This window comes from Cetorhinus maximus, chromosome 16 (genome assembly GCF_964194155.1).
Source record: "Cetorhinus maximus chromosome 16, sCetMax3.hap1.1, whole genome shotgun sequence".
Classification (NCBI taxonomy): domain Eukaryota; kingdom Metazoa; phylum Chordata; class Chondrichthyes; order Lamniformes; family Cetorhinidae; genus Cetorhinus; species Cetorhinus maximus.
Window position 1 is genome coordinate 42,627,387 of NC_135894.1, and position 250,584 is coordinate 42,877,970.

General features: G+C 43.3%; 1 protein-coding gene across 1 annotated transcript; it reads right to left on the reverse strand.

Annotated features, from left to right (window-relative positions):
• Positions 1-11,367: 11,367 nt before the first annotated feature.
• sytl5 (synaptotagmin-like 5) lies at positions 11,368-141,334 on the reverse strand. Its single transcript, XM_078559769.1, has 17 exons — positions 140,979-141,334; positions 129,676-130,211; positions 84,376-84,591; positions 68,769-68,884; positions 60,619-60,739; positions 54,063-54,197; positions 46,171-46,246; positions 44,130-44,247; positions 42,397-42,503; positions 38,355-38,453; positions 28,387-28,565; positions 28,077-28,179; positions 21,032-21,193; positions 19,614-19,722; positions 16,997-17,132; positions 16,260-16,468; positions 11,368-11,645 (listed from the first exon to the last, which is right to left on the reverse strand). Exons 2-17 carry the CDS (start codon positions 129,792-129,794, stop codon positions 11,503-11,505), a joined length of 2,148 nt encoding a protein of 715 aa, XP_078415895.1. The 5' UTR covers positions 129,795-130,211; positions 140,979-141,334; the 3' UTR covers positions 11,368-11,502.
• Positions 141,335-250,584: the final 109,250 nt, after the last annotated feature.

The following is a 250,584-nucleotide window of genomic DNA, read 5'->3' on the forward strand; positions in this document are numbered from 1 at the left end:
ATGCTCTCAAGCAATGCATTCTGGATCCTAACCACTTGCTACATAAAATATTTTTCCTCATGGCGCCTCTGGTTCTTTTGGCCATTCACATTAAATCAGCATCCTCTGGTTCTCGACCCATCTGCTAATGGGAATAGTTTCTCCCTATCTAGTCTGTCCAGATCCCTTATGATTTTAAAGATCTCTATGAAATCTCCTCTCCACTCCCTCTAAGGAGACGAGCGCCTCTTTGATAGACACATTTTCAGTTTCTCTAATCTATTTCACATTATTCTGAAAGTATGGTGCCCAGAATTAGACATAATTTTTGATGCTGAAACATTGTTTTATGAATGGTCACCATAGCTTCTTTACTTTCATACTCTCTGGTCAGGATTTTCCGTGAAATGCACCAAGTGAGTTAGTGGGTGTAAAAGCCGGCGTTCTTGGTGGGTTTTCACACCGTATCGTGTGCATTAATTATTCATCCACTGGGAACACCGTTTTGCTGGCGGGTGGCTTCTGATTCACCCACCCCGCTGTGACCTCAGCGCTCCCTAACTCTGGGCACCCTATCTAAACGGTCCCCCTGCACAGCACTCACGCTCCCTGCAGCAGCTCCAGTGAAGACATGGCTCCCAAAGGCAGAAAGCACACTGAGCCCGAATTCAGTGACGCCTCACTGGTGCGCCTGTTGGATACAGCCGAGGCCTGCCACCATGTCCTCTACCCCTGCCCTGGCCTCAGGGCTTCCGCCAAGGTGACCAATCCAGCTTGGGAGGCAGTCACAGCGGTAGTCAGTGCAAACGCCCTGGAGAAGAGGCCAGCCACCCAGTGCAGGAAGAGGTCAGCCACCCAGTGCAGGAAGAGGTCAGCCACCCAGTGCAGGAAGAGGCCAGCCACCCAGTGCAGGAAGAGGTCAGCCACCCAGTGCAGGAAGAGGCCAGCCACCCAGTGCAGGAAGAGGTCAGCCACCCAGTGCAGGAAGAGGCCAGCCACCCAGTGCAGGAAGTGGATGAATGATCCTTCGTTCTGCCAGGGTAAGTCAGCCATCTCATCACTCTCAACTCACACACTCTGAAGTCCATCACACATTCATAAGGTTTTCACTCGTTGCCACTTCAAGGGACATCACCACTCTCACATGCCCGTACATCTCCATCTGGTCTCATCTCCTCTGGAGTTTGCATCCTAATCCTGTCCAGGGCTCCACTCGCCACCCACACATGTCAGGCGTCCTTATCATCTGCCTTTGAATGTGCCTTGCTCACACTCTCTCCATCTGTCTTTATGCAGGACAAGCTGGCTCACATTTAGAAGGAGAGGTCCCAGAATGAGGGTGGAGTTCCCCATATCTAGGTTCTCATGGAGTTTGAGAACAGAGTCATAGAGCTGGCCGGAGAGGATTTAGACGGTGCTTGCACTGACGGTGAGGTCAGCAGTGCACAGCCAAGTGAGGATCCTGCACTGCAACATCCATCTGCTAACCATACAGTGAGTGATTTCTCCTGTTTCAGAGTCACCTGCCATGCACTAATTGTCTCTCCTTTCTTTTATATGCACCTCTGGGAAGCTGCTGAGGGCATCCACGAGCCAGACCCTCAACTCCAGCCCCAACAATACCTCAGATGAGGAACCTGAGGATAGCATCTTTGAAGACCAGTCATAGTGCTCATCCACACCCTGCACCAGCTCAGACGCGCATCTCAGTGGCACCTAGATCTAGATTAGCCTTGGGGTCACGATCTGGTGAGCACAGCACATCATCTGGTCCATAGCAGGCGGAGGCAGGAACATCAAAGGTTGCTGGCACTCAGAGGACTGCTGGAGGCTATGGCTAGACTCTGGACTCAGTCAGCTGGTGGAGCTGCAAAGACAAGCTCGGGAACATCAGGAAGTGCTGTCAGCTGCTCTCCTCAGATTACAACGTACGCTGGAGATGTTTGTCAGCCTGCAGTCTGAGGTGATAGCACCGGCATGTCAACACTGGTAGGATGCCATCTGCCATGGAGACCTTGGCCCAGGAGGCTTCCTTCACCTCTGCTGTGGATGTTGGTGGAGCAGCAAGACGTAGTGGCAGGACAAGGAAAGTGAAAAAGATGTTGTACAACATTGGCACACGTGTTAACCGCATGTATATAATGTTCACAAATGTAAATAGACACGCACCATTTCATACCTCCTCTTGTCTATGCTTCCTGCTTATGATGAACTGTGTTACCATCAATCACTTGTGATACCTCAGTTCCTGTACCTACTTATGGTAATTGTCTCCATCCTGGGCCTCTCTTTTGTGCAGTGTGCTACCATCTCACCACAGTGAGTGTCCCATTTAAACATAATTCTCCATATCAGTAATGCCTGCACCTTCGTGTTAAGTGTGCTTGTGGAACGAACCTTGTTCCCATTCTTTGGAGGGTCCTGTCATGTACATTCTTGGCTCTGAACAATTGAGGGAGGGGTGTGCGCCTATCTCGTCTGTATCCTTGACAGGTGAATGTGTGGTTTAAAGAGAGATTTGCTAATGCATGGAAAAGGCTCATGTACCATCCAACTCCATCTACCTACTATCTCTCGGCATGGTTATAATGTTATAAGCCGAAATTCAGAGCTTATGTGCACTGCCCTCAGCCAAACAGGTTTCCAATGTTCCCAGTGTCAACCTGCTGAGCTCAGCAAAAATGGAGACAACCTTGCCACCTCAAGGTGATGAAGCAATGGCACTTTTGTGTGCAGGTGCTGAGATATCCAACCTTAAGAATTTCTTACCCTGTATTTGTGACTATTGCAGGGAGAAGGGTCTGGTCATAAAGTTGGTAGAGCGGTTTGTGTGACACTCCAAGTGGCTGCTAATGCTACTTCCGAATATTGATTTCTGGATGCCTAATACAGCCTTTAGTCATGCTCTGGAAACGCATATCATTGCTTCAGACAAGGTTCAGGGGTGCAAAGGGATAGGAGCGAATATGTGATGAAGCAGAACAGTGCTCCTCTTTAGCAATGGCACATGCTATTGAGGGCTTCATGTTCTTTGATAATGTTGTCGTTCATTAGGGCCAGGGCTGGCCATGAGGGCACACTGGATGTGTGTAAGAGGAGGCATCTCAACCTCAGGCAGCCAAGTGTCTCACCTCATCGTATGCAGGTGCTCCACCTCCATAGCAGGGTCAGGAGGAATGCAGCTCAGGATCCCTACCTTTAACTTCCGGATATCACTGTCACTTCGGGGAGTGTATCACAGCCAGTTGAGTCATCTCTAAGTGCAGTCACAGCAGCGGTATTTCATCGGCTGCCCTGTCCCAAGTGTTATGTTTCTGTGTCACCATCGATGTAACACATTGTGTATGGCTGCATTGATTCTGATGGATCTCCATGAGGAGCCTTGCCATATTGAACATATTCAACCACTAGCCCATTGAGGACCTATGGTCTTGTAGGGTGCTTTTGTGACTGGGATACTGGATGGACGTGTGAAGAGGCAACACTTTCTGATTTCTGAAGCCACAATGTCCTCCTCAAGGTAGCACCTCATTTCAGCTTGGACACATGTGCTCGAGGCTTGTCCACCCTTCAAAGCATCAGGGTAATGTGAGAGTGTTATGCAGCAATGCACTGTCATCTGGAAGTATGTGGGTGAAATTAGAGGAGTAGCTATGCTGGTGGTCATGCTGGCCCATGATGGAGGAGAGTTGTCCAGGAGAATCCTCAGTACATCTCGTCATCCTCCTCCCGAAATCTGCTGGCAATGAGAATCTCACAAGCATGCCTGACCCATCTAGCCCGTGCAATGACCTCTTCACCTGCATCCTTGGCTTCCACATCCTTATCATCATCATCCCTTTCAATGTCCTCCTCATTGGAGGAGATGTGTAGCTCCTCCATCCTGTCATCTGCCAAGCCCTCCCCACTTTGCAGCGCCAGGTTGTGTAGTGCGCAGCAAGCCACAATGATGCGTGAGACCATCTCGAGAGTGTACTGGTTCTCGCTCATCTGCAGGTAACAAAAGTGATGTTTATACTCCCCGGGTTTAGCGAGGTGCCTATGAATGATGGCTCTCTAAGCAACATTCCCTCAGTCTGTAGGAGGATCTGCTGCCCCTTCATCTTGAGAGTTCTGCTCCTCCCTTTTATGAGCCAGGTGTTCCCGTTGCATTCTCTTTATTCTTCCCTCCTGCCTATAAGCAATAATGCAGACAGTGATAACACCAGGCTCCATCTTCTTGATTGTCTCCTTACTGCAGTATCACTAAGAAACATGCAAGAGACAGCATTTATTGCCAAAGGTCCACTTTCTGCCTCTGACTTTGAGCTCAAGGCCTTTTCACACATGCCGGAGAGTACTGGCCCCTGAAATGATGCCCAGTGTGGGGTGTGCATGAACGTTCATTACAACCACCCCCACCGCCCCCAGCAGCCCGCACAATCGACTGGCGGCAGCTTTGGCCAGGTGACTGGATGATCTGCTTTCGGCCCAGGTGCTGGGGGAGTTGGGGGGGTCATCATTACCTGCTCTCAAAGACTGTGCTATTTGGACTAAACGTGAGGAGAGTGTTGATTGTCTACATGAAATTAATTTAGGGGGTTAGGAGGCCTCTCCTCTGTGAGTGGTGAGTGGTCACATTTCCAAGGGTGTTCCCAAGCTTGTCCAGTTGCCCAATAATTCTGCAGTTCCATAATACTCTGCTGAATTTGAAGGTTGTGAATGAGGGATTAAAACTAGGGGAACAATCAATGCCACTTTGAGGGATCAGTGTTGCGTGAATGGGCATTGTTGCTTCAACTAACTGACTCCTACTGCCAATTGAACAGCTGCTAAACTGTCTCAGCTGTGCCTCTCTCCTCATTTTGGAACTATCAGTTCAGTTGGGTGGCCCTTTAGTATCCCCACCCACCACTCATGTATCTAAGTGCAACCTTCCCAGTTCTTGGAGGTGTCAGCTGTGGCTCAGTTCATAGCACCCTTGCCTTTGAATCAGAGGGTTGTGGGTTCATGTCCCACTCCCGGAAACCAAGAACTGTGATTGTACTCGAAAGAGTTGCAATCTGTGACTGTTGATAACTCAGAAGATAACTTGAAAGAGTTTCCCAGTTCTTTGTCCCCCAATGGAGTACTTGGCTGCAGCCTGTCCCCTTCCCTCAGTCCTGTCTGGTCCCTTCCCCAATGGAGCAATTGCCCTTCAGCCCCTTCCCTTCCCTCAGTTCTGTCTGGCCCCTTCCCCAGTGGAGCCCTTGCCCTGCAGCATAGAAAAAGTCACCCCTGCCTTCACCCTGCTATGTTACTTGTAGAGACTTGCCTGTGAGACCCCATTGAAACTTAAACTGATGCGATGCAGTCTGTGCAGCCTGGCACTGACCCCTGCGAGCGCTGCACGATGAAAGGTTTGTGGACTCACCTTGGGGTCAGGAACGAAGTGCAAGTTGCCAGCTGCAGGTTGTTTAAATCCTGTTGTGAAACACGTCGTTCCAATCGCACACCAACGTGGGCTCTTAATCCCGCATGGAAGGGTGATTCCGGCGAGCAGGGGTCATAATGAGGTGCTGGCGTATACTAATAACATTCACGACGTTTGGTGTTGGGAAACCTGGCCTCCCATTGATGGCCAAAGTGCACAATTGCTTCCTTGTTTTATGTTGTTGTAAATCCAGTTTTGGGCCTTCTCGTGAGATTTAGCTCTTGTGCCCGCCACGACGCCCACCGTGATTGTTGAATGCTCCACCATGCAATAAGATCATGGCTGATCTGGTTGTGGTCTCACCTCCACTTTCTTGTCTGCCCCCAAACCCTTGACTTCCTTGCCTCACAAAAGTCTAACTCTGCCTTAAATAAATTCAAAGGCTCAGCCTCTACTACGTTCTGGAGAAGAAAGTTCCGTACACCAGTGACCCTTTGGGAAAAAACTTTCTCTTCATCTCTGTCTTAAAAAAGAGTCATCTTATATGTCCCCTAGTTTTAGTTCCCCCCCCACCCACAAGAGGAAAAATCCTCTGGGGTCCACCCTATCAAGTCTCCTTTTATACAAATATAATTTATATATTGACCTGTCTGGTAGATTGTGTTACCACATATTTCAGTGGTTCAAGAAATTCCCAAGCCTGTTCCCTAAAGTGAAAACCATCACAGAACATTGTAATTTCCTATTTTGTTTTTTCTTTTGACTTCTTTACAAAGAAGCTCTGTTTTCCTGTGAGCTAAAATTCCACTGAGTTCAGGATATTTTCCATTCCAGTGTCATTGATCCCGGAATGCTCTGACGTAGCACCATATTGACTTACATGTGACATGCTATGAAATAGGCTTATATTAGGGTACAGCTGGAATGCTATGACCGTCAATTATATTGATTTTCAAGGAGCTTGTGCTAATGTGACCATTAGCAATCACTCAATAATGTTGACATTGCTAATGTGATTTATAGGTAAGATGACACCCATTGTTAATTGGAAAGGCCTTTAATCTTGAATACAAAAAAAACCTGAAAAATGACAGGAATTAGACATTGGGGGCCAAATTTAAGCCAAGGAGATAGGAATGCTCTGGTCAGGAAATCTCGACTTGGCAGACCCGTCTCTATGGAAATGACCAATGCACACACATTTCGGGGGGTGGGGAGTTCGGGGGGGGGGGGGGGGGGGGGGGGTGGAGGGTGGGGAGTGGGCGGGCGGTTGCATGATTGAGTCGGGCCTGCCATGTCTGGTGGCTATCGGAGGCATCCATGGAGGTGGGCCAGTGCCAAAGTGGGCTGATTAGAGGGCCCACTTTGGTTCTCTGAGACTTCAGCCCAGTTTTATGAAAGGCTGTTAGGCCCTCTTGCCCTCACTGCTCATACCTTCATAATTATGCCTCCCCTGCCACCTCATACCCAATGCCATCTTCATGCCATGCCATATCGTCCATGCCACCTCATACCCCCATGATACCTCCATAGCCACTAATGCAATATCCGCTATAGCAGACCTTATGAACCAGTTGGAGATGAAAAAAAAATTCTAACAAGCTAAGAGAGCTTTCACTCATGCATACTTGATGCAGAAAAAAACTCATTATTGAAACCCATTCAAAATTTTAAATACTCTCAATCTGGTATAAAAGCAACCAAGCTTCTAATCAGTAACTACATAAAAGACAGCTAATCTGTTAATAACATCTTAAAACTGTCGATCAAAATGTGAATTCAGTCCCCCAATGGAGTTGTGGTTTGAGCTTTTGAAACTCAGCCAAGCATTCACAGTGACCTTCACTGCAATAACAGCCCCTGGGAAATGTCAACAATGAATTCTATTGAAACTGCAGGAACAGATGGCAATGGTTTTTTTTCTAAGCTACAACAGGTGGCCTGTCAATCAATGCCCTCCCGCAGTGTGTGTTTATTTTACTCTAACTGACAGCTGCAGCCTAGTGTTTTTCCTCTTTCAAGGGCTGGGGATTTAAATAACGTTAGATCATGACATTTAAACAGACCTTATCCACCCTTCAGGAGCGGTTATATTGCCTCCATTAATTCATGACTCCTACACTGCAGGTTGAGGCCATTGGAACAGTGAAAATGGGGTATGTTTAAACTCAGCACTAATTTCAAATGGGCCAGTAGATTTATGTTTTGCTCCTGCGTGACTCATGCCAACTGGTGAAAATTGTATTGCTCAGAAATGTGGGTGGCACTTCCACATTCAGAACCCATCTATTTTTAAAGGTCTCTAGAGTCGTTCCAACTCCTCGAAAATCCAGCCTTAGATTATTGCAATATTATCTTCATTTAGTAGTCATTTTCTAACTAATGTAGATACTTTTTTGTAGGCCAATGTTAGATGGCTATGTGCTTTATATATATTTAGCTTGAAATAGGTAAAGGAATAGATCTGTGCTGTAAGTTAATTTTCTTTTACTGGACATTACTTATGTTTCATTTCCTTGGAAACCAGGCAATCAAATCATTATTCTTGTGTAAGGTGAGCTAGTCTGAACAAAGGACCATAAAATGCTTGCTGAACTACAGCTATCCAGTAGTATTTGGAAACCAGAGACGCAACTGCAGTGAACAACAGCTTGGCTCACCAACCTGATAAGGGTAAGAACAGTTGCACTGAATGGCCATTGTGAATGCTTATTAGCAGGTCTCACAATCAGTCTTAGCTATAAATAACTGATAGTGGAATTAATGAAATCTTTTGAGGAGCCAGGTATGGTACCAGAGATAGAATGTTATGAGAGTTTGAGACTGGTCTGGGAAGGCTTGGGAGGTGATAAGGAAAACATGAGGTAAAAGTAACTAAATATGGCCAGAAAGTATGTGTGAAAGCCATGGAGGGTAGATTGACAGCAAAGTTTGGATGTTCAATCCAAAGCTTAGACACAAACCCAATGCCTCATATAGTAGTTTGAAATAAAATAAAATTTTCATGGGCTCAAAAGGCCTTGTCAATAACCCACCCAGACATCCACCCCTGATAAAGAAAGGGATAAAGAAAGAGACTTTGGGAAAGTTCAGTGCAGTATGCAGTGGAAAAAGGGCTCTAAAGGAGGACTCTAGTCAAACATTCCTGATAGGTTCCAGAAGTTCAGAAGACTTGAGCAGCGAGATGAGAAGAAATGAAAAGACAAAGAGCGCTTTGTGCATGCCCGCCATCCTGCCTGATTTGGACCAGTGCCCTTTATATATTGAGGTCGTATGTTTTTGCTGTATAACTAGTAATGTTATATCCTGTCTTAAACTCTTATTAAAAACTCAACCTCACACCATATTGGTTGCACTTGAATCCTGATTGGCTGTTTGATGGGATAGTGCCAACACTAAAGTATCATTTAAAGTTCAGTGCAGAAGTTTAATTCAAAGATTTGAAAGCCTGACACCAACATATTTTGCCAGTTACAAACATTTTGTGTGTATAAAGAAACTTGCTTATCATGAGCATTTTGGCTAGTTTTAAATAACTAAACCCCGGTTAAAACATGTAATGGTAAAAAGAAACTGCAGGTCCTGAAAAATGTGAAATAAAGCAGCAAGCGGTGCAAGTGAACAGCATGAGGAAGTTAGTTATGAGTTAGATGTGACCTTTAATCAGAACTGGTCAGCATTACCTTAAAATCTGCAAATTTACAAATCCTTTGTGTACATGCCTATATTAACTAGCCAGTATCTTTGAGAATTCATTATTTATAAATCTAGTTTTATGAAATTACTGTACAGATGCAAGTATCAAAAGGATGTTTCAATAAGCCTTTTAAAAAGTGTGTGCATGTTGGAGGCAATGTTCTATGTGCTTCATTATATTGCAGAGACCTAGAAACAACATACTATTTTGCAGGTGATGAATATTGGCTATTGTGAGTTAGTGTATGGTTAAGTTTTCAATCTTTTCACTTCCCATTTTTACATAGAAAAAAAGCAAAATAAAGGCAGAAGGTATTCTCACAGCCATTAGAATAAATGAACATTTATATGTCAGAAGGAATTATTCTGCAAATGTCATTTTTAAAGATGTAGAAATGCGTATAGTGAAATTGCAGAAGAGCTGCGGTAATCTGTTACGAGAATAGATAAAGTATAATACCAGTTTAAAAATATTTCAATCTTGGAGTCATTTCCCCTAATAATTCATAATCATAACAATTGCACAGTTAACGTTGTTTTGTAATAGATGTAATACAATAACTTTTATTTTAATAGTTCAAAACAAAAGAATAACATTGCACTTAATTATTTCTCAGAATTGCACTGACTTTATTGCATCCAGGAAACCAATGCTGAAGAACTCAATTACTGTGTATGTCACCATACTTCTTCACTATCACTGAACATTTTATTTCATTTTTTTTCACACTGTCCTTCTTTACCTGAAGCTGGTGGTTCCCATTGGAATATGGTTCTCTGGGCAAAAGTCAACTTCCAGTACATCATCTATATGGCCATCATTCCTATGATACTGTTACGAGACAGGTTGGAGAATTGCACCAAAAAAGATATCCCCACACATGTATTTGGGATAGGGCTTGTTGCCTTGCAATCACAAGTGGGGTGTGCCCATTCTGCAGTTTCACCCCCCACCCCATCTCCCCCACTTCGGTTACCCAATATTACTAAAGACAATGTTAGCAGACCTATCTCCAACTGAGATTGGCTGACTCAGCAACAATCAGTAATCAATTGAAATATCTTCTATACTTCTGCCTTGGGAGATGATTTTTAAGAGGAATATTTTAGTCCACAATGGCTGACTAATGGCAGTGAGCTAGAATCCAGAATACAAAACTGTTCTCTAACTACAGCTGAATTAATTGATAATTTTGGACTTGGAACATGTTTGAATCATTGAAGATTACCAAGCAAGAATGGCATGGCTTGCGTGGGATGTCTACATGGTGCGTATCCAGTCTTGAAGGGCACAGATTATGTTCAGGTGAACTTCAGAATTCATTGAGCTTGCTATGATCTGGTTTTCTACTAAAATCTCATGGAACAATGACTGAAGCAAAGTGTTTCCAGGTACTTTATGTTTTTTTATTGGACAATGTGCTTTACAGTGCAGACTGTGGAGCACATACATCATTTCACATAGATTAACAGATGTTGGATTCTTCAACCTTACATTAATTTACTACCATCACAGGTGGGAAAGTAATTTATGGTTTGTCCTTTATCATGACTGTTTTAGTACCTGACAGTTCAATTTTATTGAAATGCAGTTCTATAATTGTTTGATTTGAATCCAGTTTTAAATGCCACTACTTCTTTCTCCTCCAGCTCCTAACGTAATAATTTATTTACACAATGAGGTCCTGTACACTGCCTCTTGTCATTATCTCAAGTCAGCAGGACAAAGTCAGACAGTGATTCATCTAGTGCCTTCTCATTTAGTCTTGAGATTGACCTGTGCTGTATTAGTTCAGCTGCTGACCCTTTCAGTATGAAATAGTGTGTGGCATAAAAAGACCAAGGGATTAAATGGCCAGTATTTTTGAAATGACCAATCCATGAATGGAGTGGAATCTGCCATTAAATATAACCATGTTTTGTTACAGGTGTTGGGGAAAGATTTCATCTGTGCATCACATTCTTCATATACAGTTATGATTTTGCTAGAGCTTTTGTGTAGAGAAAATTTTCAGCACTTGAGTTCATGTCACTGGAATTGTTAATTCAGTTACATCAGGAAATAGGGACAGGCTAATTGTTGGTGGTGTTTGACACTAGAACCTTGTTGGTTACTTTTCAATAAAGTAGGCAAACCTCTAAGCATTCCTGATTATTAACCTTCAAAGACAGACACAGTTGAACAACTAGAGGAAATATTTTCTCTTCCCAATTACTGGACCAGATATCAGATGTTTTGGATGATTTTTTTTACAAAAATGAACTGTTTAAAAAATCCCAAGGAAATGTATTTACAAAAATTAAAAAGTGAAATTGCTTTATTATTATAAAGTAATATGTTCAGTCACAGAATTATGCCAACCTTGCCAGCCTCAGTAATACAATAGTTTGACAGTGTGTAGTATTTTACATTGTATTCTTTCAGTCTGTCAGGCTCAAAATTTGCGCTTTCCCATGCTGGCTCTCAGCATTATTGTGCTCTCCACAAAGACACCTGGGTTCGCTATCATTTGAAGCCAGATGTGCTGTTCCTCCCCTTGGGAATCCATCCAATCAACTTCATTCCCATAGCTACGACCTGTTAAAAAACAATTATGTGACAATATAAACATTTAAGTGCCACACCAGTAATCTCTCCTTAACAGAACACACCAAATTATCATCTAAATAGACAGGCAGTGCTCATTTGTCAGAAGCCAACAACACAAATCTGGATTTTTGTATAAAACAACGATAAACATATTAAAGTGACCATTTTTCCACTTTGTTGAAAAAGGGAATCTGAAGTTTGCACTAAATTGTCTGTGTGGAATTTAGTAATGCCGTGAATCGAAAGCTGCCTCTTGGACTGATTTTTCTGCAAGGATGCAGTCTAAACAAGTTAATGAACTGAGTGAAATATAATCCAAAACTAGGGTCTTTAATCTAAACAAAGGAAACTACGAAAGAATGAGGGGCAAGTTGGCTGAGGTAGATTGGGGAACAACATTAGAAGGTATGACGGAAGCAGGCATTTAAAGAATTAATACATGGTTTGCAATAAATGTACATTCCTTTAAGGTTCAAAAAGGCAGTAAGAAAAGTGATCCAACCATGGCTAACAAGAGAAGTTAAGGATCTATCAGGTCAAAGGAAGGCATATAAAGTTGTCAAAAAAGTAGTAAGCCTGAGGATTGGGGACATTTTAAAATTCACCAAAAGATAACCAAGAACTTGATAAAGAAAGAGAAAATAGAATATGAAATTAAACTCATGAAGAACATAAAAATGGACTGTAAGAGCTTCTTTAGGTACGTAAAAAGGAAAAGGTTAGTCAAGACAAATGTGGGCCCATTACAGGCAGAGAATGGAGAATTTATAATAAGTAATAAGGACATGACAGAGAAACTAATCAAATACTTTCTGTCTGTCTTCACAGAGGAAGATACAAAAAACCTCCCGAAACATTGGGAAGCCAAGGGACTAGTGAGATTGAGGATTTCAAAGAAATTAGTGTTAGTAAAAAAGTAGTGCTGGAAAAATTACTGGGGCTGAAAGTTGATAAATCACCTGGACATGATGATCTACATCCCAGAGTATTGAAACAGGTGGCTGTACAGATGGTGGATGCATTAGTGATCATCTTTCAAAATTCTATACACTCTGGAAGTGTCTGCAGATTGGAAGGTAACAAATATGACCCCATTATTTAAGAAAGGAAGGAGAGAGAGAACAAGGAACTACAGACCTGTTAGCCTGACACCAGTGGTAGGGAAAATGCTAGAATCTATTATAAAGGATGTGATAACTGGGCACTTAGAAAATAATGGTAGGATTGGGTAGAGTTAACATGGATTTATGAAAGGGAAATCATGTTTGACAAACCTGTTGGAGTTTTGAGAATGTTACTAACAGAATAGATAAGGGAGAACCAGTGGATGTGATGTATTTAGATTTTCAGAAGGCTTTTGATAAGGTCCCACACACAGGAGGTTAGTAAGCAAAATTAGAGCATATGGGATCGAAGGAAATATACTGGCATGGATTGAGGATTGGTTAATGGGCAGAAAACAAAGTAGGGATAAAAAGATCATTCTCAGGGTGGCAGGATATGACTAGTGTCAGTGCTTGGGCCCCAGCTATTCACAATCTATATCAATGATTTGAATGTGGGGATCAAATGTAATATTTCCAAGTTTGCTGATGACACAGAACTTGGTGGGAATGTGAGTTGTGAGGACGACGCAAAGAGACTTCAAGGAGATTTAGACCGGTTTAGTGAGTAGATAAGAACATGGCAGATGGAAATAATGTGGAAAAATGTGAAATTATCCACTTTGGTCAGAAAACAAATATGCTAACTATTTCTTAAATGGTGAGAGATTGGGAAGTGTTGATGTCTAAAGAGACCTGAGTATTCTTGTTCATAAGTGACTGAAAGCTAACATGCAGGTGCAACACGCAATTAGGAATGCAAATGGTATGTTAGCCTTTGTTGCAAGGGGATTTGAGTACAGGAGTAAGGAAATCTTGCTGCAGTTGTATAGAACCTTGGTGAGATCACACCTGGAGTATTGTGTACAGTTTTGGTCTCCTTCCCTAAGGAAGGACATACTGGCCATAGAGGGAATGCAACAAAAGTTCATCAGACTAAAACTGGCGATGGAGGATTGTCCTTTGAGGAAAGATTGAGGAGGCTAGGCCTGTATTCTCTGGAGTTTAGAATAATGAGAGGTGATCTCATCGTAGTGTACAAAATTCTTACAGGGCTTGATAGGGTAGATGGAGGAAGAATGTTTTCCCTGATTGAGCAGGGTGGGGGGGGTTGGGTGTGGGGGTTTGGGGGGGTCTAGAGCCAGGGTCTGAGTATCTCTAGATTGGGTGAGGTGCAATTTCTTCAGTCAGAGGGTGGTGAATCTTTGGAATTCTTAATCCCAGAGGGCTGTGGAGGCTTAGTCATTGAGTATGTTCAAAGCAGAGGTCAATGACATCAAGGGATATGGGGATAGTGTTTTCAACTATTGCTTCATACAGTCCCAATCTAGAGATACTCACAGACCCTGGCTATACCTGGCCCAAGTATCATCTACATACAATGGCATCACTCTGGCCTCTACTGAGGTGTTAGGGCAGAGTGAGTCAGAGACAATCTGTTGACTGCCTTTCAGGCCAGCTGCAGCAGAAGGAAGAGATAGCTCCTGAGGAAGAAAATCGTTTTCCAAAAATTTTGCCTGATGCTGTCAGACCTCTGCCGACTTTACATTGAAATAACGTCAGGAAGTATTTAGTGGATGCATTTTTAAATTCATTTATGGAATGTGGTCATCACTGGCAAGGCTAGCACATATTACCAATCCTTAACTGTCCTTGAAGGTGGTGGTGAGCTGCCTTCTTGAATTGCTGCAGTCTGTGTGGTGAGTGTAATCCCACAGAGTTGTTGGGTGGAGTGTTTCAGGATTTTGACCCAGTAATGATGAAAGATTGGTAATATATTTCCATGTCAGAATGGTGTATGACTTGGAGGCAGTGGTGTTCCCATGCGCCTACTGCCTTTTTCCTTCTAGATGGTTGAGCTCACAGGTTGGGCAGTGCTCGCGAAGAAACCTCAGCAAATTGCTGCAGTTCATCCAGTAGATGGCACACAATGCATACTAATGTATTTCCCACATATTGGTTTAAATTGTACATGCTTAACCTTATTATGTGGATAGCTATTATGCTGCCAGGATCTATTATTTCTATATTTTTAATACACAACTGTGATGAAAGTATAATAATTTTCATAATATTTTTCTGGTTTATTGTGAAGTAGGTTTATCGGGGTAAGTATAGTTGGGTCTGTCTGTGTGATTTAATTACATTTAGAGTGCAAGCTTGAAATCATCAAAAGAAGCCAGGTGATTGACATGCTAATAAGTAAACATGGATGCTGGCTTAGCATGTAAGACATGAAGAGATTGTTGGATTTCAAAGGGATCTTAGTCTGTTTACAACTAGCCAGATAAGCAAGGCTAAGGAGTGTGTTTTTTTTCCTCCAAAGGTTACTGACAATATTGGCAACCTGAAAATTTTATTATGAGGAAGATACAGTTTCAAAGACATATGGAACAACAGAATTTACATATTAAAAGAGAGGAACATATATAAAGGAGAATGAAAGGCTATGCAGAAAGAAGGCCATGTAAGATCTAACAGGAGTATGTGAAATAGCCTTAATGAAGCCTTCAGCCATGTCTGCATAAATCTGCTATATAACAAAACTGAAATTGGGGAAAAGCCATTTGGAATTCCACTGTTAGGTGGGTATTGTGTTACCTTGCTGGTTCTATTTTAAGTTTAAAATCTATTTTGGACTGTTGCCTTAAAGGGGGTGTACCTGGGGGTCAGGTTAAATAGGAATTTTAGGAGTTATTATAGTGGTAAGTAATTGTAGTCTTATGTATGTGCTTGAAATCTTTTATTTTGTTAATAAATATTTTAATTTAATTTTTAAAATCTCTAATGGACTTAGTGGACTTATTAGTTCTGAATTCAGCGCACACATCTTCTCATAAATACAAATTGCAAAACCGTTGTGATAGTGTGACCAAGTTTCCCTAGTGGATTTGGTCTGCCTGGCACACATCATCTGCCACGTCATAACACAACACTGTGCATCTGGAACTTGAGCATCAACCATAGGAGTACAGAACGACTCAAACTACACAGAACAGCTCTGCCATAACATAATAAGCACTTTGAATCTGCCCTAAATGATCTTTCATGGTCTCTTGCCTTGACTGAAAAAGTTTTGCTATTACTCTCAAAATTTGTACTATCTTCTTTTCCAGAGATCTCATCACTTATTTCACTGAAGTACTGCAGAGCTGCTCATATTCATGGAACTATACCTCCAGTGTGAAAGGTAAGGTAGGAGGTTGTTTCTCCAACTGCTAAATGACTCCAATGGATAAAACCTGTGGCAATTTTATAGTTGCAGATAGAAACCATATTGCCTGATTTTTTTTATATCATGAGAGCTGAATAAATAAATCTGATACAACACCATTTGTAGCTTTTGGGCCAGGTATTATAGCTAAAATTTCTACAAGACTCGAATCTGAGCTGTGATTGACTTTTCTCCTTGGACTACTTTCCCTGTTATTCACCAAATTGGTTATTGTGGAAAAATCATGGACAAAAGGTTAAGGAGATTAAAAAATAATTTAATTACCATTGCCATGGCCGAGCCGGATACCGCCTAGAAAAACATTGCTGGAAAGTGATTCCTTGTCCCAGACCGTTAGTTCTAAGGAGACATTTTGTAGATCAGTAAGGTGTAAACCACTGTAGGTGAAAGTGTGGTTCCACTGGGGGTTTACACTCTTTTTAATGATAGGTGTTTTGTGCTTAGAAGCTTTGTTGTTGTCAGGAAGCAAGTATCTGATTTAAAACAAATAAAACAACAAGGAGTTAACATTTCAGTTCAGGAACAGAAAAAAATCTCAATATTCATTATACAGCTGGGTCTGTCCCAATACTATTGTGGTGATGTCTTCTATTATGAAATGTTTCTATAACTGTAGAAAAAGCTGATGAGAAAATAGCTGATATACAATAAAATAATGTTAGTAGGAGCTCCCTGAATAAGAATTTTAGTAAATCTTCCCAGCATCAGAGTGTGTTACACTGATTGTTGTCTGTGATGAGCCATTGACCCATACAAATTAACACAATAATAATATGCAAATTAGTAATGATTTATTATCCAGCACTGGCTGAATATAATTTCTTCAGCATCCACTGTTTCTGCAGTTTCTCTTGGGTTATGTTTTAATTTTGTATATTTGTATCCCAGTTAATTATTTACAGCTACTTATTGTAATGATATATTTTTGGTCACTGGTTCTCCAATTATTTGTATTTGATGCCTTAGGGAACACAACATTATGCCAAATTTTGTAAACTTACCCTTTTACAAAGGTATCTGAAACTCCTCCTGTTTTTACTGCAGTTAAATTTTTTGCTTCCTTAATGAGCACCTCCAATACTCCACCACTGGATACATAGGCAGACCCTTTCCTTCCTCTAATGAAACTTCTTTTAGCTGTGTGGAATGAAAAACTTTAAATTATTTTTAAGCTAATATCCAAATAATGACTGTGGCAGTAAACCATTCCACTTGGAAACATTGATAACAATTTAGTGTTAAATGCCTTGGCTTGTACAACATATTTCTATCCAAACACAAATTATGTTACAGGCCACAAGAGGAGGTGGTGCACTATACTCGCAGCTTTATGTTACTGAAGCTGTTGTCAAATTATAAGTGTCACCAGAGCAAAGTAAACATCTGTAGGGTAGACTTTGTAATAGTTGTTATTGAGATATCAAACTGACTGGAGATAAAGTAATACTGAGATTCATATACATCCAATTTGGAGTTTCATTAATATGTTTGCCTTCTCTACTGATAGAGAGAGAGAGGATTGTGTCTGTAGTTAGTCTCTGGCTGCCTCTGCATCAGCAACTGTTGGTTGGCAGTAACTCAGTTATCTTACTATCTTATCTAGCGGTGACAGTACAATACAATACGAGTCTGGCACCTTCTGCTGAGCTAAATGAGATAGAAGTATGGACAAGTGCAGTATATATGTCCTTAGTGGAGTTTGTTTAAAAAGGAATTATCTTGCAAGTGATAGCAATTGGGCCAGGTGTTACCCTCTACCCCCCCAACCCGAATGCTTGAGCACTATATTCAATGGCAGGCCCCCCCCACCCACAAGCTGCCTCAACGGCAGGGCTGCCCTTACCCCCAACCCACCCCAGTGGCCTCAAGCTTGAAGTCCAACAGGCGACCCTGGCGAGCGCTGCACAACGTTACTGTGCACTCACCTCCGAGTTCCCCTCAAAGTGCAGCCCACCAAGTGCATGGTGCGTATGTGCTGTTGTGAAACATGTTGGTGTGCTTTCCCACTGACGTGGATGGATGATCCAGCGGAGGGGGGGGAACGATTCCGGCGGGATGGCCTGATCACAATATGCAGATATATTACAATGAGGTTCCCGGCGTCTGTTAGCGGGAAATGCAGCCTGTCATTGGTGGGTTGAGTTTCCAGGGAGTGTGCACGATGCCTATATCGTCAGTCGGTCACAGATCCCTAGAGTCCACAGAGGCAAGAGGGATGGCTCCTCAGGGACTAGGGTTAGCCGCAGAGGCCGTGGCTGATGACAGTTGTGAGTTGGTTTCATGCCGTCATGAAACTGATTACGCCACATTGTCCGTTCACACCACCGATCATGCCCGAGTCCAGCGGGCATGGAAAATTCCACCCCTAGCCTTTACAGTTATCCAAATCTCCAGCCAACTATCAAATTCATTTTTCACTTTGAAACCATCTGTTTATCCTAATAAAGCAGGGTATCCCGGGGTGTGTGTGGGGGCACATGCTGTTCTGTGCAAATTGCTTCAAGATGGTGAGGGCTGAGAAGATGAGGCCAGATGGAGATGTGAGGGAGTGTGTGAGAGAGTGAGTAGTGATGTCCCTTGAGCTGGCAGTGAGTGAGATGCCAGTGAGTGTGTGATGGGCTTGAGTGTGTGAGTTTAGAGAGATGAGACGGTTGCCATACCCTGGCTGCACGGATGAGATCATTCATCCTCTATCTGCATTGGATGGCCAACCTCTTCTGTGCAGCATTGGTACTGACCATCACTGCCACCACCTGCCATACTGGATTGTGATGCCGCTGCTCGTCCTGCAGCCAGAGTGGGGGTAGAGGACATCATGGTGGCATCCAATGGCATTCCAGTGACTCATCATTAAACCTGGGGGCTTTTTGCCTTTTGTGGACATCCTCCCTGCAGGGCTGAAAACACTGAGATGTGTGCGTGTGGTTAGACTTTAAAAATTGCACCCAGCATGATGAAGCAGCGAGGTGATGGTGTGGCGGGCGAATGAGAGCCCACTCACCATGGAAACAGCATGTTTCCTGGGGATGCATAAGTAATGCAGCAGATTTGGGATGTAAAAACCTGCCACCCGCCGGCTACCGTACTTAGTGCAAACCTGGGACGATTCCGCCCTTCATGTGGGCTCTGTTGCTCTTTGGTCAAAATGAATTTTGATTGTAGTCACAACAGTTCCTTAAATTCTTGTACTTGCCCATTACTGACATGTAATGAACCCTTTATAACTTCATTGCACGTTCATTTAAAATTTGCTCTTTTAAAGTCCATTAGTACAAGCTGCTCTTCCATTACATAAGACCTTCACCTTACCACCAGTTTTCACAAGAGCAGGTTCCATGGAGCCAGCTGCACACCTGATGGAAACTGTTGAGACTCACTAAGATTAGCTGACAATGGCCTGGCACTTTTACATTCAGTTAGTGACTGTTGGCGCAAGACCAGTGTTTCCGGGAAGCAATGTCACAGGCGTGGGAATATAAAAATTTTGACTCAATATTATTATAATTATTGCACCCTTGGTGCTGCTACATATTCCCTACTTGTGTGTTGGAAGTAATCAGTCCAATCAGAACTCAGTATTCCACACAGAGCAGCTGCAATACATGTAAATTCACTTACCTTTTCCACGTTCTGTTGGGAGGGCTAGTGTCTGCCCGAGTGGGGTATAACGCAAACAAACTGTCAACTCTCCTTTATACTGTAGAACGTTATCTACAGCAGCCTCAACCTATGAACAAGCAAAGGACAAGTACTTTTTAAGAGTTGCACTAAAACTCACCCACCTATTGACTGCACTTGTAGCCATAGATTGTTCATGAAATGTCAGTTGAAGTAATCTAACATTTGTATTTTGTAACATATTCATATATTTCATGAACATTATATTAAAATTGAAAACCAATGGGTCTTGGAAAGGGATATCAGTTTTGTGACTCCACCAGAACCTCCCAAAAATCCAGGTGTCAATACAGTTTACATTTGAACTTATCACTAATATCTAACACTAATTTTGGACAAGAGTTGTTTGCAAGCCTTACTTGAAGGGCAGTTATGAGAATAGTTCCTTGTATAGCCATGGCTTAACATGTACCATGACATGAATGAGTTGCATGACATGACCTGATCTGCATAATATTGATATTGTGATTAAAAATGGGTTGCGTCTTCCTTTTCCTGGCACTGGCATCCTTCACCGCAAGGAGCACAAAACTCAGCCAAAATGTTTTAAGATTAGAAATGCAAAATCATGGATCTAAGACTTTGCATTAAACATTATTTTAATCATGTCAATAATGATTGTTAATTGTAGAATGGTGATCATTGTTTCAGTTCATTTATACAACATTGTCTGTGTGAAGTAATGGAAGGTTTACTAGCTATAAGAAGTGCCCATCAGGACTATCTGGGGCTCTCAAGCCATATATGTGCTGAAAAAATTGTGATTCTACAACATATTTTGCTCAAATCCAAAGATACACAAACATATATTGTATACAGAAAGGCACACTTCCCATTTCAAATGAATGGCATGTTGATGCTATGACTGAGCAACAACTATACAGGTACTCAGTTAAGGTTTGGAATTAATACTTCAAATATTCCTAAGTAGGTGAGGTACTGGAGGACTACAATTATTGTATCCCATATGAGCCTCTGCCTAGTCTGTCGAAGTTGTTACATCTCTGAACACTTTAGGAATTCGTCAAATGATCACCAATCATGGTATTGACCACTCTCGGAATTCCTATACAATTTCAAGCAAACTGCAGAACTTTCATATATTAACGGCATTTCGTTTGATAAGGTCAAGACTTCCTTTTTAAAAGTTATTTACTCTCCTTCCAGCTGGGTACCTTCACAAAATGCACCCTGATAGCTGAGAAAGCACATAGGTAAGTGAAAAGATCCTAGGCCTCTGCTAATTCCCCTCTGAAACTTGCCAGTAGCTGTTGGCCTGAGGCAATTGTTCCTCCTGATTTTTCTCACTCTGTTGGGAATGGAGACTCTTTCATGTAACCTTGTAATTCAAAGCTCACCTTTGGCTGCAGTAGAAACCAACCCTCAATTTGATTTTCCAAATCCCAGGCATCAAATGGTATCTCCACTTCACCCAAGAAACTGTTCCGTCCAAACCTGTCATAATGCCAGACTGACAGCTGTAGAGTTCTTGTCTCCAGTTGTGAGTGACTGATGATGTACTGCAAGAATGATTACAAAAGTAAGATAATTTACTAAGGCACTCAGCCATCTAGCAGCGTTCTGCTTGACCAACATATTGCCAATGAAATGCCATTATTTAATAGTAATTAACGCAAGAAACAGGAACAAGAGTAGGCCATATGGCCCTTGTGTCAACCATTTAACAAGATCATGGTTGATCCTGACTTCAAATCCGTTTGCTCACCCAATCCAAATATCCCTCTGTAGCCATAGAGTCCAAAAATCTCACAATCTCAGCCATGAATGTACTCAATGACTGAATTAAACTGAAACGTTTTTCTGAAAATGTGCCCCCAAGCCTCATCACTAAAATGCTGCTTGCTTGGAATACTTATATAATCATAGAATGGTGACAGCACAGAAGGCGGTGTCTGTGCTGGTTCTCTGAAGGAACCAATGGAGCCACCTGGTGCTACTCCCTGCCTGCTCCTCATAGACCTGCACATTCCTTCTTTCAGATAATAATCCAATTTCTTCTTGAATGCCTCGATTGAACCTGCCTCCACCACATTCTCAGGCAGTACATTCCAGATCCTAATCACGCTCTGCGTAAAAATGTTTTTCTCATGTCGCCATTGCTTTTTTTGCCAATTACCTCAAATCTGTGCTTGCTGGTTCTTGACCCCTTCACGAATGGGAAGTTTCTCCCTACCTACTCTGCTCAGATCCCTCATGAATTTGAATGCCTCTATCAACTCTCCTCTCAAGGAGAACATTCCCAACTTCTCATATCTATCTATGTAACTGAAGTTCCTCATCCTGAAGCCATTCTTGTGAATCTTTTCTGCACTCTCTCTACTGGCTTCACATCCTTCCTAAAGTGGTGCCCACAACTGGACACAAAACTAAATTTGAGGCTGCACCAGTGTTTTATACAGGTTTAACATAACTTCCTTGTCTTTGTACTCCATGCCCCTATTTGATAAAGCCTAGGATGCCATATGCTCTCTCAGATTGTCCTGTCACCTTCAATGATTTTTGTACATATATAGAATCAAAAGCCAGTTATTTCAACATAAAGAAAAGTTTGGCCGACAGGGAGTGTGTGCAAGATCCTCATTTAATCAAATGCATCTCCAATTTAAAACTTTATTTATTCATGTACCAGCATGCAATTTTACATTTCTATTTTTATGTATGGTGCAGAAAAACTCTCCAGGATTAGAAAACACCAGAATCACAATGTCTGTAGCTTTTTAATTGATCTTCTCTGAATAAAGCCATAGTTTTTGTCTCAAGTCTGAACTGCAGTTATCTTTTTAAACAACTCACTTACTTTTTCAATCAGATGCCATAACCTGAACATTTGCCAATCTGAAAATGCCCTATTTACCCCTCTTCTGTTTCCTGTATGTTAATATACCATCCATCAAATATATTACCCCAACTCTATGGGCTCTTATCCTGTGCATTAATATTTTGTGTGGCACCTTATCGAATGCCTTTTGGAAACCCAGGTGTACTACATCTACTGGCTCCCATTTATCTACCCAATGAGATACAGCCTCATAAACCTCTACTATGTCTGTCAAACACAATTTCCCTTTTGTAAGACCATGTTCACTCTGTCTGATCACGATGTGATTTAAGTGCATTGTTAAGACTTCCTTAAGAAAAGATTCCAGCATTTTCTTGATGACTGATGTCAGGCTAATTGGCCTGTAGTTCCCTGTTGCTCTTCTTTTATGAACAGCGTTGATACATTTGCTAACTTCCATTTTGCTGGGACCATTCTAGAATCTATAAAATTCTGCAAAATCATTACCAGTGCATCTACTATCTCTGCAGCTACCTCTTTTAGAACCCAAGGGCGAGGTAATCAGATCCTTGGGTTTTGGTGGATTTTGGTCCTTTAAGTTTTCTCTGCTGATATTAATAACTTTAATTTCCTCACTCTTATTAGCCCCTTGGTTACCCTTTATCTCTGGTATCTAATAGGTCAAATCTTCCAGTCTCCAAATTGCCAGAGACCGATTGTATGATTGCAGATGTGTGCTGGGATCCTGCGGAAGTCCTGACTTGCGGGAATGTGGGAATTGCCCGGGAAGTTTCAATTTCTGATAGGCAATTCCCCTGCTCCCAAGGATCCTCTTCAAATGTCTTTGACTCTGAGTTGGAGTCTGAGACTTCATACAGGTTCCATGGCACTTAGCTGAATAGCTACTCAGGAAATGTTAGACAAATTAAAACCTAGTTTAACACCCACACAACCGACTCCCTAGTTACCCCTCTAACCCCCCAACTGCACAATTACCCGCCCCCGATCACGCGGCTACCCCTCCACCTGACCCAACTATCCTCCCAACCTGACCCAGCTACCCAACCCCGCCAACCACCCAACTACACCCCTCAACTACCCCCAACCTAACCCAACTACGCCCGACCACCTGACTACCCCTGACCCAACTATCCTCCCTACCCGGCTACCTCCCTGACCACCCGATGACCCCTAGTCTACTTCTCCAGACCCGACCCAACTAATCCCCGACCCGACTACCCACTCACCCATCTACCCATTTACTCATCCATTTACTAACATTAAGACTGGACCTGTAAACTTACCACAAGGCAACTAGTGCTGTAAATAGGGGTATGTCCTGTCTTCCCTGACTCTACTGTGCTCTGACCTAGTTCCCTGAGGGATGATGCACTATGCATTTCTGTGTAGGCTGGGTTCAGAGGACTCTGGAAGAAATCTGCAGCAGGATCGAGTTGGGGCACTTTCCAAGCGCAGTGGCAATCCAACTATCATTGCCGCTGCTCGGAAGATCTGGGCCACTGTGTGTCTTCCACTTTGGTCCAGACACTAAATATTTGTCTCTGACATTTCATCATTCCCCATGATAATTTTTCCTGACTCGGCCTCCAAGGGTCCAATGGTTATTTTAGCGACTCTCCTTTTTCCGTACTTACAAAAACTCCTACAATTTGTTTTTTATTTTCCTGGTTGGTTTACTCTCATTCTTTTTCCCCCCTTTTTAGTGACTTTTTGGTTGCCCTTTGCTGCATTCTAAAAATCTTCCAAACCTCAGGCCTACTACTATTTTTTGCAACTATTCTTTTAAATTGATATTATCCTTAATTTCCCTAGTAAACCATGGATGGATTTTTTTGGCTGAGTTTTCGTTTTTAAGTGCAATGTATTTTTGTTGAACATTTTGAATCCTTTCTTTAAATGTTTTCCACTGTATATTTGCCACCATCTCATTTAATCTATTTACCCAATCAACTTTGGCCGGCTCCCCCCCACCACACCCCCAGAAACATATGTAAATGGTCTTGCTTAAGTTTAAAATTCTTGTTTGGGACTCATTTATGTCGCTTCCATAAGAACATGAGAAATAGACGCAGGAGTAGGCCATTCAGCCCCTCAAGCCTGCCCCGCCATTCAATAAGATCATGGCTGATATGCCCCAGGCCTCAACTCCTTTTAAACTCCTCCTCAAACTTAAAATAGAATTGCATTGTATTATAGTCACTTTTTACCTAGAGGATCAATTGTTATGAAACTACTTACTAATCCTGCCTCATTATAACAATACTAGATCTAAAGTAGCTTTGTCCCTAGTTTAAGGAGAGGGTAAGAGTGCAGGTTAGTGATGAGGCTGATTGCTATCAAAAGGTGAAAGGAAGGAACAGAGTGTGTGAACACCATATTGCACCAAAGAATCATATAAGAGTAGGGAAAATTGACAATAGGGCAAACTTAAAGGCTTTGTATCTGAATGCACGTAGCATTCGGACTAAAACTAATGGGTTAACAGCGCAAATAGAGATAAATAGGTATGATTTGGTGGTGATTACTGAGACATGGTTACTGGGAGAACAGGTCTGGGAGTTGAATATCCAAGGGTACTCAGTGTTTTGGAGGGATAGGCAGGAAGGAAAAGAAGGTGGTGTAGCTTTGTTAGTAAAGGAAGAGATCAGTGCTATAGTGAGGAATAATATTAGCACTGGAGAGCAAGACATAGAGTCTGGATAGAAATAAGAAATAGCAAGGGAAAAAAGTCCTTGGTGGGAGTAATCTATAGGTCCCCAAACAGTAGTTTAGCAGTAGGGCACAGTATAAACCAGGAAATACTGGGAGCATGTAAGAAAGGCATGGCAATAATCATGGGTGATTTTAATATGCATATAGACTGGACTAATCAAATTGGCAAGGGTAGCCTTGAGGGAGAGTGCATAGAGTGTATTAGAGACTGTTTCTTGGAGCAATATGTTGTGCAACCAACCAGGGAGCAGGCTATTCTGGATTTGGTTTTGTGTAATGAGATGGGGTTAATTAATGATCTCATAGTAAAGGATCCTCTAGGGAAGAGTGATCATAGCATGATAGAATTTCAAGTTCAATTTGAGAGTGAGAAATTTGAGTCCCACACCAGTGTTCTGGAGTTAAATAAAGGTAACTACATAGGTATGAGGGCAGATTTGGCCCTAGTGGACTGGGCAGGAAGACTACAAGGTAGGACAGTTGATGAACAGTGGCAGATATTTAAGGAGATATTCAATTCCTTCCAAGTAAAATATATTCCAATGAGGAAGAAAGATAGTAAGAGGGGGAAAAAAGCATCCTTGGCTAAGCAAGGAAGTTAAAGATAACTTAAAGGCAAAAACTAAGGCATACCAAATTGCAAAGGTCAGTGGCAGGCTGGAAGATTGGGAAACTTTTAAAGATCAACAAAGGGTTACTAAAAAATAATAAAAATAGCAAAGGTAAATTATGAAAGAAAACTAGTGCAAAATGTAAAAACTGATAGCAAAAAGCTTCTACAAGTATATAAAAGGAAAGAGAGTAGCTAAAGTGAATGTTGGGGAGTTAATAGTGGAGAATGCAGAAATGGCAGAGATGCTTAATCAATATTTTGCCTCAGTTTTCACAGTGAAGGGCGCTAGTACCACCCCAATAGTAACAGGTAGTGCAGAGGATATAGAGAAGGAGGAACTTAGAACAATCACCATCACTAGAGAAAAAGTACTGAGCAAACTATTGGGATTAAAGGGTGACAAGTCCCCAGGACATGATGGCCTATACCCCAAGGTCTTAAAGGAAGTGGCAGCGGAGATTGTGGATGCATTGGCTATAATATTCCAAAATTCCCTGGATACTGGAAAGGTTCCAGTGGATTGGAAAAGTGCTAATATAATGCCCTTATTCAAAAAGGGGGGAGGCAGAAAGTAGGAAACTATAGACCAGTTAGTTTAACGTCTGTCGTTGGGAAATTGTTGGAATCCATTATTAAGGAAGTAGTAGTGGGGCATTTGGAAAGTCAAAATGCAATTCATCAGAGCCAGCATGGTTTTATGAAGAGTAAATCGTGTTTGACTAATTTGCTAGAGTTCTTTGAAGATGTGACAAGCAAAGTAGATAATGGGGATCCTGTAGATGTAGTATATCTAGATTCCAGAAGGCCTTTGATAAGGTGCAGCACAAAAGATTAATACACAAGATAAGATCACCCGGAGTTAGGGGTAATATATCAGCTTGGATAGAGGATTGGCTAACCAATAGAAAGCAGAGAGTCTGGATAAATGGGTCTTTTTCTGGATGGCAAGCTGTAACTAGTGGGGTGCCACAGGGTTTGGTCCTTGGGCCCCAACTATTTACAATCTATATTAATGACTTGGATTCAGGGATAGAAGGTACTATAGCTAAATTTGCAGATGACACCAAAATAGGTGGGAAAGTAAGTTGCAATGAAGAAATAAGAAATTTACAAATGGACATGGACAAGTTAGGTGAATGAGCCAAAATTTGGCAGATGGAGTTTAACATGGATAAGTGTGAGGTTATCCATTTTGGTCGGAAGAATAAAAAGGCGACTTATTATTTAAATGGGGAGAAACTTCAGAATGCTTCAGTGCAGAGGGATCTGGGTGTCCTCATGCATGAATCGCTGAAAGCTAGCATGCAGGTACAGCAAGTAATAAGGAAGGCAAAAGGAATTTTGACATTTATTGCTAAAGGAATAGAGTATAAAAATAGGGAAGTGCTGTTGCAACTGTGCAAGGCATTGGTGAGACTGCACCTGGAGTACTGTGCACAGTTTTGGTCCCCTTACTTGAGGAAGGATGTAGTTGCACTGGAGACGGTTCAGAGGAGGTTCACTAGATTGATTCCAGAGATGCGGGGGTGGTAGATTTAAATCAGAGATGAGAGGAGGAATTACTTTTCTCAAAGGGTCGTGAATCTGTGGAATTCACTACCTCAGAATGCAGTAGATGCCGGGATGCTGAATAAATTTAAGGAGGAGATAGACAGATTTTTAATTAGTAACGGGTTGAAAGGTTATAGGGAGAGGGTGGGAAATTGGATTTGAGGCTGAAATGAGATCAGCCATGATTGTAATGAATGGCGGGGCAGGCTCGAGGGGCTGAATTGCCCACTCGTGCTCCTGGTTCTTATGTTCTTATGTTAGTTCCACAATGTATTCTTCCAGGAATCTGTCATGGAAGAATTCCACAAACTCATCTTCCAGGCTACCATTTGATTTGCCAGTCTTTTTGACAATTACTGCACTATTATTATATTGAAGCTTGTAACAAAGGCATTTACTTCTTACTAAGTGCTCTGGCCAGTGCTATAACTACTGTTAGGGGGCCCATAAACTACTTCCACTGGGAATAATGGGCAGCTTGATGCCTGTTAAATAGGTGTGATGTCAATGAATTTTAAAATTCGTAATTAAAATAATTAAGGGCAAATCCTAGTGCAGTCAGCCAGAGGTGAGACAAATAAACAACAAAGAGAGTCCAAATATTCTGCACTGAATTATATTGTATATTACACTGGAGAGTGAAGAGCTTCCTAATGGAGCTGGTTGATGATTTGACTACTCAGAGAAAAAAAGCAGATTGACAAACCTTTAATGTTTCATTGTAAACTGGACTTGTTGTGTTGGATTTGAGCTTAGTCTTGCGTTTGCTTTGACGAGATTTGTCTGGGAGGAGGTAAGTCTTAACATAGCTGCAGGTGAAATAAAGAAGTTGATCAGTTCTGATATACAACAATAAACACCTTTGAAATTGAGCAAATAAGCATTATGAAGTTACTCTGTGATGCTTAATGTGCTAAAGGAGAGCTACCAGGATTTTGCTACTGCTACAGAGCATCTGATGATTACTTCAGTTTAAAGGCCAGTCGATTTCTTCAAAAAGGGAAAATAATACTTACGGATCAGTTCTCTGCTTTCTCTCATCTGCAATTGCTAAATTGCGACATTCCTTCACAGTAATATTTAGCGCCCCACTTTTGTAGCTATAATTGATTGTAAGGAGAATTTCTCCACTGATATTCACATTGCCATAGTCTCCTGTTTCACTGTAGACACTCATCATACTATTTAAGCTGGTCTACAAGAAGAAACAAATAAACAGTGTAAACAGATCAGATATTATACGTGGGGGTTTACGTTTATCATCCTTTCACCTAGTGCTCAGTCACACCAAGGATGAATTGAAATATCAGGTAAACCTTGGTACTATAATTGTTTACTCAATGACTGAGGTAGGCCATACCACAACTCCAGTTTTACACGTGCTTTTTTATCATACGGATATTCCTAATTTCTAGAAATAACTTTAATAACTTGGGACTGTTAAACAAAGCTACAATAAAGATTGCTTTTGATCATATATGGATGGAGTGAAAAGATCTACTTGCATTTGCTTATCCTCAATATTCAGTCACACAGCACCAGATCTAAATCTTTTTCAGCTTTAACATGAAATAATTATGAGACTATCCCAAAGTAGGTATGATTTAGCGAGAAAATCCTGCCTCTGGTTTCAACAACTGAAGTGATCACACTGATGTATTTGTCTTTTTAAAAGAATGAGTCAAGTCTGAACAGTTTGCTTATTTATACAATGATTGCCTACAAGGTGTCTTAGTGACACTGTACTCTTTATGGTGCGTTTTGCTGGATAAAGTTTATGACATAATGTACTTAAGCTTAAAAGGGCTAACTGACAAAGTTCCACATGAAAAGCTGCGAGCGAAACCAAAACTCTGTGGGGATTCAGAGTAAATTCCGGAAGTTCATGAGAAACTGTTCAATCGGTAGAAAACAACGACGTTTGTTAGAGGCTTTATGTGAAGGTGAGGTGGGGTGGGGTGCGGCGGGGGGGGGGGGGGGGGGGGGGGGGCAGAGACAGGTGGTGGTGGGAGTGGGGACATGCTGAGTTAGATCCCCCAGGGCTTGTCATTGGTGCTTCTATTTACATAAATATGCTTGATTAAGAAATGCAGTGCAAAGTGATTACATTTGTTGATGATACAAAACTGGGTTAAGTAGCAGAATTGAAGAAGCAACTCAGAAATTAGAGTGGCTGGGTGAAATAAGTTTGTTGGTAGATAAATTTCAGATCAAATTTAATACAGCCAAGTGTAAAGTACTGCATACAGGATATAAAATAAGTAACACATGGATGCTGCTGAAATAATTACAGACAGGGTAGAAAGGGACCGTGCCTTCACAAAAGAGAGGGATAATGCTGACATTGTAAGTAAGGAGAAGGAGTGTAAAAGATTAAATTGGATAAGTATAGTGAGAGTGAAAATATTAAGGGCTCAAGCATATTTGAAAGTAGATAATACCAGGCCTGGATGAAATGCATCTCAAGTTGCTAACAGAAGCAAGGGAGGAAATAAAGGCTCTGACCATCATTTCCAATCCTCTCTGGCTACAGGTGTGCTACTGGAGGACTGCTAACATTGTACTGTTTAAAAATGGAGGAAGGATTAGCCCGAATAATTACAGGCCAACCAGTCTAATCTCGGTGGTGTGTAAATTATTCTAAAGAAGTCGGAGACACAGAATAAATGGTCATTTAGAAAGGCACAAACTAATAAGGGAAGTCAGTAAGGGTCTGTGAAGGGAAGGTCGTGTCTGACTAACTTGATTGAATTTTTTCAGGTGGTAATGATGAGGATAGCATGTTTAATGTAATTTATATCGATTTTAGCTAAAAGCCTAAAGGATCCAAGAGAGAGTGGCAAATTGGATCCTAAATTGACTCAGTAACAGGAAACAAAGGGTATTTGTGGGACAGGAAGGCTGTTTCCAAAGAGGTTCTGCAGGTCTGGCACTAAGTCGTTGACGTTTTTGTGGGATATATCAATGATTTAGGCTGGAATTTTCCAGCCCTCCCCAGCGATGGGTTCCCCTGTGGTGGGGCCGGTGAACCACTGAAATCTCCATTCGCATCAGAGGGACTGGAAGATCTCGCCAATGTGAGGGGCTGGAAAATTCCGGCCTTAGACTTAAATGTTGGGGTTACAGGTGATGCATAAATTGGCTACATGGTTGGCAGTGAGGAAGAAAACTGTAGACTGCTAAAAAGGTATCAATGGACTAGTCAGGTAGGTAAGAGACTGGTGATTGAAATTTAATCTGGAGAAGTGAAAAGTAATGCATTTTGGGAGGGCAAACAAGGCAAGGGAATACACAATAAAAGGTAAAATACTGAGAAGCGTAGAGGAACTGAAGGACCTTGGAGCGCATGTCCACAGATCCCTGAAGGTAGCAGGAAAGGTGGTTGAGAAGGTATGTGGGATGCTTTACTTTTTTAGCTGGGGCATTGAATACAAGAGTACAGAGGTTATGCTGGAACTGTATAAAACACTATAGTTAGGCCACAGCTAGAGTTCTGCATATGGTTCTGGTCTCTACAATCAGACATGATTGCATTAGAGAGGGTGCAGAGGAAATTTATGATGATGTTGCCAAGAATGGAGAATTTTAGTAATGAGGAAAGTTTGGATAGGCTGGGGTTGTTTTCTTTGGAACAGAGGGGTCTAAGGAGAGATTTAATTCATGTGCATAAAGTTACGATGGACTAGATAAGAAGGGCCTGAGAAGTTTTTTCACCCAGAGGGTGGTGGGGATCTGGAACTCACTGCCTAAAAGGCAGAGGTAGAAACCCTCATCACATTTAAAAAAATACTTGGAGTGCTGTAACCTACAAAACTATAGGTCAGGAGTGGGAAAGTGGGATTAAGCTGAATAGCTCTTTTTGGCTGGCACAGACACAGTGGGCCAAATGACTTCCTCCTTCACCAGAAGTTTTCTATTTTTCATGGCGCTGAGTGTCTAGACCTGCAAGCTATTCTGCAATCACAGTGAACGTACTTCCATAATTGTTCGAAAAGTATGTGGAAGCTATTCCTTTCACTGGGAGGGGAAGCCCCCATGCTTTGGACTGTCATCTAATGTCCAATAGCAAAAATCATTCATTCAAATAAGTAGAACATGGGACTGAAACTCAAATTTCTGGTTTAGAGGTCAATTCTCAACAGTTTCAAATTTTGATTTCTGAGCTATCTTTTTAGCTTTAAGGTTATTAAAATATGAATGAGGGCAGAGAGGGGTATTAGTTGTAGCATACAGGTTTATGCCCTATTCCCGTGCCAACAGTGCACATTAATGTTAGTTCACAGGCTTACTTGATTGTTAAATCACAGAATCACAGTGCAGAAGAGGACCTTCAGCCCATTGAGTCTGCACCGACATGTGAGAAACACCTGACCTACCTACCTAATCCCATTTACCAGCACTTGGCCCACAGCCTTGAATGCTATGACGTGCCAAGTGCTCATCCAGGTACTTTTTAAAGGATGAGAGGCAACCCGCCTCCACCACCCTCCCAGGCAATGCATTCCAGACCGTCACCACCCTCTGGGTAAAAAAGTTTTTCCTCACATCCCCCCTAAACCTCCTGCCCCTCACCTTGAACTTATGCCCCTCATTACTGACCCTTCAATGAAGGGGAACAGCTGCTCCCTATCCACCCTGTCCATGCCCCTCATAATTTTGTACACCTCGATCAGGTCACCCCTCAGTCTTCTCTGCTCCAACGAAAACAACCCAAGTCTATCCAACCTCTCTTCATAACTTAAATGTTTCATCCAAGGCAACATCCTGGTGAATCTCCTCTGCACCCCCTCCAGTGTAATCACATCCTTCCTATAATGTGGCGACCAGAACTGCACACAGTACTCCAGCTGTGGCCTCACCAAGGTTCTATACAACTCCAACATGACCTCCCTACTTTTGTAATCTATGCCTCGATTGATAAAGGCAAGTGTCCCATATGCCTTTTTCACTACCCCATTAACATGCTCCTCTGCCTTCAGAGATCTATGGACACACACACCAAGGTCCCTTTGTTCATCAGAACTTCCTAGTGTCATGCCATTCATTGAATACTTCCTTGTCAAATTACTCCTTCCAAAGTGTATCACCTCACACTTTCCAGGGTTAAATTCCATCTGCCACTTATCTGCCCATTTGACCATCCCACCTATATCTTCCTGTAGCCCAAGACACTCAACTTCACCGTTAATCACCCGGCCAATCTTTGTGTCATCCGCAAACTCACTAATCCTACCCCCCACATAGTCATCTATGTGTCGTTTATATAAATGACGAATAATAGGAGACTGAGCACAGATCCCTGTGGTACGCCACTGGACACTGGCTTCCAGTCACTAAAGCATCCTTCATTCATCACCCTCTGCCTCCTACAACTAAGCCAATTTTGAATCCACCTTATCAAATTACCCTGTATCCCATGGGCATTTGCCTTCTTTATAAGTCTCCCATGTGGGACCTTGTCAAAGGCTTTGCTGAAATCCATATAAACTACATCAACTGCACTACCCTCATCTACACACCTGGTCACCTCCTCAAAAAATTCAATCAAATTTGTTAGGCATGACCTCCTTCTGACAAAGCCATGCTGACTATCCCTGATCAAACCTTGCCTCTCCAAGTGGACATAGATACTCTCCTTCAGAACTTTCTCCAAAAGTTTCCCTACCACTGACATGAGACTCACTGGCCTGTAGTTCCCTGGCTTATCTCTACAACCCTTCTTAAATAGCGGAACCACATTAGCTGTTCTCCAGTCCTCTGGCACCTCTCTCGTGGCCAGAGAGGAATTAAAAATTTGGGTCAGAGCCCCTGCGATCTCCTCTCTTGCCTCCCTCCCAGTCTGGGACACAAATCATCTGGACCTGGAGATCTGTCCACTTTTAAACCTGCCAACACCTCCCACTTCATTCATAGTCAACTAGTCTATCATAATGGCAAAGTTCAGCATTGATCTTATTGTATCAATTTGTTTAAAATCCAACTGCTTGAGTTTTGGGTAATCAAGTAACAGCATCTGGAATACAGATGTTTTGCTCCATAAAATCATTAATAGTTTCTACAGGACCTTATTCAATTCAAATGTATTTCTATGTGATTGAAAACTGCTAAAGAAAGAAAACTACACTAGAGGAATGTTCAATTGTTTAAGCAAAACAATGGCATATACCATTTATCTCTTATATTGGTTAGTCTTTTGCTGTGTAGTTCCTCAAGGGGATCTACCATTGACTCACATTTTTTTGGAAATAGGGCTGTTCATAACCTTTTTGTGAAATAATGTAATTGCTTAAAATGACCAATGGAATAATGTGAGATCTGTAAAGGTCTGCAGAACTGTGCAGCAATTAACTACTAAAATGATAAAGAGTATCTGAGTTACTTGGCATTTCAGCAATCAGTTGAATAGGAAATAGGATCTTGCAACCTGCAGAGTACTGGGAGCATGTTAACCTTTTCTGTCTGTAAAGGCCTCATTTTATGTACCAGAAAGAGCAGCTTTTATTCTCAGAACATGCCGATTGAGAAAAAGATGTATCAAAAAAGATTGTGTGCTGGGACATTGTTAATAAACATACCTTACTGTTTGTCATCCAAAATGCAAATCACTGTGCTTAAAGATATATTTGTGAAGATAAAAGCAAGGAAAAATTGCCTTAATAAATCTGCAAGCAAAGCAACTCACGGTTTCTGCGTCATGATCTGGTACATTAAGGAATGTCCACTTCTTGTCAGAGCTTGACTGGCAATGCTTTACAGGACAGGGCAATGATTGAAGAAAAATACAAAGACATTGCAGATTGCTAGTGAGAAGCACACCACTGAAAGAGCATTTGCACACAGGGAAGATTTCTAACATTAACACATTTAGAAGAGCAATTTGAAACAAAAAGAATTAACACACAAATATCTCAGGTAATTAGATCTTGTACATAAGGTGAAGAATAAAGGTAAGTTTTCTTGTGTAAAGAAAATAATTTTTAAGGAAAGTTTGGAATATGAAACCTAATGGCAAAAGTTTGGTGTTACATAAATGCAATACTATCATTCAGACTTTCTGATCACCCATTTGTTACCAATTCTGGCAATCGTGTAAATTTACAAAAATATTTCTCTTTCTTCCCATCTTCATCGTGGTTATAAGTTACGTCATTTGGCTGAGAATGATGACAAACCTCTCCCAGTCAGAAGCCCAGTGGGACTTTGTGCTAACAATGGAATACACTTATTTTGAGCGGATAGATGAATTGCTTGCATCCTTTTCTAATGTGAAATATTTGTTTGTAAAAATACCTTGCATAACAATTCATTTGAAAATGCAACAATTTCCTCCAACAAACAATTTTAATTTGCTATCTTACTTGTATGATATAATGGCAGCATTTGAAAGAGGTTATAGCATCTTGCCAAAATGTCTTCTCAAATAAAATCATGCGCTAAATCTCACCTATTCTTCCATCTTGAAAAAAGTTCAAAAATTTCATCACTAGCATTATTATAAGCTCCATGGAACCTGTGATTTTGAATCATCAAGAATTTACCTTGTACATAGTCAAAAGCATTTGCATCACAATATGCCCTTTAAATTCCTCTTCAACTTTATTCCCATTGTCCTGTCATTACTTTCAATTATCAACAGTGTAATTGCTGTGTATTAAATTCAAGGAAGAATGAAATTCTTAGAAGATATAATCAACGGTATTGTCATTTCTTATCACAAACGTTTACTTTATTACAATGTTGTTTCTCATGATCTTTAATGCAGTTTTTCAGCAATCTGGCTGATGTGTTCATAATTTGTTTGGATAATCATTAGTACATTTGTGGCAGGATTTTACCGTCGGCGAACGGGGGCAGGGCCTGCTCGCCAACGTGTAAGATGACGCGCGATGACGTCACCGCACCCCATTTAAATTTTCAGGAAGGCGGGGGTGCAGTAAAATCAACTGCGCGCCCGCCGACCTATCAATTCAGGCCATTGACAGGATCAATTAAAGTAATTGGTGGGCAGGCCAGGAGCCCTGGCGGCAACTAGAAAAAACATGAAACCTCATCCCGCCGACGGGAAATTATGAACATGTCCCAATTCATGAGGGGACATGTAAGGGAATTTTTTATTTCTATTTTTAATATTGCTGAAAGTAGAGGTGATCTCCCTGAGGCAGCACTTAGCCTCAGGGAGATGAGTGCGCTCTTTCGTATGCATGCGTGAAAGAGCGCCCTCTCGATTTTAGGCACTCCCCCCGCTTGCACAGCGAGCACATAGCGCTTCCCTGCAGACATCACGCTGGGTGGGCCTTAATTGGCCCGCCCATGCAAAATGGCGCTGCGACTCGGATAGGGGACGCCAATCGGAAGAGCGCCTGCACGCACCCACCCATCGACTTCCCCCCCAATGGGGGGGGAAAATTCTGCCCTCTGTTTCTCAGTCTGCTTCCACCAAAACAGCAGGTTAAGAAACTTCAAGTAATTGTTTTGCTAATTCTGCTCTTTTATGATATCCTTATTTTACTTTTGGATGTTACTATTAAAAAAAATATACTTTTGATGCTTTTTAGATTTGTTATGTGCAGGGCTGGTGCAATTACTAGGCAAACTAGGCGGTTTTGCCTAGAGCGGCAAAATTTATGGGTAAGAGGGAGGAGAGGGGGCGAGCAGCAAAAAACCAAATGAACTATTCATGAAACTACATAAGTAAACAAACAGACTTCAGCAGATAGATCTAGATCTACTGATCTACATCCACATATACTGACACAGTTATAAAACTCCATGTATTTACATTGCAGTCTTTTCTAAAATTTCATATTATATTCCTCATTCTGTTTATGTGATATTTTTACAAATCACTCTTCCAAAACTGCAAACCAGTGAATAATATCAAAGAACAGAATTGAATGTAGCCCACTCTATCGTAATGAGTATTGATTGCATAAATTGCCCATACAATCATCTAGCAACTGTTACAGAAACACATGGGGCAGGATTTTCAGGTTGTTGGGCTGGCGCGGCGGGCGGTCCCGGGAGTGACCGGAAAACAGTCCACTACCTGCGATCAGCCCCCCGACTGTGATTTCACGCTGGCCGGCCAATTAACAGCCAGCCAGCGTGAAAGGTGTGCTGAGAAACTCAGTGCTGCCGGGGTGGGGGCGGGAGGAATGCAAGCGCAAAAGTCTGTGCGTGCGCAGAGGAGTGCGCACTGAAAGCTCCCTGAAGGCAGGGAGCTGCCTCAGAGAGCTGAAGAATTGTAAAATCAGAAATAAAGATTATGAAAATGTGAAAAAAATGTCCCCACACAGAACTCACTCACATGAACGTAAACGTGATAAAAATTACGTCAAAACATTTCAAAGAAATTTTTTGTTGGAAACCTCATCCCGCCTGTGGATGAGGTTTCCAAAAAAATCCGAAGGCCGCCTGGCCGATTCGCCTGCCCCCACCCCCCCCCACCCCCGCAACTGTATGGTTGGACGGGCAGCGATAAAGAGCTTTAAATTAATTGATTAAGGGCCTTAATAGGCCTCCTAATTGTTGGCGGGCGCGCTGCCGACACTTGTGTGTGCCCACCGACCAAAATATCGCGCAAGTATGTGATGACGTCGGGACGCTCGTCCAACATCATCGCGTACTATTTTACGCCCGATCGGGTCGAGCGAGCGCCCGCAAGCGGGATGTAAATTCCTGCTCACGGTATTACATCAAAATGAACCATATTACTCATTATAATGTGCATTTTTCCTGGTACATAATCCTGTGAAAAGTGTAGAACAATGAGAATGTATAATCATTAGCAGAATATTCTCCTTTTTCATGTAAAATAAATCTGTACTTATAGTTGCAGAATTTTTATTCATACTAGTGCACAATATTCATTTTCAAAAGTTAATTGTGGGGTGGGTTATTTATTCTTTCATGGGTTGTGGCCCCCCACTAGGTCATATACACCATTCCCCAGCCCACCTTCCACAGCCTCTGAAACCCGCCCATAAGTCTCTCGCTGGGCCTTGGCTGGCAGGCCCCACCAATACCCCAAGGGGAGAATTTTACGGTCGGTGAGCGGGGGCGGGGCCCGCTCGCCGACGCATAAAATGACATGCGGTGACGTTAGGCAGGCGTCCCGATGTCACCGCACGTCATTTAGATTTTTAGTTCGGCGGGCGTGCAGCCGACTGTCAAAGGCCTATTAAGGCCTGCTTAAAACTAATTAAATCAATTAAATGAGCTGCACGTCCAACCTTAAGGTTGGCAGGCAGGCGAAGAGCCCAGGCAGCCTTCGCAATTTTCATGGAACCTCATTCACAGGCGGGATGAGGTTTCATGAAGTTTTTATAAATTAAATAAATATTTTAATTAATGTTCATTGACATGTCCCAGCTCATGTGACACTGTCACATGAGGAGACATGTCTTTAAGTATTTTCAATTCTTTATTTATTTAAATGCACTGGGGAGATTTCTGCAGCCTTTTGCGCGCATGCGCGAAAGAGCACAGACCCGGAGTCAGGGAATCCCCACGCCCCCGTCCGCCTGCACAGGGAGCACTCAGAGCTCCAGTGCTGGGGATTGCAAACCCAATTCAGGCATCAAGAATCCTTGAACTAGTCACAGCACAGTCAGGTGCAGAGTAAATCCCCTTCTGCTCTGCCTCAACCTAAGATGACCAACCCCGAATGTATAGTGCATCATTTTTTCCCATTTATTTAATAACTGTCCAAACACATTTTACAGTCTTTATAGCCAGCAAACAGAAGAGACTTTCACTTTATTTAACTCATTCCTAGAGGTGAAAAGACACTGTCTAAACCATTGCTCCATTCAACTTAATGTTCACCACACCAATATATTAAAGCATTAACAATGCTTAAGTTCCAGGAAATACACCAAATGCTACAAAATCTAATTAAAGCTTTCTAATAATATTAAAGAGACATGCATGAGCAATGACTATTTGTGCCAAATTAGTGATATCACATTTACTCAAGACTTACTATAGATAAGCCACTTCCCAGACTGCTCCTACCACTGCTTGGGCGATACATTGATACCAAATCATCAATATTTTCTTCCTCCTCCTCCTGAAGGTAATCCTAAAAATCACATAATATCACAGTGAGCATAGGGGAGTTATTCTAATATTCCAAAGCTGTCGTTTATGCAAAATGTTTTACTTTTTAACATGTTTTTGTATACCATAAACACAGGAATGGACAGGACCAGAAAAAAATCACACTGACCCATTCTGCTTATCCCAGTGTTGAAAAAAACCCCACACCATTACTTAATCTCTTACATCCCATTAATATAGAAAAGTTCAGTGCAGTACTTTGGGTACAGCATAGGTAAGTAGTATGTTGATACTGATTCTGCTTTAAACAGAGAATAGAGCCACCACAGCGAGAATTAATGATCTCAGAGTAAAAGATACCCTAGGAAACAGTGGCCATAATATGGTAGAATTTAGCATTCAGTTTGAGAGTGAGAAACTTGGGTCAGAAAGAACTGTGCTAAACTTAAATAAGAGTAATTACAAAGGAATGAGGGCAGAGTTGGCTGGAGTGGACTGGGATAGGATTTTAGCAGATGAAACAGTGAACAATGGCAGACATTTAAGAAAATAGTTCATGACTCTCAACAAAGATATATCCCAGTGAGGAAGAAGGATTCAAGGAAGGCAATAAATCAATCATGGCTAACCAAGGAAGTTAAGGATAGTATCAAATTAAAAGAAAAGACATACAATGTGGCAAAGATTAGTGGTAAACCAGGGGATTGGGAAAGTTTTAAAAACCAACAAAAGATGACCAAAAAATAAGAGGGAGAAAATAAATTTTGAGGGTAAACTAGCACGTAATATAAAAATGGACAGTAAGAGCTTCTTTAAATATATGAAAAGGAAGGGAGAGACAAAAGTGAACATAAGCCCCTTACAGGATGAGGCTGGGGAAATAATAATGGGGAATCAGGAAATGGCAGAGGAGTTGAATAAATACTTTGCTTCAGTCTTCATGGTAGAAGACACTAATAGCATTCCAAAAATACTAAATAATCAAGAGACAAAAGAGGTGGAGGAAATAAATACAATAACAATCACTAGAGAAAAAATACTAGGGAAACTAATGGAGCTCAAGGCCAGTAAGTCCCCTGGACCTGATGGGTTGCATCCTAGGATATTAAAGGAAGTAGCTACACAGATAGTGGATGCACTGGTAGTAATCTTCCAAGAATCCTTAGATTCTGGAAAGGTCTCAGAGGATTGGAAAACTGTCAATGTAACACCCTTATTCAAAAAGGAAGAGAAACAAAAACAGGTAACGATAGGCCAGTTAGCTTAACATCTGTTATTGGGAAAATGTTAGAGTCTATTATAAAGGATGTACGCATTTAGAATTACATAATATAATCAAGCAGACTCAGCATGGCTTCATGAAAGGGAAATCACACCTGACAAATTTATTAGAATTATTTGAGGACGTAACTAGCAACATAGATAAAGGGGAACCAACAGATGTAATATATTTGGATTTCCAAAAGACGTTTGATAAGGTACTGCGCGTAAGGCTACTTAATAAGATAGCAGCACTTGGTGTTGGGTGTGGTATATTAGCATGGATAGAGGATTGGCTAACTAATGGAAGACAGAGTTGGGATAAGGGGGGCATTTTTAGGATGGCAACCTGTAACTAGTGGAGTGCCACAGGGATCAGTGCTGGGACCTCAATTATTTACAATATATATTAATGACTAAGAAGAGGGAAGTGAATGTACTATCGCCAAATTTGTGGATGATACAAACATAGGTGGGAAGAGAAGTGGTGAGGATGACACATGGGGCTGAATTTTCCATTCGTTGGGCAGGCAGGCCTGACCCAATTGCGGGTGGGCGCGGCGCCGATTGCCGCCAGCGATCGGGGCCGCATCGCCATTTTACATGGGCGGGCCAATTAAGGCCCACCCAGCGTGATGTCTGCCGGGAAGCGCTATGCGCTCCCTGTGTGGGCGGGGGGGGATTCCCTAAAATCAAGAGTGCGCTCTTTTGCGCATGCGCACGAAAGAGCGCACTCATCTCCCTGAGGCTAAGTGCAGCCTCAGGGAGATTGCTTCGGCTTTTAAAAATATTAAAAATAGAGAAAAGAAAAACCCCTTACATGTCCCCTCATGTGACAATGTCACATGAGTTGGGACATGTTCATAATTTCCATAACAATTTTATTACAATTTTTAATTGTAATAAATATTCATACATGAAACCCCATCACGCCGGTGGATGAGGTTTCATGTTTTTTCTAGTTGCCGCCAGGGCTCCTGGCCGACCCGCCAACTTTAAGGTTGGATGGGCAGGTCCTTTAATTGCTTAATTGATCCTGTAAATGGCTTCAAGTGGCCATTGACAGGTCGGCGGGCCCGCAGATGATTTTGCTGCGCCCCCGCCCTTCTTCCTGAAAATTTAAATGGGGCGGGATGACGTCAGGGGCTCCGCCCGGTGTCATCCTGCATCATTTTACCGCTTGCCGACTGTAAAATCCTGCCCATGGAGTCTACAGAAGGATACAGACAGGTTAAGTGAATGGGCAAAAAAGTGACAGATGGAATATAATGTGGGAAATGTGAGGTAATGCACTTTTGCAGGAAGAATAGAGGAGCAGAATATTATTTAAATGGAGAAAGACTGCAGAAGGCTGCAGCACAGAGGGATTTGGGAGTCCTTGTGCATGAATCACAAAAAGCTAACATACAAGTTCAACAGGTAATAGGGAAGGCAAATCGAATGTTGGTCTTTATTTCAAAGGAAATGGAGTATAAAAATAGGGAAGTCTTGCTAAAACTATACAAGGCATTAGTTAGACCACACCTGGAATACTGTGAACAATTTCGGTTCCCTTATCTAAGGAAAGATATGTTGGCATTGGAGGCTGTCCAGAGAAGGTTCACTATGTTGATTCCGGGTATGGAGGGATTTTCTTATGAGAGGTCAAGTAGGTTGGGCCTGTACTCATTGGAGTTTAAAAGAATGAGAGGCGACTTTATTGAAACATATAAGATTCATAGGGGGGCTTGACAGGTTAGATGCTGAGAGGTTGTTTCCCCTTGTGGGAGAGCCTAGGAGCAGAGGGCATAATCTTAGAGTAAAGGGTCACCTAACTGAAACAGAGATGAGGAAGAATTTCTTCTCTCAGAGGGTAGTTAATCTGTGGAATTCTTTACCGCAGAGGGCTTTAGAAGCTGGGTCGTTAAGTATATTCAAGGCGGGGATAGACAGATTTTTAATCAGTATGGGAATCAAAGATTATGGGGAAAAGGCAGGAAAGTAGAATTGAGGATAATCAGATCAACCGTGATCTCATTGAATGGCGGAGCAGACTCGATAGGCTGAGTGGCCTACTTCTGCTCCTGTATCTTATGGTCTAACTGTGCAGGATACAGTAACCAAGGACACAACTGGAAGCCATTTTGTCATTTCTTTTTTCACTATCAACTCAAATATTGCACAATTAATGGACTCATGTTTTATAAAGGACGGTATCTTTTGAAAAAATATTTATTCATGTTGTTGCTTTATCACCCTCTACATTTAGTTTACAGTTCAAAAAATTCTTCTATTCTTTTATCTTATTCCAGACACTAAGAAACTAGGCTGTAGGCCCTTAAACTGCCACATTACATACTTAACACAAAACCGCAGTCATTGGTTAGCTAGCCAAAAGTTATTTCATACTTATTTTAAAAAGTATTAAATTATTCCTCTATCTTAACAGTACTGCCGCCTTCACAGATAATTAAGCTTTTCTATACAAATACAAAATAATTAAAAACTTTGCATTAACTATAATTAATTGAATTCAACCTGCATGGGGAAATTTGTGCCGTGGGGAACACCAGCTATTGCTCAATGGTTGGAATGGATCTGAACAGCCTGAGCTTTTAACCTATCAATAGCTTTATTTTAGTTTCTATATTTGCGAGAAACACTCATGTCACTTTGCATTTAAGAATATTAAAAGCAACTGTAACCCATAAATGTGTTCAACTCACCGTGGCTTCATTGAGACCTCCAGGTACAGATTTACTCCTGAGGCTAATGGAATCTTCATTCCCCGACGTGCAGGATCCACTCAGGTCCAACTCAGATCTACTGTGATCTGTACCAAAGAAATAGTAATATTATGTGGCAAGACAATGGGTTATAAGTCACCTTATACAAAGAAAATGTATTGAAAGTCTACATCACCATCACCTTGACTGGCTAGAGTATGCTTTAGGCTAGAAGGTGAAATCACCATGCTGATGTTGCCTGTTTCATGGCTTTGCCCTCCCATTGAATATAACATCACAGCAAACATCCAAGTAAAGTTCTTGCACCAGGTGGCATTCACATTTAACAGAGCGTCATGTTGAGGAGAATTTATGAGCTAAGACATATATCATGGAGTATTGATAACTGGGAGTGCATTGTTGTTAACCACTTGCTTTCTGAGCAAGCAAAATTATATTCCCATGTGTGTGGTTCTCAGGGTGCCCATGCTTTATGAGCTCTCTCTTCTGTGCACGTGCCAAGAAATTGTGCAGGAGAACTGCATTATTATGTTTTATACAATGAGTTATCTAGAGCAGAAAAGCTGGTTAAGGATTTGTTAAGTGGGCATGTTCTGAACAGGGTGAATTAATATTCAGGTGTACGTCAGGCCTTTAATCTGTCTTGGACAGAAGGTATTTAACTGTGCTTGACTAGACCGAAGTATATTGCTTGAGAGAATAGACTTCCAAAGCAAGACACACTCTTTTCCTGTGGAGCCTATGATTTGCCACCACCCTACCAAGAAAAGGTTGCATTTCTTTTAATTGCTTTGCCCACATCTCCTGAGAAATTGGGGGGTAATTTTCTGAATTTGCATAATCAGTGGGGGACTCAGCCATTGGCAAACTGGAAAACTGGGGTGCACTGTTTACAATTTTCTATTCATTAATGGATACGTATTTCTAGTGTGTGAGGTTCTCTGCCAGTAACATAAACTAGGAAGTCAGCTCCTCCATGTCACCTGGGTCCTAGTTCTGCTGGTGATGGAGGGTACAGTTTCGGTGGTTTTTTATTTATTCAGTCATGGGATGTGGGCATTGCAGGTTAGGCCAGGTCTCCATTTATGATCACTATGTTTTCCATGTGAGGGGTGAACCGAGGATCATTGCTTAGGGTAGTCCTCATTGGAACTGTTTGGGGGGAATTTTACGGCTTCTCCCACCAGCGGGGTTTTCCAGTCCTGCCAAAGTCAATGGACTTTTGAATGGCTTGCCGCATTTTATGGCCGAGCCCCCGCCGTGACAAGGCTGTAAAATTCCGCCCCATGTTTTAAGAACTGTATCAGCTATCCTATTACTTGCCCTTCGATTAGCAGTAATGTGACTTTTCTAGGGTGAAATGGAAATATTTACTCACACAAACTTGTCCTAGTTTAATATCTGCTAGAATATGGTCGTTGTGTATGGGGAACACTAAAACCATAGATGTAGTTAGCCTAGTGACTATCATCAGTTTCATGAAACCATTTAATACATGCATCACTGCAGTTTGTCCTTTCCTCTCATGCTTTTTTCTGCAGGAGGTGAGACATTTTACTCAAATGAAATGACCCACAACTCCCATCTTAAAACTCAGCCAAGGATTGATAAGTTAATGAAACAGCTTGGGAATTGAACCTATAGCTTCAGCAGTGCAATAACGAGTTGTTAACCGCTGCATTTTTAAGAAAAGCATTGAGACATACACACACCTGATGAAATGGAATATTTGGAAATTGCTATTGTAGGCATATTGTGTTTTCGTCTGGCCAGATCCTCAGGCACACTGTTACTCACTGGTAGAGTGTGAATACTTTCTGAAGATTCTGCCTATCAATCAAAAGAACATGTCAATCAATTCAAATAAGTTTTGTTGAAAGAAACTTAATGCACCTTACTATATTTTTTATAATTCCCTTTTATAAATCAACATGCCAGTCTTGAAGAATCGGAAATGCTATTTGCCGATCTCAAAAGATACTTTCAACGCGTAGGGAGGTGCATGGAACACAACCTCAGAACAAGTGAGGGCTCAATTCCCATGACAATTCCCAGTGCCAAGCTTAGCATTGGCTTCCAGTATTGAGGAAAAGTTTTAATAATTAAATCAAAACAGCACACAGGGGCATTTATCTCTTTGTTGTTCCTTTTTGACAATCAAAATTCAGAGTTCCGCCAGCAATGGAACCGGAAATTCCTGCCCAGTCAGTGGACTTTTGGCTGCTCTCCAAAACTTTCCGGTCTCGCTGGCTGGACTGGAAAATCCCGGCCGTTGTTGAGCAATACCAACATAGATCTCAAGGGTGCTGCTTATACCATTAAATAGCAGATGTTGAATGAAAACAGTTTTGGGTTTGGTTGTGATAACCTTCACAATTTCATAGTTTTTAGGCACAATCAAGGCTCACATAAAGGCAATTTGCATTTATATGGCCTCTGTCATGATGTCGGGGCATTCAAAAGCACATTACAACCTAATGAAAGTTCTTTTTAAAAGTATAGTCACTGTTGTAGAAAATGTAACAGACAATTTGCACGCAAGGGATGGGATTTTCCTGCCCCACCCGCTGTTGGAATTGTCTGGTCCTGCCGATAGTCAATGGACTTTTGGCTGGGCCGCCGACTCTCCCACGATGGGTCTTGCCATAATGGGGCCGGAAAATCCTAGTCTAGGTCTCACAGAAAGCAATATATTTAGCAGATAATCTAGAATAGTGATGTCGATTGAGGTATAAATATTGGTCAGGACATGGGGCAATTATCCCAAATTGTCTTCAAAATAATGCCAGGAGATCTTTACATTCACCTGAGAGGATAGACAGGGCCTTTGTTCAACACCGCATGCTAAAGGTAGCACCTTGATAGTGCAGCACTCTGTTCCTACGATACTGGAGCATTAGGCTGAATTTTTTGCTCAAGTCTACTTGCGCCCACAAGCTCTTGACTTGGAGGTGAGAGTGCTACCAACAGATGCCAAATAATGACATGTTGATACTGGCCAGTGTGTGAGGTAGCAGAGGGGGCCTCTTGGCCATGGTGTCATTACCAGGTAGGGAGTTGCAGTTTCTAGGGAAAAAGAGGGAGGAAAATTCATCAATTTGATCAATTTCATTGAAAACATTATTCACACTTTGTGGAATAAATATTTTCATTTTTATTCTTTTGGAATTCACATGGGATAGGAAAGAGAAAATATTATGATCAAAAGAATGTCAGAGCAAGGAATGGCCATTCAATTTGCCCTTTTCATTCATGTCCGATTTTAGGACTTGACCTGAAGTTCTTTTATTTTTTCTACCCGTTTTCATGATAATTCTATTCCCTATGAAGTCAGCAAATAAATCAGCTTTGAATCCTCCAGATCAATCAGGAGTTAATTCGCTAGGTGGCACACTATTCCATGTTAATAAGTCTAAGAAGACAGAAGTCATTTCTCAAAGAGCAAGGAAAGTTTCTGGTACAGTATATTTTCTTCAAACCCTATAAACTTTCTGATTGGTCCAGCAAGAACTAGGTTGAGGCAACAGTGTATTTACAACTCATCTGCCGAACGCATGATTTAACTGATTCTAATCAGAGCGCTGGATTTTACATCTACCTATGGGCAAGGATAAAATATAATATCCACAGATATGACGTAGAGCTTATGAAAATTCTAACGAGGAATTATTCTGATGTTCAACACGGCTTAATTTAATTTCTGATTACATTCTCAAGGTAATGTCAGATTTTGAGCAAAGCTGTCTAACTTACCTCCTTGTCATAATCTGACACAATGCTCCGTTTGCTGGTCGCTGCTGAGATCTGTAGCACTGGGGTTGATGATCTGCTGTGGTTAACAAACAGTAATGAGGACCTGCGATTATCAGCAATTGTGTGAAGCGCAGCGCAATGCACTGCAAATGAATTACTCCTGTAGTAGCTTGACAAAACTACTAAATCCAGACTTTCTAATGTGTGGATGGATTTTCATGATCAGAGTGCACATTTTCTATCCCTTAAGACCTTAGGGAGGATACGTGGGATTTTGACACATGTCCCACTGGTCGGTGAGACTCTGCACCAGCAGCAATAGTTAAAGAAAAATAGCTGTCAATTACACTGCCAAAACATTTAGAGTGCAACTGCTTTTCAAGGAGCTCTGTGCAACAGGTACTGCAAGCCTGGATAGTCCCTGGCTAAAACTGAAACTGCAGCTCAAATTGCTGTGTTAAATTACCCTCATGTCAACATTTTATGCATGTTACAATATCTATACCATTTAAGTGCAGATGACAGAGGCCAGTCTGGGAATCGAGTTCATCCTTCCATAGAAACTCAAGGTCCAGTCATCACAGAATCCAACTCATTCTTTAAGAGACCCAGAGCTTGTGCCCATCCAGAAGACCATTCCCAGTATTAGTCATTCTATGTGAAGAAGTGCTTCCTGGAATTAGTCCTGAACATAACCTGCCATTTCCCAGTTTTATCACTTGTTCTGAAGTGGTGGTTTAACTTGGTATTCAGGGTTAGCATTTTCTATTCCACTGTAGTATCTTATTTACTTCTATAAGGTACCTCATTACACTCCTTCAGGTTGAAGAAAGCAAATTTTTCAAACTTTTTCTCATAACTCAATTCTCTGACACTACAGCTCAGTCATTTTACATGAGTTACTGGCAAAACAGTGGAGACATTGGGATTCAGTCTTTTTGCATGGTTTGGATGTTTTCCTGGTGCTTTGGCGATTAAAACTGAATGCAGTACTCAACAGACAACCTGACCAGAGCATGATACTGCTTCAGTAGTCCAGGCTCAGACTATAAAGGTTTATTCAATGGACCTGCACTTGCAGCAAGTCAGAGAAACAGTGCAGTGAGGTAATCTGTCTCTAACCTGCACTTCCATCTAGGGAGTCTATGTGATCGAGTCAAGGACAATTCAGCTTTCCCAAGGCTCTACTGATTCAGCCTAGAGCTCAACGTTGTTTTATGAACTGTTGTTTTGCAATGACAGAACACGAGTCTATTTTCACTTCCTTAACTCTTGCAGCCTCGCTCAAACTAGCTTAGCGACATTTGTTAACTAAGTTTGCCCCACATTTTTTCTTCCAATATGCAAGACCTCTTAATTATATGCATTGAATTTCCTCAACAATGGTTCAACCCACTTGCAAATATTGTCTAGGTTCCTTTGTAACTGAATGGCTGCTTCAAATTCTACCACCCTACTCTTGCTTAGGGTAGTATGAAAATTTGGCTAATTTACATTGGGCCATAAGTTACTGGAGTAGGACACCTCAAGATTCTGAAGGGGCTTGAAAGGGTAGAGAGGTTGTTTTCCCTGGCTAGGGAATCTAGAACACAGGGGCACAGTCTCAGGATAAGGGGATTGATCATTTAAGATTGAGATGAGGAAAAATTTCTTCATAGGAACATAGGAAATAGGAGGAGTAGGCCATTCAACCCCTTGAACTTGCTCCGCCATTCAACTAGATCATGGCTGATCTTCTACCTCAACGGCATTTTCTCACACGATCCCCATTTCCCTTGATACCTTTAATATCTAGAAATCTATTGATCTCTGTCTTGAACATAATCAATGACTGAGCCCCCACAGCCCTTTGGGGCAGAGAAGTCCAAAGATTCATCACCTTCTGATTGAAGAAATTCCTCCTCATCTCAGTCCTAAAGGCCTACCTCTTATTTATTCAAAGCATAAATCTTTGGAATTCTCTTCCCCAAAGGGTTGTGGATGAAACAAGGGTTGAGATAGAGGGACTTTTGGTCTCTCAGGGAATCTAGGGAATGTGGGGAGCAGGCGGGAAAGTGGAACTGGGGCCAAGTATCAGCCATTATTGTACTGAAAGGGTCCTTACATTGTGAAATACCAGTCCAACTATCTGCAGTGGTTTTAATTCGTATTTACTGCACAAATCCAATAATTTATTGAAATTTATGGAGATTTTGAAATTAAGGTAATTTATGTGGATAAGAAATAGTAAGGGCTGTAGAAGCAATTCCTGGAGCATTTCACTTAGTATAATTCTCAAACCCAACATCTTTCAGCCCATTTCATCTCCAACTTTTAGCTAAAATATCTTTGGCTACATTAGTCACTCTACTTCACAAGTAATTAATTGGTTGTAAAATATTTTGAAATGTCGTGAAGAGATGCAATTTAAATGCAAATCGTTTTTTCTTCTTGTCAGTTTGTATAGCAGTCTTTCTTTTTGAATTATATCAGACTTCCAGAGTTTAGCTATGACATCTTTGAGTTTTCCAGCATCCTTTTGGGATATCATTTATTCAATAAAGTCAAGATCTATCCCTTCAGATTGCCACTTACAACATTTTTGAGGTAATCCTCAACTTTGTTCCCAATGGTCAATTCTATTACTTTTCTAGTTGCTAATGTAAAACTAATGGGCTTTAGTTACCTGGGTTTGTTTTATCATCTTCCTTGAAAATAGGTATCATATTAACATGTTTTTAATTCAATGGGACATGTTCTGTAATCTTTTACACCCCATGATAATGGTTTGCACTTTGTAGACATCAGGCAGAATCATCCCAGATTTGCACTAAGTGTGGTAGCTGGTGCATAAAACGTCGTTTTACCCGCCCGCAATGGCGGCTTCTCACGCTGTAATGTCCCAAACCCGCTGTATTAATTATGCATTCCTGGGACATTTTCATGGTGGGCAGGCTCTGATTCGCCCGCCACGCCATCACCTAGCTGCTTCATCACATCAGGTGCCACATTTAAAGTACAGCCACGCGCACACCTCTCAGCCCAGGGCTGCTGCAAATAAGACATGGCCCTGAAAGGCAAGATGACTGCAGTTCCCAGGTTTAGTGACGCATCCCTCGAGCACCTTTTGGACACTGTGGAGGCCCGCCCTGATGTCCTGCAGCCCAGCTGTGGCCGCAGGAGTGACAGCAACATTACCAGTCTGGCTTGGTAGGCGATGGCAGTGGTGATCAGTGCCAATGCTGCACTGAAGAGGTTGGCTTTCCAATGTAGATAGAGTGTGAATGATCTCATCTGTGCTGCCAGGGTAAGTCAACCATCTCATCGCTCTAAACTCACACATTCAAGCCCATCACACGTTCACTGGCATCTCACTCACTGCCAGCTCAAGGGATATATTCACTTACTCTTTCACACACACCCTTACATCTCCATCTGGCCTTATTTTCTCTGGAGACTGCCTCCTCAGCCCTCACCATCTTGAGGCCACTTGCACAGATCAACTTGTGCCCCCACACACACCCTGGGATACTCAATACAGCCCTCAGGCTGCAGCCTCTCCCCTTGCCTGAGGCCGCTTTTTTCCCTTCCTCAAACAAGCCCTAGCCCTGCAGCCGTACAAAGCTACCCCTGCCTTATGGCTGGTCTGGTAGGTAGAGACCTGTCCGTGAGCCCCACAAAACATTCTGTGGTGCTGTCTGCAAAGCCTGATGCTGATGACTGCGAGTGCTGCCCAAAGCAAGATAGGCAAACAAACCTCGAGGTCCTGAGCGAAGTGCAGCTCGCCAAGTGCACGTCACTTATGTGCAGTTGTGAAACATGCTGGTGTGGGGGGATGACATGTCTGGCGGGCTAGCCTTATAATGATATGCAGATGTATTACAATGTGGTTCCCGGCATCCGATGATGAAAAGCTCAAGCTCAACAAGTTTGAACTGTACCTTTAACTTTACCTACACATGCTAGAGAAATGACTGAGGGCAGACATTTAGCAGAATCATCCAGTCTCTTTGGCATCAGTTGTCATTGTGCGTGAAGGGGGAACAAGATGCGAGAAAGCCAAAAATCAGTTTCACGCCATCGTGATACCGTGGTTGGCAGTTCCACCCATCAATGGTGGTCACGTCTGCTGCCGCCGCACATCAGGAACCTAATTTCAATATTTTAGCATCTCATTATAAGCCCTACTCGCCGGAATCATGCCCCCACATCAAATTTACCACCTATGTTGGCGTGACTTCAGAACTGCGTGCTTCTCGACTGCCTTAAAAGGTGTGCACCTGGCGACCTGAGCTTTGAGGGGAATTCTGACTGAGTGCACACAACCTTGTGCTGTGCTCATGAGCATCGCCTGTAGAACACCAAGGAAGAGGCGCCGCGCATTCACAGGGGACACAGTCAAGTCGCTTTTTCAGGCTCACTTTCAGTGTGGTGCCAGGACAAGGGCTCTAGTGAGGGTCATGCTGAGAAGGGTGGGGGCTGGTGGTGTGGGGGCCAAGGCAGCACAGGCTGAAGTAAGTAATCAAGCACATGCTGGGGGGAGTGAGGGGAGGGGGCGTGGTGGTGACGGAATCGGCCACATAATTGGAAAAGCTTGTCAAAAGTGAGCATTCTTCCGCAGCTGAGACCGTTCAGCAGCAGCTCCATTGACACGCTTAGAGTCAGGCCTCTGAAGCTTTTCTGCCCACTCAAGCAACGCAAAAACATAAATCTGCCACCAAAAGCTCCAGACACTTTCATTCCTCAGGCGCAGACTGCAAATGAATGTGCGCTTTAGGAGGCAGCGGAGCAATTAGCTCACTGGGTAAGTTGTAAAATCGCCTTGTGAAAGATGGTCACAGTGCAGTCACTGGTGGAGGCGCTCACAGCCCCTTGCAATGTCTTTATTGAGGCTCGGACCAGTATCCATCATGATTCAAGCTAACAGTGCAGCCTTGCAGTGTGGGTTAGGAGAATGCCTGAGCCTGAGCTGAGAGCACAGCATGCAGTCCAATGGCTGAAGCTGCCGCCAATCGGTCAAGCAGAATGGGGCTGAGGTGGGTGTGGTTTCGGACAGCCAATGAGCATACGACACATTGGCCATTCAAGTGGTGACCAGCACTCTCTTGCATGTGTGAAGGGGCCTGCACACTTAATCATGACAGGTACTCAGTACACCCATGTTAACCCATGAGTCTCTCCCTTTGACCCTGCAGGATAATTATAGGCCGGTTAGTCTGACTTCTGTGGTGAGCAAATTATTAGAATCAATTCTGAGAGACAGGATAAACTCACTTAGAAAGGAACATTACTCACTTAGAAAGGAACAGATTAATCAGGGATAGTCAGCATGGTTTTGTTAGGGAAAGATCGTATCTTACTAATTTAATCAAATTTTTTGAGGAAGTAACAAAGAGGATTGATGAGGGTAGTGTAGTGGATGTTGTCTATATGGACTTTAGTAGCATTTACAAGGTCCCACATGGCAGACTGGTCAGAAAGTAAAAGCCCATGGGATACTGGGGAATGTTGGATTCAAAACTGGCTCAGTGACAGGAGACAAAGGGTTGTGGTTGATGGATGTTTTTGCAATGGAAAACGGTTTCCAGTGGAATTCCACAGGGCTCAGTGTTGGGTCCCTTGCTGTTTGATGTATATATTAATGATTTGGACTTAAATGTGGGTGGCATGATTGGTAAATTTGCAGATGACACAAAACTTGGCTGTTTAGTTGATAGTGAAAAGGATAGCCTGTTGTCTCCAGGGTTATATCAATGGTTTGGTTAAGTGGGCAGAAAAATGGCAGATGGAATTCAATCCAGAAAAGTGTGAGGTAATGCAATTGAGTAGGGCAAACAAAGCAAGGGAATACGCAATAAATGGAGGGATATTGCGAGGGGTAAAGAAAGTGAGAGACCTTGGTGTGCATGTCCACAAGTCCCTGAAAGTGGCAGGAGAGGTGGATAAGGGCCCATTCAAAACGGTTGGATGTGTATGAGGTGAAATAACCAACGTTGGACACATTACAGAAAGGATATAATTGCTCTGGAGAGACTACAGAGGAGATTTACAAGAATGTTGCTGGGGCTTCAAAATTGCAGCTATGAGGAAAGATTGGATAGGCTGGGGTTGTTTTCCTTGGAACTGAGGAGGCTGAGGGGTGACCTGATTGAGATGTCCAAGATTATGAGGGGCCCAAGATTATGAGGGGCCTAGATAGAATAGACAGGGATGCACTGTTTCCCCCAGTAGAAAGGTCAATTACCAGGGGGCACAGGCTTAAAGTGATTGGTAGAAGGATTAGAGGGGACATGAAGATTTCTTCACTGGTGGGTGTTTGGAATTCATTGCCTGGTTTGGTGGTGGAGGAAGAAACCCTCAACTCATTTAAAAGGCACTTGGATCTTCACCTAAAGTGCAGTAACTTGCAAGGTTATGGACCAGGTGCTGGATTAAAATGGGCAACTAGTCTTTTTTTATTTTGTCTTTATCAGCTGGTACAGACATGATGGCCTGAATGGCCTCTTTCTGTGCTGTAACTTTACTATGGTTCTATGGTTGGATCAGACAGTGCGATGTGTTCACCAGATTGTGTCCCGAAGCTACTCTAGAACTAGGTCCCACCGAGGTGTTTGTCTCTGCGCTGGTGGAGGGTGTGTGAGCACTGTGATGGGTCTTCAATGAGGGCATCATCAGATTCTTCTTCCGAGGTGTCTTCGGAGCTTGAGTCGAGGACCCGGCTGGTGGATCCCTCGGCTGCTTCCCAGAAGTGCCTGTGAAAGCAAGGAGAGATAATTAGTGCATGGCAGGGACTGCGGAACAGGGAACTCACTCACAGCGTGGTTGTCTGATGGATGTTGCACTGCTGGATTCTCACTTGGTTGAGCACCATTGACCTCATCATCAGCACAAGAACGGTCCAGATCATCACCAGCCAGTTGGATGATTCTATTTTCAAAGCCTGTGAGGACCTTGATCTTGGGCATTCCTCCACCAGTCTGAGATCTCTCCCTTTTGTTGTGTGCCAGCTTGTCCTGCATGAAGGCAGATGGAGAGAATGTAAGCAAGGCACCTGTCAGGCCTGATGAGATGGATGCCTCGCATGTGTGGGTGGTGAGTGATGGTGCCATTAACGGGATGAGGACATGATCTGCAGGGCAGATGAAAGTGTGTGAGAGACAGTGGCCTTCACCCAGAGCAGGGGTAAAGGGCTTCACGGTGGGCCTCCACTGCGCCCAGTAGGTGCCTGAGGGAGATGTCGCTAAACTTGGGGGCAACATGTTTCCTCCCTTTGGCAGCCATGGCGTTCCAGCAACTTTCAATCCCTTAGAGAGCACTAGCTCTGTACAGGGCCGCATTTTAAATATGCTGCCTGGATTATTGAAGGCCTGAGGTGACGGTGGGGCTGGCAAATCAGAGGCTGCCCCACCAGTAAACTGGAGTGCTTCCCAGGAATGCATTATTAATGAGGCAGGATGCACTGGGATGGGACGATATGGTATGGAAACCAGCCAGTCGACTTTTATCATGCACGCTACCGCACTTAGTGCAAATCTGGGACAATTCCGCCCATTTTGTTTAAATAACAAAAGGTACAAATCTGGTTAAAATAATCATAAGTTGCCTTAGTTGTCAACAAAATGAAACGTAGAAGACAATGAGCTGGAGCAATCAGATAAGATAACTTTACACAAAGAAATAGAATCAAAAATACGTGATATTCAAAGTGGAACAGGCACAATGGTGTGCATCTCAGTGCTCATTATAATAGATTTTAGAAAGATCCAGGTAGGTTGACCTCTTGAAGCAAAGTAAAGAATGCCAGCAGAACACAATCTCCATGTCATTACCATTTGTAAGCACCGAGTTAAATCAAATACCGGCCTAATCTCCTAGGGGGACATGTTTATGTTTTAAAATATGTGATCCTTTACCTGCCAGACCGTGCTGTGGAATGTATACTTTCCATTTCAAAGTCTGAACCTGCATAGCTAATGCTTCTTCCATCCTCAGACTTGGTGTCTAATCCCTGACCATTCCGTACCTTCAGATTGGACTTGCCTTGCTTTCTGTCACAGAATAGATAAGAGCATTGTTAATTTTTGCATAATTTACAATGGTGAGAGGGTCGGGGGAAGTAGAGAATGTCACAGGTTTTCTGTTTATTCTTTTGGTATGCTTGTAATGCCATTTCATCCATATTTTGTATTTGGACGAAGTTTAATTTAATAGAAATTTGAATATTGCTGAGAAGAGACACATTTTCTGAAGCTTTCCATCTTTCCCTCATCAGGACAAATCACAGAATCTTTACAGTGCAGAAGGGAGGCCATTTGGTCCATCTTTGAAAGAGCATTCTACTTAGTCCCACTCCCCTGCCTTATCCCCGTAGCCTTGCACATTCTCTCTTTTCAGGTAGCAATCCAATTCCCTTTTGAATACCTCAATCAAACCTGCCTCCACCGCCCTTTCAGGAAGTTCGTTCCAGACTCCAACCACCCTCTGGGTGAAATCTTTTTTTCCTCACATCACTCCTTTTGCCAATTATTTTGAACCTGTGCCCTCTAGTTCTTGATGCTCCCTTGAGTGAGAACATTTCTCACTATTTACCCTATCCAGATCCCTCAGGATTTTGAATACCTCTATCAAGTCTCTTTCCGCCTTCTTTTCTCCAAGGAAGAGTCCCAACTTCTCCAAGCTATCCTCATAGGTACAGTTCTTTATCCTCGGAATCATTCTTGTGAACCTCCTCTGTACTCTCTCCAATGCATTCACATCCTTCCTCAAGTATGGCATTTACCTTTACAAGAAAATGATGAGCATGTCCCAGTTCCACAGGAACTTGTTTTATTGTTAAATTTCTTAGATTCCTCGCTGGTATGTGTTCGACAGATCAGAGACTGGACAAGTCGGGACCCATCCCTATCGCAAGCTACATGGTTGATCACAAGAGCCTGTATCTGATGAAATGAAACCGTACGTCAACAGAAGACATGAAATAACCAGCCAGGATGGCATCTTATTGTGGGGAGCACGAATGATAGTTCCTCCAAAGGGAAGGAAGCCACTTTTAATTGAACTACGCAGTGCCCATCCAGGAATTTCCTGAATGAAGACCCATAGCACGCAGCTATCTGGCCTGGGATGGATGGCAAAATAGAGAGTTTAGTGAAGCACTGTGTGCAATGTCAGCAACTGCAGAAGTTGCCAGTGACTGCTCCATTACACCCATGGGAGTGGCCAGGTAGACCCTAGGGGCGGTTACGCACTGGCTACGTTGGACCTTCCCTGGGAATAATGTTTCTGCTCATTGTCAATGCCCATTCAAAACGGTTGGACGTATATGAGGTGAAGTCACCAACATTGGCCGCTACAATTGAGCAACTATGTCAGTGTTTTGCCATTCACGGATTACCAGAAGTTGTTGTGTCTGATAACGGCACAGCATTTATGAGTGCTGAGTTTGAATGGTTCATCAGCCTCAACGGTATCACTCATGTGAAAACTGCACCGTACCACCCTTCCCCTAATGGACTGGCCAAAAGGGCAGTTCAAATGTTTAAGACAGGCATGAAAAAACTAATTGGTGATTCCTGGCAACCAAGCTAGCACGCTTTCTTTTTCATTACAGGGCTACCCCTCACAAAACAACAGGTGTCACACCTGCGGAGTTATTGTTGAAACGCCGTCTCAGGACGAGATTGAGCCAAATTAATGCCGAATTTAAACGGGAAGGTGGAAAGGAGTCAGAGAAGCCAGAAAACTAGACACGACTGGTATAGTCATGAGAGGAAGAGAGCTGGTATATGTGAAGAACTTCGGGGAAGGGCCAAAGTGGTTACCAGGTGAAATAAGTGCGGTGACTAGACCACTATTTTACCACATGGAGGTGGAAGGCTAGATCATTCGTAAACATGTGGACCATTTAAGGAAGAGAGAGACAAATCATCAAGATATGGTTCCACCAGTGATCATGACTGTGTCTGCGTTTCCTGTTGAGAATACTCAACCCAGGACATGTCTGATGTTCCTGTAAGAGTTGAAGATGCAGAACTGCAAGTGCCCACTGAATCACCTGATGCTCAGGCAATTCCGGAAAAGGAGGTTCCTGACAAAGAATCTGAAGTTGTGGAGCTGCGACGTTCCACATGTACCAGGAAACCACCTGAAAGACTGAACTTGTAAATTCCTTACCCAGTGTAAATATTATGTTGTCTTGAAAAATATGTACTTGTAAATGTAATATGTATAGCCGAATTAAAGGGGGAAGAATGGAGTAATTATGGTTTTATTTAGTGTGTAACGTACCTTTAAGAATAATACTTGTTAGGAGAGATCACATGATCTGTAGTAACCAATAGGAGAGCAGTGCAGGCTCCCTCAGCAGTCAGTGTAAAAATGGAGTTGGAGTTGAAAGCACATGTGCAGTTGCTGCTGAGTATGTTGTACATAAACTTAATGTTACTACCCAAGAAGTGTCTTCAAATCATCATCTATCACTAATTCTCAATTCAACTCAGCCACCCGACAACAGGATTATTCCTTGTCCTTTTCCATGACCAACCTAAACCTTATGATACAATGGTAGCTGTCCCTTAAATGCTCTCCTACCGATATTTGATCCACTTGGCCAACTCATTCCCCCAAAGCAAGTCCAACAGTGCCTGCTCTCTCGTTGGGCCAGAAACATACTGCTGCAGAACACATTCCAGGAACTCGTGCTGTTCTGGTCTCCTTACACTATTCCTATCCCATTACAATTACTCTATAATTCTTGCATCTCTCTGTAATTTCTTTGCAAATTTGTTTCTCTACATCCCTTCCACTAGTTGGCGGTCTATATACTACACCGATCAATGTTATTGCAGCTTTTTCATTCCTTACCTCTAGCCAGAGAGCTTCCGTCCTTGACCTCTCTGGAACATCCTCTCTCTCCAGCACTGTAATGCCATCTTTAATCAATACTGCCACTTCCCCCACTTTTCTTCCTTTCCTGTCTCTCCTAAACACCTTGTACCCAGGAATATTCAACGTCCAGTCCTGTCCTTCTTTGATCCATTTGTCAACCTGTGCCTGGAGTTCACCAATCTGATTAACCACACTCCGTGCATTCACATACATGCACATTAAGCCTGATTTAGGCTTTTTTACTTTCCCCCTTACTTGACCCCATCTAATGACTTATTATTGCCTTCTCTAACTCTATCAAATTCTGCAAGTATTCTATTAACCTTGATACTACTCTGGTATATTCTCCTTATTAGTTAAAACTTCTCTACTTCCCACTGCCAGTTTTTCTCTTCTCCACTCTGAATTTCCTATCAGGTTCCCACCCCCCTGCCAAACTAGTTTAAACCCTCCCCAGGAGCACCAGCAAACCTCCCCGTGAGGACATTAGTCCCAATCCTATTAAGGTGTAACTCATCCTTCTTGTACAGGTCTCACCTACCCCAGAACTGGTCCCAATGCCTCAGAAATCTAATGCAAGAATGCCAAATTTCAAATGACCACAACAGGAGAAAAGGGTGCTGATTGGTTAGCAAAGCCATTCTGATTGACCAAGGTGTTACCACGGAGAAAGCAATGGAGCACTATTAGCTCCCCAAGCTCCCTGGTAAAGGTGCAAGGCTTGAACTTATCCCTTTGTTTGCAGAGAATGGATTCCTGCTTATGAATGTATGTCACTTCTAACAAGCGTAAATGAGCCACGTTATGAGCTTGAGTGATTATCTTAAATAGTTTGTTAGTGTATCAGTTAGTGCACTCAGGATTGTTCAGCAAGTGCTGCCCAATCACAGAATCACTGCTAACAGTAGACATTTTGTTTTGGGTTTTGCAAATGCGGGTTGGTTGAGTATGGTCTGTACTCTGCCTATTACGAACAACCAAAGGAACATGCATGGTGTTTGATGTGGTCAGCCAATCCTTGGGATGTATGGCCTACATACCTGGCATCACATTGGCACTGAAATTCATACAAAATGTTGCTCAATTGTGTGGTAAGCAGAACATCTTCTTGGACTGACGGCAATCTCCTGTTGGTGGAAAATACCACTCACGTAGCCATTGCATAGTAGCAGCGTGAAACGGCTTCTGAACCTGTTGTTCAATTTTTTTGAGATACTTTGGCTTTACAGAGTAATTTGAGCTAGACCAGTGAAGGTAGGCTTGCGGGAGACAGTACTAAAAAACCCATTAGGGGATTTCTCTACTAGAATGTTGGGGAAAGGGAGCTTGTTAGACTGCTCTACCTTCACTAGTCAATATACATGTTAGAATTCGTATAGTTCCACGCATTTTAAGGCTGACCTGATCAGAAGTCTAGTAAATAGAGCCCTGGCCATTTGCTCACCCTGCAATCTTGATGTAGAAAAAAAGTGCATCAAAATTATCCTGCATAATGGCTATCCTGACCAGACCATTGCTTGCTGTGTATCACACAAACTCCCAAATGGGCAAAAGGCCCTCACTTTCGGACTTAAACAGTACCTGGTCTACCTCAAAGTACCCTTGAAAGGAAACACGTTCACAAGCCGTTTCATGCTGCTATTACGCAGTGGCTATGCGAGTGGTATTTTTCACTAATAGGATGCTGAGGTCAGTCCAAAAAGACCTGCCTACCACACAATTGAGCAACATTGAGTATGAATTATCTGCAGGTGCAATGCCAGATACGTAGGCCATATGTCCCAACAATTGGTTGATCAAATCAAACAGCATGTCCATAATAGGCAGAGTACAGACCATACTCAACCAGCCCATGCTGGCAAGAGCCTGTCTACAATTAGATGCAATTCTGCAATTGGGAAGCACATGCTCAACAATCCTGCATGGGTGAATAGCCACATTAACAACTAATTTATGATAGCCAGTCGAGCTCATAATGTGGCTCATTTATGCCTGCTAAAAGCAACAAACATTCATTTGCAGGGACCGGTTCTCTGAAAACAAAAGGAATATGTTCAAGCTTTGTGCCTTTTTTGAATTACCCAGGAACTTGCGGAGCCTATAGTTCCTCGTTGCTTTCTCCATTGCAATGCCTCGGCCAATCAGAGTTGACTTGCCAACCCCTATTTTCCTGTGGTATAAATTGCTGTGGCCATTTGAAATTTGGCATTCTTGCATTTGTTCTGATGAATGCAAGATGAAAAACTTAGGCAACGTGTCTCTCTCTTCAGCAATATTCAAGTTCTGGACTACAATGTGACCATTTAATAGGCATTCAAACTCTTTACCTTTCATTCAAAACCCAACTCCATATTCTGATCAGATTTCTTATCGAAGTAAATTTTTTACTGCACATACCAGGGGATCTGTCTCCACACTTTGTACCTTATTTAACAGAAAAAAAACCTTGTTTTTATATAAAGTCTCAAAGTGCTTTACAGCCAATTAAGTACTTTCGAATTTTAGTCACTGTTGTAATGTAGGAAATGCAGCATCCAATTTGTGTGGAGAAAACTCCGACAAACAGCAATATGATAATGATCAGATAATCTGTTTGTGTGATGTTGATTGAGGGATAAATATTGGCCAGGCCACCGGGGATAGTCCCCTGCTCTTCTTTGAAATGGCACCATAGGATATTTTGTGTCCACCTGAGAGTGCACATGGGTGGGTGGGTGGGTGCTCGGGTTAACATCTCATCTGAAAGATGGCCCCTCTGACAGTACTGCTCTCCCTCCATACTGCACTGGGATTTTTGTGCTCAAGTTCGGGAGTGGGACCTGATTCTGTAACCTTATAGCTTAGAGGCAAGATTTCTACCAACTGAGCCATGGCCGACCTGGCATATGACATGAAATAGACAGAAGTCACACACAAAGTCCCAACTGGCCCATAAATGGACAAACACAAGTTAATTCAAACAAACTATTAACTGGAGAAATTTTGTGATGACATTATTGTTAACCAAGCAGCTAACAACATAGGTAGACTCAAACAGGGACAACTATCAAAATAAGCTTAATGCATGATCATAGAGTGTAACTAAAGACATATTAGTTAAAGTATATTTGTCTTCATGAAAATATGGTTAGTAAGCCTTTTCATTTTCATTCTCATAGTGAAGAGAATATCCATTTAACCTGGTCACCAAGACTATTTTATTCTGTCCCAACACTTATGCATTCATATATAGCCATTATCTGTCATAGACATGTTTGGATATCATATAGTCCACTTGCTGCCATATTCATTATACTCTGAATTAAGTAGAAAGTACTAATACCTGTTCAATGTATTTTACACATAAGATCAAGTAGGATAAGAGCAAGCAACTGGGTAATGCTTTTAATTCTGTGATCGGGATTCTCAATAAGTTTCTCAATAATCAAAAGCAATTTGATTAAAAGTACAATGCAATTATAAATCTCTTACTGAGTGACAAATCCAGTTGCTTGAATGAAGATAAATTCACTGGGACAATATCCAAGCAAGGGATTTAATGCGGGAAATGCAACAGATCCTTAAGGTTCTACTCTTACTTACTTGAACCGTCTGAGTGCATCTGGGACCATCTTCTTCTCATTTTTGGTTAATGTGGGGGTCTTTGAAGCTTCTTGTGTATTTTTCTGATTTGTTTTCCTCTTTGGTTGATTGGTCTCGCCTCCTGATAGGAGTGAAAAAGACAAATTACATTCTTGTTGCACTGAAAATAAAAGCATAACATTGATTTAGTTTTGTGTCCAGTAAGTGCCATAATCTTTGCAATGAAATAAATCATATACTTGGATCAAACAAGGTAGTCCAGATTTTTAAAAAATGACTTCCATTGCATTTTTGATGCACACATGGATAAAAATGTTAATTTGTAAGGGGAGATGTTGCACCTCAGCACTCCGAACAAATACATGAAGAGCACTTTAGGAAATGGTGTACTTTGGTGTCTACCATGCCTAAGATTTTTCCCTCACTTTATATTGAAATGTAGGGCAGAAGCGTCCGATCCTGTTGGCATTGGGTGTCATGGCCGGCCAGGGGTGGGGACAATATAGCGAGAAGGCCAAAAATTGGTTTCACATTGTCATTAAATCAGTTTGTGATCGTCCGCACAAGCTGTCAATAGCAGGCTGTGTTTGAAGCTGCCGCACATTGGGAACCTAATTCCAACACTTTAGCATCTCATTATAAGCCCTGCTCACCAGAATCATCCCCAGATGTCAAATTTACCACCCACGTCAGTGTGACTTCAAAACAGCATGCTTCATGGCTGCCCTTAAAAGGTATGCACCTGGTGACCTGTGGCAGGATTTTTAGTTTGGCGGGCGCCCATGATCGGCGGGCCCGGGAGCGGCCAGGGAACGGGCCCCCAACTGCGATTGACCCCCAACCGCGATTTCACGCTGGCCGGCCAATTAACAGCCAGCCAGTGTGAAAGGCGCGCTGGAAGGCTCAGCGCTGCTGAGATGGGGGTGGGTGGAGGGCGAGCACTGAAGTCAGTGCGGGTGCAGGGAAGCACTCACAGAGAGCTCCCTGAAGGCAGAGAGCTGCCATGGGGAGATGAAGAATTTCGATGCCAAAAATAAAGATTGTAAACATCGGGAAAAATGCCCACGCATCAGAATCAGTCACTGGAACATATACCAGATGAAAATTCTGTGCAAACATTTTTATTTAAAATTAATATCAGAAACCTCATCCCACCCTTGGATGAGGTTTCCTCGAAAAGGCAAAGGCTGCCTGGCTGATTTGCCCGCCTGCCAATCACAACGTTGGACGGGCAGCAAAAAATCATGGTTGTTTAATGCGTTAATGGCCTTAATAGGCTTCATAATTGTCAGCGGGCGTGCTACCGACTCTCACGCGTGGCCACCGACCGAAATATTGTGTGTGTGCGATGATGTCAAGATACTTGTCTGTTGTCACCTTGTGCCTTTTCATGTTCGAGTGTGTCGGATTTGCGACCACACGCCAAGTGAAAAATTCTGCCCCTGAACTTCAAGGGGAACTTGGAGGTGAGTGCACACAAACTTGCGTAGTGCTCACGAGCATTGTCTGTAGGACATCAAGGGAGAGGCATTCGTCGGGGACACAGGCAAGTCGCTTTTTCCTGGCTGGCATTCAGTGCATTGTCGGCACAAGGACTCCATTGTGGGTCAGGCCGGCAAGAGTGTTGGGGGGCAAGGGAGCACAGACTAAAGGAAGTACACAAGCACATGCCAGGGTGGGGGGTTGGGGGTGTGTGAGGGAAGCAGGGAAGTGAGCATTCTTCTGCAGCTGAGACCGTTCAGCTGCAGCTCCATTGCCACGCTTGGAGTCGGGCTTCTGAAGCTTTTCTGCTCACTCAAGTAATGCAAAAGCATGATGCCACCAAATGCTCTAGAACATTTCACCCCTTGTGTGCAGACTGCAAATTAATATGCGTTTCCTTGGGCACAGACTGCAAATTAATGTGCATTTTAGGGAGCAGCAGAGCAATTGGCCGACTGGACAAGTTGCTGAATCCCCTTGCAAAAGGTGGCACAGTCAATGGTGGAGATTTGTTTTAGTTTATGGGATGTGCACATCACTGGCCAGCATTTATTGCCCATCCCACATTTAAGAGTAAACCACATTGCTGTGCAGTCTGGAGTCACATGTATGCCAGACCAGGTAAGGACAATCAGCAACAGTTTCACAGTCATCATCAGACTTTTAATCCCAAGATTTTTATTAAATTCAAATTGCGCCATCTGCCACAGTGGGATTCAAACCCAGGTCCCCAGAGCATTACCCTGGGTCTCTGGAATATAAGTCCAGTGGCAATACCACTATGCCACTGGCTCTCCTTACAGTCCTTTGCAATGTCTTTATTAAGGTTTGGAACAGTATCTATCATGGTTCAAGCAAACAGTGCAGCCTTGCAGTGCAGGTTAGGAGAATGCCTGCAACAGAGCTGAGAGCAGGACATGCAGTCCAGTGCCCGAAGCTGCCGCCATTCGGTCAAGTGGAGTGTGGCGGAGGTGGGTGGGGCTTTGGCCAGCCAGTGAGCACACTACACACTGACCTTCAAAGCGGCAGCCAGCACTCTACTGCATTTGTGAAGGGGCCTTCAGATCTAACCAAGAGATGTTCTGAGGACACCGATGCTAACCCACGTGTCTCTCTCTCTTTGATCCTGCAGGAGAAGAACATAAGGATCTTGGATCACGGGATTAGAATAGATAGGTGCTTCATGGCTGGCGCGGACATGATGGGCTGAAGGGCCTGTTTCTGTGCTGTATAACTCTATGACTATGACTCGATAAGCCTGGTGATTTAGTGGTATGCCTCATGGCTTACAGAGAGCAGAGAAGAATAAGAAGAAGAAGAAGAGTGTGTTAGAGGCACCTGGTATGGCAATGGGAGGAGCACCTCCTTCAAGATGAAGGGGTGAGAGGGCCTGCTGCTCACGCAGCTGAAGATCCACAGCGAGCCATCGCACATAGGTGCCTCACTAGATCCACAGATGGTGCTTGTCATTCCTGCAGATGATTGAAAACCAGTGTCGCTGAAGACTGCACATGTCTAGGGAACTGGTCAGTCACATCTACCACCTGCTGCAGGATTTGGTGCCACGGGCACATGGAGGGCATCCATTGCCAATGGCTGTGACAGTGACTGCGGCGCTTAATTTTAATGCCAGTGACTCCTTCCAGGGCTCAACAGATGACCTATGCCGGATCTCACAAGCCTCCACACACAAGTGTATCCAGGGGGTCACAGACGCCATCTTTGTGAAGGCGCAGAACTTTGTGCATTTCGCCCGGGATCAGGAAAGCCAGGAAGCAAGTGCGCTGAGATATATACAGATCTCAGATTTTACACAGGTGCGGGGTGCCATCGACTGCACTGACGTGGCACTTCGACCTCCATGACAACAAGCAGTAAACCACATCAACTGCAAGGGCTTCCGCTCGCTGAATGTTCAGCTGGTGTGCGACCAGCACAAATGCATCCTACAGGTCTGCGCATGATTCCCAGGGAGTGTCCATGACTCCTACATCCTTAGCAGGTCTCAGATCCCTGACATGTTCCAGGGTCCAGAGAGGCTGCAGGGTTGGCTCCTCAGGGACAAGGGCAACCCACAGAAGAGGTGGCTCAAGATGCCCGTGTGGTGGCCTCAGACAGCACTGATCGACGTTATAATCAGGCTCATGCCACCACCCGCACCTTGGTGTAGCAAATGATAGGCATTTTGGAGGACTTCAAAGGGGATGATGATGATGAGGTCCTCGAAGGTGAGGATGCCGGCAATGAGGCCATCTCACTGGCCAGAAGAAGCAGACCCACTCGGGAGGCCCTCATAGCCACAGAATTCATGGAGCATGGGGACAAGATACAATGAGGACAGCCCTGACATCCTCATCTGACATTCACCTGTAAATGTTTGACTCTTGTATGGCTCATGGCAGTGCACATACCCTGACAACATGCAGTGAGACACTCCATAGATCTTCACATTGCCTCTGTGAACGTCTGATTCCTGTCTGGCTGAGGGCAGCTCGTTTGCGCTCTGTGATTAGGGTCATATCATGGAGACACAACCATGAAACTTTAAATACACCTGATCCTTTGTTATCTTTCAGCATCTGACCCCTTCAGGAACACAGTGTCACTGGTCACAGATGCTGAAGAGATGGGAGCCAGCCCCACCTCAAAGGTGCTGAGAGTACACAGAGAGAATGATGGATTCTGTGACACCTGCCCACGACATTCTGGCAGCAATGATAAGCACCATCGAGGTGCAGGCATCAATAATGTGTCCAGTGAGTGTGAGGCCGGACCATCACTTTGCTCTGAAGGTTACACACTGCACAGGGAGAGGCCCTGGACTGAGACACCTGCCTTTATCTTGTGCAGGAACCAAGGTTTCACATCTGAGTGACACAAACACTGCTGATCATAACAAGGAGCCACAGGCAAGGAGACATTCTTGGGAGTTTATTTACAATAGTGAACATTATATACAAGTGATTAACACCCGTGCCCAGGCTGTGCAACTACATCTTCTTAACCTTCCTAACCCTGCCGCTACATCTTGATGCTCCCCAAACATCCACAGTGGAGGTGGAGGCAGCTGCTGACTGTGTCGTGCTGTCTGTGATGACCTTGACAGGCGTCCTCTGGAGGGCTCCGAGCTGCTTTCGGGGTCCTATTGTGTGGCAGTGGCACCTTCCTTGGCCTGTGGAGCTGGAGCTGCTGGGGTCACAGGAAGAGGGGATTCGGATGGGCTGGAAACTCCTGGAGTCACCTGGATGGATGGCCCCGGGGTGTGCACCTGCTGATCCTCCTACCTATGGGCACCTGAGGGCTGCTGGCTGACTTATTGAGGAAAACAGGAAGCTGGAGTGAGATCGAGCTGCCCCGCACCCCTCTCACGTTGACATTGTTGGAGGTCAACTATGGCATCAGTGATGGAGTTTAATCGCCCAGCAGTGCCGGACCGGTGTGCTGGACCAAGGTCTCCATGGCGGCCACCATCCTACCAGTTGGCATGCCGGCACTATCACCTCAGCCTGAAGGCTGACGGACTCCACCATCGTGCCTTCCGATCTGAGGGGTGCAGTGGACATCCCTTCCTGATGTTCCCGAGCTCTCCTTTGCAGGTCCAGCAATTGAGGTATGACTGTGTCTAGATGTTCCTCATCCGACTTGAACTTAGCAGATTTCTGACCTTCAGCAGTCCCCTGAGTGCCGGAAACCTGGGAAGTCCCTGCCGCCACCTACTGTGGATCAGACAATATGATGTGCTCACCAGATTGTGACCCCAAGTCCACTCGAGAACTAAGTCCCACCAAGATGCATGTCTCTGCGCTGGCAGAGGGTGTTGGTCTTCAATTACGGTGTCATCAGATTCTTCTTCCAAGGTCTCTTCGGGGCTTGAGTCGAGGACATGGCTTGTGGATCCCTCGGCTGCTTCCCAGAAGTGCCTGTGAAAGCAAGGAGAGATAATTAGTGCATGGCAGGGACTGCGGAACAGGGGAACTCACTCACAGCGTGGTTGTCTGATGGATGTTGCACTGCTGGATCCTCACTTGGGTGAGCACTGCTGAACTCCTGCCAGGACATGAACAGTCCAGATCGTCGCCGGCCAGTTGGATGGCTCGATTTTCAAAGTCTGTGAGGATCTTGATGTCGAGCATTCCTCCACCAATCTGCAACCCCTCCCTTTTGTTGTGTGCCAGCTGGTTATGCATGAATAGAGAGGGAGGGAGTGTAAGTAGATGAGAAGGAGGCCTGGCATGTGTGTGGTGAGCGGTGCCATGAACAGGATGAGGACACGATCAACAGGTAGATGAAGGTGTGTGTGAGAGAGTGAATGGTGATGTCCCTTGAACTGGGAGCGAGTGAGATCCCTGTGGATGTGTGATGGGTTTGAGAGTGTGTGAGTTGAGAGTAATGAGAAGAGTGACTTACCCTGGCGGAAGGGAGATTATCATTCATCCTCTTTTGCAAGGCTTTACTGCTGACCATCACTGCTGCTGCCTTCCATACTGGATTGGTGACCTTGTTTGCTGGTCTTCACCCAGACTGGAGGTACAGGACTTCATGGTGGACCGCCACTGCCTTCAGTAGATGCCCGAGGGAGGCATCGCTAAATTTGGGGGTAGCACGTTCCCTTCCTTTGACAGCCATAACTTTTGATCCCTTGGAGGTGCTAGTTCTGTGCAGGAGCCCTTTAAATATGGCGTCTGGATTGTTGAAGGCCTGAGGTGATTGTGGGGCGAGCGAATCAGAGGCTGCTCCATCAGAGATCCAGCGTGTCTCCCATGAATGCATTATTAATGAGGCGCTGGGAATGGGGCAATTACGGTGCAAAAACCCGCCATTGCGGTGGCTGGTAAAATGACTTTTTCACGCCCACTACCACACTTAGTGCACATCTGGGACAATTCCACCCGTAGAATGCGATAATTCCAGGAGACAGCTACTCAAGCACTTCTAACTCTATCAATGCCCCTAAGACACATACAAAATGCTGCTCAGTTGGTGAAATACAGTTGCTTTGGCTCCAGTGTAACACAGGATAACACAATGTCTATAATGGTCTATAATGTACAACATGATTGTGCATCTCAAGGTTTCTTCCCTAAGTATGCGAGAGATTGTTCAAATTTGTAGGTCTTACAAATTTAAGGTCATCCCTGGTTATTTTCTTGGGTTAGCATTTCTGTGCCCTTGCTCTTGTTTTCATTTGTCAACTTGAGGTCAGTTTTATACATTACTAGGAAACCAAACACATTATTGCATGATCACATTGATTTAAATCTGCCACCTGCACTATCCCCTTGACATCTACTCCTGATGATGCTGTTTAATTAGGCTATTGACTCAATTTGCATAAAGGGTCTGTAATTGCTGAAGATTGTTGAGGAAATGCATTAACAAATGTTAATGGGGCAGATGTGGCAGTTAACAGCGAATGAACAGTGGAGCACAGCTGTTTATTACATCTCCCTATAAGCTTTGATGAAGTTTGGAACATACTATAAATTAGAGAGCCTAAAACCAAAGCACCTGCTACATGGGATCTTCAACTTGTTTGAGTAGGGAAAACAAAGGCTGGAATTCAATTCCGCTTTTGGAAGTGGGCTAGGAATCGGGAGGGAAGGTCGGTGGTGCCCATTGCCTTACCAACTTCTCCTGATTAAGTTAGGGATGGGGAAAGTTGAGGACAACCTTCCTATCCAGAGGCCAGCTGAGGCCCTTAAATGACAAATTCATGGCCAATTAAGGGCCTTATCCTGCATCACTGGTATTCCACCAGTATGCCATATGGGGAGACCACCTAGTATAAGCTGGTGGCCTCGCTGCAGGCTAAGGAGGGGGGAGGGCCCTCCTGACTGGGCACCTTATGGCTCACGAGGGCCCCCGGTGGCATGGGGCTCTCTAGCTGAAAGACCTCCTCTTTGCCCTCCACAACAGCCACTCCCTCTCACTGGCACCTGTCTCACTGGCCCCAGTGAACCCCACAAGCTTTGCTCAATTCCAGTGTTTCCTCCATGGTGTCTGGTAGGGGCCTACTGCAGTACCAGCAATGGCCACCGCTCCTGGTGGCACTGTTGGAACTGAAGAGCTGCCAGCCCTCCAATTGGCCAGAAGCTCTTGAAGGGGGGGGACCTCTACCCTTAAACGCACAGGAACCCCGGCAGCAAGTAATTAACAGCCTGTTTGCTACTGAATTCAGTTGGTGTTTCCGAAAATGGCCATGGTAGGGTTGCCCCTGACTTTCCGGCTGTTGGACAGTGCCACTGCCATGGCCATTAAATTCATTTCAATGTGTGCATCTTCTTAACCACATCAGATTAAAACATCAGTAACAAGCAGTGCAGAGCTTGAAACAGGAAATGTCAGTCAGAATACTGACATGTACAAAATCATGTATAAAAAGTGAAACAAAGAAAGGGAAAGATTGTATTAAGACAAAGATAAAAGACAGAAAGTTTTAAATAGTTACGTTTCTAAAGTTCCAACAATAATTAAAATCTGAAAGAATGAAACTCCACACATATAGAAGTTAATTTTCAGAAAGACAAAGGTTATTTGACAGTATTTAAGGCTTACCATTAAGAACCTTAAAAGGGTACTTATACTGGAATTAGCAAGGACTAAATTTCTCTGGTAAGTTTAGTCGGTATCTATGAAGTACAAGAAAAGACATGTCCAATGTTCCCTACCTATAGGTTTTCTGACGATGGATTGCTTGATGATTTCGCATCCCATTCCTGATGCAGGTTCAAATCGCTTTGATCTCTCTTCAAAAAACCACTCACCAGTGACAACCCTCAGCTGCCTGTTTAAAGAAAGAACAATGTAACAGCAGCTTCTGCACACAAGAAGTAATTCTTAAAAACTGCTAATTTTACATTTTAAAACCTCTTTTGTATTTGACCTTTTGTATTGATCACAATTGACATTAACTAAATCTGGCAAATAATTAAGAAACCCCTCATTTACGGATTCATATTTTACTTGATGCATATTTCGAGCATTGTTGTTTACAATACAGAGCAATTTTAAAACAGTTAGAGATTTAATTCAGAAAGATACAATGACATCCAATTTTGTGCTACTATTTTTATGATTACTTTCTTTTTTAGGGACAGTGCTTATTTTCCATCTCTAAAGAAAACTCTCCCTAAAAACAGCATATTTAAAGATATACATGGGGAAATTATATTCTTGAAAAAAAAGTATTATGGATTAGAAGGCTGATAAAGTATGTTTCCAAGAGCAATAGTTTATAGGATTTCTGTAAAAAAAATCTGGAATCCAGCTCTCCCTAATTCTTGAGAAACACTTGTATTCAGAGGTTATCATTATTAAAGATGCTGTAATGGAGAGCTTCAATCTCACCCAGTGGGCAGTAATGCATTAGTCATTCTTAATCATATTTGTGATCAACCATTTCCTACTCAGTTGTCATCTGTAGCATTTTAGAACAGAGGTAAAATGCTGGTTTTAGGACCCCAATTTCAATGTAGGCCTTGTACAATCTGCTTGAGATCACAAAATACCGCAAGCAATCTTTTGTCTTAATGTTTGTGAGCTATCCTTCTTCATTTTTATTGTCTTACCTCATTCGAAACCCACTGCCCACTTACACAAAAGGTGCCTAAATTAAGAAAGTATCAACATAGAGATTGTTTTTATGCAGATGAGGTCTGTGGATCATGTACCTTATTCCCTGTGCTTTACATCCCTTTTTTCCATATTAAGTTCATTAACTAAATTTAATTTATCTGAAATAATATCTGACAGAATGTCCTGTATATTGGGCAAGATCACAGAATTATTACAACAAAAATTACGATGGGAACCTGAATCCATTTTTTAGGTTGCCACTCTCTCACGAAGGGTCAAAGGAATCCTAAAGTTAATCCTTTCAAACCTTTTCCAACAAATAAATGGCATGGACTAAACAATATTACTAAGGGAAAGAAAGCAGTAATCTGTGTGCCCAAGTACAAATTTCCTCTCCGCATTCATTTAAAGAAAACCTTCAAACTTTACTAAATGGCTCCCAATTAAGAGGTATCACCCCAACTTTTCTTTGACGCCTATGGGGTCCTGGCTCAGAGGCCTCAGCTAAGGGTAATGAAGTGTTCAATAGGAAACCCACTTGTTATTCCAAGAAGGAGCTCAGCATCTCTGTGCCCAGCCCCATTAGAGCAAGAAGTTGCTTATCAGCTCATGTGCACCCCAGTGCCTGGGAACAGCAACCCAGCCTTCTCTGTTGGGATAGGGATTTGATGGATCAGAAGATGCCCAAATGTTCTTCATGCCCAGAGCCCACAGAATTCTTAATTTTGCTCTGGATGGGTCTTTTGTATAACATCTCATCAGAAAGTGGGTATCTCTGATAATGTACCATATGCTCAGTGCCACTCTAGAGTGTTCCTAGAGTAATGCAAAAACTTACAATCTCCTCACCTAGAGGTGACAGTACCATAACAATTGAACCAAGCTGACACCATCTCCTTCTTCCTACCTCTGCTGTTTCTTCTTCACCCCTCAATCTCTTTTTCTCTCTGACCTGCTCTTCTCTTACCCTTCTGCCTCCTTCCCTTCTCCTTTATTTGCTTTCTTGCTCCATATTTTTGTCCTTATCTGATCAGCAAACTTCAGTCTTTGCATTTTCAGAATGCCTTTTCAGTAACGCAGCACACTTTAGAAACGGATTCCCTTACTGTCCCTCTTGACAGCGGTTAGGAACTGCAATGTGACAATTCCACACTAAGTTTCTGCAAGTTTGTATTTTGAAGACAGAGAAACTTAGTGACTGTGCATCTCCCTACTTCAGCACAGTCTTTTTTATATAAACACACACCATATTGATTATTTTCTTATATGGATTTGATTGGAATAATTTTCAGTTTCTAGCAGAGTGGAAAACTCAGCTGCTGTAGAATCCTCCTTACTTTCATTCCATTGATTTCAATTATGCCATTAGGTACAAGTGTTAAAAGGAGATACCCGCAGAAGCCCAGGCTAGTAGGTAGAAAGTGTGGGAACCAGAACACTTTAAATAGTAGATCCATGGCAACCTAGCCTAGCAATGAAATCCCCAAAACGAAACCCCAAAATCAGCTCGTGAGGAGTAATGGATCGGGAAGAAATTAAATGAAGTATTCAATTTATTATACACTTTAAAAAAAATTTAACTATTATTAAATAGTTAAATATTCAGGATAATTAATAGCAAATATTAAACCTGATTTAAAAAGAGTGGGCAGCAATATTAACTCAAGGGAAAATCTTAAAGAGTGATGACATGGCAAACATGGAAAAGAAGTTTGGAGGCTGAGTAAACAGGAAGTCATTTTCTTTTTTTTTTAAAAGAAAAGCTTTCTACCTAATTTTAATTCAGATTATCAAAAAACAAGTAAACAAAATAGTCTAGAATTGGCAGGGCAGGCTATGTGTCTGGGCTGTATTATGCAAGGGTTTGTGTACAGTGAGATTTTCCTGGGTTCCCACAACTGCAAGAAATGTCTCTGCTTTAAGTCACTCGGCTCAGAGTCATTGAGGTGAAGTGGGAGTTAGAGACACTCCAAAACATAAGACATGGAGATAAATTTCTGGATAGCTTTATTCAAAGCCCAGAAGCACAGCTACATGAAAGTACAGATTCAAAGTGTTATTATTAGGGAGCCAGGAAGGCCGATCTTGGGACAGGTTGAGAGGTCTTGAAGACACTGGTTCTGTCCAGCAGGTAGAGTGTACTTGCTACCTGTGATGATAAGGAGAAAGATAGTGAGGAGAACAGCCACAATGCAGATCAAAGCACCAAGGCTCAGAAGGTAGACAGAGATTAAAAAAAGGATCAATCACGCAGTATACTTACCACCTAATAGTGGAAGTAAAGGAAGAAATATGTATACAAATTAGGGAAATTAGTAAAAAACAGAATGATCATCAGGGGGCTTTCAACCACTCCAAAATTAAGTAGTCAGAAGAGGAAGGTAACGGGTGTAAGGGAATGAAGTTCCTACAATATGTACAGGACTCCGTTCTAACTCAGTATGTGAGAAGTCCAACAAGGGACAATTGACTAGTTGGTCTGTTAATGGATAATTAACCAGAGCAGATAAAAGAAGTATAAAGTAGTGAAATGACCATAATACAATATGGTTTAGGATAATAAATAAGGACATAAATATGGCGAAGGACAGGGTAATGGATTGGGGAAAAGCTGATTCTGGAGGAGCGGAGACTAGAATTGGAAAAGTAACTATTTGCTTAAACAATGATGTAGAACAGTAAGGGGAAACATTTAGAATAGCGTTCAATAGAACCCGAAAAATATATTCTGCTACAAAAGAAGAACAAACTAAGCACCAAAGAGACACTATGGACGAAATAAAACAAAGGAAAATTTGACCGTAAGGAAAGGGATAGACATTAAGTACATGAACAGCTAGGCAGAACATAAGAGGGGCATGGACAAAGTGAATAGGGAGCAGCTGTTCCCCTTAGTTGAAGGGTCAGTCACAAGGGGACATAAGTTCAAGGTGAGGGGCAGGAGGTTTAGGGGGGATGTGAGGAAAAACTTTTTTTACCCAGAGGGTGGTGACGGTCTGGAATGCACTGCCTGGGAGGGTGGTGGAGGCGGGTTGCCTCACATCCTTTAAAAAGTACCTGGATGAGCACTTGGCACGTCATAGCATTCAAGGATATGGGCCAAATGCTGGTAAATGGGATTAGGTAGGTAGGTCAGGTGTTTCTCACGTGTCGGTGCAGACTCGATGGGCCGAAGGGCCTCTTCTGCACTGTGATTCTGATTCTGTGATAACAAGGGAGAACACAAAGACACCAGGAGAGAAGTTTAAATAAAAACTATTTGTAAGGCAAAGAGGAACTAAGAGTTTCAATTATCAAGGAACCTAAAAAACCGTAAAATATTTTGCAGAGGCATATATAAAAATGAGGAAAATTGGGATGGAAATAGGGCCACTAAACGATGGTCAGGATAAAATCACAGGCAGTGATAGCAAAATGGCCAAAATATTATATCATTATTTTTTCTTCAGTATTTACCAGGGCGAGAGGTAAAGTGGACATAACATCAGAAGATGATATCACTGCATTTAAAATGAACAAAAAAATGGAGAAAGATTAAATAAACTAAATCACACACAGAATAAGTGAGATTGCACTGGACAGGTTGCACCTGCACATTTTAATAGGAAAGACATTGCAGTGGCATTATTATTATTTAATATCTTGCTAGAAAAAGGTGCAGTGCCTTGGACAGATGGTGAACAAATGTTATACCTATATTTAAGAAGCGAGATGCAACATGTCAAGGGAACTAGAAATCACCAGACAGCTTAACATCAGTTGTAGGAAAAATAATGGAATCCCCACTAAAGAAAAAGTATAAAAACATCTCCAAACCAAAAATATAATTATAAATAGTCAAAAAAGACATGTTGAAGCTTTTTGTCTTGCACTCACCAGGACACTTTGCAAGAACAACAATATAAGGGGATAACAATTTATATTGTTTGTGAAGAGAGTGCTGATTGGTTGGCAAGTGGACTCTGATTGGTAGAGGCATTGCCAGGGAGAATGCACCAGTGATGATGACTGACAGTTAATTGCCAAGCATTGTTTGAAATTTAAACCAGGCAGCTTAACCCTGATTGGTTAAGGCAATGCCCTGAGGAATGAGTCAGCGAATGGCTGTCACTTATTTTGTTTATCTGAAAGAGGCACAATGTGTGTACATGTTCTTTCTGTCTGCAGAGAACAGGGCCCTGTGTACTAATATATGTAGCTTCCAGTACACGCAAATGCACCAAACTGCGAGCCCGACTGACAATCTTAAACTGGTTGTCAGCGGAATTCTTAGCACACTGAGGATTATTTAGCAAATGTTGTCCCATCACGGAATTACATCTAATGTTGGATACTGTGTTTTGAGTTTTGCAAGCACGGTCTGGTTGCGTATGGTCTGTACTTTGCCCATTGCCAACAGCGGCTGGGACATGCTGTTTAATATGATCGCCAGTCTTTGGGACATACGGCCTACATACCTAGCATCATGCTGGCACTGAAATTCATCTATCACATTGCTCATTTGTGTGATAGGCAGAACGTCTTTTTGGCTTGATGGCAGCATCCTGTTAGTGGCGAATACCACTCGTGTTGCTACTACATAGTAGCAGCGTGAAACAGCTAGCTTATCTGTTGCTCAAATTTTTGCAATACCTTGCCCTCATCTGAGGTAGACAGGGTACTTTTCAGGGCCAGAAGCAACAGCATTAGGCCTGTTCATGAATTTGTCAGATATACAGCGCAAAATGATCTGATCAGGGTAGCCATTATCCTGCAGGATGCCTTTGATGTGCCCTATTTCGGCATCAAGCTTGCATGGCGAGCAAATGGCTCAGGTCCTATTTACAAGATTGCCGATAAGACCAATCTTATAGTTTGTGGAACTGTAAAAATCCCAACGCATATATTGACCAGTAAATGTAGGCTTGCGGTAGACCGTGATCGAGAAGACCCTAGCAGATTTCTTGACTAATATTTCAAAGAAGGGGAGTTCGTTTGACTGCTCCATTTCAAAGATGAATTTGAACGCAGGATAGAGCACACTAAGATGTAATGAAATTGTTACATGCAGCTGCAGATCTAAATATAGCGAACATATCATCCACATATTAGAAATGTACAAGGGATAGGAGGTTAGGTGTCAATCTATCGAAGGCATGTTTTTCATGGAACCCAACAAAGATGTTTGCGAGACCCAGGCCTAGAGGGGGTCCCATGGCAACACTATCTATTTGGGCATACATGGTGTCATTAAAACTGAACTCAATTGCACGAGTTGCCACATTCATAAATTTATTGAATACTGATTCATGCAATAATGTCGGACCTAGATCGCCAAGATATAGTGCTGCAGTGCATACAGTATAAATTGATGTTTTACCCTTGTATTGATATTTTTGCGAAGTGTCCTGGCAAGTGCAAGATGAAAAGCTTCGACATGTCTTATTTTCAGCGATATTCAAGGTCTGTACTACCAAATGACTATTTATAAATAGCCAGCATGAATTTCAAAAAGGAAAGTCTTGCTTGGCCACCCTCATCGAATCCTTTGAATAATTAAGAAATCTTACTAAAATGATATAGGGCGTTGGCGAGAACACAGAGTGCTGTGCACAGTGTTGATCTCCTTATCTACAGAAGAATGTTCTAGTCTTGGAGGAAGTGCAGCAAAGGTTTATTAGACTGACATATGGGCTTGGGGGGATTATCCGATGAAGAGAAATTCAGTAGACTGAGACTGTGTATCATGAATGATGGTAGACAATTAAACAACTGTTGGGAAGAGGAGGTTCCTCGGACATCTCCATCCTGAATGATAACAGAGCCCAGCACAAGTGCAAAAGACAAGGATGAAGCCCCTGCAATCATCTTCAGCCAGAAGCACCAATTGATCCACCCTGGCCTCCTCCTGAGGTCCTCAGTGTCACAGTTGCCAGTCTTCAGCATATTTGATTCATTTTACATGGTATCAGGCACTGAATACAGCAAATGGATCCCAATAACATGTACCTGTAGTGTTGAAGACTTGTGCTCCAGAACTAGCTGCGCCCCAGTCAAGCTGTTCCAGTGCAGCTACAACACAATGTGGAAAATTGACCTGGTATGTCCTGTCCAGAAAATGCAGGACAAGACAAATCCAATCTGGCCTATTACCACCCCTCTCAATCAGAAACAGGTGATGGAAGGTGGTGTTGACAGTGAAATCAAGCAGAACTTACTCAACAAAAACGTGCTTAATGATGCTCAGTTTGTGTGGACAAAACAGCTGGATTCCAGAAGTGTGGTGCGAGTGACTGACCTTGACATTAAGGTAGCGTTTGAATCAAAACAGCATTGAGGAGCACTAGTAAAATTGAAGTCAATGGAAATTAGGAGGAAAACTATCCACTGGCTGGAGTCATACCTAGCACAAAAGAAGATGGTTGTGATTGTTGGAAACCAGTCAACTCAGCCCAGGACATCACTGCAGGAGTTCCTTAGGCCAGTGCCCTAGGCTTAAGCATCTTCAGCTTCTTCATCAATGACCTTCCCTCCATCATAAGATCAGAAGTGGAATGTTCTCTAATGATTACAATGTTCAATCCCAGTCATTACTCTTCAGATACTGAAGCAGTCCATGGTGATATGGAGCAAGGCCTGGTCAACAATCAGGCTTGGGCTGTAAGTGGCAAGGAACATTCATACCACAGAAGTGTCAGGCAATCTCCTTCTTCTTCTTTTGTATGACTGGGTATTGAGTAACAAGTATAATTTTACATCAAGGTGGTCAAGCCAGGATTTTACGTCAACAGTGGCAACGTGTATCGCTGTAATACCTCTTTCGTATTTATGAGTTAGGCATTAAGTCGTTATGTGTTCCGTGGTCTGTTCTGGATGATCATAGTCACATGCAGAAGAGTTTTTAATTTTCCATTTGTGCATCAGGTATTCGCATCTGTCATGGTTTGTACGGATGTGGTTTAGGGATGTCCATGAGCTACGTGGGAGTTCAAAACCAGGGACTTTCTGTGTGCGGTCTTTCTTCATGACTTAGTGTGGGGACCATTCATTTTTCCAAGTTTCTTCAGGATTGAAATCACATTGCCTGAGGCTGTGTGCATGGGTCCAAAAGGGCTTATGTGACTTCAAGCGGACGTGAGGAACGTTGGTGAGATCCTGGTGGATGGCGAGGCATTTTATTTTCCTCGATTTGCTGAACTTCACAGAGGGTCGCTGCATCATGGCAGATTGGTGGGGTGGGCAATGTGTGCCAGAATGGGTTGCCAGGGTGTTGGGGTCGATTTGAGGGTTCCAGTGATGCATCTCATTGCAGTGTTCAGTTGAACATCAACCAGCCGAGTGTGGCTACTTCTAGTCCACACCAGTGCAGAGTACTCAGCTACAGAGTACACAAGGGTCATTGCTGAAGTCTGTAGTACTGGTGCAGAGGCTCCCCAGCTGATGTTTGCCAGTTTCTGGATCAAGTTCACTTTTGACTTTGTCTTGGTGGCCACCTTCACCAGGTGGTTGTGGAAGGTTAGCGTGTGATCCAGTTTCACTCCGAGGTAAGTCGGACTGCGGTCATGTTGTACAAGGTTGTCACAGAAGGTCACAGTCAAGGATGCATTAGGCATTCCTGTTATTAAGATGAAATGAGGTGACTGTTGTTTTGTGATGGTTTGGTTTGAGCCTCCATTTCTGGAAATACTCAGACATGATGTTGAGGTCCCAGTTCAAAGTGAACTCGATGTCGACAAAGGTGGCTGCTTGTGCTGCTAGGGCAAGATCATCTGCATAAGCAAATTTGCGCAACTTTGTTGGCCGCATGTTGCTCATGCAGACGTTTAAAGCGCCGGTGCCAGTACTGATCCTTGTGCAGTTCACTGTTGAGGGATCGAGGTGAGCTGACTTTGTCGCCAAGATGGACATGTAGCCATCCATTGCTCAGCATTGCCCAAGGAAGGCATAGTGTTTTGGGGCAGGGGATTTCAGCATCAGGACTTTAATCCAGACTGTATAATAGGCAGATGACAGGTCTACAAGGGCTGCACTGGTCTTGAGTTTCCTCTGGAAACTAGCTTCAACCTGTGTTGTGTGGGCAAGAGCTTGGTTGCAGCAACTATGTTCAGGCCGGACGCCCAGTTGTTCTCAACTGCGGCTTGGGAGGCAGTGGCCACAGCGGTGAGCGCCAATGCCATGTAGAAGAGGTCAGCCATCTAGTGCAGAAAGAGGATGAATGATCTCATCTGCTCCGCCAGGGTAAGCCAACTAGCTCATCAATCATAACTCACACACTCACAAGCTCATTGGACATTCGCAGGACAACACTCCACAGGAACCTCTCACACTGCCAGCTCAAGGGACATCACCACTTGCTTTCTCACACACACCTTCACATCTTCAGCTGGGCTCATATCCTTTTTAGCTTACGTCCTCATCCTGTGGATGGCTCCACTCACCACCCACACAGGGCAGGCATCCTTGTCTTCTGCTTTGGCTTGCATCCTGCTCATACTCTTTCCATCTGTCTTTATGCAGGACAAGCTCACCCACAATATTAAGCTGGCCGGAGAGGACTGGGACCATTCATGTGGCGACGGAGAGGTCGGCGGTGCACACCCAAGTGAGGATCCTACACCAGCTGATCCCTCAGACAATGATTTGAGGGGCATAGATAGGGTGGATAGGAAGGCACTTTTCCCATTAGTAGAGAGGTCAATAACCAGGGGACTTAAATTTAAGGTAAGAGGTAGAAGGCGAAGAGAAGACATTTTTTCGCCCAGAAGGTGCTGGGAGTCTGGAACTCTGCCTGAAAGGAAAGTTGAATCAGAAGCTTTCGTAACATTTAAGAAGTATTTAGATATTCGCTTGCGTTGCCATAGCCTCCAGGGCTATGGGCTAAGTGCTGAAAAATGGGATTAGTGTAGTCAGATCTTTGTTGACTGGTGTGGACACAATGGGCTGAATAGCCTCCTTCTGTGCTGTAAGCATCTATGAATCTATGATTTTGAGAGTCCATTGTCCTGTTTTGGAGTTGCCTGCCATGCACTAATTTTCTCTACTCTCTTTCATAGGCACCTCTGGAGAGTGCCTCGGGGAGACCATGAGCCAGCCCCTCATCTCAAGTCCTGAGGACGGAGTGTTGGATGTCAATGTGATGGAGATGGTGACCTTGGATGAGGATGCTGAACAAAGTCGTGGAGAAGACCTGGCACGGCGCTCACCCACACTCTCCACCAGTGCAGAGACACATACCTCGATGGGACCTAGTTCTAGAGCAGGCTTGGGGTCACAAGCTGGTGAGCACAGCACATAATCTGGTCCACAGCAGGCAGAAGCAGGAATATCCAAGGTAGCCAGCACTGCTGGAGGCCTGGATTCTGCTGAGTCCGAGTCAGGTGATAAGCCTCCGGACTCAGTCCTAACTTAGTTAGTGGAGCTGGGGTGACATTGAGGGGAATGTCAGGAAGGGCTGTCAACTGTATTTCACAGAGTGCAACGTACGATGGGGTAGTCCATCCAGATTCAGTCTGATGTTATAGCGCCAGCATTCCAGCGCACAGGGGTTAACACTGGTAGGATGGTGGCCGTCATGGAGACCTTGGCCCAGGACAAAGCGCCTGTGCTGTTGCAGGAGTTGCACTCCATCATTGTAGGCATTGGCGGCATCCAGCAGTGGCTACACAAGAGGGGGCCAGGGCACCTTGATCTCACTCCAGCTTCCCCTTCTCCTCAAGGATCAGCCAGGGGCCCTCAGGCACCCATAAGTATGAGGACCAGCAGCTGGTCACCCCGAGGCCATCCATCCAGGTGACTCTGGGAGTGTTCAGCCAATCCCAATCCCTTCTTCCTGTGACTCCATCGCCTCTAGCTCCACAGGCCAAGGAGGGTGCACTTACCCCACAGCAGGAAACCCAAAAGCAGGCCAATGCCCTCTAGGTCTCAGCCCTCCAGAGGATGCTCACCAAATTTGTCACAGACAACAGGGCGTAGCAGTCATCAGGGTGCCTCCACTTCTGCTGTGGATGTCAGGGATGCACCAATACGTAACGGTAGGTGTAGGAAGACCAAGAAATATTAGGAGCACAATGGTGGCAAGCTGTTCACCATATGTATATACTTCTCACTATTGTAAATAAAATGGCACCCATTTCACATCTCCACTTGTGTATGCCTCCTCTTTACCCTGAGCTGTGTTGTGGTCAATCAGGTGTAACACCATGGTCCCTCCCTCCACTTATCGCAAATGTCGCTACCATGTGCCCCTGTTCAATGTTGTGTGCATCCATCTCACTACAGTGTGTTGTGGTGTGTGTTGTCAGAAATGAGCTGTGTTCTCAGCTCATTTCTGACATCAGTGATGACTCACCCTCATTCTAGATTGTGCTTGTGGAAGGCAACTCGTTCAAATGCCTTGCTGGTTCTCATCATGTTCATTCTTGGCTGTGTAAGATTGAGACTGAGGTGTTCAGTCAACTCATCTGCATCCTTGAAAGGTGAAGGAAAGGTGAAGGTGTAGTGTAGAAGAATAGATGTCGAAAGGCCTGGAAAAGGGGAATAGTTCCTGGAACTCCATGTACTCTCTGTCATCCGGCAAGGCTTTCAATCTATGAGCCCATATTCAGAGTTTGTGCGTCCTCCCTTCTGCCTTGCACATTGCTGACTCTCCAAGTGTACATCTGCAAAGTGCACCAGTAAGTGTCAGCACCTTCCCATTTCAATGTGCGGAGATCTGCTCATCGTAGCCACATTACTGTCCTGGCACTGTTTCTCACAATGTAGTTACCTGTATTGTGCCCCCAAGGCTCTCGCACAATGTAAGGATGCAGTCCTAGGCCATATATTCTGCTTAGCATCCTTCACCTAAACACTCAAGGTCAGCGATGATGAATCCAAATGGTAAAGTGTTGCAGGCAATGGAGACATTAAGCATGCTCTCAATGCGCATATGTTAGCTTGATGGGATGACAATGTTGAAGGCAGCAATGGGCTAGGAGTGAGGATGTAAGGAATTTGATGTGTGCTCTTTATTATCACTGAAGAGTCACCTTGACGGCTCCATGGTATGTTTGCATTTTCGAGTTCGCAAGGACGAAGGCTGGATATTAGGGGAGATTATTTGTATTAGAGAGGAGGCATTTTGATGTATGGCAGGCAAGTGTGTGAACATGGTCATCCTGTGCTCCAGCTCCTTTGAAAGGTTCGGCTAAATGCAGGCCCACATCTCTGACAGTGTCGGATGTCAGTGTGATAGAGATGGTGACAGAGGACTGAGTGACCTCAAAATAGATTAACACCTGAGGAACATCCTCAGCTGCCTTGGTACAAGTGTTGCCTATCAGTATCACCATCGAGGTTACACAGAATGTGTTATCTGTTGCTGGAGATGGATTTCCTTGAGGAGCTTTGTCTGACTGAAAGCATACAGCTGTGAGTATTGTAGAACATCTCCTGTTTCCTGTAGGCTACCATAGCAACTGGGATCCTGGAGATATGCTTGAAGAGGCAGCACCTTCTGACGTCTGATGCCAGGACTCCCTCCTCCAGTTAGCACCACATCTCAGCGAGGACACATACTCCCGAGGCTTCATTGTCCTTCAAAAGCACTCACTTTCAGATTGAAGTGGATGGTTGAAATGAGAGGAATGGCAACACTGGCGTTCATGTTGGCTCATGATGGAGGGCACTTGTCCAACAGGAAACTCAGTACTACTCATCATCCTCCTCATGGAATCTGGCGGCTATGAGGGTCTCATTTTGCATGCCTGTCTTGTCTGGCCGGTACTATGGCCTTTTCCCCTGCAACCACGTCTTCCTTGACCTCATCATCCTCATCCCTTTCGATGTCCTCCTCATTGAAAGATACATGCAGCTCCTCTATGTCAACATCTGGCAAGTCCTCCCACCTTTGCAGCGCCAGGTTGTGCAGCGCACAGCAGACGGTACTGATCTGACAGACCTTCTGGGAAATGTACTGGAGTGCTTCACCAGATCTGTTGAGGCATCAGAATTGTATCTTCAAGATGCCAATGCTCTGCTCTACCAATGTTCGGGTAGCATTATGGGCATTATTGTATCTTCTCTCAGCTGGATTTTGTGGCAGCCGCACGAGGGTCATCAGCCACATCCTTTGTTGGTACCCTTTGTCACCAATGAGCCAACCCTGCATTGTGTGTGGTCCCTCGAAGATGTCCGGGATCTGCGATTTGCTCAAGATATAGGGGTTGTGGCAGCTTCCCGATTATCATGCACAAACCTGCATGATTTGTTTCTTGTGGTCGCAGACCAGCTGCACATCGAGTGAGTGGAACCCTTTCCTGTTGATATCTTGGAATGCTTGTTGTCAGGGAGCTTTTATAGCCACATGAATGCTTTTGATAACACCCTGCACCCAAGGGAATTTGGAAATTGCGGCAAAGTCCAGTGCTCTGGCATCTTAGCTTGCTTGATCTCTAGTGAAGTGCATTGGAAAAAAGGGCGTCTGTTACCTCCTGTATACATGTGTGTAGAAGCTTGAGAGATGCCGCAGAGGTCCCCACTGGAGTCCTGGAAAGAGCCGCTCGCGTAGAACTTAGGCGCGGCGATAACTTTCTTAGCCACTGTATGTCCTCCGAGTCCCTACTGCGTCAACTCCTGCAGAACGTGGCAGGTGTGAGCCACCAGATCTCTGGACATGCGGAAGCATCGGCAACAATGTCTCTCACTCATCTGCATCTCTCCTCATTTGGTAATACAGAGTTCAGTTGGGTGCCCCTTTAACTGCTCCCCTAGTGCAGTGTAGCACTCCTCCAAAGGCTCTGAGAGCCCTCCCTACCAGAATTATTTCTCATCTTTATTTTCAACTGCATCACCACTTCAAGTTTCAAGATGGTGGTGCTGAGGTTTTACTACAAGGTCAACTTAGACCCTCCCTGTGTGACTGTGGAAATCCCTCCCATCATCCTGGAGGAGCATAATATTCAGGGTTCCCTCCCTCCAATAATTCTCAGTCCTCCCCCTGTAATCCTTAATCCCATTGTGATGATGGATATCCCTGAATTATTTGAGGTGAATGTGCCTATGTCCCATGTGGACCTTACCCCTTCCCATCTTGAGGCCTATTGCACAGCAACATATGGAGCGTTTCCCATGGGACCTTTAACACTACCTTTTCCCCGTCCAAAGGCTGCAGATGCCTCCCCTGTGAGTGCACTATCTGTGGCCCAGTATTATGTCAGAGATCCCCCAGACTGATGCTCATGATGCTACAACCACGCCCTGCACATGACTGACACTGGACTGACATGCCCTCCCCCTTCCTGGACTGGGACAAGGACAGTCTTTGCAAGCTCAGCAATGTAAACTGTAGCATTTCTTCACTCCGCAATCCTCCCTTTCTGGCCCCAGCTTGCTTATGTCCTTCTGTAGGAGACTCTCTCCCCATTGCGGCCCAGAAGACACTTCCCCCTGCACCTGCCCCCGTCATGTTTCTCAGTGCAACCTTCCCCAGCCTCCCTCGCTAGTCGAGCCCTTGCCCTATAGCCCCTCCCCTTGCCTCTGTCTTGTCTCCTCACCCCACCCGCAGTCGAGCCCTTGCCCTGCAGCACATTACAACCCACCCCCGCCTTACTGCTAGTCTGGTATGTACAGCCTTGCCTCTGAAATCCCCGAGGGCGATACGGTGTTGCCTGTGAAGCCGGCGTGGAGTCCAAGGTGCGGTGAGCACTATGCGGTGCAAGGTAGGCAAACAAACTTCGAAGTCACGAGTTAAATGCAGGTCACCAGGTGCAGGTTGTTTATATATGTGATTGCAAAACCTAGCGGTTTAATTAGATGCTGGCGTGGCCTATTGATCCAGCGTTGGGTGGGTGGGGGGAATGTGATTCCTGCGAGCTGTCTTGGTAACAAGCATTCATAATATTCAAATCTATTTAAATGGCGTTCCCAACATGGCGTGGTGGGAAACGTGCACCATCATTGAGAGCAGATGATGGCAACGTGTTTTTACGGCAGCAGGAAACTGATTTTTCCGCTCCGGCCTGCCATGACGGCTGCCGCGGGAGTGAGTGGAAAACGCTGCCCTCAGTCTCCTTCTAAGCTGCTGAAAACCAGGGCTTGGCTGTGCCCAATTAGTGACCAGTACAAGCCTATTCATTTTGGCTTCAATGAAATTGGGGCATAGTAATGAAATTATAGTGATAAAGCAGAGCTGAGAAAATTCAGCTTAATATCACCTTGACTCAGGATAAATTATATTCGGATTTCATAAAAGCCATTTTTAATGTTCAGCATCTCCATGAATATTTGCAACTAATTATTTGTTCATGACCTGTGTTGTAATGATGGAACATGTGCAGTAATGCTGCAGGCAAACATACATTGTGTTAATGGCACATGATGATATCAAGATGAAATAAAGATGCTCCTTGGTGGTTTTTTCCCTGACAGATACAAAATAAACTCATCAAAAAATGATGGTGCCTTTTTATAGCATCTTTGAGAAGCTTTAGCAGTTCTGTAATTAATTACTAGATAAAGTACATAGAGGAGAGTGTCTTGTTTATAATTATACATAGAAGGGAAAGCACATTACACTTTCATAATGTGGGTGCTGACAATAGGTAAACCGACCAGAGCAGTGTAATTGTGATTACTTGTAGCTGTGATTAACCGCATGGCGCAAAGGGTCCTGATTACTAAATGTTTGGATTACAGAGTTATTTTGATCGTTGGTTAATATTTGCTTAAAGATTAAATACATACGCAATTTTAGCACACACAGTGCACTTCCAGGTCCCATCGTTGACCATAATTCGACATTCTCTACACACACGGTCATTGCATGCCTGGCACAGGTCCCCTCTCAGGAAGATTAGGCCAAATGTCTTCTGGCATCGTTTACAGGCTCTATCACTGATTTGCTGCTTTCTTTGATTTACCTCAGAACCACGGATTTTGATGAGCTCATTCTTTAATCTCCTGTAATAAACCAGAATGTTCTCTCAGTAACTTTCAAAATGGCAAAACTAAACCATGAATTTATAAAGAGTCATTACTGACAACACGCTGCTGCTTAGAAGATACCCAATTTTACCATTTTCTGATTGATGTCATTTTAGTACCAGCTCTAACACTAGATGGTGTTCAGATAAGGTTAATTGGATAAACTAGGCTTGGGTGGTTTCAAGGATGATCAGTTTCTAATACATCACTGGACAACAGAAGAGAGCGGCACACTTCAGTTTGATAAGTACATGTCAATTGAAGTATTGTTAGGAAAAAGTATTACTGTACATCTAAAACTGTACTGAGGCCTAAAACATTAATCTTACTATTGATTTTGCATTTAACTTGAGAATTTAGAATTTGTTATAAATAGTCTATAACAGAAAAAAATATACATTTATAAACAGAAAAATGTTGTTGACTTTGTGGTTAAACACACATGCAATTGTATCAACCTATGCAGGCCAGTAAAATTTCATGTTTGATCTTTATCCATGTTGGCTTGGGTAATCTTAACTGGGAAAGCACTGACGCTAATTACTGAACGCCCCAGTGCCCTCAGACTGAGTAAAGGGAAATCAGTTCCTAGTCACTATGCATTCACTCTGTTGGAAAGCGCATGTATGTTGAGGGGGTATCAGGCTTACCTATGATGCCCTATTGTCAAATATTGTATTGCATTCTGTGTTAATGCTCATATACGATGATTGATCATTTGCACAAGGTACTGAAGGGCTGCATGTGCCCATTACATCATAAAGCAGCATGATTCGGCGCAAAAAGGAAGAGACGAATGAGAGTTTGACTGTGATGCCAAAGGTGAAAAGAGCAATAAAGGGTTATCAGGAAAAGAGAGAGTGTAATAGTGGATATAAGCTCAAAAAGGCTCACGTTATTGAGGGCTAAAGCAGTCATCTTACTGTGGACTTTGCATGTTAGAAATGCAACAAGGTTGAAATTGAGAGATGAACACTGGTAAACTTTATTGCTTTGGGGTAATGTAAAGTTGCCAGTTCTTTGATTTCAAGATATATAAAATGAATAAATAACCTGGAGAAATAAAGCAACAATAAAATAAGTTTAGGGGGAGTAATCCAGAGACCCAGGGTAATGCTCTGGGGACCTGGGTTCAAGTCCCACCACGGCAGATGGTGAAATTTGAACTAAAAAAATATATGGAATTAAAAGTCTGATGATGACCATGAAACCATTGTCAATTGACGTAAAAGCCCAAATGGTTTACTAACGCCCGTTAGGGAATGAAATCTGGTGTCCTTACCTGGTCTGGCATACCTGTGACTCCAGACCGACAGCAATGTTGTTGACTCTTAAATGCCCTCTGAAATGGCTGAGCAAACCAGTTATTTGCGTCAAACTGCTACAAAGTCTGAAAGAATGAAACTGGATTGACTACCTGGCATTGACTTAGGCCCCAACAGCACTGTGGGCTGCAGCAGTTCAAGAAGGAAGCTCACCAACACCTTCTCAAAAGGTATTTAGGGATGGGCAATAAATGCTGGCCTAGCCAGTGACGCTCATATCCCATGAATGAATAAAAGAAAATTTTATGGAAAAAAATTGGTACATGTCCCTTTTGAACAATCTAATTGCCTAACAGTAATCAAATGAGCATGCCGTTTGTATTGTCTTCTAGGCATGTAATTATAAATATGTGACCAATTGTTTTTTTAAACATTTGACTGACACTGGCGGGAACCAATACTGGTAAAAGGCTGACTAAGTGAAGCAAAAATTTGGCATATTTCACTTTATACACAATTGCTCGTTAGACGGTTTCATTCCCATCATTGCTTACTTTTTTTAAAATGCTGTGGTTGATATCCATAAACAACATGACTAAAATAGCACAGTTGTCATTGACCCATGGTAACTGCTAATCATAGGTTGCTGGTAACCATGTGACTGATAAAGCAATGACATCAAAAGGTGGCAACGATGATGTGGATGTCTCAAGATATAAAAAAAATTACCTCAAAAATGTCAAACTAGCGTTATTTATAAATTTTGACTGGACAGGAGAGTTTAATATTTTCTTCCCATTCATTATAAAGTAAATGGTTATACAATAAATATGAATAAGCAATGTAACAGCAGGAAGCATAGTACAATAAATATTTGAAAATCTGTATGAGCAGTATGTTGACAGATCAATGAGAAATACACAATTTATACGTTTGTGGCAAATAGCTCATAGCCAAGCTCAGGATGGTAGTTCTGATCACTGTTTCAGAATACACATCCTCTCTACCAGTATGAGTTTGTTCTGCAGCCTTGAGTCAGATTGCTATTTAATGTTGGTGTAGTGAATTGTGACCAGTCGTGCTAAAATTATTTCACGTAGAAGGATCCTTTCAGTTTGTAGAAGAGATTTTAATCTTATCAGCCTGGGGCAGAAGGCAAAACTCAGCTTTATCTTAGGAATGCACAAGTGTTTAAAGAAGGATATGTTAATCGACAAAAATGTAAGTTAGGCACACTGGAAAATTTCCACCCTTGCAGCAAAACATTGGTCCAGATCTTGTGCTCTCTGGATTTTTGGAGACAGGACATACAACCCAAGATATGTGTGGGACCCATATGAACATATGAATTAGGAGCAGGAATAGACCACATGGCCCCTCGAGCCTGCTCTGCCATTCAATAAGTTCTTGACTGATCTGAATGTAACCTCAACCCCACATTCCTGCCTACTGCCGATAACCTTTTACCCCCTTGTTAATCAAGAATCTATCTAGCTCTGCCTTAAAAATATTCAAAGGCTCTGCTTCCACCGCCTTTTGAGGAAGAGAGTTCCGAAGACTCACAACCCTCTTAGAGAATAGGTTTCTCCTCATGGAAGTCCCGATATGCTGCACTCTGTGGGAATTGCCTGGGAAGTTTGAACTTTCGATGGGCAATTCCCTGCTCCCCGGGACCCTCTGCGCATGTCTCTGAGTCGGAGACTTCAGACAGTTCCATGGTAGTTACCTGGATAGTTACCCAGGAAACGTTAGACAGAAAAATCCTAGTCTAACGCCTGGGTAACGATACAGCTAACCACCCAATCGCTCATGCTGACCGCCGCCCCCTCGATTCCCCCACACCCCGACCTAATCTAATTAACCCTCGACCCACCCACTACTTCATCCACCTTCCATACTGCCCACCTACCAGCCTACCCAACTGCTATCCCACCCACCCATTCACCCATTCACTAACAATTATCCATTCATTAAAATTCACACTGGACATTTAAACTTGCCATAGGCAGCTAGTGCTGTAAAAAGAGGGCATGTTTTGTCTTCCCTCCGATGCTACAGCGCTGTGATGGGGTTCTCCAAGGGACACTGAGCTCTGCATTTTTAGAGAAGCAGGGCTTCGAAAAACCCAGCCAAGAAATGCGGAGCAGCATCCAGGCGTGGAAAAGTTTGAGCGGAGTGGCAATCCAATTGCTGCTCTGTGGAAGACCTGGGCCATTATTAGTTGTCACTTTAAAGAACAATGGCTAGTAGAGCTGCATGATTATCTCTTAGAGACTAGTATGCAATATCATATCTGAAACTCTTTGAGGTCTAATTTTCTTACTGCTGCAAAACCATTGATATTCTGGTGGTGTGTAGCAATGGCTCACCAGAACAGACAGGATTGAGGACTGAAATAAACTTGTCATCAAGTCCATCAGAATAAGTCAAGCAGGCTGTGGATGCCAATCAGCACTGTGCCTCTCGCACCCTTACAAGATGGTGAAAATGGTGGAAGTAGTTGTTGGGGGACCTGGGATGGTGGAGGGCAGGATGGTGAGGACAGACCTGTATCAGCCTATAGTTGTTTTACACAAACCTTTCGACTCCTGAAAACGCTAAAAATTTTCCACTTATTTGAGCCTTTTTTGAGCGTCCTCCAGTGGTCTCTTTAAGTCCCAGGAGTGCCGAGAGAGTTTGTGCATTGCAAACTCCGAGGGTGGAAAAAGAATTTAGGGTTCAGGATCTGAAATGAGCACAGGGATCTAATTTCCAGCAGTCTCCAGAGCTGGCTTAAAAAAGGCCCCTGCCAAGTTATCAGTGGCCTAAACTCCCATGCAGATCAAGCCCTCTGCACTGGGAAATTAGCTTTTGTTGTGTGACAATGTTAAACTTGTACAGTTATAAAATTGAAACTAGTCTAAGAAATAAAGCAGGTAGTTGAACATCAAAAGATATCTGACTGGAATTTTCTTTCTGCCAACACAACATGGACCCTTAACCTGGTTTCCACAGGCATGGTCAAAATGGTATTGTTCTGATAGAAATGTCAACATACGAACAAGGAGCAGGAGTAGGTCCCTCGAGCCTGCTCCGCCATTTAATAAGATCATGGCTGATCTAATAGTCAAGCATCTCATTGTACAGTTTGTGAAATAACAACCATCAATAAAAACACTCTATTTAACAAACAATGTATCTAACATATGACTTCTTGCTGCAAAATCTGCAAGTGTGGCATTTTTGAATCTCTTGTACTAGCTCCTTGGTCAATGTAAATAAGACAATAGCTATACAATCAATCATTCTTGTCTGTATATGCTGCTTTCTGTTATAATCTCTGCAATAAGGTAATGTTGAACTTTCATATTAGTTACCTAGACATTTTTAAATTACTGATATGATGTAAGATTCAATTTAAAAATGCATAACAACTGGAAATAACAATTAAACAACTATAAAAAGGTTCAAATATTTATCTGCTAACAAACTACTGTTTTCATGACCACTGGCTGCTCCCAAAATACATGAGTCACAAAGTAAGTGACTAATAGGTGAATCATTAACTGCAGGGTACAATTCATTTAATCTGCAGTCCCACTGTACAGACAAAACAAACACTCATTTCCTGGGGATCCAGTGAAGCTGCAAAGCCAAATCACTCTTCCCTTTACTTGTTTGCATTCATCATTTTGGCCATTTTACAGAGAACAGTGATCAGATAAAAAACAACAAACACTTAAAGCTCCATTAAGTAGATCCATTAAGTAGCTTCATGAGATCTAACCAAAAAGAAAATACCCTAATTTGTAGCTTTCTTTTGGCACATCTCAAACATTTTGCATCCCAAAGTTTTTCCTTAAAAAAATAAAAATGATTTGCTTTTCTCCTTGCAGATTCCAAACCACAAAGATATCACTCCAATATGGCATCTTGCTGGCTGCTAAAAGACAGGATTTAGTATTATTTTGCTTCCACCCAAGATATATTTCTTCCTTTCTGTGCAGCAGTTCATCTCCGATCTCACTGAGAAGCAACTAAACTTACCTGGGACAGATAGTGCCATTGTGAGGTATGTCTGGGACTGAATCTGAGAAACTCAGGCTGCTAAGCAAGCACAATGAGTTACATGGTCAGGGTTAGCAACAAGAAGGAGGTGGTTAGCAACAAGGAAGAAGAAAAGAACATTTTGGGAAGAGAAATTAACATAACGAGGTATGACTGTACTAACTGAACCAGGCAGAATTATATAGGGCGGGATTTTCCAGTCCCACTAGCAGCGGACATCGTCACGGGTGGGATGGGAAAATTTGGAGAGCAGCAAAAAGTCAATTGGCGGGACCAGAAAATCCCAGCCATAGACTTTACAGCACAGAAATAGGCCATTTGGCTCAATTGGTCTATGCTAGTGTTTATGCCCCTCACAAGCCTCCTCTCACCATACTTCATCTAATGCTATCAGCATAATCTTCTCATTTTTTGCTCATTCTTGCACTTATCTAGCTTCCATTATCTTTCCTAAAGCTGATGTTAAGCGTATAGGTCTGTGGATCGCTGGGCTTGTTCTATTTCCCTTTTCATATATAGGAATCACATTAGCTGTCTGAAGTCCTCCGGCATTATTCCATATACATCCAATAGGGTCTGTATTGTCTCTTGTATAATGTTTCCATATGCAGGCATTCAATCCTTGTCGAGCAGGAATTTTATCCTAAATTTGATTAGATTATCACTTATTTCAGTTATTCCTTCTGCACCTGGTTCTGTGTTACAGATTATTGTCTCCAGTTTGATCTTATTTTGGATATTGTGTACTTTGCTGAACAGGCAAACCATTTGTCCTCAATAGTTGTTTCTTTCACTTCATTTTTAACAGTGCTTTTATAATTTTACAACAGTATTTCCTCCCTGACTGTTTGTGTTATCCTTGTTCCTTACCTTGTTTGACCTTTACTCTTCATATGTCATGGCCTGTAACTTCCGTGCTCCCCAGTGTCAGATTTGGGGGCTACCCCAAAGATGCAGTGAGGAATCCCTCTAGCAATTGGCCATAAGTCCACACTTCCTCTGGACAATTACGCTGCACTAGGAATCATCCGAAAATGCGATTTAAATCGCAAACTTTGATGGTTCCTCCGAGTTTATACCAATAGTTACCCAGAAAATGTTAGAAGAATTAAAACCTCTTCTAACTTCCAGGTAACTATTGTAAAGGCACAGACTGACCCCACAGGCCTCCCCCCATTACCGCCACCCCCAGCATCCAACAACTGTACCTCACCCACTCCACCGACCTTGGACCCTGACCGCGACGCCCCCTCCAACCTCAGATCCCCTTCTCTGGCCTCTGAAGCTCCCCGGCCTTTGGCCCCGCCCCTGTCCTCTAGAAGCCCCCCCCAGCAGAGCTCAGGACCCCACCCATGACCTCCGGACCCCCAACCTTTGGACTCCCCTGACCTCCGGACCACCCCCAAGTGACCTGCAGAATCCTCTCCAACCTCCGAATCCATCCGACCTCCAGACCCCTCCATGGCCTCACCCGAGCTCCAGTTCCCTCTGACCTGACCTACGGAACACCCCTCGACCCAAGCTCTGGAACACCCCCCACCTGACCCCCGGACACCCCCTGTCCCAACATGACCCCCAACCTCTGGCCCTCTCCGTCCCCCAGCTTCCGGACGTGCCCCCCCCCCACCCCCCCCCAACCGCCACCTGACCCCTGGACCACCCGACCCCTGGCCCCCCCCCCCACCCACCCACCCAACCCCCCAGACCCCACCTCCCACCCTATTTATGGATCCGCCCTGAGCTCCAGACCCCTCACCCCACCCTACCTCCAATCCCCCTGAGCTCCAGACCCCACCTGACCTACAGACCATGCCCCCCAATCTCAGACCCTCGGTCCCCCACCACCCGCACCCCCCCCCATCCTCGGGACAACCACCCCCACGGCCCTTCCTGACCTCGGGCACCCACCACCCTCCTGGCCTCGCGCCCCCCCCCCCCCCGCCCTTGGGGCACCCCACCCCACAACCTTGGGGCACCTCCTACCCCCAAATCGCTTACCTTAGGCACTTACTTTCCCCTGGCCTGTCAATTTCCCTGGCCCTTTAAAGTTACCTGCTTTACGGCAGCAAGTGCTGTAAAAAAGGGGTCGTGACCTCCTTGAATTCACTGGTTCTAGACTTTGCTGGGGCCTGCGAGAATTCTTTTGATGCAGGCCCCAAGCAGCTCCGGTGAATGGAAATGGCAACGCAATTTTCAGCGCCAGGTAAGTGTGCGTTTATTTCTTTTCATTTCTGCGGGTCAGCACTTTCAGACGTTAGTTGGAAATTATGGCCCAATGTTATTTACACCAGATCCCTTCTGCCTACTTCTTCCTATAGGAAGTCCATGCTTAATGCTATTAATTGGTTCCTAGAAAATGCAACGTTAAGCGAAACGATAGTATGCGAAACCACCTCTCAAGATTGGCTGCTTCCCACATCACCCGAGATCTGAGACCCTGCTTTCACAGGCTCAATATGGGAGTTGTGCAGGAATGTCCAGGCGTATGGGAATGTTCAAACACAACAGCAGCAACACAATGCGACTGAAAGGGTTCTTAATGGAGAACCATGTTAAAGCAAAACGATATGTGGGATGACACTAAGCAAGGATTTCCTATAATTTGAAGTCCTATTTATCATTTCCATTGGTTCGGTTGGGAGGGGGCAGTCGGGGGGGGTACAGTTCATCCCATCAGTACAGCTCCTCCTGACTCTGTACTGATGTCGGTGTCCCATAATGGGAACTCCTGCTTCCCACACCAGTCTTTCAGTCCCAACTTCCTGATCTGCCTATTCCTATGCCAATTTGCACGTAGCTCTGGTTGTAGTCCTGAAATTGTCACCCATGAATCGGTGATTTTAAATAACATCAGATAAAGCAGGGGCAGTGTGTTTATTAATACCAATACCACAAGCCCTGTTTCACATGTTTTTATGGTTGAGTTGGTAACTACTATGTTTCCTTTGAGAAGAACATGTGTTCCAATGAGACTGGTCTGGCTATAAACATGATTTTTATAAGAAAATGAAAATGAGACAAAGATTCACCACGATGTTACATTTTTTCTTTTCACAAACCTTGGAATAGACTATAAAATTTAGATGGGCTGAACCCAGCATCATGTTGACATCATGCTGCCCTTTGATTTTTTTTTTAATATACATTTGTTCCTGGGACGTAAGTGTCACCGACAAGGCCAGCATTTATTGTCCATCCCTAATTTCTCTCGAGAAGTTGATGGTGAGCTGCCTTCTTGAACCACGGCAGTCCATGTGGTGTAGGTACACTACAATGCTGTTAGATAGGGAGTTTCGGAATTTGACTCAGCGACAGTGAAGGCATGGTGATATAGTTCCAAGTCACGATGGTGTGTGGCTTGGAGGGGAACTTGCAGGTGGTGGTGTTACCATGCATCTGCTGCTCTTGCCCTTTGAGGTGGTAGAGGTTGCGGGTTTGGAAGGTGCTGTCAAAGGAGCCTTGGCGAGTAGTTGCAGTGCATCTTGTAGATAGTACACACTGCTGCCACAGTGCAATGATGGTGGAGGGAGTGGACGCTTAAGTTGGTGGATGGGGTGCTGGTCAAATAAACTATTTTGTCTTGGATGGTGTCAAGCTTCTTCAGTGTTGTTGGAGCTGCACTCACCTAGGCAAGTGGAGAGTATTCTATCACACTCCTGACTTGAGCTTTGTAGATGGTGGACAGACTTTGGGAAGTCAGGAGGTGAGTAACTCCCCTCAGAATTCCCAGTCTCTGATCTTCTCTTGTAGCCAGAATGTTTATATGGCTGGTACAGTTCAGTTTCTGGTCAATAGTAACCCCGAGGATGTAGATAGTGGGGGATTCAGTGAAGGTAAAGGGTAGATGGTTAGATTCTCTCTTATTGAAGATGGTCATTGCCTAGCACTCATGTGATACTAATGTTATGCCACTTATCAGCCCAAGCCTGAAAGTTGTTCAGGTTTGGCTGCATGCAGGCATGGACTAGTACAGTATCTGAGGAGTCGTGAATGGTAAACTGCAATCTCAGCAAACATCCCCACTTCTGACCTTATGATGGAGGGGAGGTCACTGATGAAGCAGCTGAAGGTGGTTGGGCCTAGGTCACTACCCTGAAGAACTCCTGCAGTGACATCCTGGGGCTGAGATGATTGGTTCCAACAACCACAATCATCTTTCTTTATGCGAGGTATGACTCCAACCAGTGGAGATTTTTCTCCCTGGTTCTCACTGACTGCAATTTTGCTAGGGCTCCTTGATGCCACACTTGGTCAGATGCTGTCTTGATGTCAAGGACAGTCACTCTCATCTCACCTCTGGAGGTCAAGTCTTTCGTCTATGTTTAGCCAAGGCTGTAATAAGGTCAGAAGCTAAGTGGCCTTATCAGAACCCAAGCGTAGCATTGGTGAGCAGGTTTCTGCTGAGCTAGTGCCATTTGAAAGCACTGCCGATGACACCTCTATCACTGAGAGTAGACTGATGGGGCAGTGATAGGTTGGGTTGGATTTGTCCTTTTTTGTGTACAGGACATACCTGGGCAATTTTCCACATTGTCAGATAGATGCCAGTATTATAGCTGTACTGGAACACCTTGGCTAGGGGCGTAGCTAATTTTGGGGCACAAGTTTTCAATACTACAGCCAGGGTACGCTCAGGGCCCATGGCCTTTGCTCTATCCAATACTTTCAGCCTTTTCTTGATATCACATGGAAGACTGGCATCTGTGATGATTGGAACCTCAGGAACAGGCAGAGATGGATCATCCACTTGGTACTTCCTGCTGAAGATGGTTGCAAATGCTTCAGCTTTGCCTATAGCACTGATGTTCTGGGTTCCCCCAATATTGATGATGGGGATGTTTGGAGTCTCATCCTCTGGTTAGTTGTTTAATTGTGCACCACCACTGAAGCCTGGATGTGACAAGACTGCAAAGTTGATTGTGGAATTGCTTAGCTCTGTCCATCTTTGTCTAATGGTAGAACAGGAGCTGCAAATATACTGTGATTGAATTTAGAACACAGTGAAATAGGATCTGACCCTATATAAAATGGTATAGAAGATTTGGCCTAAACAACTAAAAATTTTGTTTATTTTTAAATTTAACAGCAATATCCTAATGGCAGGACTGGACATATTGATCAGCTCTGCTTTATAGGAAATACAGGATGTGAACTAGCTGCCTGTTATACTTTTCAAGGGTAAAAATGTTTGTTCATTTCCCTTTAGTTAATTTATTTTTCAGACACAGAATTGTAGACAAGACACTAAGTATCATATTTTACTTGATCACGAAAGACATTTACTTCATAGCCTGCAGCACCTGTGATTCTCTCATTCGTCAGGCCAAAATCAATGTCTTTTTATTTTCATTGATGATGCTTCATTTTTTTAAAAATAGTTCTCAATCTGTAGATTGCAGTAATGCTCTAGCATTGTCTGGAAAGAAGACAAAACATGTTGCTAGGAAAAAAATTAGAACATTCACAAATGGTATTTGTGTATTATCATTGGCAAAAAATTGGGTCCCTTTATAGAGCCTTGTATTATGACAATATAATAAGTCCCAGAGTGGATGATGGTCGATAAATAAGCGCAATGAATCATCATGTTGCCATGCAATGGAATTAACATCAACATCCACAGAATAGTTGATCCTATTCCGACCAGATAATTGTCTTTTCAGGCTCATAAGTAACAATATTATGAGAAAACATCAATAAATTTTCAGGTTATTGAGCAAGGCCTTTTATAGAATGCATCAGGGCTGAAAGACTTAAGGCACAACTTTTCCAACATCTTTCATTATATTGGAAAAAATATATTCCCTTATTTATAATCCTTTTACTATTCCACAATGTTGCACAATCACAGGACACTGTTGTACATTTAAAGGCAGTAAACAGACAGCAATGCATCAATAAGGGTAACTTTTGGAAATTAAATGCTGTAATTTTTTTTAGAAAAGTACTGCTTTTTTTAAAATGAGGAAACAATCCTATCCCATCAGCTCTTTCCTACAAGTTAAAAGATTACCACTCCAAGGGAATACACAGTGCTGTATGTAGTTTTGAGATATATATAAGCACAGCTCTCTTCAACTCAACTGTGATCTGAGTGGGCAGTCTAACTATGGCTACCTTTACAAGTCAGTCCTGAAGGTACACACATATTATATTACACGGTGCTGTAATCTACCATCAATTAGAACATTTGATGATCCAAGAGACAGAGAAATTCAGGAACCCCAGGAGGAACCAGCAGTGCAGCACTAAGTTCCAAATGGGTGTGGACCTCTTCCAAGTGCTGCAGTCATTCAACATATGCAACTTATAACAATGAATTAAAAGGCCATGATGATGGAGCATACAAAGATCACAAGACAAGTCGTAGCTTACCATCAAATACGAGAAAAACCCTGGGAGAAATTGGGTGCAATCTATTTCTGGCAGATGGAAGAAAATCTCATGTTCTGTCTATAATCACATTATGACATTTAAAATGTTTGACACATTGATGTATCCATAGGTCTTGAAATGCATAGTTGGCTTGAAGTAAAAACCATCATCTCTTAAAAAGAATTCCTCTTACTAAGTGGAAACGATAAATCAGAAACCACAAATGCACTCAAATTCACAATAGGGGAACATTTAGCTCCTGAACTGTCAGCTGTCAGGTCACATGGATCTGATGCCTGGGAGGGGCTGCAAGAAGTTTGACCATTTTAATGGCCAGTCCTCATTAACATAGATGTAGCAAATTGCTGCTCAAAGTAGATGTTCAGAAGCATTTTGCTTGGTTCTGGCCAATATATAACTAACAGCCTCAAAGTTGCCTGCCCAGCACTCAGGCAAGTCACGGGGGAATAGTTCAGGAGGGTTATAAAACTAATACAGCACATTGAAAAACTACACAAAAATACTAATTTCACCTTTATGCCTGCCCCCTCCCCTTTATGCCTTCACCAAATCAAGTGACAACCCCATCAGAATCAGGCCCCAGCCTTTTGTTCCCTTCATGTTTAACCCCTGATTACCCACCAGGTCCAAGTTATTTCCACAGCTTATTAAAGGACTTCCCAGGTAGTCCATCCCCACTTAGCACAAGGAAATAAAAGGAAGCTAAGTTATGAAGACAGGTTGGATAGACTTGGGTTGTTTTCACTGGAGAAAAGAAGACTGAGGGGTGACCTGATCGAGGTGTACAAGATTATGAAGGGCATGGACAGGGTGGATAGGGAGCAGCTGTTCCCCTTAGTTGAAGGGTTAGTCACGAAGGGACACAAGTTCAAGGTGAGGGGCAGGAGGTTTAGGGGGGATGTGAGGAAAAACTTTTTTACCCAGAGGGTGGTGATGGTCTGGAATGCTCTGCCTGGGAGGGTGGTGGAGGCGGGTTGTTTCACATCCTTTAAAAAGTACCTGGATGAGCAATTGGCACGTCATAACATTCAAGGCTATGGGCCGAGTGCTGGTAAATGGGATTAGGTAGGTAGGTCAGGTGTTTCTCACGTGTTGGTGCAGACTCGATGGGCCGAAGGGCCTCTTCTGCACTGCGAGATTCTGTGAAGCAAGTAGGGGGGGTTGACTGGAAACTTGATCAAAGATATGGGTTTGGGAAGGTTGTTGAGAGTGATGAAGGGAGTGGATGATTGGAGAGAGTTAGGCAGGAGTTTGCAGAGCATAACAACAATGCAGTTCTCTCAACAATGATAACATGAAGGACTGCAGAAGAGAAATGTATAAAAGTAAATCAGTGGAACTAGGTGTTGTAGGGTGTTGGATACCATTCAGTAGGTGTTAATGAAGTGTTTGTAGTTTTAAGTATGTCAACTGTATATATTTATTAACTACCAGAACTATGCACAAGTGTACATTAAAGGGTTCAAGCTGAGAGCTGTCTCCATGCTTGCTTGTGCACATGGCTCTGTCCAACTCTAGACTGACCCCTAGGTGGGAGTCTTGTGTTCTCTTATATCAGTGTGTGGGCATATTATACTCAGTTCCACGTTAACCCTATATGTGCCAAACCCTTATAGTACACCTCCCTCAAGTCTTTATCCAATGTATATCAAGTTATTCTATTTTACCCCATGTATTTACATTGATTTCCCCATTTCCCTCCTTCAAGCCTCTGAGTTCATAGGTTCAGGCTGTCTGAAGGTCTTATAACCCTTCCATATCTCGCTCGCACTACTGTTGGACGAGTGATAGGTTCTGTCATTGCAGGTAAACTCTGTTGATTTGTAGGTTGTTCAGGCATCTGGATATTTTTTCATCCTCTTTTTCCATTCCTTGGTATTGAACTGCTCTTTGTTGAATCGGCGGTTATGGTAATAGGTAGTTGTTGATTTATCCTGTTTTTTCTGAGGTGGACGAATATTGTGCTCATCGCCATAGCATTTTTCCCTCTTCTTTCATCATGTGACTTGCCACGATGCATATAGAAGTTCATGTTTCAACAATGGAACCTTCATTCCCACTTGTTTCACAATTTTAGCCATATTTTTTATTACTTTCTTCTTTTCCAGTTGTTTTTCGAGCTTATGGGCAAAACTTTTACCTCAGCGGGCGGAGGTGCACCCAGCCTGTTTGAGCGTGAAATGACATGCGTTGACGCGAGTGTCACAACGTCAATGTGCAGTTGCATGATATTTCGGTTGGCGGGTGCGCGCGGGAATCGGCAGCGCGCCCACCGAAAATTATAAGGCCTGTTAAGGCCATTAAAGCTTTAATTAACTTACATTTTTCACTGCCTGTCCAACCTTACGGTTGGCAAGCAGGTGAAAAGGCCAAGCGGCTGTTGCACTTTTTAGGAAACCTCATCCACAGGCAGGAATAGGTTTCCTAAAGCAACGAAAATTAAAATTAAAATTTTAAAATTTGATTAATAACATGTCCCTGCTCATGTGACAGTCACATGAGGGGACATGTTTTATAACATTTTATGAACCTTTATTTCTATTTCTGAAAACTCTTCATCTCCCTGAGGCAGCTCTGTGCCTTAGGGAGATTTGCAAGTGTGCACTCGCACGCATGCACGAAGTTTGTGCTCGCACTCCCCCCACCGCCCGCACAGGCTGCGCTGAGCGCTGCCATGGGCATTTCATGCTGGGCAGGCCTTAATTTGCCTGTCAGCATGAGATCGTGGTCTGGCCCCAACCGCCCCTACTGAGCCTGCCCGACAAGGCCTAAATTCTGCCCTATGGATCTTTTCATTCAGCTGAGCACAACTCTGGGTAAGTCGAGTTGTTTTTGTTTCAGTTATCTTCAGAACTCTTGTACAAATTTAGCAACTTTGCCTGGGCATTCAGTTCTTTTCAGAAACTTTCTCCCACGGTCACTGACTGCTCCCTAGACTCTTTCAATTCATTTATTAGATCTTCAATATATTCCGTAGAATTCACCGTTTCTGCTTTTAAAGTCTGGATTTGTTCTTCCATACTGTGTATCACATCCTTCATGTTGTTCAAATAGGACTGAAGTTCAAGAAGTTAATCAGTTTTAGTTTTAAATTCTGCTTTCAAGCAACTGTTCTGATTCATCAGCAATTCCTTCTCCTATTCCCTGCATTTTGCATGAAGCTAAATAGAGACCTCTGATGCTTGAAATTCAACAAGTTTTAATTGAAGATCCATCTTTGTTGAATTTGTTTCTACAAGTTCATCATTTAAGCATTTCAAGTCCTCTTTCAAGTATGCTGCTTCCTGTGAGTGACATTCCAGTGTTCTCATTAGTTTTCATTTTTCCTTATCAAATGCATCTTTCGTAAATGAAAGTTGACACTCTACATTGATCAGTTTTTCCTTGGCAGGGTATAATTCCTCTGTGCTATTGTTCAAGCTCGTATTCTGTAATTGTGCTTCTGCGAATTGTTTTTGAGACTCCTCATGCTCTTTTGTGAGAGCCTCTACTTTCTCTTGCTATTCTAGGTTCTTGATTTTCATGGCAATGATGACAATGACAACTTGCACTTAATGTCTCTACCCTCTTTTCCATTGTCCGTCACTAAATTGTATTAATAAAGCCAGCATGACTCTAATATTGGCTTCTCTTTGCATCCTTGCACAATGATCTCTAGAGTCATGCAAGAATCTATGCTTGCCCTCCTCTTCCTCATCTACATGCATTTCTTGAAGTCATCAGGGACAGACATGGTAGGCAAAGTTGAATGTCATCAGAAAAGGTATAGTAATGATATTCAACATTATCTTTCTTTGACCACACAATCATTTATATGCTATCAGACTTCTTGTCTGACATCAAGTCATGATGAGTCATAATGACATTCAACTACTTATCAAAACAACAAAGCCATCGGAAAACTGTTCCACATTTCCTTCTTTTTATAGCTCTTGCCCTGCTGCCAATGCTCTTTATATAATCATGAGCCATCCCCATCCAAAAAAATTACAGGCCATCATATTCATAATCATGAATCTTGAATGTTTTTGAAAATTGCCTGCTGGTCTACTTCTCAAACTTGTTCCCAGGAAGACTAAAATAACAAGCTTCACAATTTATGTACTGTAATAGCTTAAGGTCTCATGCAATGTGCCTGATTCAAAGGACAGCTACTAGACCAAATATGTCTTATATTTGTAACAAGTCTTTCAGCATGTGCTTTTTCACCCCATTCTTTTTTGTACACACAGTGCTATGCCTGTTATTATCATATGACTATCTACTGGGTTCAAATGGAAAATCCATCAATTTAGCTAGTGGATTATCCTTTGTCTTGCTACTTTCCTTGCTTTTATCTTTCAATTTTTAGCTACATTAGTGGAACTTCCTCTATTTTCTTTCCTTGTTGGTGGCATTGCAGTGTTGTAGCAAACATCAGAACATGGCAGAAAGACATGATAAAGGACCAAGTTGGATAAATTGAAATAGATAAATTATTTGCATATATATCCAGATATATCACATTGAAATTAGAACATCAACATTTCTGAAGTTTCATTTTATATCTAATTATGTAACAGATATGGCCAAAGCACAGCCCGCAAGTTGCTTTGACACTTAAAGTGCAGCTCACCGGAAAATATTGGCTGAACACATTTGTGCATCTCAATTTAATATGAACTGTGTTAAAAAACCCAAATTTACCTGCTCATTGGGAACTGAGGTCAGGAACTCCAAATCCCAACAGTCTTTGGACTTTCCGCACATGATCAGGCTGGGAAAGGGCTACACATGCTCACTTTGGAAACTTTACGTTCTTCAGGCCTTGGACAGGCCCTCTATACCTGCTCGTGGGAAAAAAAAATAAGGGCACGAAAACCTGGGTCAAGTGAGCGGGTGTGGAGCACCATAGTTAGGAACTGTCCTGGGGAAAGGGACAAGGGAGGGGGACAGGAACAGGTCCCAAGAAGTGTCCCAGTGCCAGGGGTAAGTGACAAGGGATGGGAATGAGTCCCCGTTGAGATAAGAAAAGGAGAAACAGTTCCCAAATACAAAAAGCACTGTGGGGAGCAGGCTTTTAGTGAAGTGGACTTGGGAGAAGCCCTGAGAATTGAAGACGGCTAAGGAGGAGCCCTGAAGATCCAAGGAAGCAGCCAAAGCTCGGTGACTCCGTGATGCGGGCTATTGGGGCAAAGGTACCCCTTTGGAGCAGTAGTGTTCTGCTTGGCACGGCTAAAGAACTGAAATTGTGCTTGTAATTTGATGTTTTAGTGTACTTGGGAATCTAGGGAAAGAAATCTCAGAAGGCAAGATTGAAGCCCTGTGAGGTGGGCCATTGTTGAAGCCATCCGAGTTGGAGCGACATTTGGAGAAAATTCCAAGGCGAGATCTTCAAAGGTGAAGATTCGAAACCCTCGTGATACAGTCAGGATGCAAGTTGTGTTTATAGCTCATAAACATAAGTTCCATTTAAGTAGCTTTAGATTAAGTGTTGACTCTGTAAAAACTTCATGGATTAAAATATTATTGTTAAATTGTAAGAAACGGTAGTATGAAGAAGCCAGAATGGGAGGAAGATCTTGCATTCACCTTTAAAGGTGGGAAACATATGTGCCTCATCTGCAATGAATCACTCACTCACTAGAAAGCCAGCAACTTGAAACGCTGTTTGGTAGCTTTGAAATGAATCTCACAAAAAAAATCATGAGTATCCTCCTAAATCAGAATTACAGAAAACCAAGTTAACTGTTTTAAAATCATCCCCAAATAACCAGCAGACACTATTTTCAATGTTCAGTAAGAAAGTTGACTTAATGACCGAAGCTAGTTTTGTTATGCCATGGAATATTGCTTGTGCTAAACGCCCATACTCTGATGGAGAATTTGTAAAGAAGAATATTCCTGAAGTTGTTGCAATTTTAGATCCAAATAACAAAACTCTAGCAGCTAATAACACAAATTCCAATTTCACACCAACAGTATAGAGAGGTGTATTGCTCAGATCAGTACTGATATCGCAAGCAAGATAGAAAACGATCTGAAGAATTCTCTAGCTTTCAGCTTAGCTCTTGATGAATCCACAACTGGTGATAATTGTTTGTTATTTTTCCTCAGGTGTAATTGTGAAAAATGAAATGTTGGGCTTAGTGGCGCTAAAAGAAACAACTCATGGTGTTCACATAAAAATGCACCTGATGGAGCGTTGACAAATGCCAATGTACTACTGGATAAACTAGTCAGTGTTGCAATGGCTGAAGAACCTGCAATGATGGGGAAAAATGTAGGCCTAATTGTACCGTTGAAAAGTGATCGCTAATTTCCTCAGTTTCGCCCTATTCATTGCATCATGGCTCCTGAAATCTGCCCACGGTGGATACTCGGTCAGTTGGCATGGAGGGTGTAAGGGCAAAAGGTGGTGGATAGGGCCATGGTTTGGCATCAGTTGGCAATGTTTGCATGGGGGCTATAAGTAGCATGGGGTGGGTAGAGGGACACAGGTTGGCATAAGGGTATGAGGGTACCGGGGGTGGGTGGGACATGAAGTGGCATGGAGGGGCATGGGGAGTGCATGGGTTGGGGGGGGGGGGGGGGGGTACAGTTGAGAGGTGAGGGCTAGAAGGCTCCTTTTGTTTTATTCTTTTTCTTATAATTGCTGGAGCACCGATGCCAGCCTTTCACACAGTCCGCTTACACACCCAGCAGTTCCTGTTGCTGCGTCCAAACTCTTTCCAGGGGCAGCAGGCCCGACTCCTGTTAACACTCCCCCCTGGCCAAGGGGGTGAGCCCTGGCTGCTTGGACTGAGTGCATGCGGCTCGAGGGCCATGTTTCGCATGTGCCCTGCAAGTTGTTCCTCAGGTGGGGTTGGCCAGGTTGCATGGCGCTGCAGGAAGAGAGTGGACTAATCAAGGCCCCTCTGTCCTTTCAGAAGGCATCCCATATCAATATAGAGATGGCGAACTGGCGGAGGACCCCCGCACCTTTTCATCCTCTCCAGGTATGAGCAGGAGGCCTTGGAGCTCGAGAGGTGCCATGCACCTTGGTCAACTGGCTGTGGAGAGGCTGGGATGTCAGACAAAGGTAAGAGCTCAGTGCACAGAGGCGAGAGTTTCAGATGGTGCAAACATTCTAGTGTAGTTTCATCATTGATGGGAGCCTCCAGAATGGATTCTCCATTGATCATTGAAAGATGATGGCACCATGATGCAGATCTCTGCTGTCTCACCAGGGTGCCTGGCATGCAAAGTGACAGTGTGATGACTTTAACTAATGACATGTCCCTCTTCTCCCTCAGATCTGCCACCAATCAGCCAATCTCTGGACCTCCAGGAGCTACCCCTGACACCAGAGGACCACCAGGCTCCAGAAGCACCTGCATCACAACCACTCTCTGAAGCAGGCACCAGCACAGATATGGGCACCTTGGTGGGCATTAGATCAGCAGCTAATATCTCGATGCACATTGGTGAGGGTACTTCACACTTGCTTGAGGTGCAGGTGGGGGCAGAGAGCGCCCAGGGCGCTGGCAGTTGGAGGCTTGCTGGAGACCAGGATGATGCTCAGTCAAAGGCTGATGATAGGCTTCTGGAGTCGTCCATTAGGTGGCAAATGCTGGATGTCCAGTGGGATGTGCGGGAGGATGTGGCAGAGATCCATGAAGGTCTGTGTGTCATGGTATCTGTTGTGGAGGAGTCCATGAGGAGTGAGAGCACTGCATTGACCCTCATGGCCGAGCACACTGCCTCATCCATGGAGTGAGTGGCGACTATCATTGAGAGGCAACTCCAAGAACAGAATCAGGGATTCCTGGGGTTGCGCTCGGACCTGCAAGCCCTCACACAGGCACTGAGCTCAGGTGGTCAGTCTCTGTGTGTGAGATGGATGAGGCATCCGGTATCCCATCTAACTGCCCATCCATCAATGGTGAGGAGGGAGGTCCACAGCGACCTCATGTTGGATCATGAGCTGCTTGTTGTCTCTGCGGGCTCCTCTCAGGACGCTCTGGATGAGGGCAGCAGCTCCTCCACCCCTCTGCCAGTGGCCTTGGCATCTGATGAGGCTGCGGTGACTGGGGAGATACCAGCCGTGGCACTGGCTGCTCCCTCCTAGGCGAGGCCAGCACAGGCTACACTAGCCAGAGGACAAACATCAAGGTCCTCAAGGCCAACAGGGCACCAGAATCAGCAGTCTGTCTCCAATGCTGGTACCAGCGAGGGGGGGAGCACCTAGACGTAGCACCCATAAACGTAAGTTCAAAGCACCATGAGTACAAGAGGTAAAAGCAAAAGCAGAGCTGGACAGCTCTGAAGAAGTCATACGGACTCGAAACATTAACTTTGTTTTTTTTTCTCCCCACAGATTCTGTTAGACTTGCTGAGTTTTTCCAGCATTTTCTGTTTTTGATAAGCTCAAGAGGGACTGGTCACGGGTGATCTTTTGTTCTCCCATTTTTTTTCCTCTTTTTAATGATATGACCATCAACATCTGACATTGTTCTGTTCATAATCAGTGAGTGCCAAAATTAAACTCCATTTGCTTTTGTATTATTGGCCTGAGTATGCTTCATTTGTTTTGTAGGTGCAGGGTAGGCCTGTGTGTAGTGCTGGACATGGGTGGCTCGAAACTTTATTGCACAGGCACTGAGTGTATCTTGAGGGAAAGGGAAGGGATCATTTCTGAGATCCAGGATGATGGCAGTAGCCCTGGCATTAAGTGGTAACGCTTATTTGGCAGCCTAGCTGAAGGAGCATTGGATCAAGGTGTCTCTGCCTCCCTGGAGGTTCCTGAGGTCAGGTTCCACGCCCTCAGTGTTCTCCTCATCATGCTCCGCTTCTGACTCACTACTGGACTCATCATCTGTGGCCTGTGTAGCTGCGTCAAGATCCTCTTCCTCCCTTGCCAGTGCCAGATTGTGGAGAGCGCAACATGCAACCACGATCAGTGACACCTGCTCTGGGGGGTATTGTAGAGCTCCCCCTGAATGGTCTAGGCATCGAGAGTGCATCTTGAGAAGACCTATGGTTCTCTCTCTCTATCACCACCCTTGTGGAGGCATGACTCCTAATATAAAGCTGTTCTGCCTCTGTTCTTGGCTGGCAGAGCGGCGGCGTAAGCCACCTTTTCAAAGGATAGCCTTTGTCACCCAGCAGCTATCCATCCAGTCGGGCTGGAGCACTGAAGAGCCTCGGCACCTGGAAGTGTCTCAGGATGTACGCGTCATGGGAGCTGCCAGGTACCTTGCACAGACGTGCAGAATTCGCATCCTGTGATCGCACACTATCTGCACGTTCATGGAGTGGAATCTCTTCTTGTTAACGAAGGCTGACCTGCGGATGCCTTGATTGCCACATGTGTGCAGTTGATTGCACCCTGGTCACAGGGGAGCCCAGCAATCGCTGCAAAGCCTCTGGCTGGCCTCGTCCATAGGAAATGAAGGAAAGTCAGTACTCACCTGAACAGAGCTTCTGTCACCAGCTTGACACAACTATGGACAGCTGATTGGGAGACTCCATACAGATCCCCCATTGACCCCTGGAAAGAGCCGGAGGCATAGAAGTTGAGGGCTACTGTGACCTTCAGAGCCACTGGCATGGGGTGTCCGCCCACACAGTCAGAGGTGATCTCAGGCCCAATCATCTGATAAATGGAGGTCACGGTCTCCCTTGAGAGGCGGAGCCTCCTTCGGCATTGCACCTCGGACATATTGAGGTAGCTGCATCACTGCCTGTAAACCCTGGCAGCAGGATAGTGGCGTTGTCTGCCCACAACGCCTTGTACTATCTGCTGGCCCTGCGCCCCTTATGCCTGCGCCTTTCCTCCCACACGTCCCTCCCCTGGAAGCTGCATTGGGACACCTAGCCTCCTCTCCCGTCTACCCCTCTGTTCCTCCAGAGGAGATGCCACCAGGGTAAGGGAAGGCTGTTTGATTCCTGGAAGGGTCCACACAGTCTGAATCCTCAGGGGGCCTTGGAGACACCAACGAGTCCTGAAATGAAGCCGTGGAAATGAGATGAAGCTACCAAGTACCGATAAGCCACCAGCCGCAAACTATCTCCAAAATTCCTCACTACTCACACTGGCAAAGCTGCTGACCTTATTTATCCTACCCATGGATGAGATTTTGCAAATTGTGGGCTGCCTGCCTCCCCATTTTTCCCGTGCGATGAGCACAAAATTGCATGGGCAGCGTTAAATAGGCTTCAATTGGGTTCCTAAGGGCCTTAACTGGCCTCTTAATGAATGGCAGGCGTGACTCTGACTCCTGCGTGTGCCCACCCCACCGAGTGAACTATCGCACGAGTGCACGATGACATCAGGCGCTCGCCCGACGTTATCGCTCGTCATTTTACACTTGTTCAGGTCGGGGGCGTGCCCGCCCGATGAGTGAAAAATTCTGCCCTTTTTCACAACCCTTTCTCCAAGTTGGTAAATCCCACTGCCCCATTTCCTCCTGGATCTACCTGCAATGACTAGATTTGGAAAAATCAACTTGTCTTGCTCTGTAGCTAGTTAGTAAATTTTATGCTGTTAATTGTAAACTACAGTTTAAGAAATTGGAGGCACTCCTATTTGCAACCAATACTATAAGCGAAACACAAGACTTCAGATTACACATTATTTGACATCATGTCTGCAATTAAACTGTGTTCTTCAAATCGTTATCAAGCCAATATTTGCTGATTCATAGAATGTCTTTCCTTAGTAATGAATAATGCAAAGTTTATCAATTATTGACTAAGTGGAATCCCTTACAGTGCAAAACCCTCCATATTTGTTTAATATGGCTGGAACGAATAAACTGTAACATTCCTAGTAATGCTTGGCACAAATACATAAGTGTGGATTTTAACCACTGAGGTTTCACTGATCAGAGCAACCACAGCAGATGCTTCTGTGTCCTATCTAAGCAGTAGGATGCCAGTTAGCATATATTAATAAGGTGACCAGGCAAATCAGGTTTATACCTAACCAACTCTGTTAAAATCACTGCAGGGTTGATGTTGGTGCAGGAAGATTTTTGCAATGTTAACTCCCTTTCTGTTCAGTTGGAGGGAATTAAAATTCCTGTCAAGACACACCTTAGTCATTTGACTGTAGTCCAAAAATTATTGGCAATATTAACATATGAATCATTGCTTTGTTATTTTAACAAAATTATTAATCTGTTTAAATGCTTACACTAATAACAACATCATTAATTTTTGGACTTAAAAGATTGAAGGAGGCAGAATAATCTTGTGTAATTCACTGTCAATGCCACATTGGAATATTCCAAACTCTTCCTGGTACTTTATTTTCACCATGATCATTTCTAAATCTTTTCCAATGTTTCTCTAAGGAAGATTTTAAGATAGAGAATATTAGCCCAGATTTTGCAGTAGGATTAATGGTGAAGCTATCAGTGTTCATCATTATTATGGAGCAAGTTGGACAGCAACTCCTGGCATTTGCACTTGTGCAGTTTGCCATAGAAATTGGGAAGCTGCTATCCAATTTGCCCTGCTCCAGAAGCTTCTCACTAACAGTACCATGCTGAGAGATTTGGCATTGAAGTACATGAGGGCATGAGGTTGCAGTACTTATCCACTAAATACCATCAAACACACCAGAAAAAGTTAGGGTTTGTAATTCAGTGCAAGTGAATTTTAAATGGCATAAGTCTTAATTACTGCCAAACAACCCTGTCTAGCAGAGAAAAAAAATATGTTTATACATGTAGAGACTCATTTCTTCAGATTTTTAAATCTTTTTTAAAAAACGTTTTTATTTCTATCTCTTCTCTCTTAATCCCATCTTTCTTTCCGTCTCTTTCACTTTCTGTATATGATTTTACAGTGAATTAAATATTCTAACTTACACTTGCTGGTTAGAACACTGCGTACTTCAGTAAGGGTTCTTCAATCTGATTGGTTCAAGAGACACACTGTTACTTGCCATGTTCACACAGGTCCCAAATCCTGAGTAGAGAATGCTGTACTCTATCAGATTCCCGATGACAAAAGCTCTGGGCAGCTGAAAGTATAATTAACTGACTGCAAAATACAGGCCTAATAGGCCTTGCGCAGTTTTAAATTGGAGAAAAAAAGATTATTTAGAAGAGTTAAGATCAAGGATATTACATTGCTGAGAGACAATCATATAAATCTCAGTGCTGCAGTTTATTTGTTTCCAACTGCAAGCACAGAATTAGGGAACGCGGGGCTTAAAGGTAAAAAGGCTGAATTGAGGCTGGAGAAAAGATAAAACTATAGCAGATATTTGCAAAGGAGTCCAGCAAAAGAAGTTGAGGTAGAATTGCTTAACTCCTTCTAAAAGGAACTAGAAAAAGCACTCAATGGGATTGGAGGTTCATTAGGATAGGTGATTGCTGTCCCACTGATGCAAAGAGAGGGGAATGTTGTTTGTGAAGGACAGAAGTGAGGACTGAGTAATTAAAAGGTGAATCGATGCATATTCTGGTATTTTGCTCGACTGCCTTTAGGGATCAGGTTGTATTCAAAAAGATGGAGTCCATGATGGTGCAGATTGCATATAACCTATGGAAGCAAAAGGCATATTAAAGCTTAATGTTTAAAGCATGATGAAGGCAGCCTCTTACCTGTATAAGTTTTTACATTAGTTGCTCTATTTATTGTTGTAATTATCATACTTTATAATTTAGCCTAATTTCTATATTCATCATATTAATACATATGGGTCATCTAATAGAATTGCAACCGCATTAAAGCTGAAAATGACAAGCGTAAAATGATCTCCAACTATCCAGCCATACCATAACAAAGCTGTTGTGTCACACGTAATACCAACACCCTTGTTCTGTCCTTCTATGTTCCAAATTTAATAATTTTGGTTAACTGCTGTCAGAGTTGCCACAGTGATGCAAACATGTTAGAATATTAACTATTGCATTGTCATACCAGTGACTTGGTTAAAAAAGGCATATTAACCTTGCTTTTGTAAACGTATTTACCAGGAACTTGAACTTGATCTGTAGCTTTTAGACATCTTCACAATGCAATGCCACTTGGATAGATTGAAAGAAAGGGGGAGAGAGAGAGAGAGGAAATAGGTCTACCAATTAAGATACAGATTTATTGATACAATAGGTGTATAGATTGAAATATTAATTATACAAAATGGTAATACTGTAAGGGCAGAAATTTCTCCCCCTGTTGCAGGGGTTGTGTGGGGGTGGGCGGGAGCGAGTGCGAACCTGATTAGCGTCCCCGATCGGGTGCGCGCCACCATTTTACATGGGCAGGCCAATTAAGGCCCGCCCAGCATGATGCACACTTGGAAGTGCTGTGCGCTCCCTGTGCGGGTGGGGGTATTCCCTGAGTTGGGGCCTGTGCTCTTACGCGCATGCGTGCAAAGGAGCGCAGAAATCTCTGAGGCATGGAGGTGCCTCAGGGAGATTAGTTTAAGTTTTGAAAAATGTAATAAAGGTAAAAAATAAAAATTTTAAGGACACGTCCCCTCATGTGAAACTGTCACATGAGCTGGGACATATCCATTAATTTTTTCAAAAAATTTTATGTAATTAATAAACCCTTCATCCTGTGGATGAGGTTTCATGAAAAATACAAAGGCCGTCTGGCTTTAATTACTTTGTTGATGGGCTTAATAGGCCTTTGAAAGTTCGGCGGCCGAACTGAAAATCTAAATGATGCGCGGTGACATCGGGACGCCCGCCCAACGTCACCGCGCATCATTCTACGTGTCAGCGAGCAGGCCCCGCTCCCGCTCGCAAACAGAAAAATTCTTCCCTAAAATATTATAGTAAACAAATGCTCAATATTAGAGTAAGAGCATGTTAAAATAATGATGTATTTTACACAAATCCTCTGGACAAGTGGTGCTGAACACAGTAATCTTGAAAATGTCACAATACCAATAAGCAAAGTACTAAACAATGTTATCTTATGAACTACAATAAGGCTAAAAAGAAAGCAAATAGCTTCAGCCTATCTAGAAGTTGGAGTGGCTATGGGACAGAAAACTATTCTGGTTTGTCTTGATTGAGTTTGACTAACACCCTACAGCACAATGTGAATGTAATCTCTGACTCAAATTCTTTTACTCCCTCACCAATTTTCTGCTCCTTTACTCTCTCCTTTCTGGAGAGCATTGATTCAGTGCGATTTGGTTCCTTCAGAACATCTAGCACAAGTGTCTGTCCATCGTATGCTAGAAAGTGATTGTTAAAAGGTTAGACAACCATGGTGGGAATCACAGACTAGCTGATCTCGTTCTCTTTTAACATACACATGGAACATACTTTTGAGTAGGGCTCAATGCATAGCAAAAAAGGAGCTGGAATCCTGGCTGATTTTCCACTCATTAGTCCAGAAGAACTAAGGCAGTTAGTACCTCAATTTATGCTGTGGTCAAGATCAGCTAACCATACAAACAAGGAATCAACATGCAACTTTCTGGTCTGTATGGCTTAGTAGGTGAACTCATCAGTAGGCAATTGGAGAAGTCTTTTATTTTTCCTATTTATGACTCAGAGCTCAGTCTCACTCTACCTGTTCGACATAAAGACATAGGGCTGGATTTTAGAGGGCACCGTGATTCTCACCAGGCCTCCAACTAAAAAGTCGGTCAGGAAACTGCCCACGAGAAAGCTGACTATCGTGCAGCCATTTTATGCTTTGCGGGACAGTAACTGGCTCAGGGCGAGACTTCTGCCCCATCAGGAGAGGAAGTCCCGCTTTAGAGAGCTGCTGGCCAATCCGATTGGATGGCAGCTCTGTGGTCCCAGTAGCATCAGTTTCGAGTGGTGGCTAGGATTATAGTCCCTGGAGGTTATGGAGACCAGATTGAAGGTAAGTCCAGGTATAAGCGAGGCCTGCTGGCAGGCCCCAGCGGGTAGTTGGGGACCGGGTTTGAGAGGCTGGAGGTGGAGGGTTAAAGGTGGAGTATGACCTTGGGTGAGTGCCTCCGATGAGCCCAGGGGGTCCCCAAAGGAGGTTCCCCCTGTCCTTTCCTGACACCAGCCCACCCAGTAAAAGTTGCCTGGCTACCTGCTTGATGCGGGCCTCCCCTGCATGGGTAAAATAGTGGCGAGGGCAGAATGAGGCATTTAAGTGACCATTAACTGGCCACGAAGAGCTTCAATACATCCGAGGGTGGGGCAGGTCGCCCAACGTCTCCACCATCCTCCTGTACAATGGGAGACTGGTCATGGGTGGGCAGGAAGGAGGCGGGCAGGCTAGGCGCTGCATTTTGCGAGTCCTCACTCCATTCCCCACCTGTGAAGGTGAGAGTGACTGCCCTTCACATCAAGGCTGCATTTGACGGAGTGTGGCATTAAGGAGCCATAGCAAAACTGAAGTCAATGGGAATCAGGGGGAAAATTCTCCACTGGTTAGAGTCATACCTAGCACAAAGGAAGATGGTTATGATTGTTGGAGGTCAGTCGTCTCAGCTCTAGGACATCAATGCAGGACTTTGTCAGGGTAGTGTCCTCAGCCCAACCATCTTCAGCTGCTCCGTCAATGACCTTCCTTCCATCATAAGGTCAGAAGTGGGGATGTTCGCTAACGATTGCACAATGTTCAGCACCATTTGTGATTCCTCAGATACTGAAGCAGTCCATGTCCAAATGCAGCATGACCTGGATAATATCCAGACTTGGGCTGACAAGTGGCAAGTAACATTCGCGCCACACAAGTGCCAGGTAATGACCATCTCCAACAAGAGAGAATCTAATCATCACCCCTTGACATTCAATGGCATAATCATCTCTGAAATCACCCCCACCCCACTATCAACATCCTGGGGGTTACCATTGACCAGAAACTGAACTGGACTAGCCATATAAATACTGTGGCTACTACAGCAGGTCAGAGACTAGGAATCCTGTGGCGAGTAACTCACCTCCTAACTCCCCAAAGTCTGTCCACCATCTATAAAGCACGAGTCAGGAGTGTGATAGAATAAACCCTGCTTGCCTGGATGAGTGCAGCTCCCACAACACTCAAGAAGCTTGACACCATCCAGGACAAAGCAGCTCGCTTGATTGGAACCACATCCACAAACATGCACTCCCTCCACCACTGACGCACAGTAGCAGCAGTGTGTATGAGCTACGAGATGCACTGCAGGAATTCATCAAGGCTCCTTAGACAGCGCCTTCCAAACTCATGACCACTACCATCTAGAAGGACAAAGGCCACAGATAGATGGGAACAACACCACCTGAAAGTTCCCCTCCAAGTCAGTCACCATACTGACTTAGAAGGAATGGCAATATATTTCCCTGTTGCTGGGTCAAAATCCTGGAACTCCATTCCTAACAGCACTGTGGGTGTACCTACACCACATGGACTGCAGCTGTTCAAGAAGGCAGCTCACCACCACCTTTTCAAGGACAACTAGGGATGGGCAATAAATGCTGGCTAAGCCAGCGAAGCTCACATCCCATGAAAGAAAAAAAAACACACTGGCAAGTGAGTGTAAAATCCAGCCCAAGCACATTCTCAAAGGGCAGCATTTTCCCCGCCATTGGGGGGGGAAGTGCGGGAGCAGGCGGCCTTCCGATCAGCGCCCCCGGTCGGAGGGGCGCCACCATTTTACGTGGGCGAGCCAATTAAGGCCCGCCCAGCGTGACGTCCACCAGGAAGTGCTGTGCGCTCCCTGTGCGGTCGGCAAGGGGGATTCCCTCAGCTGGGAGTGCACTCTTTCGCACATGCACGCAAAAGAGCGCACAGACCTCCCTGAGGCAAAGTGCTGCCTCAGGGAGATCAGCACAGACTGAAAACTTCAAATAAACGTGATAAAATGTCACATGAGTTGGGACATATCCATAGCTTTTATTGAAACATTTCATAAAAATTTAAATACCCTCCTGAAACCTCATCCCACCTGTGGATAAGGTTTCATGTTTTTTCCGAAGCCTGCCAGGGATCCCGGCCTGCCCACCAACCTTAAGGTTGGACGGGCAGGTCCATCAATCATTTTAATTAGTTTTTTTAATGGCCTTCTTCGGCTGCGCACCTGCCGAATTGCAAATCTAAGTGACGCGGGGTGATGTCGGAACGCATGCCCGACGTATCCCCACATCATTTTACGTGTAGGCGAGCGGGCCCCGCCCCCGCTTGCCGACCGGAAGATGCTGCCCAAAATGTAGGAAATTTTGGCAATTATGTGCAGATGACATAAAACTTGCAAGTATTGTGAACTGTGAAACCAATAGTGATTGACTTCAAAAGGTCACAGGCAAGCTGGTGGAAAGGGCGGACAAGTGGCAGGTGAAATTTAAAGCAAAGAAGTTAGAATTGATTGATTTTGGTAGGTAGAATGAGGAGAAGCATTACAAAATAAATGGTACAATTCTAAAAGGAGTGCAGAAGCAGAGGACATTGGGGTATATGTGTGCATATTGTTGAAGACGGCAGTACAGGTTGAGAAAGTGGTTAACCAGGCTTTATAAATAGGGGCATACAGTTCAAATGCAAGGAAGTTATGATAAACCTTTACAAAACATTGGTTCGTACTCAACTGGAGTGTTGAGTCCAGTTCTCGGCATCACACTTCAAGAAGGGTGCGAGGGCATTAGAGGGATTGCAGAAAACATTCACGCGAATGGCAGACTTCAGTTACATAAACAGAATGGAGAAACTGGGGTTATTCTCCTGGGAGAAAAGAAGATTAAGAAGAGATTTGAAAGAGGTGTTTAAAATGACGTGTGGTCTGGACAGAATAGATAGGGAGAAACTTTTCTTGTTGGTGGAACGACAGAATCCAAGGACATTGATTTAAGGTGTTTTACAAAAGAACAAGAGGGGACATGAGGAAAACTTTTTTTATGCAGCGCTTGTTTTGGCATTTGGAAAGCTTTGCCCGAGAGTGTGGCGGAGTCGGAGTCAATTGTAACTTTCATAAAGGAATTGTGGAATCAGTACTTGGAGTTCATTATTAATCATGTTTTGAAATCATGCAAATGGCCTATCAAAGAGGGTCCTGGCTCATTTATGTCATCTATCACATGCTGCACAATTGGCTGCAAATCCCACAGCCTTGCAGGCCCCTGATGGCCATGGAGAGCTTAATATAGACATTAACCTTTGAGAAGGGCATCAAAAAGAGTTGATGCAGGTACGGACTGCAGACTGACTGATGTTGCATATAATCACCAGATGCTGGAAAAAATTGAAAGGAGTTATTTTTACTGCCACAGGCAGTGCAGTGCCACTTGTGGTAGTGGGCTACAAATTCTGTCACAACAGGCTGCACAGGTAATGCATTTGGGGAGGGCAAACAAAGCAAGGGGATGCTCAATAAATGGGCGGATATTGCGAGGGATTGAGGAAGTGAGAGACTTTGGAAAGCATGTCCACAGGTCCCTGGAGGTGGCAGGACAGGTGGGAAGGTGGTAAAGAAAGCATATGGAATGCTTTCTTTTATTAGACGAGGTAATGAATACAAAAGCAGGGATATAATGCTGGAACTGTATAAAATGCTGGTTAGGCCACAGCTGGAAGTTTGTGTACAGTTCTAGTCTCCACATTACAGGAGGGAATTAATTGCCCTGGAGAAAGTACAGAGGAGATTTACAAGAAAGATTGGATGGGCTAGGGTTGTTTTCCTTAGAACAGCAGAGGCTGAGGGGTGACCAAATTGAGGTGTACAAAATTATTGAGGGGCCTAGATAGGGTAGGAAGGAAAGACTTGTTTCTCCTAGCTAAGGGGTCACTTACCAGGGGCCATGGATTTAAGGTGATTAGTAGACGGATCAGAGGGGACATGAGGAAAAGCTTATTCACCCAGAAGGTAGTGGGGATCTGGAATTCACTACCTGAATTGGTGGTTGTGGCTGAAATGCTCAACTCATTTAAAAGCTACTTGGATCTGCACCTGAAGTGGTCTAACCTGCAAGGCTCCGGGCCAGGTGCAGGAAAGTGGGATTAAAATGAACGGCTGGTTTCCTTTTTCTCTTTTTTGGCCGGTGCAGATGTGATGGGCTGAATGGCCTCTTTCTGCGTTGTAGCTTTTTTACGGCTCTATGAGTCTCTCTTTTTCTCTCAACAACCTCCTTGCACATCGAGCGATGGTAGCACAATATTAATGTTACTGAGCTAGTAATCCAGAGGCCCAGACTAAACTTCCAGAGACATAAATTCAAATCCCACTATGGTGAATGGTAATGGTGGAATTTAAATTCAATTAATAAATCTGGAATAAAATGCTATCCTCATTATTGGTGATAAGGGAAACAATGGATTGTCATTAAAAAACCCATCTGGTTCACTAACACCCTATTATGGAGGAAATCTGCCATCCTTACCTGGTCTGGTCTACATGTGACTACCGACCTACAGCAATGTGTTCGACTCATAACTGCCCTCTGAAATGGCCCAACAAGCTACTCAGAGGGCAATTAGGGCTGGGCAATAAATAATGGCCTTGCCAGTGACACTTGCATTCCAAGAGCAAATAAAAAAGCTTTGCTCCACAGTAAAGTGGTAGCATGTCTGTACACCTGTTAATAAGATGTTGTATATCTGTAAATAAGATATTTTTGCCCCTCATGGATCTTAGGAGGGCTAAGCAGGGTGGAAATTGTTAAATTATCAGGAGTTCCGCCCGACATCACCGCGCGTCATTTCACGCATCGGCGAGTGGGCCCTGCCCCCTGCTCGCCGACGGGAAAATCCTGCCCTTTGATCTTCAATCAAAGAGCAAATCAAATGGTGAAATAAGTTACTACAGAACTCCACTGAAAGTGACTGTACAAGTTTGATCAGGAGGTAGCTAAATAGATTTTTGGAAATGAAGAGGGATCAAGAAACAATCAGACGGTGGGGAGGAAGAGTTGATCTACATGGAAAAGAACAGGTTTATTGGACGTATGCTGTTTATAAAACTATTTCTCAGGAAGAGTAAAGAGGGCAAAATTCTTAAAATTATAAGAAAACACTTCTGTTTTTCCTCCATGCTTAATGATTCATTACTAAAATCACAGGAATGTATGGCTATGAAACATCCAATGCAATCTCATTACTGGGTCACTTCTGAAGAAAGGAGGCATTTTCCCAATTTCATTAACAGAGTTCTTATGCAGGAGAGGGGAAAAAGAAAGCTGAAACTGAGATGAAATTGACAAGACCTGAATATTAAATTCTTTTCAAGATAAAATTGGTTAAAAATCTGCTTCTAATCTGTGGAAACTGGATTTAATAGTGTAAACACTGGTAGCTGTATTGTGTATGGGGAGATCGGTTCACACCAATTGTATCTGAAAGCCCAGGGTTACATACCTGACAATGGCTGAGGGTACCTCTCTCCACAGGCTCTCGGTCAGCACAGAGACAGGGGTGGAGATGAACCATCTACTCTACGGGACAACTAGCCAGGGTCACCCCCAACTGTTTTGTTTCCACCTCTTCCCAGACTATGACAGGGTTCCATCTGTCCTCGTAGTTAAGTTTTGCTGCCCACAAAGATATCAAGCTAGCACCATTCCCACCTCACATACAAATTGAGGCCCAATACTCTTCTCTTAAGCCAAATTAATGACTGCAGCTATGCTCAGAAACAGAAAGCAAATAGAACAAGGCCTTTGCAGATATAGGAGTGATTAAACGAATCAGGAGCATTCACGCTGTTACGATCCCTGTAGAGACTGATGACTCTTAAAAAAGATACTTGAATCCCCAGTGGCCAATGAAAAGGAAATTTACAATAAGATTACAAGTTTTAAGGCTTTTATTATATGGAACAAATTCAAAGCAACATTAACTAAACATTACTTAGTAGACAACTAATACTCTAAACTACAGAAAAGATATCTCTTATTCATGCAACCGATAACTCCATGCCACATACATATACTTTACAGCACACTCTCCACAGAACACAGTCTTTTCAGGCAACAGTCTAAAGTCACTTCCAGCTTTGAACGGGTTCATTTGTCTCCATTTTGCTGAGTCCTAACATCCTGTGACTGTTTAAGATCCTTTCCCTCAATCTCCTGATAATTCCTTAACTGACTTGCCTTCGCCCGGCCTTTCCAGGGCGAGTATTCCAACATCTGTAAATGGTTGCAGGTTCCTTCTCTTCGACCAGTGGGCAAGCTATCCTCAGCATTCTGCCTGGAAGCCACCAGAAAAACAGCTTTTTCCATCTGCAGACTGCAGTGGTTGCTGTTCTTTCTCACTGTCTCTCTCGATCTCTCTCTGTTCCTATTCAAAGTCGAAGTCTGTAATAATAAGAACATCTGCTTCTGCCTTTATTTTTAGGTGTTAAACCTGGCACATTTCAATAACATCTGACCTGGGCTCATGATCCCCATGGTAACCAAGCCACAGAGGCTTGCAGTTGGGCAGAACTCAGATCACATGACTTTATTCATTATTCCATTTTACCTTAAATTAACGAGACGGTCCAAAATAATAATCATCTTATAAAACCTCACATTCGTAATAACACTACACTCCTGCCAGGATCTCCAATACAATTGGTATTGCTACACATTGCATAATTTTGTCAAGGTCATGGTGGAAAACCCACCAAGAGGCAAGCTCAGATCAAGACGCTGACAATGACTCCAAAGATGTCACTTGCAGTCTGGCAAACGGAGGGCTAGATTGGCAAGCGGAGGGCTAGATGGGCTGGCAGGAATATTCCTGTGCTGGACTTGCCCTCAGAATGCCTGTTGACGTGCAGGCCTGATTGCATCAGTGTGTCCTCCACTTTATCCAACTTCAGCATTTTGGGGGGATAAGAGAGCCTGTTGTATATGTCAAGTCAAGATGACCTTAACTGCATTAAGGTTTTATGAGGGACACCCCCACTGTGGTTAGAATTTGTACCACTTGGTGCTCCACTGCAGATGCCTATGGAGTTGCTGCATGGCAATGGTTCGCTCAGAGATAGCTGCACTCCTCCAATTGTGGTCTCTTTTCTATCTCTGAGTTTCATCGCTCCACCACTAGCAGCTATGCCATGAGCTGTCTGGGCATTAGGTTCTGGAATTCCCTCCCTAGGTCTCTTGGCTTCTCTCTCCTTCCTCATGGTGCTTCTTAAAACCTATCTATCTATCTACTATACAAATACAAGTCATTGTTATTCTCTGTGCATCCTGCACATCTATGCAAAAGAAGTCTGGATTTCTTCACATTAGTTACTAGACCTAGCAGGGCCTAAAATTACTCCAAAGGTAATTGCAGGCACGAAGGATTTTTTTTTCACATTCAGATGTCACGAGATCTGAACTAATTGGTCCTGCAGCCAAAGGAGTATGTAAACTAATAATTTGGCCAGCAGATTCCTGTTCATTAAATTCCATCACCACTTGTTCCTCAGTCATGCTCAGTGGTTCATCTGGTCCTGCATCATAAAACTCATTACCGAAATCTCTCTCTCATTTAATCATAAGTTAACTGAAAAGAGAAGAAAGCCATAATTAAGATAAGACACAGAGTCTCACTATATATTAAATTGGATCATGAAAAATTGGGTATAGAGACCAATTTTAATCACTAGAAAATTTTAAGCATTGTAAATTGGGTAAAATTCTTCAATCTGAATTGAACTGGCAGCGGCAGAGGCAAAATGCATCAGATATGCAGTGACCAAGAGGCAGATATACGGTATCATGTTGTGATGACACATAAATATTAAATGAATAGTAACTCTCAATTAGCAAGAAATTTCAGATCTTTTAAAAAGGTTTCAATGTTACAGCTTAAGCTGAGATGCTTTGCTTCTAAAAAAGCATAGCTGACCCAAACAAAGAGGAAATACTAGTTAATGGGGTGAATGAAAAACCATAGAGACAAAAATAAACTAGTCCAAGCTATCTATTCATACAAGTAAACAGCTAAAGAGCATTGTTACTCTTTCTGGGTTGCTTTTTTGCTTTTTCTTTGAAGAAATGTCAAAAAGAATAAAAATTATTTTTCACTTTTAAGGGAGCACAGTTAGAGAATACCATTTTAATGAATGCATATGGTTATGTTATAATGCTGTATGCTACAAACTAATTGAATACAAAAATAAGAAACAAAAGAAATAGGAGCAGGAGTAGGCCATTTGGCCCTTTGGTATGATCTTGGCTGATCTTCGGGTAATGCTGGGGTACAGCATTACCTTCCCATATTATCCCCATAAACCTTAATCCCCTTAGTATCCAAAAATCTATAGACTTTTAAATGTTTATTTTAATAATCAAACAAGAGTGAAAGAGATAGTGCACCAATGATCTACCTGATAAAGAAGGTGAGATCCAAGTTCTGCTCTCATCTGTTTATTTGACTGAAAACTAGCTTTTGTTTTGCAGTTTTAATTAATTTTTCATGAATGTAACATTCTGTTTGTATGTACATTTGAACAGTTTCTGAAATATACAAAAAGGAACTGTAACTTTTAATTGGAGATAACATTAGATATTTTGATCTTCACAAACTAAATTTGTTTCAGATACCTTCACTATTAGTGTGACGTCAAACTTTGAATTTTTCTCAGAACACGGCTGCTCCACAGACTGAGCCCCTTAGCTCTCTTAAACTGGTCCACTGCTCTCTGTGTCTTTTTAAACTCAAAATTAAGGTGGCTACTTATGTGAACAGCACCTCCTCCCTCAAGGCACCAAATTTCCTCACTCATCAAATTCCCAAGCTCACACTCTGTGACTAGCTTCATTCAGTGCTTGCTTACTTCCAACAACCATATGGAACTTTCCATCAAGGATCACTGCTTTTCCTTTGTGCTAGGTGAAGAGATTCCGCTCTAATTCCCAATGACTTCAATTTTACTTGGTCTTCTTGATGCTACACTCAGTCAAATGCTGTCTTGATATCAAGGGCAGTCACTCTCTCCTCACCGCTGGAACGCAGCAATTTTATCCATGTTTGGACCAAAGCTGTAATGAGGTCTGGAGCCAAGTGGTCTTGGTGGGATCCAAACAGAGTATCAATGAGCAAGTTATCCAAGCAGTACCACTTGATTGTACTGTCAACAACAACTTCTATAACTTTGCTGTTAGAAATTAGAAATATGCCTAATGTGTATTATGTATCATATACATATAGATCACACACACAAACACACACACAAAATGAGCTTGATATGGAGAGGGAATTGCTTAAGTTCATGCTTAAGTTTCATTTCTTTAGAAACAAAGCTAGTGAGATGTTTATTTTTAGGTAAGGACAGTTAGCCCAGGAAAAGGGCCAGAACTGGGCAGATGCATGAATGAATAACCAAGTTATAAAGCAGTGATACGGTTGCCTTTTAAACTTGCTTAATAAAGATGCTTGCTCAAGTGCCTAAGTTAATCAATGTAGAAGTTACTTTAGTGGACAGAGTGATTCATCCTATGGTTCAATAGTCCGATAAGGAATTAGAAATTAGGCTGGATGTCTGATGTTATGAATAACTCTAGGCATAAACAACTAATAACTGGAAATACGAACAAAGAGGTTCCTGAATGAGTAAGCCTGGAAGGTCAGAGATAGTATGTCATAAGGGATATTGAAACTAGCCATGGGGACCAGGACAGGATGAAATTAGGGAAACAGTTCCTGGCATAATGCAAGAAAATAATTGGCTAAGAACCTAATTGGTTAAGAACAGAAACTATGGGCAGAATTTTGCCCTCAGTTGGTGGGTGGGCCCCACCAGCTCGGTGGTGGGCGGGCAGCCGAACTCCACCGCCAAAATGGGGCCCGCCGCCATTTTGAGTGGGCGGGCCAATTAAGGCCCGCTGAGCGGCCTGCCCGACAGGAAGCGCTATGCGCTTCCTGTGCGGGGGGTGGAGGGAATTCCCCATCTGTCAAAGTGCGCTCTTTCACGCATGCGCGCGAAAGAGCGCACTGATCTCTGACACTAAGTGCTGTCTCAAGGAGATTACTGACAGTCTAAAAAAACTTTAAAAATAGAAAAATTAAAATATTATTAACATGTCCCCCTCATGTGCCAATGTCACACGAGATGGGACATGTTAATAAATATCACAAATTTTATTAAAGCTTTTAAAAACGGACATGAAACCTCATCCCGCCAGTGGATGAGGTTTCATGTATTATCAGAAGCCCGCTGGGGCTCCTGGCCTGTCCGCCAGCCTTAAGGTCGGACGGGCAGAGTCTTTAAATATCTTAATTACTCTGTCAATGGCCTCAATTGGGTTCCTCCCGATGTCATCCCGCGTCATTTTCCCGTCAGTGAGTGGGCCCCGCCCCCAAATCGCCAACAGGAAAATTCTGGCCTATGTCTAATAGCTATAGGGAACCCTAAGTGATGAAAGATAACTTAAGTCTAAGCTTTTACTCCATAGTTTAAACAAGAAACTCAACATATTATCTTGTATCAAGGGGAACCTTTTATAGGACAATGAGCTCTGGTCAATATGAACCCTAGGTACAGACTCAAAAAAGCGTACAAAGTTAAGGTTTGAAAGGACTCCACTGTAGCAGATTGTGGAAGGGAAAGGATCCATGTTGACATGGTCTAACAGTCTTGGGCACTTTAAAAAGTCGTGAAAAGGTAAAACACCAAAGAGACAGAGAGAGTGGAAAAGAAGAGAAGAGGTGTTCACACAGACCAGCCACACACAGTCCGACTTGGACTTGCATGGGCTACTTGTCATGGTTGATATGCAGTGAAAACATACAATGTGTAATAAATATCTTTAACTCTGATAAAACTCAATATATCCACACATTGGTTGCAGTCAATCCCGATTGATAACAATATTGCTAATGATTGAGAGAGTAGATTGGAGGGGCAGTAATTGACCAGCTGAGTTTGTCCTTTTTCTGGACAGGACATGGCTGGGCAATTTTCCACTTTGTCAGGTAGATGTCATGTTATAGCTGTACTGAAACTGCTTAGCCACAGATCCCTGGCTCAAGTGATAGGGATTTATGGGTGGGGGGGGGCAGTGTGTGGGGGAAAGTCATACTGTCTAAACAAAAACCATAGTGCCAATCCATGAATCAACCAGGTTCCTGGTCTACTCAGGCTGTACATTGACTTTGTCCAATAGAATGGATGCTAGAATTGGTCCTGAGTCACCATTAGTAGTCTATCATTTGTCCTCCTCTACTTTCTCATCTACATGCTGAACCTCTCTGACGTCACTTATAGTCATGGAATCAGCCTGTACAGGCATGTTCCCTAGTTCTTAACCCCTTCGCCACCTCTTTTGGCCTCAAGCATCTGCATGCTCTCAGATTGCCTGTCCAATATCAGGTCATGGATAAGTCACAACTCCAGTTTAAAGTTGGAAAAACCAAGCCATTAATTTCAGCTCCTGGGTTGTAGCGCTGGAGAAAGTTTCAGAGATAGGGAAAGCAAGGCTTTGAAGGGATTTGAACACAAAGATAAAAAAATTACATTTAAGGCATTGGAAGCCATGTGGGACACTAAAGGTCAGGAGTGATGGATAGCAAAATAGGATACTGGTTTTGAGTTAGACTGAGATGAAATTCATTGGATAATTGAGGATGGGATGCTCGTTAAGAGAGCATGGAAATAAATTGAGCCTGGGAGATGACAAAGGTATGAATTTGGATTTCCAGAGAAGATTAACTAATGTAGGGGTGGCGGTTTTAAATGTTACAGTAGTAGATATCCAATAGTGGTGTCAGTAGGCTTTATGATAGAAAGGATATGGAATTAGAGCTTGGCTTGGTATCATGTAGGATGCTAAGGTTGTAAATGGTCCGGTTTATCCTGAAACAGTGTCCTGGGAGGTGAATGGAGTCAGTGGCTAAAAATGATAGCTTTGGTCTTCCCAATATTTATTTGGAAAAAATTGCGATTCACCCAAGACTGGGTGTTGGATAAGAAGTCTGACAGGCATAGGCAGTGAGGGTGTTAACAGAGATGGGAGAGGTACAATTGAGTGTCATCAGTATACATGAAGAAGCTAACTACATGCTGCAGGTGATGTTGAAAAGCAGCAGCATATAGATGGGGGAAAGGAGGGGATCAAGGATGAATCCTGTGGCAATCCCAAGGTGATGATGTGAGGGTGAGGGATGCTCTGGCTGTGCTCAGATGGGTACCAATGGAACCAAGGGAGATAGTTCCAAAAAAACTGAAGAGGGGTTTTGGAAGCACTCATATGGCCGACAGTGTCCAAGCTGTGAAGATTGAGAGGGAGGAGTAGCAATAATGCACCATGCTCGCAGTCACAGATAATGTTGTTTGTGACTTTGGTTAGATCTGTTTTGATGCTGTAAGGGGATTTCAAACAAGGGAGTTTTGGAGAAGGTGGACATGGGATTTGGAAAGTAATAACATATTCAAGGCCTTGAGAGGAAAGTGGAGTTGGAAATGGAGCCATAATTTGCAAGGACAGGGGTTGCCAAAAGAGATATTGCCTGAGAAGAAGGAGCCATTTCCAATGCCAGAGAGAGAAATTAGGTGGTCATTCATGGCAATGGAGGTGAATCTCATGGACAAGATGAACTTGTAGAGGGGGCATAAAAGGATGTGGATTATTGAAGAGAAACTAGAAAGTTTGGGGTTTAGGAGATAGTAAAGGTTTTTCTGGGGAAAAAGGCAACTGAGTGAGACTTAGATTTCAATAGCTGAGAAGTTGCAGCAAATGGAGAATCAAAAGTTAGGTGGTGTGAAATTACATGTGACTTGGGCTCAGAATCTTCTCCAGGGGCAGGTTAAAAGGGAGTGTTTTTGGGAGGGGCACAAAGGTGGAGAAGTATACAAGGAAGGTGTTAGAGATGATTTCACCATGATCTGAGCAACATACATAGTGAAGCTACAAGAGTTGATGAGGTGCTAGTAAAGGTTGTCCAATGGAATCAGAGGGTCAAGAAGGAGCAAAGAATTGACCATGAGTGAGGAAGTGCATGATGGCCTCAGCTGTTAGCATACCAGTAGATCCAGTGTAAATGAAAACCAAGAAACAAAAGCAAGACAGACTAGGGAGCTGAGGAGGATAAAGCACCCATTGATGAGAACAGTGCAGAACAATGTAAGGCAGCTACACAGAGAAATTACTGTAGGGCAGCGCAGAGCATACAAGATCAGGAGCAGCAGGAAAATGAGGAGCTAGTCCATGGAGTCCAGCGAATGTCAATGGAGGAGTTCTGAAAGATGAGTGAAGCAGAGCAGAATGAGCAGCCATGAAAAGTAAGCAGAAAGTGGCAAAGCAGAGATCATTCAGCAGCATGGGAAACTGCAGGAACAGATCAAGAGCTGGTCTAGTGTGGAGTGAAATGTCTCAGGGGAGAAGCAGAAATGGAGCTCCCAGAAGCAGTTCAGCAGAGGATACAGTTGCTGGGCTAAGTCAGATCTGTTTAGATGCTATTTCTCTGGAGTTTCTGCTGATTACTTGAAGTCATGGCAGAAGATCAGGTGCAACCACAAGGAAATTCTACTCCTGGAGTCTAAATGTCACTTAACACAAACCTTTTGCAATAATTCTTTTGCAGCAACATGTTAAAATTTTATTACATCAGCATGGAGATTTAATTTGGGTGGCTAACAGCATCACCAGGTCATGGGTGCGAGCAATTTTACCTTTGACAAATACAGAATAATATTCAAAGAATAAGAAATCTGCTGTAATATCTAAATATAAACAACTGACCTTTCAATTTATAAGTTAATTTATAAGAAAAAGATTTAAAACATAGGGGTGGATGGCTAGTTTGTTCCTCATTGTCTGAAAATAGTTCAAGTTGTCTTAGGTGAATTGGTGAGGGCACTTCTGAAAACCTTTTAACCTCATTCCCAAATCCCATTTATCACCATCCTTGTTTTCCAGATCAAAACTGAAAAATTAAAAAATATTCAAGAGGATGGTGAAGTTGAAAAACAGGAGAAATATTTATTTCCATAGAAGCTGAGATAAGGAATCAAGAGGATGGTAGGGTACATGCTTGGCATTGAGAGGAGGAGGAAGACCTCATTTTCTTCTGTGTACATCTGATACTTAATCATACTCGTCAGGTTTTACTGTGAGAGAAGGATAATCACCCACATATGTGCCACATACCTCAACCAAGGACTGATCTTTCAAACAATAAATCCTATTTGCAGACAAATTTGAATCTTAATAAAAGAGATCTGCTGAAGGTAATGGCCTAGATCTTGCGATCCCAATAGCTGTGAATGCTGAGACATTTGCCACTATTGAGGGCCGTAACAGAACCACAACGACTGGGAAGCCGACCTAATGCTGGAAACCGGATGTTGAAGTTTGCAATAAAAATCTCTAGGGGAAGACCACACTGATGGTCCCGCTGACCTGACAACATGTAAACTTGGGCTGATTGGTCATTAATTACACCGTTATTTATACAAATTTATTTAGGGCTGCTTCCACCTGGTCGCCCCTGCCCTGGCAACATCCAGCACCAGCCCCCACATCTGCACACCTCCATCCCCCCCACCAGCTCTGCTCACTGCCCCCTCACCCACAGCTCTGCTCATAATGCCCTCACCACACTGCTCATAAGCTGGGGGGTGCGGGGGAGTGTGGCCAGGGATGACAGTCGGGGTAGAGGAGAGCCAGGGTGTAGATGGGTGAGCAGAGCCGGGAGTGCTGTGGAGGGAGCTAGAATTAAAAGTTGAATGAAGGAAATATTTAAAGTGCTTAAAAACACTAAACGGTCATTGAGCTGAAGGCAGATCTCAAGGGGTATGTGTTCAGCTCATGACATCAAAGAGGGCGTGGCTTTGCTGGAATTGTGTCTCACCACTAGGCCTCACTACTCACCATGACGGTGGATCCATGCTGCAGCCAGGAGAGCAAGTTCCCTCTGTGGCCATGAGGAAAGTAAGTATGCAATTTATGCAATCTGCACCGTATGCCTGCAAAAAGACTGCAAAATCCTGGCCAATATTTTTCCAATAACTGTCTCGGCCACCACAAATGTCAAAGAAGTAACTACATTGTAGATTGCGATTGACTGATTTAATTAGATATTCCCCATGAAGTTTAAGACTCATTGCAGGAAGTATAGAAAAAGTACCTGTCTGGACTTGTCTCCCACAAATTATATTGTGAGGCTGTAACTGTGCAAGGACAAGGATCTCATCACTATTATAACAAAAGGGACCAGTGAGGGACCGCCTGCATTTGTGATTTCCATTTGAAATTCAAGTAGAAATACCACAATGTCATCACTTATTGAATTGCCTGAAATGGTTCATCGGCAGGCATTAAAGGGGGTATACAAAACAAAATTAGCTGGAAAAACTCAGCAGGTCTGACAGCATCTGCAGAGGGGAATACTTCAAGTCAACGCTTCAAGTCCATATGACTCTTCATCAGAAGGTGGTATATGCTTGCCTTGAAAGCAGTTCAAAGAAGGATCATTAGGCTGGTTCCTGGATTGAGTGGTTTATCTTATGAGGAAAGGTTGAACAAGGTGCACCTATATGCATTGGAGTTTAGAAGAATGAGAGGTGACCTTATTTAAACATAAGATTCTGAGGGAGCTTGACACAACAGGTGTTAAGAGGATGTTGCCCCTCATGGGGGAATCTAGAACGAGAGGGGGTCACAGTTTCAAAATAAAGTGCCTCCCATTTAAGTCAGAGATGAGGAGAAATTACTTCTCAGAGGGTGGCTAGTGTTTGGACTTCTCTTCCCCAGAGAGCAGTGGAAGCTTGGTCATTAAATATATTCAGGGTTGATTGCAATGGAGTCAAGAGTTATGGTGGGGGAGAGGTGGGAGGTAGTCAGGAAAGTGGAGTTGAAGCCACAATCAATGAGCCATGATCTTATTGAATGGTGGAGAAGGCTCAAGACGCCAGATGGCCTACTCTTGCTCCTTTTTCTTATGTTCTTATTTAAGCATCTTTCATCACAGGTCAACAAGGAAGACTGCATATTTTATAAGTGTTAAAATCTCCTTAATCTGCAAACCTTTTTGGAAAAAGCTTAGGATATTTGAGAAAGAAAAGATTAACCAATCCATAATAAACCTTTCTCAATGTTCTTGGCTTGCACAGTAGCCAGAAGATTAGATGGCAAGATAAAAGAAGCAGGGCAGCAACTCTAGAGTGGAGTTTTGCAAGGAAGTGAAAAGGGAAGAACTGTTTGATTTAAGCATATATAAAAATAAAAGTGTACTAGCCACAAAAAGCTGTGCTCCTATCTAAATTCTTTGTCCACCCATCTGGAAAGGTAGCACACTGACTGAAGATAATCTAATTTATTCATTACACACCGCAATTATGAACTTCTTTCTTGCAATCCACATCAGCTCATTACAGCAACAATGACACCAGCACCTGTAACCTTCCTTAAACCAGAGGTGGAATGATGCTACATCATTTCTTTAAACAGTTTCAAATAAAAATACGAATAACCATTCAAAATCTGTGCTCTAAATTATCAATCCTATAGGTACTGCGTCGATATAGAACTGTGTGTCTTGTATTTTATTGAAGAGGAAAGTAATGATACAATTACTGGTAAATGTTCAAATAAAATACTAAGCTAATTTTAAAGATTACACTTGGTTATTTCACACACAGCACATAAGGTCAAGGGAAGCAACTTTGGCTATACCAAATATAATAGAAACTGTAGTCATTGGAGTAGATACCAAGAGGAACGGGCTTAGCCTATGTGCACTTTAGCATGTTTGTAGCATATTGTGAGGCAATAGTATTTGACAGCAGTTTCCAGGCAACTGCTTACTGCCAGTGCTATTAGAGCAGACTTGTCCTTGTAGGTGTTACTCATTCATTAATCATGTACACTTCTATCATTTCCAGTTATGGGATCGATCAAAAAAAATGAAATGTGTCAAGTGCTTTAGATTCACTCCTCCAAAATTAAGAGAAATCACATCGCAATGAGTGAGGTAGGCAACAAGTGTCATTTGTCGTGATAATAGCCTGGATTTTCATCCTCGGGGTGGCTAGGGGGAGTTGGGAAAATTCCTAGCTCAGCCCGCCCGCCTCAGAAGAAAGTGCCCGCTGAAGCGGGATCTTCATTGCTAGGGGCCAGGTGCGAGCTGGAGTCGGGAAGAACTGCGGAGGTAGCCACAGGGGCTGCAGGGTGTGGAAGTGGGCTGTTTAAGAGGCCCACCTCAGTGCCATGGGATTTTGTCCCAGTTAAAATAAAAACACAAAGACCCTCCATCCCTCACCCCTCCTTCGCCCTCCAAACACTCCCCATACCCCATCCATGTCACCTCATGGCTCCATCCACCCACTCAGGCCTGCCTGGCATTGGCCCCCCCCCACCCATTATGTCCCCTCATGTCCCCTAAGGCAGGCTCTGCCCCTATCCACCTCCATGTCCCCTCATGCCCCCATGCCAGGCTTTGACCTTCCACCCATCCCCATGACTTTTTCATAGGAGAGATTTATCAATGGAGTACAATTTTTCAAAACTTCTTTTTACACATCCCACTTTACACTGTGATGTTCATTGACCCACTGTATACTTTCGAGAATTAATGAGCATGGAAGTGCCAGAGCTTGGCATAGGGGGCATGAGGGACATAATGGATGGGTGGAAAGGCACAGCCTGGCATAGGGGGCATGAGGGGCCTGAGGGGGTGGATGGGGCCGTAATTTGGCATAGGGGGCATGAGGGGGATCTTTTGGACTTACCTTTTAAAAAGGTCCTCTCATGCACACTAGGGTTCAGGACTTCTCTGAGGGGCCGTGAACTATGACTCTTCAAAAAACTGGCCTGACTTCATGAAAATTAAGGAGAGGTAGGACATGCCTATCCCCACAACCAGTGCCAAGTCAGGATGTGAACTTCTGACAGGAAGCAGCCCGCACCCTTTAAAAGGCACACCCGAAAATCTCACAACCCAGGAATGGGGTTAGGAATCCTGCAGTCGGGACCCACCTGCCATTTTAAAGGGCTGTCATGTCTTTTCACTTGGTGAAAATTTAGGTCATTAACTTTTCCAACAAAAGCAGACAACATTAGGTTTTATCCATTATGTACACTTCCATAACAATACCAGCTTATTTGCTCAAGGGACTTTAACCTATTCTGCTGCTTTTCTCATCTATTTACAGCTTCATTACAAGGCTCTTCTCCTATCATGCTACACACAACCGCTAATCAAAGCTGGGTGAATTAACTTAACTCTCAAATCTCCTGATTTTGTATTAACCACTAAAAGATGCGTAAAAGTGGACTGAATTACTTTGCTCTGCGACTTTATCTGTGGGAATGTACTCATCCAGAATTCACCATGTGCAGAAAACTGTACAAGCATGAGGCCTACCAGCCTTCTGCTCATTTTCCTTTCTCATTTATGAAAGCAATAAAAAGTGAACTAGCCACAAAAATGTTTTGCGTTACTATGTGTTTACTTGGTTGAGGTGCAAATTGAATTTATTGTATTGTCTGTTAATGCTCCTGCTAATTTGTAAAGTAGACAATTATTTCCTCAACATATCACCCACCTTATTCTTTTCTCTTCAACTTTTCTCAACTGTTCATCACGGTGTAAAACTTCCAAAATCATATCCTTTTCATTGTCTAATAAGAATGTCAAGTTGACAATCTCAGTAGTTTTGGACATGCTTCTGCAGTGGTAATCTTTGGAACAGTCTCCTTGGATTTAGTGGTGCTGGTAACGAAGTTTAGTCAAGGAGAAAATTACTGGGTGAAAATTCAGGAGTCAATAAAGTGAGGGTAACAAATGTGAACAGAAATGGTTCAAAGTTGAAATCTTCCCAACGAACATGATTAAGTGTGCTCTCTTCAGAAATAATTCTTCTCGGAATGACACTGTTAATACTTTTTCAGGATGTGTAAATCAACTGTATTCCTTTGAAGCAATTTTTCAACAATTGCTTGTTAAGCCTACATAAGCAAACTCAATATCTTCCAGTTCCCATAACATCGATCCCAGCATCAATCCCAGTGGGCGTCATGACGTTAGCTGCATCTGAAAAATGTACACATTTACTTCTTGGAAGCTCCAGGCACCTTGTTGCTAAAAAGGAAAAACAAAAACAAAAGTTAAGCCAATAAAACATATTCTTACAGTTCATTAATATGCTAGCTAATTTGGTAAAAATTGAGCCTAGTATGTCCTTAATAGGGACAAAAAAGTTATTAAATGAAAATGAATCAGCTGTTGTTAACAGCTAATCAATTAGTATCCTGTCCTGGAAGTGTTGACTAGTCACAATCATCTTCAGTTGCTTCATCAATGATCTTCCCTCTATCATAAAGGTCAGAAGTGGAGATGTTCGCTGATGATTGCACAATGTTCAGCACCACTCAGCTACTGAAGCAGTCCATGTCCAAATGCAGCAAGACCTGGACAATATCCAGTCTTGGGCTGACAAGTGGCAAGTAACATTCACGCCACACAAGTGCCAGGCAATGACCATCTCCAACAAGAGAGGACCCAAACATTGCCTCTTGACATTCAATGGCATTACCATCGTTGAATCCTCCACTATCAACATCCTGGGGGTTACCATTGACCAGAAACTGAGCTGGACTAGCCATATAAATACTGTGGCTCCAAGAGTAGGTCAGAGGCTAGGAATCCTGCGGAGAGTAACTCACCTCCTAACTCCCCAAAGCCTGTCCACCATCTACAAGGCACAAGTCAGGAGTGTGATAGAATACTCCCCACTTGCCTGGATGAGTCCCACAACACCCAAGAAGCTCAACACCATCAAGGATAAAGCAGCCCGCTTGATTGGCACCCCATCCACAAACATTCACTCCCTCTACCGCCGATGCATAGTGGCAGCAGTGTGTACTATCTACAAGATGCACTGCAGTAACTCACCAAGGTGCCATAGACAGCACCATCCAAACCCATGGCCACTACCATTAGAAGGACAAGGGCAGCATACACATTAGGAACACCACTACCTGCAAGTTCCCCTCCGAGCCATATACCATCCAGACTTGGAAATATATCGCTGTTCCTTCATTGTCACTGTGTTAAAATCCTGGAACTTCCTCCCTAACAGCACTGTGGGTGTACCTACACCACATGCTCTGCAGCGGTTTAAGAGGCGGCTCACCACCACCTTCTCGAGGGCACTTAAGGATGGGCAATAAATGCTGGCCTAGCTAGCGACGCCCACATCCCATGAATGATTTTAAAAAATGTTTTATGTTATTAATTTAACAAGGTGACTGAAATGTTAATATTTTGCCACATTGTCTGAGTAGCTAATTATGATTTTACACAACAGCTTAGCAATGTAGTATTGGCTCACTCCAAAACTGCCTTCTTATTTACCCTGGTTAGCAAACCAGTTTAAAGTGAAAATATTTACTTTCATATGTCTAATGGTTTATAAACAGAAATCCATACTTAAACTGGGTGACTCAGTGAATTAATCACTGGTCTGTACAAATCCATCTCAAACCGAGGGGATGAAAGTTTCTTGCATTTATTGGCTATAAGTGTCATATGTGAAATGCAACTCAATCCCACTTCTGGGTGCATGACCCTAAGTTGGCACTAATGCCACTTAGAGAGACCAGAGGATAGCTGGTGTGGGAAAAACGGGAAGAATGTCACAAAGTTCTCTAGGGAGTGCTCTTCTGAGATTACAGCTGAGACAAGTTATTGGAATACAGCAGAGGGAGACTTATTCTACATCTGGTTGTGCTATATAAGGCTTGGGAGTCGAGTGCTTAATTTTGGTACTAGGAAGAAGCAAGTCGGAGTTGTTGGGGTGGGTAGAGCGGGTGGAAAGTGCTGGGGAGAAGCATGTTTTTGCTCTCTCTTGAATATTAAACAATGTCAATAGAAAGTGTATCATATTAATTGGAAGTGTGTGTCTGGTGCTGTAGTAAAACTCTGTCAAATGAATGGTGCACGTAGCTCCTTTCCTACGACTAAGCAGAATATGAAGTTTTGAATCTTGTCCAGATTAAGGTAAAAGGCTATTGGGAAGAGATGATGTATTTCAACAGGGGTGGAGAAGAGAAACGGTCGAATGAGCCCACTTCACTGTTGTACACCCAAGAGGGATTTAAAAGTACCATGGAAAAAAGTTACCATTCTATAGTTTGATTGAGGAGGGGTTTAGCGAGCTAGTTTAAAAAAAAACTGATTAGGAATTTTATTTTTCCAATGAAAGCAAGTTAAAAAAAAAATCAGTAGAATTCTATTGCTAACCAGAGTACATCACTGTGAACATTAAAATCAAGCTTCAAATGCAAAATAACATTTTCATGCCATATTGCTTTAGGTTCATCAACTCAATTGTTGGGTCCCTGCTTTCTGCACTGTTGAATGACAAAGCTCATCACACAAGCAACCAAGACGAGCCTGCCTCTGAAGAAGAGTCGTATGGACTCAAAACGTTAACTATGTCTTTCGCTTCACAGATGCTGTCAGGCCTGCTGAGTTTTTCCAGCATTTTTTGTTTTTCTTTCAGATTTCCAGCATCCTCAGTATTTTTCCTTTATCACTCAACCCCTGCCCCCTGAACATTAACACTACAGCAGCTTGGGATACAAGCAGTTGGGGAAATTGGTTACTGAACAGAGGCATTTTAGGCGGGCGGGCCAGTTAAGGCCCGCTGAACATATTTGCCAACTCCCGTGGATAGCGGGAGCGTGTGGGCAGCGGCGGGCGTGTACAGACCACCAGGTCCAATGGCGACCCGGCAGCCGGTTTAAACGAAGGCCTGGCAGCCTCCTGTAGGCTTCTCACAATGGCCAGTTCCAGGCCGCAGAAGAGGGGTTTGGGTGAGCAGGCCAGGCTGCAGGGTAGGCCAGTGGGCGACCAAAGCGCCCCTCGTTTTTCTGATGATTGCCTTGCTGCCCTCTGAGGAGGTGGCAGCACGGCGGGAGGTGTTAGTCCCCCAGGATGGGAGGAGGCCCCCCCCCTACATGACCAAACGTGCCTGGGAGGAAGTGGCGGAGGTGGTGAGCTCCATGGTGGGGGGAGCAGGCCTAGCACCAGTAGGCCGCGATGTGGCGCGGCGTGTCTGGATCCAATGTCGCAAGCGTTTCAATGATTTGTTGCGCTCTGGCACAGTGAGTACCATGTTGGAATTGGGCATTTAACCCAGAAAGTAGCCTTACCCTCTGCGGCCCCCTCCGCCCCAAGCCTTACTGTCATGACTGCATTGAATCATTTAGGGCATTTTCCCTTTGCTGGTTGGCCAAGCAGATAGTGCCCATGCTGAGGTCAGCCTGAGTGGGTCATGAGGAGATGAGTTCTCCCCCACGCCATGTGTTGTTCTTAGTCCCACATGACTAGTTTGGGGGCAACCTGGAGGAGCTGCAGCTAGGCGCATACTCAGAACTCCAGGAAATGTCCTAGTCAGGGTGATGAGATGGTGGAAGGGGAGCCTCAAGGTGTTGTGGCAACAAACGATCTGCTGTCCTCTACACTGACACCAGTAGACTGCATGTGGTTGCGCCTTCTTGCTATGGGAGCAAAAACTATGTGGTCCCTAATGTGATGTAGGCAGCATGTGTCCATGGTGGGGAGAGCAGGCCTAGCATCTTTGTCTGAGTGATCAGCAGCAGCGGGTAGAGGAGGCACTGGAGGCCTGATATGCCCCACTCTGGTTGGGGTGTACCGTGCACGAGCAGGGTCCATGTGCAATTTGCTCTAATGAATGGCCTTCTCTCTTTTTCAGGAGAAGAATGCACATAACGCGGCCGAGTGTGTGAGAACTGGAGGCGGCCAGGCACAGCTCTCCATATTAAGTCGCTTCAAGCAGGAGGCCCTTGAACTGGAGAGGCGCCATGCACCCAGGTCTACTGCCGTTGGTGAGGCTGGGGTGCCACGGTCAGGCATTTAAGGCCAACAGTGAGGTTTGCATTGTCCTCCCAACGGCCGTAGCACTGATGATTGTTAAATTAGTTATTGTTGCAACATTGCTGGGCAATTGGTTTTGGAAGGTTGAGCACATAATGAGCCAGGGGGACAGGCATGAAGTTTGTCAGTGTGTGCACACTAACTGATCCACTGTCCATGTTCTTCCTTTCAGCATCATCGGAGCACAGCCGGGAGGAGCAGGAGCAGATGCCCCCTCTCACACCTGAGGGGCCTGAAGTCTCACCAGCGTCACACCATTTCTGCAAGGCAGGCACCAGTGCAGATACTAGCACCTTGGTGGGAATTCGAACATTGGCTAGTGTCCCGGGGCACAGTGGTGAGGGCATTTCACAGTCGCTGGAGGAGCTGGCAGAGACAGAGAGTGCCCATGGCGCCAGCAGTTGGAGGACTGCAGGAGACCAGGCACATGTTCAGTCGGTGCCTGATGAAGTGCCTTTGGAGTCGCCTGCGATGCAGCAGGTGCAGGAAATGTGGCCGGGTGTGCGGGAGCGTCTGGGTGAGATACATATGGTTATGCTTGGCTTGGTCTCCGTGGTGGAGGATTCTACTCAGACGATCGCCGAAGCAATGAGCCACATGTCCGAGTGCCATGTGTCCTCCATGGAAAGAGTGGCGACTCTCGTGGAGAGCCTCCTACAGCAGATCCATCAGGGCTTCCTGGGGATGCGCTCGGACCAGCAAGCCCTCACATCGGCAGTGACCTTAGCTGGTCGCTGCCAGTGTGGGAGATGGTGTGGGCATCAAGCTTCCCAGCTCATTGCACATCCATCCACAGTGAGCAGGGAGGTCCGAGGCGACCTCACGTTGGCGCAGCAGCTGCCTGTCATCTCTGCGGGCTCCTCTCAGGGCACTCCGGATGAGGGCACCAGCTCCTCCACCCTTCTCCCAGTGACCGTATCATCCAGTGAGGCTGCGACGACTGGGGAGATGCCAGCTGTGGAACTGGCTGCTCACTCCCAGGCGGGGCCAGCGCAGGCTCCACAGGCCAGAGGACGGCTGCCAAGGTCATCAAGGCCAAGAGGACAGCAGAGTCAGCAGGCTGGCTCAGGTGCTACTCCAAGCAATGGGGCAGCACCAAGACGTAGCGCCCGTAAACGAAAGCATAAGGCACATTAGGCACACCATGGGTTTCTCACTGGTGCTTTTCTGTTGGCCCGAGATTAGGTCCTTATGGTTTATTCTGGATTGTTTACACTATTGTTTAATAATTGTGAGAACTTCTGATTCACACATTAAATGCCAGATGTGTGGCCGAGGCTGAGGGTGGCTCGTTTCTTCTGCATGTGTATGTTTAAGTGTCATGAGTGTTTATTTGGAGATTCATCTTTATGTGCAAGGCCCTTAGTTACTGCTGATGACCTGCACTTTGCACTTAGATGTCGAGGATCGAGGTGCCAACCCAGGCATGTTCTGGTGATCCATCTGTGCTGTGCTAGCTGAAGGTTTGTTGGATTAAAGCATCCCAGGTGTCCCTGCCTCCCTGGAGTATGCCTGGGACAGTGTCTGCCCCCTCAGCATTTCCCTGTGCGTGCTCATCCTCGGACTCACTGCTGGCCTCATCATGTGCAGCCACAGTCACTGTGTTGATGTCTTCATTGTCCACTGCGTCCCCCCTTTCCAGCGCAAGATTGTGGAGAGCGCAGCATGCTACCACTATCACCAAGGCACGATCTGGGGGGTACTGGAGTGCGCCCCCTGAGCAGACCAGGCATCGGTAGCGCATTTTGAGAAGACTGATGGCTCTCTCCACCACAGCCCTTGTGGAGGCGTGGCACCTATTGTAGCGCTGCTCAGCTTCCGTTCTTGGACAGCGGAGATGCGTCATGACCACCTTTTGCAGGGATAGCCCTTGTCACCCAGCAGCCAACCATCTAGCCAGGCCGGAGCACTGGAGAGCCCTGGCACCTGGGAGTGTCTGAGGATGTAGGCATAATGGGAGCTGCCTGGGTACCTTGTACAGACTTGTAGAGTCAGCATCCTGTGATCACACACTATCTGCACGTTCATGGAGTGGAAGCCCTTCCTGTTGACAAAGGCACCGGGCTCACCTGCTGGCGCCTTGATGGCCACATGTGTGCAGTCTATTGCACCCCGGACGCGGAGGAAGCCATCAATGGCCGCGAAGCCTCTGGCTCGCTGTGTCTGGCTTGCCTGGTCCCAGCGTTAGTGGATGAAGGTCAATGCATGCCTGAACAGAGCGTTTGTGAACTGTTTGACACAAGTGTGGACAGCTGATTGGGAGACAACGCAAAGATCACCCACCGAGCCCTGGAAGGAGCCAGAGGCATAGAAGTTGAGGGCAGCTGTGACCTTTAGAGCCATTGGCCTGGGGTGTCCACCCACACCGTTAGGGGAGATCTCAGTCCCAATCATCTAACAGATATAGTTCACTGTCTCCCTTGACAGTCGGAGCCTCCTTCGGCACTGCACCTCGGATATAACTGCTTCGCCGCCTGTATACCCTGGCAGCAGGATAGTGGCGTCTTCTGTGGCCCCTTCCACCTTGAATAACCTCTTGGTCCTGCGCCCCTTGTGCCTGTGCCTATACTCCCAAAGGTGGCTCCCCTGGAGGCTGAATGTGCACTCCTAGCCTGCTGTTCCTTCCAGCCCTCCCTTCCTCCTCAGAGGACCTGCCTCCAGTGGATAGATCAGATCCAATACCCAGGCTAAGGGAAGGTTTCTTGAAAGCTACAGGCCCAAAAAAGATTCATCACTGCAGTGTGCTGACCTGAAGGATAAGAGTCCAGAAAAAGCTGCTGGGATGCGTTCTGAAGTACTGCAGATCATACATGAAAGTTTAAAAAACTTTCTCCAATAAAAACTTCGCAGACCAGATTCACGACCCCACTGAGCCCTCTTATCCCGCCCATGGACGAGGTTTATACAAATGTGTCCTACCCGCTTGCCCGTTGCACCCATGTGCCAACCTGAAGATTGCACGGGCGCTGAAAAATTGGCGTCAATTGAAGACTAAAGGGCTTTAAGTGGCCCGTTAATTAATGGCAGGCACGCGTCAGACTTCATCGCGCGCCCACCCAGCAAAATATTGTGATGGCGCGTGGTGACATCGGGACACTCGCCTGACGTCACCACGCGTCATTTTACGCATGGACGTGCGGGGCCCACACGTCAAACGAAAAATTCTGCCCATAGTTCAAAGTTAGGATGGTGTGGGGCTTGGAGGGGAGCTTGCAAATGGTGGTGTTCCCATACCTCTGCTGCCTCTGTCCTTCAACGTGGTACATGTCACGGGTTTGGAAGCTGCTGTCGAAGTAGCCTTGGTGAGTTGCTGCAGTGCATCTTGTAGATGGTAAGCACTGTTGCCACTGTGCGTCAGTGAGAGAGGAAGTGAATGATGAAGGTGGTGGATGGGGTGCCAATCAAGCAGGCTGCTTTGTCCTGGATGGTGTTGAGCTTCTTGAGTGTTGTTGGAGGTGCACTCATCCAGGCAAACGGGGAGCATTCCATCAGACTCTTGACTTCTGCTTTGTAGATGGTGGGCAGCTTTTGGGGATATCGGAGGTGAATTACACCTTGCAGAATTCCAACCTCTGACCTGCTTTTGAAGCCAGGGTCTGGGCCAGCATATAGCTGGCCCAGCTCATTTTCAGGTCAGTGGTAACTCCCAGCATGTTGATAGTGGGGAATTGAGTGATGGCAATGCCATTGAACATCAAGGGGAAATGGTTAGATTCTATCTTGTTGGAGATGGTCATTGCCAAGCACTTGTGTGGCATAAGTTTTACTTGCCACATATCAGCCCAAGCCTGAATGTTGTCCAGGTCTTGCTGCATATAGACACAGACAGCTTTAGTATCTGGGGAGTCATGAATGGTACTGAACATTGTACAATCACCTGCAAACATCCCCATTTCTGACCTTATGATAGAGGGAAAGTCAATGAAGAAGCAGCTGAAGATAGTTGGGCCTAGGACACTACCCTGAGGAACTCCAGCAGCAATGTCCTGGAGCTGAGATGACTGACCTCCAACAACCACAACCATCTTCCTTTGTGCTTGGTATGATTCCAACCAAAGGAAGATAGTCCATGTGTTTGAAATAGAATAGGCTGATGATTTTCATCCCACCAAGTAATTACTAGATTCACTTATGAAGAAATTGAAGAAATATATGTTAAAGATACAAAATGGTAAATATTTGTCTTTGTTGCCCGTTTAAAAATCTAGTGGAGCAGACCACCTGCTCATTAATGAATGTGCCTGATGTTTCCAAACTGCATAGTTAGATGTAGGCTTGTACAAGCACAACCCTAAATATAAGACACTCAGAGTGCTTATAAGAGTGACTATCTAGTATTGCTATACTAGAGAGAATGTAATAATAGGATAAACCATCTTCAGCTTTGTTTAAAGTTGGGAGAGCGTTTTGCATTGGAACAGTGCTTCCCAATTTTTACCATTAGCATTAAGGACTAACCTTGTAGCCCTTACTTGTTCCTACCTTTTTAGGTTCTTATAAATACTGTAATGCCTCATACATTGATGTAGCCTAGGATTCCATAACTACCAATCTAGTGATGAGGAACCTGATAATATTTTAATCCAAATCTTTTATGATTTCCTGCATACCACCTGAATCTTTCTTTCCCCTCATTCCAGGACCTATAGTGTGGTGAATAATGTGTCCACTGGTGCCCTCTTATCGTAAGTCAATGAAGGCAGTGTTGGCAATTTCTTCTCATCCCCAAGCCCTTCATGTGCTGCCTCCATTTATATGCAGCATTCCTCTGAGAACAGAGTTGCAAGGATCAAAGAGGAATGACAAAAGTGTGCCACCCACACGCCCAGGACACTAGCCAATCTAGATGAATGACCATCAATGAGGAACCTTTTGCCGGCATACTTGGTGCTTGTTAGTTGCTAGTTAGCGGCTCACAGTGACATTTTGAAATAGCAATATTAAGAGGAACTTAACCCATTTATATAGCACCTCATGTCCTAGGATATCCGCATGGTTCCACAAACAACGTAGAGTTGAATGACCAAGTAATCAGCTTTTTGATACTGATGATTGTGAAGAGAGAAATGTTGGCCATAAGGAATGGAAGACCATGAAGTTACCAGTGCACTTAGAAAGCAAAGTTGGCAAAGTATATTCTCTGACATGGTGAGCCATGCAAACAGACAGTCAAAGAAATCAATGTGCTTTGAGAGACAACTTATTAAGGTATCATCATTTGTTCGTTTGCTTATTTTGGCAGTCCTGTGCAGGCCGATAAGTTTCTTCCTTGTCTACCCTCAGGTTTAGGCCACAGGTGAGACTGCACCTCCACACTCTGCCATCTCCATCAATAATGAACAGGCACTGCACTTTATTGCCTCCTCCTCCAAACAGAGCCGCCCTTCACTGCTAGATCTCCTCAGCATTCACACTACAAGTAGTCCTGTCTCTTTCTTTCAAAAGCATTGCAGCAAAATTTGCTGCCATCAGATATCCTGTCCTCTAGGCACTATGTGTTAGAAATGTGGAAAAATATTGAATTAAGCCGAACTTGCATTATAGTGCTAGGTTAACTACCTTGTCCCATAGAACGCCTGTTGCATTTTTGGTCCTAATGTGTCACTGTAGTCTAATTTTCATGCAGAGGGTGTCCAAGACAGGCACTAATAGCTGTACTATCATTCCACAATAGAAAACAATGCTGACACTGATATATACAGAGGAACATAGCCTGTGGGTAATACATTGTATGATCTGTCTACGCGCTATACAACAGGTGCAACCTAGTATATTAGCTAGGTTAAGTGAACTTAATACCAGCTGCATTTTAAGATGATCATCAAAAATAAAATATCCGATGAAACAGAGAAGTAAGCATTAACAGTCAGGATTAATGAAATAAAGCTGTATTTTGACACTGATGTCTCCAGACTAGACATTCTGATGTTAGTGGTTTTAAATGTTGCACATCAATAAAATTTACATCACTAGGATTATCTGTAAATTGTCCGCTATATTCTACATTCATCAGTTATACAAAACAGCTGTAGATGGAATAAGCTTTCCAGTTGCCCAATTTAATGTTCTAATGTCCTCCCACTTCTAGCTGTGAAAAAAAGTGTTTTGTTCTTTACAAAAGTAACTGGATGCATGACTCATTGTCATCCACCTCCACCTGCTGCTAACTACGTACAAAATAGGTGCACCTTATTTGCTTTTCATGACACATGATTTGAGCGTGAGAATTGAGTCTAACAGAGAGCAGTTAAATCCTCCTGGGTTTATGATAAGGCAAGTGATGATTTTATCCATACTAAGTATGTTTTGTACCATCTGTTATCAACCATGATGTTTGTGCTTCAATATCCAAAACAGACTATGTAGATACCATTTCCCCATATTTTTGTATGATTTCCCTGAAACAGCTTAAAACAGCACTATCCTCCATGCACGTTCACCTGTGAGCATCCAGATTTTTTAAATCCAAGGTATGACAATAATATTTGTCATTCAGTATTCGCTTCAATTCTGTCTCTCTATTGTAAATCCAATATTGCTTCTCTATGGTCAATTCCTATACATTTTTTAAAAAATTGCTGAATTTCTTTCCAATCAGTTCTCCTTCTTTCTATAGTTTTCACTTATCTCTGTTTCTCACTTTTTGTTATCTCTCATTTTTCTAGCTGCCTTTAATTTTGTCCTCTTACTCCTTTAATTTATTATTTGTTTCACATTTTCTGCTGTTTCTCTGACATTTGTGACCCCACTCTTTGTCATCTAATTCTCATTGCCCTGCTACTCTAGATCATAAGACAGTTGTGAAAAACTGACCATCGAAATTATTTGAAAAAACAAACACCTAGGCCTAGAAATTGGGCCATGCAGTAGCCATATTCCAAGTGCTACTTGACTTTCAAAGTTCCCAAAAAGGCATGAAGAAACACACAAATATTTCCAACTTACCCGTATTGGATAAGAACAAACCAGAGGAATCCTTTACCCATTTCTGAAGCAGGCATTAGCCTATTACATATGAAAATGCAAAAAAAAAGCTAGGTAGAATACATAAACAGGCCATTTGGCCTAACTGGTCTGTGCCAGTGTTTATGCTTCTTCACACCAGCCTTCTCTGACCCTACTTTATTTAACTCAGTCTGCATATCCTTCTATTCCTCTCCCTTCAAAGGCATGGTATTTGTCTCAGGAAACCCATGTGATAGCAGGTTCCACATTCTAACTGCTCTCTGGGTGAGGAGGTTTCTCCTAAATTCCTTATTGCTTTTAATAGTGGCTATTCTATATTTATGGCCCCTAGTTTTAGACCAGGGGATCTGCCTTATGACTCATGACTCTTCCACCATGCTGCCACACTGCAGTTCAATATCTGCAGCTGAAATATTTGGCAGTTCTCCTTTCCAACAACCAAGCCAAAGACGCTAAATTATGATAGGCTTAATTAAAAAATGCTTGATTAAATCAAATAAAAATGTAAATATTTGTGTCCAGCTAACTTGTTCAGTATAAGTGCACAAAGCCAAACCATTGTGTGGTGGTTATCATATTTGCACAGCAAACAAATTCTGTGAAATTTGTTACTCACTCCAGGAACTGCATGAATGTGCATTAAAATTGGTTTGATAAGCTTAGAACAATTAAATTGTACTTATACCAACTCATGAACTGACAACAGTATTACATTTCCAATTAAAGTAATTCTGACTAGATGGCAAAGCACCAACAGCCTTTGGGAATGCAACAAATGGGGACAGTTTGGAGGGAAACCCCTGGTTCAGTTTTCTGAGCAGAAGGGAGTTGTTTTAATTGAATGTATAATGAATTGCACAAAATGTTAACAATCAATTTAAGTGTACCACATTTAGTGGATAAAATCTCCAATACTTACAAAGATATATTTTAAGTTAAAGTGCCCTAGTTTTCCCCTTCTTTATCCTCCTCTGCTTTACTGAGGGCAGTTACTCTTCCTGAGGTAGGAGATTCAGAGGTGTTGGCAATTCTTCTGACCTCAAGGTAGCCATTGAGGGACATCAAAGCACAGCTTAATTTTGTACCCATTTTTCAGCAGAGGGGCACAGATAGCGGTTGTGAATAGGAACTCTCCATCTTTTCAATCCTAGCACAGTGTGCTCATGTCAGTTGTAGCACCAAACTGCCACCTTAGCTGAAATGAACTAGCTCAGCAGAGGCTGAGGATTGAACCAAGAATGTTCCCAGCATGTATGACTCTGTACTATGCTGGCTCGCCCATTGGCTGGTGTATTTAGGGAAACAAAGCTGAATAGCTGACCACTATGGAAATTTTAAGGCCCCAGGAAAGTTATGTATTGCTTTCATTGTGATAATGTCATGCCCACATTGACATAATTACGCAGTGATGTGGCACAAGTGGAGTCATTGCTTCTTATATTTACAACAGGTGATCAAGTGCCTTCCTCAGAACTTTATACGTGCTAAGCCACAACTGCACCTTAAAATTATCTGCATATACTGCATATAACCTGTAACAATGCAGGTAGACTTACAAAGCTGGCCTCAGGATCTGTTCGGTAATTGACAGGGATCAATAACATAAGCCTAACCATAATTGGTTAATTGAGGCCTGAATGCTATATAGATCTTGTTGTATAGTGGCCCTGTACAAAAAAAAACAAAGCTAATCAGTGCCTATTCAGGAATAAATAATTAAGATATATTGTATAATAAAGCCATTGTGACCTAATCCAGGAACAATAACCCAGGATATGTACATAATGAAACCAAATGACAAAGGTGTGCACCAGAAAAGAACAGCTCATCACTCTGGAATTTGGTGCAACACAGCAAAGTTTTAAAAGAGGGATTGGCACCAGTTGAACTAAATTCAGGAAGATGAGTAACTTGACATATTCTCATGAAGTTCCACCAGACAGGAATAAGCTGGAACTCAAGTCATCGGATGTATAATTTCAAGTGTAACGAGGAACACTTACTGAACTTTTCTCTTCTTAATATCAAAAGGACCGCTATATTGAGATTAAAATGTATTCGTATTAGGCCTGTGCCAAAAGATTAGGCCCAATGTCCTTACAGGTCAAATCTGCATTAGTGGATCAATTTTGCAGTGTATTGAAAATTGCATTGTGCATTTTGTCCACTAAAGGCTATCCTATACATATGGACCAGCAGAGGGAGTCCAGAGGAAAAGGAAAAGGATGCATGTTTCAACAGCATGAACAATTCTGGTTCTGAATGCATCTGGCTGAATATATTACTGTTTCTTCCCAAGAACTTCACAAATCTAGTGTAGCCCAAGCCTTTGTATATAGCCTATATGGACACTGGATTGGTGCAGGTCAGATTGGAACTAAGAATGGCGACCTGCTCTTCCAATACAAGGACATCGGGCAACCAGCTGAATTCTTGCAAGTCTTGTAAAATAATATTACATAAGGAAAACAATAGTTTAGGCCTGGACAGAGATTGCAGACAGAGACAGACAGTCAGTCCACCAGCATCATTCCACAGATACGGCTGCAATGCCAGAGGTTGTTCAATATCCTTTTAAAAGCAGCAAGGGGGAATACATTTCTCTGCACCTCTCAATAGTACTTCACAACATTCCTTTCACCTTATTCTCAACAATTCCCTCCATTCCATCACATCCTTCAGCTTCCTATCACAAGGGCACAATGCAATACCTCTCTCTCACTATACCATTTTCTTCTCACATACCACCAGTTTCACAACTGACTCCTCCCATGATTCCTTCCTTACCATGCACACACTTTCCTTTATATTCACCACATCCCTATCCTATCTTGCCACATCTCCACCTCTTGACACATCCATTGCACGCATAAGCTCGCCATATATCCATTTACCTTTACAACATTGACTTGCTAACTTTTGATCTTTTAATAAGAGCAAACAATCTCCATAATGCAAAGGAGAGGAACAAAGTCAAGGGAGGAATTCCAGGATCAATTCCTCATCAAAGCATAACAATACTTCCTAGAGATTAGTGGCCCAGACAGAACCATGAACACTGGAAAAAGAGGCTGGCAGCATTCCAGAGAAGTATTTCTGCATATTCCTTGTAACCCTTAATTCACCCCTGCAAAAAATGCTGCTAACTTCAGTTTCAAAGCTGTATTCTCAGAACTATCACCTGTTAGTGTCCATTCTTTATCTGCTACCCTAATTCAGTCCACTTCTCTCTTTCCTTTATGTCTTTAGCATCAGCAAGACCTTATCCAGAAACTTCAAGGGAAGAACATTCTCCTGAGGATGTACAATGCCCAATTCCTTCTACGAATTAGCCAAAGAATATAATCTTGCTTTAGATCTGCAAAGTTAGTCTACAAATGGATTTTAGTGTCACAGCTGAGGGTATGAGGAGTCCTCTTCTAGCTTCTGTGGTGTCATCCCACATGGCATCTACCATTGAGAGCGTGCAGCCAGACCCACACAGCACGAGCCTTTGCTCACATATTTTGAAGCTTTGATGGAAGTTTGAGCAGCTGCAGTGCAGGCTCTGGGTTCCACCTTAGACAGAATGGTGAACTGAATAAATAGGGGCTTTGAAGGAGTCACTCACCATTTTCAGTATAGATCAGTGGCAGTGAAGAGCTCCAGCAAGTGATATCTGTTGGCCTCTCTCAGGATGTCCGCACCTCTGCTCACTCTCCATTCTTTTGAACCAATATTTGCCATTTTACTAGCAAGTTGGCTGGACTGGAGTGCCCAGGCAACAGCCAAGGTCCAGCAGTTTGGAACACCCAGAACTGAATTGGTATAAGCATCTGAAAGATCCCTGTGTGAGCAACATCAAGCTTCCACCAGCTTTGTTCAGATCACTAGGAGTGCACCTGGTAGGTGTATAAGAGTCAGAAAAGCTACTTTTAAGAAAAGCATTGTGAATTAAGCACTTGTCAAGATGCATATTACATTATTCACCTTTATTACATTCACATTTTAATGTGATTCCATTGCTGTTCGAGTACACATTTTCAGTAGTTCATAGATACAGAAGCTGTCTGAATGAGTAAAATGTTCTTCATTTCAGGAGTGAGAGAGCAACGAAGGATACAACACTATTAAGCAGACAAGGCTCTGTGCATTTCAGGGGAGGGGAATGAGCAGATCATAGCATTGCAGAGAAATGACTGGTCCCTCAAATCACTTTCTTCTGCTGCTCCCTCATCTCCCTCATCCAAGGATGACTGCTCTGCCTCCTCCTAATGCAGTTCTCGCTGTATGAGGGGGTTGAAATATGCAGCACACAACTGCTATGTGTGACTCTTCATAGGGCAAATTGAGCCCGAGCCTGACCCTCTGATTCAGTCTCCCTCTACTGTGCTCAATAATAATCCCAATGTTCCAATGGCAGAGATGATAACTGTGTCGCTTGGGAGTGAACAGGATACAGAAGGCTCTCATGAACCATGACTTGTGGCAGCATCCATTGTTCCCCAGCAGTCAAGTGGCCACATTTCTGTTAGGCTCAAATACTGGCAGGTCAGTAGATGGTCTCAGGATAAATACATTGTGACAACTGCCTGGGTGCTTTGCACAAGCTTGCATGATCCTGTTTCTGTGAGCAGCCACTAGCTGCACAGTTCTATTTATGAATATTGCTGACGCCTTGATAGCAACACATGTGCAGTCAGTGACAACTTTAATCCGTTGCTGAGGACAATGGGGAAGTTGGTGCATGGTTCGCCCTGATGAGCAGATGCATTAATAGAGTTGTGTACTGAAGATTAGTTGGTGGCTGCCAGGGCCACAGAAGAATCCTGAGCTGGGCAGACTCGATACCTCCCTGCTTATTGGTGACCAATTTCACCAAAGGGTCGTTCAGCAAGCATAGACCTCTAATTTTCAAAGTTTGTGCAGATTTATAGTAAATTGGCAAAAAAAATTAATTTGCAACAGAATGCCCACCCCTGCAGTTAAGTAAAGTCAAATATTAGGAGACATTAAAAATGCCGTTTGATGCTGAATTGGGCTATAATAAAACAAATAATGTTTTCATGTCCTTAACTTTCTTGTTTCTTATGAGGATCATTTGCTTAAGGGTACTGGATAAGTTAAATTTTAATTTTCTTAGAAGGGAATCTTGCGTTGTAACCAATGTCTGGGGTCTGTGATTCAGTCACTTTTTTTTGTGAAAATCATGGGCTGAATTTTCCGCTCCCACCAGTGGGTGGAATCGTGGTGGGCGGGGGCGCTAAATTTAGGATGATGGGAAAATTCAGTTTTCCACAAGTGGGAAATTAGTTTTGAATTTTGTTCTCCTGACTTTCATGGCAGGTTAAAGGCTTTCCTGTTGAGCTATACTGGGAACCTCATTTGCCTCTCATGAATTCTCATTAAAAGCCTTACTTACTGGAATCATGTTCCCCTTCCAAATTAAGTGCCCCACCAGTGGATAATTAGAATTGTCTGTCTCACAACTGTACATGTATGGTGTGCACTGGCGAGCTTCACTTCATCAATGGCTCCGAGGTCTGTAGATGCTGCTTTCGCCTACCTTCAAGATGGTTGCAATTCATGTGCAGGGAATTCATGGTGGGGAATGTCTGGGGATGGTGGGGGGGGGAGGGTGGGGTTGGTGGTGTCTGGGGAAGTGGTGAGGGGTGGGGGCGTCCAAGGAAGGTTGAGAGAATGTGTTAGAGGGTAGGGTTGGTGGAGGTGGTGGTGGGGTCTTAGGGGGCAAACTCAGGGTAGTGGTAATAGGAGGGAACAGTGACAGTTGAGGAAGTGGAATGTGGTAGGCTGACAGGTTCAGGGTGTGAGTCTGGCAGGTGAAGGTATCATCGGGTGGCTCATGGAGGAGGCTAAGAAAGGTGGCATGGATAATGGGAGGGGAGCAAGGTCAGGATGGGCATGGGGACTGAGGGGAAGAAAGGCATGTGCAGGTGGATGGTGACAGGATCCAGGGTAATGGGGATGCTCAAGGGTGATAGAAGGGAAAGTAAAGGTGACAAGGTCAATGGTAATCGGGGTTGTGGGGGGTTGGGGGGGAGGAGTTGTTGGGTGTCAGGGGAGTGTAAAATGTGGTGGAGCAAGTCAGGAAAGCAACGCGCACCATATTTCCAGTAGCAGCAAGGCAGTACACTCAATGTAAAACTGTGATACCTCTGAATCATGGGTCTCATAACATTGAGATCCCAGCAAGATGTGGAGCTGTTGTGGATTATGGGATAAAGGGATTATGTGGTTAAACCTTCTATGTTGCCAAGGCAATGGTCTCTCTATAGATTTGAGGGTGGTGGAAAAGTGTCTGTGTGAGGCTTCCTGCACATGGCTCTCAAACTGATCAAACAGCATTGTCTCCATATGTATTCATGTATGAATGGGGAGGAGCAACCATCTCTTGTCCTTCAGGATATCCTTTACCTGATGGGGGTGCCATGTCTAGATGGAGGCCAGGTGAAGGGTTAGCACTTGCCTACTGGCTTTCAGATGGAAGGAAATGTGTAAAAGACACTCACACTAAATTCATAATTTCAAATCTTTCACATTCTCTGATGCATCAATGATGTAGGCTGCAGGCAACCCTACCTTGGTAACATCTCTTATCCAGATGAGGAGAAGGAGGGCCTGTCACCAGTTGGCACAGGGCCATGAGGAGCAAGTGCATGAGCAACAAGAGGCAGCAGGACCTCTACAAGGTCAACAGGCTGGCGAACCTGGACCACTGTAATAGCGAACAGTGCCCTGACCATGGATGTATTCTTGTCTAGAGATGAGCAAAATGCAATCATCCTCGTATGTCCAGGGATATGGTTGCTCACATCTGCGAGCTTCCTCCGGAATAGTAATGCGGAGATCCTGGCCTGCAATGCGTGAATGTGTGTCCGGGTGCCCTTTAAAAAATGGCGCCAGGACCTTCGACCCCCATGACATAATGGCAGGGTGGGTGACTTCCTGCGCACTCCAAAATTTGCCGAGCAGGTCGTACATGAATAATTAGTGAGCTGAAAAGTAGAAGATTGCGCATATTCACCCACCCCACTGCCCAGCAGGAACCACGCCGACTTTCCCGCCCGCCACAGCACTTAGTCTCCGGAACAGAAAATTCCGCCCTACATGTCAGTGACTTTGTTTACCTGTTAAATGCTTGTTTTAGAATACAGATCACAAAAAGGTGTAAGAAAAAGAACTTAACAAGAGAGAACTAAACAACCCAACGTTTATCTTTTACCTGGCCTAAAGTGATAATTTACATTATGATGGTCTTACAAGCATAAATTTCTGAAATTTCCTAGCCTATATCCCAGTCCTCACACCGCTGACAATTACTATCAATTCATTCCCTGCCCTCAGATGTAATGTTCAATTTAAGTGTATCCCACAATGCTTTGCCACAGCCCAGCTGAGTGCAGACAGAATTGGATAAACATGTTTTTGGAGTTGATGATTGTTTCTGTAGCTTGGGGTCATTAACAAAGCTGCAAATGCCCCAGAGACTATGTGCACAATAACATGGTACTCGTCATTCTCCTTAAAAATTATTGCAAGATCTGCACCCTGGGAGTTTGTCAGCTAACAGAAAGGGATCCAAAGGAGGCAACATGCCAAACCATTAAGGTTCAAAACATTTAGAACTGTTGATTAATTTGGTTAAGCTGGAATGAGCTGCTTACATGCCGACCTAGGAAATTAGCAAAAGCTGGCTTCAAAAAATCTGACAGTCCCAGAAAAATTTGAGACATAAACTGCCTTGTGATAGCCCCAGAGGCTCTAAGGCTGAGGACCTACTATCCCAACATATGCAAGCATCAGGGCCTCAGAAGGCTCAGGCTCTGATGGCAGCTTGATACTGACATCTGTATCCTCATGGTGCCAGGCTGCCTTCCCAAAGGACCAGTGGACATGCACTTCCAGCAGCCAACAAAGTGCCTGATACTGGAGGCATGCTGCCTCACCCCAACCAAGTGTTTCTGCCTCTTAATGAGCTGTTTGTTCTCTCCTCCTACAAGGAGAGGAAGCAGGAACCTATATCAGTGATAGCAATGAGTTGTGCAGGGCAGTGAAGGCAGCCATTCATGGAGGGTGACTGTGAGTCATGGGAGTGAGAGGGAAAAGTTATGGGAGAGAGTTGGCTGATTGGACGGGGTTGAGAGGTGACTGCACGAAGAAGAATGAGTGGAGCTGCAAGGTGTGTTTACCCAAAGTGTGCTATGGAGGAAAATGCTGTGCAAGTCAGCTTGTGGGGCTTGACATCTAAAAGCGTTATGCCACTCCTCTGTCATGTTGTTCCAAGGCCCTAGATCCTACAAGGTCTCCAAGTTGGAGGGGACACACTGCTGCTCACTTCCTTAGCCACTTTCATCCATGTCTTCTTGGTTGGAAAGGTTGTCCTCATCTTTTCACTCTTGGGAGAACTCGCCTCACTGCTGTCCCTCTGCTGGGCTTCCAGGTAAGAGTGGGAGACCTGGGGGCCAGGCTTTCCAGGTCTTCTCACCATTAACGCAGCATTAAATAGCTTTCTGCGATGAACCTGAAGTAATGGAAAGTTTTAGCAGGTCCGGCTAGATATGGTAATAATGGCTAAACGAGTTGTGCAGCCGATACATTCAAGTCAAGCCTGTATTCACTGGACTTGAAAGTGGAGGGCATACTGGGGAAATGACCAGTCCAGGTTTGCGAGGGACAACGGTAAATTTGAGATGTGGAATTGGTTGAGAGGAAAGAAAAGAATCGACAGCTGTGGAAATATCACTGTTCGTAAGATTCCTCGATGGGCCCTTCGCAGAAAGCCAAGAGAGGGAGAGGATAGCCGTGGACTTACAGTTGTTTATGCAGCAGTGGGAGAAATTAACTTGTAAGTGATCGGTTCAGACAAAGCTAACTTCTGGTAAAACCCACAAAAGGCTGACAGACGGGTTGACTGTCCGCTTAAAACTCAGAACATTGGCATGTATGAAAGTGCAAGCAGACACTTGCCATCTTAATGTTTACAAGACGACATATATGATACCATTACAGGAAGAACCATCAAAAATACCACTTAACATTTTAATATTTTTGTATATATTTTAATATTTATTAGGTGTAATTGGGCTGTGGGCCTGCAGTTCCACACAAGAGCTTCCTAAGACTTCTCATGGTGAACCCAACCAGTCCAATATGGATAAAACCCTAGGCTTTCTCACACTTTGCACTAAAACACTCCCAGAAGATCTCCTTACTGGACCACTGTTTATCAGGAGTCTTTGAAAAATGCTTAAATTCAAAGAAATCATGTGCTCACTGAAGGTTAAACTAGGAGAAATTATTCGCATTGTGATTTCCACTTCCATACTATTGCCAACAGACCTTAACATTTCCCATATATATACAAAACAATAAGTGGGGTAGCTTACAAGAAAAGGAAACAAGTGGACATCAATGGAGGGAACCACCAATCCATGTAATATTATTGCAAACCTCTGCACAATTTCCCAAGCACAGTGAATACTGGACAGCTGCCAAGGTCATCCCACCCACCAACATACGTCACCTGTCATAAATATAGATCAATAGCATATTGTAATGTAAATTCAGTATAGAATGACTGCAACACGCTAACTGCTGAGAATTTGCAAAACAAAAAGGATATTCAGGAGATAAGAATTGAAATTAACATTTAGATAAAAACATTTGTTTTGCAACTTCACAAGATACATTTATTTGTCTTCAATTGCAGGTAACATCTGTTCGATTACAACTTTGTGAAATGGTGCATTTCAGTTTTATGAAAGTGGAATCTGTTTGGGAGGTTGGCTGCTAAAGTGATATCTGGCTAACAGAACCTTGGTAGTCACCAAATACCATGTTATGTAATGTCTCATTTCCAAATAATGCGAAGCATATTCTCTGATAGATCCTATACCCTATATAACATTTGAAAATAAGACAGACAACTGAAGTAATTGTGTGCTATTGTGTCACAGTAGTAATTTTTGATATCCATTTAAAACCATAATTATTAAAAGGGTGCAATCTTCAAATAAATGTAACAAATTTTTAATTATATAGGTATATATAATATATACACATACATACATATTAGATCATGTGATATTGTAATGAAACTGATATGTTGCCGCTTTAGCTATTCCCCCTTTGACACAGCCAGGTCTCTTTTTAAGTACTGCTTTCGCTGCAGGGCAAAAATATTGTTCAACTGGTTTTCAGATGTAGTAACCTGCTTGATCTTTGCATTCTATTTACTATTCAATTAAAATCTGTACAGTGGCAAATCAATTAAAATCTGTATAGTGACAAATCAATTTAAATCTGTACAGCGACAGGGACAAAATAAAAGACTTGGAAGGACACAATCTGGAGTTACAGAGAGAATGAAATTTAACTAATCTTGCATGTAGTTTCTGGCAGTATGTCTCATGCAATGTTCAAAGATGCCCCACCTAATATACCCCACCCAACACATTCTAGCTAATAGCTTTGTGGGTGCATAATAATAAACACATTAATGAGGGTGTGTCGATGGTGTCTGACATCGTTTCCATTAAATCTGGCCAACCTAAGATGACACAGGATGAGACAATGCATGATAAGAAACTCCCTTATTTATAATGCAAGCTGCCACAGCATAACTATAAATGTAAACAAGTGGGTCTGATCTGTTACTTGATCAGAAGTAACAACTTCATATGGCAAATAAGATCAGGGAGAAGTGGGTTCTGGTTCTGGGGCACTGGCATCAGTACTGGGGAAAATGGGGGCTGTACCGTTGGGACAGTCTACACCTGAGATCAGTGTTCTAGTGAGCTGCATAATTAGTGAAGTAGAGATGGCTTTAAACTCAACAAGGGAAGCGATGGATCAAGCTTGGGTAGATGTAGCAAATCAAGGGGTAGACTCAAGGGGGAGAGCAAAATAGTAATATGGGAAATGAGGGTCAGAGAATGGCAGGAAGGGACAGAAAGAAAAAAAAAACTCAAGAATACACCAACAGTCAAGACTAGATGTTACAAAGATAACAAAAAGACAAAACTAAAGGCTCTGTATCTGAATGTGTGTAGCATTGATAACAAAGTAAATGAATTTTTAGTGCACATTGAAGTAAATAAATATGATCTGATAGTCATTGTGGAGACGTGGCTACAGGATAACAAGGATTGGGTCCTGAATATCGAGGGGTATGTGACATTAAAAAAGAATAGGAAACTAGGTGGATGGGTAGCACAGTTAATCAAGGATGGCATTTGTGCAATTGTTAGAGATGACCTTGGTTCAGGAAATCAGGTTGTAGAATCGGTTTGGGAAGAGATGAGAAATAGTAGGGGAAAGAAGTCACTAGTGGGAGTGGTCTACAGGCTCCCCAACAGTAACCATAATTTAAGACGAAGTATACAAGAAGAACTATTGGGTCCTTGTGATAAAGGGAAGGCAATAATCATGAGCGACCACAATATGTTGAATTTTACATCTAGTTTGAAAGGGAGAAGAGTGGGTCTAAGACTAGTATTTTAAACTTAAATAAGGGCAACTATGTGGGCATGAAAGCTGAGCTAGCTGAAGTGTACTGGGATACTAGGCTAGGGGATAGATCAATAAAGGAGTAGTGGCAGACATTTCGAGGGATATTTCAGAATACTCAGAATAAGTATATTCATACTATATAGAAAAATTGTCAGGAGAGGACCCACTATCTGTTGTCAACTAAAGAAGCTAAGGAAAGCATCAAATTTAAGGAAAAAGCATATAACTGTGCAAAAATGAGTGGGTCAGATGATCGGTCAGGATATAAAGAATGGCAGAGAATGACTAAAAGGTTAATCAGGAGAAAGAAATTAAATTATGAGAAGAAGCTAAATGTAAAAATGGATAGCAAAGTATTTAAAAAGGAAAGAAGTAAAGTGAATGTTGGTCTTCTGGGGAGTGACAATGGGGAATTAATAGTAGATAATAAGGAAATGGCAGATGAAATGAACAGATAATTTGCTCTGTCTTCACTATAGAAGATAAAAAAAATTCCAGTAATAGCTGTAAATCAGGAGGTGGAAGGGAGAGAGAGAACTTGGTGAAATTACAGTTACTAGAGAAGCGGTATTGGGCAAAGTGATGGAGCTGCGGGCTGACAAGTCTCTGGGTCCTGATGGACTTCATCCTAGGTTGTTAAAAGGGTGGCTAAAGAGGTAGTAGATGCATTGGTGTTAATTTTCCAAAATTCGCTAGATTCTGGAAAGGTTCCATCAGACTGGAAAGTAGCAAATATAACCCCTCTATTCAAGAAGGCAGGGAGGAAGAAAACAGGAAAACTATATGCCAGTTAGCTTGATGTCTGTCGTGGGAAAGTTGTTTGATTTGATCATGAAGGAGGTTATAGCTGGTCACTTAAAAAAACTCAAGGTAATTGGGAAGAGTCAGTGTGGTTTTGTGGAAGGGAAATCATGTTTAGCCAATTTACAGGAGTTCTTTGAAGGAGTAATATGTGCTGTGGATAAAGGGAAGCCTGTAGACATACTGTACTTGGATTTCCAGAAGGCATTTGATAAAGTACCAGATCAAAGGTTATTGCAGAAAATAAAAGCTCATGGCGTAGGAGGTAATATATTAGCATCGATAGAAGATTGGCTGGCTGGCAGAAAACAGAGTATTGTCATGAAAATATAATAATTCTCATAATATTGTTATTTATTGTAAAAGTGGGTTAGTAGTAGGGTTTGGATTTGCTTCTCTGTGTATGTGCATGTGTGGGGGATTTAATTGAATTGGAGACAGCTGATCTGGAGGATGAGTTATCAACAAGAAGCTAGTTTGAAATGCTAAGTACATAAACATAGCTGAATTTTTAGAATATGAGGCATAAAGAACATTTGCATTTTTAGATAAATTAGTTTGAATTTCAAAGGATGGTAGGATGTTACACCTAGCCAGAAGAAGCTAAGCCAAATTAATGTGTTTATTTTTCCCAAAGGTTACTGGTAAAATTAGTACTATGAAAGATTTATATTATGAGAAAAGTAAAGTTGCAAAGACATATTGGAACAATGGAATTTGCATTAAAAAGGGAGAAACACGCATAAAGGAGATGAGGCTATGTGTAAGAGAAGAAGGCATTCTAAGATCTAACAAGTGTGAAAAGCCTTCAGCATCAAATTGCTGTTTACAGGAACTGAAGCTGAGAAAACTCATTTGGGTAGAAAGATGATACAAAGACGGGTAGAAAGTAAGTTGTGAAGAGGGCATAAGGAGGTTGCAGATGGATACAGATAGGTTGAGTGAGCGGGAAACAATCTGGCAGATGGAGTATAATGTGGGAAAATGTGAAGTTGTTCACTTCTGCAGGAAGAACAAAATAGCAGAGTATTACTTAAACGGAGAACAGCTGCAGAATTATGAGGTGCAGAGGGAACTAGGCGTTCCAGTGCACGAGTCACAACAAGTTAACATACAGGTACAGCAAGTGATTAAGGTGGCTGGTAGAATGCTATCCTTACTACAAAAAGAGTTGAACATGAAAGTAAGGATGTTATGCTTCAGTTATACATATATTTGTAAGACCACATCTCAAATATTGTGTGCAGTTTTGGTCTCCTTACTTAAGGAAGGATGTAAGTGTGTTGGAGGCGGTTCAGAGGTGGTTTACTAGACCGATACCTGATATGAGCGGGTTGTCTTATGAGGAAGGTCTAGACAGACTGGGCTTGTTTCCACTGGAGTTTAGAAGAGTGAGGGGTGACTTGATTGAAGTATATAAGATCCTGAATGACAAGGTGGATGTGGGAAGGATGTTTCCTTTTGGTGGGTGAGTCCAGAACAAGGGGGCACTGTTTTAAAATTAGGGGTCACCCTTTTAGGACAGAGATGAGGAGATTTTTTTCTCTCAGAGGGTTGTGCGACTTTGGAACTCTCTGCCTCAGAAGGCAGTGGAGGAGGGGTCATTGAATATTTTTCAGGTGGAGGTAGATTGATTCCCTAGCCTAAGAAGAATCTAAAGTTATCGGGGGTAGATGGAAATATGGAATTTGAAACACAAACAAATTAGCCATGATCTTATTGGCTGGTGGAGCAGGCTTGAGGGGCCGAATGGCTTACTTCTGTTCCTATCTCGTATGTTCATACAACAAAATTCAGTACAAGTAGTCACTCTGGTCACTGATGTTTTTGTTGTTGTTGCAGGTGAGTCTGATACACAAGAGAAGTTCAGAGAGGGCATGAAGAAGAGAGAACATAAGACATGGGGCTGAATTTTACGTTGATTGGGCAGGTGTGTGCCCGACCCGATGGGGCGTGGAATCGCGCGAGATGATGTCGGGTGAATATCCCGACATCATCGCTCACTCGCGCGATATTTCGCTTGGCGGGCGCACGCAAAAGTCGGAAGTGCGCCTGCTGACAATTAAGAGGACAATTAGCCCATTAACGACACAAATGTCTGCTATTTTTTTATCACCCTTCCTACCTTATGGTTGGCGGATGGGTGAATTGGCCAGGCGGCCTTTACATTTTTCATGAAACCTCATCCAGGGCAGGGTGAGGCTTCCGTTATGAAATAAAATAAAAATAAAAAGCGATAGGAAGCATTTTTATCATCTATATTTTCAGGTGCCTGATTGTGATGCTCAGGCACTTTTTTCTGCTTTTTAAAGCCTAATTGGAACATTTTCGGGTTTGCTTTGGAGGAGCTTTCTCTCAGCGCTCGCCCGTGCCCACCTTGATATCATTGCCCAGCCTCCTCCGTTAATTGGCTAGCCAGTTCGAAATTGCAGTCGGTACCCGATCGTGGTTGGCGGTCCGTTTCCTGGCCGATCCCGGGTCCGCAGAGCCAAAAATTCAGGCCATGAATTCAGGGTCAAGACAAGGGAGAATCTTGGGGGAGGTTTGGCTTTCTGGGCCAGGAGGAGGGTGGCATTTGTTTGGGGTGTTTTGTTATGTTAAAGGTGCTAGTAAAACATATGTTATTGCTATTGATTGTGTGGCGGCAGTTGCAATTAAGCAGGCGGTCTCAATGATATTCATAAGAAAGTCCATGAGCACCTCACAGATGTTATTGAAGGAATAGGCGGTGGGGACACGAAGGAAGGGTGTAGGGAGTCAGCTGGCAATGGAAAGAAGCCTAAGGTTATCTTGTTTAGAAGGGAGTTGGGGGAATTGGGTGGTGAGAGATGGCCTTGCTTGGGGTTGAGCCAATGGATGCAGAAAGTCTACGTAAACTGACAAGGTTGTAAGGTTGACCGTGAATATGGTTATGAGAGATGAGAGTTAGACAGAGTCAGAGATTAAGAGGTGGGGGGGAGCATGAGTGGGGAAAAGAGAAATCAGAAGGAAGGCTAGGTGAGTTGAAATGGGTATTGAAGCCACTAAGGATGAACAGTCGCTCAATGCAGAGGCTGAGGCAGGATAGCAGGAGAGTAAATGAAAGAGAAACTCAGATGCGAATTTGGGCAGAGAAAGGTAAAGATCCATGATTTTAAAAGAACAGTCATAGAATAAGGTGAGATGCTTGTAGGAGAAACTGCCATAGTAGAGGGAGACACCAAGCTGTAATTTGGTGATATGCAACCCACTATTATGGTGTTAGTCTGGGCTTGACACATAATGGAAGGCAAGTAGGTCATTTAATTAATGGCAAGGCATTGCCACCCATTAGCTAAGTTTCCATCAAAGCCAGGGTGCTATTGTAATCATATACTATTACAATTAGTCATATGGGTATTGTACTTTGGAATTAATGCTCTCCCCTGTGCACTGAAGCAATTTTCACCCAATAAACTGCAGCTGTATTATCAAATAAGAATGATCAGCAATTCATCACTGTACATGAAGTAAGGACTTCCAATGACCTTACAAAGTAGTAACACAAGTTTTCACAACGTACTAGTTCTGGCATCAACATTTTCAGCAACTTCTCTCCCTGGTACCTCCTACCATCCATTCAACTATAACAATACTCCAATTTTGTTATTAAAAGAGCAAATCTCTGGCTCAATATTGCCATTGAGATCAACCAATATTTTACTAAATATCTTGTTATCTGTGTGCACTTCTTGTCAACTTTACCATTATAAATTCCTATGTGCACATTCGCAATGACAATATGAACCTGTCACACAATAATTAGAATCTCCCTTCAATAAAGATAATGTAGTACCACCACGGTGGGGGAATACCATTACAGCATGACAAGATTACTTAGTCAATTTACATAGGAATTTTTATGGTACAAATGTTCAAAAAAAGTCCAGAATGCAGGACTTCAAAACAGGGATGGAATTATGTCTGCATTATGTATTCATCATCAAAAAATATACACCGGTCAAGCTTTTGCCTCCCCCATCCACCACTCCCCTTGGTCGCTTCACTCCTATTCAGTTTCATGTTTCAGACATGACAAACATTAAGACAGAGAATGGGTGCAGGAAGATGACACATATAATTCTGTGGAATTGTAGCCTTTCAGAAGCCATTGTTTTCATTTATTTCAAAGCAATTTTTTTTGTATCACCAAAAAACAAAAAAAAGTTTTGTTTCAAGCAAGACACAAAAATACCTTATTCAAATTATTTGCAGAACCACTTTCTAACAGTCTTTAAGAGGGTTAATCAAAAAGTGTTGGGCTTTTACAATAATAGAACAGTTACAGCACAGGAGGATGCCATACAACAGCTTAGAGTGGTATATATTTAAATATATTAAATAACGGAGTAAAAGCTATGGAAAAGCAATATTTTGTAGCAGAAACCACTGTACAATGTAGAGTGACAACTGTACATGATGTACATAAGCACAAGGGACGAAATTGGTCTTCAGAAAATGGCTGATAACTTCAGTGGAAGTGACAATTAGACAGCGTATAAAAAGGGGCTTCCAATTCACGACCACTGAAGATCACTTTGAGCCCACAGTGCCCAGGACAACTTCTCCCTACTGGTGGCGAATGCATTTTTCATAATATCACTGAATTCTTCTGGTTAGAGAGAGAGAGAAAGACGCCTTAAAAATGCAAAAGGAAAAGCAAAAAAGATTTTTATTTTATTTTTGTTTTTCACATTCTAAATCCCAAATATTTCATAGGCAAATGAATTACTTTTTGAGCACTATTGCAATGGGAGGAAATGCAGCAGCTTGATGCACACACCAAGGTTTCACAAACTGTAGTGAAGCAAAATACCAGGTATTCTGATTTTGGTGGTGATGGTTTAGGGTTAAGTATCAGTTAAGGCTCCAGAAGAAGAGTTCCCTTCAAACAGTATTTCTGTTCAAGATAGAGCAGATCTCATTTAATGATCCAAAAGATCTGACATTGCAACTCTCTCATTCTGCACTGCATCTTTAAACTAGTTAATGTACTACTTACTGTTCTAGATTGAGATCTGATCCCATGATGCTATGACTCAAAAGCAAGAATGCACTACCACTATACCAAATAGACACTGTTGCTGACAACCCCAGCTGGATTTGTAGACCAACCTGCTGGCACAAGCAACGATATCACCTTTCAACCAGATTCTAAATCAGTTGTTGAATTCTGAAATATCTGTAGTATTTGCAAAAAACTTGAAGCTTACAAACGTTTAGGTTTGTGTTTCAGCTGTTATAAATTAGGCAATCTTAGAATGAACATTATCACAGGTATTTACAGATGGCACAAAAGGTGGTAACAAAACTGCACCTGCTATTGGACAAATTGGCATAAGAGTTCTACATTACAAATCAATGACATAATTAATAAACAGCACTGTGCTAAGTTTCAAACTGACACTCATCTTAGCATTGTGACCGGCGCAGTGAAAGGATTCCCATTGCTTCGCAGAAGCTTGACATTTCTTTTATAAATATCTTAAGATGTTGAACCATCTTCACAAGGATAACTTCAGTGGTTTAATATGTGCTTCAAAAATCAGATTTTATTGCAAGTCAAATAAAATGAAGCGGTGGCCAATGGCAGCGACCCTTTCCCCAACCCAACAGATAAAAGAATAATTTTGCACAGTAAAGCAGAACATTTACTTTGAGAAGGGGCATGGGGTAGGGAGATATTGGATGCAATGTATGCCAACACCTCTCTCCACCTACATACATTCTAAACCTATTTAAGATTTGACCTACCTATCGAAGAAGTTTGACTTTGGACAGCCTCCCTTGAATCTGTTGCAGGGTGATCAACTCTCGCAGAGAGAGTTAAGGGACAGCCTGCCATGGGGATCCATACGAGTTGGGGTGAGAGGGGGCAGGTTGCTGCCTGAGCTGTGAGGAGGGTGCGGGGGGGTGGGTGGAATTGCCTGAGCTGTGAGAGCACGCAAATGGGAGAAGGAGGATGGCAGTTAAGGATAGTATCAAATTAAAAGAAAAGACATACAATGTGGCAAAGATTAGTGGTAAGCCAGAGGATTGGGAAGGTTTTAAAAGCCAACAAAACATGATCAAAAATTAAATACAGAGGAGAAAATAAAATTTTGGCGGGATTTTCCACACCCACCCTCGTCGCAATCTTCCGGTCCTGCCGCAAGTCAATGGACTTTTGGCTTGAGGCACTGCCTCACCTGTGGTGGGTCCTGCATGCGACAAGGCAGGAAAATCCTGGCCCTTGAGGGTAAACTAGCAAGTAGTATAAAAACAGACAGTAAGAGCTTCTTTAAATATATAAAGTATATAAAAAGGAAGAGAGAGACCAAAGTGAACAGAGTAAGGCTGGGGAAATAATAATGGGGAACCAGGAAATGGCAGAGGATCTGAATAAATACTTTGCTTCAGTCTTCACGGTAGAAGACACTAATAGCATTCCAATTCTAAATAATCAAGGGGCAAAAGAGGGGGAGGAAATAAATACAATAACTATCACTAGAGAAAAAGTACTAGGGAAACTAATGGGGCTAAAGGCCAATAAGTCCCCTGGACCTGAGGGGTTGCCTCTGAGGATATTAAAGGATGTAACTACACAGATAGTGGATGCACTGGAAGTAATCTTCCAAGAATCCTTAGATTCTGGATAAGTTCCAGAGGATTGGAAAACTGCCAATGTAATGCCCTTATTCAAAAAGTGGAGGGGGGGCGGGGAAGACAAAAAACAGGTAACTATAGGCCAGTTAGCTTAACATCTGTCATTGGGAAAATGTTGGAGTCTATCATAAAGGATGTAATAGCAAAGCATTTAGGATTACATAATCTAATCAAGCAGAGTCAGCATGGCTTCATGAAGGGGAAATCATGCCTGACAAATTTATTAGAATTCTTTAAGGAGGTAACTAGCAGGATAGATAAAGGCGGGTGGCTCAGTAGATGTAATATATTTGGGTTTCCAAATGGTGTTCGGTAGGGTACCGCAGGTAAGGCTACTTAAGATAAGAGCCCATGGTGTTAGGGGTAGAATATTAGCATGGATGGAGGATTGGCTAACTAATAGAAGACAGAAAGTTGGGATAACGGGGGCATTTTCGGGATGGCAACCTGTAACTAGTGGAGTGCCACAGGGATCAGTGTTGGGGCTTCAATTATTTACAATATATATTAATGGCTTAGATGAGGGAAGTGAATGTACTATCGCCAAGTTTGCAGATGATATGAAAATAGGTGGGAAGGCAAGTGGTGAGAATGACACAGAGTCTACAGAGGGATATAGATAGGTTAAGTGAGTGGGCAAAAAAGTGACAGATGGAATATAATGTGGGAAAATGTGAGGTTATGCACTTTGGCAGGAAGAATAGAGGAGCTGAATATTATTTAAATGGAGAAAGACTGCAGAAGGCTGCAGCACAGAGGGGTTTGGGAGTCCTCATGCATGAATCCCAAAAAGCTAACATGCAAGTTCCACAGGTAATAGGGAAGGGAAATAGAATGTTGGCCTTTATTTCAAAGGAAATGGAGTATAAAAATAGTTAGACCATACCTAGAATACAATGAACAGTTTTGGTCCCCTTATCTAAGCAAAGATATACTGGCATTGGGGGCAGAGAAAGTTCACTAGGTTGATTCCTGGTATGGAGTGATTTTCTTATGAGGAGAGGTTGAGTAGGTTGAGCCTGTACTCATTGGAGTTTAGAAGAATGAGAGGCGACCTTATTGAAACATATAAGGTTCTTAGGGGGCTTGACAGGGTAGATGCCGAGAGGTTGTTTCTCCTTGTGGGAGAGTCTAGGACCAGGGGGCATAATCTCAGAGTAAGGGGTCACCCACTTAAAACAGAGGTGAGGAGGAATTTCTCCTCTCAGATGCTAGAGAATTTGTGGAATTCTTTACTGCAGAGGGTGCAGAAGCTGGGTCGTTAAGTATACTCAAGGCTGAGATAGACAGATTTTTAATCAATAAAGGAATCAAGGGTTATGGGGAAAAGGCAGGAAAGTGGAGTTGAGAATTATCAGATCAGCCATGATCTCATTGAATGTTGGAGCAGACTCGATGGGCTGAATGGCCTACTTCTGCTCCTGTATCTTATGGTCCTAAATGGCCTACTCTTTATTCTGAGACTGTCTCTCCTGGTTCTAGGTCTCAAGCCAGGAGAAGCATCTACCCTCTTGAGCCCTGTAAGAATTCTGTACTCTTCAAAGAGATCACCTCCCATTCCTCTAAACTCTATAGCAGATAGGCTCAGTCTCCACCCTCTCTATCATAGGGCAATCCCACTACCCCAGGAATCAGTCTGGTGAACCTCCGTTACACTTCCTCCATGGCTAGTATATCCTTCCTCAGATAAGGAGACCAAAACTGTACACAATATTCCAGGTGCAGTCTCAACAAGGCTCTACACCATTGCAGAAGGGCTTCTTCACTGCTGTACTCAAATCCACTCGCAGTAAGGGCCAACAGATCACCTATCTTCCTAATTGCTTGCTGCATCTGCATGTTAGCTTTCAGTGACTTATGAACAAGGATACCCAGGTCCCTCCGGACACTTCTCAATCTCTCACCATCTAAGAAATACTCTGCATTTCTGTTTTTCCTACCAAAGTGGATAACTTCATATTTTTCCACATTATATTCCATCTGCCATGGTCTTGCCCACTCACTTAGCCAGTCTAAATACCCTCGAAGCCTCTTTACATCCTCCTCACAACTCATATTCCCACCTAGTTTTGTGTCAACAGCAAACTTGGAAGTATTACATTTGGTCCTCTCATCCAAATCATTGTTATAGATCAGGCTTGTACAACATACAGCCCACGGACCAGGTACAGCCAGTGAAGCCCCTCAGTGTGGCGCCCAGAGCCAGTTTTCAAAATGCCTGCCAAACTAGCTAAGCTTGAATGGAAGATTCTGCATGGAGTTGCTCCTCCAATCACAGATTGTTTCTCTCCCACATTTACTACTGAAGCCTCAGCAGTAAATGTGGGAGAGAAACAATCTGTGATTGGAGGAGCAGTGAACACCAGCGGCAGTCAGTTCGGAGCTTGGAGAAGCCAAGGAGCGGGAAGGCGAGGTCCGGGCAGCTGAGGAGTGGGGCCTAGGGAGCCAAGGGTCGGGAGCTGAGGAGCAGAGAGGTGAGGGCTGGGCAGCAAAGGAACAGGGCCCGGGGAGCGGAGGGCAGGGAGCAGAGGGCCAGGGGGACCGAGGAATGGGGCCCAGGGAGCGAGAGTCCGGATAGAGCTTGAGTCAGCCAGAGCGGGCCCACTGGCATCTAAATAAACGAGTGATTGGACACTGTGTGTGTGTGTGTGTGTGTGTTTGTGTGAGTGGGGGGAGTGGGGGGGAGGAAGAGAGAGAAAGAGCGAGAGAGAGAGAGAGAGAAAAAGAGCGAGAGAGAGGCGTGGGGGGTACGGAGAGAATGTGGAGGAGGATGGAGAGTGTGGTGGGTTAAGAGTTTGTGGGGTGGAGGGGAGGGAGAGAGTGTGGATGGGGAGGGATAGAGTGTGGAGGGGAAGAGGGAGAGAGTGGGGGAGAGCAGCGAGAGTGTGGAGGGAGGGAGAAAATGTGGAGGTGGGAAGAGACTGTGCAGGGGGAGGGAGAAAGTGTGGAGTGGGGTTGGGGGAGAGTGTGGAGGGGGAGAGAGAGAGTGTAGAGTGGGGTGTGGGAGAGGAAGAGAGAGAGAGAGAGAGAGAGGAGGTGGGAGAGATAGAGAGCGGAGTGGGGGGGAGGGGGAGAGTGTGGAGGCAAGGGAGAGAGTGAGAGGAGGATGGAATGTGGAAGGGGAGGGTTGAGTGTGGAGTGGGAGGGAGAGAGTGTGGAGGGGGAGGGACAGTGAGTGAGCATCCTGAGACTGAGAGTGAGCCAGACACACACAAACTCACCCTGTTACACCCTAATACATTACTACAATGCTCATCTTTATTTATTACTCATTGGGTGGAACTTTAGGCTGGCAGAATTTTACGGTCCCGCCGACCTCAATGGGTTTTTGAATTACTTGCCACATTTTATGGTTCTGCTCCACCGTTCAGCAAATTGTTTTGTTTCATACCTCAGCACTTTTTTGAAATTCATGTTTTATGTCGTGCCAAACTTCATTTTTCTGAAATTTGCTCATTGGTCCCTTGAGTGAGAAAAATTTTGAAATGTGGCCCCACACATGAAATGTTTGGACAAGCCTGATATAGATTGTGAATAGCTGGGGCACAAGCACTGATCCTTGCAGTATCCCAGCCTGCCAACCTGAGAATGATTTGTTTATTCCTACTCTCTATTTTCTATCTGTTAACCAGTCCTCAATCCATGCCCCAATCCCAAGTGCTCCAATTTTGGTCACTAACCTCCTGCGTAGGAGCTTATTGAAAGCCTTCTGAAAATCCAAGTACACCATATCTACTGGTTCCCCCTTATCTATTCTGCTTGTTTTATCCTCAAGAAACTCCAACAGCTTTGTCAAACATGGTTTTCCTTTCATTAATCCATGTTGACTCTGCCCAATCCTACCATTATTTTCTAAGTGCCCAGGTATCACATCCTTTATAATAGATTCTAACATTTTCCCTTCTCCTGATTTTTAAAAATTCATTCACGGGATGTGGATTTCACTGGCTGGGCCAGCATTTATTGCCCATCCCTAGTTGCCCTTGAGGAGGTGGTGGTGAGCTGCTTTCTTGAACCACTGCAGTCCATGTGGTGTAGGTAGACCCACAGTGCTGTTAGGAAGGGAGTTCCAGGATTTTGACCCAGCGACAGTGAAGGAGCAGCGCTATATTTCCAAGTCAGGATGGTGAGTCACTTTGGAGGGGAGCCTCCAGATGTTGGTGTTCCCATCTATCTGCTGCCCTTGTCCTTCTAGGTGGTAGTGCTCGTGGGTTTGGAAGGTGCTGTCTAAGGAGCCTTGGTGAATTCCGACAAGGCTAACAGGTTCCCGGTTTTCTCTCTCCCTCCTTTCTTGAACAGTGGGTTTACATTTGCTACCTTCCAATCTGCAAGAACCGTTCCAGAATCTATAGAATTTTGGAAGATGACCATTAACGCATCCACTGTCCGCATCGCCACCTCTTTCAACACACTGGAATGTAGATCATCAGGTCTGGGGTATTTATCAACTTTCAGTCCCATTAATTTCTGCAGTACTATTTTTTCCCTAATACTAATTTCTTCCAATTACTCATTCTCATGAGTCCCTTGGTTCTCTAGTATTTCTGGGACTTTTTTGTATCTTGCTCCATTAAGGCAGACATAAAGCATTTGTTTAGTTTCTCTGCCATTTCCTTATTTTCCATTATAAGTTCTCGTGTGGGCCTGTATTGGCCACATTCGTCTTTGCTAATCTTTTCCTTCATATATACCTATAGAAGCTTTTATACTTCATTTTAATGTTTCTCGCTTTGGACTTCCTATTGTGTTTTCTCATTCTTTATCAATTTTTTGGTCCTCTTTTGCTGATTTCTAAAATGCTCCCAGATCTTCAGGCTCAGCTTTTTCTGACAATTTTATAAACCTCCTCCTTTGATCTAATACAATTTTTAACTTCTCTTTGTTAGCCATGGTTGGACCACCTTTCCTGCTGGGTTTTTGTGCCTCGAGGGAATGTAAATTTGTTGTAAACCATGTATTAATTCTTTCAATGCGAGCCATTGCCTGTCTACCATCATACCTTTTAATATAGTTTCCCAAACTACCACAGCTAATTTGTCCCTCATACTTTCTTGCTTCCTTTGTTTAGAGTCAAGACCCTAGTTTCAGATTGAACTACTTTCAAACTTAATGGGCAGGATTTTCGGATTGTCAGGTGGGTGCAGCGGGCAGGCCTGGGAGCGGCTGGGAAACGGTCCGCTGCCCGCGATTGGCCCCCGACCGTGATTTCACACTGGCTGGCCAATTAACGGCCAGCCAGCATCAAAGATGTGCTGAGAACCTCAGCGCTGCCAGGGCGGGAACAGGGGCAGCACGAGTGCAAAAGTCTGCGCATGAGTTAACAGTGCAAATAAAGATAAATAGGTACGATTTGGTGGCGATTACTGAGACGTGGTTACAGGGAGAACAAGGTTGGGAGTTGAATATCCAAGGGTACTCAGTGTTTCGGAAGGATAGGCAGGAGAGAAAAGGAGGTGGTGTAGCTTTGTTAGTAAAGGAAGGGATCAGTTCTATAGTGAGGAATGATATAGGCAATGGACAGCAAGACATAGAGTCAGTCTGGGTAGAAATAAGAAATAGCAAGGGAAAGGAGTCCCTGGTGGGAGTAACCTACAGGTCCCCAAACAGTAGTTCAGCAGTAGGGCAGAGTATAAACTAGGAAATATTGGGAGCATGTAAGAAAGGCATGGCAATAATCATGGGTGATTTTAATATGCATGTAGACTGGACTAATCAAATTGGCAAGGGTAGCCTCAAGGGAGAGTTCATACAGTGCATTAGAGATTGTTTCTTGGAGCAATGTGTTGTGGAACCAACCAGGGAGCAAGCTATTCTGGATTTGGTTTTGTGTAATGAGATGGGATTAATTAATGATCTCATAGTAAAGGATCCTCTAGGGAAGAGTGATCATAGCATGATAGAATTTCAAGTTCAGTTTGAAAGCGAGAAACTTGATCCCACACTAGTGTTCTGGAGTTAAACAAAGGTAACTACATAGGCATGAGGGCAGATTTGGCCCTAGTGGACTGGGCAGGAAGACTACAAGGTAGGACAGTTGATGAACAGTGGCAGATATTTAAGGAGATATTCAATTCCTCCCAAGTAAACTATATTCCAAAGAGGAAGAAAGATGGTAAGAGGGGGAAAAAGCATCCGTGGCTAAGCAAGGAAGTTAACAATAACTTAAAGGCAAAAACTAAGGCATACCAAATTGCAAAGGTCAGTGGCAGGCCGGAAGACTGGGAAACTTTTAAAGATCAACAAAGGGTTACTGAAAAAATAATAAAAAGGGCAAAGGTAAATTATGAAAGAAAACTAGTGCAAAATGTAAAAACTGATAGCAAAAGCTTGTACAAGTATATAAAAGGAAAGAGAGCTAAAACGAAGGTTGGTCCCTTGGAGGATGAGACTGGGGAGTTAATAGTGCGGAACGCAGAAATGCTTAATCAATATTTTGCCTCAGTTTTCACGGTGGAGGACACTAGTACCACCCCAATAGTAACAGGTAGTGCAGAGGATATAGAGAAGGAGGAACTTAGAACAATCACCATCACTAGAGAAAAAGTACTGAGCAAACTATTGGGATTAGAGGGTGACAAGTCCCCAGGACATGATGGTCTACACCCCAGGATCTTAAAGGAAGTGGCAGTGAAGATAGTGGATGCATTGCCAAAATTCCCTGGATTCTGGAAAGGTTCCAGTGGATTGGAAAAGTGCTAATATAATGCCCTTATTCAAAAAGGAGGGGAGGCAGAAAATAGGAAACTACAGACCAGTTAGTTTAACGTCTGTCGTTGGGAAATTGTTGGAATCCATTATTAAGGAAGTAGTAATAGGGCATTTGGAAAGTCAAAATGCAATCCATCAGAGTCAGCATGGTTTTATGAAGAGTAAATCATATTTGACTAATTTGCTAGAGTTCTTTGAAGATGTGACAAGCAAAGTGGATAATGGGGATCCTGTAGATGTAGTATATCTGGACTTCCAGGAGGCCTTTGATCAGGTGCTGCACAAAAGATTAATACACAAGATAAGATCACCCGGAGTTAGGGGTGATATATTAGCTTGGATAGAGGGTTGACTAACCAACAGAAAGCAGAGAGTCGGGATAAATGGGTCTTTTTCTGGATGGCAAGCTGTAACTAGTGGGGTGCCACAGGGTTCGGTCCTTGGGCCCCAACTATTTACAATTTATATTAATGACTTGGATTCAAGGACAGAAGGTACTATAGCTACATTTGCAGATGACACCAAAATAGGTGGGAAAGTAAGTTGCAATGAAGAAATAAGAGATTTACAAATGGATATGGACAGGTTAGGTGAATGGACCAAAATTTGGCAGATGGAGTTTAACGGGGATAAGTGTGAGGTTATCCATTTTGGTTTGAAGAATAAAAAGGCGACTTATTATTTAAATGGAGAGAAACTTCAGGATGCTTCTGTGCAGAGGAATCTGGGTATCCTCATGCATGAATTGCTGAAAGCTTGTATGCAGGTACAGCAGGTAATAAGGAAGGCAAATGGAATTTTGGCATTTATTGCTAAAGGAATAGAGTATAAAAATAGGGAAGTGCTGTTGCAACTGTACAAGGCATTGGTGAGGCTGCACCTGGAGCACTGTGCACAGTTTTGGTTCCCTTCCTTGACGAAGGATGTAGTTGCATTGGAGGCGGTTCAGAGGAGGTTCACTAGATTGATTCCAGAGATGCAGGGCTTGTCTTATGAGGAGAGATTGAGCAGTTTAGGCCTATACTTGCTAGAGTTTAGAAGGATGAGAGGAGATCTAATTGAGGTATATAAGATGCTAAAGGGGATAGACAAAGTAGGTGTGGAGCGGATGTTTCCCCTTGTGGGATATTCTAGAACGAGAGGCCATTGTTTTAGGCTAAGGGGTGGTAGATTTAATCAGAGATGAGGAGGAATTACTTTTCTCAAAGGGTCATGAATCTGTGGAATTCACTACCTCAGAGTGCAGTGGATGCTGGGACGCTGAATAAATTTAAGGAGGAGATGGACAGATTTTTAATTAGCAACGGGCTGAAGGGTTATGGGGAGAGGGCGGGAAATTGGAGTTGAGGCCGAAATGAGATCAGCCATGATCGTAATGAATGGCGGGGCAGCCTCGAGGGGCTGAATTGCCCAGTCCTGCTCCGAGTTCTTCTGCTCTTATGTGTGAGAGAGCGTGCACTGAAAACTCTCTGAAGGCAGGGAGCTGCCTCAGGGAACTGAACAACTTTAAAATCAAAAATAAAGATTTTTTAAATCTGAAAAAAATGTCCCGACATGGGACTTTTTTACAATAACATCAACAGAATAAAAATTCTTCCCAAAAATTTATATTTATTTTTTATTTAATTGTGGAAACCTCATCCCAACCATGGATAAGGTTTGCTAAAAAATCAAAAGGCCACCTGGCCGATTCGCATGTCTGCCAATCATAAGGTTGGACAGGCAGTGAAAAATGGGTTTAAATTAACTGGTTAAGGGCCTTAATCGGCCTCTTAATTGTTAGCGGGTGTGCTGCCGACTCTGCGTGCACCCGCTGACCGAAATATCGCACGATTGCGCAATGACGTCGGGACACTCGCCAACATCATCGCACACTATTTTATGCCCAATCGGGTCAGGCACACACCTGCCCGTGGAACGCAAAATCCTGCCCAATGTAAAATTATACCATATTGTGGTCACTCTTCTCTAGAGACTCCTTTGCAACAAGATCACTAATTAGCCCTTTCTAATTGCACAATACCAGATCTAAAATAGCTCATTTTCTAGGTGGTTCCTCAATATACTATTCCAGAAATCCATCTTGTGTACACTCCAGGAATTTGTCCTCCACAGTATTAGTGTTAATTAGGTTTACCCAGTCTATATGTAGATTGAAGTCTCCGACGATTGCTGCATTATTCTTGTTACATGCGCCTCTAATTTTCTGATTTATACTGTGCCCTATGTTACCACTACTGTTTGGTAGCCTATAAACAACGCCTACCAATGTTATGCTGCCTCTTGCTGTTTATTAACTCCACCCAAACTGATTCTGTATCTTGATCTTATGATTTAAGATCCTCTCTCACTAACACACTGACCTCATCCTTTATTAACTACTAACCCACTTATTTTCCTTTCTTCCTGTCCTTCCTAAATGTCGAATACCCTTGAACACTTAGCCTTGGTCACCCTGCAGCCACATATCCATAATGGCAATTAGATTATGTCTTTTTTAATTCTATTTGTGCTATCAATTCATCTATCTTGTTCAAATGCTGTGTGCATTCAGATAGAGCGCCTTTAATTCTGTCTTTTTATTATTTTCACAACCTCTAGCCTTATCTTCTGGTGCACTCTTAAGTGTGTATACTCTGTCCCTTCCTGCCTCACTAAGATTTATCAATTCCTTTATTGCTACTTTGCTCTTTTTCCTTGTTCTCTCTCTTTAATTTATCACATCTTCCCTCACTTTATCCCTCACCCCCACTATTTAGTTTAAAGCCCTCTCTACTGCCCAGTTATACGACACGCCAGAACACTGATTACAGCATGGTTCAGGTGAAGATCGTCCCAACAGTACAGCTCCCACTTTCCCCAGTACTGGTGCCAGTCCCAATGAATTGAAACATATTTCTCCCACATCAATCTTTGAGCCACGCATTTAACACACTAATCTTTTTTTTTATCCTACTCCAATTTGCTAGTGGCTCAAGTAATAATTCAGAGATTACTACCTTTGAGGTTCTGCCTTTTAATTTAATATAATACCCTCTAAGCAGAAATTATTTCCTAGTCCTATGTCATTGTACCCAAGTGTACCACAACCACTGGATCCTGCCCTCCCACTGCAAGTGCCTCTCCAGCTGATGCCACAAAAACCCTGACAACAGGCAGGCAACACAGCCTTCTGGACTCTCACTCTTGGCTTCAGAGAGATGTGTCTATCCTAACTATACTCTATTACCACTATATTTCTATTAATTTCCCCCACTTGAATGGCTTTCTGTGCCATGGTGCCATGGTCAGTTTGTTCATCCACCCTGCAGCTCCCACTTTCATCCACACAGGCTGCAAGAACCTTGAACCTGTTGGACAATTGCAAGGACTGAGGCTCCTCCACTTCTACCTTTTTGATCTGTCTCACCTCGCAGTCACATCCTTCTGTCCCTGACCATGGACCAAATCAAATGACCCTATCCTAAGGGGTGTAAGCACCTCCTGGAGCAAAGTGTCTAGGTAAATTCCCCCTGTGACCCCGATGTGTTGCAGTGTCTGCAGCTCAGCCTCCAGCTCAATGACTCTGAGTCAAAGTTCCTCCAGCTGCAGACACTTGCTGCGCCCTGGAACACACAGGTGTCCACGAGTTTCCAGATTCTGCAGCTACAACACATCATCTGCCTTGTCACCTTTAGAATGTTTAATTATTTTACTGATTAAATTTTAATTAATGCCTCCCGTCCTGCCTGTGCTTACATTCTTATTATTTCAATAAATGTTCTACTTACCTTGATTGAAATTTCCTCGTTAAGATAAATAGGAATTACTCACCAGCCAATCTAATAAGTTTTACTACTATTAGTAGACCTTACTACTAATGAAATCTTACAATTACTAAAATTACCCGAGTTTTGAAAGCTAAATGAGAAAAATATTCGTCAACCAATCAACTGCCTGTAATGTCACACTTTGATTTTTCTCAGAATGCAGTCAGTCCATTCTGGAGCCAGAGATTGGACTGGACAGCTATTTTCAGTGCCTGTCTGTCTGTGGGCCCTCCTCTCTCCCACTCTTTTCACTGCTGCTGCCTGTCTCTGGGCCCTCCTCTCTCCCGCTCTTTTCACTGCTGCTGCCTGTCTCTGGGCCCTCTTCTCTCCCACTCTTTTCACTGCTGCTGCCTGTCTCCGGGTCCTCCTCTCTATTGCTCCTTTAAATGGTTTTGTTTTCAATGTTTAATGGTTTAATTAATACATTTGAAGATTGTCAGGTGCTCATAAATTCTATGTCAGGAAAAAAAATCAAACGTGCTTTATCGTCCTCGATTTTAAAATACTTTTGACATTTTCAAGTTTGATGTCTGCAATCTCATGGGCACTCAAGTCTTTTACCTAAACAGGCAGATAGCCTTGTAGTCATTTTTATATAAATCACACACAGGTGTTTAAAAGCTAAATGAAATGATAATTTTATTTCAAACCAAAACACTGCTAGCTGAAGTATAATAATGACACATACTCAAGTGAATATTTCAACTTTATTTCACCCACTTTTTGCTCTCAAATTCCTCCCATTGCTGGACAATCTCTGTAATGGTCTGTGTAAGTGAATATGCATGCAACTACAAATGAATGGGAAGTCCTTTGGCTATCACTAGTAGTAGTTTTGGCCCCATCATCTATCAGCCTCATATTTCACTTTATCTCATGGGGCAACATTTCCCCCCTGTCAGGGAGAATGTGCGAGAGCGGGAGCGGGCACATGCGGGTGGGTTCCCGATTTCCCGAGGCGGGGGGCCACCATTTTATGTGGGCAGGCCAATTAAGGCCCGCCCAGCGTGACGTCCGCTCGTAAGCGCTGTGCGCTCCCAGTGCGGTTGGGGGGGGGGGGGGGAATTCCCTGAGCTGGGAGTGCGCTCTTTCGCGCATGCGTGCAGAAGAGTGCACAGATCTCCCTGAGGCAAAGTGCCGCCTCAGGGAGATTGGTGGAGGTTTCAAAAGTTTTTGGAAGTGTACAAAAAAAATTCCTGACTTGTTTCCTCATGTGACACTGTCACATGAGCTGGGACATGTCAAGTTCTTTCACTTCAACATTTTATAAACATTTTAAATCCCTCATGAAACCTCATCATGCCCGTTGATGAGGTTTTATGATTTTTCTGAAGGCCGCCTGGGCTCTTTGCCTGCCTGCCAACTTTAAGGTTGGACAGGCAGGTCCATTAATTGGCTTAATTACTTTTTTAAAGGCCTTAAGTGGCCGTTGACAGTTCAGCAGGCATGCAGCCAAGTCGGCTGGACGCCTGCCGAACTGAAAATCTAAATGACATGGTGTGACGTCGGGATGCATGCTTGACATCACCCTGCATCATTTTTTGCGTTGGCGAGTGGGTCCCGCCTCCTGCTCACTGACCGGAAGATGCAGCCCATGATTGCATTTTGCCATGACACCTCCTGTGCAGAACCATGGGAGATCAAACAGTAATATATTCAAAATCTGAGCATACTTCCTGTCTAGAAAACCTTACTTTCTCTTGTCAATTATTCCTATTGCAAGTTCCTTTGGGACATCTGTTAATGAAAGCTACCTATGTAAACTTATCACATTGCAATTCTCTTCCCACCAATTGTGGTATCTAGCACCTGAATTATGTGTCTTCTAGCTCTCCACCTGTACTGTAAGAAGGTCATACTCCACCGAACCTGACTTTTCTTTACCAAATTACCATGAGTTTTACTACTTAAGTACAAACAATCATGTAAAATCAAAATATTGCATAAAATAAGGTCAGAGATATAACTTTAAAATAGGATTGAATTACACCTGTGCACCCTGGTCTAATTATCCTCCACTTCCTAACCCGTTTTCTCTGCCTTGGTCTTAACTCCCTATGTGCAAACAGTGGAAGTTTGACAACATAAATTTGTGCATTGCCCACGGTGTTTCTCACGGTAATCAAATGCATTGTTTTAGAAGGACAAGAAAATTATATCATGTAAAATAAAATATACGTGTGGATTCATGTAAGCATAGTTATTCTGCATTCTGAAGTGAATAGTGCATTCACGAAGAGTTCAGCTTGTAGAAAAGAAACAACTTTGTTTAATTGGCAGGTCAATTAAGAATGTGTAAACATTATGCAGTCTATGTTCTTGGATAGAGGGAGCTGAAATGGCTTTGCACCCTTACTGAAAAGAATCAAGTGCAGGGGTTAAAAAGTGTATCCTAATTGATAAATTGTTTAAAAAGTTTGAAGCTTCCTACATCTATACATAGGTGCTGATATTCAGTTGTTCTTAGTTCACTCCAATTGACTTCTCTGTGGCTTTCTGCAGCTCCCAAGCCACATGGGAAGATAGATTCATTTGAGGCGCGGTAGAATAATTGTGCTCAGTAAATTTGCCTAGGTTAGAGTAAACTTGCCTATAGCCTATGTTCAAGTGGCACTAAATCATGACACAGAGTGGTACAGAGATGCACAAATATGCAGATCGCCCCTTGAGTTGCTTATGGCTAGTCAGAGATGTTATAATAAGGAAAGGTAGAAGAAAGTATAATAGGAAAATGTAAGGAAGCAAGCACAACTCTGAGGAAAAGGTGTTCCCCACTTGCAAGAGTTTTAAGATATTACAGATAGCATTTAAACATCCAAAAAATAAACACCATGTCATGAAGAGATATTAATGTCTATAATGTTATTGCAAATTATTTTTAAATTGGAATTGTAGAGTCTGTGTCTATGTATGTGTCTCTGTGTGGCTTAATTGGATTAAAGCCAGCTAGTCTGGGTGCTTTGATGTATAGTAGTTTGAGATGTTAAATGGGTAAACAGTAATTAAGGATAGAAGGTAAAGAATACACTTGCATTTGTTGAATAAACCATTCAAAAGAATGGTGAAATCGTGCACCTAGCTAGGAGACTCCAAGAAATGTTTATTTTTTTCAAGGTTACCAATAAAATAGGTGGAATGAAAGGGTTTATTAGAAGTAAAATTTAAAAACCTAATAATACAATTTTAAATTTACATTCAAAGGGGAAGCTAGGTATAAACAGAAAGGAGCTTGTGTGTGTGTGAGTCAGAGGCATTTAAGATCTAAGCAGCCTTTAAGCCTCCCACTGTGTCTGCAAAGGAACCTCATTTTGAATTCATGAGGTCAAGTGTGTTTTGCCTGGCGTCAGTTTAAAGTCTATGGGTTATTGTTGCCTTGATGAAGATTTACCTGGGAGTGATTAATTTGGGTTTAGTTTAAAAGTTAATATGGTAGTAATTTGTTGACATGTGTATGTGTTTAAATTTGTTATTAAATTAATAAGTGTTTAATTTAGTTTTATACAAAAAACCTCTTGAGGCTTAGTGGTTTTATTTCTGAATTCAGAGTTGCATCTCAAACATACCAATTGAAAATATAGGTTATGACAGTTGTTCAGAGTTTCCCTCTGGGATTTAAACAACTCAGCCTTTACCAACTGCTGTGTCATAACAATTGGGGGCTCTTGGCAGGATAATGTTTGTAATTCTTTGACTGGTTTGGAATTGGTGAATCTTAAGGTTACAAGTACGAGAAGCACTTTGAATTCAGGAGTTGGTGAGGTTTTTGTATAAGTAGTGAGACTGCAAGATGGCTTTGGCAATTGCTAAGATTTGTCAGGGAGTAGAAGATATAACTCTGATTGGGTTACAAAAAAAAAGCAAGAGTTAACAGAGTTGGTGGATAAATTACAATTGGGGTTACCTGCGGGGGCTAGGAAATCAGATATAATTAAAGGTATAGCACAGCATCTACAGTTGGGAGTGCTACCTGACACTAGTGAGTCACAGCTGGAAATAGTGAGACTTTAGTTACAAATGAAAACGCTTGAACTTGAACAAGCAAAGGAACTGAAAAAAACTTGAATTAGAAGCAAAGGATAGAGAAAGGGCATTTAAAAAGGGAGCAAGAAAAAGGCAAGAGAAAGAAAGGAAGTTGGAACTGGAATTTCAGGCAAGAGAGAAAGGTAAAGAAAGAAAGGCAAGGGAAAGAGAGAAAGAAAGAGAAAGAAAATACCTGCTTAAAAGGCTGGGAGTTAAAAAAGAGATCTCAGATAAAACCTTTAACCTAAAATCCAGCAAGGATATGTTTAGATTTGTACAAGCTCTTCCAAAGTTTGAGGAAACAGATATTGAAGCTTTATTTATTTCATTTGTGAAGATAGTTAAACAGATGAAATGGCTACAGGAGTACTGGACATTATTGTTACAGTCTAAGTTGGTGGGTAAAAAAAGGAAGGTGCTGAGGGTACAAATGACATTCGAACGTTGAGGTGTTTTCATTATAATAAAGTGGGGCAAGCGAAGTCAGTATGTTGGAAATTACAGGGAAAATCTGGTGGAATTATTGAGGTGCAGAAAAGTTCTGAAAGTAAAAGTACTGTGGGTTCTGAGGTTCCAGCACAGGAAAAACCAGTGGTTTGTGTACAAGTAAAACAAGGAGAATCAGTGATAGGTAAAAAAGTGGGAATGTGTTTACAGTTTATCCAACATAATTCTGAGCAGCAAGTTGCAGAAATGTTTAAAGATTTTGAGTATGAAGGGAAAGTCTTTCCATGTGTACAAGGTGGAGTTGGTAAAGATGCTAAAATTTTAAGAGACACGGGGGCTAGTCAATCCTTAATGTTGTGGCGCACTGACATTTGTTGTTCAGAGGGCATATTGCAGGAGCAGGTGATAATAGAGATGCTAAACCTATCCCCTTATGGAAGATAAATTTTAAGAGCAAATGGAAAACCAGTGAAGTTATTGTTGGAGTAGTTGAAAAAATGCCCATTGCAGGGGTTCAATTTATTCTGGGTAATGATATAGCTGGATCACAAATGTGGGTGATGCATATGATAGTTGAGCAGCCTGTACAAGTGTTTTCGACAGAGATGTTACAGAAGGAGCATCCTAGATTGTTTCCAGATTGTATGATAATGAGATCACAGGCACACAGGTTGAAACAAGAAAAACAAGAAGGGCAGGCAGTTCAAAGGCAAGAAGGAGGTGTTGAAATCCAATTAGCTGGCACTGTGTTTGACAACATTGTTCAGGAGGAAAGACTACCGTACAATTCAGCTGAAGTGTTTAGCTCAAGGAGTGGAGTTACAGAAAAATGATTTGCAATTAAAACAGTTACATCAGGCAGCTTACTTGGAAACAGAAGCATGTTATTAATTTAAAGGAAATATTTTAATGAGAAAATGGAATCCGGATCATGTCTCAGCAAATGAAAGCTAGAGGGAGGTGCATCAGACTGTTATCCCATTAGGGTATAGAAATGAGATTCTGAGAATTACTCATGAAATTAAATATTGAGTTACTTTCCAAACAAGTGTCAAAATAATTTGGGGCAGAATTTTCTGTTTGGCGTGTGGGTGTGGGCCCCACACGCCGACACGTAAAATGATGCACAGTGAAGTCGGCCATATGGCCCAACGTCACCACGTGTCATTCCGGTCTTTCGTTAGGCGGGCATGCACCAGAGCCGGCTGTGCACCTGTTGAACTGTCAAAGGCCTGTTAAGGCCATTAATAAACTCCAATGGGGGAGGGGAGGACATTTAGGAATTAGAAAGACACAGGAAAATGTACAGAGGTTTTTTTTGGCCAGGATTGCATAGCGATCTAGTCTAATTCTGTAGAACATGTCACACGTGTCAGGTAACAGGGAAACCACAAGCAGTGATTAAGCCAGTGCCTTTAATCCCAATACTAGCATTTGAATAACCTTTCACTAGGGTCATGATTGATTGTATAGGACCCCTCCCTATAAGTGGAAATCAGTACTTACTGACAATAATGGATGTGTTGTCTACCAGGTTTCCAGAAGCGATACCTTTAAGAAACATTACAACAAAGAAGATTGTGGGGGAGTTAATTACATTTTTTTTTTTACAAGATATGGTTTGCCTAAGGAAATACAATCAGATCAGGGTTCAAATTTCATGTCACAGGTTTAAGGAAGTAATGGACAGTTTGGGGATAAAACAATTTAAGTCAACAGCTTACCATCTGGAGTCACAAGGAGCTTTGGAAAGATGACATCAAACTTTAAAAACTATGATAAGAGCATACTGTCAGGATTATCCACAGGATTGGGATAGGGGAATTATATTCTTGTTATTTGCTATTAGAGACGCTCCTGATGCATTGACTGGTTTAGCCCTTTTGAACTAGTTTATAGTCATGAGGTAAGGGGACCACTTAAATTGATTCATGAGAAATTGGTAGATCAAAATTCAGAAACTATTCTCCTGGATTACGTATCAATTTTTAGGGAAAGTTTGATCAGAGCATGTGAGCTGGCTAGGGAACATGTAAAGATGTCACAGCAAGTAATGAAAATGAAAGTAGATAAGAAAGCTATAGCGGCAGTTTTGTTTCTGGAGAGAAAGTACTAGTTCTGTTACCAGTACTAGGTAATTTGTTAAATGCAAGGTTTAGTGGACCTTACAGGGTTGAAAAGAAATTGCATGAAGTAAATTATTTAATAAATACTCCATATAGAAGAAAGAAGCAGAGGGTGTGTCATGTAAATATACTTAAAAAGTACTTTGACATGGAACAGGAACAAAAAGAGGTATTAGTGATGGTGGATGATGAGAAAGAAGTGCAGGACTCTGAAATTGTTTTTCCTCTAATCAAATTGGATGATGAGAGAGTACTTCAACCTCTGCAATGGGCATTTTATCAACTACTCCAACAATAACATCAAAGTCACATTCAATTGACTATGACGCCAAAGAGATCTAGCAAAACTAAGGTCAATAGGGGTCAGCTTTTGGTTGTCAGAGGCCAGTAATCATAGTAACAGGATATTATTGCAGGAGTTCATTTGCCTAACCACCTTCACTTACTAAATGACCTTCTCTTCATTATAAGCTCAGGAGTGGTGACGTTTACTAATAATCCTATGGTTGAGCGCATTCACAACTCTTCTGATACTGAAGCAATCCAATCTATTCTAGACAGAATCTGATAAATTTTCCAGCTTGGATTAGCAAGCAGTAGTTACATTCTTATTTCATAACAGCTAGGTGGTGACCAGCTCCAACAAGGAAAGGGTCAACTATCTCCGCCTGGCCTTCAATAGAGCAACCACCATCGAGTCCCTCATCATTAACAACCTAGGGTCCTCCTTAAATAGAAACTTAATTATACCAACCATACAAACAACTTGGCTGAAAAGATGGATGCTCTGCAAGATTAGCTCACTTTCTGACTGCTCAAAGTCTCTTCACTTTCTCAAGGCAGGGTTGTTGTGGAATATGTAGTACTCACCATGATAGGTGCAGTCACAACACAAGAAGCTGAATACCATCCAGATGAACACAGTTCACTCAATTTGAGCCTTTGCTACTGGGACTAACTAGTACTTGGTGATTCCAGAGGTCATTATTACTTCAATAGCATTTTCCTCCCTGTACCCTCTACCACCAAGAAGAATAAGAGTAGCAGAGTCATAGGAACACTATCAACTCCAAATTCCCTTCCAGGTCACACACCGTCCTGCCCTGAACAATATAGCTGCTGTTTCTTCATCACCTGGTTATGATCCTGGAATTCCTTATATAATGCCACCACAGGAGTACTATCCCCACAAGGACTGTAGTCATTGAAGCAGAAGGAACAGTACCACCTTCTCAGGGCAATTAGGGTAGATAATGAATACAGCCTTGAGCGTAACCCATATCTTGTAAACTAAAAAAAAACCTCCTCTTTGTTTGTCTTTTCCACCTATCACACTTAGAATCAAAGAGTGATACAGGACAGAAGGAGGCTATTTGGCCCACTTTGCCTGTGCCAGCTCTTTGGTGGAGCTATCCAATTAATACCATTCCCCTGCCATTTTCCCTTCAGCCCTGCAATTTTTCCCTTCAATTATTTATCCAAGTCTCTTGCTAATTAGCTAAATTAGTCTATCTAAATCAAAAATGGAGAAATTGGAAATAAAGCAATCAATTTTACATTTAAAACAGATGCTCAGAATAATGCAATCATGTAAAAACATATTTTATATTCCATTGCATTCTCCTGTAAAATGGGAATATCCTTCACTAACATTTGCTTTAAGAATTTATACATTTAACTTGGTTAATGCAACTTAAGCATTGTGGAATCCATTTACTGCATGAGAACCCAAGTTGCCCAGCAACTCCTTTGCTTTGGTAAAAGTTTTGTTTTTATACAGAATTACATAATTGAACACAGATGCAGCGACTGAATGACATAATATTATCCGTCACTGCAGCAATTATTATAGACAACACTGAAGTGTGCCAAATCTATTGCACAACTACAACACAGCAGGAAACACAAATAGTATTGATTTATTCAGATTAGCAACATCCAGGTTTAATATCTCGTCTGTTCTTGGTGACCCCAGGATAGAGAGAGGAGTTTCTGTTATTAGCAAATATACATAGACAACAGGAAAGAATTGATCAGAATCCAGAAAATGCCATGGTTAATTATGTTTGCAGATGACATTGAGCTATATCATCACTGAGTATCTGGAGAACTGGAGAAAAGCACTGAAAGACAGGGGTTATGAAGATCAGTAGGCCAATGACACAATATGTGGACTGTCAGTTTGAGCCTAGGGAAGAGAATTCAAGTGAACATACATAGGTCACAAATTATTATTATAATAACCTCTAAATCTCCTTGACAAACCAATTTAAAGTGAGTTTTCTTAACTTCAGTTCGCTGTAGACAGCAGCGGGTGAATGAGAGCCCGCCTCCCATGGAAACGGTGTGTTTCGCAGGAGTGAATATATAATGAGGTGGGCTTGGGAAGATATAGCGGGTAGGACTCCATTTTACCCACCCGCTACCGCACTGAGGGCTAAATTTTCCCAGAATTGCCATAAACCTATATTTTCCATTTACCACCGACTTAATTATTGCTTGTCCCAATACGAAACATTTACACTTTGTCTCATTTGAAAAGGAGGGCTAATTTGAAGTTGTTTCTATTTTCTCTCTCTAAGGGAAGGTGAATCAATCATTGACTGATCTTCTCCTTTCAACTTCTACTTGGTGTCGCCACAATGCTGCTTGGTCACCCTTCCCCCCCATCTCCTTCTCTCAGTAACCCATTCTTCTTCCAATCCCACCACTGCATCCTTCCTACTGGTCCTAGGTCTTCCTGTTATCTTCCTGGTAGTCCCATCTTCACTACTTCACCACATTTCCTCTCTCTCTGCAAAAAGTGATCATACCATTTCAGTCTCTTCTAGACAATTTTCTTTGATGCTTCCACAATCTTCACTGATTCCCTGACGTTCCTCATCTTTCCTTTCTCATCCCTCCACATATCAATTTCTGCATCCACATCTCATTTCTGTCCAGTCTTTGTTCCTCTCTTCTAGGTGTTGCCCAAGTTTCTGCACTATATAACAAGGCCGGCCTCACCACTGTCTTGCAGATTCTTCCTTTCAGTTTCAGCAGTGCTTTTCTATCATATAATATTCCACTGGACTTCTTTCAATTACTCTAACCGGAGCTAATTCGTTGTATAATTTTCATTTCCATACTTACATTATCTGTCACCACTGACCCCAGTTGCTTGAAGCTACTCACTTTCCTTCAAATCTTCACCCATAAGCTTTACACTTTCACTCAGATTCAGCAGCTTGAGGTTCTGAAGGCTTTTTGCACTTCTTGGATCTTAAAATGCCTGCCTTTACACACAGCTTTTTCTCCTTTATACATATTTTCCCCTTTGAAGGCAAATTCCCATTGTTTCACTATGTCTTTGGACTTTACTTCCGTGGTCATAAAAGTTTATCATAGTACCAATTTTACCAGTAATATTTGGGAAAAATAAACAGTGTTTCTGAACTTCACCTGGCTGGGTGACACATTTCACCCCTCCTTTGAAACCAATCTAGTCTGGTTTATTTAAAAATGCAAATATTCTTCTACACCTTACCTTCTAAACTCCCCCCATGTTTACCTACTTAAAGTTTCAAAGCTAGCTTCTCTTCTTATACATCAAAGCCTTCAGACCGGCTGCCTTTAATTCAATTAAGTCTCACACATGCACAGACAGGCACATAGGACTAAATTTTCCCAGGGTTGCACTAAGTGCGGTAGCGGGCGGGTAAAATGGAGTCCTACCTGCCAATAAAATGGTGGGTTTTCACGCCATATCTTCCCAACCCACCTCATTATATATTCACTCCTGCGAAACATGCCGTTTCCATGGCAGGCGGGCTCTCATTTGCCTGCTCGCCATCACCCTGGCTACCATTTTTAAAAGACAGCCCCCAGCAAAGCGCTCATCGCCACCAGCTCACCACCGCTGCCTGGGAGACATAGCCTGCAAAGGCAAAAAGTCTGCAGCCCCCCCGCTTCAACGACGGGTCTCTTGAGCAACTGCTGGATGCCGTGGAGGCCCCTGGGATGTGCTCTACCCCTGCTCTGGCCACAGGATAGGTAGCAATGTCACCAACCCGGCTTGAGAGGCGGTGGCAGCGGTGGTCAGCGCCAACACCCTTCGGAATAGGACAGCCACCCAGTGCCGCAAAAGGATGGATGATCTCCTCCGTTCCACGAGGGTAGGTCACTCTTTTCATCACTCCCAACTCCCACACTCACAAACCCATCACACACCCACATGGCCCTCACTCTGCTAGTGCAAGGGACATCACCATTCACTCTTTCACACACATTGTCCTCACCCTGTCCATGGGACCACTCATCACCCACACAGGCCAGGCATATTTATCATCTGGCCTGGCAGGTGTCCCGATACACTCTCCGCATCTCTATCCATGCAGGACAAACTGACTCACAACAGAGGGGAAAGGTTACAGACAGGTGGAGGGATGCTGGAATTCAAAGTTCTCACAGAATTTGAAAACAGAGCCATCCAGCTGGCCAGCGATGACCGGGATCACTCCTGTGCTGACAGTGAGGTCGGCGTTGCTCTACCAAGTGAGGAACCAGCAGAGCAACATCAGATAACCATGCCATGAGAGATGTGTCCTCTTTCACAAGCCACTGCTATGCACTAATGATTTCCCCTTGCTTTCGCATACACATCTGGGAAGCAGTAGACGGAGTCCATGACCCTGTGCCTCCAAGCAAGCTCCAAAGAAACCTCCGAGGAGGAATCTGAAGGCACCCTCCCTGAAGTCCCATCACAGCGCTCACCCACACCCTCCACCAGTGCAGAGACACACACCTCGGTGGGACCTAGCTTTAGAGTAGCCCAGGATCACAATCTGGTGAGCACATTGCACTTTCTGAACCACAGCAGGCGGAGGCAGGGACTTCCCAGGTCCCCAGGACTTGGAGCACTGCGGGAGGCTAGAACATTGCTGAGTCCGAGTCAGATGATGAGCCTCTGGACTCGGTCATGGCACAGTTGCTGGAGCTGCAAAGGCAAGCTAGGGAACAACAGGAAGGGATGTCCACTGCACTCCTCAGATTGCAAGGCATGATGGAGGAGTCCGTCCGTCTTCAGGCTGAGGTGATAGCACCAGCATTGCAATGCACCAAGGTCACCACTGGCAGGATGGCGGCCACCATGGAGACCTTGGTCCAGGATGTCACTCCTGCACTGCTGCGCAGGCTTAACTCCAACACTGATGCCATAGTTAGCCTCCAACAGTGTGTACGCAAGAGGGGTGCTGGGCAGCTCGATCTCACTCCAGCTACCCTTTCTGCTCACGGAGTCAGTCAAGGGCCCTCAGGCACCCATGGGGAGGAGGATCAGCAGGTGCAGGCTCTGGGGTCATCCACCCAGGTGATCCTGAGAGCGACCAGCCCATCTTACTCCCCTGTTCCTGTGACTTCCGCAGATCCAGCTTCACAAGCCATGGAGGGTGCCACTGCCATACAGTAGAACCCCGAAAGCAGGCTGGGGCTCTCCAAGTCTCGACCCTCCAGAGGACGCCCGCCAATGTCATCACAGACAGGGCGTCACAGTCAGCAGGCTGCCTCTACCACCGCTGTGGATGTCCAGGGAGCAGCAAGACGTAGTGGCAGGGTTAGGACAGTTAAGGAGAATTAGTTGCATGGCCTTGGGCACAGGTGTTAATCACTTGTACATAATGTTCACTATTGTCAATAAACTCCCAAGAATGTCTCCCTGCCTATGGCTCCTTGTTCTGATGGACAGTGTTCTTGTCACTCAGATGTGAAACCTTTCTGTACAAGACAAAAGACAGGTGTCTCAGTCCAGGGCCTCTTCCCTGTTCTCTGTGCAGCCTTCAGACCACAGTGATGGTCCAGCCTCACACTCCTTGGAAACATCATTGATGCCTGCACCTCGGCAGTGCTGGTCATTGCTGCCAGAATGTAGTGGGCAGGCACCATAGAGTTCTCTCATACTCTGTGCTCTCAGCACCTTTAAAGGTGGGGCTGGCCCCCATCACACCAGCATCTGCGACCAGTGATGCTGTGCACCAGCTCCTGAAGGGCTGAGTTGCTGAAGGCGGACACAGCATCAGATGCACCGAAAGTTTCATGGCTGCGTCTCTGAGATGGCCCTGACCATGGAGTGCAAGTGAGCTGCCCTCAGCCAGACAGGAGTCAGGCATTCTTAGAGGCTATGTGAAGATCTATGGAGTGTCCTCACTGCATGTTGTCATCATCTTCCTGCCATCGAGTGACTATTAATGCCTCCATTGCATCTCCATGGCAGGAGCATTCTCACAGTCATACGTTCACAACTGCGATGTGAAGATCTCTGGGGACACCTCACTGTATGTCATCATCATCCTCCACAAATCTGGCAGCTATGAGGGCCTCCCGAGTGAGCCTGCCTTGTCTAGCCAATGCGAGAGCCTCATCCCCGTCGTCGTCACCATCGAGGACCCCCTCATCCTCATCCCCATTGGCATCCTCCTCATCGGTGGAGACATGCAGCTCCTCCATCTCCTCCTCAGCCAGCTCCTCACCCCGTTGCAGCGCCAGGATGTAAATGGCACTGCAGATGACGATGATGCGTGGTACCCTCTGAGGACTGTATTGCAGGGCTCCACCAGACCGGTCCAGGCACTGGAACCGCATCTTCAGCATCCCAATGGTCTGCTCCACCAGTGAGCTGCTGCATGAGCCTCATTATAGCATCGCTCTGCTGCAGTCTGAGGCCGCCACATGGGTGTCATCAGCCACGGCTTCTGTGGGTAGCCTTTGTCCCCAAAGAGCCATCCCTGCAGCCTCTGTGGACCCTGGAAGACTGCAGGGATCTGTGAGCAACTCAGGATGTAGGCATCGTGCACACTCCCTGGAAACTGTGCGCACACCTGCTGGATGTGCTTCTGGTCGCATACCAGCTGCACGTTCAGTGAGATGAAATCCACTGAGTGTAGCGATGGAGACCTGAGCACCACATGAGCGCAGTCAGTCGCACTCTGCACCTGTGGGAATCCCGAGATCTGGGCGAATCCAATGGCCCTTGCATCCTGGCTGTCCCGGTCCCGGGCGAAATGCACAAAGCCGTGTGCCATGGAGAAGATGGCATCCGTGACCTCATGGATGCATTTGTGGGTGGCGGACTGTGAAATCCCACAGAGGTCACCTGTGGAGCCCTGAAACGGGCTACTGGCATAGAAATTGAGCGCCGTGGTCACTTTCACAGCCACTGGCAGTGGATGCCCTCCATGTCCCCTTGGCGCCAAGTCCTGCAGTAAGTGGCAGATGTGAACCACCAGGTCCCTGGACATCCGCAATCGTTGCCGACACTGGTTCTCAGTCACCTGCAGGAATGGCAGGTGGCGTCTATAAACCCTGGGTGTCATTAGGCGCTGACCAGCCACGGCTCATTCCTGGGCAGTGTGTGCGGGAGCCCCTGCTGCCCCTTCATGAGGAAGCTGCTCCTGCCTTTGCACAGCCAAGTGCCTCAGTCACTCTCTCCTCCATCTTCTACGGTCTCCATAGGCCATCAGGCACACAGCTAGGTCACCAGGATCCATGATCCTGATGTGGTCCTCCTGCAGCATGAAAGAGACAGAGAGACGTGATTAACATGGCTGTACTTAGCACCTTTCCTGGCCCTGTGTGACCGCCCCTTAATGCTTCTCAGAGAGCGCTGGTCACCTCTCGGATGGCCAGAGATGAGTGCGCTGCAAGGCTGCCCTGTCAACCTGCAACATGGGGGACACTGGTCCAAGCCAGGATGCTGAGTTTGCAATGGGCTGCGAGCGCTTCCAGCAGTGACTGCTACATGGCCGCCTTGGTGAGGAGACTGTAGAATGTGTGCAGTCCAACTGCTCCGCGGTCCAATAAAGTGGTGGCGGACTCGAAGTCTGTGCTGGCGGGTGGGGGGGGGGTGGTGGTGTGGGGTAAGGTATGGAGCACTTGGTGGCCCTTTGGTGCCTCTGTGATGCTTGCATGGGCGGGCAGGCTAGGAGCCCGACCCCAATCATATCACTGTGGCTGCGCCTGATCTGTCTCAGTTGCAGTTTATACAGGCGTCCCTAATGCGTGGCCATTTCCCTCGCTTACCCTTCCTCCCACCTCAATTGCCTGTGTGCGGAATGCAGGGCCAGGGCAGTACTTGACCACACCCACTCAGCAGTCGCCTCTGAGGCTGGCCAGCACTTGCCCCCAGATACCCTGCACCTCTCAGCAGTCACCTGTGGAGCTAGGCATCAGTTGCCCCCACCCCCCAATGCCTGTAAACAATGGGTGAGCTGTGGAGAAGCTGCTGCTCACTCACCTCAGTTCCCCCAAAGTGAAGGCCGCCAGGTGCACGTTGCCTATGTGCTGTTGTGAAACACGTTGGTGTGCTTTCGCACCGACATGGAGATGGATGATACCTCGGGGTTCCAAAAGCCTGGCGGGATGGCCTTTTAATTATATGATAATGTATTACAATTAGCCCCCCCGCCGACCGATTGTGGGAAATGCGGCCCACCGTTGGTGGGCTTAGCGGAAGATCGCGACCTGTCTACACACTGTCGTGAAATGGGTTCCACCATATTTTCTGCGCATGCCACCTATCACGCCCGCCACCAGCGGGCTTGGAAAATTCCGCCCATATAGACAGAGATACCACTATTTTACGATAAATTCCAATATCTTCCTGACACAAAAATGGACAAAATTTGTCCACTTGAGGATTTGTTTTAATCACATTGGGAATAAAAGATTCCCAAACACTACTGCAGAATTTTGCCTTTTTCTGGTACACATGGTTCTCCAGACTGAGTTTGAAGCAAATTGAGATTATTAATTTCTAGAAGCAGAAAAAAATCACATTAATGGTTTGTATTTCCAATGACCTGAAGGGCTGTGTAGTAAAAACAATTGTACTTTAAGTAAGTCCACAGGGAGCTTCTCAGCAAGCATGCATCAAACCAACCTTGTTATTCAAACCAAGGCATATCTATTGATTTCAAACCTCCGCTGAATCATCTCCTTCATGGTAAAACTCTACTCACTTTAAAGTGCATTCAATTGTGAAAACAAAAACACAACTGACCTTGTCCTGACCATGGTTCACATTGACAGTAGTATGATTAAAACAGCCAAGCTTTAGTTAGATTTTTGAGTTGGTTACAAGCTCAGACCTAGTTTTTCTTTCTAACAAGAACACCTACCCCACCACATCACTACAGTATAAACACGCTCTCTGGCTACACATTCATGAGGTAGGCCTTTAGCATTGACACAGTATAAGCAGTAATGTACTGTAGCTATAACATATATCTATATATATATATCTAATTGGCTCTTCCATTTCCCACATTGATCTGCTAAAGCTGAATAATTTCAGCCCTTGCTTCTAGTCCTTGTTGCCTTCTCCTAGTGTGTGCTCCACCTAACTCTTCTCTCCTTAAAATCAATGGTGCTTTGTAGCTTTGGCCCTTCAGTATCTCATTCAAGTGCCTATTTTTCAGTGTAATCCTAGGTAATTCAGTGGATTTTATTAGTCAACCCTGCATTCATTCAATATCTACACACATTAACAACAGAATAGTAAGTATGAGTAGAGCCCTGGCTAATTATTTCCACTCCTGGGGAAGTCAGGGAAAACTGTAGCACCTAGCCAGTACATATAGGGCAGTAACTTCTGAGCTCCAGGGCAGTGTAAATGGAGGATACCCCAAAAATGCACTGGGAAAAGCCCTCTCCCGCCACCACTGCTGGAAGTTCCCAGGTAAGGTTTGCACAGCAAGTGCCCACAAGTGCAAACTTCTGATGGGCAAATGCTCTGCACTGGAAACCAGTCAAAAATTCAATTTAAATTGTAAACTTCAGATGGTTCCACCTGTGTTACATCAATAGTTACCTAGAAAAAGTTAGAAACATTAAAACCACTTTTAACTTCTGGGTAACTATTGTACAGACCCATACCACAGGACTCCGCCCCACACCCCTAAACTCCTAGTGGACTTCCCCCATCCTCGAAAACCTACCCCCCCTCCCCCCCCCCCCGACATGGCTCATCCTCCTCCACCACGGAACCCTCCTGCCCTTCAGCAGGACTCCCCTCCCTCCCATGCAACTCCCCCAGCCCATCCCCACCCCGGGTCTTCCCCCTAAACCCGACTACCCCCCCACCTGGGCCCAACCTAACCCGGCTTCCTGCCCAACCCCCAACCCTCCCCCCCCATAACTTTCCAAATCCCCACCCAACAGCTGACCAACCACCTCCACAACTGTCCAAATACTCCCCTGCCAATTGGTGCCCCCCCGCAGACTGCCCGACCCACCCCCCCTCACTTCTGAGTGTTTGGCGCGACGCCCTCGCACCCACCCAGTACCTGACTCTGTCTCTTATTGCCACTTTGTGGAAGTTCAGGCCCGTAATGTTCAATGATTAAATTGTTCTGTGTTTGATTATATGAGCATGATAACTGATCTATGCTCACTGTGTATGATTGGTTAAGCCTTGGTGTTGACTCAGAAGAAAAGTAAACACACAAAAGCTACTGGAAGCTGAGCTCGAATGATGGTGCAGACATTTCAAAGCATTGTATAAAACTCTCTAAATAAAGTTCCTGCACAATTAGAAACTAGTGTCATCTCTGCATTGCTTTGAAGCTAATCAAATATTCAAAAGTACAGCCTTGCTGTTTCCACTAAAGCATCAACAAGGCTTGAGATGGGAAGCTATTGTGTATCATTTTTAAAATGTAAACTCATAAATAAGCACTGTATTTTAAGAACTTATGGATGTCTATGGATTCCTTAATGGCTTAGTGGTTAAATGCATCACTTGGTATGACACAGAGCCAGGTTGTTATGGAAAGTTCCATTAAAATTAGCCAGTGTGTTTGAGCTAGGAATCAGAATGATCAACTAAGGACCCACGCTTAATTATCCATCAATTCCAAGTTGGGAAATATATAGACAAAAGCAAAGAAGCAGGTTTAGTTTTGATGGCCCCTTAAGGTATAATAGCCTGCAGACACTCACAGCCTGCATTCATACATCCAGAATAAGCTCAGGGTAATAGGTAAAGAGGGCACAGCTTCAGGGTTGTGAAGAGTAGATTTAGGGCAGAAAATATTTTCCACGCAGAGATCAACATCTAGAATATATGTCCAGAAAGGTATTTGAGACCAAGCTCATTTAAGAAACATCTAGATGCTGTAATAGTAACATTGGTATTCTAGAAGGATGAGATCAAATGATCTAAAGGCTTCCTTCATCCACCCCTATTTTGTGATGTTCTGTTTTGAATGGCTGTGACTCAGGCAATGGATGGCTACAGAAAGAAGAAATACTTATATTGTGCCTTTCCTATCCACCAGACGTCTCAAAGTGCTTTACTGCCGATGAACTACTTTTAAAGTGAAGTCACTGCTGTAATGTAGAAAACACGGCAGCCAATTTACACACAATTTCCTACAAACAGCAACGTGATCATGACCAGATAAAAGCAAAAAACTGCGGATGCTGGAAATCCAAAACAAAAACAAAAATACCTGGAAAAACTCAGTAGGTCTGGCAGCATCTGCGGAGAGGAGCACAGTTAACGTTTTGAGTCCGAATGACCCTTCAACAGAACTAAATAAAAATAGAAAAGAGGTGAAATATAAGCTGGTTTAAGAAGGCGGGGGGTGTGGGAGGTGGGGAGTAGAGCTGGATAGGAAGGAATCCCTATCCAGCTCTACACCCCCCCACTTAAACCAGCTTATATTTCACCTCTTTTCTATTTTTACTTAGTTCTGTTGAAGGGTCATTTGGACTCGAAACATTAACTGTGCTCCATAACCAGATAATCTGTTTTTTTCTGCAATGTTCATGGAGGTATAAATAGTGGCCAGGACACTGAGGATGACTTCCCTGCTCTTCTTCAAAATAGTGCCATGAAATCTTTTACGTCCACTTGAGAGGGCAGACTTGGCCTTGATTTAACATCTGATCCAGAGGTCAACACCTCCAACCTTGCAGCACTCCTCCCTCAGTACTGCACTGGACTACGAGCCTTGATTTTTGTGCTTAAGTCCTGGGCTGAATCTTTGACCTCACACCATCCCTCCCCAGAGGTTGGGAACAGAGGCCCGGAGGGGGGCGGGGGAAATGGGATGCGTGAGCAAAAATACCAACATCGGCCAGCGTACCAGTTTTGAAATGCCCTTCCCAGCACTGCCAATGTTTTCACCAGGGGGAATCTTTGATCCTACTTGCCTCTCAACTGAGGCCAAATAATATACTGAAAAGATCATTAAGAGCTTGTTAGAGAAGGAGGCTGCAGTTTTGAAGGGGGCACACAGGTTTCAGCAACTGTCTGGTGCTGGGCAGCTGAAAGGAGGTGGGTACAGAGTAGTGGGGCTTGGGCATCAAAACGAGTCATCACCCTTGGTATCACAAGGGCAGAAGGGTGGGAGCAAGGTAGCAAATCACAAAGGCGGCCACCTGCCCTACAGGAAGGCTGGCAACGAAGGCAAGAGATTCAGATTTTAGCCCAGTGGTGATAAAGGGCAACACCTCCCACAGAAAAGGTAGAGTCCTGAGCAACAGAAAGATGCGGGAGAGGGAAGGAAACAATGGAGGTATACCCTAATCACAGTATCAACCATCACAGAGGGAGCTACCTGTGGATGATCAAGACCCAGTGACGCAGGACATGTGACCATCTGTGGCGCAGGAATCTGTGACCTCATTGCTGAAGACCTTGCACCTCTCAACACTGCTTACCATTGCCTGCCAGTAGCTTTCAAAATCACTGTGGCCTTGAACTTCTTCACTTCTGGCTCCTTGCAAGGATCAGCTGTGGACCTTAGCGCCATCTTGCAAATGGCAGCATACCACAGTGTTTCGAGTGGTCACTGATGCCCTCTTTGAGAGCTGGGCAGTATTTTCTACGTCACAAAAGACACAGCCTTGCGTGGACAAAGGGCACTGGGTTTTGCTGGATTACCCCAGGTGACGGGCATCATCTATTATACCTACTTGGCCATCAAGGCACTGAATGACCAAGCAGTGAGATTCATCAACAAGAAGGGCTTCCACTCCCTGAACATCCAACTGGTCCGTAACCACAACAATAGTTTCCTCCAGTTGTGTGCATGTTCCTTGGCACCTTCATCCTCTGTCAGTCCATGCTGCCTTAGATCTTCCCTCCAACCCACAAAGAGCATAAATGGATCCTAGGAGTTAAGGGATATCCGTTGAAGACATGGCTACTCACTACTTTAAGGGAACCCCAGATAGATGCACGCAGGCAATGCCCCCTGCCCAGTAGGACAATCATTGAGCAGGACATTGGGTTTCTGAAGATGCACATAGGCACCTAGATCGTTTGGGTGCTGCCCTCCAACATGCTCCTGAAAGGGTCTCAGTCATTGTGGTGGTCTCTCACTTTTTCCATGAGATGACCCTCTAGAGAGGTGTGGACCTTGAGAAAGTGAGGCCCTGGAAGGAAACAGCTAATCAGGGGAAGAGCAGGAGCAGGTGAAGGGGAGAAGTAGAGGTGGAGGGAGATGATACTGAATCGAGAGGTGCTCCGGCTGGTCAAGCATGGCTTGAGGCGTGAGGGGCTCGGAGGATGCCATGAATGTCAGGAATCTCCTGATCAGAAACACTTCATCTGAGCCCCTCTAATGCAGCTTGAGGGGCATGGCATGGAAGGGAGTCTGAGCTACTTGTGCTAACACCTACATGGAAGATGCAGCCTGCAATATCCAATCACTTATCACCAATGAAGGAAGCACATCTGCTCAGAGGCTTTGCGCTCACTGAGAGGATCCCGTTATCTCTTTCACCACCTCATACCACTTTTCCCATCACAGCAGCAATCAAAGGAGTCCCAGATGTGTGGCTTAAAGTGTCATCATTTATATTACGCAAATCGAGGAAAACAGTAGACAGAGACGGTAAGACCCAGTGACCCGCTTACTGCTCTGAAATGCAGCGGCCTCCTCCTGTAACCCTCTGGGAAGAGGGCCGCCCTTCACTCCCCCAAGTCCTTCAGCAATAGATCCATGTTGGCAGTGATGAAGCAAAGAGCAGGCCTGTCTCGGGTGCCATGCCTTGAGCTCTCCTGTGACATCTCACTTCACATGGGTGCTATGGAAACTTTTGGCACAATTAGATTTCACTCTCAGGACAGCCAACAGCCATCTTTTGTATGAGACCGAGGTCCCATCTGCCTGTTTAGATGGATGTAAAAGATCTCATGGCGCTATTTTGAAGAAGAACGGAAGATTTATCCCCGGAGTCCTAGCCAATGCTTGCCTCTCAATCATCATCACACAAAAAAATTCTGGTCATTCTCTCATTGCTGTTTTGTTTGTAAAATGTTGGAAGAATTAAGATGTTAGTCTATGATACTGACGCAACCAAAACAGAAGCCAGAACAGTGATGACTGCCATGGGGAGTTTAAAATCAGCCCCGAATTCATCTGATCCACCTCCATTTCTGCCTCCAATGGCTCTATGTGGATAGGGAACCTGTCCCATATCAGTTAAGGGCTCACCCTTGCGAAAATCTTAACTTTAATCAGTTTCGCACTGGAGGTGTGTTTCTGAGCAAATTACAAACTTGACTTCCATTTCCCTCCTCCATGGCAAAATTTCTGCCTCTGATGTAGGATTTGAACCCATAACCTTGTATCTCTGAGAAAAGAATGCTACCAATTGAGCTACAGCTGAAACCTACAGGCAGAAAAGGAGTCCTGGTATCCACAAAATCATAAAAGCATGAGTCTTTATCTTCATGAGAAGGAAGGAGATTACATTAGGAACAGAGAATCAAAATATTTTAAAAGTCTTCTCAACTACGTCTGGGAGTATGCACAAGTAGGCTAAATTATTCTGATCATTGCTTCATATTAGGGCATCACTCTTATTTGACACCTACAAATTGCATTTTCCAGCAGGGACCAAAAGAGCAGCAGCCAAAGACAGAAATACTGATTGCCTTGTGACAACCAGCCAGACATGCTGAGCACAGACTGGGGACTTAACCTGTTGCTTTCTTGTCTGTATAGTTTAGAACTACACTGAGCAGTTTACTTACTCACCAAGTCACTGAGGGATAAAAGCAAAAAACTGCGGATGCTGGAAATCCAAAACAAAAATAAAAATACCTGGAAAAACTCAGCAGGTCTGGCAGCATCTGCGGAGAGGAACATAGTTAACGTTTTGAGTCCGTATGATTCTTCAACCGAACTAAGTAAAAATAGAAAAAGTAGAAAAGATTTCTATTTTTCCTTAGTTCTGTTGAAGAGTCATACGGACTCGAAACGTTAACTGTGTTCCTCTCCGCAGATGCTGCCAGACCTGCTGAGTTTTTCCAAGTCATTGAGGGAGCTGTTCACATATCATATTAAATGAAAGCTCCACATACAATAATTCTGATTAGTTACCATTTACAACACATACATACTTACAAATAGGGGATTTGCCAACACTAGTACATTCAAATTTGTTTTAAAAAATCATTTAAAGCACAAAGAAATTTAAATAATTGGCAGTGTTAGAAAATATACAACAATTGAAGAGTCACGGGAAAATTAATTGTATTCAAATGGAAACCCTAAACTGTCCATGAACTCAATTGAAGGAGCACCCATTTTTGTTTGCCTACAATTCTGACCATATCCAGTGTCACATCCCAGTATATTCTGAACTTCAATCTAATTTTTATATTTTAAAACTGACCACAAAGGATACAAAAAGATCCCTGCCCAAAGATCACCTGACTTTTTATAAATTGAAACCAGTCGCCTGTCTGAAGAGAGAAAAAAAAGGAACCTTCCAGACAGATGTTAACTCAATGCCTTTTGCTGAGCCTAATTCAAAAAGGTAATTTCTAATTGAATGGGTCATTCAGATACAAAGACACTGGTTGTTTCAAACTCTCAAGTGTGAAAGCCATCACAGGATGTAACCACCCACATTATTGGAAAAGGACTTTGGACATGAAAAGGGTCACATGATGAGACAGCCATACTTTGTTTTTAAAAACAGCAAGAAACTGTTCTGCAGACAGAGTTCCATCACACAGCCATCTGACAACTGCAAGTCATCTAAGCAGCCAACGTAATAAACAGTAATACCTTGAAAGTAGGAGATGGACTTCACCACCCCACACCCCCCAATCTGCTCCAACTTGGAGCTCACCTGAGAACCAACCTTCTGGAAATACAACTACAAGAAGCCTCACAGCTTACGAAGAATCCTCTGTTTTACAAGACCTTCACTTCAACTAAAGCATCAACTCAACTAAAAAACTACAGGCCTGCCATAAAAGAGACTGAGACAATCATAAATTGTAATTGTATCATCTTTCCTTCATCTGCATCTAATCTTTGTATGTGTGTGATAGTGTGTGAGAGGCGAGTGAGTGAGATGTCACGTTTAAATCCTGGGGCAAGTGTGTGATAATAAATAAACTTTCATTTTTAAACTCACAAAAAGCTTGCTGCTCACAGGAAAACACTCCCCACCCTCGCACCCTTTACATATAAACATATTGATCACGGGAGGTAAAAAAGGAACACATGAATTCTGTCTGTGACACCAGATATTATGACAAATCTTGAATCTGCATACCCTTCCCATCCACACAACCTTTCCTCAAGTTTTTGCCACACTTTTGTGTTGAATTTCTAATATAAATTCCCATGTCTGCATTTATAAATGAAGATTCCTTATGTAGGCTGTACACACTGCAATTCCTTCCTGTGGTAGTGGCTCAGTTTTACATCTATCAGAAACATAGCTTGTATTGCAGAGAAACTCATGTGCTCCAACCAAGTCTACTTTTCTGATTTTTAAATTGCCCAACAGTTATTATCTAACTACAGAAAAATATATTGAAAATATTACAACTGCACACTTCTTTCTGCAACACGACACTCTATTGTCACATTTTTATCACACTTGTTCAATTATAGATTCCAATGTCCACATTGATAATGGAAAATGCCTAAGTAAGTCCATCATGCGGATAGTACAGTTTGGCCACTGAGTTATCACAATTCTCTCAATGCTATTTTTTCCCTCAGTAATTATAATCTCTAATGCTCAAAATAAGGATTTAAACAACATTTTAAATTTGATAAGATTGCATATTTCACAAAAAAACACAATTACTGCTATCTACTGAATTGTTTTTTCTGTTACTTAACACCTTAAGTTTTTACTTGAAGCTTCTCTTGGGAGAAATTCTGCTTCTTTTATACACAGCCTTGGTCGGACATCATTTGAAGAACTGCATTCAGGTCTGGGCACCACACCTTAGGAAGCATATATTGGCCTTGGGGACACAACATGATTCTCCATGATGATACAATCTTAAAATTATGAAGATAGGTTTCACAAACTTGTCATGTTAGAAGGTTGATATTGATGTGTTTATATCTACACTCCCTAATCTCTAAATTTTAGGGAAGCTAAACTCCACCATTGGTAGAGCAATTTAGAACAAGGGGACATAATTAGAGATAACCTATCAAGGAGTGAGATCAGGAAACACTTTTCTATGCAAAGGGCAGCAAAAATTTAAAATGCTCTGCCCCAAAAGGCTATGGATGCTGGGTCAATGAAATTTTCAAAACTGAGATATACAGATTGTTATTAGTTAAGGATATCAATGGGGCATGGCTCAAAGGCAGGTAAATGGATCAACCATAATCCAATTGAATGGTGGCAGAACAGGTTCAAGGAGTTGAATGGTCTAATTCTCTTCCTTTGGTTTGAAGTTGATATTGTTGTACTAAGCCAAGATGTAATGAGTTGAATTTGATTTTCGTACCCTGAGCATGTGCAGTGTGTCTAATCTATCAGGATATATCAGTACCATTCAGCTCTAACAAGGAACATTTTTCTTTTCTTTCGAGCATTTTCTCCTGAAAAGTTTTACAAAATTATTTGCATTAAAGCTAAAGGGTATAAATTTCAAAAATTTTAGAAAGGAAGAAAAGAAAGACTTGCATTATATGGCAACTTTCGTGACCAGTGGATGTCCAAAGCACTTCACAATTCATGAAATACTTTTGGAATGTAGTTACTTATTGTAATGTAAGAAATGCAGCAGCCAAATGACGCACTGCAAGCTCCCACATACAGCAAAGTGACAATGGCCAGATAATCTTTTTTTGATGTTGATTGAGGCAAAATTTATAACATGCTTTATTTTCTAAAAACAAAGGTGTGTGTGTGTGTGAGGGAGAAAAACAGTTCTGATCACACCTGCTGCAGCCTTTGTTTTGTGCTCTATAAATAAGGGAGAGGGTGGTACAAATATTAACAGTTCACACATGCAGCAGTGTGCTGTGCGACCAGAAATCCCCAAAATGAAAACATGTTTTCACAAAACAACAACAGCCCAAATGACACAGTGAGAGCTGAAGCCTCCCTGTTGAGAATGCACCCATGCTGGGAACATCTAATAAGAGAAATAATTTAGCTGTAGGAATCCAAGTTACTATCTGAAGGGTGTAATCTGATGAAAGTCATTATGGCCCCAAATTCATATCAACAGTTAAAACTGATTTTGCAGAAACTATGGGCACTGAACCAAATTAACTGTGGTCCAGAGACACAAATGCAAAATAATTGCCAAGAAGAGACAGCCAGTGTAACCATATAGCAGCAAAGCAATTCCAAGTTCAACTATGCAAACTCTCTTGTCCTATTAACTTTGATTTCTTGTCCTGGAACTAGGGTTCTTTGATTATCATTAGGAGACACTGGAAGTGTTAAATAATTGGGTACAGAATCTAAAAAGGTTGCTGCATATTAAACATAAAGCAAGATTATGGCCATCCTTTTTGGTGTCAGACTCTTACCTCCAATTCTCTCTCCCTGATTACTCAGGTTGCAACCGTAGTATCATTTTCTGATCCTGAAGTGTTCCAAATCCCAATTCCTATCCATTGAAAAGACTTCTTATTTGTGCCAAGCTCACTCTGCCCTTACTCAACCTGGCTGCTGTTGAAAGCTGCTCCAGTGTTCTCCATGACAACTTCCCCAGATCCATCTTAACTGTATCGGGGCCAAGACCTCACACTATATATTTTTTAATAATATATGGATATCCTCATAGCTAATTTCTAAAATTTTAAAACTGAACAATGTAAATGGCTGAAGCTATGTCTGGCTGTGACCCTCAAACAATAAAAGCTATTTGGCAGTATCGCAGAAACTTGAGCCTCGTTATCTCTGAAGAGACGCTAATGACTCCTGTGGGCTGCAGAGACCAAATTCAAAGGGAATTATACAAAGGCCATCTACATTTCATAAGCCAGGCCTGGCCAACGGTTAATCTGCTAGGACAAAGGATCTTGCAACCACCTGTTAAGACTTAATGGTTGGAACATTAACAATCACAGGAACCCAGACAAAAGGGATATACATCCTTTATTAAAGCCAAAGTGGAGAGGTGGGAGTCATGTGACATGACCCCCCTTAGCAGGTGGAACCCTATGGAGCTGCAAAGTGCAAACTCTCCCCACAGACACACACACACACGCACACACACTTGCCAACATCTAGGACTAGGTACAGGCTGTGCCAGCTAGGTGTTGGGAGATGTCCAAATGTGCACAAGGATACTGCTTGAAGTTAATTAATGGATGAATAGAGTACTCACCTCACTGGCAGATGGAAAAACTGGTGGTCACTATTTTGGTGTGTCTCAACAGCAATATTCATTTATATAGCACCTTTAATATAGTAAAATAATCCAAGGAATGTTATCAAACAAAATTTTATTCAAGCCAAACAAGGAGATATTAGGGTAGATATACACTTGGCCAATGAAAGAGGTTTAAAAGGAGCACCTTAGAGGAAAAAAGAGAGGCAGAGAGGTTTAGGGAGGGAATTACAGGGCCGAGACAGCGGAAGGCTTCACATCTTAAAACAGGTGGTGGTGGTGAGTGAATAAAAATTGGGTGGAGTCCAATTGCGGAGGTTGGGCTATTAGCAGGGTACACTGAATCCACCAGCTAAGTGGCAAGGTACTTGCCTCCTAGGTCTAACAGTGCTCGCCTTCCTGTGGCTACCAGGTTTCCTGAGACTCTGTATATAAATTTAAGGAAATTTCAATTGCCAACCCCTCCCTAGCCTGCCCTGCCTCTGTTTAAGCCAGGAGTGGATGGGTTGGAAGGGTGTTGCTGTGGGGGGAGGGTGAGGGTTGCAATCAAGATTTAGATGTTAACATTTTAACTTCCCAACCGGTCCAAACATGACCATTTACTTGGCATTAAAATCACTCCCATATATAAAGCCTACAGCTCAGAAACAGGCCAACTGGCTGGCTTTTATGCTCTACACACGCCTCCTCTTCATCCAACCCTATCCATCTATTCCTGTGCTTATCTAGCTTCTGCCTAGAATGTCATTTATACAATTTGTTTCTTATTATTCCTTGTGGTAAAATGTTCCAGACTTAGTGGAAACATCCTTCTCTACATCTACCCAAGCAAACTATTTCATAATCTCAAAGATCCCCATCATTCATCAGTCTTCTGCTTTCCAGAGAAAAAAGCCTCAGCCTGTTCAATGTTTCCTAATAAGTACATATCCTTTCTATTCTAATAGTATTCTTGTGAATCTTTTTAGCATCTTCTCCAATGCCTCAATGCCATTATTTTATTTGAGACCAGAACTGTTTACAGTACTCCAAGTGTGATCTAACCAAGGTTCCATACAGGTTTAACATACCTTCTCTGCTTTTAAATTTTATCCTTTCAGAAATGAACCAAAGTGCTTGTTTTACTTTTTGTATAGTTTTATAACCTACATCCACTAGTTTTAGTGATTTGTGTATCTGTACCTCTAGATTCCTTTTCTTGCCTACCTCTTTTGACTCCTATTATCCAATCAGTATGTAACTTTCTGATTCTTCCCACAAAAATGCACCACCTCACACCTACCTATATTGAAGTTAATTTTCCAACTGCACACCCATTCTGCAAGTTTACTCATGTTTCCTTGTATTTTGTTCCATTCATCCTCAGTGCTAACTCTGTACACCTCTGCAGTTTGGTGTCCTCCATAAACTTTGCAACTGTAGTATCAACTCTGGAGTGCAAATTGTTAATCTAAATTGTAAACAATATTGGTTCCAGCAACGATCCCTGTGGAATATCACTTCTCACTTTTGCCAACCTAGGTAGCTACCCTTAATACCTACTCTTTATTTTCTGTTTGGTAGCCAGCTTGCTATCCATTTGGTTACTTGTCCCAGCTCTACATGTTCTGATCTTAGCCATGAATCTACTATTAGGTGCATAATTGAAGACTTATTGAAAATTCAAACATATTACATCTACTGCATTGTTTACTCTGTTACTTCTTCAAAGTACTCAGTAAGTTTGGTCAAGCATAAAACTTTCCTTTTTGAAATCCGTGCTGACTACCCTGTTCTATTCTACTCATAGTTGGAAATTCCACAGGGTTTTGTTTCAGGTCTGGCCTACGAAGGTTTGCTCTATACAATAAAAGGAGTCATTGTACATTGCTCATTTTCATTTACTCAAATGATGGAAATAAATATTATAATTATTAACCTGTGTGAAAGTAGTGAGGGTACAATTAGGCAGCCTGAAGATGCATACTTCAGTTTGCACAGTCAAGGTATTGACACAGAACTCTGTACAAAAAAGGGCCATATCACTTATATAAAAATATCAAAGGGCTTGGTTAAAGAATCTGAAGGAACAATTCCAAGACTCTGAAAGGCATTTTCATTTCAGGAAATAAGCAAAATGGAAGTCAAATATCATTTGACTGTATTCATTTTTGCCTCTATGCAAATCAATTTCTTACAATAAGTTAAATTCTCATCCTTGTTTTGAAATCCATTCATGGTCTCATGTCTGTAACTTCCCTGTAGCTGTAACTTCTTTCAGCCCTGCAACCTTCAGATATATTTGTGTTCCTCCAATTCTGGTCAGCTGACTGCCACCAATCTCAATTGTTCCGCCATTGGCAGCCATGCTTCACTGTCAAGGCCCTGGCCTCTGGAATTCCCTCAACCTCTCTTATCCCCTTTAAGATGTTCCTTATAATGTGCTTCAAACTAAGGTTTTGGCCATCTGCATTTATAGCTTCTCATGTGGCTCAGTGTCAAATTTTGTTTGATAATACTTCCGTGAGACACTTGGGATGTTCTACTATGTTATAGGTGCTATATAAATGCAAGTTGATGTAATTTTAGTCTGAATTATTCAGTCTGACTGTGTTTTCAAAGAGATCAGGACATAACTATGCCCATCAGCCTACTTGTGACATTTTTCTGCTGTAAGGGAAAGCAAATAATTTGTCTGGCTTCTGACAATGCAAAACAGTAGCTGGATGACAATAAATTAGTGTGACGTGAGTCTATGGGGTGCTTCAGCTGAAACAAGCTGCAAAGAGGAATTTGACAAATAGAAAATAATTGAAGGCAAAGCAGGTCCAATCATGGCATGGCACAAAGTATTGGTGTACCAATACATTGCCAGTAACACACTCAACTCAGATATTAAGCTATGAAAGTGCCAATTACACACAGAAAATGCTGTGAATTCAGATGAACAAATATCTCTCTTAATGAGGTTTGAATTCTACATTTTCTGAAACCAAGTCATTAAAATGCCATAAAAACATGATTCACTTATAGATACAAGACTGTGATCTGACCTAGTTAGTTCAACCTTAAGCGTTCCCATAGGATTTACAATTCATGAACAGACTCTGGATGGTGCATTTTCATTTTGTATGCTTGATTTAAGTGTCTTCTGCTTTCAATTAAGTATTGATTATTTTTAATTAACCATTTCTATCAGGAAACGTTTTCTGTTCAATTCACAGTAAGAATAAATCCAGTGCTCACTCAATGGTTCATTTGGTAAAGGCACCACACAGTTCACAACAGACCTGTAAGGACTGGGTAAAATTGCAGTGGAACTCGTACTGTGTCTTAAATCACTTATAACAAATTGATAGTTGAGGTGCCAACAATAATCTTTAGCATCATTGTGCTGTTGAAGTAGTTCAAAAATAATTCACTGGGAGAGTGTGACAAGGTACAATACAAATACAAGCTCCTCTGTTGTTAATCTAAAGCAATAATAGAGTGATGGAGTCGCTGAGATGGTGGATCGATAATGATAGAGATGATGGAGGATAAAATGGACATGCACTTTTAGAAGATACTTGATAAAGTTCTGCCAGGCTAGATAAAACAGAGGCACTGGTTTAGAGACAATCTCCTGGCATAAATAGGACATTAGTTGTGAGGTAGGACAGATAGGCCCCCATTTTAAAAGGGAAGCGGGGAGGGTGTGGTGGAATTTGATCGCAAGCAATGAACCTGGCAAGGCCAGGCCTGTACAGGCCCTGCTGATTTTAATGGCAGGGCCTCATTTAAATAAAAGAACGCAAAGTCCCACTCAACACCCAGGATTCACAGTCTAGCCGGTGAATAAGCAGATGGAATTTGCAGCAAGAGGTCACATTCGGGAAAGGTCCCCGATAGTCAGTGCGTGGTCTGTACATGATGGGGGAAGGATGCGTATCCTGCTGCAAGCTGCCTTGTGAGCCCAGGGAAGCATTCCTGGCTCGCAAAGAAATCTAAAAAACAAACTTAAAAAAATGTTACCTTCTGGGAATCTTTCAGCCCAGGTGACTCCTAAAGGATTTGCCTGCCTGATTTATTTTTATTCCTTCTTAGGATGTGAGCATCGCTGGCTGGGCCAGCATTTATTGCCCATCCCAAATTTCCCTGGAGAACTGAATGGCTTGCTAGGCCATCTCAGAGGGCATTTAAGAGTCAACTACCTGTAGGCCAGATGGCATATTTCCTTCCCTAAAGAGCATTAGTGATCCAACAATCAACAGTGGTTTCATGGTCATCATTAGACTTTTAATTACAGGTTTTTTATTGAATTCAAATTTCACCACCTGCAATGGAGCCCAAGTCCCCAGAGCATTACACTGGGCATCTGGAGTACTAGACTAGTGACAATACCACTACACCACCGCCTCCCCTGGTGGGGGAGGTGACATTGCTTCTCACTCAGGCCTCTGCTTGAAATTGCAGATTGGGTCCTAAAGACATAATTGGACCAAATCTGCATATTTCCTTCCTTTGGGTGGCCTGCTCACCTGCTCAAAACAGCAACTTAAGATGGGAACATGATGGAAAAGGTGGATCAGAGAAAAGCTGTTAGATGAAAGCTGCCCAGTTGGTTCCTTCCATGGATTGATGTTGGGGCCCCAGTTTCCAATTTGTAATGATCCCAATTTGAGAATAGGAAAGAGTAGATAAATTTCAATATATCCAGGCTTGCAGATCCTATTAAGGTTGAAGGCATAGCAAACTGTAAGAAGGGGAAAAATGCAGAAGGACATAGATTTAGAACAATGGAAGGTGCAGCTTAATGCGACGTAGAGCACTTTGGATACAGCAACAGCAGATGGAAATACTATCCAAATGGCGGAGAACAAATTGGAGGAGTGGGGAGAGACCAGGTTACATAGCTGGCTGGCAGGTGCAAAAACCAATCAAAGTCTAATGTTGAGTATAGAAAGTATAATCCTAGAAATTACTGTTTTCATATTAGCTTAATATGTTTGTATTATAGTTCTTTGTCCACTATTTTAGTGGTGATGCTAATCAATGTAAAATAAAAGGGCTACTAACACTTGTCTACTAATAATCAGCAAGAATTTGTAGATCATAAAATATTAGAAGTAATCAAACACTATTGTGTCTATATAGTGATGGTCAAATGTCACTTGGGAAAATTGGCTTCTGTTTTGAAGAAAGTCAAGTAATGATTTATCAAATTGATACCTGAGTTGAAAGGTTCTATCCACAATGAAAAAGCTTGGAAAGGAGGTGGTATAGAGTTATCTGATTCAGTGTTTAAAATGTTAGAAAATATAGGATGGGTATGGATGACTCTTTCCTCTAATGGGTGAATTCAGAACAAGGCAATACAAGGTTAAAATTCAAACTAAACTGCTTAAAATAATTTCTTCCCCAAAACAGTTATGATAAAAGTTGAATGGCCTGCTTCAGTAGGCTATAAGGAAATAATCAATTCAAGTGCTTAGAAATAAGATAGGTAACAACAAAAAATTAGTATGTGGGATACTATAGAGAAAGGATAGGAAATCGAGATTTGAAATATAAAGAATGGTCATGCTAACAATAGAGTTGAGCGATCTGAGCAAACCAAATGGTCTACTCTTGTTCCTAATAACTTTGATGGCATTGAAAACCCTTTGTATGTTTGATGATTAGTTTGGATTTATATTATACTTGTACTAAACTCGTGTCCCTGATTACAAAGTTGTCATGATTAATGGCTCTAAATGATATTGGGACCTTGTCAATTCAGATTAAATGATTGGACTTGTAGGTTCAATACATCAATAGCCTGACTTAAAATGAAGGCAAACTGATAGCTGCTGGTAAGCAAGCATTAACTTGCCTAACCCAGTGTTGATGATGACAAACAAGCAAGCTGAACATTCACAATTCTTGCAGGTTAGCAGCATTTTACAATAGAGCGCATGTGTCCATATGGGCCCAATCTATAAATCTTCAAGCCTTTGAAAATTTAGCTACATCAGAAAAATTACACAACCTTCTTATGCTACAACTTGTTGTTTCTTGGGAAGGAAATGAAACTTCTTGCTTAAGCACACAAAGTGACAGTCACTTACTTTGTATACCAACGCAGTGCTGATTTACTAATGCAATATCATCAGTGTTTCTTAGAATGAATCAGAGATGCGGAAATTGGGGATAATTATCTACGTCACAGTGCCTCTTGCACAGCCTGACCCACCCTGCATCCTTCAGTTTATCCATTGTGGCTGCTGAGGAGAATAAGCATGTTGTACCACAACAATGGTCACAAGAAGTTACTGAATACAAAAGCGACAACAACAACAACAACAAGGCAAATAATCATCTTCCTCTCTCCTCACCGTCCAAGGGCCCAAACACTCCTTTCAAGTGAAGCAGCATTTCACTTGCATTTCCCCTAACTTAGTCTACTGCATTCGTTGCTCCCAATGCGGTCTCCTCTACATTGGACAGACCAAACGTAAACTGGGCGACCGCTTTGCAGAACACCTGCGGTCTGTCCGCAAGAAAGACCCAAACCTCCCTGTCGCTTGCCATTTTAACACTCCACCCTGCTCTCTTGCCCACATGTCTGTCCTTGGCTTGCTGCATTGTTCCAGTGAAGCCCAACGCAAACAGGAGGAAAAGCACCTCATCTTCCGACTAGGCACTTTACAGCCTTCCGGGCTGAATATTGAATTCAACAACTTTAGATCTTAAACTCCCCCTCCCCACCCCGTTTCTTCCCCCTCCTTTTTGTTTTTTTTTCAATAATTTATATAGATTCTTCTTTTCCCACCTATTTCCATTATTTTTAAATCTACAACTAATACCTTGTTAGTCTTTCCACCCCACCCCCACTAGAGCTGTACCTTGAGTATCCTGCCATCCATTCCTAATTAGCACTTTTCTTAGATAATATCACCACCTTCAACACCTCTTTGATCCTTTTGTCTGTGACATCTTTTGATTATCTGCTCCTATCACTGCTTGCTTGTCCCCACAACCACCCCACCCTCAACTTCTCTCTCCCCCCACCCCCCACCTTAAACCAGCTTATATTTCACCTCTCTCCTAACTATACTTCAGTTCTGTTGAAGGGTCATGAGGACTCAAAACGTCAGCTCTTTTCTTCTCCACCGATGCTGCCAGACCTGCTGAGTTTTTCCAGGTAATTCTGTTTTTGTTTTGTCCTCAATGTTTAACCCAGTCCAATGTTGCTAGTGAGGGTGCTCACATATTTCTGCTCTTAGTAAATGTTTTTTAACGTTCCAACATCCAACTATTCCACATTTTTCAGAAGTTTATTTATACACACATCCAAGGGCTGAACAACACTTGTAAGACTGCTGGGAATAATTGCCACATCACTGTTGGTTGACCTCACGGTACTGACTGCATTGTTGGCAAGGTGGGGTTTGAACATGTCCCAGGTGAGCAAACTGCTTTCTTTGCATAGTCCTCTGGTCTCAAATTCCACACTTCATTGGTCCATTTCTTGCATCCACCTCAGCCTTTCTCATGAACATGGATTTTTTAAAATTCATTCATGGGATGTGGGCATCACTGGCTAAGCCAGCATTTATTGCCTTTCCCTGATTACCCTTGTTCAGGGGGCATTTAAGAGTCAACCACATTGCTGTGGGTCTGGAGTCACACATAGGTCAGACCAGGTAAGGACAGCAGGTTTCCCCAGGCATTAGTGAACCAAATGGATTTTTACAACAATTTGCAATGGTTTCATGATCATCATCAGATTTTTAATTCCAAATATTTTATTGAATTTACATTTCGCCATCTACCATGGAGGGATTTGAACCCAGGTCCCCAGAGCACTACCCTGGGTCTCTGGAATATTATTCAGTGACAATACCACTATGCCACCACCTCCCAGATGACAACACCCTTCTGAAATTTCTCTTTTGGGAGAGTTTTCTTGAATATCACCGTCAGCTTTAATTCTGTGCCATCCGAGATGCCATCCAAGATGGAACAACTGTGAACTGCATCTTCTTGTGGCCAGCCATCTTCACATGGACAGTTTCTCCACCAATCTTGGTCACGGTCTGGTATGCTGGTAAGCTGAAGTTCATCCGTGTTTCATCCATATTTCCAATGTGGGCTAACTGATACGCATTCTTCTCTTGACATTGGATGATAAAACAGTGGAATTTGATGATTTTATCGTTGAGTTCAGGTGGCAGGCGCTGTGAAATTTTAATTTTCTGACGGGGTACTAAATTGTGCCTTTTCATGAATCTTGAGCACCACCCGGCACTGGCCTCGAATTCTGGAATACCAACTTTCTTCACTTCTCTGAGAGCCTAGAGCCAGATCGCTCCACAAATCTTAATATGACCATTTTCTCGATGCTTGTTAATCCATTCTGACACTTTTTTCAGGCGAAGACACTGACTCGGTCTTCCTCTGCTAGCACATTTACTCTTCGGCATTTTATCTAGTTCACTGAATATCTTTCTCTGGTCTCTAATTATGTTCTTGGAAACATTAACCTCCCTTGCTACGGTACAATTATTAGTTTTCTCAGTGAATATTACAACCTTCATTTTAAATTGAGCTGCGTACTTGTTATTTTCACCTCGAAAACATTATAATAAATCATGTGATACACATTAGTCTTGTCGATTGGCTGGGAGATTGCCACTAGAATTGGTGGAGGGAGGGAAACCTAAAGATTCCCACACATACCTTCAAATTAATGAACTGTAGTAATCACTGGTTAAGTAATTAATAATCATAATGCTGTTTGATTCCTGAAAAACTAGGGTCAGCTTTTACACAAGGTATATAAAAAGTTCCTTTTTAGACCAAAAGTCATGGGGTTGAGTTTTACATACAATAATTATTGAGGTATGCAGTCTTTTCTGATTTCCGTATACCTATACCTGAAAGTTGGATGCAACAGATCTGAAAAACTAGGCTTGAACATCAACAGGATTTTTGATTGTGAGAAGTATTACAGCTAAAGCCAATCTTGGCTTCATCCAAATGTTTATACATGTTGACCTCTGGCAACAGTCACTTAATAATGATCAGGAATGGGAAGCATTGTTGATTTTTCCCTCTCCAGTCCACAAGCACTGAAACCAATTGTGCTGGCTCCACCATCAACTTGATTGATATAAACTAAATCAGCATGGACTAGGAATTGGAGCTGGGCATTTCTGATCTGTGTGTCTCTATATCATATCAAGCGGTGCATTTCCCAACTGAAATGTTGTGAGAGGTCCATAACAATCTAATAAAGAAACAGCATGACTGGAGAAATGTCCACTAATATAGATGCCAAAAGAGGAATTGGGTAATCTTTCCACAGCATTTTAGTTATGCTGCAGCAGACAGACACAGTCCTGGCACTATTCATTGATACATAAAAAGCAGAAAGTTGGAAAAGGATCCCTTTTAGAAGTTGGGAAAGGACCAAACCATACTCTTCCAGTTCTCAAACTAGCTAACTTAACCGTGACCAGGGACATTCATGGTCTGTTATGGTATACCCGAAAGCACATATAGCCCGAGCCAGTGGAGCTGTAAGGGACAGCAAAATAACTATGAATCCATGTTTCTCTTCCATTTCCTTACATACATTTCAAAAGCACATTTCAAAAGCACATTCTTCTAACTGGATTTTCTACTGCACTCCTAGTACACACCTGGAGATGACGAGATTTCACTATCATTACAGACATGTGATTTCCTGTATGCGCTTTCAGAAATATATCAGATCAATTAGGTGAGTAACCAAGAAGTGATGAACAGGATAATTACATGTCAAGTATTGAAGCAGCACTATGAATATAATGAAGATTCTGTAAAAGAAGTGCAGAGGTGGTAAGTAACTGAAAAAATGCTTTTATTCTAGAATTATATACAACATGGTGTACATGAGGAAACACAAAACTATTTTTATAACTTACTGAGCCCAGCGCAGTCTTGGCACATAGCAAGATAATATTTGCACAAAAATATTCTAATTATTTTTGCTGTACAGCCTATAAATTGATGACACCATAAAACAGATGTATTCCAGTAGCATTGGCTGCATGCCTGAGTCATTATAAGCTGGCAGCACCAATTTCACATATCCCCTGCAACCACATGAACAGTCCATTTTCCTCATCCTTTTGACCTGGTGGTGTAAAAGCTGGTCCCTCATTATCACAAAATTATACTGCAAGTAGCGCAATCACAAACCTGAATACCCACTCATGACTTTACTGCAAAGTGCCTTGCAAATGATTTAGACAGCAGAAGCATTGCGTGAGCACATCAACTGCCTGTTTGATGATATTCCTACTGGCAGTATGGCTCTCTTGGCAAGCTAGATTTGTGGCTGTGCCTGGCTTCCTGACAATTAAGTTATAAGCCACTTTCAAAGAGGATAACCTTTGTTGCCCACTAGCAGGCATGTGACCTGATGGCATGTTTGGAATAAAGGTACCTGGATGTTGAAGGGATGAAATCCCTATTTGTCGAGAAAGATGCCAGGATGGTGATGGGGGGCATGCTAGACAATGTGGCTGTGGATTAGGGCAGTTTGGAACCCTACATGGGGAAACAGCCAAAGCAGATAAAAGCTTAGATTTCTCTTGCAGTACTTCTGTTTTGCACCCTGGACACCTACATGTTATAATCAGGACAGCCAGTGGTGAAGGATAGCACTGGAGCCAATCATTGCAGAGTGAAACAGTACAAGCATACACCTCCTAACTCAACAAACCAGTTTAATAAGTGTCTCTTTACGTGTGTTCAAGCGAAAGCCCTATTAATGCCATACCACCCGCACATGATTAAATACAATTATTATGCAATTAACATATGGGGGAGCTTAATATAATGACGGGCGGTATTTTCTGCATGGAATGAATGTGCACCTGCTGCCTGCCACATTGGTTTAGCCCATCCAGTGTCTCAACTACTCCCTCCTTCACTACGATTTTGACAGCATCTTCTTCCTTGGTAAAGGCAGATGCAAAGTACTCATTTAGTACCTCAGACACATACTCTGCTTCCATCTGTAAATCCCCTTTTTGGTCCCTCATTGGCCTTTCACTATTTATATACCCATAGAAGAGCAACATTGAAACACAATCAAATTTGGTTTCCTGAGAAAGCTAAAAATGCTCAAACAGGTTCAGAAGCACTTCTAGAAAAAAAGGCACTTTGATGTTTTGGGTGTAACTCTGACCAAGAGCTATATGTGAAAAATTGGTCTATCTTTTCTCTAAAACTTTGACTGATTACCTCATGTACTGTATTAGAAGAATTTCTTTGGTGTAGAAGTAATTTGGTGTCAGGTTTCCAACTTCCGCATGCCTTTTAAAAACATTTTTATTCCATTTCCTGTGGTTTCTTCAAGAACAATTTATTACTACTTCAAGTAGTTTTGGCAGCTGACCTTTCAGAACAAAAGAGATTACAAAACTGGTCCAACAGTCGCAGCCCTGACACTCTAATGAATCGTAAGAATTTAGGATTGCATCGACCGCCTCTGAATCATAGCAAGTCAATGGATTTATGGGCACGGTGGTTCTAGCTGGACAAGTGGCCAGTAAGTTTATTAGTGTACTGTGCTGGGAATAGCATAGTTTTAACCAGTTTAATTTATAATATTACAATACAGAAATCGATCATGTGCTCCAATTAGCAGCAAAGGTGGGAAAGAATCAGTCTGGCTGGTTCTGGCTGGTTCAGAGTGGCTGCGTGTGTGTGTGTCTGCGCGCGAGAGAGTGAGTGAATGTCTGTGAGTGAGACTCTCGAATGTGTAAGAGTGTGTGTGTGTGTGTGTGTGTGTGAGTGAGGCTGCGTGCATGAATGCGTGTGTGTGTGTGTATGCATGTGAGAGAGTGTGTGTGTGTGAGAGAGAGAGTATGTGCATGTGCGTGAGTGTGCGTGAGTGAGACTGCATGCATGAGTGAATGAGTGCGAGTGAGAGTGTGAGCGTGTGTGTGCGTGTGAGTGAGAGTGAATGTGTGTGTGAGAGTGAGACTGCGTGCATGAGTGAATTAGTGCGTGTGAGAGTGCGTGAGTGAGAGTGCGTGAGTGAAAGTGTGAGTGTGTGTGTGAGAGAGAGTGTGTGTGTGTTTGAGTGAGAGTGTGAATGCATGTGTGCGAGTGAGAGAGTGTGTGCATGAGTGTGTACGTGAGAGAGTGTGTGCGTGTGTGAGAGTGAGACTGCATGCATGAGTGAATGAGTGCGTGTGAGTCCGTGTGTGAGATGGATGGGGCACCCAGTATCCCAGCTAGGTGCCTGTCCATCAATGACTATGTGAGTTCAAATATTAACTTACATTTGCTTTTGTGTTATTGGCTAGAGTATGCTTCATTTGTTTTGTAGGTGCAGGGTAGGCCAGTATGCAATGCTGGTCGTGGACGGCTTCAAACTTTATTGCACAGGCAATGAATATATCTTGGGTGCCAAGGAAAGGGTCATTTCTCCAACCCACGATGGAGGCGGCAGCCCTGGTATGAGATGGAAGCAGATCTTTGGCAGCCTAGTTGAAGGAGCATTGTTGGATTAAGGCATCCCTGGTGTCCCTGCCTCCCTGGAGGCTACCGAGGTCTGGGTCCACAGCCTCAGCATTCTCATGACTGTGCTCCTCTTCTGACTCATTACTGGACTCATCATCTTTGGCCGTGCAGCTGCGCCAAGATCCTTTCCCTCCAGTGGGTACTCGCTTGCCAGTGCCAGATTGTGGAGAGCGCAGTATGCAACCACTATCAGTGACACCTGCTCTGGGAGGTATTGCAGTGTGCCCCCTGAACGGTCCAGGCATCGGACGCGCATCTTGAGAAAACCTATGGTTCTCTCCACCACCGCCCTTGTGGAGGCATGGCTCATATTGTACCGCTGCTCTGCCTCTGTTCTTGTGTGGCAGAGAGGTGTCATGAGCCACCTTTTCAAGAGATAGCCTTTGCCAGCAGCCATCCATCCAGTCAGGCTGCAGCACTGAAAAGCCTCGGCACCTGGGAGTGTCTGAAGATATACGCGTCATGGGAGCTGCCTGGGTACCTTGCACAGACTTGCAGAATCTGCAACCTGTGATCACACACTATCTGCACGTTCATGGGGCAGAAGCCCTTCATGATCACATTGCCCATCAACTAAAACATTTTGCACTTCCGGGGTCCATATCCCTCTATTCCCATCCTATTCATGTGTTTGTGAAGCTGCCTCTTGAACACCACTTTCATACCTGCTTCCACCACCTCCTCTGGCAGCGAATTCCAAACACAAATTTGTGACAATTACAATAAGTGACATAGCTGGAAATGTACACCATCCAATAGTCTGTAGTAATACAGTTAAATTTAAGTTTCTGGCCACACAAAAGCAGTTGCCACATGCATAATAATGTTTACAAGATGGCAAATGGCTTTTAAAATTGAATTTCATAGCATATTCACACTTCAACAGTATAGGGATGGATACGCTTAAATTAATGGCTTCATTTAACTGTCCTTGCCAGTAATTGATTGCATTGAAAAAAAAGTAATAGACATCTACAACATCAGCAATAGATAAATAATTGTCTTAACTTTTGGCTAGCCCTAAGAAATTTATCAGATTGAAGAGTGTTAAGATTCTATTAGCATACTTGGTTTTGTCATTCACTTTGGAATACTCATTGATAAGGCTGGTGTAGTTAGTTACTAGTTAGTCAGAGTCACTTACCTGCATACATTGAAAAGGCCCTGACGATGCAGAAGAACTCCCTCGGTGCAGGAATCCTTGCAGGCAGCAGCAAAGAGAATCGGCGCAGAAGCTATGTCCCCTTTTTACAGCTCCAGCTGCCACAAGGTAAGTTGAAATGTCCAGTGTGAATGTCAGTGAATGGTTGAGTTGGTGAGTGAATGAATGAGTGAATGGGTAGGGTGGGTAGGTGGGTCAGGTAAGTGGGTGTGGGTAGGGTGACAGGTGGGTGGGGTTGGGAGGGATTGCATGCTTTGTCCATTTCCCCATGAAAGTTGCAATGGCAGGGGGGGGGGGGGGGGGGGAAAGAGAGAGAGAGAGAGAGAGAGAGAGAGAGAGAGAGCCTACAAGAAGTACCATTTATTTTTACATTTCTAAGTAGTCTCCTGCCTATTTTGGATACACATTTAAAGGCATGCCTCAAAGTTGATTCAGGTAGGCAAATGGGTGCACAAGATCCCTCTCAAGCTTTCAGGTGGGAAATAGGAGGTTACACAATACTGGCCAACATTCATCCACCCAGAAGAGAGTTTAATTGAACAATTATTTATTTTGTTTGTAGGATTGTGGTTTTTTTTTTCGTAAATTGGCACGACGTTTATCTGTGCAGAGATTTAACTTCAAAAATATATTGATCATGAAGCACTTTGAATGCAAGTTCTTTGATATAGTCACAAAATATACCTGTTGGTACTTAGAGTTCATTGAAAATACCTAGGAGGAGGAACATCTATTTCTTGTAAAGGATCAGTGTGTTTTACTGTAAAGCTTTATTGTATAGATTATATTGTGCTCATATGTTTAGTGCTTGAACTGCATTTTAATCTAAATTAGATACAACGTATTTAAGTTGTCTCCAGCATTCCCACAGTTGCCTTCGAGGGAAGTCTGGATCTAATCACAAGTCCTCCAACTTTCTTCTAAATTCTCGCACTTTATATAGCAACTTCTTAAGCAATTGTTGTATTTCTTAGCACAATGAATAATCAATGACATTCCCTAACAAATCCAACTGATATTTCAATCATATTATCAGGATGTTAGTGGATTTTTACAGTTACAATTTTTAATTGCAAATATTGCTCAGGGATAATGTCATTACTGTGAGAGTCTAATGAATGATACAAATGAAGCCAGTCAACACTCTTAGTTCCTTCCACACCAATGGGAAACCTAATTTTCCATGGTCATTTGAAGACTGTTGTGTTTTGGAAAACAAATAAAAACTCAAAATGCTGGAATTCATACAAAATAATGTCAGAGATTATGGTAGGTCAGACAGCTAACTAAAAAGTTAGCATTTTGATATAACCTTCTGATGTACCTATTCCTTTTTAAACTGTCAATCTAACCATACCCATCACAGCCCTCGATTCTAATAAAATGCCCGTTTATCTTTCAGTTTGTAGTTCTGAAGAAGGGTCCTACCCAAAGCATTAATTTATTTTCCTATACAGATGCTGAATAACTTGCTGTGTATTTCTATTATTTTCCAGTTTTTTTGTTTCAGTGGCCTGAATTTTTCAGGCGGTGGGTGGGCTCAGTGGGAGTGAGCGGGGGAGGTCGCGGAGCCGATTGCCATCCTCGATCGGCTCCACGCCACCATTTTATGCGGGCAGGCCAATTAAGGCCCACCCAGCGTCAGATGCAAGCCGTAGCGCTTAGCGCTACCTCTGCGGGCAGTGGGAGGAGGGAGTCAGGGCCAGCGCTCTTTCACGCATTCGCGCGAAAGAGCGCTTCAATCTCCCCGAGGCACGGAGCTGCCTCAGGGAGATTGAAGGACTATTGTAATTATTAAACCAATGGATGTAAAATTCAATTAAACACGTCCCCTCATGTGACTGTGTCACATGAGATGGGACATGTTATGATTTTGCGGAAAAAATATTTACTTATTTGATAAAAGTTTTAGGAAACCTCATCCTGCTCGTGGATGAGGTTTTCTAAAAAACACGAAGGCCGCTTGGCATTTTTGCCTGCCCGCCAACTTTAAGGTTGGACGGGCAGCATTAACAAATATATCAATTACTCCCTTAATGTCCTTAATAGGCCGTTTACATATCGGTGGGCGCGCAGCCAACTCCAGCGCAGAACGAAATACCGTGGAACTACGCGATAACGTTCGGATGCACACCCGACCTCATCGCATGTCATTTTACATGTCGGCGTGTCTGGCCCGTCCCCACACGCCGACTGAAAAACCCTGCCCAGGATCTTTTGAAATATAAGAATAAGACAGATTCTCAAAAGAGAAAAAACTAGCTGCAACATTTCCTAAAATACGATGTTTCATAAGCCACATACAGTGCTACATTTATTTGAACATTATTTCTAGTTTGATCTTCATTGTGACAAATCTGTAACACTGCAGAGCGCAGAATTAATTTGTACTTTTACTACATGGTCACCTGCATAAGAAAAGACACACCCATGGCATAACTGGAATTCCTCTCTCCTCAGCGACCCAGCAACTAACTTTAAATGTACAAAAATGAACAGCAGCCTATGCCAGCTCATTTAGAGAATAATGTGAAAGAACTTGCATTTATAAAGCGCCTTTTACAACCTTAGAATGCTCAAAAGCACTTTACAACTAATTAAGTGATTTTTGACATGGAATTTAGATAACATTAGGTTAATTTAGGCAACAGATTTGCAAAAACAAGGCAACATAAACTGTAATAGCCATACAATTTGTTTTAATGATATTGGTCGAGAGATAAATATTGGCCAGGACACACAGGAAAACACCCCTGCTTGTCTTTGAATATTGTCATTGAATCTGAGGAGAACACAGTTCTGGGCTAACAACATTTCCACCAGCAAAAGAATCAGAGAGACATGTACTGATGAACAATTGCAACAGATTGCAAAATGAATTATATTATGATTTTAAAATTTGCCCCTTCATCTTCCCTAGTGCTAGTATAATTATTGTTCCGTGCTGTTTACAGTTTATGTTGAAACTAAATGTTAACGTGTTTAAAAATGATGGTATGAATTCATTGAAACTTAGCAAAATGGAATAAATCAAACTTCAACTGAAAATTCATTAAAAACCCATCGAACAGATGGAGCAAAATTGCACAAGTGGATATTCTATAGTCAAATTCACGCAAAATACAATTTACACTCTTGTTCTAGAAAGCGAGACTGAGGAGTTAAAGTACAAACAGTATATGAAATATAATGAATAAACAATCAAACAAATGTCAGGGATGAGGAAGACTCAGTGAAAGTAAGGCCCAGAGCTTCCTTGCGAGGCCCAGAGAAGCACTCCTGTGCCTCCAGGCCCTCAAGGAAACCTAAAATAATGCCCATTTCCTGGGCACCTGGTCCAGAATCTAGCTCTATTTAATTTTTTTAAAATTTATTCATGGGATGTGGGCTTCGCTGGTTAGGCCAACATTTATTGCCCATCCCTAATTGACCTTGAGAAGGTGGTGCTGAGCTGCCTTCTTGAACCACTGCAGTCCACGTGGTGTAGGTACACCCACAGTGCTCTTAGGGAGGGAGTTCCAGGATTTTGACCCAGCGACAGTGAAGGAACGGCGATATATTTCCAAGTCAGGATGGTGAGTGACTTGGAGCGGAACTTCCAGGTGGTGGTGTTCCCATCTATCTGCTGCCCTTGTCCTTCTAGATGGTAGTGGTCGGGGGTTTGGAAGGTGCTGTCGAAGGAGCCTTGGTGAATTCCAACTTGTAGATGGTACACACTGCTGCTACTGTGCGTTGGTGGTGGAGGGAATGAATGTTTGTGAAAATGGTGCCAATCAAGCGGGCTGCTTTCTCCTGGATGGTGTCAAGCTTCTTGAGTGTTGTGGGAGCTGCACTCATCCAGGCAAGTGGGGAGTTTTCCATCACACTCCTGGCTTGTGCCTTGTAGGTGGTGGACAGGCTTTGGGGAGTCAGGCGGAGAGTTACTCATTGCATGATTCCTAACCTCTGACCTGTTCTTGTGGCCACAGTATTAATATGGCTAGTCCAGTTCAGTTTCTGGTCAACGGTAACCCCCCAGGATGTTGATAGTGGGGTGATTCAGTGATGGTAATGCCAATGAACATCAAGGGGCGATGGTTGGATTCCCTCTTATGGGAGATGGTCATTGCCTGACACTTGTGTGGCGCGAATGTTACTTGCCATTTGTCATCTCAAGCCTGGATGTTGTCCAGGTCATGCTGCATTTGGACATGGGCTGCTTCAGTATCTGAGGTGTTGCGAATGGTGCTGAACATTGTGCAATCATCAGCAAACATCCCCACTTCTGACTTTATGATGGAAGGAAGGTAATTGACGAAGCAGCTGAAGACGGTTGGGCCGAGGACACTACCCTGAGGAACTCCAGCGGTGATGTCCTGGAGCTGAGATGACTGACCTCCAACAACGACAACTATCTTCCTTTCTGTTAGGTATGACTCCAACCAGTGGAGAGTTTTCCCCCCAATACCCAGTGACTCCAGTTTTGCTAGGCCTCCTTAATGCCACACTTGGTCAAATGTGGCCTTGATGTCAAGGGCAGTCATTCTCACCTCACCTCGGGACCTCAGCTCTTTTGTCCATGTTTGAACCAAGGCTGTAATGAGGTCAGGAGCTGAGTGGCCCTGGCGGAACCCAAACTGGGCATCAGTAATCAGGTTATTGCTAAGCAAGTGCCGCTTGATAGCACTGTTGATGATCCCTTTCATTACTTTACTGATAATCGAGAGTAAGGTTGGTAATTGGCTGAGTTGGATTTGTCCTGCTTTTTGTGTACAGGACATACCTGGGCAATTTTCCACATAGCCGGGTAAATGCCAGTGTTGTCGCTGTACTGGAACCGCTTGGCTAGGCAAGTTCTGGAGCACAAGTCTTCAGTACTATTGCTGGAATATTGTCAGGGCCCATAGCCTTTGCAGAATCCAGTGCCTTCAGCCATTTCTTGACATCATGTGGAGTGAATTGAATTGGCTGAAGACTGGCATCTGTGATGCTGGGGACCTCTGGAGGAGGCCAAGATGGATCACCCACTCGGCACTTCTGGCTGAAGATTGTAGCAAATGCTTCAGCCTTACATTTTGCACTGCTGTGCTGGGCTCCTCCATCATTGAGGATAGGGATAATTGTGGAACCTTCTCCTCCAGTGAGTTGTTTAATTGTCCACCACCATTCACGACTGGATGTGGCAGGACTACAGAGCTTCGACCTAATTCATTTGTTGTGGATCACTTAGCTCTGTCTATCACTTGCTGCTTAGGCTGTTTGGCACGCAAGTAGTCCTGTGTTGTAGCTTTACCAGGTTGACACCTCATTTTTAGGTATGCCTGGTGCTGCTCCTGGCATGCACTCCTGCACTCTTCATTGAACCAGGGTTAATCCCCTGGCTTCATCATTGAACCAGGGTTAATCCCCTGGCTTGATGGTAATGGCAAAGTGGGGGATGTGCCGGGCCATGAGGTTCCCAGTGCCTAGGTCGAAGCCAGGTGGTCCATCCAGTTTCATTTCTTTTTTGTGACTTTGTAGCGGGCAGAGGGCACTTAAGAGTCAACCACATTACTGTGGTTACCTGTGGAGTCACAGGTAAGTACGGCAGATGTCCTTCCCTAAAGGGCATTAGTGAACCAGATGGGTTTTTACAACAATCAACAATGGTTTTATGGTCATCATTAGACTTTTAATTCCAGATTTTTATTGTATTCAAATTCCACCATCTGCCATGACGGGATTCGAACCCAGGTCCCCAGAGCATTACCCTCTAGATTACTAGTCCAGTGACAATGCCACCATCATCGCCTCCCAATCTGTTTTTCTGGTATGCATCATGGAGGAATCCAACACATCATCGTCCCCCATGCTCAGGTCGAAATTGCAGATCAGATCCTGATGATATTAATGGGCCCAATCTGCATATTCAAAGTAGGACCTTGTTTCCTTCCTGGAAATATAGGGCAGAATTTTCCCCCCATTGGGGGGTAAGTTTAGGAGCGGGTGCGCGGAGGCGCACCTCCGATTGGCGCCCCCAATCAGGGCGTGCCGCCATTTTACGTGGGGGCTGCCCACTGAGAACAACATCCTGCCCTTTCATCTGACCCTTGCCCTGTGACTAATTGAACATTTTACTGAGCACCGCATTGAGCATCACACTGAGCATCACATCCTTGGCCAGCACCTACGCCTTTCTTCCGGGATCGCATGATGATCCCTGGCAAAGATCCAAGCATATTACCAGCATCAGCTAATGCTTCCCAGTAGTGCTGACAGTAATGAAGAGCTGCCGGCCTCTGATTGGCCGGCAGCCCTTGTCGGGGTGGGGGTGCGGTATTTACGCCTAGTGGGGTAAGTCCTACAATTTAATGTCCCCTGTGGTGTTGGGAGATCACACAGCAAGGCGCCTGCTGCCAATTATGGGCTTAATTCCCTCGGAGCTCCTGGAGATCAAGTTGGCGGGTGTGCCACCAGCTTTGGCAGGCCCTGTCGCCCCCATAAATTCCACCATTATTTTAACTGATCCTTCCCCCTCCTCCCCCACCTTCTGCCAAGCAGGGGCATTTAAAATCGTGGACTATAAATCAGTTTCATCCATGTGATTTGGAAGGGAGGTGTACTGTGTGCAGTTCTAGTTGCCACATTATAGGAAGGAAGTGATTGCACTGGAGGGGGTGCAGAGGAGATTCACCTTGATGTTGCCTGGGATGAAACATTTAAGTTATGAAGAGAGGTTGGATAGACTTGGGTTGTTTTCGTTGGAGCAGAGAAGACTGAGGGGCGACCTGATCGAGATGTACAAGATTATGAGGGGCATGGACAGGGTGGATAGGGAGCAACTGTTCCCCTTCGTTGAAGGGTCAGTCACAAGGGGGCATAAGTTCAAGGTGAGGGGCAGGAGGTTTAGGGGGGGATGTGAGGAAATACTTTTTTACCCAGAGGGTGGTGACGGTCTGGAATGCGCTGCCTGGGAGGGTGGTGGAGGCGGGTTGCCTCACATCCTTTAAAAAGTACCTGGATGAGCACTTAGTACGTCATAACATTCAAGGTTATGGGCCAAGTGCTGGTAAATGGGATTAGGCAGGTAGGTGAGGTGTTTCTCACGTGTCGGTGCAGACTCGATGGGCCGAAGGGCCTCTTTTGCACTGTGAGATTCTGATTCTGTACGTGAAATGCAACAAGTGCCAATTAGCTGTCCTTTAAATTAGATCAAATGTTCGGAGCTTATTTACATAGCAAGATTCTTTAATTATATAACAGATAACAAACACCTGAGAGAGACTGTTTATAAACAGTAGCATAATCAAAGTAGTATGACATAAGAACCAATGTAATGAAAATTTGACTGTGGCATGTAATCACTATTTAATATATTACAATGTTCAACTGTTGCTGGTTCTATCTTTTGTGGCAATTTTATTCTTTTATTTATGACCGTAATAATTAAGTTCAAATGTTAGCAAGTAAATGCTAACATTTACTTGCTAACATATACAAGAGCCACAAGAGAAGTAACAATGTATATTATTTCTAGGAAGTAAATTTACCAATGAAAATTGCGACGTTGTTGGTGACTGTGGGGGGTATCATATTCAATTAATCCACCAATTTCAACATCGCCAGTTAATGATGTATGCAAGCTAACATATATCAGCTGAAACAAAATGCAAGTATTTAGCATGCTGACATTTACATTTACTAATTAGTGCACTGGTGTGACAGCTTACAGAAAAGAAGTTTAACCCTTTAAAAAAGGTTTAAACTAACAAACTTTGTGTCAAGTGAGCCAAGGCTTGGTAATGATGCCATCATGGTGAGATAGTCTAGCCATATTCAATATTAAGGGAAATGTGGCACTTAGGCTCTGAATGAACAGGGCAAGAAACTTCATCTCCTTAACCAAGCTGTTATTTTCACAACCTTTCAATCCGCAAGGGCTGAGAGGGAAGTGTAAATTAGAGAGGATGAATTCAATACCAAATCAGGTACAGAAAGAGAAACAGAAAGGGAAAGAAAGATCAGTATATTGCACTGAGAAAAGATTCACCTTGTGCTCAACTGCAGGCAGCCATCATTGAACAACTTTATTTATACATCAACAGGAGGGCAACATAAAATGCTTGGCTATTACAATATACTACGCTCCCTCCCCAATTGAAAAATACACCTTAACATTAGATGTATTTAATTAAATACAAATAAATGCATGAAATGTAAAGTGGTACACGCACATCATTTCCCAGAATACAATATGACCAAACCAACATCAACAATACCTGAAATTTAACAGGCTAGATTGCAAATCTGTTGTTACTGTAATCACAACCAAACATATATGACTGATACTACCAGAGCAATTTACATGTAAAAAAAATTGTTTTTTCATAACAAAAACATCATTTGACAAGAAATAATGAAAAGAACAATTTTCTTCTTCCTTTCTACTTACTTTCAATTAACCTATCTGGCATCTTTCTCTTGCTGTCCTGGTATTTTCCTCTGTTTCCATTAGCTTGACTCTATTCTCTCAACATTTCTGACCGTGTCAAACCTGAACTTTGACGTTGATTACCAACTCCATTTAATGGTTGGGACTGTGGCATTTATTAAAACAAAATCAATGACTCACTCTGCTCTACCAGTGGATTATGTGACACTGGCAAACTTTCAGTTCCTTTGTGACTTTCACTTGGGACTGTAGGTTTATTATGTTTGCCCTTTGTCAGATTTGCTCTTTCTACATGCCACTGATGGAATATATCTCCGATCTTCACTAGATATGTGAATGCATGTATCTCTTTGCACTACCTCCAATCACATATTTCTCCTTATCACCTTGGTGGATTTTTACCATGACCTTCTGACCAGCGCTGAACTCTCCAAGTTTCATAAAAACAAAAAGCTAAAAGCTACTGCGCATGCTGGAAATCCAAAACAAAACAAAAACAGAATTACCTGGAAAAACTCAGCAAGTCTGGCAGCATCGGCGGAGAAGAAATCAGTCAACGTTTCGAGCCCTCATGGCCCTTCAGCAGAACTGAAGCATAGTTTCAACAAGGGAGAAATATAAATTGGTTTAAGGTGGGTGGGGGGGAAGAGACACATTGAGGGTGTGGTGTGAGCAGATAATCAAAAGATGTCAGAGACAAAAGGGTCAAAGAGGTGTTGAAGGTGGTGGTCTTTGTCTGAGAAAAGTGCTAATTAAGAATGCAAGACAGGATATTCAAAGTACAGCTCTAGTGGGGGTGGGGTGGAAAGACTAAAGGTTTTAGTTTTAGATTTAAAAATAATGGAAATAGGTGGGGAAAGAAGAATCTATATAAATTATTGAAAAAAAAGGCGGGTGGGGGGGGAAAAGAAACGGGGTGGGGATGGGGGGAGGGGGGTTTAAGATATAAAGTTGTTGAATTCAATATTCAGCCCAGAAGGCTGTAAAGTGCCTAGTCGGAAGATGAGGTGCTGTTCCTCCAGTTTGCGCTGGGCTTCACTGGAACAATGCAGCAAGCCAAGGACAGACATGTGAGCAAGAGAACAGGGTGGAGTGTTAAAATGGCAAGCGACAGGGAGGTTTGGGTCTTTCTTGCGGACAGACCGCAGGTGTTCCGCAAAACGGTCGCCCAGTTTGCGTTTGGTCTCTCCAATGTAGAGGAGACCGCATTGGGAGCAACGAATGCAGTAGACTAAGTTAGGGGAAATGCAAGTGAAATGCTGCTTCACTTGAAAGGAGTGTTTGGGCCCTTGGACGGTGAGGAGAGAGGAAGTGAAGGGGCAGGTGTTGCATCTTCTGCGTGGGCATGGGGAGGTGCCATAAGTGGGGGTTGAGGAGTAGGGGGTGATGGAGGAGTGGACCAGGGTGTCCCGGAGGGAACGATCCCTACGGAATGCCGTCAAGGGGGGTGAAGGGAAGATGTGTTTGGTGGTGGCATCATGCTGGAGTTGGCGGAAATGGCGGAGGATGATCCTTTGAATGCGGAGGCTGGTGGGGTGATAAGTGAGGACAAGGGGGACCCTATCATGTTTCTGGGAAGGAGGAGAAGGCGTGAGGGAGGATGCGCGGGATATGGGCCGGACACGGTTGAGGGCCCTGTCAACGACCGTGGATGGAAAACCTCGGTTAAGGAAGAAGGAGGACATGTCAGAGGAGCTGTTTTTGAAGGTAGCGTCATCAAGTTTCATGTCTTACATATCATAACTCATCTTTACTTTGTCTTGTTTTTCTCTTACTTTGCTATTGATGTCAGACTTAAGCAAGTTAAACCTTGTCCTAGCTTAAATACTAATTTATAAGTGAGCAACCTGTTGTAGTCTGTGGGTTTATTCTGTGAAACAGGAAATTGTCCAGCCTGTGTCAATGAGAAACATGGAAATTACTGCCGAGCTTGCCATCTAGCAAATACTTTTGCAAAGACTTATTCACAATCTGCATTACTTCTTTCTGCTGCATCATTTGATACTGGGTGGTACAGTGGTAATTAGAATGTATTTGATTCCATTCTTACTCAGAAATATTTCAAACTCTTCTGACATATGCTGTGGACCATTATCTGACACCAACGCCTCTGGCAATCCAAATTGTGAACACGCTTCTCAAAATCTCTACAGTTTTGACACTTGCGGTGTTTGGCATAGACTCAACATTTATCCACTTACTATAGCTAACGAGCAAAACAAAATACTCTTTCCCTTCCTCATTCCCACAGTTTTCTTGGGTTTGACCATGGAATGAAAGGAACCTTAGTTGAATCATTTCTCATTTCTCTTCAATATATCTATCTACCTTTGGATACCAAAAATGGCTTCTTGCTACTGCTTTCATTTAATCTATCTCTGTTACTCTTGATGAAGTTCCTGTAACAATCTCTTTCTAAACCTTAGCAAAATAATGACTGTCAAACTCCATAGCAGACAGCTTTGATCTACACTCAGTTCATTTCAACATGTGAAATATTCCTGCAATTTCCCATTATCACACTTTAGGCCAGCTATCCATGACATAATTGAACATTTTACTGAGCATCACCTCCTTGGGCGTTTCCTCAATAATTTCTCTGGCAAGCACTGGCATGTCATTTGAGTATGTAAAGTAATACACAGGTAGCACAGTGGTTAGAAATGAATCACTTCATGGGAAATCTTGGAAGAGCATCTAGATTAGCACGATCTGCTGACTTATGATATTTAATACCATACAGATGACTAGTTTTATCATTTGGTCCTCCTTGCTCAAAGTTTACTCTGTGCTCTTTTAGCACTTCCTCAATGTCAGGCATACTCTTACTGATCCCTACTGTAAATAATTTGGCATAGTTTAATCGTATTTTCTTAAGTCAATTCCTTTCCATTAGGGAAACTTTGCTCCCTTCTACTGCTTCCATTGGCAAATAATAATTCATTCATCATCATATTCCACTCTAACACTAGCTTCACCTAAGACTGGGACGCTGTGATTGTAACAACTAGTCAGTTTCACAGAAGGGAATGTGACTTAGGGATTTCTTGTACTCTCCTTCAGAGATAACAGGCACTGCTGCAGTTGTATCAATGATGAAAGTAAATTGTGAATCTCTGACTTTCATTTTGACTGGAATTTTATCAGCCTTTTTAATTTTAATTTCTTATGCACGGTTTTTCTTACTCTCTGACAGAGGACAACTCTTGATCTTCTTGTTTGATAACATCAACTTCTGTTTTCATATCTATCATATGTGTACTGGGGGACTTCCAGACACCTAAAATAGATTTAGGTCTACCATGACCCAGTGCTTTACCAAGACCTGGAGCATTACTGTTTCCACTACTCCTGCCTGCCGTCTGAATATGACTGACTTTCCCACAGGCATAGCACTTTGATAGGAAATGGGGGCATTTAAATGATTGGCTGCTACTGTGGCAACAGTAAGATCTAAATTTCCAACTAGGAATCTGTGAACTTGGCTGCTGTGGCCTGGATTTTATTGAAATCCAGTGGACCTCCCTTACCAACTCTGGAAAAGAACTCCCTTGGAATTTGCAACTTTCTCTTTCTGCCATTTCTATGGCCGTGGTGTCATCGCAGGCTTCCTTCCAGGTCAGCTTACTGCCTTTGATAAAAAAAACCTTGGCCTGGATTTTATTGTTCTTTAGACTTCCTAAAACATGTTTCTATGATTAATTACTAACTTCGCGCCAAATCCACACTGACGAGAGAGTTTCTTTAATCTGTAGCAGTCTCCCTTGGCAACTGCTTCCTTTCACGGAATGCAACTCTCAGTGCAATCTCATTCTTAGTCATGTCCTAATGAGTCCAGACGCTCATTAATTTCAGAATCATCCATAATACCGGGGTCTTGCAGGCAACAATGTTTAGACACCACCTCAAAAGCATTTGGCTTCAACATGATGAGGAAAACAATTACTTTATCTTCATCTCCCATTTTATTCGTTTTTAGCCAAATGTGTAACCTTCATTCATAATTACACAGTCCTCTTTGTTGGGATTGAATTCTCCCCTTGCCCCCAAAAATGCTTTCAGTGTCATTTTTTACAAATTATGTATCATGCTGACTTACTATGTACCTGAATACGATGTGCACACACCGAGCAATCTTTCAAATTGCTCAAACTTCCTCAAAATCAACTTTAGGAGCTCCAAAACGTTAACTAGATTCATGCTGGTTGCTGAAGTCAAAAGTAAGACACAGCAGCTTTCTTTGCTGGAGAGAGATTATTGGCTTAATTCACAATCAACACTACTCCCTCCACCAGTGTCCCAGCTATCCCCATTTACACTATTTTGACAAAACTAAATAAACTAAATTAACAAATCAAAGGACATATTCCCATTTATAGGTGTACAAATACTCATCACCTGTTTAACAATGTAATTGTTATTAAACCTTAACAATGTAATAAATAAGACATTTAACAGATGCCCCTCTTTTCTTTTAAATTAAAACTTTTGAAAATCCAAAAACAATATTTCAAACCAATTGAAAATAAATAAATTAAATGGATTTTTTCAATTTCTATGTCTCATGTTATATTAAACCAACTATTAATAGATCTCATATTTCCACTTCTTTAAACATTTTATTTTCTTCTTGGCCATATACAAATAACTACAAAGCAATCAAAGAAAATATCCATATCCTCATTAAAACACAAGGCGTCCCTCTTCCAGTGCATCTAATAATTTCTTGGAGCAAGCACCTCTCTTCATAAAAAAAGTCTGACAACTGGTGAATTGCAACCACCCATTTTATTTTGGAAATCTCTTTTCTTTCCAACATATCCTTTGTGCTAGCAAGGTCAATCCTCAACCTATTTTCAGTGACACCCTTTGTTGAATGAACATTGTCCCAAGGAGAACAGTTATCCACATAGAATTTCACGGGCAAACTTTTCTCAGATTACCCCTTGTATAGTTTCCTTCAGTATATTAGATAAGTCTCTATTGCTTCCACTAACGCCAGTGTTTCAGCAGCTAAGGTGCTTTCAACTACCCTTTTCATTTTCTTCGCTTCCCAGGCTAATGGACAACATTTATTATCTTTTCCTACCAAGAATATGATAAACCCTGCTGTACTAGAATATCCATTTGGAAGATTGGCATATGATACATCACTAAAAATGACTAACCTCATATCTTCTATTTCACCCAAAGCTGGAAACTTGAGCATGCATTTCTCTGAATTTAATTTCTTTAATGTTTTATTTGTTCTCATAACTTCCACAACTGTAGCATGTTTCATCGTTGCACTCAGTTCCAACACGTCACAGCTAGCATCAGGTTTAGTCTGAATACAAATCCTTGGATGCAGGATCCTCTTTTTGTGAGGACCTGACATGATTTATTGGGATGCGATTGACACCTTCTAAATAAGACTGTTGATTCAAGGTCACTCCCAGCTTATTCTGCTTAATGTCTAACCAAATACATTTAAAGGCCCCTGAAGCCTGACTCCCAACCTTAAATTCCTTCTTTATTTTTTCTATCACCCTTTGCTCAAATTCTGTAGAACCTCCCCACAGAAAATCATCGATATGCATTATAAAGATGCCTGCTAGTTGCTCCTTGTGATACCAATAGAACATTGCTGGGTCTGCCTTTAGCTGAATAAAACCCATTTTCAACAGGATGGACCTAACCGAGAAATACCATAGCCTTGACGCGTCACTCAACCCATAAACACACTTGTTCAATTTCTAATTTCCCTTCTATATCGCCAGTTTCTTTAGGTGGTTTCAAAAATGCAGCTTTTATGTCAATCAATTTACATTCACAGGAATATGTTGTTAAAAGAGCCAAGAAAATCTTCAAGCTCACTTTTCCTGCAGGAGGCGAGTCCACCCTGAAAGTCTTTCCTCGAAAGCCTGAGCTACTAGTCTAGCTTTAACCTTATATATGCCATCAAGAAGTACCTTTTCTGTGCATATCCACCAGTGTGATAAGGCTGGCTATCCCTTGCCTGGTATTTCAGTGTTGAAACTAAATTTTTTCCAACTCTCTTTGTTTGGCATCGTTTATCAACTTATCTTCTAATTTGTCTGTAACCACGAAAACTTTTCAATCATAAGGGTTTCTACTTCTAGTGGCATTCCTAGCCTGTTCTATGGTCCTTGCTCTGTCAAACTATGACATCTACTCACTCTCCTATCTCTTTCTGGACTACTGCTACGTGATCTCTCCTACAATCAGAGCCCCTTTACAAGTCTGTGATCTTTTCCCAGGGCCGTGACCACTTCCCAGTCCACTTTCAGAACTCACACTGCGTTTTCTGGCCTTCCACATCTTTACCTCATTTTGCCAATCCATGGCCAGAATATTTTCCTCATCGGGCAGGCCTTTCCACTCTTTCTGCCCATCTCTTTTGTAAATACCATGTGCCCTGGATTAAATTTATTTCTGATGGCCTTTGTCTCTGCATGCAGGGCATTCAAATGCTCAGAAAACGTTGAACTAATCATAGTCCCTTCCAAGGCCAGGGAATGTTCTCTCATCGCTGAAGGTATTTTTGCATTTCTCCCATTAACTAATTCAAAGGGACTGTAGCCCCCAACCATTTGAAGTGAGTTCTTTGCATGGACTGCCCAGGACAAGACAGACGTCAGCTTACAGCTCGGTTGCTCAGCTAAGATTTTGTGAAGCATCTCATTAATTACTGCGTGATTTCTTTCACAAACCCCGTTACTAAAGGGACTTTCCGCTGCTGTGTTCATCACTATTATGCTCATATCTTCACACATCCTTTCAAATTCATCGCTGGCAGACTCCTTCCTCCATTGTCAGTTAGAAATTTAGCTGGTGTTCCCAGTCCAGTTCCTATCCATTATCTTGTCCACAATTATCTGTTTACCTTGACTATATATTACTGTTGACAAATTGAATCTAGTTGCCATTGAAGATGCAGAAAATTTGGATATATTTTAAAGTGCTAGCCAGGACCAGCAGCTAAGGCACCAAAGCATACACAGACAGTCGCAGCCTTACATGAATGCTATAAACTTGTACAAAGGGCTCAGCTGTAAATTTGCAATTGGGAAATGGGAGACACATGGGTGGGGACACGGGATAACTCAATCAAGAAATGGGGAAGGCCATTTCGCACAGTCTGATAGCCATCTTCAAAAAAGACAATGCCCAGTCTCTGCACTGCAATTACTGTACAGGAACACAATTATCAGCCCACCAGGGGGTCATTGTGCTGCGGCCTTTGTCTAACGAATACCATTAAGTTGTAACTGATAATAAAAGACATATAAACTCTGCTCATTTGAACCTCGGCGGAGAAGCACCTGGATTGCCCAGCGTTTGCTCCCCGCCTGTGTAATAAAGGAACCACATCTGGTCTCCGAAACTTTGTACCAGAGTATTCCTCGGACCTTTCAATTGGCGCTGCAAGCAAAGTACAAAGGACGCGGGACACCGACAGGGAACCGGGACGAGTCACAGTGTGAGTACATTTTTATTCATACTAAATCTGACTCCGTCTGGACCCAGGAAGTGTCAGGCGCCCCGTGTATCCGAAACCTAGGCTCCAGGCAATAGTTCAAGGGGTGGTAAGGGTGGGGTAGAAACACTTGTATTATAGATTGTTATAATTACATCCGGTATTAGTCGCAAGTAACGAGTTCGGTCAGAAAGGACCCAGGTAAGAACCGTACCGCTGGCGACAACTATACCCCGACCGTCTTACCCAGAGATGGCCAGTAGTGCCAAACTTGAGTAGGGACCAGAGGGATCCCTGACACAGCATTTAGCTGACAAAATAAGAAATTGATAGGCAAAATGATAAAGAACAATTGGAACTCATTTGACTCACCCACTGATCAGAGAAAATGGTGGGATAATCTAAAAAAAAGACAAAGATGATAAAGCATGGATCCTAATGTTAAGACAACATGTAGAGTTAAGCAAGAAAGTAAACAGAATGTTGGCCAACAAATCCCAACATGAAGAGCTAGTACAGCCAAAAAATCTCATGTCAGTTTCGCCAGCTTTAACACAACTACCAGCAGCTCCACAATACGCAGATAATGTAGATTGGCTGGTGGAACAGACAGCAGGATATGAGGAACAACGGGAAGCAGGTTGGGAATCACCACCCCCATATCCTGTGGCCCCAATTAAGATAGAATATGTGCCCCTGGTGCCCGGACAACCAGGCAGACCAGGCACAGCAGCAAGCCGATTTCCGAGCCGAAATAGCACAAGTCTTAGGGCAAACCCCAGTTAATTGGAATATAGTGACTGGAGTAAAACAAGAAAAGGGCGAGGGTGCCCATGAATATGGCAATCGGAAGTTTGAGGCATATTGTAACTACGGGGGTGTAGGTGCTGCACTGAACCGAGACAATGTACAGTTTATGCAATTGTACAAGGATGGCCTTAGCCTGGCCCACCAGGCAATCCTAAACACCGGGCTAGTAGACAAGAACACATATGATGAACTAGAAAGATGGGCCACCGGGGTAGATAACCACATAGGGAAAACTAAGATAAAGGTGTGGGCAGTGGAGGTTACAGACCCCACTAAACTCAAGGTGTGCTTTAATTTTAAAAACCCAAACATAAAATACTTACAGTTTTAGATGTAGCCAATAGATTTTGGTCGATACCACTGGACCAGGAATCCCAAGATAAATTCGCTTTCACAGTGGGAGGGAGACAGTAAACATGGGCGAGGCTCCCACAGGGATTCCACAACAGCCCGAACATCTTCCATCGGGTCATGAGTGAGAAGCTGAGTCAGTGCGACGTAGAGTCTTACAACAGTACAATCTTATAATATGTAGATGATATCCTAATAGCGTCAGAATCAGAAAGGGGCCACATCGGAGCCCTCTTGGTAGTCTTAAGGACACTGAAAAATGCTGGATTTAAGATAAGCCCCAAAAAGGCGCAAGTAGGGCAAACACTGGTTAGGTACTTAGGGCACGAGATCAGTCAGGGAAACAAGATTCTACCACAGGACAGGAAAATGGCCCCGAATTGTAGACAATACACCCTGTTGAAACTGTATCACGAATCAGACCATATCGGAAGGGGCAGTATGCTCAGTAGACTGCTTCAGAACTGGTGGTGGACTGGCATTGGCAGGGATATAGCCAAGTAGCGTCAGAGATGCATCATTTGCACCGATCAAAGTAAGGCTATCACACCAGCCGCGCAACAAGGGCCCATGGGAAAACCTACAGATAGATTTTACGGGACCCCTTCCCAACAGCAGGGGAAAGAAATACTGCCTGGTCATAATCGACCAGTTCACTAGATGGGTGGAGGCTTTCCCTACCAGGGACTGCAGTGCCACCACGGTCCCAAAGATCCTCACTTTTGAAGTAGTACCAAGGTGGGGAATCCCTTTACAGATGGATTCGGATCAAGGAACACATTTTACGGGCAGTGTTATAAAAAGGACGTGTGAGCTGCTCGGGGTAAAACAGAAATTTCATGTACCTTATCATCCACAAAGCTCAGGAATGTTAGAATGTATGAACCACGCATTAAAAGACGCTATTGGAAAGGCAATCACAGCTTATTGATGCGACTGAGGGCTACCCCCAACAGGACAATTGGGTTAACCCTTTTATTAGTTAATGACCAGGAGGGCATAGCCACCGGAAGCGGGGATATGGGACCCATCAGAGACAAAATTAAAAACTATATTAAGCAATTGGATGGACAGTTAAAGGAATTACAACAGGAAGTGAAGGACCAACAGGCTATCAGGGATTTGGCAGAGAGGACAAAAGGGGGACCCCCATTACCACCGGCTGAGGTCGGAGACATGGTGTTTGTTCAAATCACCCCTAGCCAACCAGGTTTTGCCCCTAAATGGACTGGACCGTATGAAATTATTTTGTCCAGCGATTCATGTGCCTGCGTCGATATGAAGGGAAAAGGTAGGTGGAAACACTGGTCACAACTGAAAAGGTATGATGTAAGTAAGAAAGACTGAATTACTGGGCAGTGGGGGGAAAACGGGCAATGAGCAGTCCATACTGTGTTAGCCAAGTGGTTTAGGATTAATTCCCGATCTGGAGGACTGGCCATCCGAAAGACAAAGGGGGAATCCTCAACTACAGGGAGGGTCACCATGGGCTGTGCACAAGGAGGGGTGAAAAGGAGAAAGCTGCCTCTTATATACGACCTAACCCTTGGTGATCACAGTATGCTTCATTACAGAAATAATAATAACCGGGTAACCTCCACGCCAAGATGAAAAAAAGCTGGGTGTCGATAATCATTACCAGGGCCCTGGCTATCGCAGCCACCGGCATACAGACCGTAAACTATGAAGCAGCGGCCGGTATGGCCTTATACTACAAGAATGTCAGCGATGGATATTGTGAGAGAGGAGGTGTGAATGTCACAACGGAAAGGTCAAGGCTCTTCAAGGGTGGCACCGGGCTTATGCAACTATCCGTTGGAATGAGCGATGGAGAGAGCCTAGGGCAGAACTCGCATGTGGGAATGGAACTCTGATGGAAAAATGAGGGCCCAGTATGCTTCCAGATCAGTGATGGTTCGGACGGACCCTGGACATGTGCGCAGGGGGCACAGGTCCAGATACAATGTGTGAGAGATTTTTCGCAATTTACCTTCACACCCCGGGACAACAACAACTGGGGTCACTGTCCCAGGGAGGAGGACCTGGGAATGACAGATCCTGGCATTGGATCTTGAGGACCAAACATGCAGAGTTGACTACAACGGCGGACCCCGGACCGACACCACCCCGCTATCACAGGACACAATGACATCACAGAGACTATCTTGCCCAGACATGACCCCGGGGCCACAGAATGGACTGTTACTGTACATAGACGGTGAACTATTGTATGATAATGTTAAACATGAAATTGTACTGGTAATTGTGAACCTGGCAGGTATACAACTGCCTGAGTATTGTGGTAACCAAGCGCCCCTACAAAAACTGTACAAATTACTGAGTAAGGCTGTGATTAATCAGGCGGCCGACGCCACAGGCGCCACTAGATTCAGGGGACATGCTGCTTTCCACTGCCAGAAGAGAAGGTTAGTTAACAATGTACTGCAGAGGTGAACACAGGGACTTCCCTGGTAAACTCTCTCGACATTCAAGGAATCAACTCCGAGGTCACGAATCTTAAAGGGGTCATGAGGCAGCTGCTCATAAGAACAGCGAGGGACAGAGAAACGGCAGCGGCCCTAGGGGGGCAAGAGTGTGGCATCTCTATTGGAAAGCGTACACATTATAGAGACCCATGCTAAAACCACCAACCAATTAATAGAAAGGGAGGAACGACAAGAGGACAGCAGCCAAAAAAGCCAGTTGTGCCACGCTTATGGCCAGTGGATGATTGGGCAATTAAGACACAATCTGGCCCAGATCCAAAGGGGGGAGGTACCGGGCTGGATCAACAGTACCCGGTTGCAGGGGATGGCCAAGAACCCAGGCGTCATTGACGCCTGTACATTGAAAGGAGTGACCAGGATGTATCCGGTGATTCAGAAGTGCTCCATAAACCAAATGAATGTGATAGGCATGGTATTAGCAATCCCCTCAGTCACAGCAGACATGGGCCCGCACCCTCAGTACCAACATTGGGTTAATCCGAGACAATGACTTCCTCTGGTACTACCCCATAGACATGCATGCCATACACAAGAACAAGGGCATACAAGGGGTATCACTGAGCGGGTGCAAGAGGAAAGGCAGCCTCACGATTTGCCCCCATCCAGTCAGAACTGGAGGAGCTGGACAAATGTGGGTACAACCGAACAGAGGGTTGCAAGTTAGAAATTACCCACAGAGAAAACCATCATACCCACTCAGGATACAAGGGAAAGGGGGAATACTGTGTGACAACTACTGAGCAGTCATACATGTACGGGAGCTTACACTGCAACATCACCACCCCCAACTTCTGCTTTAAACCCCGGCTCCCAGTTACTATCGGACACACGCAAATGGTGTACATCCAACAAAGTCAACACCACCGACACACTCCATGATACCCTGGAACAGTATGAGGAACCTAAGCAGGCCCCAATTCCCCACCTTCCCACCTTCCCAAAAGCCTGACAAAGATTAAAGGTGATTTACGAAAGGTGATGAAACAGTATTACGTGTTACAGGCGGTGTTTAAAAGGCTAATCAATGATACGGAAGAGCAATTGAGAGATCCGACATGGTGGGAGCAAGTGTGGAACTGGGGGCTGAATGTGGATATACCCCTGGGTAAGAATAATCTGCCATATACTCGTCGCTGTGCAGCTAGTGTTAACATTGGCGTGGGGAATTGCAGCATGTCACACCTGTAAGAAAAAAGCCTTTAGACATAGGGTAAAAATAATATTAAAAGAACAACAACGGCTGCTGGGACAGGACACAATATTAATGTAGTAGGGTCCCAGTCTCCCGTCTTGGTGGCCGTGCACCACCAGAAAGACAGGAGTCTCGGACATTAGGAAGATCATCGGACGCAGATTAATTGGCTAGCTTAACCTAACGGTTATGCACTCAAAAGGGGGGACTGAAGATGCAGGAAATTTGGATTTATTTTAAAGTGCTAGCCAGGACCAGCAGCTAAGGCACCAAAGCATACACAAATAGTTGCAGCCTTACGTGAAATCTATAAACTTGTACAAAGGGCTCAGCTGTAAATTTGCAATTGGGAAATGGGAGACACAGGATAACTCAATCAAGAAATGGGAAGGCCATTTCGCACCGTCTGATAGCCATCTTCAAAAAGGACAATACTTAGTCTCTGCACTGCAATTACTGTACAGGAACACAATTATCAGCCCACCAGCTGGGGGGGTCATTGTGCTGTGGCCTTTGTCTAACTAATACTGTTAAGTTGTAACTGATAAAGATATATAAACTGTGCTCATTTAATCCTCGGTGGAGAAGCACCTGGATTGCCCAGCGTTTGCTCCCCGCATGCGTAATAAAGGGACCACTTGAATATTGCATCTGGACTCCGAGTGTTGAAATTTTGTACCAGAGTATTCCTCGGACCTTTCACCATGTCCACAAAGAGCAAGAGAAAAACGTTTTTATTCTTATCCCACACCTTCAAGTCCATTGCTACAACTTTATTAAAGTCCCTTATTACTGGGAGACTCATTATGGGCCGTGATGGTTAATCTTCTACATATATTGCATTTCTCGCTGGTCTCTTCGATAAGTTTAGTGTATTCATCATCCATTAGCCCTGCATCCTCGAGTAGAATTTTTAACCTATGACAAGATGGAAGGGCAAATTGCTGCTGTAGTTTTAAAACTATTTGCCTTTTTTCCTTTAAACTCCTACTCCCTGATGTCATCAACACTTCTTTAACATTGTGATCCAAAATGTTTGGTCTTGTTAAGGGGGTACACTAATGTCCCAATTGCGCAAACTCTAAATCGACAGATTTCCTAAAAAGAATTGCCTTATCTTGTTCCATATCTAGTCTTTTTCAGAGGTGGCTTACTCAATAGTAAGGGTATTTGACTGGATAGTACGTCTGTGTTGATAAAATGATTTACTCCGGCTATGTTACACAGAATCACCATTCTGTTTAGTGACTTTAATGTGTTATTGTCCCCTAACCTGAAGTAAGTAGAACTTTCATATTCCTTAATCTCACTTCGGTCTTTACTATTTAGAGGATCCAGGTAGCACTCTGACCAATTCACTCCACAGTGTGGATGTACACCCACTATCTATTTCAGCACAATTGAATGAATCCGGCAAATGAACACCCAAAACTGGGTAAACCGTCTGGTGACCAGTACAATTCCTTCTAACTGATCAGTATCATCATCTGCCCCTTCCAATTCTTCCTTGTCATGTATCATTTCAAATACCCTGTTCTTTCGTTTTGGACAGTTCACCACATTATAATATTTCAAGTCACATCTGAAACACCTGTTGACAATTCCTTGGTTATTCCTGGGGTTCATTCTCCTACCATAGTTACCCAATTCCTGTCGTCTGTTAGAGCTGCCAGAATGGTCTCCATCCTCATTCCTTTGTTTGTGGTTCTTCTTTCGTATTGATGCTTGTACCCCATATCTAAGTGGTTTTGAAATGCTGTCAGCATCGAATCCTCCATGTTTTTTGTTATCGCCGAATGTTCCATTGGTGCTATGAAAGTGGCTGGAAATAAATGATTCCCCTGAAATTTTTCTAAAGCTTCAGACATCTGTTCCAAAAGTATATCTCTTTCTGAGAATCAACTCCGGTCAAGGCCAGGAGCCTATCCATGTTCGATACTTCAACACAATGCAACAATTCAAAGGCAAGCACTGAATCAGGAATCTCCAAAGAGAATTTATGGAATCTTGTATATGACCCTTTAAATTCCATGATATATTCTTCTATGGAATAACCATCCATCCTTCTAAATTTATCAAAGTCTGACCATGCCTCATATGCTTTTAACAGGTTATCTTTCTCATAAATTTTGTCCATAAATTTTAAGACATTATCCAAACCTTCCTCAATGTCCAAATGAAGAGCCTCTAGTTTTGAAGGTACTTTGCACCTGACCCTGCTTCTGGTGGGAAGCAAAGGTGCTAAGGCCTCACCTTGCTTTTTCTTTGATAAGGACGTAACCCGTGTCCATATATCCACTTAATTCTTCAGTTCGTCATAAGGTTCAGCTTTACAGAACAATGGTGGAAAATCATCCCTGCCTGAAAAGGAATCTTAGTTTCCAATCTTCACCATTAGGTCAACCATCCTCTGCTTCCAATGTTAAATGGATCCATGTCGGTTGGTGAAGTTAAAATTAAGACACAGCAGTTTTCTTTGCTGGAGAGTTTATTGACTTAGTTCACAGGCAACACTACTTCCCCCCACCCCTAACCCCCAACACCCCCCAAAATGTTTCCCAGCTATCCCCATTAATAGGTGTACAAATACCCTTAACCTGCTTAACCATGTAATTGCCATTAAACCATAACAATGTAATTAGTAAAACATTGACACAAAAATGTGTCATAATCCTTAATTTTTCAAATGAAACATTAACCACTCTGTTATTTTGCGCAGCAAATTATAGGGCAATGAAGGAAGCAGTAAATTCAGTGAAGTATTCTGCCATGAGTCAGAAGCACCCTTGTGTCAGAATCAGTAGGTAATGAGTTCAAACCCCATTCCAGAGCAGGGTAATCCTCCTAGTGTCTCTCAACCAATGTCATTCAAACAGATTGTTTAACCATTTATCTCATTTCTGGTTGTGAAACCCTACTGTATGCAAACTAGCTGCTGTTTTCATCTACATTACAACAGTAACACATTTCAAAAGTACAATGTTGGCTGTTATATACTTTGTCATTCTAAGGAGGTGAAAGGTACTACATAATTGGAAGTATTTTCTTCTGTTTACCAAGAGAATTACTGTCAACTCAATGTTCCTATGTGGCTTTCTTTTCCCTGACATGGACTATCATATCTTGAACTAATCTGTGATATTGCTATTAAACAGAGCCACTATCTCTATTTTCAAAGATGACAGGAAAGAACTTGACCTTTAAAATGGAACAAATTCCCCCATGTAACACTATATTAAAAATTTTAAAGGAAAAATTGATTTTTGCCACATTTTGACTGTCAGTAAACATTGGGATTTGTCTCATTAATATCAGCAAACATGGAGATTTCGTTAATGAAGGAACAGCTTAGTTGGTAAATAGATGGATTAATTCAGCATCAGATAGATAAACCTAACATTATGTTTACCATTACAATAATTATATACCAAAAAATGAATGTCAAGATAAAAGTATATAGCATGCAAGTAAATTGCATCTGTCATCAGGTTTGCATTTGCACAAATAATGTTAATATGATCACAACATACAAAAGCTAAGTACTGTGGATGCTGGAAATCTGAAACTAAAACAGAAAATGCTGGAAACACTCAATAGCCAGGCAGCATTCATGGAGATAGAAACAAATTCAACACCTCAGGTCGATGACCTTTCATCAGAACATGATCATATCATCGTTGATGTAAAACCTCAAGGCCCAAATTGTTACACTGCACCACCCAGTTAATTTTGACCTATCCCTTTTCTCTCAGGTGCTAACTGATATGCTGTCTGCCTCATTGGAACAGTAGATGATCATAAATCCGTTCCACCATTTTTGATCCATATCCCTTGATAATCTGGACCCAGATTATTTTACCACATATCAATTGAACAGCACCACACACATTTGGGGGTGCAGTTCCAGATTTCCACTACCCTTTGTGTTAAAAAAAGTGCTTTCTAATTTCACTCATTCCTGCTCAAATATTAAGATTATTCACCTCTGTCTTCTCTCCCCAGTTTCTGTTTTCAAATAGATATGTTTCATCCCACTGGGCTATTTTTCTCATTAAAACCAGCATGAAAGTGCAAACAGTAGGGGTTGTTCAGCAATCCTGGATTCCCAGTAAGGAAGGTGCATTCCTAGTGATTGCACGTGTGAAATGGGTCGATGGCATTATAGTCTTGATTCACCAATCCATACAGCCTGCAAGTGTGGCTCCCTAATGGGCGCACAAGATAATGGAATTGCCTTTGCATTAGATTTTAGGTGTGTTAATGATATAAATTGAAAATTAAACTGTTTGTGTCAGAAAAACAACAATTGCTGCAGCTGGACCATAGCATACTCTACCAATTGGAGAAATCCATAGGGAACACCAGCAATGAAGCTTCACGCTCCATTTTTACTCCATGTAAAATTCTCTCAAGAACTTAAAACTCTCTCCTTTGTATGCAGAAGCCCAAATGCAGAGATAGCCACCATCTGCTAAGAAAATTTCTACCTGCTCACTGTAAACAGTGTTCCATCATTGCATTCTCAGTAACTACGAGAATGAATGCCCCGAGACATATGTACCTGATACATCACTACAACCACATCCTGGTGTAGATTGTTATGGCATTAATCTTTTTTTAAAAATAGCTTTCTAGAGTAATCAGATCTATAGCACATTCTTAGAGCTAGCTCAATGTAATCTTACATTGTTTAGTATAACATCTTACTTATAAAGAACACTATTGCCATTTTGTTAATGCGTCAGCTGTGGTTCAGTGGCTAGCACTCTTGCCTCTGAATCAGAAGATAGTAGATTCAAGTCCTATTCCAGGAGTTGAACACAAAAATCAAGGCTGACACTCTGGTGCAGTACTGAGAGAGCGCTGCACTGTTGGAGGTGCTGTCTTTTAATGAGATGTTAAATTGAGGCCCCATCTGCCTGCTCGGATGGATGTAAAAGATCCCATGATGAAGAGGAACGGGGGAGTTATCCCTGATGCCCTGGCCAATATTTAACCCTCAATCAACAATACAAAGACAGATTACCTGGACATTATCACATTGTTGAATGTGGGATCTTACTGTGTACCATGTTTCCTACATTACTGCAGTGACAACACTTCTAAAGTACTTCATTGGCTGCAAAGCGTTTTAGGATGCCTGATGTCCAGTGGTCGGGAAGGGCGTGGCATAAATGTAAATCCTTTTTTGGTGTTGCATGTAACAGAGGGGATTAAATATTTTTAAAAACTGCAAACTCCGGATATCTGAAATAAAAATGCTGAAAATATATATATCCCATGCTTAAAGCGTATTCTACTAAAACGTTTTTGTTTTAGCGCAGCTTGTAAATTAGGGAACTTACCTGAACAGTATTTCTGGCCATGACCTCCATTTTAGTTTTGGCACAGTTGCATGCTCAGTCTGTTTCTTAAAACACTGTTCCCACTGCCTTGCTCGCCACCTCTCCCGACCCCCTTACTCTCTCCCTCTCACCACCTCTCCCAAACCCAAACTCCCTCCCCTTCGCCACCTCTCCCGAACCCTAACTCCCTCCAGCTCACCACCTCTGCCGAGCCCTAATTCCCTCCCCCTCGCCACCTATCCCAAACCCTAACTCCCTCCCCCTTGCCACCTCTCCCAAACCCTAACTTCCTCCCGCTTGCCACCTCTCCCGAACCCTAACTCCCTCCCCCTTGCCACCTCTCCCGAACCCTAACTCCCTCCCCCTCGCCACCTCCCCAGAACCCTAACTCCCTCCACCTCGCCACCTCCAGCAAACCCTAACTCCCTCCCGCTTGCCACCTCTCCCAAACCCTAACTCCCTCCCCCTCGCCACCTCTCCTGAACCCTAACTCCCTCCTGCTCACCACCTCTCCTGAACCCTAACTCCCTCCTGCTCACCACCTCTCCTGAACCCTAACTCCCTCCTGCTCACCACCTCTCCTGAACCCTAACTCCCTCCCCCTCGCCACCTCTCCCGAACCCCAACTCCCTCCCCCTCGCCACCTCTCCTGAACCCCAACTCCCTCCCCCTCGCCACCTCTCCTGAACCCTAACTCCCTCCCCATCGCCACCTCACCCAACCCCCTTACTCTGTCCCACTCACCACCTCTCCCAACCACCTCACTCCCTCCTGTTCACTGCTTCCTGCTCGCCGTTCCCTGCTCACTGCCCCATCCCGACCCCATCACTCCCTCCCACTTGCCAGTTCCTGCTCATGACCCTATCCCAACCCCCTCATTGCCTCCTGCTCACTGCACCTTTCTTAAGCCCTCACTTTTAGTGCGGACTCAGGGACGAGGCAGTGAGATTGGGGGGGGGGGGGGGGGGGGGGGGCAGTGAGGGGTCGGGAGAGGGGCAAGCAGGAAGCAGCGAATGGGAGGCAGCGAAGGGGCTGGGAGAGGTATTGAGCAGGAGGGAGTGAGGGGGTCGGGTTAGGAGCAGCAAGTGGGAAGCGACAAACGGGAGGCAGGAAGCTGAGGCTGGCAGGTAAGTAGGAAGACAATTTTTGGGTTAGTTAGTTTCAAGGCAGCCAGTAGGTTTTTAATCTAAAAATTACATGTTAAGAACATAACCCTCTGGTATGCTTCTGAATGGGAAAGTGATTTTTTTTCGTTTAGTAATGTTTTCATTTAGCACAGTTTTTCAGGAACACATTTGGAGTGCTAATCCAGGGAAAACTGCATGTACATTGTCAGTCCATCAAGGTCTGGAAAAGGAAAGGACCATTGGGATGTTCTCACCAAGGGTCTGCGCCCAAAACCATCAACCTACCTGACTTGTTCTTTTTACAAGTGTTATGAAGCTTTCTGTATATTTCCAACTTTTTTTTATTGTTTTTCTTCCCTGGATACATTAGTTTAACCATGTAACCTTAAAACTCAATTCACTGCGGATAGAATTTTTAAGGAAAATAACATTGAAGCAGATTCGCAGCCGATTCATCTGTGCTGTTTATACAGGCAGGAGAAAATCCGAAACAACAGTAAAAAAAAACTACAGCAGGAAAACTCACTGAGAAGCGGCAATGGGAGCGGCGTAACACCAGTGGTAAACGTCAAAGCTCCCTCACCGCTGTCAGACGGTAAGGGTTCTGGCTCAGTTCCTTCGGCGACTTCTGAATTTTGTTCTGTGATTTATTTAGCAATATCGGTTGTTAACAAGCAATTAAGTAAACAAATAGCCACGTTCAGACAGACGGGAAAGCCTAAGAGGACTCAATGGATCGGGCAATGACCAAGTGTTACAGGATGCTACTGCACCTCCCCGTCTTTCTCCACTAGACGGACTCACCAGCTGCCCAGGAAACGCTGCTGCAATGTATACAAAATTCAGGCAACATCCTAACACCAACTCACGTTTTTCTTCACAACAGCCCTGACCAGAGACTATACTTCCAAAATAAAAAGGAATCATGTATACCGCCAGAGTATCTAACAGATCTAGATCCGTACACGTTTTACTATGGTCCAAAATCCAGCTATTCCGAATTTCTCAACCTCCAGCTCAACGTAGAAGGTTTACCACGTAATCCTGCCACTACTGTCACTCGTATCAATGTTGTCTGTGATGGCAAGGAAACAGAGATCATCATGGTGCCTCTGCTTTCTCTCACACTTAGTTCCACACCCTGAATGAACTGGGTCGATCTAATACGTGTTGTGCAAGAACTGATTACACTACTCTATGTATGCATCAGTTCCTGCCCAGTTTCCATGTAGATAGATAGATGGCTTACCTGCTAACGCAGTGCATGTAGCGAGGCACGGCGACTGGATCTAGTCCTCTGGTTTTGCTCTGATGGCAGTGACGGAGATCTCGGGGGGTTAAATTGAAACAGCTGCCGATTGCTTTTATTCCTCTTCCGTATTCCTGCTTTCACACTGGTCTGAACACTAACCTCCCGAGTGCGGGAGATCTCAACCTTAAAAGGGGCGGGTCTTCACAACCACGGGGAAGCTAGGACTTGCAGGAAATGAGCAATCCTACTGGCATTGGGCGAAATATTCAAAACTTTAGTCTCATGTTTTGGTTGAGAAAGATGTGTTGTTTCTTGAATTTGATCAAATATTAACCAGCTTCTCATACGAACAGAATTTGATGTAATTGGCACGAGCTACAAATCGCACAAACCTGCCAGGACTAAAATAAGAGATTATACTTTCCCCCAGAATCTCGTCGATGGAAGTATCTTAATTGGTTTTCGTAATTATTCTAATACGCTGATCATTTGCATTGTTACAATAATTTCAAGGTGTTCCTTTACATCAAGTTTCCAGTGATCGTTCACGAATCAGTATTTAAATCCAGTTCTAATATATGGCCGAAATTTTACATGTTACAGCATCTAAACTGGAGCAGTGCACAGTGATTGATCCGCTTTCAAAATAACTCATAATTAATTTTCCAATGGCAGACACTTTGATGGGAAACTCACAACCATTTTAATCCTCAAAATGCAATCGTCACAACTTTCAATTTAATTGGCAAAACATTTTGGGGGTTTCGGGCACAACCCAACTATTGCAATTGACATTGAAAAATACACAGAGGGACAATAAAAAAGTAAATGGTGAGCAAAAGCTTGGTCAGACTTGGGTTTTAAGGGGGGAGGAGGCTGAAAGGTTTAGTGACGGAATTCCAGAATGTACAGGATGCACAAGAAGTAAGAGTCAGTTATAGCGATAGGGAGAGGCATAAATGTCAATGCGAATTGTAAATTGGAACTGTCGTTGGAAATGGGAGCTAATGTTTGTAAACAAGGACGGGGGTGATGGGGTGTGGAACAAAATATGGGATTCAGAGTTTTGGGTGAGCTGAAGTAAGTTGGGGAATTGGGTGGGGAAGGATGCAAGGAAGAGTTGGCCTCATCTGAGATAGACACCAGGAGAGTAGAGAGTCAGGGTTGAAGAGCTGGTTGGGTAGGAGTGTTGAGGGATGAATATGGGTAGGAGAATGCATGTGAAGAGAGGACAGGAAGGCAGTCAAATCAGAAAGGATGCCACAAGGAATTGGGGTGGGGGACTAAAATCACTAAGGATGAGGTCTTGCTTTGCAGACATTGAGGGAGGAAGGGAATCTTAACAAAAAAACATTTTTACTATCACCAGTGTACAGGTAATATTTGCACCCTGTTTGTTAGTAAACAATGGGCCAGAACTTCTGAGGAGTTGCAATCACAGTCGGATTGTTGCTCCGCTCCTTTTAACTTACACTAGAATGCAGCTGCACATTTCACACCTGGCCTTTCGATTCAGGCTGGGTGAAAAAAGTAGTCAGTCAGGGGGTCAGTCGGTGGGAGAGGGGGGTAGTCCAGGGGGTTGGGAGGTTAGTTGGCATGGTAGGGAAATATTTGGGGGTTGGGTGGGTAGTCAGGGGTTGGGAGGGTAATTAGGGTTTGGGGGGATAGAGATTGGAAGGGTAGTTGGCGAATGGGGGTAGTCAGGGATGGGGAAGAAGTTGGGGATTCAGGAGGGTAGTCAGGGATTGGGGTAGTTGAGGGGTGGGGGAGAGTGGTTGGGGGATCTTTTTTTAAATTAATTCATGGGATGTGGACTTCGCTGGCCAGGCCAGCATTTATTGCCCATTCCTAGTTGCCCTTGAAAAGGTGGTGGTGAGCTGCCTTCTTGAACTCCTGCAGTCCATGTGGTGTAGGTACACCCACAGTGCTGTTGGAAGGGAGTTCCAGGATTTTGACCCAGCAACAGTGAAGGAACGGTGATATATTTCCAAGTCAGGATGGTGAGCGATTTGGAGGGGGACTTCCAGGTGGTGGTGTTCCCATCTATCTGCTGCCTTTGTCCTTCTAGACAGTAGTGGTCGTGGGCTTAGAAGATGCTGTTGAAAGAGCCTTGGGGAATTCTTGCAGTACATCTTGTAGATGGTACACACTGCTGCTACTGTGCATCAATGGTGGATGGAGTGAATGTTTGTGGACGTGGTGCCAATCAATTGGGAGGGTAGTTGGAAGGGTAGGGGATAGTTGGGGCGAGGTTGGGTGGGTAGTCGGGAGGTAGGCTTTAGTTGGGGGTGGGAAGATAGTCAGAGGTGGGGTGGTCAGGGGGCCAGGGGAATAGTCAGGGCATCGAGAGAGTAGTTGGTGGGTGGGGGGTGGAGGATGGCCGGGGTGAGGGGGTGCGATGCCGGGAGAGTAGTCAAGGGGTTGGGAGGGTAGGCCGGAGGTCGGGGGGGGCGTTCAGGAGGGTAGTTGAGGGGTTCGGGGTAGTCAGCGGATGGGGGTAGTAGTTGGGGGTCGGGAGGGTAGTCAGTGGGTCGGGGTAGTCGGGGACTCCAGTGGGGAGTGGAGGGAGGTCAGTACTATAGTTGCCCAGGAGTTAGAAGTGGTTTTAATTCGTCTAACTTTTCTTTGCTAACTATTCTGCTAAGACAGTTGAACCATCTGCAGTCTCCAATCTAAATTGGAGTTTCGGATGCTTCCTTGTACAGAGTAGTTGCCTATTGGATGTTTGAACTTCCTGGGCAATTGCCATGCAATCCTTACATGGGGACTTCTGGGGAATACCCCAGTGCATCTTCTGGGGTGCTTCCTGGGTATCCACTCCTCTCCCCCCGCTCCCCCCCCCCCCCGCCTCCCCACACACACACACACACACAAATGTCAGGAGTTATGAGCCATTATTTCAAAAACTAATGGATGGATTTCAATGAAACTTGTTTCACAGATAGGGTATGGCCCAAGGAAGAATTGATTAGTTTTTGGCAAAGATCCAGACTTGCATCGCGGGACTTTTTAAATGATCCGTTAACATTGGAAGATAGGATTAATTGAATTTTTTCTTAGAATGTTGTGGGTTGTTCTATTTACAATACTGTTGATTGCTTTTGGAATGTTCTGGATTATCTCAGCTGCTGTGGTGGAATTTGTCACAGTTGTCAAAATGTGAGCAGAGTTTTCAAAGCAGGTTGTTGTATTTGGATTGGCCTGAAGCTTCCTCAGTGAGATGGGAACTCTTAATAAAAAGATTTCTTCTTTCAGCTTTGTAGTTGTGGAGCATCAACTAAACAGGGAAACACCTTAGAGAAGCACTGCGGAATTGTAATAGTGGTGAAGGTATGTGCTCTACTGGGTTCCCTCTTCACTTGTTGGAAAATGGAACAGTTCTCACATTTTCTTAGCCAGTACAAGCATCAGGTTTGCTCTATTGGCACCTCGCATTAACGATGGTTCTTTCTTCCTGATGACTGGGTGGAAATGAGATGCTAGCGTTGACTGTGGGTTCACAGTCCTGAGCCCTATCATCGCCTTGCCTGCTCTCCCACAGTGAGGACATTGGTTGTCGGCTGGTAGTGATGGTGGTGGATTATTGGTTCAAGCAGCTGCTCCCTCATTCTGTCTCCCTTGCCATTTTGTCAGTGGCTGCACTTGCTGATTGGAAGAGCTTGACATAATTTATGATGATCGATCACCATTCTGGCATCATGTCCCGTCCATCTCAGTTGATTTGACTATCATAGCCTCTATATTTGGCGTAGCTGTGTTTTGGAGAACATGCATGTTTGTTCTTTTATCCTACAACTTGATTCAGAAGATCCTTCTAAGACAGTGTTGATGAAGCTGTTCTTGGGCCTTGGTATGGTGCCTATTAGTTGCTTCAGCATCGTAAAGAAACATGGGGAGAACTACTGCCCAACAGACTGTGAGGTTAGTGTCAGGTCTGATTTCACGATCTCAAAAACTCGAGCTTGTCATTTACCATAGGCTGAGCTAGCATATTGGATTTGTTGGTGTACCTCTTCAGCAATGTCAGCTTTTTGGGATAGATTGCTTCCAAGATATGGGAAGTGAGGGGCATTTTCCAACACTTTGCCATGAATCTCAATTGAAGGTGAAGGATTGATACATTTGGTGTGGGTCGGTACAGGACTTTGGACTCCCTGGTGTTCAGGGAAAGCCCCATGCTCTCATTGGCTTTGGTGAATACGTCAACTATCTGTTGCAGTTCCTCTTCAGAGGGAGCACTAACTTGTGCATTTGTTGTAGTTCTATTACAGAAGTAGTTGTTCTCTTGGTTTTAGCCTTCAGCCTGTTGAGGTTAAAAAGTTTACCATCAGTGCGATAAGTTATCACCACACCTGGGGATAAGCCTGTTAGTAGTAAGTTTTGCTGCAAGAAAGATTGGGAATAGTGTTGGTGCAATGACACACCCCTATTTGATGTCTATTTTGACAGCAAATGGGTCTGTGGTGGAGCCATTGCATAGTACTGTTGTTAGCATAATGTCATTTAGGAGACAGACAATGTCTGTGAACTTAGCTAGGCATCTATATCACTGTAGTACCATCCAACGGGCAGTTCAATTTACAGAGACAAAGACTTTTATGAGATCAAAGAAAGCCATGTACAAAGGGATGTACTGCTCTCTGAACACTCCCTGAAGTTGGTGTGCTGTGAAGATGATGGCTGTTTCTTTGGTGGGTCAGAAGTCACAGTAGGACTCTGGAAGGACCTCCTCTGAAACTGGCACGAGATGATTGAGAAGTAACTTAGCTAGAATTTTGCCAAGAGTTGAGAGCAATGCTATGCCCCTGTAGTTGATATCGTTCAATTTGTCTCCTTTCTTGAAGATTGTGATCATATGGCAACTATAAGGTCATTTGTAATTTCATCATTTTGCCAAAGCTTCACAAATAAGGTATGTACCTGAGAGATCAGTATGTCTCCTTCATGTTTCAGTGCTTCCACAGGGATATTGGGAGGTAGAGGAGAGCTGTGTGACTGAACAAAAACAATAAGCTCTCTCAATAAAGAAATTCCAATCTTCACCTTTAAGCCAATAATTCTCTGCTACCAATGTTTAAAAAATCCAAGCCGGTTGATGAAGTCAAAACCACGACACAGAGCTTTTCTTTATTGAGAGAGCTTATTGCTATTTTTCAGTCACACAGCTCTCCTCTACCTCCCAGTGCCCCAGCTATCCCCTATTTATATACACTTCAAATATTTAATTAAACAATGTCCTTCACCTGTGTATCCTAACAATAAAACTAACATACCATTAACACTGTGTCTGTTGAGGAGGCTGGGCTGGGTTGAGGTATTATGGGTTCCGAGCCGCTGTACATTCCCTAGATATTTGCTAGGCAATAATCTAATGCACAACGATGAGATAACTGCTAAAAACAAGATGAAATACAGTAAAGATTTTGGTCCTGACAATATCCCTGTGGAAGCACTGAAATTACAAATGACCTTATAGTTGCCACGTGATCACACTCTTCAAGAAAGGAGACAAATTGAACTGTATCAACTACAGGGACATAGCATTGCTCTCAACTCTTGGCAAAATCCTAGCTAAGTTACTTCTCAATCATCTCATGCCAGTTGTGGAGAAGATCCTTCCAAAAAAATTTCTGGGTAAACATTCACATCCAGCCACTTTCATGGCACCAAGGAGACCTTCAGCGGCAACACAGAAGATGGAGGATTCGGTGCTGGGCAGCATTTCGAGACCATTTAGATATGGACACAAGCATCAATATTAAAGAAGAACCACAAAGAAAAGAAATGCGGATAGAGAACCTTCTAGTAGCACTAACAGACAACAGGAGTTGGGTAACTATGGCAAGAGAATGAACCCCAAAAATAACTGAGGAATAGTCAGATGTGACTTGAAATATCATTATATGGTGAATTGTATGAAACCAAATAAAAAAGTTTTTGGAAAGACACATGACCAGGAAGGATCAGAAGGGGAGGATGATGATACTGATCGGTTAGAAGGAATTATACTGGTCACGATAAGCTTTAGTCCGATTATGGGTGTTCTAGTTGCAGACTTAATCAGTTGTGCTCTGTTAGACAGTGGTGCACATCCACAGTATGTGGAGTGGATTGGTTAAAGTGTTATCTGGATTCTCTAAATAGTAAAGACCGAAGTAAGGTTAAGGAATACGAAAGTTCTACTTACTCCATGTTCGGGAATGATAACACATTAAAGTCACTAAAAAGAGTGGTGATTCTATGTAAAATAGCTGGGTTAAACCATTTTATCAGCACAGATGTAGTTTTCAGTGAAATACCCTTACTGTTGAGTCAGCTGCCTATGAAAATTGCTCAAATGAAATTAGATATGGAACATGATAAGGCAATTGTTTTCGGGAAATCCGTAGATTTATAGTTTATACAATCGGTAGATTTTTGTATCACCTTAACAAGACCTAACATTTTGGATCACAATGTTAAAGAAGTGTTGATGACATCAGGGGGGTAGAAGGTTAAAGGGGAAAAAACAAATTGTTTTAAAACTACATCAGCAGTTTGCCCATTCGTCTTGTCATAGGTTAAAAATCCTACTAAAGGATGCAGGGGTAAGGGATGATAAATATATTAAACTTATAGAATAGATGAATGAGAAATGCAATATATGTAAAAAAAACATAGGAGGACACAATCGCGGCTCATAATGAATCTCCCATTAGCAAGAGACTTTAATTAAATTATAGCAATGGACTTGAAGGTATGGGATAAGGACAATAACATTTTTCTCTTACATTCCATGGATAAGGCAACTGGATTCCGTCTGTAAACAGTAATATATAGTAAAGAACAAAAGGTAATTATGGACAAGATAATGGAAAAATGGATAGGAACTGGACTGGGAGCACCAGCAAAATTCCAAACTGACAATGTTGAGGGATGGAGCGGGGTGGTGTGGAATTTGCCAGCGATGAATTTGAAAGTATGTGTGAAAATATGAACATTGTAGTAATGAACACAGCAGTGAGAAGTCCCTTTAGTAATGGGGTTTGTGAAAGAAATTACACAGTAATTGGTGAGATGCTTCACAAAATCTTAGCTGACCAAACAAGCTGTAAGCTGATATCTGCCCAGGCGTGGGCAGTCCATGTGAACAATTCCCTCAATTAATTTGTGGGAGAAATCCAAAAAATCCCTTTGGTGATATGGGATCATCCGCCAGCTTTGGAAGGAATTATGATTAGTTCAATTTTTCTGAGCACCTGCCTTGCATGCAGGGAGAAGGGCATTTATCAAGGCTGAGGTTTCAGAGAAAATTCGGCAAGCCTTATGGCACCGCACAAGGCCATCAGAAATAAATTTTAATCCAGGGGACATGGTACATTACAAAACAGAAGGGCAGAAAGAGTGGAAAGGCCCGGGTAAGGCTATAGGCATTGGTGGAAATACAGTAGTTTTACAACATGGCAATCAAACTGTTAATGGACATTCATCAAAGCTAACTGACACTGATTATACATTTACAGAATCTGAACAGGTAATAGAAAGCGAAGAAGTAACATACACTTCACATACATGTATGATGGTCAATTATAAGAAGCAGATTATGGCAGATAATGGGCTGACTGAATATAAACAAAGTAATACTGGAGAAATTTATCCCAAAGAACAACCAGTGGAATTTGGCATTCGAGTAACATATATGTTAGTGGGGCAAGTGAATGGGGGTGGGGGGAGGTTTGCCATTATAGGGAGAGCAGGAAAAGCCACCGGCTGAATATACAAGATGAGTGCTAGAAAGTTGGATTGACAAAACGAGGTAAAGACGTGGAAGGCCAGAAAGCGCAGTGTGAGTTCTGAAAGTGGACCAGGAAGTGATCACAGCCCTAGGAAAAGATCACGGACTTGTGAAAGGGACTCTGATTGTAGGAGGGTGAGATCATGTATAGTGGTCCAGAATGAGAGAGGAGGGCGAGTAGAGATTGTAGTTTGACAAGAACAAGGACCACAGAACAGGCTAGGAATGCCATTAAAAATAAAAGCCCTTATGATCGAGAAGTTTTAGTGGCTACTAACAAATTAGAAGATGAGTTGATAAAGGATGTCAAACAAAAAGAGTTGAAAAGTTGGAAAGAATTTGGTGGAGTTTCGATTACTGTCTGGATTATAGGAAATGCCTCTCTCCCCAAACTCCCCTGAGGGTGATTTGTTGGTTTCCCATCTTCACCTTGGAATATGGCCTTTTAAGCAGTTTTCTCTGTCTCAGTTCAAATTGCAAAATGTCCAGTCAGTTAAAAGTTGGAAAATATTTTCAAAAATAAAGGGGCATAACCTCATAACATATCCTACACCAATTTGCTCATGGCTCGGGTAGTAATCCAGAGATTATTACCTTTGAGTTTATGCTTTTTAATTTAGTCCCTAGCTGCTCATAATCCCTTAGCAGAATCTTTTTCCTAGTTCTACCTGTGTCATTGGTACTTACGTGGACCACGACTACTGGAACCTCCCTCTCCTACTGCAAGTTCCCCTCCAGCCTAGAACAGATGCGCCAAACCCTGGCACTGGACAGGCAACAAAGCCTGCATAGAACTGTGTCTATCATCCTGATTATACTGTCTGCAACAACCACTATATTCCTATTAACTTCTGCTGCTTGAATGGCTTCCTGTATCATGGTGCCATGGTCAGTTTGCTCATCCACCCTCCAGCCACTGCTTTCATTCATACAAGATGCCAAAACCTCAAACCTGTTGGACAATTGCAAAGACTGAGGCTCCACCACTTCTACCTTCTGGGTCCCTATACCTGCTTCACTTGCAGTCAAACCTGCCTGTCCCTGACCACAGACCAAATCAGAAGACACTATCCTAAGGGATGTAGCTGCCTCCTGGTCCAAAGCATCCAGGTAACTTTCCCCCCCACCGATGCATCGCAATGCCTGCAGCTCATCCTTCAGCTCAATGTCTCTGAGCCGAAGCTCCTCAAGCCACAGACATTTATTACAGAGCGTTTGCCCTGGATCACACCGGCGTGCAGGAAATCCCACATTCTGCAGTGGCAACACATCATCTGCCCTGCCAACTTTATTATGTGTTAGTTAATTTATTTTTCTTAATTAGTTTATAATTAAACGCTGCTATTCCCAATAATCTTTACTACTGCTAGTAAACCTTACTACAACTAATAAAGTCTTACAATTACTAATAAATTACATGAGTTTTGAAGATAATTGAGCAAAATATTCACCAACCAATCACTTATCTGTTTTCTTGTGATGTCACACATTGACTTCTCTCGAACAAAGCTGCTTCGCTCTGGAGCCACAGACTGGATAGCTCCTCTAGATGCTGCTGACCGCCACTGGGTCCTCTTTTCGTCCGCTCCTCTAGATGCTGCTGACCGCCACTGGGTCCTCTTTTTGTCCGCTCCTCTAGATGCCGCTGACTGCCACTAGGTCCTCTTTTTGTCCGCTCCTCTAGATGCCGCTGACCGCCACTGGGTCCTCTTTTTGTCCGCTCCTCTAGGTGCTGCTGCCACTGGGTCCTCTTTTTGTCCGCTCCTCTAGGTGCTGCTGCCACTGGGTCCTCTTTTTTCCTGCTCGTCTAGGTGCTGCTGACTGCCTCTGGGTCATAGAAACATAGAAACCGGTGTAGGTGTAGGCCATTTGGCTCTTCGAGCCTGCTCCGCCATTCATTATGACCATGGCTGATCCTCTATCTCAACGCCATATTCCCGCATTCTCTCCATACCCTTTTATGCCCTAATATCTAAACATTTATCAATTTCTTTCTTGAATATACTCAGTGACCCTGCCTCCACAGCCTTCTGTGGTAGAGAATTCCACAGGTTGACCACCCTCTGAGTGAAGACATTTTTCTTCATCTCAGTCCTAAATAGCCTGCCCTGTATTCTGAGATTGTGGCCCCTGGTTCTAGTCTTCCCAACCAGGGGAAACACTTGCCCTGCATCTAGGCTAGCCCTGTTAGGATTTTATACGTTTCAATTAGATCCCTTCTTATTCTTCTAGTGAATACAGGCGCGGTCAAAATAATCTCTCCTCATACGGCAGTCCTGCCGTCCCCGGTATCAGCCTAGTGAACATTCGCTGCACTCCCTCTATGGCAAGTATCCTTTCTTAGATAAGGAGACCAAAACTGCACGCAATACTCCAGGTGCGGTCTCACCAAGGCCCTGTATAACTACAATAAGGCATCCATGCTTCCGAAATCAAATCCTCTTGCAACGAATGCTAACATACCATTTGCCTTCCTAATTGCTTGCTGCACCTGCCTGTTTACTTTTATTGACTGGTGTACAAGGTCACCCAGATCCCACTCCCTTTGTACATCCACACTTCCCAATATATCACCATTTAAATAATACTCTGCCTTTCTGTTTTATACACCGAAGCCTATAACTTCACATTTATCCACGTTATACAGCATCTGCCATGTGTTTGCCCATACACACAATTTGTCTAAATCGCCCTGAAGCCTCCTTGCATCCTCCTCACAATTCACAACCCCACCCAGTTTTGTGTCATCAGCAAACTTGGAAATGTTGCATTTGGTTCCCTCATTCAAGTCATATCGTGAATAGCTGAGGCCCAAGCACAGATCCCTGCGGTATACCACACACCGGGTCCTTTTGCCCGGTCTGCTAGTTTATTTTATTGGAACTAAGTACTATGATGAAACACGCTACAGTCAAGGATGTCTTAAGGGCAAATAAAACATTGAAAAATTAAACATGGGGAAATGTATACTCAAGTTTCTAGCCTTGGGGAACCTGTAGGATATTGTCATAATGACAGAAAACTGACTGGGTGAGAGCTACCTACAACTTCAACAGCTAACCACAGACATGTAGAACTGTTTAAAGAAGACCTTTTTTTTAAATACAAGAAAAGACACTGACCAAAGATGGATACCAGCAGTCACTTGATGTCTAGTATTGTGTGACTCTTTTCTGTAAAGTTCCTATATGGATTGCACTATAGACCTTTTCTGAGATGTTGCATGGAATTTCACACCCAGGGAGTGTCAAGGTCCATGTCAAACAGGGACTCTTGAAAGGAAGGCATTAAAGATGGACTTCTAATCCATTGTAATTCTGCCATGACGATGGGAGCTGCTACCCAGCCAATTACACCCCATCAGGCACTGAAAATCCCCTGTGGAGGACAAAATTAACCAATACCTGGCTTCTACAATCTCAACAAAACAGTTCTGAGATGAAAGATCAAAACAACCAAGTGATTACTTGGTCTACAACAATGACTGCGAGAGAGGTTAACAAATACCTCCCTGGGAATATGCAAACATGGAGTTTAAGAACTGTTTTTTTTAAGCCAGAGACAGAGAAATCACCGAAGTCACCTGGAAACGAACCACTGAAAGAAAAGCAGCAAGGACTCTCTCCCTCTCAAGCTAAGAGTGTCTCCAGCCAAGTGCAGTACCTGAACTTCAACTCAACTCCAGGATTTTAAAGGAAACCACCTGATCTCAAACGGCCACAATGTTCAACAAACTACGCCTCATAGACAAGCAATGTTCAACAAACTACGCCTCATAGACTTTAACTTTCTTACTTCTGATATCTGTGTGTATATCGTTGTGTCTTTTTTCTCTTGGGTTTAGTAACTAATGAACTTGCCCTTTCTTTGACTCAATAAAATCTGGTTTGATTGGCTCCTTGTTAACAAATAAGTACATTTGTACTGGAAAAGGCATTTGTACAGGGAAAATAATTTTT

Bases quoted from the DNA above. Each gene is read 5' to 3' on its own strand.
- sytl5 (XM_078559769.1), bottom strand. From the start codon at position 129,794: ATGTCCAAAACTACTGAGATTGTCAACTTGACATTCTTATTAGACAAT. The intron at 60,740-68,768 runs GTAGGGAACATT...CACTCCTATCAG, and splicing joins CATCGTCAGAAAACCTATAG to GAGGCGAGACCAATCAACCA. The intron at 44,248-46,170 runs GTAAGTTAGACA...TTTGATTGATAG, and splicing joins TGTCAGATTATGACAAGGAG to GCAGAATCTTCAGAAAGTAT.